Raw genomic sequence first — 288,358 nt, 5'->3', positions numbered from 1 at the left:
TGAAGATATTTAACCATCAATAGCTGGTAGCCGACCACCAGGAAGAGAGAAGAAGAAGATGATGAAGATGATGTAAAAGATACGGAATGAAATAAGGATTGGTCGCTATAGCGAAGAAAGTGAAAATGAATGGTACCTAAAGGAAGACAGATGTTCTGTGCACTCCTAACCTATCAAAAAAATCGCAAAATGGAAAAACAGTAACAAAAAAAAATTTAAAAATATAACTGTCCCTTGTGTTGAGTATTATCTAGTGTCTCGATAGAAAAAAAGCAAATAAGAGTTAAAAGAAAAGAAAAAAAAAGAAAATCCCCCGAATAATAAGAAACTCAATATAAAAAGGAAAAAAAAACAACTTAAAATTTTATCTCAGATCAAATTATATTACTTCATATGCTACTTAAAATTACCTTATACATTTTAATTGTGTAAATTAATTATTTTGGCCTAAATAAACCACCTCAAAATTCTCTTGCGACTAATTTTAAATATATATTGTTTCAATCATTGACTTACTCACCATATTGAGATTTTATTTCAGAAACAAGAGAATTCATTAAGTGTGCGGTTGAACAAACTGTTCGATATATGATGAGAATAGTGCAGATTTCGCCAACCTGCACTAGATTACGTAACTACACGTAGCACTTTAATTAGTTCTGGTATTATTAAAAACCTCATTTATTCTTTAGGTTTTATTAACTTTTTTTTTAATATTTTTCTCATAAGGTACCCAAATATCGTCAGAGACAAAATTTTTTATTATTCATTTAAACATAATATAAATACAGAAAAAAGTGATGAAAAAGGGAAAACTGCCCAAAATTAACAAAATTTTTTTTTTCTTTTTCAAAATCACATAACTTTGTTAAAATGATTTAATTTCTCAATATTCTTGCTTTATAATGCTCATATAAATTCAACTTAGGGAATAGAATACGCATTAGACATAATATTAATATTTAGATATTTTATGGAAAATATAAAAACTTATTCGACAAAAAGTGGTCGAAAACTACGATTAATTATTTTTGTTGTAGCTGTAAAATAAAAACTAGTAGTTAAATTCACTAGTTCATTCTCTATTCCCTAAACATACATATTGAAAGCATTCCTGCAAAATTTCAAGAATATAAACTAAAATATGTTCATATATTGCATTTAGAATGAAGGAGAATAACCGAAGGAAAATATGAGAAAGAGGCAAATTAAAAAAGACATATTCGCAATTTAATAATTACGGATGGTTTTTTAAATAATCAATAACTTCTGCTTTATTTGACGTAGAAACAAAATTCGAAAGGTCTTAGAATGGGAAAGGTCTACAGTTTTATTTTATATATAAAAAAGAGAAAAAATATATTTCGGTCAAAATTGGCTTTAAAAAGGTTGTCGGGTACTTAAAAAATTTTCTTTCCTAGTGTTAACAGAGGAAATGTATCAACATTTTAATAAATTGGAATAAAAAGAATTTTGTTCTTCGCAAATCCATATTATTCAATTTTATTTTATATCTGTCGTTGAACAGTAGACCCAAGTTTTCTGGTTTATTACTACTAATGTTCAACTCCGCTGCTCAGTAATTTTGAAACTAATGCAGAAGACAGGGATTTGGATTAGACTTTTTAATGGTAATAACCCCAATTGCATTACATGCAGAGGAAAACCACGAAAACCTTCCACGGATAGCCCGAAAGCGAGGAAACTCTAACCAATGATCCGTCCACTATGGAGGATACTTTTCGCCAGCACTATGGGCGGAAGAGAGTTGGGAGTGGATTTCGCATCAACCAGTCATTGCTGAGATTCGAACCAGAATCACCTCGCTCAGAGGCGAGCTCTCTATTCCCTGAGCCACCACGTCTGAACTGCAGCAATTATCTTAAATATTGAAAAATTACTGACTTGTATATACTTGCTCTCATCATTGTATACCTAAGTTGCGAAAGTACAGTTGAGGTTACGCCAAGGTAAAGAATACATAATATGAGTATATATAGTATAATGTAACTCGCATAACATGTTATTTGACCAGCGGTCTCTAGTGCCTGGATTTAACCCCTTTGTTATAAGCGTTCTATGAAGTAGGCATCTATGTGATGCCCTGTGTATGCTAGTTCCGTATATAACCGGCATCCTTTGATAGTTTGTGAATGAGTGTCGTATCTGGCCGGTATCCACGTTGTACCCTGTATATATATATATAGCGGACATCCGAGTGATGTTTCATGTGTATTAGAGCCGTATTTAGCCGGCATCCACGCAATCCTGTATGTATACGAGGGCCGTACTTAACGGGACTCCACGTGATGCTTTGTGAGTATGAGCACCGTATTTAGACGTCATCCACGAAATGCCTTGTATGTCTGAGTGCCATGTTTTGACAGCATCCGCACGATGCTCTGGGTTCGAGCGTAGTAATTAACAGTCTTCAGTATGATACCGTTTCATAACTATCCCAATCTGTCTTCAAACTGCCACTGGCTAATATTCATTTATTTATTGACCAATATTCCATTTACTTATGTTGGAATAATACTACTAAAAGTGTATTTTGAATATGTTTAATATGTTTTATAAGTATAAAATTGTTTCCTAAGCCTTGTTTTTTTCTCCTTCTATTGTTACCTCAGATTAATCGGCGAGATCCTTAGGGCAGGTACCGAGCAACAAGACTAGATTCAATGTCCAAAAACAAGTTTCTTCTGTCCATATATACTGGATTCTATGTTTAGTCATATCATTTCTTTATCTCCCCAAATCATGTCAGATCTGACGAATTAGTGATAGCCCATCTGGCCTGGTACAGACCAGAACAATTTTAAAATCAAACAAGTTTCTTCTGTGTCCCTTATTTAAGAATGAAAAAATTTCTAGCCTCAAAATTAAAATATAAACAAATATCTTAACATGCAATGTGACCCGTTCAGTAGCGTCACTTCGGCGGAGCAGACTACAGTAACGTAAAGGTTAAAATGTAATATCCATTTTGTTCGAAAGCCCCAAAGACTCTCAGAATTAGATTCCACCATTGGGATAAAAATCAAATCCTCTGACTTAAGAAAGGAAGTTTAACTCTGACCTGCATTAACGGGGGGCATCAGGAGACTCTAAATGTTATCAGTGCAAGAAAACAAATTGTGATGAACAAAAGAGGTCATCAGGTGAAGCAACCCCGACAGTGCACAGGTATAAATCTACAACAGATGTAAAGATGTGCTGTGTAGAGCTACGATTGAAAAATGTGAAATAAATTTACCCATACATGTCCGATAGATTTATATTATTATAGATCAAAATTTGGATGTTTGTATCAAAGTTTGGAACTTGATATATGAACAGGAAATGTAAATGAAGGAGTCCAGATATAAAAATGAAACATAACATCACGTCTACATCATTAACTAAGCAATTAAGGAGTTAGTAAAGTTTTCTAAAGCAGCAAGAAAACAGATGTAAAGATGACTGATTTTAAAAAGTACCAAAACTGCAATTGAGAAAGTTCTCAATGTATATGTACAGATGTAGAGTTGCGCTGCTTGCTGAGCTCCAAGGTATAACTAAATAATGTTCCGTAATATAATTTTACTGATGTGAAAGTATGCTTGTGAAAGTCAGTATACAGGAGTCAAAAGTAATAAGAAAGTAAGACGTGTTCGTCTTACTATTACTATCATTTTTTTCCTTCGAGATACTAACATTGTTTTACATTTAAATAGTTTAAGTTTTCCTCCTCTTAATTTTTTAGCGCAATTTTCAGAACTGGCATTGCTAGTTTGAATTGTTTTTGCAAATTGATGAACGAAATTCAAGTAAATCAAGCTTATTAAATCAAAATAAAATAAAAGATTACAAAATTTACCACTGCTTTAAAAATTCAATATAAATTTTCTGTCGAAAACGGAAAGTTTCGATTGAATACCAGCAAGTGAAGTTGACAAATATGTGCTTCTGACGTCACAACAAAATCATGTGTTTTCGCAAATTCATCAATTAAAAACCAATTAATAAAGTCTGCAAGTTAATCTTCATAATTACAAAGTATTGGCGACCATTAATATGTAGCTTATTATTTCCCTCTTAAAATATCTTCTATCACTCGAATTGATATATAATTAATAAAATATTTTCATTTAGTATTTTTAAAAGGGACAAAATTACCAATAAATTATATACTGCAAAGAAGTAGAACCAATTAAATATATTAAAAACAAATATTTATTATGTCATTGTATTAAACAGGAAATATTTAAATATGAAAAATATCTATTTCTGAAGTAATATTATTAATTGGGTGATTGAACAGTTTTTAAAAAGTAAGATTTTAATCTATCGCCAAATCTTCATTATTTAAATTTTCTTATTCCAATGCATTACATTTTTAAGATACAATTCAAAACGTACTCATGAAAAGTTGATATCCTAGTCTGACATTTCTAGTGATAACAAAATTTAAGTTATTTTAGTTTAGAATTTTTCAGTTAAAGTAATTTCTTCACCATTGTATACAAAATATTCAAGGTATTGAATGAAATGCAAGTTATTTGGTAGATTTCTCGCTGTGACACTTTTCAAAAATTCAATAGTATGCGTAATTATCCTTATTCCACTAGTTTTATCATTTAATTCGCTACCGATTTACTAAAACTTTTGCAGAAAAAGGAGCGATTGTCATTTCTGCATTTGCGAACGTCCTGACTAAAATTTTCAATTGAAATTCGCTGTTCTCAATGTATGATTCTGGGTTTATTAGGTTAGGTAAATTCGATTTATTAGGTTTTTATCAACCACTATTTCTAAATAATTTGAAGGCTTATATAATTCGTCACTTTATCGTAGTTATTTCTTGTTAAACCTTACAAAAAATAATCAAAATAAGCTCAATATCTGCAAATTTTATTTTGTAGTTATTTCCTGTTTTAAATTATTTTAGCTTGTCCGGAGTAGTCAGCATCTCTGCAAATGGTTTATTATGAGGATTTAATTTGCCGATACAAGATTGTTCTGTCCATCATTTTATATCGATAAATTAAATTGAATGCCTATATTTATATACAGCTGATTTAAAAGCCAAATACAAAGTACATATTTAAATGGTATAGGTAACGGAAATTGAAGGTAACAGAAATGGAAGGTAACGGAAAAGGCAGATTACAAAAATTGTAGGTAACGGAAATGGTAGATAACGGAAATAATAGTTAACGGAATGTTTTTTTTTTAAAAATCTTTTAACACATAGATTACTTTTTGTAGATAAGTATTAATTGGTAATTGCCGAAGATACAAAAAGCTTGCATAAACTCTTTTAAGTCCATTGGCAAAGTCTATCTGTTATTTAGCTTGATTGCACACAGCAGTATTATTTGAGGAATAGGCAATTTTTCCTCCGATATCAGCACTTATAACGTTGCTCGGAGATTTATAAATTTAAATGGGTGAATGCCCGTTCTTCTCACAGACTCAAAAAAGTAAATAATTAATACTAGGAGGCACCGCCCTCTGCTCGCTAACGCTCGCCAACCCCCGAGAATTGCTACGCAACCCTATGTGGTTCACGCCATGAACCATGGCTCGCTGCGCTCGCTCAGCAATGAACACAATGTTCCAGCACAGAGAGTGAATCAAAAATATACAGCTGCCCGTTTCCAGCATTATTTTGATCATTGCTATACAAAGGTGACACCATATGATAAATTTGACCATGAATCCGAAAATAATACAGTCCATTTCCAGGAGGTGTCTTTATGTGTGCTCCAAATGATGCAAAAGCAAGAGCAGAATTATATTCCCGGATATGATTTCGATAATTTCGTGCCTCAATCGAACTATCACTTAATAATTTTTGCAGTAACTCAGGAATTTCCATTAGTGTAGGCAAATTAATTTTTCCATTGTGGCAGCATTTCGTATATTTGCCAGAAGAATTTCTTTCTTTGGCCCAGAAGTAAGCATTACAAAAACTACATTGTTCCGTCATTGAGTCATTATACTCTTCGACATCTACTGTTACATCCTGAACAGTTATTATTGCACTTGATCTCTGCAATCTACGTCTTCCATAGCATTCCTCAACACTTTCTTGGGCTCTTCGAACACGTTTTCTTACATTACGTTTAAAAGGCCTTGCAGCTTCACTAATATTCTGCATTTTAAAGCGTGAAAATTCAATGCATAAATAAACGCGAAATATTAAAAAATTCAATACAAACACTTAGACGTTTTTTAGACGTTTAGGTAGCTCCCAGTAGAAAAATATCAATTCAACAGCGGCCTTTTAAAGCATTCTCACTTCAATTAATTAATTAATTCCTAATTGAGTTTAAATTAAATATTATCATGTTTTTAGGGCATGAATTTGAATTGAACAACCTGATAATGCTCACTCTGGTTACTGTTTCCGTTTTTAAAAGTGCTATATGTTGAGCCAGTTTAAATTAAATATTATCATGATTTTAGGGCATAAATCTGAATTGAACAACCTGATAATGCTCACTCTGGTTATTGTTTCCGTTTTTAAAAGTGCTATATGTTGAGCCAGTTTAAATTAAATATTATCATGTTTTTAGGGCATGAATCTGAATTGAACAACCTGATAATGCTCACTCTGGTTATTGTTTCCATTTTTAAAAGTGCTATATGTTGAGCCCCCGAAGCTAAATTTGGCATGTGACATTTTTAGCAGCAATCATTGGTCGATTTTCTAACGTTGCCATTCGGGGAGTTTTAATGAAGCTTTTTTTTGGTGCCGTGTAAGAGAAATATATATATATATATATATATATATATATATATATATATATATATATATATATATATATATATATATATATATATATATATATATATATATATATATATATATATATATATATATATATATATATATATATATATCAGTATTAATCAACATTACGAAATCATTCACAAAACTGAAGGGAAGGTTAAAAACAATTTCAAATATCATTTAATTTTTATTATTTGCTACCTTTCCTTTATGGCTTTATGTTATCAGATTCAGCAAAACATGTTTTTAGAATTTCATTCCATCATTTTATTCAGAGGCATTTGGAATATAGCTTCATAGCTAGCTTGAGATCAATTCCTGATAGTTAAAAATTACCATACTTAATAATTCTCACCAGTTCTTATACTTTTCGATGAACCAAAAAATCCTATTTCCGCAGTACCTATAATGGGTATCTCGTTACCAGTATTAGTTTAGTTAGTTCCTACTAAAAACACAAACCAAGATAATTGCAATAGAACCTATTACCGAAATTATGCACTATTGGCTTCAATAACAACTTTAATTTTTAACGATTTGCACACACAAGCAAATACCTTTTCTCCATTAATTTTTGATTTTTTTCTATCACCAAAATCACTTAATTGTAATTCTCGAAAATGACCAGTAACGACACTAATATCTTTATAATAATTTTTATATCTCTTATTTGGAAGGTCGTAAAAAATCGCCAAATCGACGCCAGTGAACATTAATTTAATGAGGTAATAAATGCTACTGGCATTGCTGTTATAAGCTCTGTGGTAATGAGATCCTTTCGTACCAGCATAAATGCCTAATATATGTACTGTAGTAATTAGATTTTAACCAACTTCTGAAACGGATAAGTACCATAATATCAACCATACTGCACATTTATGGCACCCAATACGCAACCTTTATTCCTTATTTCATGACGCATATCTGTTGTAACTTCATACTATTATATCTACAATAATATGAAGTAGAAGTTCAATTCTTCAATTACATATAATTATGCATATAGTATCATTCAACTTGTGATATTCAGAATTTTAAAGAATTGTTTCCTTTCTGAATACATAACTTCGATTCTTCTTATTCTATAAATTCTTGTTGATTTACCACTATCTAAGTTTATAGAAATATGCTTTAAAGATATACGTATCTAGATTAAAAAAAATACTTGTTTTCAAATACTTTTTAAAATACGAATTGAATGACGAAGTCAGCGTACGTCGTGAAATTACTAACGCTAAAATTAAATGTCCCGCAGTGGACTGATCATTGAAACACGATTCCCACGCCACTGAAAAACAAGACCAATCGCACCCTCTCTGTCTAAAACAGGCATGCGACAAAAAAAAAATGTCTTCGGATCATCCTCAGGGATGTTTCCCAGGCAGTCGCTAATACCTCATAGCGCAGCTCTATTGCGACTTTAATAAAGTTCCTGCTTACTTTATTACCTAACATAGGATCTTTCATAAAAACCTACCATAAAACTAATTTTTGATAGATTAGTGCTGCAAGTTAGGAAATTATTCATTTTGCAGAATATTTATCAAATACAATGGAATTTTTCGAATGTAAAGCGCGAGCCGGTGATCGAAAGGGATTTCAAAGATGTCAGTGTCTTCGAACTTATTTACATTAAATTTGGTGTGGTCGGTTTAAAAATGCGGATTTGTATAAGCTACATGCACACATACATAAAAACATTCTGCTGTCTTTACGTAGATTTAAGCACTAGACTTAAATAAAACTAAAAATTTTAGAAAAAAATCAATAGTTAAAATGAGTGAGTTGCGTGAGATCTTTTGAATAATAACACTCATTTTGGTAAATTATTTGTTTGCTAATTGAATTATCTCTTTGGGAGATAATTTTGATCTCTACTTGATGTCATCCTAAATAATAGTTTGCTAATTGAATTATCTCTTTGGGAGATAATTTCGATCTCTACTTGATGTCATCCTAAATAATTGTTTGCCAATTGAATTATCTCCTTGGGAGATAATTTTGATCTCTACTTGATATATCCTATATAATAGAAAGGCAAAAAAATAAGTAGTCCGTAATTGCGCAATAGATGATTATAATTCTTGAATATTTTGTTGACGGCGTAAACTATAGATTTTGGTGAGAAAATTAATCAGAAATAGTAACGCAGAAGAAATATTTTTTTTATCACTAACGCCACTTGCATTCAGCTTTTTATAGTTAATCATTCATCAAAAGATCTAGTCTGTCATGCATTCTTAATAATATTTCATAAATCTAGCCTCTCTTGAGCAAAAATGAATGAAGAAATTTCGTCGCGAACTCTAATAAACCTTTCTGTTTCTACCAGAAAATTCCTTTTAAAGGAACAATTGAGACAAAAGCCCTTATTTCAAAATGCATACTAGTTGAAAACTAGTATGTATTTTGAAATAAATATCTACATACGCTATCTTACAATAAATATCTCTAACAGAAGTTACAGTAGAATAGTCAAAACAATAATCAGATTTATTTATAAAAATAAAATGTAGAATTTACCAGTGAGGCTTGAGTGTTTTTCTTTTAACTCTAAAACCGTTTCTGTTAGTGGTTTGAAATTTAGTTTTTTGACTTTTTTAAAATTCTAGTTTAATGGGAATTAAACTGCAAGCTCCCCGCGTGCCCATGCGGACCTGTTCAGTTCCATAATTTTAAGGGTTGGCTTTTAATGAAGTGAATTTTTAATGACGTGAATTTTTAATGAAGTGAGTTTTAATGAACCGAAATTTCAAGTTTTTAGTTTTCTACCACTTAGAAATCGTTTGCTAAACACATAGCAATGGTATACCTGCAAGTGACGTAATGTGGGTATCTCGATCCAGATTGGTTGCTGAAACTCGAGATTCGTTTACGTACGCAACCGTTCTTTTCATTTTATTTCGAGTAGTTCAAACCTTTCAAGTATCAATTCTCTTAAGTAACACATTGTTTATTCTTTCGCAAAGATTTAAATTCTTTTAATATATAACTTACTAAACACAAAGACAGGCACGAAGTCATGTAGAACATAAACAAACTAATTATGTATCGAAGTTGCCAGGTACACAAAGCAAAAATATATCCCGGGTACTATAAAAGAGATAAAATAATAAGTCTAAGTTATATAAAATCTCATCGGTCACATGTGCGGGTATTGTGATCTTTTTCGTGTGAAGTTCAAGTTCCCAATTCACATCCCAGTATCGAGTTGACCCCTTCAGATGTAGTTTAGCCAGTATGGCAACACTACACCTGAAGGAGTTTTGGCCAGTCTGGCAATACCAATTTAACAAATGTTACTAACCACTTCCAATTGGAACTACTTAAGAATTCGTAAATATACATTTTATTTACTCCAGATATTCCGTTTTAAGGGAAAATATGTTCTAGTGGTGGCAAAGTTTATCTTTTAATGCATGGTTCTTAGATTAATAAATTTGATTTCAAGTAATTTTTTCCCACCTGTGTGTGAATAATTCAGTAGTTCATGTGAAACGCTACCTTATTCCAAATTTCACGTATTGAGACTTTTAAAATGCTGACAAAATTAACCAAAATTCCGATTATTTTAGTTTATTATTTATTTTAGTGTTTAAATCTCCATCACTTTATAAAACATATACCTGAAAGCGTGGCAGTGGGTATCTCTGTTAAAAGCGTTTGCTTTTAATACTGCTATTTGAGGGACAGAAAAATTTCAGCTAATCTGTTAAATACAAGATTTTTATATTTTAAAAAATTTGAAGAGAAATCACACAAAGAGTTAATCCATACAACGCCGAAATTCTCGAAATTTTTCTTCCAACTGATTATTTATATAATAATTAATTATTATAAGTAATAAACATAATTATTTATTTCATTTTTTTATAATTATTACATTTGTTAATCCATACAACGCAGAAATTCTCGAAATTTTTCTTCCAACTGATTATTTATATAATAATTAATTATTATAAGTAATAAACATAATTATTTATTTCATTTTTTTATAATTATTACATTTGTTAATCCATACAACGCAGAAATTCTCGAAATTTTTCTTCAAACTGATTATTTATATAATAATTAATTATTATAAGTAATAAACATAATTAATTATTTCATTTTTAAAAGTTGTGAACCAAAGACACTTGTGTTCACTTAGATGAATTCTAAGGGAAGTGACACACTTTAGCTCTTTGTTGTTTAAAAAATAGTTGTTGCTACCTCTAAATTTTTCTTCAAACTGATCATTAATACAATAATGAATTATTATTATTATTAATATATATAATTAATTATTTCATTTTTAAAAGCTGTGAACCAAAGACATTTGTGTTCACTTAGATAAGTTCTAAGGGAAGCGACATACTTTAGCTCTTTGTTGTTTAAAAAAAAATTGTTGCTATCTCGAAATTCTTCTCCAAAATTATTATTAATATAATAATTAATTATTATTATTAATAATATATATAATTAATTATTTCATTTTTGAAAGTCGTGAGCCAAAGGCACTTGTTTCCACTTAGATGAATTCTAAGGGAAGCGACATACTTTAGCTCTTTGTTTAAAAAAATAGTTGTTGCTATCGTTCAAAACAATTAATTATACATTTCTAGTTCTTTGCAACAATTGAATTAATGTTGCCAGGCTGGATGCATTGAACCAGAAAGGGTTAATTGAGTAAATAATAAATTTTGATTTGAAAAATCTTTTAAAATTAACACTTTCATCGCGAAAATGACTTGCCTTTGTCCCTCCTTGTTTACTTTGAGTTCCCCTGCAGCACTAAAATTGAAACAAAACGCAAATGCCTCTAAACTTTGTTTATTTCACTTAAAAAAAATTATCAATTGCAATCAGTAATCATATTCACTGATACAACACTAGAGCAGAGCGAATATGCCTGGAAGACGAGTTATCTCGTCCGCTGCACTGAAGGAGTTAAAGTGGTAATCACGTTGGAAATTTTGAGCTTTGCTTTATCGCTAATTCCCTGCTACTTTAGTTAGAGTTAGAAACACTAACAAATTTTTACACTTTTCATTTGCAGATGCATTGACTTTTTTTATAGCTACTTGTATCGGCCAAGAGCGTTTTTGAAAACACTGTACTAACCCAATTTTTATATTAGGTCTTGTTTTGTATTTCAGATGCATACTACATCTGTTCTTGTACTCTGTGCTCTTGTTTGATTTTTTGTTGTGACAAATGTGGAAGAAACCATGGATTAGAAACCAACTTGGGACTCTGCTTGCCAATTAGGTTGCCATTGGGAACGGCTTTGGATGTATTGAAAGGTCTTCCAACTCTCGTCAACAAGTTGGTCAGTAAGATGGAGTAGAAAATGATTGCCATCTTTTTCTGAAATGTAAATCATCAATAAATAAAGTCTGATTTAATTTGCTTTTAATTTTTTTTTTGTGTTTGTTGAATAATTGATTGTATTAAATTTCTGGGCACTTAAGGCTCATTCCATTCATCTTTAGCATGAACTTTGTGGTGTTTCGATGAGGTTGTGGAACGTAAATGAAGTAAAGGAGTATTCATGTGGATAAAGATCATTGAATTTTGACAGTGAAGTTATATCGCTTATTTGGTGAAACAATGACGTCACTGCAAAATCAAGTTATGTCATTGTATCACCAAATGAGCGATGCATAGAACACTCTATTCCAGCTAAAATATCGAAAGAGATGTTAAAAAATAAAATAAATAAATCCGAAATTATCCTTTTTTTGCCATTGGTGAATGTTTTTCAAAGGAAAAATAATTTTTCGTATCGCTCATTTGGTGAAATAATGACGTAACTTGATTTTGCAGTTACGTCATTGTTTTACGAAATGAGCGATATGCATGTAAGATCACAATGTAAAAATATGAGGTATAACTTAAATAAGGTTAATAAGGGAAAATAAGGTTATGTATATACTATTGATGTCGGGAGCGTTTGTTGAATCATCATCATCAATATTTATCTGGGCGCCTGGGGCCGTTAGCGGCCTTTTTCCCATTCGTCTTGAATTGTGATCTTTAGGGTGGTTCTTTCTGATAATTGGAATGCAATTGGAGTAAAAGGAATTTAAATATTTTGAATTTTAGATAAAATTACGTCACTACAAAAGTAAGCTGCCATCGGCCTGAGGTTTAAGTCTTCTCTTAAGTTTTCAAAAGTAAAAATTTCGTTGAATTCTGCGGTGTCACAATTTATGGTTTTTTCAAAAAATCTGAAATTTAGCTTTGCAATATGATGATCTAAAAAATCTATATTAAGGTCGCGATGTATGTTTTTTTTTTCGGATAAACCATCTTGCTTTTGTTATTCTCCTGAGGATTTTGTTCTGGCATGTTTTGAGTTTTTTAAGGAGTGATGTGGAGACGTTGCATCAAGCTGGAGATGAATAAGTCAGGATGGGACGGACCATCGAGATGTAGAGTAAACGTTTAAATCTGAGTTCCATTTTGGGGTTCTGAAGAAGGATTTGTAATCTGTGGCAGGCTGCTTGTGCTTTGTTGATAACTGTTTTGACGTGATCTTTCCAATTAAATTTGCTGTTAATGACCAGACCAAGGTATTTTGCGCTTTTGACTATGGGAATAATTTCATTGAAGAGAACAATTTGATTTTTAGGGAGGATGGTTTTTCTCCTATGCTGAATGATTAGTAGTTTTGATTTTTGTCCGTTTACTTTGGATTTCCTTCAGTTTTCCTTGAAGTCTTTGTAGGGCAATGTTGGGGTTTTTTGACTTCACTACGAAGCGCTTGTAGAAAGGATAACTGCCAATTTGTATGATTGATTAAAAATTATTTTCTTAGTGGTAGCAACAATGTAATAAATTTTAAATTTCAAAGTTTAAAAAAAAAATTTTGTTTTTGACCTGCGATCACAAATCAATAATTAAAATATGTGCATGTAAATTCTACTTGTTGGCTTATTATGTTCTTAAATATTTAATCAGTTTAATTTTTAAAAATATTCTTCAGAATTTAATTGTTGTTTTACAATTACTTTGAAAACTCTTTTTCAACGACCGTACTAGTTGGTAAGCATGCGAATGTCCAAAAATGTACCATAATTTTTTTCTAAACATTTCAGGAAAACACTGTAATTAAAACTGTTACAATTAAAAATTTTTACAGGGTTCCCACGGTCCTTAAAAAATTTTAAAAGTGGTAGTAAATTTAGACTGATGCTACAATATATTTTTTTATTCTAATATACCTTTTTATCGTTAAGTGCTGGAATTTTCATGCATATATATTTTTTTAGAAAACAATTTTTAGTGATGGCTACACAGAAATTAAAATATCAAAATTTGTTTTACTTTTGTTACCACTTTTTTAAATTTTCAAGGACCGTGGGAACTTTGCTTTAGGTGTTAGACATTATAAAATGTCATACAAATTACACATTAAATTTTTTTTACGTCAAAGTTAGGGAATAAAGTAAAGTAAAAAAAAAATTAAAGTAAACAAGTAAAGTAATAATAAATTAAAGTAGAAAGTGCAGAAAAATAAAATAAAATTTAAAATTGAAGAAAAGTAATGAGGTAATTCTTATACAGGTTTTTACTAAATAGGTCCAAAAAGATTTTTTGTCAACAACGGTTCTGCACTCACGTCATTGAAATCTACAAGTGTTTATCGGAAATGCCCACTTGCTGTGCTTGGTAAAAAAAAATTTCTAGTGCTATTGTAATTTAAGATTTTTTTAGTTTAGTATTATTCTGTTAAAATAATTTTTCCACCACTACATAACAAAAATTCAATGCATCGAGTGCAATGCAACTTTATGGCAGTTATTTCGTGGGAACTCTTTTCAAGAGGAGGCATAATTATCCTTTCTTTACAAGTTTGATTATTTAATTCACAACCAATTTATTAAAATTGTTTCCAGAAAGCAGAGTAGTTGGCACACCTGATGTTTACGAACGAGGGTTAGACTTAACAACATTAATATAAACGTTTATTCATTCTGAGAATGATTTTCCAAAGTGGTAGTAAATTAATTAATGATTCAAAATTTTTGGCAAAAAAATTTTAAATCTTGTCCAAATTTAACACATTAATACCTCAACCCCAATGGCATAACTTACATAATGACATATCTCAATGTGAATGTGGTCAATGACATAACTTATATAAAATTAGAAAATGGAAAAGCACCAATACGAAAAAAGTGGTAGTTCACCACATTTCTTTACACCTAGTGAGTGTTTTGTAATGTTTGAGTGAATTTAGTAATGGCTGATTTTAAAACATAATTTTAAAGTTTTTATGATGTCATACCAAAGAAAAAGTGTCCCAAAATTGCTGTGATGTATATTTGTCTTCTTTTTTGTTCTCGTATTGAAATATTTGCCTCGTACTGATATATTGTCGTACAGAAATATTTATTTGTATTTTCGTACTGAATAAGCATCGCTATTTTTAGACTTTTGTCAATAAATTTCTGGCTTAACACTTTCTAAAGCCGCATTTAGTATGCTTACCACCAATTTTAAACATCGACATTAATTATTTTATCACTTTTACTTTGGGCAGCCATTTGTTAATAACTTCAGCTGTGAAGTGCGTTTTACTAAAATGGGTAAACTTGCATCCATACAAAGAATACCACTTCTCACAATCACAAAGTGCTATTCCACAGCAAGCACTGAATCTATCCAGATACTGGTGGGCATTAAACCTATTCATTTTAAGGTTATTGAGACAATCTTCAACAAACGCATTAAATGGGGCTGAAAAATAGATGACATTCTTCCCGTTATTCAAAGGACAGTTATTGATTCCATCTTGAAAAAAACGAACATTACTACAAAAGCCCCAGTTCACCCCGCCACTGAACTCGCTGTGCCTTGGGGATATAACTCTCCAAATAATAATGGTTTAGAAATATATGTGGATGGCTCCAGGATGTAGGTCAAACCTCAACACTTCAGGACAGGTTTTGGAGTAATCATAAAGTATAATGGCATCACTATTGCCAAGACCTCCTCCAGATCATCCGATTATTGCTCAGTTTTTGAGGCCGAGCTTATGGCGATCAGAGAAGCAATAAATTATGCAACAAAACAGAAAGAACAAACTAAAATTTATACAGATTCACTTTCCTCATTGCATGCACTGGCTGACCCCACACATGAAAATACGATTGTTCATGACATAAAACATGCTTGGAGACAGAGTATCTCATCAATTGGATTAAAGCACTCGCGGGGCATGCCGGCAACGAGGAGGCGAACCAACTAGCCAAAGAAGCCGTCACACTTGACACCATAGAAAAGACTACCTGGCTAACTCCCATTCAGATCAAATCTATAATCAACAACCATATTATGGCTGGATGGAAATTGGACTGGACCAACAGTACAAAAGGACGGCAGACTTACAAATTTTTTAAGGATCCAAAAACTACAAGAATGAAGGCAGACTTTTATATTAATCAGTTCTTAACCGGCCACGGCGTGTTTGGCACACACCAAGCAAAATTTTTTGGGAAATCTTCAACACGTACTTATTGCAGCTCACAACAAGACATTCATCACCTAATTTTTCAATGTCCTAAATTTCAAACACGACGAGGCAACAATTTTCACAACAAAACAGAACACCAGATTTACTCTAACCTGACCTGCAGATCAATCATCAAAGACATTATCAAAACAACTTTAAAAGATACATTCAACCCACTGTAAATTTTTACTAACTCTGGCTGTCCAACAACCGTATGGATCAGCGTTTCCATTTCTCCTGAGTCAACTCTAATTTTCTCGCTTAAATTACCTCATCACAGGAGACTCTGGTTCAGCGATTTTGATTTTTAGCCAGGATGACTATCCTTTAAACTGGACTTTTAGTGACTTTAAAAATTTTTAAATCTCATGGTGTTCTTGGGTTGGATTTGAACTGTCCACGTCATTCGCACCATTTTAATCCACTTTTACTATTTCAACACTATTTTTGGTGATTTTACTATTTGTAACTCGTTTAATTGTTTCCTTAATAGGCAATTTGCCCAATGATTAGTTTTTATATTTTATACCATTTGATTGCCTCAATATAAGGGTCTGTTGACCTGGAATAGCAATTTATATTTTATTTGCTTCTAATATTGCTGGTGTTTTAAATTTAATTGTGCTTTTAATCCATAGTTTAGGGTCTGCTGACCTGGACTTTTCATGACATACATGCCAGATATATTTGTCCTGTTTTCTTAAAGATTTAATATTCCGACTAATTGTAGATAGCTAATTTTGTTCAAGTGTATTGCTCGCCCGCAAAGCTTACGGGCTGTTGCCATATGACTTTTGTATTTTATGTATTTTAAGCACTTTATGTATTTTATGTTCTTTAATGTGTTTTACTAGGTTTTTAATAAACATTTACCCGTATGCCCTGAATTGTGGCATGTCGGGGTAAATATTTTCATGGCTTTACTAAAATTGGTGATCGTATGCAAATTTTTAGAGAATATATAAAAGTCGTAATATACAGAGATAGCCCTACATACACTGTTATCGTTGTATGCCAAGATTACTTACTTACTTTATTTACAAAAACTGGGCACCTGGGCCACTTAGCGGCCCCTATCCCATGCATCTAGAAATTTACAGAAAATTTATAGTAATAACAGTTTGAATTTAGCCGTCGATGTGGTAGCTAATAGAAAAACAAGCACTTTGTTTGAGTAAATATAACATTTGAATATCTGATTCATCGAATCTAAGTTGACATATATAAATATAGACATAATTTGACATAGTATGCCAAATAGAGAGCTGACAACTTTTTACGCCTTTGGGGAAAATTTCGTCTAGTGGTAGCTATGTCAATGTTTTTATGTATAATTCTTTGCTTTATAAAAGCGTTTTAAAGTTATTTTCTCCACTACATGAAAATGATTCAAAACTTCACTTGAAACGCCACTTTGTTCCGGATCTTTTGTTATAACCTCATTGAACTAAGCTACATAATCATAATTTATCATTAATCTACAATCAAGAATACTCCTTTTGATCCATTTGCATTCCCACCAACTCATAAAACCACCACATAGATAAAAATCCCTATGAATGGGTAAAGGGACCCCCATATATTTTGTTCTTCTTTTCAGATCAGTTCTAGCTCTTTTGTGGTGAGTTATTTAAAATATCCAAAAATTCTGAAAGCTTCAGTTTTTAGTTGTCTACCACTCTATAAAATCAATTGCAAAAAGCTTAGCAGTTGGTTGGCAGTCCTGAGTTAATGTTCTTTAATTTATAAATTTGATCTCAAATTACCCCTTCTTTCTCAAATTAGTTGCTACATTTGATAATTTCGTTATTGATTATTGATGTTGATTATTTCAGAATGTTAGACTATCAATCAACAACATTTACTTGCCAAACATTCCCTCTTTTTCTCCTTAACACTTTCATCAAGACAAAAGCGTGTCTTTGCCTCACCTTCTGCGCTAATATTGCAACAAAAAGAAAATTTCTTTAAAACTTGTTCATTTAACTTTAAAAAATAGTAATCAATTGCAATTAACAGCATTTTTCACTTTGTGTGTACAGGTATAAAAATAAGAAAATGAAAATAATAACCTATTCTAAATGTCAGTCGCAGTAAATGCTGCTATAACATTGAAAAACTTTTTGAAAAGGGTGAGTTATCTCGTCTCTAACGCGCACTAAATGTTCCTGGAAGGCGAATTATCATGTCCTTCATGATGAAAAAATTAAATTAGTGCCAAATAAGCTTCAAGAAAATCTAGGGTTCGTAAGCCTTGCCCCATTCTATCATTACCCTTCCACCAGGAATCGCATAAAACTATATTCCAGCTCATCCGATCGGCTTGTGCAGGAGTCAGAGAACTGGCCTTGCATCAGAAAGGTTCTGGGTTCGAATCCCGGACAGAGCAAGGATGTACCTTCATTCTCAGTACTATCTGTCTTTACTGTGGAGGCACCGTTGACTTACCTAATATGGTGTCCCTGAAAGAGTTGCCAACAAATTTAACCATCAGAATCAGATGACGAAAGGTCATTTTCCAGGTGGACATTTGGAAAAAAGAACTTCTAGCTCAGTGGTTCCCAAAAGGTGTTCCGCTGAGTAATAGGGTGAGTGGAAAGAACGCTGTTGTTCCGTAAGTTAGGACATGTTTGCGTTTTGCTAGGCACATATATGGAAAAATCTATGAAGAAAACATGCCAGGAACCATATTCTTGCCAAATTGAAGGATAGGTTGATCTGGAATTGGGTGATTTGGAATTGTCGCCATTGCAGAAAATCTGATTAAAAGTTGTATGACAATAGCTGGCTGTTTATTCATTGAAGATGTGAAGAAAAATGTTTTTACATTGCTGAACTGTCCATTTTAGATCCCTGTTGTATTATACTGCGTGGCGATGGCATGTGAAATTGGCTTTTTTTTATCAATATATTGAAAAAAACTGAAGTAGTAAGTCGGAGTTCCGTAAAAAGGAGATCGATCATTTAGGGTTCGAAAGTCGAAACTGCTGGTTAAGAAAATTGATAGCTTAGGATCCTCAGACAATCATATCTCCTTTAAAAATAATTATTTTTAATAATAAGGGCTGTCTGCTTGCAAATTCAGAAGTGCCATAGGATTTTCATACCATCTCTAACAACACCCCTTATTAATTTTGGAATACTTTTCTTTGGTTTCAATTTCATGTACTCACTGCTATAAAACTCAGAAATCAGATTTTTGGTGGAACCAGTTATACATATTGTAGTTGTTGTAGTTCATTTACGTCGCACTACAGCTGAACAATGGGCTATCGGCGACTGTGTGGGAAACATCCCTGAGGATTATCCGAAGACATGCCATCGCAATTTTGATCCTCTGCAGAGAGGATGGCACCCCCGCTTAGGTAGCCCGACGACCTGCGCTCGAAGTCGAGCACTTTGCGGTAGAACAGTTTGTGGCGAAATCATCGTCCTTGATTCGAGAAGTTCATGCTCTGGCGAACCTAAAAATTTCAACTTACGCTCAAAGTATTTTTTGTCATCTATTTTGAACTGAACTGAAGTTCAAGAAATAAAATGTGATCATCATAAAATTTCGTTATCATCAAAACCATCGTGATACTTTGTTCTTTTCTTTACTTTACGTTTTCTCTTTTCGCAATCTGTTTAATGTTTTTTTTTTCAGTTATTACTTGCTCGATTATTCTTGCTCGTTTTTAATTTTGTTGTTAAGTTTTCATTAAAGTTATGTTTAAATTTAGCATTTTTACTTTTTATTTATCTTTGGCGACAGACTCAACTGAACACGCAGACTCATAATAAACGCAACCGATTTCTCGCCAAAAGTTTAACGAGGACCAATACCGCAAACCCTCGGTCCCTACACAGACGAATCCTACGGGTGAGGTCACCCACCAGCACACTGACCGCAGCCAGTAATGCTAGACTTCGGTGATCTGCTGGGAACTGCGTCTTACTTATCAGTTTGTTGCAGGATTATACATATTGTAAATCTTCTCACAGACATATCATATAGATAGTGGGTAATTTTTACAGTTAGTAGAATATTTTTGCTTCTAATCTATTTTAAATATTTTAAAAAAACTGAATTTAATTTGACAAAAAAAATAATTTTTTGCCTATATTTTTAATAATGAGGATTGTCTGTTAGTTAATTCAGAAGTTTCTTGGGCCTTTTATAGCTTCTATTTAAGTTTAGATCACTTTCTTTGGATTTATAGATTGCTATTCATGTCTACCATTTTGATCTTCAGTTAATAATTTTAATGGTTTGACAAATATTTAAGAAACATAACTATTTTAGAAACTCATTATCAGCAACAATCAGGGACAATCTTGCAGTAATTCATTTTTTTTGGTTATCTATATGTTGTGAGTAGTAAAATATTTAAAAAAAGTTATTTTGAAATACGTTCCTTAATTGTAAACTCATATACAATATTTTATCTTTAAAACAATTTTTTTCTCAGTTTTAGAAGCCTTTTGAAATTGTTCATTTTTAATTGAAAAATTTTAATAAATTCCCAAAATTATACTTTAAAATAAAACGGGAATCCAATTAACATCCAAATTCCAATCAAAAAAATTTCAAAGATTTGCATTGAAATTTTTTTGAAAATCTAGTTGTCAGTAACCATCAAGATTTTGTCTAAAAGTTAGTGTTGGTTCTTTCAATTTACTAATCAATGAATATACATTAAACTATACATTCAAATCCCCTTCAATTTTCGTAATATGAAATATCACGAGAGCCAATTAATTAGCTTATTTTACATCAAGCCTTCGAATTTTAGCACTTTAGCATCCTAATTCTGAGTGAAAATCCGATCATAGTAATTAATTGTTTGTTGTTTTTTGCACACAGCTAAAATCCGCCAGGGTCTAAGATTTTTAATAATTTTTTTTAATTAAAAAACAAAAGATGAAAACGGTTTAAAATATTTTCTTCAAATTGTTTGGATCAAAACTGCTGCGAGCCATTTTGAAATTTGCCAAATTTTTCAAAATGGAGTAGATAGAGAAAATAGCCTGTATGCTTACACTGTTTTTACCATTTATAACTTTAATAACCCTTTTGATTTCCAGGCAAATACTCATAATTCAGTTCTCTAAAATTTTGAAAATAATAGCATTTATTAAATTATAAATTAAAAATTTCATATTTAATAAACAAATAATAATTAGTAAACATTTTAATTTTTTTTCACTACATTGCATTTACTTTATTAATAACCCAAAACAAAAAAACATTCTTTTTTTCCATTTCGAAAATTATGTTGTATAACATTACATGAAAAGAAAAGTCGAGATTGTAAAACTTGTGATTTCATTATAACAATTCCCTCCAAAAATGACTACGATGCAGATTTTTAAATATTATATAAATTTCCAGAATTCCATTAGTTGAAATTCATAGTTCTCGCTTTTTGCTATCTAATAAAATTAATATAAAGAAAATTAGGTTAAACTACGAAAAAGGTGATACGCGTTTAAAATTATTCACATACCCTTAATACATCATTTTTTAAAAAAAGTTAGTGTATTTTAAACTGGTCTTTTAGTTGTAAGAGTTGTCTCAAAAATATTTAAACAATTACTTTACTCCTTTTCCAACGCTTACCTTTCACAAAAAATTTAATAAAAATCAATGATATGAGGTTAACCGCAATTGGTCTATTTCCAATGGAATGAGTCTATATTAATAAAAATTAAATACAATTAAAAATAATTTATTGTTTCATACAAAATTTACTAAATTCAGTTATGAACTAATAATAAAAAAATTTTCTTTGTGAAATCATTCAGCCCATATTGTGAGATTTTATTTCATTTTAAAGTCATTAAATTGTATTTAAGATATAACGTGATAGTGAATAGCCCTGAAACTATAGCGGGGCTGCATGCCTTCCATTGTTCTCCACGTTATGCCCAAGACAATTAAGGTATTGTTGTCAATATTTAACAACAATGTAACCGTATTAAATTTTTTGAAATTCTTTTTAATAAAGTGTAGCAATTAGAGTATTGATTGTTAGCAGTATTTCTTTTCAATTCCTTACTTTTCCGACAAATCAGTGCCATAAGTAATTTCCTGTTTCAAACTGCAAAAACTCGCTTAAAAACATCCTAATCATGAAAAACTTCTTCAGAACTGTCTTTTCCAAATTGTAAGTAATATTTCATTTATTTTAAAAGCTGTTATTTAAAATTTTTTAATACTATTTCATTTTTAAACATTGCTCCATTGTGGCACTATTATATGTCTTAATAAAATGTTACCATTGATGTTCGAATGCAAAATCCTTTTTTGAGTGATATTTGAATAACCTCTAGATTTCTTCTGTTTATGGAAGTCAAAGTATGAAAAGCGATCTCATATGTAATGTAGTAGAAGCAGGCATTTAGATTAGGCTATTGGCAACGGTCTGGGAAGCATTTCTGAGGATGATCAGGAGACATGCAGTCTTAATTTTGATCCTCTGTAAAAGGGGTTAGCTCCCCCTGTTCGGTAGCCTTACAATCTTAGTACGAGCATTTAGAACCGTTTAGCAAAGACCGATGCTTTTTACCTACGATATCTTTGTAAGTTGATCAAAATAATCACCTACCAGCTCATTGCTAGGGATACTTAACTTCAGTGGTCTAATGGGAACCGTGTCTTATGGTCAGTCCACAGTAGGACTATGATTGAAGAACTTAGTGTAACAACACTTGAGGTTTTATTTTTAGAACAAATAAATTTCAAGGTTTATGAACATGTTGTTAAACATATCGGTCCTAAGAATACAAAGGGACAAAACATAATTTGACACTTCAAGAAAATTTAGCAAGTAAAATATTTTCGTAAAATTTTTTGAATTCGAAAACCCTAAAACGTTTAAAATTTTAACTTCTACTTTCACTAGAACAAAACTTTTGAGTTGACAACTTCATGTTGTGGAATGGTTAAAAATACTCATAAAAGTATAATTGAGTACAAAGCATTTAAAAAGGTGAAACACGCTGAATTACATATAACAGAAGAGTTATGTAAAATAATTATGTGCAACATTAATAGTTATGGACAACAGATGTGCTGACAGATTTGAATTACTTTTCAGATTCAGAAAGAAAAATACTTCCCTTAAGCCTATCCACATAGTGTTCGAAAATGAAAAATACTGTAATGAATCTTATGAAACAATAGCATCCTGCAATAGCATCAACCTCAAGCCAAAAATAACACCATCCAGAGAAACCGAAGTGCCCAAGCGTATCCAATCAGATGAAGATCCAATAAACATTGACTGGAATGACATCCGTGAAAGACTCTTCAAATTATGTCCAGCAATAAAAGCAAAAATATTAGAAGAGGAGAATCAACACCCATGGCAGGAAAATGATGAAATCCAAACTGTAACGTCAAACATCATACCTTGCAGTGCCTCATCGACATCCCTGATCCAATACTCGGAAGAGGAAAATGCTGAAATTCTATCAGAAACATCAAACATCAGCCCCAGCAGTTCTTCATTGTCACCACCTATCCAAAATTCAGAGGAAAATGCTCGGGTTACATATGAAACATCAAACATCAACCTCAGCAGTTCCTCATTCCCACCATCGATCCAGAACTCAGAGGAAAATGTCGGGATTCAATATGAAACGTCAAATACCAGCCTTAGCAGTTCCATCTTGACACAATCTGTCCAATACTCAGTAGAGGAAAATGCCGACTTTCATTCTAAAGCACCAAACTTCAGCAGTTCCACCCATGTACCATCTGCCCAGGAATTAGGGGAGGAAAGTGCTGGGCTTCAAAAAGAAACATCAAACTCAATCCTGGACAGTTCCAAATATGAGGATCCCATTTACAGAGACTTTGGATCAACTGAAAATCTTGAATTTTATTTCGAAATAATAGCTAAAGCAAAACAGGCAGATAGAGAATTAGAAAAAAGGAAGAGAGAAAATCCATCTTGTCAACAAGTTCCATCAGTTTTCATCAAAGTAGTCAGATCAGTGCAAAAAATAGAAGAAACAAATAATAAGAAAAAATCTTTCAGAAATAAATTGATTTCCTTAACCAGATGTTTTTCGTTAAAAAAGAAGCAAATACATTGAATGCAAGAAGAATCTAAATTCATTTTTTTCCGTTCCAATTAATATTAAGTTTTTATGTTTTAAAAATATGTGCGCACAGGAACAATGTTAGAACCAACCAGTCTGATGAAAAACGTTTGGCTAAAAATGTGTTCCAGGAAAGACAAATTTTGAGAGAGATTGCGAAAGAATTTAAAGAAGAGAAAGTAAAAAGCGAGAGAGAGATGAGGAGGGTATAAGAACTTTGAAAAGAGATAGATGAAAAATTTTAGAAGATGAAAAGAAGAAGAAGATGTAAAATTTCAATGGAGCACGTAAACATGCTTTGAAAAGTAGATCTCCCGCCAAATGTGAATTGCGTTCAGTCATTCGATTTCTACATGCTGTAGGAAGCAACGCAGCTAAAATTCATAAACGAATGACTAAAGCGTACAGAGAAGCGTTCGTGAGTGACAGCGATGTGCGGAAATGGTGCAGGAACTTTGATGCCGGACGCACAGATGTTCATGATGCAGGCGACCATGGAAGGAAGTCAGTGTCAACCGATGATCTTGTTCAGAGAGTGGATCAAGCAATTCGCGGAAATCGTCAGTTCACAATTTCTGGGTTGAGTGAATTGATTCCAAGAATTTCCTTGGTAAGCTCTATACCATTGTGAGTGTAAGACTCGTGTACCGCAAACTCTGCGCGAGATGGGTTCCCACGATGTTGTCTGGTCATCACAAAAGTTAACGAATGCGCGCCGCATTGACCTTCCTCTAGTGCTACCATCACGACGGAGATGAGTTTTTGGACAAATTTGTCACAGGAGATGAGGCATGGGCTCATTACGAAACTGAAGAAACACTGGCTAGGAGGATAAACTTTCGCCACAGACAACAAGCTGCGAACCAACATATAGAATTGACTAAAAACACAGGCGGCTGCATTCTATGATGAAGATATTGGAAAATTGATACCACGCTACGACGAATGTATGAATCGGAACGGCGATTACGCAGAAAAGTAGCTTAATACTGTATCACGTTGTTCCTTAAAAATTTTCCTTGTTTCTGACTGTGATTTTCTCTACGCGACCAATCGGACCTTGAAAAAAAATAACCCTCGTATTACATAAATTTCTTAATGTATCAGGTAGTGTTATACCTGAATCTTAAATATATAATCACAATTTCATTGGACCAACATACTTAGGTATATCTTTACCTATATCTTAAGGTATTTAGTTACCTTTTAATAGCAAATTTTTACTCGAATTGAAAGTTCTTTTTTAATCAAGCTGGCTGTAATACAGGAGCAAATACGAGGGCTAATTTTTTTAATGTCTGATTGGTCGCGTAGAGAAAATCACAGTCAGAATCAAGAAAATTTTATATGGAACAACGTGATACAACATTAAGCTACTTTTCGGAGTAATCGCCGTTCCAATTCATACATTTGTCATAGCGTGGTATCAATTTTCCATTACCTTCAACATAGAATGCAGCCGCTTGTGTTTTCTGAAAATTCCATACGCTGGTTTACAGCTCGTTGTCTGTGGCGAAACTTTCTCCTCCTAGAAAGTGCTTCTTCAGTTTCGTAATGAACCCATGCCTCATCTCCTGTTACAAATTTGTCCAAAAACTCATCTCCGTTGTGATGGTAGCGCTGGAGGAAGGTTAATGCGGCGCCCATTCGTTAACTTTTGTGATGGTAAGACAACATCCTGGGAGCCCATCTCGCGCAGAGCTTGCGATAGTCGAGTCTTTCACTCACAATGGTACAGAGCTTACGGAGGAAATTCTTGGAATCAATTCACTCTACCCAGAAACTGTGAACTGACGATTTCCGCGAATCGCTTGATCCACGCTCTGAACAAGATCATCGGTTGACACTGACTTCCTTCCATGGCCGCCTGCATCATGAACATCTGTGCATCCAGCATCAAAGTTCCTGCACCGTTTCCGCACATTGCTGTCACTCACGAACGCTTCTCTGTACGCTTTACTCATTCGTTTATGAGTTTTAGCTGCGTTGCTTCCTACAACATGTAGAAATCGAATGACTGAACGCAATTCACATTTGGCGGGAGATCTATTTTTCAAAGCATGTGGTGAAGATATTGAAACATCTATAGCAGGATGCCGACCAACAGGAAGAGAGAATAAGCAGAAGGAGAGCTTGTGGATGAAGTGAAAGATATAGAATGAATTAAGGTTTGGTCGCTATTGCGAAGAAAGTGAAAACGAATGGCATTTAAAAGAAGATAGATGTTCTGTGCACACCTAACCTATCAAAAAAATCGTAAAATGGAAAAACAGCAAAAAAAATTTTAAAAATATAACTGTCCTTTGTATTGAGAATTATCTTGTGTCTCGGAAGAAAAAAAACAAATAAGAGTTAAAAGGAAAGAAAAAAAAAGCAAGAAAATCCCCCCGAAAAATAAGAATCTTAATAGAAAATGAAAAAAAAACTCTAAAATTTTATCTCAGATCAATATATATTACTTCATATGCTGCTTAAAATAACTTCATGCATTTATGTAAAATGAAATTTCATTTTAATTACGTAATTTAATATTTTTGGTCTAAATAAACAACCTCAAAATTCTCTTGCGACTAATTTTAAATAATTATTGTTTCAATCATTGACTTACTCACCATATGGAGATTTTATTTCAGAAACAAGAGAATTCATTAAGTGTTTGGTTGACCAAGCCGTGCGATATATGATGAGAATAGTGCAGATTTCGCCAACCAGCAGTAGATTACGTAACTACACGTGGCACTTTAATTAGTTCTGGTATTATTAAAAACCTCATTTATTCTTAAGGTTTTATTAACTTTTTTTTAAACATTTTTCTCGTAAGGTACCCAAATATCGTCAGAGACAATATTTTTTTTTATTCATTAAAACATAATATAAATACAGAAAAAAGTGATGAAAAAGGAAAAACTGCCCAAAATTGACAAAAAATTTTTTCTTTCTTTTTCAAAATCGCATAATTTTGTTAAAATGATTTATTTTTTATTATTCTTGCTTTATAATGCTCATATAAATTCAACTAAGGTAATAGAATACGCATTAGACATAATATTAATATTTAGATATTTTATGGCAAATATAAAAACTTATTCGACAAAAAGTGGTCGAAAACTACGATTAATTATTTTTGTTGTAGCTGTTAAATAAAAACTAGTAGTTAAATTCACTAGTTCATTCTCTATTCCCTAAACATACATATTGGAAACATTCCTGCAAAATTTCAAGAATATAAACTAAAATATGTTCAAATATTGCATTTAGAATGAAGGAGAATAACCGAAGGAAAATATGAGAAAGAGGCAAATTAAAAAAGACATATTCGCAATTTAATAATTACGGATGGTTTTTTAAATAATCAATAACTTCTGCTTTATTTGACGTAGAAACAAAATTCGAAAGGTCTTAGAATGGGAAAAGTCTACAGTTTTATTTTATATATAAAAAAAGAGAAAAAATATATTTCGGTCAAAATTGGCCTTAAGCAGGAAGTCGGGAACTTAAAAAATTATCTTTCCTAGTGTTAACAGAGGAAATATATCAACATTTTAATAAATTGGAATAAAAAGAATTTTGTTCTTCGCAAATCCATATTATTCAATTTTATTTCATATCTGTCGTTGAACAGTAGACCCAAGTTTTCTGGTTTGTTTCTACTAATGTTCAACTCCGCTGCTCAGTAATTTTGAAACTAATGCAGAAAACAGGGATTTGGATTAGACTTTTTAATGGTAATAACCCCAATTACATTACATGCAGAGGAAAACCACGAAAACCTTCCACGGATAGCCCGAAAGCGAGGAAACTCTAACCAATGGTTCGTCCACTATGGAGGATACTTTTCACCAGCACTATGGGCGGAAGAGAGTTGGGAGCGGAATTCGCATCAACCAGTCATTGCTGAGATTCGAACCAGAATCATCTCGTTCAGAGGTGAGCTCTCTATTCCCTGAGCCACCACGTCTCAACTGCAGCAATTATCTTAAATATTGAAAAATTAGGGACTTGTATACTCTTGCTCTCATCATTGTATACCTAAGTTGCGAAAGTACAGTTGAGGTTACGCCAAGGTAAAGAATACATAATATGAGTATATATAGTATAATGTAACTCGCATAACATGTTATTTGACCAGCGGTCTCTAGTGCCTGGATTTAACCCCTTTGTTATAAGCGTTCTATGAAGTCGGCATCTATGTGATGCCCTGCGTATGCTAGTTCCGTATTTAACTATCATCCACTGATAGTTTGTGCTTGAGTGTCGTATTTGGCCGGTATCCCCGTTGTACCCCATATATATATATATATATATATATATATATATATATATATATATATATATATATATATATATATATATATATATTTATATATATATATATATATATATATATATATATATATATATATATATATATATATCGGACATCCGAGTGATGTTTTATGTGTATTAGAGCCGTATTTAGCCGGCATCCACGCAATGCCCTGTATGTATACGAGGGCCGTACTTAACAGGAATCCACGTGATGTTTTGTGAGTATGAGCGCCGTATTTAGACGTCATCTACGCAATGCCTTGTGTGTATGAGTGCCATGTTTTGACAGCATCCGCACGATGCTCTGGGTACGAGCGTAGCAATTGACAGTCGTCAGTGTGATACCGTTTCATAACTATCCCAATCTGTCTTCAAACTGCCACTGCCTAATATTCATTTATTTATTGACCAATATTCCACTTACTGATGTTGAAATAATACTACTAAAAGTATATTTTGAAAATGTTTAATATGTTTTGTAAGTATAAAATTGTTTCCTAAGCCTTGTTTTTTCTCCTATTGTTACCTCAGATTAATCGGCGAGATCCTTCGGGCAGGTACCGGGCAACAAGACTAGATTCAATGTCCAAAAACAAGTTTCTTCCGTCCATATATACTGGATTCTATGTTTAGTCATATCATTTCCGTATCTCCTTAAATCATGTCAGATCTGACGAATTAGTGCTAGCCCACCAGGCCTGGTACAGACCGGAGCAATTTTAAAATCAAACAAGTTTCTTCTGTGTCCCTTATTTAAGAATGAAAAAATTTCTAGCTGCAAAATTAAAATATAAACCGTTATCTTAACATGCGAATGTGCACATTTTGCTACGTAGAGCCCCGTTCAGTGGCGTCACTTCGTCGGAACAGACTACAGTAACGTAAAGGTTAAAAGGTAGTATCCATTTTGTTCGAAAGCCCCAAAGATTCTTATAATTAGATTCCACCATTGGGATAAAAATCAAATCCTCTGACTTAAGGAAGAAAGTTTAACTCTGACCTGCACCAACAGGGGGCATCAGGAGACTAAATGTTATCAGTGCAAGAAAACAAATTGTGATGAACAAAAGAGGTGAAGTAACCCCGACAGTGCACAGGTGTAAATCTACAACAGACGTAAAGATGTGCTGTGTAGAGCTACGATTGAAAAATGTAAAATAAATTTACCCATACATGTCCGATAGATTTATATTATTACAGATAAAAATTTGGATGCTTTTAACAAAGTTTGGAACTTGATATATGAACATGAATTGTAAATGAAGGAGTCCAGATATAAAAATTAAACATAACATCACGTCCACATCATTAACTAAGCAATTAAAGAGTTAGTAAAGTTTCTAAAGCAGCAAGAACACAGATGTAAAGATGACTGATTTTAAAAAGTACCTAAACTGCAATTGAGAAAGTTCTAAATGTATATGTACAGATGTAGAGTTGCGCTGTTTGCTGAGCTCAAAGGTAAAACTAAATAATGTTCCGTAATATAATTTTACTGATGTGAAAGTGCGTTTGTGAAAATCAGTATACAGGAGTCAAAAGTAATAAGAAAGTAAGTCGGGTTCGTCTTACTATTACTATCTTTTTTTTCTCCAGATACTAACTTTGTTTTACGTTTAAATAGTTTAAGTTTTCCTCCTCTTAATTTTTTAGCACAATTATCGGAACTGACATTACTTGTTTTTACTAGATAATTTATAAAATCAAAGTAAAATAAAAGATTACAAAATTTACCACAGCTTAAACGATTCAATATAAATTTTCTGTCGAAAACGGAAAGTTTCTATTGAATACCAGCGAGAGAAGTTGGCAAATATGTGCTTCTTACGTCACAGCAAAATCATGTATTTTCGTAAGGGTAGATACAAATCCATCAATTAAAATCCACATTATAAAGTCTGCAAGTTAATCTTCATAATTACAAAGTATTGGCGACCAATAATATGTAATATGAAACTTATTATTTCCGTCTTAAAATATCTTCTATCACCAGAATTGATTTATAGTTTATAAAATCTCTTCATTTTGTACTTTTAAAAGTGACAAAATTACCAATAAAATATATACTGCTAAGCAGTAGAACCAATTAAATATATTAAAAAACATATATTTATTATGTCATTGTATTAAAGAGGAAATATTTAAAGATGGAAAATATCTATTTCTGAAGTAATATTATTAATTGGGTGATTGAATAGTTTTTAAGAAGTGAGATTTTAATCTATCGCCAAATCTTTATTATTCAAAATTTTTTATTCCAATGCATTATATTTTTAAGATATAATTCAAAACGTACTTATGAAAAATTGATATCCTAGTCTGACATTTCTAGTAATAACAAAATTTAAGTTATTTTAGTTTAGAATTTTTCAGTTAAAGTAATTTCTTCACCATCGTATACCAAATATTCAAGGTATTGAATGAAATGCAAGTTAGTGGTAGATTTCTCGCTGTGACACTTTTTAAAAATTCGATAGTATGCGTAATTATCCTTATTCCACTAGTTTTATCATTTAATTCGCTACCGATTTACTAAAACTTTTGCAGAAAGAGGAGCGATTGGCATTTCTGCATTTGCGAACGTCCTGGCTAAAATTTTCAATTGAAATTCGCTGTTCTGAATGTATGATTCCGGGTTTATTAGATTAGGTAAATTCGATTTATTAGGTTTTTATCAACCACTATTTCTAAATAATTTGAAGGCTTATATAATTCGTCACTTTATCGTAGTTATTCCTTGTTAAACCTTTCAAAAAACAATCAAAATAAGCTCAATATCTGCAAATTTTATTTTGTAGTTATTTCCAGTTTTAAATTATTTTATCTTGTCCGGAGTAGTCAGCATCTCTGCAAATGGTTTCTTATGAGGATTTAATTTGCCGATACAAGATTGTTCTGTCCACCATTTTATATCGATAAATTAAATTGAATGTCTATATTTATATACAGCTGATTTAAAAGCCAAATACAAAGTACATATTTAAATGATAGGTAACGGAAATTGAAGGTAACAGAAATGGAAGGTAACGGAAAAGGCAGATTACGAAAATTGTAGGTAACGGAAATGGTAGATAACGGAAATAATAGTTAACGGAATGTTTTTTTTTTAAAAATATTTTAACACATAGATTACTTTTTGTAGATAAGTATTAATTGGTAATTGCAGAAGATACAAAAAGCTTGCGTAAACTCTTTTAAGTCCATTGGCAAAGTCTATTTGTTATTTAGCTTGATTGCACACAGCAGTATTATTTGAGGAATAGGCAATTTTTCCTCCGATATCAGCACTTATAACGTTGTTCGGAGATTTATAAATTTAAATGGGCGAATACCAGTTCTTCTCACAGACTCAAAAAAGTCAATAATTAATACTAAGAGGCACCGCTCCCTGCTCACTAACGCTCACCAACCCCCGAGAATTGCTACGCAACCCTATGTGGTTCACGCCATGAACCATGGCTCGCTGCGCTCGCTCAGCAATGAAGACAATGTTTTAGCACAGAGAGTGAATCAAAAATATACAGCTGCCCGTTTCCAGCATTATTTTGATCATTGCTATACAAAGGTGACACCATATGATAAATTTGACCATGAATCCGAAAATAATACAGTCCATTTCCAGGAGGTGTCTTTATGTGTGCTCCAAATGATGCAAAAGCAAGAGCAGAATTATATTCCCGGATATGATTTCGATAATTTCGTGCCTCAATCGAACTATCACTTAATAATTTTTGCAGTAACTCGGGAATGTCCATTAGTGTAGGCAAATAAATTTTTCCATTGTGGCAGCATTTCGTATATTTGCCAGAAGAATTTCTTTCTTTGGCCCAGAAGTAAGCATTACAATAACTACATTGTTCCGTCATTGAGTCATTATACTCTTCGACATCTACTGTTACATCTTGAACAGTTATTATTGCACTTGATCTCTGCAATCTACGTCTTCCATAGCATTCCTCAACACTTTCTTGGGCTCTTCGAACACGTTTTCTTACATTACGTTTAAAAGGCCTTGCAGCTTCACTAATATTCTGCATTTTAAAGCGTGAAAATTCAATGCTTAAATAAACGCGAAATATATTCAATACAAACACTTAAACGTTTTTTAGACGTTTAGGTAGCTCCCAGTAGAAAAATATCAATTCAACAGCGGCCTTTTAAAGCATTCTCACTTCAATTAATTAATTAATTCCTAATTGAGTTTAAATTAAATATTATCATGTTTTTAGGGCATGAATCTGAATTGAACAACCTGATAATGCTCACTCTGGTTACTGTTTCCGTTTTTAAAAGTGCTATATGTTGAGCCTCCGAAGCTAAATTTGGCATGTGACATATTTAGCAGCAATCATTGGTCGATTTTCTAACGTTGCCATTCGAGGAGTTTCAATGAAGCTTTTTTTTGGTGCCGTGTAAGAGAAATATATATATATAGATAGATAGATATCAGTATTAATCAACATTACGAAATCATTCACAATACTGAAGGGAAAGTTAAGAACAATTTCAAATATCATTTAATTTTTATTATTTGCTACCTTTCCTTTATGGCTTTATGTTATCAGATTCAGCAAAACATGTTTTTAGAATTTCATTCCATCATTTTATTCAGAGGCATTTGGAATATAGGGTAAACTAACCAGTGAAGGAACACTTAAGCTTCGCTTGCCTTTTAAAAAATCATATTAATTTCAAAATTCGTAATTTCAGTTAAATGACAGTGTCAACATATTTGTTACTAATTGCAAATTATGCAAAAAAATTGTAGAGAACTTACATATTATTGTTTTAAAGTTTTGGAGGTTCAAATAACAAGTAGTAAGAAGACCCAGTGAAGGAACAGCTCTTACCAGTGAAGGAACACAAAATTGCCCAGTGAAGGAACACTTAATTTTGGTTATTTTTTAATGCTCTTTATGAATTTTTTAGCCATACAAATACAGTCGGACATCTATTTAACGAACTTCCATTCTACGAATTTCCCTATTTTACGAATTTTTTCGAGGAACCAAGAGCATTTTGGAAATTTTTTTGTAAAATAACTTCCATATAGCGAAGTGAATTTTCTATTTAACGAACTTTTCATTGAGATCCAATTTCCCTATTTTCCAAAATATTTCTTAACATTTTAAACTTGTTAAAGCAATTTATGGGGGAAATGACATTGAATTAATTTTCGAAGCCACTGCTTTATGAAATGTATTACTGTTTTGTCTAAAAATTATCTTAGAGAAAGCAGTAAATTTCCTTTCCTTTTTTGTTTGCACTTCAAATGAAAAACTCACTTCAAATTAACGGATTTCATCCGTAGCAATTTAACTTAACGCAAGTGGTAATGTATGTTTAAAATTACTTTTATAATAAATGCAACTATATTTTTATACATAAATTTAGACTTTTTTTAGTTGAAAATGTATATAGCATGATAGTGTAACACTGGATAATGTTTTGCTCTATTCTTGCTTTCCATGCAGATTTCTTTTATGGTTAAGATTTATATGATAAATAGTAGATACTAGTTTACAAGATAAAAGTGTATCAATTGCTATTTTAATTATGTCTAGTGTTTAAGAATTTAAAACCTGTTTTGTGTTGTTTAAGTATTTTAAGAGGTGATTTTCTATTTAACGAATTTTCCATATAACGAGCTTATTATTGGTATTAAGTGATTTTGTTAAATAGAGGTCCGACTAAAATCAAGACTATTTGTGAAATTATGAGATACAAGTACTTGTAAAATGCTAACTTTTTTCTGTAATCATGAACTAGAAATTAAAGTGATGTTAAATACAAAATAAATTTAAAAAAATCATTCTTTCTTATAATTTGACAGTCAAATCTAAATCATTGTGTCATCCGATGCTGTTTATTATCATTATTATTTTATCACCTTTTTGTTTACTCTTTTTCCTCTTATTTCTTGAAGCTTTTTTCTTTCTTAAGTATTTTTTCTTTCTTTTTCTTTTCCATGTTCTCTTGTTTTAATGCTTTTTAGATCTTTCAGCCTCTTGAAATTTTTGCCATTTCTCTGAAGTTAGTGCAAAAGGTAATTTATTCGCTTTTCTTCTTATTTGACCTTTCTTTTTATCATCAATATTTGGCCAATGTAAATGGTTCTTCCAAACTTCTTCTGATTTTTCGGCAACATTTCTGGAATGCCTTTCTCGAAAATAGACGGGGGAAAGGTGTCTTGAAGTTTGAGGCAAATCCATCTCTTGTTGACTTATATCTAGAGGATCTTTAGAAGTACTGATTTTACTTACAGAATCATTTCTTTTTTCAACTAAGAGAATCAGCATGAGGACTCATTTCAAATTCGATATCTAATATGCATTCATTATCAATACTAGCTTCAGTTCCTAAGTTTGACTTAACCAAGTGGTCTTCTTTTAATACGTGCTTCTTCCATATTGGAAAAAGTACAGGCTCTTGGACATTTTCGATATTAGACTCTTCCGTCAATGCTGTGTTAAAAATTTACAACATATCTTGAGGGATTTCCCTCTCAAGCTTCTGAAGAAATTGAGTATCGTTTCTGTTAAACTTTGTGTTTTGTTGAGGAACTTACTTCTAAATTCTAACATTGTAAAGTTTCTATAAATTATATAATCACGTTGCTATCCTATAATGATAGCTTATTAGGAGTTCTTGGTGCAAAAGCCAGCGAAAAAATGTTCTATTTTTATGATTATATTTAATTAGTTTTCGATTTGTAAACATAGTTTATTAAGTTGCCTAACATTTGATGTAACTACACACCCCGTTAATAAATATAAATTATAATTTTTTCATAAATTTAGCTATTAAATTAACATTTTGAACTGAAATTATTTCAGGAATTATTCATACAATTTTTAACAAAATTTCGGTTGTCCTCTATATAGCAGAATTACTTATCCTAGAGTCATGTAAAATCATATATCACACATTACTGTTCATTCACTGGAAGTATTCCCAGTGTAGGAATATGCCTGTTTCTTCACTGGTTAGAAGCTGGTTTTTGTCTTTTAAACAGAATTTTGATGTATAATATGACTAAAAGTACAAGAAAATTACGAAATTTCTTTTATTTTCATTAACTGAGAAATGAACCCAGTAAAGAAACACTTGTTCCTTCACTGGTTTTTCATCGTTTGGTGATCCAGTGAAGGAACATGCCTGTTCCTTCACTGGTTGGAAGTTGTTTTTTGTCTTTTAAACAGAATTTTGATGTATAATATGACTAAAAGTACAAGAAAATTAAAAAATTTCTTTTATTTTCATTAACTGGGAGAAAAACCCAGTAAAGGAACACTTGTTCCTTCACTGGTTTTTCATCGTTTGGTGATCCAGTGAATAAACACCCCCTTATCTCAGTACTTGATTATGCTATGGTGCTTTAAAAAAAGTAAAACGTAACTTCAATAACTATATTTTGAATTCTCTTTTTCACAGTGAGAAAAATAAGACTACTACATGCAATTAATTTCACTTCAAACATATAAGTACAAACACTCACCTTATAATTTTTTCAACGAAACAAGGTGTTGCAGAGATAATAACAAATTCAAAAATTTTTTCAGAGAAATCTATTTGACCAGGTAATCCAAAATATTGCTAGATAACTTCCTATTGTTTGGCAGTAAGCTATTGTTACCAATCAATCTAAAGAAAAACTTTCAAATTCTTATTTTTAATGAATATATATGAAATGTTCCTTCACTGGGTAGTGTTCCTTCACTGGTTGGTTTACCCTAGCTTCATAGCTAGCTTGAGATCAATTCCTGATAGTTAAAAATTACCATACTTAATATTTCTCACCAGTTCTTATACTTTTCGATGGACCAAAAAATCCTATTTCCGCAGTACCTATAATGGGTATCTCGTTACCAGTGATAGTTTAGTTAGTTCCTACTAAAAACACAAATCAAGATAATTGCAATAGAACCTATTACCGAAATTATGCACTATTGGCTTCAATAACAACTTTAATTTTTAACGATTTGCACACACAAGCAAATACCTTTTCTCCATTAATTTTTGATTTTTTATGCGTTTTTTAAAATTTAATTTATGCCTATCACCAAAATCAGTTAATTGTAATTCTCGAAAATGACCAGTAACGACACTAATATTTTTATAATAATTTTTATATTTCTTATTCAGAATGTCGTACAAAAATTGCCAAACTAATATCGACGTCAGTGAAGATTAATTTAATGTGGTAATAAATGCTACTGGCATTGTTGTTATAAGCTCTGTAGTAATGAGATCCTTTCGTACCAACATAAATGCCTAATATATGTACTGTAGTAATTAGATTTTAACCAACTTCTGAAACGGATAAGTACCATAATATCAACCATACTGCACATTTATGGCACCTAATACACAACCTTTATTCCTTATTTTATGACGCATATCTGTTGTAACTTCATACTATTATATCTACAATAATATGAAGTAGAAGTTCAATTCTTCAATTACATATAATTATGCATATAGTATCATTCAACTTGTGATATTCAGAATTTTAAAGAATTCCCAACAAGCACACGACTTTTGGGCTAGTGAAGGGACAATGTCGGCACACCTAAAGTGCCATTACGGCGGGCTTTTCATCGCCGTATCAGCATTCAGGCAAAGCGACGTCAGGCAAAGGCATTTCAGGCAAAGCGACGGCAATCGTTGAAGGACCGGGACTATTTTGTTGCCTCTGGATTGCTTTGCCATTTTTGCCTGTTTAATACCGGGGGAAAATTTTTTTTTCACATAATGAAGAGAAAATTGCCGTAAAGGCTTTTATTGTACCTTTATGATGTCTTTTTTGCCTTTTTATCAAAAGCTGAATATGATCACTGGCACACGTCGTTGCCTCGCTTGCCGTTAAGGCACCTTAACTGTTGACTGATTAGAAAACGTCTATGACGTTTTCGCCCGTATCGCACCTTTATTTCAGGTGCTTAGGCGAACTTCTTTGCCTTATTTGCCGGTGTATCACCCTTATCTCACCTCAAACTCGGTTCAATAGAAAGTTTTAATGCCGTCCTTGCCGGTATCACACCTTTATATCAGATGTTTAGGCGAACTTCTTTGCCTTATTTGCTGATATACCACCCTTAACTCACCTCACACTTGGTTCGATAGAAAACTTTAATGCCATCCTTGCCGGTATCACACCTTTATGTTAGGTGTCGCGGCAATTCTTTTGTCACTTACTTATTTATTAGAGCTCTCCTTAAATTTCAAAGACTTTTTGCTGCATGTTGTTGATAATAATTCTTATTTAAGGAACATAAATTGTTTTCTCTTACTCTGCTGATATCAGCTCTAGTAATTTATTGTATTTTAACTTTTTATATTGTAATAAAACAATAACTGCCATTACATGCAAAAAATTTTATGCTAATATAAAAAGCGAAATGGTGGAAAAAATTGTTTAATTTATAATAAATTATCATCCAATGAATCTTCTTACATAATAAAATAAATTTCTTTTCTATTTCATTTCAATCAATTATAAATGCAATAAGTTAAAAGTAGAATCATATAAAAACATTGTGTGTTTAATTGAGTGTTCACATTTTTTTACACATTATGAGGTAAAATTAAATAAAAATTTTATTTAATTTTACCTATTTCCCATGCAGCATGAAAGGGCAAATAAACGTTAAAAATCCGTTCGTCCGTTATAAGGTTTTGGGCTTACGTTAAAATTACGTTAATTTCACGTGATGATTTTCACCATTTCTTCATTCGTTAAAACGTATACGATAAAATTACGTTAATTTCACGTGATGATTTTCACCATTTCTTCATTCGTTAAAACGCATACGTTAAAATTACGTTAATTTCACGTAATGATTTTCACCATTTCTTCATTCGTTAAAACGTATACGTTAAAATTACGTCAATTTAACGTTATCAATTTTCCCTTTAAATAATTCGTTAAAAATACGTACTTAAAATACGTTATTTTAACGTGTCCATTTTATCCATTTTTTTACCGTTTTTTAGAAACGTGTTATTAACGAAAAATTGACGTTTTGTTGCATAGTTATATTTACGTAAATTGTTTGGGATTATAAACGTAAATTTAGTGGTAAAAATGTTTCAAGCAAAAATGATGAACCTGTGAGAGCCCAAGAAAGATAATCTTTTACGTCTCACTTGAATTCGAATAAACTGAACATTGCAGATTTTCATTACAATTCATATTTAATTTTTAATACTTATAATTATTTTTGTTTTATTAAACTGGTTATAAATATTTGCTTGTTGATAATATTGAGTGGGCTCATTATCAGTAACTGACAAGGGAACTATGAGTTTTAATTCTTATATAACTAAACTATGATGAAAATTAAGAAATTTTCCAAAATACTGAATAAAGTAAAAATTTTCCACTACTTGACATGCAACGAACATAACGTAAAAACATATTATACTTAAATTTAAATTATCTCTGTCCAGAACAAGAGTCGTGGTGTAGTGGTTACAGCGTTCGCCTCAAGAGTACGGCGTCCTAGGTTCGAGCCTACTCTAGAGTGGGATGTTAATATGCGAATACTAATAATTATTATTATTCAAAGATCTAAATTTAAAAAAATTATTTTTTGTTATTATGTAAAAATTGATTCACTATTTTTTTATATTGCAATTATCGCTCGCCATACGAGTTTATAAAAAATAATTTATAATATACAATATTCTAATTATTATTTTCTACTTCAATCAACATGAAATAGAAGCGATTATTTTTGGTTAATTTTGTTAACATTTATTTATTAATTTCTTACTTTGCAATAATCGCTTACCGTATATAAGTTTTTTCAAAATAATTGCTAAGAAATGTGTCTACTTTTAAATTCCATGTTCTTACTGCATGAAAGAGACATTTACTTTATTTTAAAATACTGATTTAATTTTTTTTTCCTTCCAAAAACTTCATAAATTGTAAAAATAGAATTAAAGTATTTTGAAAAATTTATCAATCTTGATTCTTTAATGTATATAATATTTATTAATGAAAAAAAAAATACATATCAAATAACAGGTAAAAAGATAATTCTCATAATTAGTTTTCGTAATAAAATTTAGTGTGGGAAGTTTTAAAATATTGGTTGTTATTAAAAGACGTTTTTACACACAACAACGTTTTTACAAATTTATTAAATTTTGCTTTGAATCTTGAATTTTATAATCTGGAAATTGCTTAATTATAAAATCTTAATTGCAATAAGTAAATTATTTATGAAAATCATATATAGTAAAAAATAATATAAATTTATAAAATATAAAAAATAATATAAAATAGCATAAAATATAAATAATAATTGTAAGTTTTGTTGTAATGTCAGAAAAATAATTTTTTTTATAAGAGCAAGTAATGATAATTCTTTATTTCTTTGCAAAATATTATTTATGAGTGAGTTTTTGTGTATGTGAAATTGAAGTACTTTTAAAAATAGTTAGAGCGTTAGTTCGGTTTATTTTTCCGAGCTGTCAGTTTTAGACTTTCTTGCATTGAATAGTCTGTTTTTTTTTTTTTTTTTTTTTTTTTTTTTTTTTTTTTTATCATATCGGGCAATAATGTTACATAACAGGGAAAAAGAGTAAAATTTACCTAGGGACACAATGCTTGGAAGGTTTTAAATAGTTAATGAAGTTAAATAAATTGTTTTTAATTATTTAGATCATATAAACAAAAAAGAAAAGGAATTAAGTAAGGAAAAGAGAAAGTTCCTCAAAAATTGAAGTTAAGACCTAAATTTTGCAATGCTAATACATAGATCCTAAAAAAAAAAAAAAAAAAAAAAAAAAAACCCACCTTTAAGAAGAAAAAAAAGGTCCCGCAGTGGACTGATCGCTATGACACGGTTCCCAACAGATCACCGAAGTCAAACATCACTGGCTGCGGTCAGCGTGCGGGTGCCACTTGGATCAGTCTGCGTAGGGACCGAGGGTGTGCGGTATTGGTCCTCGTTAAACTGTGCTACCGTAAAGTGCTCGACTTCGCGCGCACGTCGTCGGGCTACCGAAGCGGGGGTGCCATCCCCTCCGCAGAGGATCAAAATTGTGATGGCATGTCTTCGGATCATCCTCCGGGATGTTTCCCAGACCGTCGCCAATAGCCCATTGTGCAGCTCTAGTGCGACGTAAATTAACAACAACAGCAAGAAAAAAAAGAAGAGAGAAATTAAATATTTGTTTTTTTCATATTTTGACCTCAGTGCGACAAATTTTTTTCTTTGTTTTTTGACCAAAATTTTTTCATTTAGGCTTAGTTCCCGGTTAATAGGGGTTTTAAGGGCCATTCTAGTCCTTGACGGGGGCGGTGCTCGATCCTCGACACCACCGAGTACATGCGATATATGTGCTATTAAAATCTGTGGAATCGAGAGGCCTGTGGTCGATCGCATTACTGTGCCAAATGTACAGGGATCTGGAGAAAATTTCCTACCCCTTCAGATTTAAGTCTAAATGGATGATAAGCCTAATGTACAGCTCTAGTGCGACGTAACTAAAACTCCTACCTTCATTAATTCGTTGACACATTATCTGTTTACACTGTGTTATCTGGGAATAAAATTTCAACAAAATCTTTTTAATGTATACATACATTGCTTTTAAAATGAAGACAAATATCAGCAAGCGAAAAAACAGACTCATAAGAATTAACTTTTTTTTTTTAATCTAAAGCACTGAAGAGGGAAACGGAACGTTTAACGAAAATGGATCCTTCCAGCTGAAATTAAATATAAAATTTTTAATATATTATATGAAAATAACTTGATCCACTAGAAATGTTAACAACTTGACACCCTTTTTTACCCTTATTGTTATAATCAAGTTTTCAAATGCATGATATTACCTTTTTTTTTTTCTTTTCTCCAAATGAAATCGTGATTTAAAAGGTGCTTTTTATTTAAATGTGTATTTTTTTATGTAATAAATATTTTATGAATTTTTTCAAACTATTATTTTTAACACGGTCATCACCAACAACTAAAAATGATACCTAAATCGTGAGACCATGCCTTTATGCATGCCAATTAATGTATGTAAAATCTTCACCTACGCAGACGAGAAAAACAAAAAATAAGCACGAAATTTGAGAAATAACATGTAATCATGATATAATAATTAAAATTAACCAGAGATAAATAAATGTACATGTTGATCCCATATTATGTTAATCGATAAAACTTTTACATTGGTGGATGTAGTTAGATTAAATCTTTTTGATTTGATGGAAGACCTAACGTAGAATGTATTCTACAATATCTTTCTTACTCTCATTTCGGATTAAATGGAAATCCTACAATTTATGGTTCATTGATCAGCCTATATGATGCACAAAAAAATCAATGTATACTGCTAGTTTTACAGTTTTAAAATATAACATAATTAATGTCTCATTTAGTTAAATTACTATAGTACGATCCTCTAATTCCTAACGATTGGATATGAAGTTCCTGGTTAGAGGAAGCAAAAAAGTGTAAAGTTTTAAAATAAATAATCACGTATTTTAAATAATCTTGTATGTCTTACGAATCAGTGATCTTAATTTATAATATTTATTCATGTTTATCTTTTAATAATAAATTATTGTTATAATAATTTTACATTTCCAGAGCATAAAACAGCAATTTTTATGAATTCATGAAAATTATAAAAAGCATTAAAATAGAGTTTTTTTATGTACAAGCTATTCAAATAATATTATACTAGTAAAAATAAAATACTATTATATCTCTGTAATGAAAATAACATTACATAACAATATAATTCCATTTTTCTTTAAGTCATCAGGTAAAATAGTAATAATTTTTTAAAAAAAAGCTTGACAGTTTTATTTAACTTTTTTAAAAATATTATATTAAAGTTATTCTACAATGTAGCATTTTATTCCAGGTTTAATTAGAATAATAATAAGAAAAATAAGAAGAAAAATCAAAAATAGAGAAAAAATTGATTAACAATATAGATTCAAAAGTACTCTCCACATTGCTTTCAGTTATTTGAGTTTTTGTTTTACAAGTGGATTAAACGATACTAAGTTTCAACTTTTCACTCCTTTTCCGTGGGAGCAAGTTCTACACAAGGATTGCTACCCCTACACTAGCTACCCCTACATTTATTTACATTGTTGCACGCGTGTGTTTACATACGCCGAATTCAATGGTAAGTTCTTTTATTCCTTACTTTAATCATTACTATTTTAGAATGTTAATTCAATATTATGCTTCACTGTCAAAAAAAGTAAATAATTATTGTAGTTAATTCTGCGTGAAATAAACACAAATATTCTAAGCCTATCATTTGCGAAGTTTAACAAACTATGACAAAACGTAACGATTTTGGAAAAAAGCAAGAGAATTTGTTGAATCTCATTTACTGTGCTTAATGTAAAGAGACGAAATACAGACCCGTTATATACGATTGTTATGCAGTTAAGATATTTTTAATAAAATCATGAATTTTTGGAAAGTTTTCTGATGGTACCTAAGCTTAATCAAGGAATATTAATCTGAAATACTGAGTTAAACTAGTTGCGATCTTATGTAAAAAAAAATTCTATTTTAAAGCTTTAATTATCAAAATTATTAAATTAATGCTGCATTATTTTATTCACCGGACAAATTTTGTTGCTATAATAAATAACAATTAACAAAAAGTAACAATTATAAGCATTATTCTGAAGATAATACTTAAATGTCATTAATCATGGTTGACTTTACACACCAAAATATGAGTAGAGGGGATATTTTCCTTCTGTGATTTGCTGCGCCTACTATTGTGGATTTCAAACTTGCATACATTTATAAAAGAAAACTTGTAGAGGTTTGCCAGGGGGTAGTGGCTACAAGATATACCCTGTTGAGTTTCTTCCCATGTTTTGTTTTCAGTGTGATGATAGCCACTGGAAGTTACCAAGACGTTGATTATTCTGCCACAGGTGATGATAAACTAATTTTCCGGAGTGGAAAAGAATTTTAGCTAGATTTATAATGTAAATTTTTCTGTTTCACTAATTTTAGGGGATATTTCCATATATTAACCTGTCACACTAACTACAATAGCCAAGCTACCAAATAGATATAAACTTGAAATTTTTTTTGAAAAAAACATGAATGTTTGCCAAATGGTTACGAGTTATATCTTTCGAGTTGGTCCCTTTCTGTGATTTTTTAACTTTCTTTCAGTTTCTCCGATACCAGAAGTTGCCAAGACGTGCTGATTATTCTGCCATTGTTCCTTTAATAGAGATCTCCCCTGATTTTATGAATCAAATAAAAGGGGATGTTTCCCTATTTGAACTAGATTGTGCCAACTAAAAATGTTGAAACAAAAAAAAATATATATATTTTGTACTTTGCAAAAATTTTTAAAAGAAGTATGTAGAAGTTTTCCTGAGGGTTGCTTCAACTTATATTCTCTGAGTTACTCCCATTCTGAGATATTTTCTTAATTTTTCGTGGACCGCTGGAAGTTTATAAATATTTATCCATAGGTAACAACATAGAAATACTCATTAAACTTTTAATTCCCTATTAGGGGTACTTCTGTATTGTGAGCAGTTATGCCAACTGCTATCGTCCAGGCACCAAATAGATTTCTAACTGCTAACTTTTTAAAAGAATATGTAAAGGTGTGCGAAAGGTAGCTACGAGTTATACTCTTCAAGTTGATCTCCGTTCGTTAATTTTTTTTAGTTCCTCCTGGTTGCTGCGTGGAAGTTGCTTAGAAGATATAGTGATTATTCACCGGCAGATCATGATACGGGCATTTTTCTTACTGTTTTGCCTACTCAGTACGAGATGGCATTTTTATTAGCAAATGAGACGAGACAAGTGTTATGTGTGAAACAGTCCTATCATATTGTTATTAATTTGAGCTGTCTTATCTACTTACCTACTATTGTCTTATAAAGTATAAAAACTATTAGTTGTTGCATTTTTAAAAAAGTTGAGTAGTGGAATTTTCTTTTAACTTTACCTTTTTAAAGAACCAAGGGTTAAACACGCTTGATTGGTGTAAATTTTACAAGAGTCTATAGCAAATGGTTCTTCAACCAAAATGTCGTGGAAGTATCATCTTAACAAGCTATTGCAAGAGAAAATCTCACATGGACAAAATAGTTTTTTGACTATTTATTTTGCAACATGATATCTTTAAAAAGAAAAAAAAACACCCAGTTGAACATTTACTGGAAATTTTTCTTCTTATTTTTGAAACAGTTTTTGAAATTTATCAGCTAAAACGATATGGAAAATAATTGCAGTAATTTTCAATATTAAATTATCTTTAGAATTATTCTTATTCAAGCTTTTATTTAAATTTACATTGCTGTTTAAAACTTTTTTAATTCTTTTATAGTCACTGTATTCCTAGGCAGAGGTCTGTCAAGGCCAAATTTACTACCGTTTAGCAGTACCTTCACAAATTCAACTTTAGAAAAAACATTAGTTTCACAAAATACTTTTTCTTATAATTTTATTTTTGTATTCCTTAAGAAACGATAAATCCATATTTTTGTGTTGATTTTTTAATGTAGTTTTTAATTTTTCACAAATTATGTCTAAATTTTCATAAAATAGGTACCTATCAGAAAAACCTAGACAGACCCTTGCTAGGTGAAAAAGTTCAATTGAAATTTTTATTGCTAAATTTTTCTTTTAAACAATTTTTGTCTTGGTTTTTACCTAGCTTTTTACATTTCTAAAAAACTTTGTTTTTATTAACTGTATGACACAGTAATTAAGAATGTTTCTATTGTAATGTTTCTATCTGGAAAATATGATAATTGGAAAGACTGAGATGTAAAGCTTTAAAATTTCATTTTGAGAATTAAAATAGATTTTTCTGTTTTACATTTGTATATAATCTTTTGTTTTTTTTAGCATTTTTAAGATAACACAGCATTTTAATAACATATTTCTAATAGATTATATTTTAGTTAATGTTGCTTTATGGATACAGCTTTACAAAAAATATTATTCTTAGCATGGAAGTTTTGTTGTAACAATTATGATAATTTTTTTTTTTCTTTCTATTTTACTTCATAACTTTATTAAGTATTTCTGGTTTAGTTTTTTGTTTTCCCTTTAGCCCATTCCACTAATATAGATAAGCATGGAGTAATTTCCAATAATAAATAAACTTATTTATTCGTAAAAAATATTTATTAATGAATTTTTTTTTAAAAAAAATATTGCTATAAAAATATATTCTGCATTTCACCATTTTTTTTAGCTAACATTCTGCCAAACTATTACTCCTTACTTCTCTAGTTCTGAATAATAAATGTGCCCGTATAAACAAAACAAAATATGTTTGAATTATTTCTATGTTTTTGAACGTATTAACTGAATGAATTTTCTTTTTCATAATCTATTGATGTACTTCTGAGGAAGATCTTTGAAAAGGATCTAGCTTTGAGAATGAACCTCCATCAAGTCTCATTTGAAGGTACCTGAATTAAGTATGTCTAAAGAAATAACTGTATTTGAATTGTTTCCTTTTTTCTTGTGCTTAAAAATGGGTAAAAAAATTCGTGAAATTATAAACATGATCAAATCAATTGTTAAAAATTATTTCAGATTACTTTTGCTGATATTAAAAAAAGTAATTAAACATTGTTTACATAGGCTGCCCATGCTTTAATAACAACAAATAAAAGTACTCAAAAATTTGTCTCTTAAAATGAATTATCATGTATTGTAAATATATTTTCCATGTACTGTAGAATCCTAATTATTTCATGCACAATCATCAGCCTTTGCACTATTCAACTAATTTATAATAGAAGTTTCTGGTGTAAGTTTCATCGTTAGTATCAAGTAGAATGGTAAACTGTTACTGTTTTTACCACCACTATTTTTGCTGTTCCAATGTTTTATTTCACTGACACTTAAAAAAAAAAATGTGTTTTATCTGCACTAAATTAGTCTTTTTATTCATAGTCCTCCATAAGTTCAAACAAATTCTGAAACTTCTATTTTGCTTTTGAGAATTCTTCAGCGATTATGCAGATTGATGAATCCCTCAAAGGCTAAGGCTACTCAAACCAAACATTTGGCAAACATTAAAACGAATTATAAAATGAATAAACAACATCAATTAGAAATTCTCGGGGAATTAAGATTTATGCATATTGCTCAGTATTTCAAATCTCCGTGGCAGAATCGCAGCGAAACGGCGACATTGTTGCAAAATTTTACAGATCTCTTGCAGAAAGATTTTTCTCTTGAAAAGAAGAAAATATTACTTTTCTTTTTTACAGAAATATTTGAGCATGCAATATTTGAATCATGCATTTAGATAATCAGTTTTTGACACGCTCTATTTTCACCGATAGTATCATAAATCGACGTAATGTTTTGATAGTATTTTCGGCAGTTATTGATATTGATTTTCATTTGGTTCTTAACCATCTTGATATATTTAAACAATATGGAAAACTCGAATCGAGCATTTGAGTATCTATTTTTTAAGGCTATCTATTTTTTTTTTAAAAAATTCTATTGAATTTTTAGAAGTTATAGATGTTGATTTCTCCTTAAATTTTAAATCAGATATTTTTTATACGATATTATTCATTACAACCTAATTTCAAAGTGTAACACGCTTTTGAGGAGTCCAATTTACGTAATTACATCATATATATTTTTTTTGGGGGGGGGAGGGGCAATTGCTACTACGGATTTCATGATATTTAATATTTTTTTATTGTGATGATTATTTACAAAATGCGAAGAAGCTAATAAAGTGTGTGTCTTCCTACCAACAAAATGTGAGAATATCACCCTTAATATTAAAAAAAAATTATTTCGTGTTAAATTAAGAAAATCATTATTATTATTTTTTGTTAACACAGCATATTTGCCATTTTAAATTAGCAACATATATGTTTGTTTGTATTAAAAGTATTTTGCAATTAGATCTTACTGCTGGAGAGTTTAGTCGCAGATAGCTCAAAAACATTCTGCCACAAGATTTCAAATTATCCTTGTTTTAATTAAAATAAGCCAATTGTATATATGTTTATATATATATATATATATATTTTTTTTTGTGTACATCTGCAGTTTTCTACAATTCCGCATATTAGAAATTGAACTTTCAATATTGTTAACTTTAATCAATGATTTTATATCTATGACTATACATATGATATTTTCTATTTATATGATGTATCTGTCTATGATATTATCACTTTATTTTTATAAAGTTTTTTTTTTTCAATAACTTCTGCACTATATTATTATGCTTACATTAAATGAAAAAATTTTTGATTTCATACTGTTTGAAAACATCTTTTATTTAAATATCTTATTTTTCCAAGTGAATGTTTTTGTGTTTATTATTTGGTGTTGAAGTATTAATGATTAAAATGCTTTGAAACACGATTCATTGTGTATATCAAGGTTGCAAAAAATGCTTACTTTTCTCTAAAAGAGTTAGACTGACTAGTTTTCATTAATTTATTATATTTTCTTGCATTTTACTGTATACATTTAGCATACTTATGTTCCAACTTTTTATTTTAACAAAAACTATTAAGTAAAATTTACGTTAAATGTCTAATATTGCAGAAAACTTGTAAGTTAAGTAGTTCATGCAATGGAAATTATCACTACTACAAACTATATGAATTACAGTTTGACAAAAAAATATATATTTGTTTTCACATCTTTAAATAAGTTTAAAAAAATTTTGATATATCTGCTCTATACTTGTTCAAAAAAATTTTTATTTTATTTTTTTGCAAGGGTGTGGAAAGTTGGTAATTTTGTTTTGCTCTTATATATATATATGCAGCATTAAAAAAGATAATTTCTAATTAGTTCCAAGCATAAAATTATTATTTTTTGAAACAATTTTAAGTTTAAGGCTGTCCCTCCGAATTGTTTTTATAGTCCAAAATTGCTATACTGCATTACTCCAAACATTCTGTCATGTTGCTACAATTAACTAACACCATTGTGTTCCTTTCATTTAATCACATTTTTCGAAGAAATATTTATTAAAATATTTCTCCAAAAACTGTGTTTTGTGTGTGAAGTTTTTTTTTGAAATTTTTTTATCCAGTCCTTTTTAAGTGGTTTAAACAAATAAAGTTTTTACTGCCCCCAAGCAACCTGATTGTAACACACTAGGGTCAAGGAACACAGAACCTATTTTTCCCACCCTTCCTATTTTTCCCACCATTACTAAGAATTCCGTTGTGGAAATGAATTTCTATATCACCAAACAGCTTTCTAATGTATTTTGGAGTAAAGTGTTACGTTTTAGCAGCGATTTTACAGAAATTAAAGAATTTTCAAAATAACCATTTTTTGTTTAAAAAAGCTTTAACAGAGGCAATTGTAAAATGTAATTCTTCACTTGAACTAAATAATATATAGTTTAACAAATTACTGAATTTGTTAAAATTACTCCTTTTGTATATTAAAGATACTGTTAGTGTTAAAAGGCATAGTATTTTTACTGTTTTAATAAATGAGAAATTAAAAATTACGTAACTGAAACTAATCGAATTGTGTTTCTGAACTACAAAGTTCTTGCAAAATATTCTGAAGAGGAATGAAAATTGCAGCCAAGGAGCAATAAAAAAAAAGAAAAGAATGAGAGAGAAAAATAAAATTCTGATGATAAGTAAATAAACAGAAAGTATAGGGCAGCTTTTAGGAGTACTTTACCTGACAATGGGCACATGTCGTGGCAAGTACTGCGGTTATGAGAAAAAGTAATTTCAAATAGGAGTGTTTTGTGAATAGTTTTGTCTTGATTTTAGGTCAGCGTGGGTAAACCAATTGACACCTTTATTCCTTCATTGTTCCCCTATTAGAAATGTGCTCTTACTTGTTACCAAAGCAGTCAACAGCACCAGACTAAAACTGGAGGAGTTCTCCTCAAAGCCCCACGAAAAATAATTTTATGTTTTGTTTATAACTTACTGCTGGCTTCAATGTAAGATTTAGTTAGGATAAAAAAAATTATGAAATATTCTAATTCAGATTTGTGCTGTATATGTATGTAATTTTGTTGTGTAATATGTGACTAAAATTTGTAAAATAGATTTTCTTATATCTAAGTATTTGGATGTACTCAATCGATATATACTTAGTAGAAATTCCATGAAAATAATAAACAGTTTTAATATTTTTTAAAAAATTTTTATTTAACTGTATTTTATCTAGTCAGTATTGCTTCGTTTTAGAAATCTACTGTTGGTTGTAACAATTTAATATTATTGTCCGGTATATTTTTTTTTCATATGCTAAAATATTTATTTGTTTTCCAGGAACATTGCAGTGAAGAGGTGATAGTAACAGCGGGATGGAAGAAGTTATGAATGTTTCAGATCTGTGGCGATGTGTTATAATTGTAAATCTATATATTGTATGATAGTTGTAAAATAAATAAAACTTAATAAATCTTATTTGATTTAATGTTTTTTTCTGTATTTAAAATTATTTAGTTAACTGCTCTTCTGGATTAAAAATTTTAGTTTTACGAACATAAGACTTAGAAAAATTGTAATTTTAGTAAGTAAACAAATCAAATGGTAAATTTGGTTAATATTTTTTTTTTTTACTTCGTGTGTGTGTTAAAGTAAATTTTAGTCAAATTTTTCAAGCTAATAAAAATTAAAATATATGCATTTAAAAAAAAAAATAATGAACCCAAAAGCATTCTAGAAGAGTAGATAATTTCCAGCAAGCAATTTGGAAACATGGACTTCAGGACAGCAGTAGATTTCTTAATTATTAATTTAAACTAAAAAAAAAATATTTTTTTTCCATATGGGTTTGGAAAATCATGTAAGTATTGAGTAATTTTTTATTCTACCAATTCTTTATATTACAAACTTTTAGGAATGAAAAATGTAAAAAATTCCTGAGGGACATGAAACTTCATAAATAAACTAGTATGCTGCTGTGAAGAGGTAGAAAGATTTGCATTCCATATTCGTTGAGTTATAATTTGAATTGTAAAAATTTACAGAAAGTGTGAGATTAAAAACAAAAGCTTTTTCTAGGATTCTAAAAAAAAAACATGAATATCGGCTATTTTCCGTTATTTTAGTTTTAGTTCGAAAAGAATTAAAAGTTTTTTTTTTAAATAAAAAGTAAATGCTATATTTTTTAGTGTACTTAGGGCAGCGTAAACATTAAAATACGGAATGGTTTCTTTCCTTCTTAGTTAAAAAAAAAAAAACTTAAAATATGCTATTGTTAACAATTCGGTTAAAATTACGATAAATTGAAATTAATTTAGTTAAATTTTCGCGAAAAATTTATCAATTCACCTAGCTCAAAATAAGCGTTAAAAATATTGATATATAAGCGTTAATAATGCGTAAATAAAGCTCAAAATAAGCGTTAATAATACGTAAATAGTATGGATAAAATACGTTTGTATTTTGGTTAAAATAACGTAAAATGTACGTTATTTTAATAAAAATAAGCGTTAAAAACACGTAAATATTCTTGGTGAAAATAACGAATTTATAGAACCAAAAATATACGTAAATAGTTTGGTGAAAAAAACGTAAAAAATACGTTAAAAATTGGTTACGAAATTCACCTTAGTCAAAATAACGGCAAAAATCCGTCATTTTTACGTTAAAAACAGCCCAAATATAAACGCTTTTTTACCTAATTCGAGACTACCACTCGAAACGGAAATAAAACGTTTTAAATAAACGTTTTTTTGCTCTAAACCTTGTGGCATTTTAACGTTATTTTCACGTAATTAATACTTATCTCTGCTGCATGGGTTATTATTACTATATTTTTATTTAATTTAATTGGAAAAAATTGTTTAATTTATAATAAATTATCATCCAATGAATCTTCTTACATAATAAAATAAATTTCTTTTCTATTTCATTTCAATCAATTATAAATGCAATAAGTTAAAAGTAGAATCATATAAAAACATTGTGTGTTTAATTGAGTGTTCACATTTTTTTACACATTATGAGGTAAAATTAAATAAAAATTTTATTTAATTTTACCTATTTATTATTACTATATTTTTATTTAATTTAATTGGAAAAAATTGTTTAATTTATAATAAATTATCATCCAATGAATCTTCTTACATAATAAAATAAATTTCTTTTCTATTTCATTTCAATCAATTATAAATGCAATAAGTTAAAAGTAGAATCATATAAAAACATTGTGTGTTTAATTGAGTGTTCACATTTTTTTACACATTATGAGGTAAAATTAAATAAAAATTTTATTTAATTTTACCTATTTATTATTACTATATTTTTATTTAATTTAATTGGAAAAAATTGTTTAATTTATAATAAATTATCATCCAATGAATCTTCTTACATAATAAAATAAATTTCTTTTCTATTTCATTTCAATCAATTATAAATGCAATAAGTTAAAAGTAGAATCATATAAAAACATTGTGTGTTTAATTGAGTGTTCACATTTTTTTTACACATTATGAGGTAAAATTAAATAAAAATTTTATTCTAAGATAAAACATATTGCGACTTAATGTATAAGTTATTTAAGTTATGAAAAAAAATGAAAATAATTATGTATATTACACCTACAATTAACTTTTCTTGATAGAAACAAAGCGAAAGCCACAGCCCAGTCATTATTCTTATTTTCAATATTATTCATATTTAATATTGGCTAACTTTCCATTCAATATTATTCATATTCAATAATAGATAAACAAGACATATCATAAATATTTTTAAAAATATATATATACTGGGTACCTGTAAATAACACATCAATTTCTATGATTTGAAATAAATAAAGCTGGAATTTTAATAAGAATAAAATGCATAAAATTTAAAATAAAACATGACCTTAAGAAAAGAATATTATTTTATTTCAATATAACAAATCAAAATACAAACAAGTACATAACTGTACAATAACTTCTTTATAACATCCTATTTCAGAATGAATCTAGTTTTCCTGCAAAAAAGTAACCAATTTATTTTACAACAGATTTATTAAATAATATGTACAGAAACAAAATATCTAATTAATTTTTGACGCATTTTAATTCTGGGTTAAGTTATAATATCAGTTAATTCTAACAATTAAAAAATACTTTTATTGATCCCAGGGAAATATTCGAAGAAAAATTCTATCCAATAATTTTCAACAATTTAGTTTTTCTCTTATAAATATCATACGTTATAGAATTTAATAAAGTTGCTCAAACCACCTGGGTTTTTTTATTATTTACTAGCGAGCATTGATTGTCACAAAAATAAATTTTAGCTAATTGTAACAAAAGGTAATAACAGCACAAAATGAATATTCCAGCTTGTAATAAAACTAAGTATTAATTTTATAAAATTCCATTGTACTTTGTAACATCTATTGCAAATGTGTAAAGTAGCGGATTCATTTGGATTGAAAAAATTGCAGCATCAAATATTAAAACAGCTATGAATAATATCCTATGAATTAACGAAACAACCTGGATAAAACTTCTCTTTACAGTATTATGAAACAATTAATTAGTTTAAAAATAGAGAGAACTATAATTGACTTTAAAAATGTTAAAAGTGGTGACCAAACTTCATTACTTTAAACTCACCTGTTATAAACTATTAATTTTTAAAATGCTTCCCAACCTTATGCTTCCAATGCATAAGTTAGAAAACTAATTGAAGCGGTATATATCGCTTAACAATGCTTATATATTGCATTTTGTAACTACAGATCAATCTGTTTAATAATTGAACATAAAAATGCATTTTAAATAAAGAATTTGATAGCAAAACTTTAATATTTTTTAAATTAGAAAGAATACATTCTCACCAAAATAGTTTGTAGCTATTAATATGTTATGTAATGTTAATATTTTTAATATTTAAACAAAATTTAACTTTTTTACGATTAAGAACTATGAACGAATTTTTTACTTTAATATGTGAAAATATTTTAAGTTTATATAAAATTAAATTATTTAATTAAAAGAAATTTTAACCTCAAGGAAATAAACAAACTAAAGGTTTTTAAACATGTAAAAAATATAAGAAATTTTTTTTAAGATAGTACTTTTAAAATCTGAAAATATGTTATTTGATTAAAATTTCTATCAATTAAAAAAATATATGATCCTTCAAAACTATACTCCATTAAGTATTAAAAGTCATAAGCATAAGCATAAGTTATTAAAATATGCGATAAAGAGGAATGATTTTCTACATTTGTAATGAATTTACAAACTAACTACAGAATATAAATTTTATGCCATCAAGATAGGTTGGTTTAAACTAAACGGTTTTTTAAAATATTTAAATTTTTTTATACATAAAAAATTTTAATTTGAAGAGAACCAGTTGAAAAAAAAAGTTGAAAACCAGTGAAATATATATATATATATATATATATATATATATATATATATTAAGCATTATAACAGTACATAGCACTTAATAACAGCTATGCAATAATTTTTAAATTTTTTTTATAATAAATTTTTACTTTTAAATTTTTAATATTTAAAAATTATGAAAAGAAATTTACATTAAAATGACATGTAAGCTATGATAAAATCAAATCATTTGACTAAAAAAGAAATTTCCCTCTAACAAATCAAGAAATTCTAGTATAGGCATAATTTTTAAAAAAACAAGCTGCAACTTTTTTAAGAAAGTAATAAATTTAGGCGACTAAACAGCTAAGATTTTAGGAAAGTACTTTTGAAAATCAAAAACAGGTATTTTGATTAAAAAAATTTTAGATTTAAAAAAAAATATATTTCCTTATAAAATTTTTCCTTTAAAATCATAAAAATTATTTACTAATAATCTGAAAATATTTTAATACAAATTACAGTCGAAGAAATTATTAAAATTGCAGTTCTACATATAGAATATGAAGTAGATTTTCTAATTTTGCTATGAATTTGTAAAATAGATTCCACAAATTATAGAATGGGTACTACTGAGTTAAAATGTAGTTTTATCATGTTCTTACCTTTTCTGTTGGTTCTCGTTCATTCTAGTTCTAGTACTCAGCCATTCTAGTTGATTCACACTGTCAGAATTTCCGGACTTATCATGAAAGGAAGAAAAATAATTAGAATATGAACATGGAAAAAACTGTTAAAAATCAACAAAATAAAAACATTAAATTGAAGGGAAAAAAACTGCTTAGAACTCATTTCTATGCAATAAGTTTATGTTTACCAGCTATCTTGTACATGCGTAATGCTTATCGGAAATTATTATTAACTACTGAAGATCTTTCTTATAAAATAATTACCATTGGCAAATACTATAAAATATAGTTCAGAATCTAAATGGGAAATTTAGATTACTTAATTTAGAATTAGGTAAAATTAGATAAGTTAGGATAAAATTAAATCATTTGACTAAAAAAATTCTTCCCCCCCCCTCATAAAAAATTCTAGTACCTTTAAAATTTTCAATTTCAGTCTAGTATGTGTATGGTATGTTTGTTAGTCTAGTATGTGGTCAATATTTACAAAAGTCAAATTTTTTAGGAAAGTACTTTTGCTAATCAGAAATAAGTATTTTGATTAAAAAATGTTAATGATTTAAAAAAAAAAATTTCCTTAAAATTAAACAGTTATTTACTAATAATCATAAAATATTTCAATAATACAAAGAATACCACAAATTATAGAATATAAAATGGATGCCACTAAGTTAAAATGTAGTTTTAGCATGTTCTTACCTTCTTTTCTGTTGACTGCTATTTTCAGTCTCTCCAGACTTTTCATGAAAGAAAAAGAAAATAATAAGAATATAACCATAGAAAAAACAGTAAAAAAATCAACAAAGTAAGAACAATGAATTGTGAAAAAAAATAAAAAACTGCTTCTAACTATTTTCTATACAATATATCTGACAATAAGTTTAATGTTTACCATCTATTTTGTATACGCTCAATGCTTATCGTAAACTAGTATTAACTACTGATTATCTTGCCTTTAAAATAATTACACTAGGGTAATGCTATAAAATATAGTTCAGAATTGAAAGGGTAAAATTAGAGGACAAGTTTATATCTAAAGTAAAAAATCGAATTTAAAGTCTTAACTTATTATGCATCTTTTTCTAAAATGGGGTAAAATGTGTGTTTTAATAAATGCTGCCTAATATTTATAATTAAATTACATTATCAAATCAATCAAATATTATAAATGACAATCATTAAGAAAATAATAAGTTATAGTTCTTTTATAACATGACGTAGTATTAAAGTGAAAATTTTTCTTTTTTAAATTTTGTTCTCTAATTCAAATTTAGAAAAGGAATAAGATATGAATGGAAAAAAAAATCCGGCATAACAGACATAGAAGTCTATTCAAATTATAGATACTAAAATAGACCAATATATTACTTTTGTCCGGGTTACCCTTAATTTTAGAAATAAAATTCCTTGCCTTTTCCATTATAATTTCAAAAAATATTTAGATAAATTTTTTGCACTACATAGTAATCATCAGAAATATATATACATTCAACCGTCAATTAAAGTTACTTTTTTTTACGGAAAATATGCTTTTCTAAAAATAAAATTTCAATAGGTGAAAGTTCAACAGGAAGAGATTCAAAATAAACAACTCTATAAATCTTAAGATAGAGAATGATATAATATATTAAGAAAAAGATAAATAAGTTTAGATAAATAGTAAAATTTGCACAAGAACTGGAAAAAGAGCTAGAAACAGAAAACTTAATTCTATGAAGAAAGAAAAAATATTATGCTGCAAATATTTCTATACTTAAAAAGAACTTTAAATTTATTTCCACAAAAAAATATTCTTATTTTAAATAATTTTAAAAAATGCAAATATGTTACAGTAGATTTCTTTATGGGATAATAAAGTAGATTTTTATCTTAATTACTTTTAACCTCATTGGCTACATAGTGTTAACGTGAATTTTAGAGTGAATTTTATTTCAGGTATATTGCAAGATTTTTTTCATGTTTTGGCCGAAAATGACTACCGATTTTTTTAATAAATTAAATAAGGTAATTAAACTAAGTAAGTAAATTAATTTAAATAATTATTAAATTAAAAACTTTTTAAAAAAATAAAGAAGCATTTGATTTAAATAGCTATAGAAAATCATTTTTCTATTGTTAGGATTAATGGAACTTATATTTCTTTTTAAAACTAAAATGGTAACTTACATGCTAATCATACGAAGAAACATTCTTGTAGAATATAAACAGTGGCGTGCCAACTTTTTTTTCACTGGGGGGGCGAGCCAATGCAAAGTCATAAGCTTTGCTTGATTTAATATTTTAAAGTTAGTTGTGTTATTTTAATATTGTAATTTGTCTAATTGTAATTATCTAAACTATTTCCGTTGTTTATGACGACGATGATTTAACTATTACATCCACACCAATTTAGTTAACAAAAAATTATTTATCAATCCGAAACTAATTAAAAAGAAAAAAAGTGTATTAAAATTTAAAAAATTTAATTAATGAATTTTGTAATTTTACTCCTTTAAATTTATTAATGCTGAGCAATACATTTTATAGATACATTTTAATCATAATGACATAGAATGGTTTTTCGCTCCTCAAAAACATATTGAATTAAAAATAACTTGTTATTTACATTTTGATTTACATTGTTATTTGCATTGATTTGAATTTAATTATGAATATAAATTTTCAGTTTACAAAAAAATGGAAAATTAACTATATCTTAATTTTAATGATAAGCACAAGGTATAAAAACCTTAAAATAAATGAAGGAGTAAAAGAGATTGATTTCTAAAATTAAATCTTATTTTAAAATAACTTTGAATTCTAACAAGTCTTCTGATTTTTCTGGTTTATTCCAAGGTAAAGCTTAAAATATAAACAAAGAAAAAAAAATACAATTTTAAACATATAAATATGCAGTAATTCAATGAAGTAGAATTAACTTTATCATATTAAGTTTTCATGATGAAGAAATTAAAACAAATGAAGGAATTAATTTCCAAAGCGTCATATTTAAATATGTTTCTTATTTACAGAAGTATAATCTAAACACATTATTACTTGTAAAATTATAACCAAAATTTTATTCTATATTGGAGGCTACATGCTTTTTTAACTTAACGATGTAATATTATCTTTTGAATTATAGTTATTCGAAACAAAATTGGATACCGAAAAACTGTAATGGAAATTTAAAATAATCAACCAAATGATATTAGGAAATTATGTTATATACTTTTAAAATATTTAAAAATTTTGAAGTATAAATTTATAGAAATATATTTAAAGAATTTAAAATATTCTAACAAAATATAGAGAAAACAATTAACAAAAATATCATTAACATAAACGTAAAAGCAAAAATCCGATAAAAATGAAATCTAAAAAAAATTATTACAACTAAACAAAGATTAAATCTGAAAAATTTGCTGTACTTATTAAAAATTTGCTGTATTATAACATAGTTTTTATTAAGACTTATTATTTTAATAATGAGAATTAAGAGTTACTGGTTACAAAATTAATCACAAAAATTCTCATTTAGCATAAAAATGTTTGAAAAATAACAAGGACAGAGGAATAGAAATTATTATAAAGAAAATAAAAATCCGAAAAAAAAATATTTTTGAAAATAACTAACAAATAATCAAAGTAAACTACGAAGTTAGAAAATTAAAATGTTCGGAAAAAGCATTTCAATAATACATGACCAAATATAGAAAGTAAATAATGTCAGACAAAAATCGTAATTACTGAGTCAGGTATACTGGCAAAAAATGCATTAAACTCTGTCTGACGCACAAAAAAAAGGAATAAATTAAAAGATTACTGATCATCACTGAACAACCTTAGAATCGACAGCCCTGTGTATAACAAAAATATTCAAATCGCAAACATAAGAAAGCTCTAACTTGCTCTGACTAAATTGTCGGACTGTGTTTTTTTTTTTTCTCCACATTACGGCTATCCCATTATTTTAAGGGTCAAGAATCTGCATACGTTGAATGAAAAAGTTTATTCAAAGCAAGTACGTTTTCGTTGGGGGAATTTCTTGAGTCTTAAAATCGTCTACTCTTACACTAATTATTTCGCATATTTAAAGTTAGGCTCCCGAACTATCCGAATTGAGTCCTATGAAAATGCGATTGTTTGATCTAAGAATGCTCGCTTTGTTTATTTATTCATTTACGCTCAATACATTGTTTGATTTTGCTACAAAATAGAAAGCTTTAGCCTCTTGCTAGTTCACGTACATAAATAATTATTACACGTACATAAATAATTATTATTTGAAGTACCTGCACTGCACAGAATCACAAATTAAAAGTACGTGAGCATGCGAGATATTACAAGAAAGTGCTAAACCTCACCACTCGAGTAACGAAATAACTTTTAAATTTGAACAAAATAATAGTTTGCGTTTGCACGGTTTAGCCGTTTCTGTACATGTTCCGTAAATTTTCACATTTAACTGGCCAATTAGAATATGAAAAGGCAATAGATTTCTTTTATCTTTGTTTTTATCGCTTTTCTACTAGTAAAAATAATGTGATGCAAAAAAAAAACGAAATATAATTTACTACTAATTGGATATTTAATTATTTTAATAATTCTTTATAAAATTGAGCAATGTTTTAAACTTTTTTTTAAGATTTGGGTGTCAATGTCGAAGCTGAATATTTGTTTGCTTCTTCTAAATGCTACAATTTATAATTTTAGTTGAGATTCCTCAAAATTGTCAGGAAATCGCATGAACAATTGGAACTTAAAGCGAGGATTTTCGTTTTAAGAGATCCTGAAAATTGATTAGTAGAAGAGAAATTGACATTGAATGTATTAACTATAAAATCGGTGATGGCTCCCGATTTCTACTTTGCCCAGGGACTTCTTTTTTCTCTTTTAGACGAAATCTTAAAATAAATTATCCCATTTTTTTCTTTGATGCATACTTCTATATTCATTTTTGCATACTTTTAGCTTTCTGAAATTATTTTATAAGAAAAAGCTTTTTTTTTATACATAAATTTTAAAATTCTAAGAAATTTTCTGAAATTAATTTTTAATTGAACTATAAGTTATAGTTTTATTATGTTACGCAAGCTAAAAGAAAAACAAATTAGTTATAGAACTTTTAAAATTGGATATAATGAATTTGAGAACTGATGATAAAAACGACATGCGACGTGCGTTATTTATGTTAATTGATGAAACAACAATTTTAACACCAAAGTTTCATTCATATTGTCTATCAAAGAAAATTGTTTTTAAACGAAGCTGTTAAGGCTACAGGCCATCAAATAAAACCAAAATATTTTGATTCAGATTATTATTATTATCCGGTATACAGAAAGACAGGTATGATGGAATTAACAGGTCAGACACTGAAAATTGTATTTGGAAGGTTTTATAAAATCAAAAAATGGATTTAATATAAAATGTAAACTTTGATGAAAGTATAGCTTTGTCTATATATAATATGGTTAAAATATGACGTATTAAATTAAATGATATTGTAAAATCAAAAAAAGAATAATAACATTTGGAGCTAATTTAATTCATTAAGTTATCACTTTATTATTATTTTTAAACTTAATTTTTCAGACAATTTTAGTAAATATCTGCATTGTTGTATTGATTTTAAAGTTTATAAAACTGGCGCATGTATCACTTATTGGCAATGGAAGCGTCTAACTTAAAATTAAATAATTAAAGTAATCATAAAAAGTCTTAAATAAAGTATCACTAGTCAACAAGCTAATTATAATGCAAGTCATGAAGTGTCAATTTTATAAAACTTCTTGAATCTGTTTAATATATAGTTATAAAAAATGAAATCACTTATATGTTTAGAATTGAAAATTTTCAACACTTGTTATAGAAATTGGATGGAATTTTACGATTTTATGTATCACATATGCTCTTCTTTTAAAAAGCCACTATAAAAAAAATATTCATCAGTTATATAATTAACATCGAGCTAAAAATAAAGTTACGTTACTCCAGTGTGTACAGGGACCTAAAAATATGGCTGTATTTTAAAGAAGATTCTTTTTTGAATAATTTGCCTATTGAAACTTCTGATCAGAATGGCAAGTAAATATATATATATTCGCGACGTCATATATGAGTAAACAATCATGATGGGGGACTATTTATTTATTTGAAATTCCAAAGCAAATATAATACCAAAGAAAAAGGTTATACAGCTTTTTTCCTAAATAAAAAATTCTTTTTAATGGCTTGTCTTGACAATGAATTTTATTTGCTTCTGAATTTTAAAAAGAAAAATAAAATAAAATACCAAATGCGGAAAAATAAATAAAATTTAAGTAGTTTTATGTGTAGTATTTTTCTCATCTTGTTCCAGTTTAATTGATTTGGATTTTAGTCGTAATTGTCATGTTTAAAACGGGAAATAAAAATATTCAATTGATAAAGAGAAATATTCACATTTTAAAGAAATGATGAATTACAATAGTATTGATCGCATTAATTTTTTAATCTCTATCAACAACATTTATAATTTCAGCATTAAAATTTTTGAAAATTAATACTTTAAAGTCAGAAAAATATTCATGAAAAAAGCTTTCACAAAGTTAATTAACACAATTTTAGCATCCTATGAAATTATGATTAAAAAAAAAAGACTACAAAAATTATGCAGATAATTTTTTTCCCTCCATTGTTACGGAATGTGTTTTTCCCTCCAATATTGCCCCATTCTTAAAAATAAGTTTCTTGTTTAATTAAGGTTTTTATTACTGAGAATAATAAAATATTATGGAAATTTTCAATGAACCTTTTTTTAAGAATAATTTTTTAAATAAATAAATTGTTGAATTGTTAAATAAATAATTTGCTGAAAATAAAAATGGGAGTTAATTTGTTTGTATTAAAATAAAAATTATCATTATTTAAACGAATCATCATTATTTATACAAATTATTGTTGGTGTATAATGTTTTTTTTAAAATGGTTTATTTCACATGAGAGAGAGAGAGAGTAAATGTATAACAGATTTGGTGTTAGAGTTCTGCTCTACGTAATCATATAATATACATAATATAATAATAGTTATCATATAAGATAAAAATAAAATGATAAATTTAAAAAATCAGAAAAAGGAAAAAGAAAAACACCTTTCAGAGCTGATATGATGCATTCTCAATCGTGTTATTTTCCTGTTTTTAGAATCAATAGTTTTTCGGTCATTTTTATTTATTTATTTTTAGTATATTAAACTACAATAAATATCACTTTTGTGCCAAAAGAACAAAAGAAAATTAATTTCAATAAAATAAAGACATTGATGATCTTAAAGAACCGATATTAAAATGTACCTCCTAAAGTCGAAAGAATAATCGAAAATACGAAAAAAAAAATTTTATTTCAACGACGTCATTTCATTTACTATTTTTATTTCATTTACTATTTTTTTATTGACTAGGATTTTCCTAAAAAATTAAAGGTTGAATTTCATTTTTGTATAAAAACAAAGTTGTTTAAAAACAAAAAGAATTCAAAATATCATTTTACAATTAAAAAAAATTAAATTCGTAATATAAACTAATCCATACACCAACAACAAACGGTAAAATCATGAACTAATGTACTATTTGATATACGAACATAATAAAAACATTTATTATACGAACAACTATCTAAAACAATTCAAATAGTACATAAATGCATAATTATTAAAGCATTAAATAATTTAATGAAATGAAAACATTTGCTTACCTCCTTCGATATCTATTTTACGTTTCCTTGTTATTTAATTTATCAAACTGATGTAAAAAAAATAACGACAAAAAAAAAAACCCAAGTAATTTAAAACAATTAAACAAAATAAAAAAATATGTTTTCTTTTGAAATTGATAACTTAAATTATGTAATTAAAAGAGCTAAAAAGAAAATTTAACAGAGAGCGTTTATTTACGTTAGTCTAAGAAATGTCTCATCACAAAAAGACCAGACCAGAGAAAATGTCAACAAGTCCTCTCCAGTTTAGATCCCTTAAAAGCTTAAAACACCTGTTTTCTCAGAAAATCTGGATAATTGCTTGTTTGAGACGATTTACGAAGAGATATCCAAATAAGATATGTTTCTGTGGATATCAGACATTTTAAAAAGAGCACAAAGGAGTAAAAGGCCATAAAAATGAAAATTTAAGAAGCAAAAGTACTTTTACCCATAGTGTGTAACATGAGGTGACTGTTTTTGAGGAGTCAAATAACTGTCTTTGTGGGTGGCTTGGCCACCAGAATTATATGCCAAAGTGGGTGGAAAGGAAATTTTTGAAGGTCAGGGGTGGCTTTGAAACCAATTTTTATCAGTGAAGGTTGCATTTTATTGCTCTTTCCACCAGGGAAGGGTAAAAGAGATGACGTTGGGATGAGATTTTCTTTTAATTATATAGAAAGTTATATGTAAAAGAAAAGTCTTTGTCTTACGAAAATTTTTTAGACAGTTTTTTTTTTCTAAAATTACCAATTTAACTTAATTTTATTTTCACGAATGTTTAAATTTCAATAAGGGCAAAGCAAATTATTCGCCTTTCAATTAAATTTCAGAAGAAAATAAAAGTTTTAATTTCAAAAATAGCTTTAAAGTAGAAAAAAAAACAGTACTTTTTTTCAAAAGTTACCAATTTAACTTGACTTCATTCTCTCGAATTTCCGAATTTCAGAAGTGGCTGAGAACACTATTCGCCCCCTCAATTAAATTTCAGAAGAAAAGAAATTAAAAAAAAAACTTTAACGTTGAAATTTTTTTTCTTCTAAAATTACCAATTTAGCTTTATTTTCACGAATGGCTAAACTTCAGAAGGGGCGAAGCACGTTTTTCACTCCCTCAATTTAAATTCCCAGTAAAATAAAGTTTTTGATTTCGAAAATAACTTTAAAGTAGAAAAAAAATAGGGCTTTTTTTCTAAAGTTATCAATTTAACTTGACATTATTTTCACGAATGGCTAAATTTCAGAAGGGGCGAAGCACATTTTTCACCCTTCAATTAAATTTCAGAGGTTAATAAAGTTCTTAATTTCGAAAATAGCTTTAAAGTAGAAAAAAATGTGTGTCTTTTCTAAAGTTACCAATTTAACTTGGCTTCATTCTCATGAATGTCTAAATATCAGAAGGGGCTAAGCACATTATTCGCCCCCTCAATTGAATTTCAAAAGAAAATAGTGTTTTTTTAAAAAGAAAAAAGAAACTTTAAAGATGAAAAAGAGTTCTTTTTTTCTGAAACTACTAATTTAACTTAACTCTATTTTCACGAATGGCTAAACTTCAGAAGGGGTAAAGCCAGGGCCGTAACTACGCCGGGGCAGCCGGGGCACCGCCCCGGGGCCCCGACGGTCAAGGGGGCCTCATATGAAGAGACCACATCATGTTTTTTTTTCTTCAAAATAAAGCACTCTTATTATATATATGTAGGAAAGAAATTGCGTTAAGATAGTGTTGATGAAAATTTTCTTTTTTGTAATAGCGTACTTACTATAACATAAAGGGAAGGGTAAAAAACGGTAGAACACCTTTTCACAAATTATTTCCCTTTCTTAAAAGAACAAACACGCTTTGCAGAGAAGGGGAAAGGCCACAGCTGCATGTAGTTGATTGCGTCAGACCCGGTGGCAGAGGGCCCCTCTAAAATTTAGATGATGGGGCAAACGATGCGTTTCACCCCTCCTGAAATTTAGACACTCACAAAAATAAAGTCAAGTAAAATCAGTAATTTAAAATAAAGGATTTTTTTCAATTTTGAAGCTATTTTTGAAATAGAAAACTTTATATTCCTCTAACATTTATGTGTCTTGCCTCTTCTGATATTTAGTTATTCGCCAAGACGAAGTCTAGTAAAATAGGTAATTTTAGAGGAAAAAAAAGGCTATTCTTTTTCAGCTTTGAAGATATACATCAAGTTATTCTGTTATGGGCGATTAATATGTTTTTTGACTTTTGAAAAAGTAAAGTAAAGGTAGAAAAAGTATTTTATTTCCAACTTTTACTCTATTTTCTACCGAAATAGTAATGAGGGGGCGAACATAGTTTTTCGCCCTTTCTGAAATTTCAAAGTGTTAAAAAATAATAAAAATTGGTAACTAAAAAAAAATGTTATTTTTGAATCTATTTTCCAAATAGAAAGCTTTATTTTCTTCTGAAATAAAAGTAAGGGGGCGAAAAATTTGCTTCTCATTTTCTGAAATTTGGACATTAATAGAATAAAATCAAGTAAAGTTGAAAATTTTCACAATTTCGACGATATTTTTAAAATAAAAAACTTCATTTTCCTCTTAAATTATAGTAAGGGTATAGAAAACTTTAATTTCTTCTGATATAAGGTAAGGGGGGCTAAAAACTTTTTGTATCTTCAGAAATTTAGACATTTGAAATAATAAAGTCCAGTAAAATTGTTTTTTTAAAAAAAAAAAAAACTTTGAAGCTATTTTTCAAAAAGAAAATTTTATTTTCTTCTTAAAGTGAGGAGGTGAAGAATATACTTCACCCCTTCTGAATTTCAGACATTCGCAAGAATAAAGTCGAGTGAAATTTATATTTAACTCTTATTTTCGACTTTAAAGCTATTTTCCAAAATTGAAAACTTTAGCCTCCCCTTCCGAAAATTTGACATTCGCAATAATAAAGTAAAACAGAATTGAGAATTTCAGAAAAAGAAATTACTTTTTTTCCCAATTTGATAGCTATTTTTCAAATTGAAATAGAAATCGCCCCCCAAGAAAAATGCTTCGGTTTTGTTTCAATTTTTTTCTACATATTACAAGTTTCAATTTATTAAAAAAATTTAAAAGAAAATCACGAAAAGAGAAGAGGAGCACATCATAAAAAAACATAACAAGTGTTTAGAAAACTAAAATAAGCACCACTGTTTTGCATCCTGAAAAATGCATTCTACACTGAGACTAATAGATATATTTGAAAGCATCTTTTGACTGTGGGTGGTATGAAGGTGTTAAAACCTTCATACCCCCCACAGAGTTGACCCACAGTTATCTGACTCCTCAAAAAATAGCCATCTCCTTTTACACCATGGGAAAATGACCTTTTCCTTCTTTAAATTGCCTTAATCATTTTTATGACCCTGGGCTCTTTTGTGCTTTTATAAAATGTCATATATTTACAGTACCATCTATATGTCCCTTAAGTTGTCTTAAACTAGAAATTATCTCGATGTTCTAGGAAAACAGATGTAAGCTTTTAAGGAATGCTTTTAAGGTAAGCTTTTAGGTCATTTTGTCAAGAGATTTTTTCTGAGACAAACGTAAAACGTTGCAGTTAAATTCCAGTTTTTAACTCATTTAATTGCGTCATTTAAATTAACCATTTTTAATTGAGATATAAATTTTCTGTTACCTTTTGTTTTGTTCAATTTTTGAAATTAAAATTTAACTTCAATTAAGAGTTTTTTAAATTATTTGCAACTTCATTTTTTCAAACATAAATCGTGATATCAATAATTCCCATTCCTAATAAAAAATTTCTTTGGAAAACAAGAAAACCAAATGTAAATTTATTTATAAGGAGGTAAGTAAATGTTTGCATTAACTCATTTAATACATTTAAATTTTATATTTATATACTGTTAGAATTCTAGATTTATACCTTGTTAGATTTATACCTCTTTATATTTAAACTTTATTGATTTCAGTAAAGCCTTTGATTCAGTTAAGAGAGAGAAATTATGGGAAATTTTATCACTTTATAATATACCAGAGAAATATATTAACATAATCAAAGATATGTATGATAACAGCAAAGCATGTATAGAAGTAAATGGAGAATTAACTGAATTCTTTTTAGTAAAAACTGGCGTGAGACAGGGATGTGTTTTATCGGGATTTTTATTTATACTGGTGATAGACTGGATTATGCGAAACAGCTTGAAAGATGAAAAAAGAGGAATAAGGTGGAATTTCACAACTACTTTAGAAGACCTTGATTTTGCTGATGACATCGTACTTATTTCATCCAAATGTACAGACGTTCATCTTAAAACAGACAAATTCAACAAATATTCAAATAGTGTAGGTTTATTCATGAACAAGAAGAAAACTAAAGTTATGAGAATAAATCAAAAGAAAAATGACAAAATTAAAATCGAAAATCACGAAATAGATGACATAGAGTCATTTAGCTATTTAGGTTCTATTGAAGATAAAAAAGGTGGAAGTAGTGAAGATATTAGGCAGAGAATAATCAAAGCAAGAACATGTTTTAAGGGATTACATAAATTTTGGAGAGAGTCAAATATTGAAATAAAGACAAAAATAGTTGTTTACAAAGCTATTGTTAGAGCAGTACTATTGTATGGCGCAGAAACCTGGAAACAGACTAAGATCGAAATACAAAAATTAGAAACCTTTCAAAACAAATGTTTAAGATTTATTTTTAAAATTTTCTGGCCTTACAAAGTATCAAATCAAAATCTATTAAAGAAAGCTAAAATAAAAACAATCGAAGATGAAATTAAAAAACGAAGATGGAGCTGGCTCGGACATATCCTTAGAATGCCCAAAGAAAAAATTTCATCTGTTGCGCTTACATGGGCCCCTGATGGTAAGAGAACAAGAGGAAGACCCAGACTTACCATCCAGCGCATGTTTTTGGGCGAATTAAAAGAATGTGGAATATCTGGCTGGGAGGAAGCAAGATCTATTGCTAAAGACAGGGGGCGTTGGAGGGATATGCTGGAGGCCTTAAGTGCCCAAGGCACGTAGAGGATAAGATAAGATAAGATAAGAATTCTTTTATAAGAATGGTAAAATAAAAACTGCTTTTTTTTATGTTCGTATATAAATTTGATTTGTATAGTACTTTAATTCATAATTTTACTGTTTATTGTGTGCATGGATTTTGTTCTGATTTTATATTTTTTAAATTATTAACACCTTTAAATTTTTTGAATTGGAACTTCGAATTTTTAGGGTTTTTAACAACTTTGTTTTCATTAAAAAATGAAATGCAATCTTTATTTTATATAAAAAAAAATCATATTTAATTTAATAAAAAAGCTATGAACATCAGCTTAGAAATCCGTAGCAATTAAAATTCATTGCCATGACAAACCATTAAAAAGTATTTTTTTTTAATTAGCAAATATGCTTTGATTTTTTTCTCATTTTTCTTTCATAAAAAAAAAAAAAAAAAAAAAAAAACTATTACTCTTTGTCATAATTTTGCCACATATCGTTGGTTCAAAACTAAATCGACACTTCTGCATTATCTTCTCATGTTATTTGAATGAGAAGTGAGTGCAGAAGTGTCGTTTTAGTTTTGAACCAGCGATATGATTACATGGCGTCATGAATATATAGGCCAAATATTCAAGAACGAATTCTTTTCAAAATATAGCTATATTTTCTAGGGACCTGTCCATATTGGAGTAAAGCAACTTTGTTATTTGTTAATCGATGTATATAGAGAAAAAATTTCTGTTTATTTTTTCAATTAGGACTTTTTAAAATGTGGATATATGTGCCGATAGAAATAAAAGTCTATAATTTCCTTCAGTTTCCATAACGCGATCAAAAAATTTTAGATTTGAAATTAAAAAATAATTTTAATTATTATAATGATTTTGTCTTGAAAAGACCTTCCTAAACCTGTTGAATCCGGTATAGTAACCGGATTCAACAGGTTTATAAAATTGGTATTTTATGATTAGCATTATATTTAGAGGAAAAGGAGGCTACTGTGGGCATGGGGGACAGACAAGAGGAGACAACATGAATAGCCTTTTTCCCCCCTAGTCATATTTCCTCGGTGAGATGCCGTAAATTGGTAACATTTACGTGCAGTGAACCAAAAACGTACCATCCTGAATAACTTTTAATTTGATGATCGGATCTTCACGTTCTAGGACTCCATCTTAATAATTCAAGGGTGTGACTTCAAATATACAAATTAATTAGTGCACGATATTTTATTTTAAGTTACGCAATCAGACACAAAAACATACTTTCCCTGAATAAACATAACTTTTGTTCAACAGATTCGATTTTCTAACCCCCGTAATACAGGTTGCTGTAATCTGGGAAATATGGTCCCAATAGTTGGGTCGGGTGAGCTACCCAAAGTTTGGACCCCCAAATGTTAAGGGAATTGAAAAATTTTTGCACACTATTATAAAATTCTTTTATCTAATTTTTGAATGGAGTTATCTTTAGATAAGAGCCATGCAAAAAATAACTTTTAGTAAATATTTAGTATTTTTTATTTAATAATAGTCTGATGTTGTTGATCATTTACGTTGTACTAGTGCTACACAATAAGCTATTGGCGACGGTCTGGGGAACATCCCTTGAGGTTTGATCCTCTGCAGAGGGGATGGCACCCCCGCTTCGGTAGCCTGGCGACCTGCACGTGAATTCGAGCATTTTATGTTAGAACAGTTTAACGAGGACCAATACCGCACACCCTCGGTCCCTACGCAGACTGATCCAAGTGGTCACACACCCGCACACTGACAGCAGCCAGTGAGGCTTGACTTCGGTGATCTGCTGGGAACCGTGTCTTAACGATCAGTTCACTGCGGGACAATAATAGTCTGAAAACTTTTGAATCGCAAGGCATATTTTTTTAAAAATTTTTTTTTAATCATTTTAAAGTATCTAATTCCACATGGAAAATACAAAATTTGAGCGAAATTGGTTGATTAGTTCTTGAGAAATTGAGTTTTAATAGTACGACTTTTTTTAAATTTAATTTCTCAGGATTAATCGATTTCGCTGAAATTTTGTATTTTGCCATGTGGAAAACTTACAATGTTTTGTTATCCAATTTATATGCGAACAAATAACTTGTTTTCATAAACATATTCGCTAACATGATACATAAATAGCTAAAGCACGATTAGAGATGGAGTAGTGAAAGTTTTTGAAAGGGCCTCCGCCAAAAATTTTTGCCCCAGGGCCCCGAGGGGTGAAGTTACGGCACTGGGTAAAGCACATTATTTGCCCCCTCAACTTAAATTCACAGTAAAATAAAGTTTTTGATTTTGAAAATATTTTTAAAGTAGGAAAAGAAATGGATATTTTTTTCTAAAGTTACCAATTGAACTTGACTTCATTCTCACGAATATCTGAATTTTATAACTGGCTAAGTACACTATTCGCCTCTTCAATTAAATTTAGGACAAAAATAATGTTTTTTTTAAAAAAAAAAACTTTAAAGTTGAAAAAAAGTTCTTTTTTTTTACAAATTACCAACTTAATTTTATTTTCACGAATGGCTAAATTTTAGAAGGGGCGAAGCACACTATTCGCCCCCTCAATTGAATTTCAGAAGAAAATAGTGTTTTTTTTTCTTACATTTTTTTTTTACAAAAGCTTCAAAGCTGAGAAAAAGTTCTTTTTTTTCTTCTAAAATTACCAATTTAACTTAACTATGTTTTCAAGAATGGCTAAATTTCAGAAGGGGCGAAGCACGTTATTCGCCCCCTCAATTTAAATTCACAGTAAAATAAAGTTTTTGATTTCGAAAATAACCTTAAAGTTGAAAAAGAAATGGTTATTTTCTTCTAAAGTTATCAAGTTAACTTGACATTATTATCACGAATTTCAAAATTTCAAGAGGGGCGAAGTACATTATTCACCCTTCATTTAAATTTCAGAATAAAATAAAGTTTTTTTTCTTAGAAAATCGCTTCAAAGTTGAAAAAAGTTTTTTTTCTTCTTTTAAGTTTACTAATTTAAATTGACTTTATTTTTGTGAATGTCTAAATTTCAGAAGGGGCGAAGCGCAATATAGGACTTTTTATTAAATTTCAGAAGACAATATGGTTTTCTTTTTGAAAAATAGCTTCAAAATTGAAAAGAAAAAAGATTGTTTTTCCTAAAATTACCAATTTTACCTGGCTTTATTTCTTGCCTTTATATTTATTATAACCTCTTACTTTAATTTCAGAGGAAAATTAGGTTTTTTACTAGGAAAATAGCTACAAAGTTCAATTAAAAAGTTACTTTTTTCTAAAATTTTACTTTTTGACTATTTTTTAATCGGAATTTTACTTGATTATATTTTCTCGAATGTTTAAATTTCAGGAGGGGCGATATATATTGTTTGCCCCCTCACTAAAATTTCAGAGGGGGCGACTGCCCCCTCTGCCCCCCCGGCTGGCACGCCACTGAATATAAAGATTAAAAAATATAATTACTAAAAACTAAATAAAGAAAATAAAAACAAACTATTTGTGAAAAATTAATAAATAATAGTGTACTGAAAATATAACATGAGCTAAAGAATAAAAGTTTACTTACTTAGTCTGTTGTGTATCGCATTCCTGCAATAAAACAGAAAAGAGACCTCTTTTGAAGTTGACCATTTCCATTATTTATCCCCTTTTTTTTCAAATTTTTTGGTGACCATTGAATCTTTTGGCGTCTGGGGTAAGTGGACCACCTGGTTGAAGAGACTTTTTCTTAGAATCGGGGGAGGGGGTTTAAAGTGCTAAGCGTTCGCTTTCCCCTCTCTTTTTCCCTTAACTTGAAGGATTGGAAACAAGGTCGCTTAAATGATTCTTTTTAAAAATACGTGTCCTGTGATTTCAGACAGTAAAATGTCCTCAAATTAAGATCAATATTTATTTTTAAATTATTAAAAACAATTTCTGGTGTTATAAAGGAAAAATAAATTAAATAACAAAAACATTTAGTTAACTACCAACGATAAACGAACTCTCGAAATTAAATAATTGCATTAGGTCAAAACTTATTTGTATGCTTTTTTTTTTTTCAGAAAAACTTTAATACTTCTACACTTGGAAATAATGCTTACATAAATGTTTTGACTTGCTGTGCAGAAAAATAAAATCCTGTTTCTCTATAAGATTAATATGTATTATTAATATATATTATTAACTCTTTCTATTAAGGAATTGTTCCATGCGAAAATTAAAAAAAGAAAAACAGGGAGTCTCTGACTCCCCCCGTTTCCGATCACCTACCCGCGTAATTGTTTCACTTAAATCCTTGTTTTATTTTTCTCCCTTAAAAAGCAATATTTTAAACTGAAACGCTGAACATTTTGCTTTTAAAATGTACAAGTGAAGTAGCGTTATGTAAGAATGTTTTGTTAAAATGCTAATCGTAACGAATTCGAGGACTACCTCAACTTGAAAATTATCATCTGCACTTTAAAGAAGATTTGACCTAAGGAATACAGATTGTGTATTACAACAATAAAACAAGAAAAATTGCTGAGAAATTATTTTATTTGTTGACGAGAATTTTAACAGTTTAAACTGAGGATACTTTTTATCGTTAGGTTTATTTATTTTTAAAAATGTCAATTTAACTGTTAAGATTTATATCTTGCAACATGCAAATTCCTCTCTCTCTCTCTCTTTCGCTACTCTTAATTGACAATTCAGTGCGAGCTTACAAAATTAAAAAAAAAGACAAAGATCTCCTGACGAAAAAATAAATTTTCTGCAAAAATGAATAAACAGTCAATATTTAAAATATACCTGAAAAAATTCACGAATGAACACTTAAATTAGCAATGACTTTCAAATAAATTGGAATTCGAAAGAAAATTCGTTTTAGGTTTACATATAAAAATGTTTTTTTTTTAGCTCATCGAATTTTAACTGCATAATTACATTTAAGTGGAGAATACGAAGAAAAAAATTCGGTAAATTTACGGAACTGTATTGACATTTCTGGTTTTAAAAAAAAAAAAAAAAAAAAAAAAAAAAAAAAAACTTGGGTAATAAAATTAAAATATATCCTGTATTTAAACCATTTATTTGATAAATTTTCTATTCAAATTGTAAGGGTTTAACAGAAATTCTGGTTTTCACAAATATAGTTCTTATTACCACACATTTAGTAGAAAATACATAACTGAGCAGTTAATTTTATTGAATAAAGGCCTATAAGAAGAAAATGCTCTTAGCTAACATGATTATTTACCATATTTTACCAAAATTTAACAAACATTATAAAATTTTATTTTATTGTTAACCTAAAACATTACCAAAACTCTTTGGTAAAAATTATTGAGTTTTTTGGTGTTTCCATAGAGCTAGAATTATGGCAAATTTAGCAATATTTTGGTATTTTTTATCATACATTTTCTCATCTTACAGATCATCCAAATATAGTATTTTTTCTTACAAGTATAAGAGTTAATAATACTTATTATCGAATGTTAAATTTTCTCTGTATTTTTTTCTATAAACCATAGTAATTTCAAATTTTAAAATCTTGTTGTTTTTGCTCAGAAAAAGAAAATTTCAATTCTGTAGCGGAATTTTTGTGTCCTGCAGAGCGGCTCATACGATATTTTTTATCACTAAGTGTAGGAGTTAATAGTTCTCAAACAAATTATCGATCATACATTTTCTTCATTCCATCGTAATCCCTGTACACTTCTCTACAGTCCATTGTAATTTGATTTTTCTAAATCTTGTAGTTTTTGCTCTACAAAACAAAATACAGATAATAAAACGTAGATTGAAGTTGGCAATGGCGCATACGGCATTAATTTAACTCCGTTGGCTACGCCCTAACGATTTTTTAATTTGGAAAGAAACGCATGGTATGGTAACGTATTATTATTTCTCTACTCAAAGAATTAAGGAGTTTTCCTCCCTAAACATTGCCCGTTCATACATTTTTCTGTATTAGTTCAAAATTAAATAAAAACTGAGTACATTAATTATCTTTTCCTTCTGAACTTTTTTGCTAATTTAAGAAATGAAATACGGTTAGAGGTTTCTGAGTTAACTCATAAATATTAAGACACTAAAAAATTTAAATGCATGAATTACAAAAGATCTAACTTTAAATGCATTTGTGTCCAGATGAGAGAAGAATTGAATTTTAATAATTTATGAAGATGCGAAATAAGAAGATTTAACAATTTAATTACCGTTAATTTTTCTTTTATAGTTTTCTTTTTATATTTTAGCTTTCTTCATTATTGCACGAACCACGAAATATAGTTAATTAAGTAAGTTACCGATTTATTATATCAATTGTTAAAATTATGACAGGTTGAAACTGATTTCTCGCTTTATAATATTTTAATGTTAATTTTAATTTAAATAATGTTAATATTAAAACACATGAATGAGAATGAATTTGATTTATTTGAATCATTTACAAGCTCTGGACTGTTCAGATGCAAGGAGTTCAAAAATCCAAAAAAGTGCAAAGAATTATGATGCTTTGTTGTACTTAAAAAGCATAAAAAGCGAGACTCTCTCCATTTTGTAACAAGTTATATTACTTATCAAATAAGACCTTGATATTAAATCAAAAAATATTTTTCTTTAAAAATTAGAGTTTATTTATATATTTATTTTTCATTTACTTTTGTAATTTCCCACATCTGGTTGAAAGATTTTTGTTAGATACATTTTAGAAACAGAATTTTGATCTGTAAATGACTTTTACGGTGTATTGCTTTTCGTAATCTGCGAAATATGAGAATTTTGCGTTTTTCTGTTATATTTTTGCTTATTTATTTTTTTAGAAAAAAAAAATAAACAGTTCAATGAAAAACTTATTACGAACAATTGAACATAATAGTGGTTTTATGAAAATGTTAAATAATAATAATCGTCAGCAATATAAGGAAAGAAATTAAAACTGAAATTGATGATAGGGGAGATCGATTCAAAACATAAAAAAATAACAAAATATTGGAAAAGTCTGAAGTTCTCAAGAACTGACCCCCAACAGGGTGGGATGTGAGAAACGCATAACCGGACATCGTTAACTTCTCAAGTTACCATACACTAACAAAGAGAGGAAAGGGATCTTTTTTTGAAACAGCTACATTCCATCACCTACTCGTCACCCTCAAAGCAAACTTTAACTTCTTAATTCTAAAATAAAGGTCTTTACTTCTTTTACTAACAAATATTTTAATATCATGAAGGGCACACAAATACACTTACAAACTCCTTTTTATTCCTGAAATTTTATTGCATAAAATTGACCATTAAAATTCTAATGATTCTCTTTTTGATATTGACTTTACATTTAATACATGCAGTAAAAAAAAAAAAAAAACGCTAGTTCTTACAACGTGCAAAAGTGCTTGCATTACAAACTGCTAATTTTAGGGCAATCATTACTAATAATAATTCAAATTATTATAATTTTATCGAAAACTATTTAAAACAGCACTAAATCGATAATTAATTATTATGATGGGTCGCTCCTGGGAGAGCAACCCCCCTGTGCAAGGAAGGGACAGTGAGTAAACTTTGTTTTAATTTTTTACGAAAATAATTCGAAACAATATTTTCATTTATGGTTTGTTATAGTAGTGTAAAGATTAAAGTGTTAAAATTCTGAGTAGGAAACTTAAATCCTTTAATTTTCTATTAAGATATGTTTACTGGACTGTTCGAAATTGATTATATGGGGAAATTTATTTGAGCTAAGTCAAATAAAGAATGAATAAGTTAATACGGCAAAAAAATTACTCAGCGTAAATTACTCAACGTTGAATTACAAGTTCTTCAAAATTAATATTCAACAAAAAATATGAATATCAAAACATTTTTTTTTCACAAAATAAAGAGTAAAAATTTAATTTAACTATGTCCTATTAGTTAAACTTCTTTATTCCTACTATAATTGCGAAATTTATTATATTTAACTGTAAATAAACTAAGAATAAGTTACTAGATATCAGATATTATTGATATGAAATTTTATTGAAAGATTGGTTTGAACTGTTTTCTAAAAACAGAATTAATCCAAATAAAAAAGATTATTAAAATAAAAAATTAAAAAAAGTATGTGTTATTAAGAGAAAAAAAATATACTATACAATTACAATTTTGTTAATAAAATAATTAATGAAAGTTAAAGAATACTATAAGTTTAATAACATGAGAGAATTGTAAATGCACTTTTCCAATCACTGGATACCCATTGATCATTTTTTTTTCTTGGATAGATTTTTTATAAGGTCGTCATAATTTACAAAAGGTGTCTAAATTAATTTTTATCCTTATGTCAGTCAATGGGCCAAATTGATATTTAATTCCAGCCAATATACGTTTCGTAGAACAATACAAAATTCTTTTCTTCCTTCAGTATTAATGTTTATATAATAATTGCTGCCAAAAAGGAGAATAATAGTTGTGTATAAGTTAACTATAAAAAGATTATAAAATGCTTTAAAGTAATTTAATGTAACACTATTAAAAATACGCTCTGGTGAAAATAAAAAGAAAAAACTCAGTCTGTAAAGCAATGAATTATAAGAATTTCAAAAATTATCTTCTTTATTTTTTATTATATCATTTCGAGATGCTTTTTGATTTTCGAGATGCTATCATGACTTTTTTCATGACTCTTAGAATTCTTTACTTAAGATAATAGTGTTGAAGTTTTCGATTAAATTGGTCTAATCGAAAAGTGCGAACGCATGAGAACCTAGAATAATGACATTAACACTGACCATTCCTAAAAATTTCTTTTTATATGAAGTTGGAAAAATAAACTGCATTGCTAAATTAACGTGAAACGAGCAGATATTAATAAATTTCCTTCTCTGTCAGAAAACTGAAAAGGTCCCTGACACCGCCACTGTTTTGGGGTTTACAACTTAACGTTACATTTTATCAAACACTGTTAGATTTAGAAACTTCACGTTACGAAGATATGTAGGAGATTGAACGGAGATTACAATGGAATTAAAAAATAATTCTAAAATTAAGTCAAGATTATTTTTACTCTTAAACTTGTTAGAAAAATAACACGTGGGCCGCTCTATGGCTGCAAGAATTCAGTTGCAGAAGTTAAATTTGGTATGCTGAAAGAGTCAAATTTAGTTTATAACCGTAACATAGAGTCATTATTTCCTCTTAGAAACTCTTATTTGTTTGAAAGTTATTACAATTTAAAAGGTTCTTTTTAATTTTTTCTTTAACTGATAAATATTTATCGATTGTTGTGGAAAAATTTTTCATTTACGCGATTTTCATAATATCCCTCTTGACTTTATTAAAAATAATAAAAATAAAGAAAAAAATATATATATAGAAAAAGATTAGGTGTTGCCAAATATAAAACTTCGACATTTCATACCGACATTTGAAAATATATGTAGAATAAAGAGAAATAAGAATTGTTTCCTATATGATCTGTTAACAAGAAAAAATTACTTCTAATTTATTAATTCTTATTGTGTCGCGCATTCTGCCTTTCTAAATGTAATATTTTTAAGCACAGTTATTTATTATTCAAATCCAGCTTTCCTTTTTATTTTGTTAAAATTAACAAGTTATAATGAACTTAAAAAGTATAATAATTTTGTATTAAACAAATAATTTTTAATCGACTTTTCAGGAAAAAAAAAACTTTTAAGAACATTCTTGAGAAAGGTTTGTACCCAATGCCTCTAGTTCTGAGAGAAGAAAAAAACGATTTTGCACGTGGGCATAAACTGCTTTTTCCATAGAACATCTTCAATGCGTAATAACTCTCGGCGAGACCGTTTTTCCTTATTTTTCATTTGTCAAAACTTAGTAATCCTTAAAATACAACTGCTGGCAATCCAATCGTAATTTTTATTTAAAAAAGTAGAAGAAAACGATTTGTACTTGATCTTCAATTATTTCAAACTTGATGAACGAGAATCAACTACAGGGATTATCGAGCGTAGCGAACAGGTGACGGTGCCTCCATGTAAAAAACAAGGATACATAGAAATAAATTGTGTCGAACAACTATTATCAGTAAGCGTATGATTAATATTTAAAATCGCCTCTAAAAAGGGACTGTAGAAGCTGATCAATTGATAAAAATTTATCTACTGCAGTCAAGGTATAAATTATCGTCACAATCTGAAAAACATTTAATATATTTAAATATTTGCATGTTTACGAACTATGATCTGTTTTTGATTTTTTTTAAAATTAACGTCAAACTTTAGCCGGATTTTAATAAATTAATTCTAAAAGAACTGCACTCTTTAAAAAGTAGGTATGAAAATTGGATTCGTTTTGTACTATGAAAATTGCCAAGTCGATTCGGCAGCATGAAATACTATTTCATTTTTCGCCAGTTTATGGTTAAAAGTTAAAAGAGCTCCACTTAGTTCTAATTACATAATCATTCAATTTTGTCTAAATAGTTATGCCTTTTCTGAAATATTGATTTGCAAATTGACCGTAAATTTAAAACTATACCAACAGTTTAATTGGGCAAACAGATAAAATTTCGGTTCTCTTACCGTTATTTTCATATTTCAGCCATATTTCTGCTATTGTTTCCTAAGATTTAAAACACAGCACAATTTTAAAATTTGTTAACCCCAAAACCCCTTGTGAGAAAAAACAATGCTTTTAATTCATGTATAGGAAACATTTTGCAAATGACGTTTGAAAATGGATAAATGTGCGTTTATTATTTTGTATTGTTATGTTTCTTTCATTTTTCTACAACTGGGGAACATTATTGGAGAATGAGTAATTTTTCACACAATGCATTTTTATTTAAATCTTATATCGACTTCATAGAAGAAAAAATCGGTAACTTTTTTTAAATCATGCTATAACTTTTGTATTTTTTCCAGCTTTAAATACGATGCTATTTTGATTAACACTTGAATTGAAGTATGTGATGAATGTAAGTGTAAAGAAAGATTGAAACAGAGAAATTTAATGTTTAATTTTGTCTAATTTGCTATTAAGAGAATTGAGTTTTAAAATAAAACTCAATAACGCAATTCTGGTTTTTAATAACTATTCCGCTATTTAATTGGTAAAGGCAATATGCAGTAGAACATTTTTTTATTTATGTCACATTTTATGCTAGAATAAATAGTGCAGACCCTTGCCACACATGAATGATAGATTTGCTTTTTTTTAGTAAGCAGAAACTTTTGTTGGAGGGTTGTCCTTGGGTGGGGGAGGGATATGGTTTCCGCAGAGTCCGCGGGGGGTTATGCCTCGACTCATTCGCTGGACAGAAGCCGTACCGACTGTAATTCTGTGTAAATTGGCGAAATTCTATCAAAGTTAAAAGAAAGGCAACCCTACAAGACCCGACACTTTATATTTTCTGCCATCTATCGGCAGGAATCGAAAACACGTCTAAAGTAAAAAATAAAAAAACAGCGCCATCTATGAATTGCATTCAAAACAGTTTTTTTTTCCTTACTGTATATAAACTATTTTAAAAATAAATATAATACTGCATGAAAAAATATTTTTGTTATGCGAATAAAAAATAAATATAATTAACATTTTGAAAGTATAATTTTTATTTTTATCTATATTCTGTATTATAAGCTTAGAGAAAAAATTATTTGCTTAATATTTTGAAGTTTAATTAATAAAAATATCCAAATGTATTTTTATTATTAAAAAACGTATTTTGAAGAATAAAATTTCCTAAGCAATTATTACCTTCAAGTATTGCTTAAAAGTTTACGGAAAAAAAAAGTTACTTACTTTATTGGACTAGACGTTTGCTATAACCAATCAGAAAATTTAAACACGATTTTTTTAAAATTCAAAATTCCTAAGACCATTTAAACTATTTTGAATCCAGTTTTTAAGAAGTAAGTGATTAAACTAAGATATTAAGTTTAAAATGAACATTAAAATAAAAAAAAATAAAAAACCGTTTATATAAATGAAAAGTTTACTATTTTAAATGGTATACATTCATTATTACAAAATACTTAAATTGTAATAAAAATTAGTAAATTAATGTAATAAAAAAGCATATTTCATTAAAAATCCTTGCTCTAAATTCAAGATATTTATAATTTCAAGGAGGATATAAGCAATTTACAATATTTTTTTTCTATTTATTTTCTATAAATGGATTTTTTTATTTACATGAATTTTGAACTTACCAATTCATTTTTGTTTTAAAGAATGTTTAAAAAAAGAATCATAGTCTGGAAAAAATTCATGTTAATTTCATTTGGTTAATTTCATTGTTCTAGTTATAAGTATTAATATTTATTCTTATTTTTAAGGGAATATGTATTCAATTTTTCTTGAAAGTAACAAATATATTATATTTCGAGTTAAAAATTATACTTCAGAAAATGATTTCAAAAAGAAAAAATTAAAAAAAAAATAATTATATATATTTATTTAAAAATTGTAATCAAATTTAAAATGATTATTTTTATTAAAATTACTTTTTTTAAAAATATAATAGGTAATGCCACAGAAAGTATATTTAGATTATAATAAAATAATAAAATTCTAGTTTTTAATATTCTATTTAAAAAATTAGCAGTTTTCAAAGAATAATGAAAACTGTTTTTTTCCTCTCAAAAAATACGGTTAATGTTTTATGAATTTTTTTCCTTTCTCTAATGATTTTTTTGAAAGTTTTGAGTTAAAAGCACATTTTTTACCAACTCTGCATCTATTCATTATTAATCAATTGTAACATTACATTTAATTAACGGTATACAATAAAGGTCCTGTAACTAATTAAGTGTAAGAGGCCAAACAGCGGTATACAATAAAGGTCCTGTAACTAATTTAGTGTAAGAGGCCAAACAACGGTTTTATTTTTCGGGCCTGTATAAGTGAGGAGTTATTCCGCCGCTTCCTGAAATGCCTCAAAACAAACGATAAAGGACCCTATTGTACTTGCCTTTTGCCGTTATCCTACCTAGAATGCCAGCTTACGGCCTTACGTTTGCCGTGAGGTGTGTGCTTACTGGGTTGTTTCCTTTCTGAATACATAACTTCGATTCTTCTTATTCTATAAATTCTTGTTGATTTACCACTATCTAAGTTTATAGAAATATGCTTTAAAGACATATGTATCAAGATAAAAAAAATACCAGTTTCTAATTACTTTTTAAAATACTAATTGAGTGACGAAGTCAGTGTACGTCGTGAAATTACTAACGCTAAAATTAAATGTCCTGCAGTGGACTGATCATTGAAACACGATTCCCACGCCACTGAAAAGCAAGAACAATCGCACCCTCTCTGTCTAAAACAGGCATACGACAAAAAAAAATGTCTTCGGATCATCCTCAGGGATGTTTCCCAGGCAGTCGCTAATACCTCAAAGCGCAGCTCTAGTGCGACTTTAATAAAGTTCCTGCTTACTTTATTACCTAACATAGGATCTTTCATAAAAACCTACCATAAAACTAATTTTTGATAGATTAGTGCTGCAAGTTAGGAAATTATTAATCATTAAGTGTGGTAATCACGTTGGAAATTTTGAGCTTTGCTTTATCGCTAATTCCCTGCTACTTTTTTCAAAAAAAGTTATTGTCTTTATACAGAAAAATGCGTTAACTGGGAATGGGAATCATATATGAAATAAATGCTGAGAATAACTATTAAGTTAACGGATTTTTTCTTTTTTTAATTAACTTGGAAATTTAAGCTCTCCACAATATTTTTTGCGGTTGTGGAAAGGAGCTTCACCGCAGGATAACAAAATGAAATTAGTATTTTATAAGTATTTTTGAATCATTAAAACGTCGTGGTTGGCAAAATCATTTCCAACTTCACCAATATGTCATAAATAACTTATGTTTACAAATAATTTAAAAGCATTTTGCATGTAAACGGCCTGTGGATTCCCCGGCAGTCCCCCCTCCGGCATTCTAAATAAGGTTCTGTATATGTGGGGAAAAAAGGGGATGGGGCTAAAATTTTGTACAATTGCTAATCGGAAGTGGGCACTATACAAAGCGTATATTTGAACCTTGATGATTCAGGGGATAGAGGGTTTGCCTTTCAATGAGGGGAACGGGGTTCGAATTCCAGCGATGGCTGACCGATACGAATTCCGCATTCGACCACCGTGCTGAAGTGAAATATCTTCAGTGGTAGAAGGATCATGGTTAGAGTCCCCTTGCCATCAGGCTAACCATTGGAAGTTCTCGTGTTCTTCCTCCTCATGTAACGCAATTGCGGGTTAGTTCCATCAAAAAACCTTCCACGAAGCGAATTTCTCACAATACTTTATCCCCAATCCCTTGTCTTCTGGATTGGGAACAAAATTACAAGACAATATAATGTCCCGTTAATGCGCATTGGTAGCCAGAAGAACTCGATGTGGTTCTTCACTGGTAGAAAATGCATGCGTTCATGGACTTTAGTAGATGTTGCTCTTGAGCGAGTGGAGTTAGAAACACTAACAAATTTTTACACTTTTCATTTGCAGATGCATTGACTTTTTTTTATAGCTACTTGTATCGGCCAAGAGCGTTTTTGAAAACACTGTACTAACCCAATTTTTATATTAGGTCTTGTTTTGTATTTCAGATGCATACTATATCTGTTCTTGTACTCTGTGCTCTTGTTTGATTTTTTGTTGTGACAAATGTGGAAGAAACCATGGATTAGAAACCAACTTGGGACTCTGCTTGCCAATTAGGTTGCCATTGGGAACGGCTTTGGATGTATTGAAAGGTCTTCCAACTCTCGTCAACAAGTTGGTCAGTAAGATGGAGTAGAAAATGATTGCCATCTTTTTCTGAAATGTAAATCATCAATAAATAAAGTCTGATTTAATTTGCTTTTAATTTTTTTTTTGTGTTTGTTGAATAATTGATTGTATTAAATTTCTGGGCACTTAAGGCTCATTCCATTCATCTTTAGCATGAACTTTGTGGTGTTTCGATGAGGTTGTGGAATGTAAATGAAGTAAAGGAGTATTCATGTGGATAAAGATCATTGAATTTTGACAGTGAAGTTATATCGCTTATTTGGTGAAACAATGACGTCACTGCAAAATCAAGTTATGTCATTGTATCACCAAATGAGCGATGTATAGAACACTCTATTCTCGCTCAAATATCGAAAGAGATGTTAAAAAATAAAATAAAGAAATCCGAAATTATCCTTTTTTTGCCATTGGTGAATGTTTTTCAAAGGAAAAATAATTTTTCGTATCGCTCATTTGGTGAAATAATGACGTAACTTGATTTTGCAGTTACGTCACTGTTTTACCAAATGAGCGATATGCATGTAAGATCACAATGTAAAAATATAAGGTATAACTTAAATAAGGTTAATAAGGGAAAGTAAGGTTATGTATATACTATTGATGTCGGGAGCGTTTGTTGAATCATCATCATCAATATTTATCTGGGCGCCTGGGGCCGTTAGCTGCCTTTTTCCCATTCGTCTTGAATTGTGATCTTTAGGGTAGTTCTTTCTGGTAATTGGAATGCAATTGGAGTAAAAGGAATTTAAATATTTTGAATTTTAGATAAAATTACGTCACTACAAAAGTAAGCTGCCATCGGCCTGAGGTTTATGTCTTCTCTTAAGTTTTCAAAAGTAAAAATTTCGTTGAATCCTGCGGTGTCACAATTTATGGTTTTTTCAAAAAATCTGAAATTTAGCTTTGCAATATGATCAGGGGTGAAAGCGAGACGGAAAAGAGGAAAGGCTGGTAGTAAAACCATTTCAGTTATAGCTAGTTTTGGGGAGGAGTTTACTTATTCTTTTTTTAAATTTTTCAACAATATGTACTTTATCTTGGAAAAGAAGCAGTTTTATATATATGCCAGAATTATAAAAGAAATCTTGATAGTTACAGATATTTCATTTTTTTCGAAAAAAAATGCTGGAATGAAATGTTTTACGTACCAGGTTTTTCTCTTTTCCGTCTTGCTATATAAGGGCTTTCACCCATGAATATGATGATCTAAAAAATCTATATTAAGGTCGCGATGTATGTTTTTTTTCGGATAAACCATCTTGCTTTTGTTATTCTCCTGAGGATTTTGTTCTGGCATGTTTTGAGTTTTTTAAGGAGTGATGTGGAGATGTTGCATCAAGCTGGAGATGAATAAGTCAGGATGGGACGGATTATTGAGATGTAGAGTAAAGGTTTAAGTCTAAGTTTCATTTTGGGGTTCTGAAGAAGGATTTGTAATCTGTGACAGGCTGCTTGTGCTTTGTTGATAACTGTTTTGATGGGATCTTTCCAATTAAATTTACTGTTAATGACCAGACCAAGGTATTTTACGCTTTTGACTATGGGAATAATTTCATTAAAGAGAACAATTTGATTTTTAGGGAGGAAGGTTTTTCTCTTATGCTGAATGATTAGTAGATTTCCTTCAGTTTTCCTTGAAGTCTTTGTAGGGCAATGTTGGGATTTTTTGACTTCACTACGAAGCGCTTGTTGAATGGATAACTGCCAATTAGTATGATTGATTAAAAATTATTTTCTTAGTGGTAGCAACAATGTAATAAATTTTAAATTTCAAAGTTTAAAAAAAAATTTTTGTTTTTGACCTGCGATCACAAATCAATAATTAAAATATATGCATGTAAATTCTACTTGTTGGCTTATTATGTTCTTAAATATTTAATCAGTTTAATTTTAAAAAATATTCTTCAGAATTTAATTGGTGTTTTACAATTACTTTGAAAAATCTTTTTCAACGACCGTACTAGTTGGTAAGCATGCCGATGTCTAAAAATGCACTATAATTTTTTTTTCTAAATATTTCAGGAAAATACTGTAATTAAAACTGTTGCAATGAAAATGTTTTAATTAAGAATTCCCCCGGTCCTTGAAAAATTTTAAAAGTGGTAGTAAATTTAGACTGATGCTACAATATATTTTTTTTATTCTCATGTGCCTTTTTATCGTTATAAAATGTCATACAAGTTACACATTAACTTTTTTTTACGTCAAAGTTAGTGAATAAAGTGAAGTAAAATAAAAATTAACGTAAAGAAGTAAAGTAATAATAAATTAAAGTAGAAAGTGCAGAAAAATAAAATAAAATTAAAAATTTATAAAAAGTAATGAGGTAATTCTTATATAGGTTTTTACTAAGTAGGTCCAAAATGATTTTTTGTCAACAACGATCCTGCACTACGTCATTGAAATCTGCAAGTGTGTACCGGAAATGCCCACTTGCTCTGCTTGGTAGAAAAATATTTTCTAGTGGTATTGTTATTTAAGATTTTTTTCAGTTAGTATAATTCTGAATAATTTTTCCACCACTATATAACGAAAATTGAATGTATCAGATGCAATGCAACTTTATTGCAACTATTTCGTGGGAACTTTTTTCAAGAGGAGGCATAATTATCCTTTCTTTACAAGTTTGAATATTTAATTCGCAACCATTTTATTAAAATTGTTTCTAGAAAGCACAGTATTTGGCATACCTGATGTTTACGAGCGAGGGTTAGACGTAACAACATTAATATAAACGTTTATTCATTCTGAGAATGATTTTCCAAATTGGTAGTAAATTGATTACCGATTCAGAATTTTTGGCAAAAATACTTTTAAATCTTGCCCAAATTTAACACATTAATACCTCAACCCCAAAAGTGGTCAATGACATAACTTACATAAAATTAGAAAATGGAAAAGCACCAATAGGTAATGTTTGAGTGAATTTAGTAATGGTTGATTTTAAAACATAATTTTAAAGTTTTTATGATGTCATACCAAAGAAAAAGTGTCAAAAAATTGCTGTGATGTATATTTGTCTTCTTTTTTGTTCTCGTATTGAAATATTTATCTCGTACTAAAATATTGTCGTACAGAAATATTTGTTTGTATTTTCGTACTGAATAAGCATCGCGATTTTCAGAGTTTTGTCAATAAATTTCTGTCTTAACACTTTCTAAAACCGCATTTAGTATGCTTACCACCAATTTTAAACGTCGATATTAATTATTTTACCACTTTTACTTTGGGCAGCCATTTGTTAATAACTTCAGCTGTGAAGTACGTTTTACTAGAATGGGTGATCGTATGCAAATTCTAAGAGAATACATAAAAGTCGTAATATACAGAGCTAGGCCTGCATCTACTGTTATCGTTGTATGCCAAAATAGAGGACTGACAACTTTTTACGCCTTTGGGGAAAATTTCGTCTAGTGGAAGCTATGTCAATGTTTTTATGTATAATTCCTTGCTTTATAAAAGTTATTTAAAGTTATTTTCCCCACTACATGAAAATGATTCAAAACTTCACTTGAAACGCCACTTTGTTCCAGATCTTTTGTTATAACCTCATTGAACTAAACTACATAATCATAATTTATCGTTCATCTGTAATAAAGAATACTCCTTTTGATCTATTTGCATTCCCACCACCTCATAAAACCACCACATAGTTAAAAATCCCTATGAATGGGTAAAGGGACCCCCATATATTTTGTTCTTTTCAGTTCAGTTCCAGCTCTTTTGTGGTGAGGTATTTAAAATATCCGAAAATTCTGAAAGCTTCAGTTTTTAGTTGTCTACCACACTATAAAATCAATTGCAAAAAGCTTAGCAGTTGGCTGGCAGTCCTGAGTTAATGTTCTCTAATTTATAAATTTGATTTCAAATTACCCCTTCTTTCCCAAATTAGTTGCCACATTTTATTACTTCGGTATTGATTATTGATGTTGATTATTTCAGAATGTTAGATTATCAATCAACAACATTTACTTGCCAAACATTCCCCCTTTTTCTCCTTAACACTTTCATCACGACAAAAGCGTGCCTTTGACTCACCTTCTGCGCTAATATTGGAACAAAAAGAAAATTTCTTTAAAATTTGTTCATTTAATTTTAAAAAATAGTAATCAATTTCAATTAACAGCATTTTTCACTTTGTGTTTACATGCATAAAAATAACAAAATGAAAATAATAACCTATACTAAATGTCGGTAAATAAGTCGCTGGAAATGCTGCTATTACATTGAAACACCTTTTAAAAAGGACGAGTTATCTCATCTCCAACGCACACTAAATGTTCCTGGAAGGCGAATTATCACGCCCATCGTGATTAAAAAATTAAATTAGTGCCAAATAAGTTTAAGAAAATCCAAGGTTCTTAAGCCATGCCCCATTCTATCATTACCCTTCCTCCAATAATTGCATAAAACTATCTTCTACCTCCTCCAACCGGCTTGTGCAGGAGTCAGGGAACTGGCCTTGCATCAGAAAGTTTCTGGGTTCGAATCCCGGACAGGGCATGGATTTTCCTTCATTCTTTGTACTATCTGTCCTTACTGTGGGTACATCGTTGTCTAACCTAATATGGTGTCCCTGAAAGAGTTGAAAACAAATCTACCCATCAAAGACGAAAGGTCATTCTCCTGGTGGACAATAGGAAAAAAGAACTTCTAGCTCAGTGGTTCCCAAAAGGTGTTCCACGGAGTAATAGGGTGAGTGGAAAGAAAGCTGTTGTTCCGTCAGTTAGGACATGTTTGCGTTTTGCTTAGCGCAAATATGGAAAAAAAAACTATGGGGAAAACATGCCAGGAAATTGCAGGAAAGGTCGATCTGGAATTGGACGATTTGGAATTGTCGCCATTGCAGAAAATCTGATTAAAAGTTGTATGACAATAGCTGGTTGTTTATTCACTAAAGTTGTGAAGAAAATTGTTTTTGCATTGCTGAACAGTCCATTTCAGATCCCTGTTGAACTATACTGCGTGGCGATGGAGTGTGAAATTGGCTTTTTTTTATCAATATATTAAAAGAAACTGAAGTAGTAAGTCGGAGTAAAAAGTAGATCGATCATTTAGGGTTCGAAAGCCGAAACTGCTGGTTTAGAAAATTGATACCTTAGGATCCTCAGACAATCTTATCTCCTTTAAAAGCAATTATTATTAATAATATGGGTTTAGATCACTTTCTTTTGATTTATAGATTGCTATTCATGTCTACCATTTTGATCAATAGTTGATAACTTTAATGGTTTGACAAATATTTAAGAAACATAACTATTTTAAAAACTCATTATCAGCAACAATCAGGGACAATCTTGCAGTAACTCATTTTTTTTTTGGTTATCTATATGTTGTGAGTAGTAAAATATATAAAAAAAAAATTATTTTGAAATATGTTCTTTAATTGTAAACTCATATATAATATTTTATCTTTAAAACAATTTTTTTTCTCAGTTTTAGAAGCCCTTTGAAATTGTTCTTTTTTTATTGAAAACTTTTATTAAATTCCCAAAAGCATACTTTAAAATAAAACGGGAATTCAATTATCATCCAAATTCCATTCAAAAAAATTTCAGAGATTTGCATTGAAATTTTTTTGAAAACCTAGTTATCAGTAACCATCAAGATTTTCTCTAAAAGTTAGTGTTGATTCTTTCAATTTACTAACCAATGAATATACAATAGACTATACATTTGTATCCCCTTCAATTTTCGTAATTTGAAATATCACGTGAGCCAATTAATTAGCTTATTTTACATTAAGTCTTCGAATTTTAGCACTTTAGCATCCTAATTCTGAGTGAAAATCCGATCAAAGTAATTAAGTGTTTGTTGTTTTTTGCGCACAGCTAAATTCCGCCAGGGTCTAAGAATTTTAATAATTTTTTTAATTAAAAAACAAAAGATGAAAACGGTTTAAAATATTTTTTTCGAATTGTTTGGATCAAAACTACTGGGAGCCATTTTGATATTTGCCACAATTTTGCAAAATGAAGTAGATAGAGAAAATGGCCTGTACGCTTACACTGTTTTTACCATTTATAACTTTAATAACCTTTTTGATTTCCAGGCAAATACTCATAATTCAATTCTCTAAAATTTTGAAAATAATAGTATTCATTAAATTATAAATTAAAAATTTCATATTTAATAAACAAATAATAAATAGTAAACATTTAAATTTTTTTCACTACATTGCATTTACTTTATTAATAACCCAAAACAAAAAAACATTCTTTTTTTTTCATTCCAAAAATTATGTTGTATAACATTGCATGAAAAGAAAAGTCGAGATTGTAAAACTTGTGATTTCATTATAACAATTCCCTCCAAAAATGACTACAATGCAGATTTTTTAATATAATAAAAATTTCCAGAATTTCATTAGTTGAAATTCATAGTTCTCGCTTTTTTCCTATCTAATAAAATTAATATAGAGAAAATTGGGTGTAACTACGAAAAAAGTAACAGACGTTTAAAATTATTCATATACCCTAAATTAAATCATTTTTTAAAAAAAATAAGTGAAACTTTAAACTGGTCTTTTAATTGTAAGATTTGTCTCCGAAATATTTAAACAATTATTTTACTCCTTTTTCAACACGTACTTTTCACAAAAAATTTAATAAAAATCAATGATAAGAGGTCAACTGCCATTGGTCCATTTCCGATGGAATGAGTCCATAATAATAAAAATTAAATACAATTAAAAATAATTTATTGTTTCATAATATGGTCTAAATATATGCTAAATTCAGTTATGAACTAATAATACAAAATATTTTTTTCTTTGTGTAATCATTCAGCCCATATTGTGAGATTTTATTGCATTTTAAAGTCAATAAATTGTAAGATATAACTTGACATATGTAAAAGTATAACCAAAAATTCATCTTGATTAATTAGCCATTAACTTTATATTTTTAATAAATAAATAATAGTTCGCGCCTGAAAACAACAGCATTAAAAATTATCTTGAAGTTTAAGAAAAATTGCAGGGTTGCCAACATTCTACGCTTTTTGGAATAATTTTTGTTTTAATGGTAGCTACGTTTGTGCTAAATTGTATGATTTTTTGTTTTGTAAATTTAATTTAAAGTTATCTTCCCACAACTAAATGTAAATGTTTCTAAAGTTCACATAAAACGTCACTTTGTTCCAGCTCTCACATGGTGAAGCATTTAAAATGTTGGTGAATTTCTGGGAGTTTTAGTTTTTAGTTACTAATCTATAAAATATTTGAAAAATACATGATAGTGAATCGCCCTGAAACTATAGCCGGGCAGCTTGCCTTCCCTTGTTCTCCACGCTTTGCCCTACATAATAAGTGTATTGTTGTCAATATTTAACAACAATGTAACCGCATTAAATTTTTGAAAATCTTTTTAATAAAATGTAACAATTAAATTATTGATTGTTAGCAGTCTTTCTTTTCGATCCCTTTCTTTTCCGACAAATCATCTCCATAAGTAATTTCCTGTTTCAAACTGCAAAAACTAGCTTAAAAACATCCTAATCATGAAGAACTTCTTCAGAACTGTCTTTTCCAAATTGTAAGTAATATTTCATTTATTTTAAAAGAAGTTATTCAAAATATTTTAATATTATTTCATTTTTAAACTTTGCTCCATTGTGGCACTATTATATGTCTTAATAAAATGTTACCATTGATGCTTGATTGTAAAATCCTTTTTTTTAGATGTATTTGAATAAGCTCTAGAATGCATCTGTTTATGAAAGTCAAAGCATGAAAAGCGATCTCATATGTAATGTAGTAGAAGCAGGCGTTTACATTAGGCTATTGGCAACGGTCTGGGAAGCATTTCTGAGGATGATCAGGAGACATGCAGTCTTAATTTTGATCCTCTGTAAATGGGGTTAGCGCCCCCTGTTCGGTAGCCTGACAATCTTAGTGCGAGCATTTAGAACAGTTTAACAAATACCGATACTTTTTACCCTCGATATCTTTGTAAGTTGATCAAAATAATCACCTACCAGCTCATTGCTAGGGATACTTAACTTCAGTGATCTAATGGGAACCGTGTATTATGGTCAGTCCACAGTAGGACTCGTAGGAAATGATTGAAGAACTTAGTGTAACAACACTTGAGGTTTTATTTTTAGAACAAATAAATTTCAAGGTTTATGAACTTGTTGTTAAACATATCGGTCCTAAAAATACAAAGGGATAAAACATAATTTGACACTTCAAGAAAATTTAGCAAGTAAAACATTTTCGTAAAATTTTTTGAATTCGAAAACCCTAAAACGTTTAAAATTTTAACTTCTACTTTCACTAGAACAAAACTTTTGAGTTGACAACTTCAAGTTGTGGAATGGTTAAAAATACACATAAAAGTATAATTGAGTACAAAAAATTTAAAAAGGTGAAACACGTTGAATTACATATAACAAGAGTTATGTAAAATAATTATGTGCAACATTAATAATTATGGACAACATATATGCTGACAGATTTGAATTACTTTTCAGATTCAGAAAGAAAAATACTTCCCTTAAGCCTATCCACATAGTGTTCGAAAATGAAAAATACTGTAATGAATCTTATGAAACAATAGCATCCTGCAATAGCATCAACCTCAAACCAAAAATAACACCATCCAGTGAAACCGAAGTACCCAAGCGCATTCAATCAGATGAAGATCCAATTAACATTGACTGGAATGACATCCGTGAAAGACTCTTCAAATTATGTCCAGCAATAAAAGCAAAAATATTAGAAGAGGAGAATCAACACCCATGGCAGGAAAATGATGAAATCCGAACTGTAACATCAAACATCATACCCTTCAGTGCCTCATTGCCATCCCTGATCCAATACTCGGAAGATAAAAATGCTGAAATTATATCAGAAACATCAAACATCAGCTCCAGCAGTTCTTCATTGTCACCACCTATCCAGAATTCAGAGGAAAATGCTCAGATTACATATGAAACATCAAACATCAACCTCAGCAGTTCCTCATTCCCACCATCCATCCAGAACACAGAGGAAAATGTCGGGATTCAATATGAAACGTCAAATACCAGCCTTAGTAGTTCCTTCTTGACACAATCTGTCCAAAACTCAGTAGAGGAAAATGCCGAGTTTCATTCTGAAGCACCAAACTTCAGCAGTTCCACCCATGTACCATCTGTCCAGGAATTAGGGGAGGAAAGTGCTGGGCTTCAAAAAGAAACATCAAACTCAATCCCAGACAGTTCCAAATATGATGATCCCATTTACAGAGACTTTGGATCAACTGAAAATCTTGAATTTTATTTCGAAATAATAGCTAAAGCAAGACAGGCAGATAGAGAATTAGAAAAAAGGAAGAGAGAAAATCCGTCTTGTCAGCAAGTTCCACCAGTCTTCATCAAAGTAGTCAGATCCACGCAAAAAATAGAAGAAACAAATAATAAGAAAAAATCTTTCAGAAATAAGTTGATTTCCTTAACCAAATGTTTTTCGTTCAAAAAGAAGCAAATACACTAATTTCAAGAAGAATCTAAATTCATATTTTTTTTGTTTCAATTAATACAATGTTTTCATGTTTTAAAACTATGTGCGCACAAGAAGAAGGTTAGAACCAACCAGTCTGATGAAACCCGTTTGGCTAAAAATGTGTACCAGGAATGACGAATTTTGAAGAGACGAATTTAAAGAAGAGAAAGTAAAAATCGAGAGTGAGGAGGAAGGCATAAGAACTTTGAAAAGAGATAGATGAAAAATTTTAGAGGATGAAAAGAAGAAGAAGATGAAAAATTTCTATGTAGCACGTAAACATGCTTTGAAAAGTAGATCTCCCGCCAAATGTGAATTGCGTTCAGTCATTCGATTTCTACATGCTGCAGGAAGCAACGCAGCTAAAATTCATAAACGAATGACTAAAGCGTACAGAGAAGCGTTCGTGAGTGACAGCAATGTGCGGAACTGGTGCAGGAACTTTGATGCTGGACGCACAGATGTTCATGATGCAGGCGACCATGGAAGGAAGGAAGTGTCAACCGATGATCTTGTTCAGAGAGTGGATCAAGCGATTCGCGGAAATCGTCAGTTCTCAATTTCTGGGCTGAGTGAATTGATTCCAAGAATTTCCTCGGTAAGCTCTATACCATTGTGAGTGTAAGACTCGAGTATCGCAAACTCTGCGCGAGATGGATTCCTACGATGTTGTCTGGTCATCACAAAAGCTAACGAATGGGCGCCGTATTAACCTTCCTCCAGCGCTATCATCACGACGGAGATGAGTTTTTGGACAAATTTTTAATAGGAGATGAGGCATGGGTTCATTACGAAACTGAAGAAACCCTGGCTAGGAGGACAAACTTTCGCCATAGACAACAAGCTGCGAACCAGCGTATAGAATTGACTAAAAACACAGGCGGCTGCATTCTATGATGAATGTATTGGAAAATTGATACCATGCTACGACGATTACGCAGAAAAGTAGCTTAATACTGTATCACGTTGTTCCTTAAAAATTTTCCTTGATTCTGACTGTGATTTTCTCTACGCGACCAATCGGACCTTGAATAAAATAGCCCTCGTATTACATAAATTTCTTAGTGTATCAGGTAGTGTTATACCTGAATCTTAAATATAAAATCACAATTTCATTGGACCAACATGCTTAGGTATATCTTTACCTATATCTTAAGGTATTTAGTTACCTTTTAATAGCAAATTTTAACTCGAATTAAAAGTTCTTTATTAATCAAGCTGGCTGTAATACATGAGCAAATATGAGGGCTATTTTTTTTCAATGTCTGATTGGTCGCGTATAGAAAATCACAGTCAGAATCAAGAAAATTTTATATGGAACAACGTGATACAACATTAAGCTATTTTTCGGAGTAATCGCCGTTCCAATTCATACATTTGTCATAGCGTGTTATCAATTTTCCAATACCTTCAACATAGAATGCAGACGCTGGTGTTTTTTGCCAATTCTATACGCTGGTTTACAGCTCGTTGTATGTGGCGAAACTTTCTCCTCCTAGAAAGTGCTTCTTCAGTTTCGTAATGAACCCATGCCTCATCTCCTGTTACAAATGTGTCCAAAAACTCATCTCCGTTGTGATGGTAGCGCTGGAGGAAGGTTAATGCGGCGCCCATTCGTTAACTTTTGTGATGGTAAGACAACATCCTGGGAATCCATCTCGCGCAGAGCTTGCGATACTCGAGTCTTTCACTCACAATGGTACAGAGCTTACCGAGGAAATTTTTGGAATCAATTCACTCTACCCAGAAACTGTGAACTGACAATTACCGCGAATCGCTTGATCCACTCTCTGAACAAGATCATCGGTTGACACTGACTTCCTTCCATTGCCGCCTGCATCATGAACATCTGTGCATCCAGCATCAAAGTTCCTGCACCATTTCCGCACACTGCTGTCACTCGCGAACGCTTCTTTGTACGCTTTTCCCTTTCGTTTATGAGTTTTAGCTGCGTTGCTTCCTACAGCATGTAGAAATCGAATGACTGAACGCAATTCACATTTGGCGGGAGATCTGTTTTTCAAAGCATGTGGTGAAGATATTGAACCATCTATAGCCGACCACCAGGCAGAGAGAAGAAGAAGATGATGTAGATGATGTAAAAGATACGGAGTGAATTTAGGATTGGTCGCTATAGCGAAGAAAGTGAAAACGAATGGAACTTAAAGGAAGATAGATGTTCTGTGCACACCTAACCTAAAAAAAAAAATCGTAAAATGGAAAAACAGCAACAAAAAAAATTTGAAAATATAACTGTCCCTTGTGTTGAGAATTATCCAGTGTCTCGGTAGAAAAAAAACAAATAAGAGTTAAAAGAAAAGAAAAAAAAATAGAAAATCCCCCGAAAAATAAGAAACTCAATAGAAAAAGGAAAAAAAAACAACTTAAAATTTTATCTCTGATCGAATTATATTACGTCATATGCTACTTAAAATTACTTCATACATTTTAATTGTGTAAATAAATTTTTTTGGCCTAAATAAACCACCTCAAAATTCTTTTGCGACTAATTTTAAATATATATTGTTTCAATCATTGACTTACTCACCATATTGAGATTTTATTTCAGAAACAAGAGAATTCATTAAGTGATCGGTTGACCAAACTGTTCGATATATGATGAGAATAGTGCTGATTCCACCAACCTGCACTAGATTACGTAACTACACGTAGCACTTCAATTAGTTCTGGTATTATTAAAAATCTCATTTATTCTTTAGGTTTTATTAACTTTTCTTAAAAATTTTTCTCATAAGGTACCCAAATACCGTCAGAGACAAAATTTTTTATTATACATTAAAACGTAATGTAAATACAGAAAAAAATGAAAAAAAAGGAAACACTGACCAAATTTGACAAAAAAGAATTTTTTTTTCTTTTTCAAAATCACATAACTTTGTTAAAATGATTTAATTTTTCAATATACATGCTTTATTATGCTCATATAAATTCAGTTTAGGGAATAGAATACGCATTAGACATTATATTAATATTTAGATATTTTATGGCAAATATTAAAACGTATTCGACAAAAAGTGGTCGAAAACTGCGATTAATTATTTTTACTGTAGCTGTAAAATGAAAACTAGTTAACAGAGAAAATGTATCAACATTTTAATAAATTGGAATAAAAAGAATTTTGTTCTTCGCAAATCCATATTATTCAATTTTATTTTATATCTGTCGTTGAACAGCAGACCCAAGTTTTCGGATTTATTACTACTAATGTTCAACTCCGCTGGTCAGTAATTTTGATACTAATGCAGAAGACAGAGATTTGGATTAGACTTTTTAATGGTAATAACCCGCATTTGCATTACATGAAGAAGAAACCACGAAAACCTTCCACAGATAGCCTGAAAGCAAGGATACTCTAACCAATGATCCGTCTTCTATGGAGGATACTTTTCGCCAGCACTATGGGCGGGTGCGAGCTGGGAGCGGATTTCGCTTCAACCAGTCATTGCTGAGATTCGAACCAGAATCACCTCGTTCAGAGGCGAGCTCTCTATTCCCTGCGCCATCACGTCTCAACTCCAGCAATTATCTTAAATATTGAAAAATTACTGACTTGGATATCCTTGCTCCCATCATTGTGTACCTAAGTTGCGAAAGTACAGTTAAGGTTACGCCAAGGTAAAGAATACATAATATGAGTATACATAGTATAATGTAACTCGCATTACATGCTATTTGACTAGCGGTCACTAGTGCCTGGATTTAACCCCTTTGTTACGAGCGCTCTATTAAGACGGCATCTACGTGATTCCCTGTGTATGCTAGTTCCGTGTATAACCGGCATCCTTTGATAGTTTGTGTATGAGTGTCGTATCTGGCCGGTATCCACGTTGTACCCTGTATATATATATATATATATATATATATATATATATATATATATATATATATATATATATATATATATATATATATATATATATATATATATATATACATATATATATATATATATATATATATATATATATATATATATATATATATATATATACATATATATATATATATATATATATATATATATATATATATATATATATATATATATATATATATATATATATATATATATATCGGCCGTATTTAGCCGGCATCCACGCAATACCCTGTATGTATACGAGGGCCGTACTTAACGGGAATCCACGTGATGCTTTGTGAGTATGAGCACCGTATTTAGATGTCATCCACGCAATGCCTTGTGTGTATGAGAGACATGTTTTGACAGCATCCGCACGATGCTCTGGGTACGAGCGTAGTAATTAACAGTCGTCAGTGTGTGGCGACCGCCACCTATCGTTAAATACTTACACTGCGCTGAAACCATTTACCAGTTGTCGCGTGCAATCTATCTAGCCACGCGCTTGCTTTTTATAAAGAAAAACAATTATCGTTCTTTCTCTTGCCATATTTTTACAGATCTGTTATATTTAATAATAAAACTTGTTAAGTTTGTTTGTTATGTGAATTCGTGTTTATTGATAAGTTAATTCACCTTCTGATCCATACTTACTACTTACTACACGAATTTACACTGGTGACCCGGACAGAGAATTTATATTGGTGACACGAACTGTGAATTATGCCGAACACGAATGAAAGTGAAACTGGCACTACTGAGTTGGCTCGAGTTGCAGTAAAATGTCCACAATTTTGGAAAGATAATCCTATCATCTGGTTTTCGCAAGTCGAATCTCAATTCATTACGAGTGGAATAACACAAGACAATACAAAGTACCATATTGTCGTTGCATCAATCGAAACTGAAATCTTGGCGCAAGTAAGTGATATAATTACTTCACCTCCAGTTAATGATAAGTATAAAACATTAAAAAATAGACTAATTGAAGTATTTAGTGATTCGGAAGAGAGACGACTTAAAAAACTCCTTCAAGATATCGATTTAGGCGATAAACGCCCATCTGCATTGCTTCGCCAAATGCATGATTTAGCTGGCGATAGTGTGGATGACAAATTTTTGAGATCGTTATGGCTGCAAAGACTGCCAACACAGATGCAAGCTATACTTAGTACTTCGTCTGACGAATTAAATAAACTAGCAATGATGGCTGATAAAATTTCCGATGTGTCAAATTCAAATGAAATTCACTCTGCTACGGTAAAATCGACACTGCAGCCTGAAAACAAAATTGTTGGTTTACCTGACACTATAATTACCATGCAAACTCAAATTAATGAACTGAGTAAAAAACTAGATAAAGCATTGAGATTTCGTAGTCGTAGCCGAAACAGGGATGAATACAAACGTCGTGATCGCTCTAATAGCAAAACACGGATGTGTTGGTATCATTTTCGGTTTAGAGACAGGGCAAACAAATGCATTCCTCCTTGTAGTTTTAAGTTGGAAAACTAGGATGCCAGACGTCGTTGGTGGCAGGCGTTTATGGCAAAGAAAATAAATGCCGCTTAATCATCTGTGAGAAGACATTAGGTCTTAAATTTCTTGTAGATACAGGTGCAGATATATCCGTCCTACCACCATCTGTTGCAGAACGCAAAAAACAAGAGTCAATTTTAAATTTAGTAGCTGCTAATGGATCCAAAATTCCTGTTTATGGAAAACGTTCTTTAACTGTTGACTTAGGTTTACGTCGTCTTTTCAAATGGACTTTTACGGTAGCCGATGTATCCAGACCGATTTTGGGTGCAGATTTTTTGTCAAATTACGATATACTTGTTGATTTAAAGCGAAAATGTTTGATTGACAGATTAACATCAGTTTCAACTAGAGGTAAAATAAGTACAGACAGTTTACCTAGTATAACTACTTTAAAATCTTCTTTTGAACTTGATAGCGTCATCAAAAAATACAATACCGTATTTGATGATATTGAATATACGCCAAACCAAACTCAAACTCACGATACCACTCATGTTATTGAGACTAAAGGACCTCTTGTGGCAGCTAAGGCTAGACGATTATCTGCTGACAAGCTAGAAGCAGCTAAAGCTGAATTTTCTGTTTTGGTCCAGAAAGGGATTTGCAGCCCTTCTAATAGTTGTTGGAGTAGTCCTCTACATTTAGTTAAAAAATCAGATGGATCTTGGAGACCTTGTGGGGATTTTCGGGCATTAAATGCAAAGACAGTACCGGATAATTATCCCATACGTCACTTACATGACTTTTCCTCGAATTTGTATGGAAAAACTGTCTTTTCCACTTTGGATTTAAAAAAAGCGTTCCACCAAGTGCCAATGCATAAAGATGATATAAAGAAAACAGCTATCATAACTCCCTTCGGTTTATTTGAATTTAACTACATGACCTTTGGGTTAAGAAATGCCGCCCAGACCATGCAGAGACTCCTTGATCACATCCTTCAGGGTTTAAACTTCTGTTTTGTATACATTGATGACATACTCATCGCCTCTTCCTCTATTGAAGAGCATTTGTTACATCTAGATGAAGTACTCCGTAGGTTGAAGGCACATAATTTGAAGGTAAATTTATCTAAATGCGTGTTTGCTACTGACAAAGTTAAATTTTTGGGTCACTTCATTGACCAAAAGGGTATAACTCCACTTCCTGAAAAAATTCAAATAATTGAGAATTTTCCCAAACCTTCAACTGTTAATGAACTTCGTAGATTCCTTGGCATTATTAACTTTTACAGACGATTTCTTCCTCGAGCTGCTGAAAAACAATTTGTTTTAAATGGAATGTTGGGTGTCACAAAGAAAAATGACAAGACTCCTTTAGTATGGTCAGAAGAGTCAGACAATGCTTTTACTCAGTGCAAAGAAGAGCTAAAAAATGTAACTTTTCTTGCCCATCCTGATTCTAAAGCAACACTTGCATTAATGTGTGATGCGTCTGATAAGGCCATTGGAGCATCGATTCAACAAGTAACCAGTGACAATAGTTGGGAGCCTCTTGGTTTTTTCTCTCGTAAACTTAGCATGACAGAGCAAAAGTACAGCACATATGACCGAGAACTTTTAGCCATTTTTGCAGCTATTAAATATTTCCGATACATATTAGAAGGAGTAAACTTCATTGTTTTCACTGATCATAAAGCTTTAACTCATGCCTTGAATCAAAAATATGACAAACTCTCACCTCGACAAATTAACCATCTAAATTTCATTGCTCAATTTACAAGTGACATTCGACATATTGACGGATCACAAAATCCTGTTGCAGATGCCTTTTCAAGAATCAACAGCATTAAGTTCCCTCAATCATTGAACTTCGATGAAATCGCTCATTCTCAAAAAAATGATCCCGAATTGCAACAAATTTTATCTGATACAAATTCCAGCCTTAAACTTCAACAACTTCCAATACCCAACAGTGAAAATTTCATATTCTGTGATACGTCAACTAAATTCATTCGTCCATTTATTCCTGAAAAATTTCGTACCCAAGTATTTGATGCCCTGCATAACCTTGCTCATCCTGGTGTTAAAACTACTGTGAAGCTAATTACTGATCGTTTTATTTGGCCAAACATGAAAAAAGAAATCGCAAAACTAGCCAAATCATGCATAGCATGTCAAAAAGCAAAGATTTCTCGCCATGTTCACTCGCCGCTGCAAGAATTTATTGTCCCAAGCAAAAGATTTAGCCATATAAACATTGATTTAGTTGGACCTATGCCTTCTTCACAAGGGTTTTCATATTGTCTCACATGTATCGATAGGTACACGAGATGGACTGAGGCAATACCGTTGACAAATATACAAGCCGAGACAGTTGCTCAAGCTCTTTACACTCATTGGTTTGCTAGATATGGGATTCCTGAAGGTATAACAACTGATCGAGGATCTCAGTTCAGAAGTGAACTATTTCGCACTTTAGCAAAAAACTTTGGTATACGTCTTTCATATACAACGTCATATCATCCTCAAGCGAACGGAATGATAGAAAGGTGGCATAGGGTTCTCAAGCAGTCCATTATGTGTCATACCTCAATCCACTGGACTTTTGCTTTACCTGCTGTGTTACTTGGATTGCGCTCTGTGTATAGAGAGGATTTGGGATGTTCTCCAGCTGAGTTGGTTTATGGAGAGAATCTGCGTCTTCCGGGACAATTTTTTACCTCTTCGGAAATAGAGAAGGTCGATAATATGTTTTTGCAAAAATTGAATCGTCACCTACACAATCTTAAGCCAGTTCCGACCTCTTCTCACGACAAAAGACATGTTTTTGTTTTCAAAGATCTGGCTGCTTGCACACATGTTTTCTTACGAGTTGATGCAGTAAAACCAACTCTTCATACACCCTACACTGGACCCTATGAAGTTTACAGTCGTAACGACAAAACTTTCACTATCAGAATAAAAGGTAAAAACTGTGTAGTGTCAATTGATAGAGTAAAACCAGCCCATTTACTCTCAGATAGTTTTGATTTGGCAGAACCGCCAGATATTCCTTCTAAATTGGTACATAATGTTCCTGTTTTACGACCAACTGAAAATGATCGAATTCCTGCTGCCATAAAAAAGACTCGTTTTGGACGAGTAGTACACTTCCCAAAAAAGCTAACTGAGGAATTTGAACTTTAATTATTTTTTTCCAGAAGGGGAGATGGTGTGGCGACCGCCACCTATCGTTAAATACTTACACTGCGCTGAAACCATTTACCAGTTGTCGCGTGCAATCTATCTAGCCACGCGCTTGCTTTTTATAAAGAAAAACAATTATCGTTCTTTCTCTTGCCATATTTTTACAGATCTGTTATATTTAATAATAAAACTTGTTAAGTTTGTTTGTTATGTGAATTCGTGTTTATTGATAAGTTAATTCACCTTCTGATCCATACTTACTACTTACTACACGAATTTACAAGTGTGATACCGTTTCATAACTATCTCAATCTGTCTTCAAACTGCCACTGGCTAATATTCATTTATTTATAGACCAATATTCCATTTACTTATGTTGGAATAATACTACTAAAAGTGTATTTTGAATATGTTTAATATGTTTTATAAGTATAAAATTGTTTCCTAAGCCTTGTTTTTTTCTCCTTCTATTGTTACCTCAGATTAATCGGCGAGATCCTTCGGGCAGTAGGTACCGAGCAACTAGACTGGATTCAATGTCCAAAAACAAGTTTCTTCCGTCCATATATACTGGATTCTATGTTTAGTCATATCATTTCCTTATCTCCTCAAATCATGTCAGATCTGACGAATTAGTGATAGCCCATCAGGCCTGGTACAGACCAGAACAATTTTAAAATCAAACAAGTTTCTTCTGTGTCCCTTATTTAAGAATCAAAAAATTTCTAGCCTCAAAATTAAAATATAAACAGATATCTTAACATGCAATGTGCCCCGTTCAGTAGCGTCACTTCGGCGGAGCAGACTACAGTAACGTAAAGGTTAAAAGGTAATATCCATTTTGTTCGAAAGCCCCAAAGATTCTCAGAATTAGATTCCACCATTGGGATAAAAATCAAATCCTCTGACTTAAGAAAGGAAGTTTAATTCTGACCTTCATTAACGGGGGGCATCAGGAGACTCTAAATGTTATCAGTGCAAGAAAACAAATTGTGATGAACAAAAGAGGTCATCAGATGAAGCAACCCCGACAGTGCACAGGTGTAAATCTACAGCAGATGTAAAGATGTGCTGTGTAGAGCTACGATTGAAAAATGTGAAATAAATTTACCCTTACATGTCCGATAGATTTATATTATTATAGATCAAAATTTGGATGTTTGTATCAAAGTTTGGAACTTGATATATGAACATGAAATGTAAATGAAGGAGTCCAGAAATAAAAATGAAACATAACATCAAGTCTACATCATTAACTAAGCAATTAAGGAGTTAGTGAAGTTTCTAGAGCAGCAAGAAAACAGATGTAAAGATGACTGATTTTAAAAAGTACCAAAACTACAATTGAGAAAGTTCTCAATGTATATGTACAGATGTAGAGTTGCGCTGTTTGCTGAGCACCAAGGTAAAACTAAATAATGTTCCGTAATATAATTTTACTCATGTGAAAGTATGCTTGTGAAAGTCAGTATACAGGAGTCAAAAGTAATAAGAAAGTAAGACGTGTTCGCCTTACTATTACTATCATTTTTTTCCTTCCAGATACTTACATTGTTTTACATTTAAATACTTTAAGTTTTCCTCCTCCTAATTAGTTTGGCGCAATTATCAGAACTGACATTACTTGTTTGAATTGTTTTTTCTAATTGATGAATGAAATTCCAGTAAATCAAATTTATTAAATCAAAATAAAATAAAAGATTACAAAATTTACCACTGCTCTAAAAATTCAATACAAATTTTCTGTCGAAAACGGAAAGTTTCTATTGAATACCAGCGAGTGAAGTTGACAAATATGTGCTTCTTACGTCACAACAAAATCATGTGTTTTCGCAAGGGATGATACAAATCCATCCATTAAAAACCAATTAATAATGTCTGCAAGTTAATCTTCATAATTACAAAGTATTGGCGACCATTAATATATAGCTTATTATTTCCCTCTTAAAATATCTTCTATCACTCAAATTGATTTATAATTATTAAAATATCTTCATTTAGTATTTTTAAAAGGGACAAAATTACCAATAAAATATATACTGCAAAGTAGTAGAACCAATTAAATATATTAAAAACATATATTTATTATGTCATTGTATTAAAGCGGAAATATTTAAATATGAAAAATATATGTTTCTGAAGTAATACTATTAATTGGGTGATTGAACAGTTTTTAAAAAGTAAGATTTTAATCTATCGCCAAATCTTCACTATTTAAATTTTTTTATTCCAATGCATTACATTTTTAAGATACAGTTCAAAACGTACTTATGAAAAGTTGATATCCTAGTCTGATATTTCTAGTGATAACATAATTTAAGTTATTTTAGATTAGAATTTTTCAGTTAAAGTAATTTCTTCTCCATAGTATACCAAATATTCAAGGTATTGAATGAAATGCAAGTTAGTGGTAGGTTTCTCGTTGTGACACTTTTTAAAAATTCAATAGTATGCGTAATTATCCTTATTCCACTAGTTTTATCATTTAATTCGCTACCGATTTACTAAAACTTTTGCAGAAAGAGAAGCAATTGGCATTTCTGCATTTGCGAACGTCCTGACTAAAATTTTCAATTGAAATTCGCTGTTCTGAATGTATGATTCCGGGTTTATTAGGTTACGTAAATTCGATTTATTAGGTTTTACTCAACCACTATTTCTAAATAATTTGAAGGTTTATATAATTCGTCACTTTATCGTAGTTATTTCTTGTTAAACCTTACAAAAAATAATCAAAATAAGCTCAATATCTGCAAATTTTATTTTCTAGTTATTTAACGTTTTTTTAAATTATTTTAGCTTGTCCTTAGAAGTCAGCATCTCTGCAAATGGTTTATAATGAGGATTTAATTTGCCGATACAAGATTGTTCTGTCCACCATTTTATATCGATAAATTAAATTGAATGTCTATATTTATATACAGCTGATTTAAAAGCCAAAAACAAAGTTCATATTTAAATGGTAGGTAACGGAAATTGAAGGTTACAGAAATGGAAGGTAACGGAAAAGGCAGATTACGAAAATTGTAAGTAACGGAAATAGTAGATAACGGAAATAATAGTTAACGGAATGCTTTTTTTAAAATCTTTTAACACATAGATTACTTTTTGTAGACAAGTATTAATTGGTAAATGTAGAAGATAAAAAAAGTTGGCGTAAACTCTTTTAAGTCCATTGGCACAGTCTATTTGCTATTTAGCTTGATGGCATACAGCTGTATTATTTGAGGAATAGGCAATTTTTCCTGCGATATCAGCATTTATAACGTTGTTCGGAGATTTATGAATTTAAATGGGTGAATGCCCGTTCTTCTCACGGACTCAAAAAAGTAAATAATTAATAAATCAGTATTAATCAACATTACGAAATCATTCACAAATCTGAAGACGACACAATTGAGAAAGTTAAAAACAATTTTAAATATCATTTGATTTTTATTATTTGCTGCCTTTCCGTTATGACTCTATGTTATCAGATTCAGCAAAACATGTTTTTAGAATTTCATTCCATCATTTTATTCAGAGGCATTTGGAATATGGATTTATAGCTAGCTTGAGATCAATTCCTGATAGTTAAAAATGACCATACTTAATAATTCTCACCGGTTCTTATCCTTTTCGATGGACCAAAAAATCCTATTTCCACAGTACCTATAATGGGTATCTTGTTACCAATATTAGTTTAGTTAGTTCCTATTAAAAACAAACACAATAGAATCTATAACCGAAATTATGCACTATTGGCTTCAATAACAACATGGCAAGTTTTAACGATTTGCACACACGAGCAAATACCTTTTCTCCAGTAATTTTTGCTTTTTTATGCGTTTTTTTTAAATTTTATTTATACCTATCACGAAAATCAATTAATTGTAATTCTCGAAAATGACCAGTGACGACACTAATATTTTTATAATAATTTTTATATATCTTATTTGGAAGGTCGTAAAACATCGCTAAACTAATATCGACGCCAGTAAAGATTAATTTTATGAGGTAATAAATGCTACTGGCATTGTTGTTATAAGCGTGGTAATGAGATCCTTTCGTACCAGCATAAATGCCTTATATATGCACTGTAGTAATTAGATTTTAACCAACTTCTGAAACGGATAAGTACCATAATATCAACCATACTGCACATTTATTTCACCTAATACTTAACCTTTATTCTTTATTTTATGACGTTATCTGATGTAAGGCTCCTATACTACGAGAGTTGAACTAACAACTATGTTGGAGCAGACAAGTTCGCAAGTTAACGTTATGTTAGTATTAGCGCGAGAGTTTGAAGACTATTTGGATACCTAAAATTATTGATTTGGGTGGTTGTGCGGCAGTAAATTGCTCAAACAGTTCAAAAAAAGGCATTCGTATGTTCAGATTTCCTTCAAATGTGTAAAAAAATATATGGATAATAAATTGCGGAAGATATAACTGGTAGCCTGGAAGTGGAGCTCGCTTATGCGAGGTAAATACTCAATTATTTATAATTTATAAGATTTATTTACATATGTAGTATATAAACTATATTAAGATGTTAGAATTGGTTTTTAAATGTTTGTTTTTGTCTATTTTCTTTAAAAAAAATAAGCGAATAACTTGCAAGGTTACTTGAATTGTACAGTTTTAACTATGTACTGTTGTGTCACAACAACCAGAAATAAGACGTGAGTTGTACCAAACAATTTATTTAAACATTCACACGAAAAATCACAAAATATTGCCCACCGAAATTTCTCTTCTCAGAAAAAAACTCTCTTTCTCAACTACACAAAAAAAAAGAACATCACTTCTCGTGTGTGTCTCTCAAGCAACATCATTTTAGCATTACCTCTCGAGGAATTGATGCTTTTAGCTCAGTTGTCACACACTGTTACGTTACAGTCTAACTCCTCCCTTCCACAGAGTTTTCTTTGCAAAAGTAGGAAATGGCAAAAAAACATACATAAAATTTTGTCAAAACTGATCTATATAGGTTGACATAAAACTGTTTTGTTTATCGGTATATAGGAAAATAAAACAGTAAAGGAAAATAAACAGAAAAATAAACAGGAAAATAAACAGTAAAATTGGAGTCACGAATCTTTTCAAAAATAATTTTAAACTCTTCACTTTCTCTTTGGGATTCTAGGAAATTTTGTGGCGAAATATTTAACAGTTCGATACCAATAAATTCTTTATTACAAGGTAATATCTTTTCAGTGAGTAAGTCATCACTTTTCGCCGTTTGATCAGAAGTAACGATGTGTTCATTGGAATCGACTATACCGAGCTGTACATTATCTTTATTTTCTACTTCCCTCCTTTCATTCATTTTTTCTTGTTTTCGAGTCATTACAGCACTTATCATTGGGACTTCAAACGAATTTTCCAATAGAGCAGCCGTTTTGTTACCCAATAAATAATACCCTTGATCAAGAGAATCACCAAATACAGCTGCCTTAGTAACCACTTTTCCTAACTTACAGTTTAATTCAACTACGGCTAATGGAAAACAAAATGATTCTTCCTGTATTGAAGTTTTTATCCAAACAAATTCACCCGTGTACATTTCAGGTTTTACAAATCTCCTAGGAATTAAATCCAAGGTTGCGCCAGTGTCTCGTAGTATTGAAATGCCAACGCCATTTACCACGCCAATGCTCGTATATGGTGTCATTATATCAGGAAACCTTGGTTCCGAAACGTGAAGCGAAGCCACAGTTTCTGAATTTGTTTTCACCTTGGGACATTGAGGGCGTAGATGATCATAAGAACCACATTCAAAGCATCTAAGCTGTCTTCTTCTTTCAAATTCTCTTTCGCGAACATTTTCTTTAACATTATTTTTCTGCCAAGTCAACATTTCTTTAGTTCTGGTATCACTTTGGTTCAGAGATCGCCAAGAATCATTTTGGTTACTTCGATTATAATGCACAGACTTTTCCATGAAACTGTTTTTTAAACTTTCATAGTCGTCCAATTTTCCGGCTAATTTGGAATAAGAATTCAATTCCATCCAATCTTCAAGAAAATGATCTCTTATGTCATTTGGTACATGACGTTTCATTTGCTCGGTAACCATCTGTTACACATTGTAACAATAATTTTTTGAGGCACTAATAAGACTTCAGATTTCACTTTTTATTGATAAGAACTTTTCACACTCCACGGTTTGTTCTAATAATGTTTTTGAACAAGACTTCAGATTTCACTTTTTATTGATAAGAACTTTTCACACTCCACGGTTTGTTCTAATAATGTTTTTGGACAAGTCTTCAGATTCTCATGACTATGGTTCAGGATTCTAGGAGCAGATATAGCCGAATTCCAACTCGAGGGCAGAGACACCTATATCGAGAATTGTGGAAGGAAGTATTAGAATGGTGGCAACGACAGTGAAGCGTCCCTTTTCAAGTAATTTGATACCTAAGTTGATGATGTGAGACGGTGAGGAGCGGAGGCTTCAGCCTGCCGTTGTTCTCTCTAAGAACGTGGAGTAATGTTTCAGTTACAATGAAATGAAATTGTGATAGTTTTCAGGATCCATCTTGATCCGTAAAATTTATAGCAGAATACAATGAGTTAAATTGATTTTTGATTTCTGCATTATTGTTAGAAAAATTTGAAATATACATTTTTTAATGTAGTAGTGACCTCAATATGTTATGATGGAATAAATATGTGTAAGTAACTCTTTTGTCGTATTCTTAGGATTATGTTTCTTTTTTATTTCAGCTTAATTAACTTATATCTAAATTTGATATTTTTATTTTCCAGAGACTCTTTTTAGCTTTGTACTACCATTAAATTGTAAGTTAACCACCACGTGTGGTCGTAAATTTAATCAGTTAATTGCTAGGTTGTTTAGGATGATTGTATCCTATATTTTATATAATTCTATTAATACGGCTAATTTGTTTAAGTTTTAATTTATGATTTTCTCATTGTTCATTAATTATATTCTACTTCAACACCATAAACTTTAACCTTTTTTTGCATCTCCACACTTGAATATATGGTGCCGTCGCGTGGTTTCGAATCTGGTGTTAAGAATAAATAGTTTTTTTAGGAGAATCTCTGGAAACTTTGGCTTTTAAATTAATTTATGGCTGAAATATTATTAAATTTTAAACACTAAGTGCCTTGTGCACAATAATATGATCAAATAATTGATTTGTTTTAAACATTTATCTCGCTCTCTCTCACAAATAAAAAAATTTATTGTTGACATTTAAACAATAAGTAATAATGTATCAAATTGGATTAGTAATAATGTATCAAATTGGATTTTAATATTGATATATATATATTGTCACAAGAAATATACTTTTGATTTATATGTGAATCGACTATTTCATGATATACTTTTGTATATGAAGTATTTGAATATAAATATTACATTTTGAACATTTAAAATTTTATATGTAATTCAATATATAATTTGGTGATATATTTCGAACAATTTGATTGAAAATAGGTGTTTTTAAAATTTAAAATAATTTGGTTGATATTTTAATTGAGTTATAATGATTGTTAATTAGCATTTTAATTCGGTAGATGATATATTTTTGAATATATTAATTATTTCTATGTGTATGATATTAAATTTAAATAAGTACATAGAAATTTTATTTAATAATTTTGGTAAATACATTGATTGATTTCAGTATTTATGATGTTTTAATAGGGCAAGATTTCAGTGATGAAACTAATTTCTATAGTATTTCAATAAGATTATTGATTTTTATTAATATAAAAATATATTTGACAACATTTTTTTTGATAATATTTTTTTAAACTACATTTTATATATTATTTTGATAAGGAGTATTGTATGAATATTGTTTTTGGGGGTTTGAATGCTATTTATTGATTGTTAATATACATTTTAGTGATATTTTAAGGTAGATATTAATTCGGTAAATTTTTCTGTGATTTAATAATACACTATGGCTAAATCTGCATATTCCTTAGCGAATTCGTTGCAAACTTTCAAGGGTAGCAAAGAGGAAAATTTAAATTTTTTTCTTAACAATTTAGAGCAAATTGCCATTTTAGAAAAATGGGATGAGTCTAAAAAATGCCTAATTCTTAAACTCAATTTAGCAGGAGAGGCCTTACGAATTGTAAGTGAAGCTGGTACTGAGGACACTAATGATTTTGGAAAGATAGTAAAAATACTTAGGGATAAATTTCTAAAAAAGCCAAACTACGCAGAAATTCAGAACAGATTTAATACACTCATGCAACGTCCAAATCAGGACATTAAACATCTAACAGAAGAGGTCGATAAAACCACTAATCAGTACTTAGAAATAAGTAATAATAGTAGTGAGGAAACCTTAAATTTGGCTAAAAAGATGAAGGCTCAAAAATTGTTAGACAGTATGAGACCCGATATTCGAATTGAAGTTATGAAAAGGGGAGCCACAAAGTTTGAGGATATAGGCAAAATTGCAAGGGATGTGGAGAATGCACTAGCAATTAGTGAGAATCACGTGACCAATATTACTAAAACAATAGATGTAGATATGTTGTTAAAAAGTCAATTGGAAAGCAATCGCAGAATAGAAGAATTAACACAAAAAATTGAGGATTTAACTAAAAGCAAGGCTGTAAACAATATCTCAGCTAATAGAAACTTTGTTCAACCCAAAATTAGTTGCCATATTTGCAACAAAAATCACTTGACTACCGACTGCTGGTACTATCCAGGCAAAAGTGGGAATAACAACAATCGAGCAACACCTTATGATAGGAGTCGTAGCAATTTCAGGCGAGGTTTTAACAGGAACTTTAGACATAGGGGTTACAACAGCAGAGATAGGCGACAGAATAATTTAAACTGATAGCTGGTTCTTGTAACAGGTGGAATGATACAGGGTTTACAAGAACCAATGAGAAATCAAATCAGTTAAGGTCAAATGAAAAATTGAAGAAGAGAGAAATCTATAAACAAAATGTCAAAACAAAACATAATGACAAAATATTGAAAACTAGGATATTTGTTAATAGTAATATCAAGCATAAAAAATTTAATTTAGATAATAATGATAAAAAAAACCAGGTAGTAACAAACTCTAATCATAATTTAAATAGTAATCAGATAATTAGAAATAGAATAAATCAAAACAATGATAACTTAAAAGAAAATAATGAAGTAGAAGCAGGAAATAAACATGTTATGACTTGCAATGATAATGACAATTCGGATGCTCTTCCTATCATAATGTTAAAATTTGGAGATTTATTAATACCCGCCTTATTAGACACTGGTGCTAATTTAAGTTTAATTGATCCTATAACTGTAAATGAAATAAAAGAAAAGACAAAAGTCAATTATTTATCTAGATCAGTAAAAATACATACTTTAGATAACAACACTATACCTTACTTGTCAGCTATTTCATCCAAATTTAAAATCAATACTAAATGGTTAAATGGTACTTTCTTTGCTCAAAATTCTTGGCCTTACAAATATAAAATCATCTTGGGATACGACTTCATCCAAAATAACAAAATTATTTTAGACACACTGAATAGGAAATTAATTTTGGGACACGATTCATTTGATTTTTTCGAAGATACTCCTCGCATTGTAAACAATGTTTTAAATGATGTAAAGAGTGTAACTAATTTTGCTTTTGCAAAAAAAAAAAGATTGTGATAGAACCCCATTCTCAAATATTAATTCAATTAGGTATATCTGAGGATATAAAAGATAGTAAACAAATGCTTTTTTCTCCAAACAAAAACAAACTAAATTATAATATCTATGAATCTGTTAATGAATTTAAGGATAAAAAATTCTGTACTTTAATCAAAAATAATACAGATAATAAGATTGTAATCAATAAGGGTACAAAATTAGGAAATATTATTGATATTAAAGATGATGATATAATCAAACCTAAAGAAAAAGCTAATTACCAAATTAATAATTTAAATCTAAATGAAATTCATCAACTAAGACTAAAAGAACTTAATGCTTCTGATTTTGATTTAAGTCATTTGAATAAGGTAGATGCTGATGAAATACTTAAAGTTTTGTTAAAAAATTATGAAGTTTTTTCTCAATCTTATACAACATTGAGTTCGACTAATGCAGTAGTACCTGAATTTAATTTATTGCATAACTTTTCTATCCAAACCAAGCCTTATCCTATTCCTAATATTGCAAAAAACTTTGCCAAAAAAGAGATTAAAGATCTATTAAATGCAGGAATAATTTAACCATCTTCTTCCAATTATTGTTTTCCTGTAATTTTTGTCAAAAAAAAGCCTTATGTTAATGATCCTGAATTGCAAAAATTCAGAATGGTTATAGATTATAGGTTACTTAACTCAGTTACTGAGACTTTCAAAATTTGTCTTCCAAAAATTAATGATATCTTGCATAACATTTCTGGAAAGTCATATTATAGTGTTTTAGATCTCAAAAGTGCATTTTTTCAAATAAAATTAAAAGAAAAGGACAAATCCAAATTAGCATTTTGTTGTGAGATAGGCAATTTCTACCCTACTCGTCTTCCTTTTGGTTCTCACAACAGTACTTCTTTTTTCCATAACTTAATTTCTAAATGTTTAGATGACATTAAAGGTCCTAATGTGCAGTATTTTCTTGATGACATTGTTGTTGCTGCAAATTCCATTGAGGAAATGTCACAATTACTTGTTAAGGTTTTTGACAGATTAAAGAAATTTAATTTAACTCTAGATCCAGCTAAGATACAAATCTGTAAATCTAACATTAAATACTTAGGTTTTGATGTAAATTCTAATGCATTTTGATGTAAATTCTTCAATTTCCTTTTAAGGAAGGAATATATTCAAGTGTGGAGATGCAAAAAAAGGTTAAAGTTTATGGTGTTGAAGTAGAATATAATTAATGAACAATGAGAAAATCATAAATTAATACTTAAACAAATTAGCCGTATTAATAGAATTATATAAAATATAGGATACAATCATCCTAAACAACCTAGCAATTAACTGATTAAATTTACTACCACACGTGGTGGTTAACTTACAATTTAATGGTAGTACAAAGCTAAAAAGAGTCTCTGGAAAATAAAAATATTAAATTTAGATATAAGTTAATTAAGCTGAAATAAAAAAGAAACATAATCCTAAGAAAACGACAAAAGAGTTACTTACACATATTTATTCCATCATAACATATTGAGGTCACTACTACATTAAAAAATGTATATTTCAAATTTTTCTAACAATAATGCAGAAATCAAAAATCAATTTAACTCATTGTATTCTGCTATAAATTTTAAGGATCAAGATGGATCCTGAAAACTATCACAATTTCATTTCATTGTAACTGAAACATTACTCCACGTTCTTGGAGAGAACAACGGCAGGCCGAAGCCTCCGCTCCTCACCGTCTCACATCATCAACTCAGGTATCAAATTACTTGAAAAGGGACGCTTCACTGTCGTTGCCACCATTCTAATACTTCCTTCCACAATTCTCGATATAGGTGTCTCTGCCCTCGAGTTGGAATTCGGCTATATCTGCTCCTAGAATCCTGAACCATAGTCATGAGAATCTGAAGACTTGTCCAAAAACATTCTTAGAACAAACCGTGGAGTGTGAAAAGTTCTTATCAATAAAAAGTGAAATCTGAAGTCTTGTTCAAAAACATTATTAGAACAAACCGTGGAGTGTGAAAAGTTCTTATCAATAAAAAGTGAAATCTGAAGTCTTATTAGTGCCTCAAAAAATTATTGTTACAATGTGTAACACCATCAAACTCTTAAGATCATCGGAAGTGGTAATTTTTGCTTCAGAAACCCATTCGCTAAAATAGCAATTTAATTCTTGTGCAAAATTGCGCCAAGATTTTTTAGGTGATTTAAAATGTCGATAAAAATTTTGTTTGAGTTCCTCTGCATTAAGCTTATATTGTTTAAGAATCAATTGTTTTACAAAGTCGTAGTTATTGGCATCATTAGGAGACTCTCTCGCCAACATATTTGAAATGTCGGGTGGTACTACGCTCAATAGGTAAGGCACCCATTCATCTTTAGGAATTTGTGCAATTTCTGCTCGACGTTCAAAATTTATCAGATACAACGACATTTCATCTTTACCTTCATTAAATTTTGGTGTTATTTGTAAAATCTGTATTTTATGATTTGTTTCACCTGATACCGGTCTGTTTTGGTGCTGAATTTGAGAATTTGCTTCCAATTCGAGTTTACGCAATTCCAATTGATGTTGCCGTTCAAGTTCTTCTCGCCGTTCTTGTCTTTCAAGTTCTTCTCGCCGTTCTTGTTTTTCAAGTTCTTCTCGCCTAATTCTCTCCGTTATACGAGTCAAACACATCTTTACATCCTCAACCTCATAATGTTTACTAGTTTGAATTATTTTTTTAATTTCACAAACATTTCCTTGAGGTGGAACAGATTCACCTAATTCGTCGGCCAATTCTATCAAATCCACTTTTTTCATTTTATTAAGAAAAGCCATAATTTACAACTGATAAAAAACTAAATATACAATCACTGACTACCTTAAATCAACTACTCTTACTATATCCCGCCGCTGCCACCAGTAAAATTCTGTTGTGTCACAACAACCAGAAATAAGACGTGAGTTGTACCAAACAATTTATTTAAACATTCACACGAAAAATCACAAAATATTGCCCACCGAAATATCTCTTCTCAGAAAAAAACTCTCTTTCTCAACTACACAAAAAAAAGAACATCACTTCTCGTGTGTGTCTCTCAAGCAACATCATTTTAGCATTACCTCTCGAGGAATTGATGCTTTTAGCTCAGTTGTCACACACTGTTACGTTACAGTACCAAATATAGGAATTTTCATTGAAAATTGCATTTATTAAGTACATATATATTTATTTAAAATATGACTTTTAAACAACATTTATTGATTTATTTAGCAATTTTAAGTGTTTATGTGCAATAAAGCGAATAAATAAAAACAAGAGATTGGCTGAATAAGTATTCACCAAACTTAATTCAGAATCGCCAAGTTTTGTGTTCACTTTTAAGTATTTATTTTTGTTAAAACAAATATTTACCTGTTTTTTGTCGTATTCCTTTTTATTTCACTAAAATCAAGTAGTTACTGTCCTTATCCTGGCTCATTTAAGTTTGTTTTTTAGTTATTTATGGTAATATATCCCCTAAAGTTTGAATGATTTATTTACATTTATCATAAGAAATCTATTTAATATGAGATCTTTCATATGTTTTTGGGCCTATCAATGATTTTTTTTTCTCCTTGTTTTTAATTCTTGCTTTAAATTGCTGAAATAAGTAGTTCCTGTATTAGAAAATGTATGTTAGTATGTTTAAAAATTGTAAACTCTAATTTTTTTTATGTGATTTAATTTAAGTATGAAAATAAAAAAAAATTATTCTAAATAATTTTGCAGGCTCATTTTGAAGAATCTCAACCAGAAATAAATAGAAAAGATGGTAACACTAAATTAAGTCCTGATGTTATTCCAACAGTTTTCAATGTTCCAAATTCCTTAAAAATTCCTCAAAAAAAATTTAAAGGAATAGGCTGTGCAAAACCTGGATCAATTTCAGAAAAGCTAAAATCTAATCCAAGTATAAATTTGCTCATTCCTCTACATTTGCTTAGTTTTTTTCAAAAAAATATTTTATTATTAAGGAACCAAAAATTTGTAAAAAGCTATTTCGATCTAGTAATAAATAATATAAAGATGTATATTTTTTAAATTGTATTTCTTATTTATGTATTACTTATTTAAATAAATGCTATAAAAATGTGATTTGAAATAAGATGTTTATTTAAATAAAAGATTTAAAAATTTATCATGCGTCGTTTCTTTCCCTCCCCATCAAACTCTAGTTTCGAGTTATTCTATCAATGCTATTTATATAATAATAATGGCTAAAAATCTTAATTCGTCTTGTCCTTTAAATAAACGAACATCTTGTTTTTTAAGGAATGCCTTTTAAAGGAACAATTGTGACAAAAAGTTGAAAACTAGTATGTATTTTGAAGTAAATATCTACATACGCTATCTTACAGTAAATATCTCTAACAGAAGTTACAGTAGAATAGTCAAAACAATAATCAGATGTATTTATAAAAATAAAATGTAGAATTTGCCAGTGAGGCTTGAGTGTCTTTCTTTTAACTCTAAAACCGTTTCTATTAATGATTTGAAATTCGAACTGTTGGTGATAGAAGCAATTTTTGTTTTCCCTTATCCTAAAAATTCTTCAAAATTTTCAATTACATTGCTCAGGGGAGACGTTTGAAAAATGGAAATTTTGTATTGGTTTAAGGAAAGTCATTAATAAAAGTTTAACTGCAAAAGGATTCTGTTATATTTACAAATACTTAAATAAGACATCAGTGACATTTGCTAGCTTATAGCTCAAAAAAAATATTTAAAAAAATGTGCAAGTTCGTTGAAAAAATCAATGATCAATGTGAACGTGGTGGTGACTTAGGCGACTACGTCACCGAGTTGGTATTCCTAAAATGTCTGAGGCAGGTGTTTCTTTTGTTCATTTTTATTATTCAAAAAGGTGTTTCTGTGAAACAAAAAAATTTGAAATCTACAATAATTTAAATAAAAAGAAGTACGCTAAGCAGAATTAATGGAGAAATAGTTCTAATTCGTTAACAGAAAATGTATCTAATCCCTATGACTAATCCTCTTTGACACTAATGATATATATATATATATATATATATATATATATATTTTACACTTCCAAGCCAAAAATAATTTTTTTTTAAAAAAAAGTAATTTTTATCTGCTATTCAACTCTTGCAAGTTCTTTTTCAGCCTTTGTTGTTCTTTTATGAGCCGATTATATTATTCGAAAAAAAACAGAATTAAATGCTTCGTACGAGATTAGATTTAGTTCATTATTAATCCATAATTAATATTTAAAATCGGTGCTTTTGGTATCCTTGGACTTAATTTATTTTGTCATTTCATTGAAACTACATAATTATGATGCAAGTTAAATACGTTATTATTTTAACTGGAGGTTAGAGGAAACAGTGCAGGTTTTGTTTTTTCTTTTTTAAACCCTCTTATTTAAGATGTATCAAAATTTAAGATTGGTACGTATTTGATACAAAAAGTATCTGACACTTGCACCTGAAAATCAGTAGCATGTGTATCCATTTGTAATTGATACCGAAAAGATAGGTACTCTCCGACATCTACTCAAAAACAGGAGTGCATGATTCAAATGTTGTTCTGGTTGTCGTCGGCTATTAAGGCAGAGGGGGTGCGATTGTTCCTGCTTTCCAGTGGTGCCATCTATGGCTAAGAATTCGACTTCTTCCACATTCTTACTTTGCACCCGTTTATGGGGCAGACTCATTCATACATCCATTCATTCATCCACAGACTGTAATTTTGACATGAACCAGAGAACGATCAATCTCTTATTCAGTATCCCAAGAGGTATTGATTTGTTATGGGAATATGGAGGACTTTGTGACCAGACCAATTCAACGTGTACGTGTCAGCATTTACTACATGGGGAGTCTTCAGGCGGCTGGATTCGGACTCCCGTTCTCATAAACGGGAGTCCAACGCCATACCAACCAGGCTTCACCTTATTCAAATATATTTTAAAAATGAAGCCTTAATTAATCGGAACAAAATAGGACACTTGCAGAAAAATTTTATTTCATATGTTTGAAAACTGGTTATCGCTAATCCGTTTTATCTTTATAAAAGAGTGCAAAAGTAATACTTTTTTTAATCTTATCTCACCAGTTGCATTTTAATACATTTAATGAAAACTAACAAATGAAAAATCAATTTACTGCGCACATAACTTTAAAAGATTCACTTTGGGACAATTTAAAAAGTTTTAAGAGCATATATGGATTAGTTTTTCACGTATTATTATGGACTGTATAAGGTTTGGAAAAAAAATATTACTGATAAAATTATTTTCCATTTTAGCTGTTTTCTAAAGATATTATTTTGAATATCGCATAAATTAAGAAATATTTTACTTCTGTGTTAAAAGAATGCTAAAAAAGTGCACCAAAACAAGCAATATTACATTTAACCGCATGATAATTACAAAAATATTCCCTTAAGGATTAAAAATTATACAAGAAAAAAATCCCCTCATCAGTTCTAGAATTGTGTTAACTTAGATAAAACTTACACAAAAGCTATGGTTTTTAATTATGCTACAAAAAGTGCACCAGTACATATAAAATACATTGAATTAAGAACTTTATTTCCGCAAAAACGTATTGAGACACATCACTATCGGTAAAACACATAGAATTTGACTTATGTCTAATACGAAGTTAGAATATTAGCCACCAAAATGCAAAAATTTTAAAAGTTTCACCTTTTTCAAATAAAATGAACTATAAACAGCAGTAATGATTTTTACATATAAATAAAATTTTTTCATTACTATATATTCTAAGGACGTAATTTGTAATAAATTCAAAAGCATTTAAACTAAACTATTTTCTTAAATATTTTTACTGTTTTCAATCCAATTACTTTTTTTCAAAGTAAAACGTGTTTATTTTTTTTTAATATTCTTATGTTTTTTTCAATATTTGATAAATATACTTCAAAGTTCTTAAGGTTATAATTTAAGGTCTATTTAATTTAGAAAGTTTCCCTTAAACTTAATAGAGAGTACCATCTTAGGAAAAATTTGGAGCACCTAGAAAAAATTTTTTTATCAACTTAATAATTTCAGAAATGTAAATTTTGTTAGATATTCACGCTCGCTATCACAAAAATATTTTTTCAGACACACAAAATGTTTTAAAAAATTAAATATAACAAGATTGTTTGTAAGTAGGTCTCCAATTTATATATTGTTTTCATTTTTATGAAAAATCGTAGGCAGCGAACATGTTGAGGCTTTTATTTTGGTTTTTCAAATTTTTTTTTTAGAAACACAAAATTTTTTATCGTGATAATAATATTATCAGATAAAGTACGAGTAAAATATATTATCATAGTTAATATTTACTGCATTTTGATTCACTTGCCTTTTCTTAACGATGGAAATTTGAAATCAAAATTTCGACCACTCTCCGACTAGTTAGAGCACTCAAATTTTCACCGGAGCTAGGTACTAGATGACGATATCAGTTTCATTTCTTTCGTAATCACAAAAAAAAATAAAGATTGCCATCATTTTATGATCAGAAAGGATAAATCATCCACCGAAGTTTCGACCACTTTCCGACTAGCTAGAATGTTAAAATTTGAACAGAAGCTCTGAGACTAATGACAACAACAGACGACAACTACTTTATGTTCATAAGGTTAGTTAGAAACAATTTCCTATAAATAATATCACAGTTATTATTTTTTCTTGAAGGAAAATAATAATAAAAAAGGAGTATATAATAATATAAACAAAGGAGAAAATAATAATGTAAAAGGAGGACTGCTTTAATATTCTATTAATTGTTTTCATAAAGTACATAATTTCAAAAAAAATAAATTAGCTTTAAACAAAATGAGTAGAATTTTCTATTATTTTAATTTATTTTTATGGTAAATAAAATTTAAACATTGTTTTATTACTAACAACTATTAATGTTTCATTGTTAGCAACTAGTTTCTTAAAATACACAAAACAATGTCTTTATATTTAACGTAAACAAGTTTATGCACTTTTCAAATCATATCATATACGATACATTTTTAAAACTCATTCAAAAACCAGATTAAAGTTTGCACCTGCGCATTAAAAAGAACTAAATCTAATAATAATAAAAGAATATATCATAAACAGAGCAATCACTTTATTGACGATCTTCTTCGAGTTGTGAGTAAATTCTGCCAGAGGGCGCTCTTAAGAGATCAAATGCAGTTACTGGGGCATGTTAAACGAAGCGACGATGGGAGTTGAATTATCTATTGCATTACGCTGTAATGATACTCGCGAACAACCAACAGCGAGGTTAAATGTAATCTACGCTTCTGATTAAATTCGTATATTTTGCAAGGTTTTCCCTCAAAACTTTTTTGAAATTTCTCTTTTTATTGAATAAGTAAAGACATGTTTGTTATTGAGTATATACTCGTATACTTAAGTGGATTTTCTCTTTCGAAAATGCTACTTCTTTTGTAAAATTTTAAAAACTCAATGGATAATTCATCTATATGGGAAATTTAACAAAGAATAACAAAAGAATTTCATTTATGCTTTTGTTATTTCTGCTTCTTATTTCGTGGGGCATATTCACAAATTAATTCTTACTTCGTAGGGCATATTCACAAATTAGTTGTTATTTCGTGATGCGTAATCACAAATTAATATTATCCAGAAATATTTTTATCAGAATTTTAAATTTATTAGAATTAAAATTCAATTTCAATTTTTGCTTTCCTGATTTAAAAAAGTTTGAGTAACCCAAAACTCTACTTAAAAGAAATAAGAGTAAAGTAAAAGTTATACATAAAAATCTAATCTTCAAAATAAATCAGACTTTTTAAAAAAAGTTCGTAAACATGTTTTTTCGAGCAATTTTCCTCATTAAAAAAATGATTTTTTTTCATTGCATTAAAATCTTTTCTCAATCATCACATTTAACGTTTTTCAAAAATATAAGATATTAATTTTTATTCTGCTTTTCAAAAAAGAAAACATTTTTAGAAGATAATCAACTTTTAAAAACGTTTGCAAGAAGTAAATTAATAAATAAATTAATGCACAATAAAAAAAAATCTAAATATCCCGAAGAATTAAGTACTTTTTTTTAGCTGAAAAGAGTCCAAGCTGATATTTTCGAATTTTATATTTGTGTGCATACTTGTGTTCTCTTTTTCAGAAATGTTAAGAATTCTAAATTTATATTTCAGGCTTAGAACATTTCTTTCAGACAGAAATACTGCCATTTCAAATTTCATACGAAAGTCAATATATTGACAAAATATTCCTCGTTCGAAAAATTTTTGTTTACTTTTCTTCGTGTCTTCACTTCAGTTGAAAAAACAGTTCTCGTCTAGTATTTTTCTTTCGAAAAAGAAAAAGACTAAACAGAAATTTCATCATCTATTTCATCTCAAACATATCCATGAATGGTTGGGAGAAAAAATATTGACATTTCATTCTTTTAATTTTCTGATATCTTCGAAAACTGTCAATTTAATACTTTTTTTTAACATCATGATGAGACAGCTTTTAATATTGCTAAACAACTATTTTAAATTTTATTTTACAGTAAAATTTATGTAGTGTCTATAGGAATATATTTAAAACAAAATCGTGTATTTATTGACCTCCTTTTTTTCTGATGATGCGCATTTCAAATCATTGCTTTTGCAAAATGTCATATATACATATAGGTGCGCTTAGGGCTAACTGTAACTAGTAGCTCATACAGCTATAAAAAATGAATATTTTTATAATTTAAAAAAAATTTTTTTAATCGTATTCATCGATAACTATTCAACTGATTACATTCAAACTTTATATTATGTCATTTAAAATTGCCTAGTTTAAAATGGTGTGAAAATGTGAGCAATTTACCGTCATAAAATATTTCGACAATTATGAAATAAAATAATAAATCGTTGAAAATGATTTTTACTTGGAATTTTCTTTGGATAAACGAATTTGATAATTGTATGAGAAAATGTTTAGATCCGCTTAAACACATCCCCAGCAAAGTAAGTGAAATTAACTGTAAAACCCAAACTTTTGACATCTTTAACTAAACTATTGGATTCATATTTTCCGAATTGAGGATAGCTCCCGAACTCGCCAAGAATCTAAATTTGTGGAATAAAATGTATATTTACATTCGAAGTCAAATTTCGATTGAGAGGCTATTAATACAGTTTGTGTCTAATTTCGTACTTTTAACCCCTTGGGGACGGGTGATTCAGAAAAGCATTCGTACAAAATCAGAATCAGGATGTAATTAAGTAAAAAACGGTAACTTAAATGTAGTCGTTTCTAATTTGACAGACTTACTTTGCTTTTACTTTAATTATTGTTAGTTTAATCATGTATATAATCAATGTTAGTTCAAAGTGTAACTAAATAGTTTTATTTTGAACAAAGTAATGGTGAATTAAATAACTCAAACAATTATAACTCTGCCCACAAATAAACTGCTAAAGAATTACTTTGATTACCAGTTTTATCTTTTTACCCCGGTTGATACGGTTTTATGCTGGCACGTATTTGTGACAGTCTGCGCGAAAGGGTTAAATAGCATCTGTACTAATTAATTTGCACACTTGACGTCATCCCGTTGAATTAAAAAAAATGGCACCAATTTGTAAAAATCTGATCAATAAAACATAATTTATACAATGTGATGTCTTTCTTAGCTCAGTGCTGATTTTATTACTAACATTCATATCGTTGGTCAAAATTTTTAAAGCTGTGGCGTAACTACCACTACAAATATTAAATACCATTTCACTAGTATATAAAACATGTTAACTTAATTGAAACACGAAGTACGTTTTAATTGTTTAAGGTTGGCATCGTTTATAATTAATCTCTACAATAGTGATATGTGAAAGATCCCCGTTATAAATTGAAATGATATGAAAAGTGGTTTTATGGAAAAGGGGGTTTAATATATTATCGAAATTAATTGGTTTTTCTACTGTTAAGGCATTCAAAAAGTACTTTTTCCTTAGAATTCCATATCTAATCAGAAATAACAAAATCATTGTGGTATCTGAGAATCTTTTAACTCACCCAGATAAGTGAAAACACAGAAAAAAGTTTCCCACCACAATGAATGTCTTTGAAAAAAGGAACTGTCCTAAATATATGACGCCGGGCGTTAACCGGTTAAACAGTTGATTTGCTTAAAAATATACTGCTTGAAGATAAAAAAAAATCCGATAAAGTAAATTAAGTCTCCCGGTCAATGAACAGTATTGAAGAAAAAAAATTATGAGAGAAATGCTATAAAAATAGAAGAAAAAAAATTATGAGCAAAAAAATGTTATAAGAAATGAAGAATGAATGTAGTACAAATAAATTTTTAGCATGAATCAACAAGTGGAATTTGTTCAGCGAATTGTATCACAGATAAAATTCTGGAAGGGGAGTAATGTGGCGTAACTACCACTACAAATATTAATTACCACTTCACTAGTATATAATGCATGGTAACTTCTATTATATGTCGATGAGTTTGAAACAGGAAGGTTGGCGTAGTCGATAATTAAAATCCCCACAAAGCCTTAAACTCTACGATCTTAGGTGATAACTGGCTGTTGTATGAGAGTTTGACATGATGTTAGATTTGATATTGCAATCTGATATTTTACGATAACAATATTTTTGAAAAATAAAAAGATAGCTGACATTAAAAACTAACATATGGCCTACCGATTTTCTAGCAGCTCATACATCGTTAGTAACACAAATGCTAAACGACTGAAGCTTGGCTGGAAAGTGGTGTAATATATCATCAACTCATATATCTCCGACCTTGCACTATCGAGATATCATTTGTTCTGAACTTCACAAAACTTTCTAAATGGTAAAAAGCTCAGTAATAACGATGCACTCAAATCGAGACTAGGTTGATCTTTTTTTTCTTCTTTTTTTTTTTTTTTTTTTTTTTTTTGTCTGATAAGAATCACAAGTTCTATGAGCCTGGGATAATATAGATACCAGAAATATGGGAATACGACATCGAATAAAATGGGAGATATTTTTCCAGTTTCTTTTTTCTTCTTCTCTTTTTTATGCATAGAAAAATTGAGTTTTATTTCCCACTAAAACCGCAATTACTTTCTTTCCACTCAATAATTTCACACTTTAAATCTTCACACCAGAATCAGTAAGATCGAGTACTTGCACAAATGAAGGAAAATATTCCCCAGTGATATCCATTCCAGATTTAATTGTTCCTTAAATTTGATTCAGATAAATTGAAAACTCTTTTATGTTTAAATTATTCCCTGGAAACTTTTAATGGGAAGATTTTTTTTTTATGGCTGTGACATTACTTACATGGCTGTGACATTACTTACATTTGCACAAGGGAACAAATTTTTTGTTGCATTGATACAAATGATCTTACATTAATTCGGTTCTGCGAATTTTAATTTTGAAAGCTACAGATTTTTTTTTAACGAGACTTTTAGTTTAGTTTATTTTTTGTCTTAATATATAAGTTTATAAAAAACGTAGAGGTTTATACACATATGTATATATACTTGTCTGCTCCCTTTAAAAGAACATTCAAGGCGAAAAACATCTGACCTTAACGTATCGCATCATAAACTAAAATATATTGTCGTCATCTTCCAACCCCGCCGCAGGTAGAGCAGGTGTGGAGACAAATTAGATGTAAAAAATATCCTGTTTGGAATATGATATGAATCCTGTCTGAATTGCATAAAAACTGTAGCTTGCGAATGGTGCAGCGGAGGCCAATATATGCCAAAATACAGCGCCACCTATAATTAGTTTTTTATATTATTTTATTTTTAATTATTTTATTATTGTACCACTGAAATGCAACTTCTGTAGTTTTTAGTTTTTCTCCTCTTGTGTAAAATAAATATATAGTTCTTTTTCCTGGTGTTTTCTAGTGCATTCAATTTTTATCCATTTACACGTAAATACAAGAGAAGGTAAATAAATTTTCCCTTACCCTTCATTGGTGACCCGGACGTGATTTTCTGAATTTTCTCAAAACTTACAGAGAATCATAAGGATGATTAAACCTATCTCTACCACAACCCACGAAAAAAGAACAGTTTTCGTTTCAAAACAACTTTCAAATTGTTCACAAGTATTTCTTTACAACAATAACATCAATTCTTCACTACAACCGGTCTCTCTTAGATCATACTCCGTAATATCTAGAAAAGATAAATACTTCGATATTGAAATTCAGGGCAAAATCAAAAGAGTTTCGATCGGCAAATTTAAACCATGCTTTCAACTGAAAGATAGTGATATCCCCAACCAAAAGCCAATAACCGACAAGAGAAAATTTAGCGAAAGACCAAAAGATAAGTCCGTGAAAGATAGTTCAAAGGAATACAAAATCGCCAGATCTGGCAGAAAAGTGAAATTTCCTTATCATCTGAAAGATTACGTGTCATAATCGTTACCACTAGGAGGGGGAGTTTGTAGCGGAGGCCAATATGTGCCAAAATACAGCGCCACCTATAGTTAATTTTTTATATTATTTTATTTTTAATTATTTTATTATTGTACCACTGAATGGCAACTTCTATAGTTTTTAGTTTTTCTCCTCTGATGAAAAATAAATATACAGTTCTTTTTCTTGGTGTTTTCAAGTGCATCAATTTTTATCCATTTACACGTAAATACAAGAGAAGGTAAGTTAATTTTCTCTTGCCCTTCCATGGAAACTGATTACAGAATTGAAATTAGCTGCGTAAAAATATCTGAGATCCGTACTCGATTTAATACAACAGAGAAAAAAAATTGTTTTCCAGAATTATCTTACTAATTTTTACTCGTCTTCGCTTTGATACATATAAAGTTATAAAACCAAGGTTGGAAATTAGTGTGTTAAAGAAATGCTTTTGTTTATAGCACTTGACAAGACTGTCTTGATATCTTTTTTCAAAGTACTTAAGTTTATTTAACAAAATTTCTTAAATTCCAGTTGCTTTTATTAAATCTATCTCGAAATAAAAAAAGAAAAAATTTAACAGTCCTTCTTAAAAAAAGTCAATTTAAAGACCTCGTTTTTAAAAATAACCAAGATAATTTTCGAAGAAACTTTCAAAAGAAGAACTTTAATGCACTTATCATTTGAAGAGCCTTTCCTCAAACTCTTTACCGATATTATTAGTTCATCAATGCTTCATATCGGGGAAGAAATACTTTTTTATCATTTTTCCTTTTTTTAATAGAAAAATATGCTCCTCATTCTGGCCTTGCATTAAAGCTCATCGGAAATCATTAGAAAAGTAGTCCATTAGACCAAAGTCGACCTTCCAATGATTTAGAAGACCTCAATGCGCTAACCATCTTGCTATAATAAAAAGAATGAAAAGGCCGCGGACATGTCGTTTGGCACTTTCAATAGAAGATGGATGCCCCGGCCCATTTTTCACACGTCAGCATTTTCGAAGTCATTTACTTTGGTCTCTAATGGTTAGCTCCACCCAATGCCACTCTCTATTTACCACTTTCATGTGTGAAAAAAAATTCTTTTTCGGCGATAAAAGTTGAAGACGTAATGATGCGTGGAAAACTTTGGTTCCCTTGATGCTAAGGTGACTTTTGGAACTTGTCGCCAAAATACCACAGCTTGATTTAAAAATATATACAAATATTAAAACAAGTATTTAGAAATAAGAATAGAGGTTTTCTAAGGAAATGCTAGAGTTTTTTAAACAATTAGCAACCGAAAAGTAAAGGAGATTTGTCATGAGAATGCACGCGAAATCTTTGAAAGGAAGTTTCTTTTCTTCTTTTATTAAGCCATTTTCTGGTCAGGGCATAAATTAGACGTATTTTTTTTGGTATTTTACTAAAAGATGCAGCTACCAATGTTGATTTTATGTTTGGCGAGCTTGGCTTGATTAAGCGTCATTAGAAACAACGAAAGACCTTTGTTGAAACTGAAAAGGACTGACAATGGAACTTTTAGTTTAAATTTTCAAGAAATTTATTTTTTGTCGATGTATTCTACTTATTTATTTTTAAATAGGGTGGAAAGAAGGGTGTAACTAAAAGACCGAACTTTTTCAGCTTCTTTAACCAGGATAAAGTTTTGAAAAGTAATATTTTAATTTTTTGCACATACATGAGCAGGTTTGTGTGTTTAATACAATGTACGTATTACAATGCTTGTGTGCTCTTTTTAAATAAAAGAAAGCCATCACGAAGATACATTCATGCTTACGGCTGGATTCAAACTCATCACCTCCATGTCGTAGCGTTTGGCAAGTCTCAGATACACCATTGAAAAGTAGCATGGTGTTGGCGAAACGTAAAAAATCAATAGCGTGGAAAAAATGACAGTTTTAACTATTATACTTTATTGAGTCATTTTATTACTCAACCCTGTCCCGCTCCCGCCAGGGGCCATCCAAGGAGTACTGATAGATTACAAATATAATTTTAACATGGAGAATTGAAAACATTCGAGAACATAAAATTGAAAATATTGTGGATGGTGAACAATTACAGATGGAAAGATGAGATCAATCAAAACACTTGATATATTGTATATCAGGGTATGCTCAATCACCCGCCAGTTCTGGAAGATTGTTTTCAAAATGTTTTTTAATAATTTTTTCTATTCCCTTACTATTCCTTGGGACTGTCCATAATTTCTTAATGGAATTGATAGATTTGATGGAAAGTAAAGGTTACGGATGTCCCGAAAGTTCGGACAGGTAAGTAGTATGTGTTCAAGATCGGTTAGACAACCAGACATTTGGCACTGATCCGTTTTATGGTGGAATCTTGCTTGATACGTACCCTGGGTCCCGTCATTAGTTAAACACTGATTAATATAGAAATTCGATAGGGTTCTGCCATAACCTCCTACATCAAAAAGCCTCCACACGGTCTTTTATAAGTAGTCCGCGCAGACAGTCTAAAAAGTGAACCAGTTGTGCGCATGAGCCCAACACCTTTTATAAAAGTTATTGAGAGAAATTTATCTTATATAATTGAGAATTGAATCTGCAGTGGTTGACAAGTGAATAAGGCAAACAAATAATATTCATAAATAAAATAAAATTATAATCATATATTTGCTACCACTTTCTCATTTTAACTACATTCTGTATTAAACGACTCGTTCGGTAAGAGGATATCCTTCGCAGTGGTCTGATCGGACTACCTATAAAAAACCGTGTGGAGGCTTTCAGTTATAGGAGGAGTTGACTGATCGGACTACCAATAAAAATTCAGATCAGATCGGAATTCAGATAAGGTCAGATCGGACTACCTATAAAAAACCGTGTGGAGGCTTTCAGTTATAGGAGGCGTTGGTTCTACTGTGGTTTACTTTTTAAATGAATTCGTATGTGTGTCTTCCCTGATTTGAAATATTGTCCCATTGGTTTTGCCAATTTAATAAATTTTGTTTAAAGATATCTGTTTTTATTGAGTTTTTAGGTCCAATTTCGTAAAAGTCAATTTTTGGTTTTTGACATGCTAATTTAGCCAGACTGTCAGCCTCCTCATTGCCACGGTAACCAACATGGGCTTTAATCCAATTTGACTTAATATTGTCCCTAAAATTTTATTATTATTGAGCCATAGTGGTTCAAGGGATAGAGCATTTGCCTCCCAATGAGGTGGCCCGGGTTCAAATACCTGGTCTATACGAATTCCACACCAGCCTCGCACCGATCACAGTGATGACGTAAAATATCCTCAGTGGCAGGCGGATCATGGGTTAGAGTCCCCTTGTAAATCAGGCTAACCTTGGGAGGTTTCCGTGGTTTTCCTCTCCATGTAACGCAAATGCGGGTGAGTTCCATCAAAAAATCCTCCACTAAGGCACATTTCTCCCAATACTTGATCCAGGAGTTCCCTTCTCTTCTGGATAGGGTTCAAAATTAAAAGGCTGTGGAGTTGAACATTGGTGGCCGTTAACTCAAAATTGGGTCGGCTGTTCAACGACAGTTATAATATTATATTTTATTGTTTAATCATAGCAAAACGAGCTTAGGATCTTAATTAAAAATATGATGGTTAAATTGTCACAACTTTAAGGAACGAAATTCATTTCTTGTAAAATAAATTCTTCGACCAGCCGCAGAGATAGCGTTTGAATATTTGTAATTATTTCTACAAGTCAGAAGTTCTGACATATATAAATAGATATTTAAATTCAGAAATGTTTTTTTACAGTACCAATGTTTATAAATATGCTATTTTACTTATCTGTAAGCAATAGATTAACTACTGAGAATCTTAAATATGAAATCAAATTCCATCTTGTTCAAATGGATAGAAATTGATGGTATTCTATAGGGAGGTATTCTTAAATGCAACTTATCTATTTCCATCTTTTTTTTCTATATTAAGGATGATTGGTTCTACTATAAAAATCTGAATTATCATGGTTATAGGCCAGAAAAGTTTTTGAATATTTCTTTAAGATCTATTTTGCCAACTGTTCAGTTTTTTATAATGTAGCTTTATTAATCTCCATGTTTCTGACGTTTATAATAGTACACTTCTTACCATAAAATTAAAAATACTAATTTTAGTCTTTAGTCTGATAGAATGAAAGGTACTATAAAAAAATTGTACTTTGATATGCAATCACTTCATGTTGTAAAATTTACGTATTATAGATTTAAAAATATGATATTTAATTTTATATATCATTTTTGAACTTAATCAAATTCCGAACTTTCATAATTGGGTTGTATTTAAATAGGAATTTGAAAATACTTTTAAACTAACGTAGATCTGGATTACTTTAGCTCAACAGTCTGAATAAAATATCTTACTTTTCATCTGTTTTCTATAAAAGTATGAAGTGGGAACTGCTGATAATAGCTGTTTGAGGGAACTTCGATTAAAAGAGCTTTTATGCTTTTGGATGTTATAGTTCGGCTCAGGGAATACTGTTGAAGGATCGGTTTAGGCCAGATCCTCCATTCTGCTTTCAAAAAGTCTTATACAAATCTCTTCAATTCCTTTGTTTAGTTTCTTTTGGTTCCAGTTTCTTTTAATGGTATCAAAGTTGAAATATCTCGGGAAATTTCAGATGTTATAAGTTGTTGTTGTGACTTCTGCACAAAAGATACTGGAAAAAACTGTTTAACAAGATCGTTAGATGTAGAAGCTTTTAATAATGCAATTTGCACTTTAAAATTAAAAGTACGAAAATGGTATTAATAAACATGTGATAGAGTAATGATACAATAGATATTATTCCATCACTATAAAAATAACTTCTAATTACTTTACAGAAAATAGCCCAACACTTCGGAGATATTCTTGACTAAGCCTATAGTGCAGTAATGCAGCTCCATAAATAACTGTTGTGTTATCAGTTTATTATTAAAAGTAATTTTATTTTTGTTGCTGTAATGCATTTAATAATTGTTTTATGAAATTTAATTACAATTTAGCATTTTTGCATGTTAAATCCTAGTCCCGCAGTGGACTAAACGTTAAGACACGGTTCCCAGCAGATCACCGAAGTCAAGCATCACTGGCTACGGTCAGTGTGCGGGTGGGTGACCATTTGGATCAGCCTGTGTAGGGACCGAGAGTGGGCGGTATTGGTCCTTGTTAAACTGTTCTACAGTGAAGTGCTCGACTTCGCGTGTAGGTCGTGGGGCTACCGAAGTGGGAGTGCCATCCCCTCTGCAGAGGATCAAAATTGTGATGGCATGTCTTCGGATCATCCTCAGGGATGTTTCCTAGACCGTCGCCGATAGCCCATTGTGCAGCTCTAGTGCGACGTAAATGAACAACAACAACAGCATGTTAAATCCTTTGATAAAATTAGCGTGTTTAAATAAATTCATTTATCACAAAAGTTTTGTCAGTTTTTTTTTACCCAGTATGTTAATTTACCTTTTCTTTTGGTAATTAAAATTAAAATTTTAGATAAATGCATTATCCTTAACTATAAACAATATTGGTAACAAATTATTATCTAAAAAAACTGTCACCAGTATTTGATGGTCTTAAAGACAGAGAAAAAATATTGTTAATGATAATTGATCTGGAATTTCCTTTTGTTTAGTATATTGTTAAAAAAAATAAATTTTAAGTTTTAAGGTTTTAAATTATTTTACATTGTGTTAAGTTTACTGTCAAAATGTCAAAGGCGTAAAATTCACCCATGCTGAAAAGGGTCTGAGAATTTTCTTTTAAACTCTAAAGCCTTTCTGAAGTAAATAAGAAACGTATTTTAAAAAAAAACTAAAGAACAAAAAAGCTAACAAGCAACAATATGTTTCATCAGTTGTATAAAATAGAAATACACGAAACTGCATTAACGCTTCACAAACGTGTCAAAACATGCCTTTGAAAGAGAACTTTCCCTTTTTCCTGTTTTCCTACTTATAAATCCGGAAGGGAATGCAACTCCAGAAACGAAGAACAAGACTATTGATACAAAAGGGTTGCAATTGGACCCAAAACATCAAGAAAAGTTCTTGATTACTTGCTACCCCCCAGTCTTTTTCCCTCCTTCATCTTCCCTAAGCACAATCGATAAGATCGCTCAATATCGCTGAATCGATTACCTATTCCGTGACACAGATGGCGCTCCGAGGGGAGTCTTCAAGGGATTTGCGCGAATTTCAGGTCATGTTTAGAATTTTTAGATTCTCTTCACTATCACGTTTATGACACTATAGCTATGATAACACGCTCGTATTATTTTCGATACCTTTTTAGAATTTGAGGGACGTGTTTGTGATGATAAAATGGAAGCTTTGAATAAAAAGAAAAATTTTCAAAATTCACATTGTTCAGTAAAAAAGTGGTTGACGAAAGGATAAAATTTCTCATAGGTTTTCAGTTTGAATGATGTAAAAAAAAAATGTTTTGGTTTTGGTGTATCGTATTAAAGAGGAAATATGAGAATGCGTAACAAGCATTAAGAGATTATTTTGAAATGTTCTTTAAAATTCAAGATTAAAAGTGACTTAGTTTAAGCAGAATGTAGGAAATTAAGATGTTATAAGAAATGCTTTTTAGACAAATGGTTTGCATTACTAATGTGATAAAAAATAAACAGTAACAATTTATAATTCAATGCAGTGGAGGGGAAAAGGATTTCCACCGCCGAGTGGGGGTTAAAAATAAAAATAAAGTGCACAGCATGAACTCTGAAATTTCAAGGGAAGATTAAAAAACAAACAACTTATTTCCTGCTTTTTTTAAACTTATTTTGAAATTTGCTCTTTTTATTGACTAAGTAATGACATATTTGTTATTGAGTATATATACCTAAATAGATTTTCTCTTTCAAAAATGCTACTTCTTTTGTAAAATTTTAAAAACTCAATGGATAATTCATCTGTATGGAGAATTTAACAAAGAATAACAAAATAAATTTATTTGTGTTTTTGTTATTTCCGCTTCTTATTTCTGGGGACATATTCACAAATTAATTCCTGCTTCTTAGGACATATTCACAAATAAGTTGTAATTACGTGGAGCATATTCACAAATTAATATTATTAATAAATAATTTTGTCAGAATTTTAAATTTATAAGAACTAAAATTTAAATTTAATTTCAATTTTGGTTTTCTGATTTAAAAAATAAATAAGTTTGAGTACCCCAAAACTCTACTTAAAAGAAATAAGAGTATAAATTAAAGTTCTATATGAAATTCTAATCCTCAAAATAAATTAGACTTTTTAAAAGAAGTTCGTAAACATGTCTTTCGAACAATTTTCTGTTTTCAAAAAAGTTTTTTTTATTTATTTTTTTAATGCATCAAACGCTTTTTTCTATTATCGTATGAAACTTTATTCAAAAATATAAGAAATTAAGTAGTTTTTTACTGCTTTTCTACTGCGTTTTTACTGCAAAGAAAACATTTTTAGAAAATAATAATCTCTCAGAAATTTTTGCAAGAAATAAATTAATAAATGAATTAATACATAATTTTTATTTTATAAACGACGTTGAACAGCCGACCCAATTTTTGGGTTTACGACTACTAATGTTCAACTCCGTTGCTTTGTAATTTTCAACCCAATCCTAAAGACAAGGTAACTCCCGGATCAAGTATTGGGAGAAATTTGCTTTCGTGGAGGACTTTTTGATGGAACTAACCCGCATTTGCGTTACATAGGGTGGAAGACCACGAGAATCTCCCACGGTTAGCTTGACAGCCAAGTGGCTCTAACCCATGATCCATCTACCACTGATGATATTTAACGTCAGCACTGTGTTCGGTGCAAGCCGGATGCGGATTCGTATCGACAAGCCATCGTGGGATTCGAACCCGGTTCACCTCATTGGAAAGCGAACGCTCTATCCCCTGAGCCATCGCTGCTTAATTAATACATAATGAAAAAAAAATATGAGAATGAATAAAATAAATGTTTACAGCAAGAATTTATAATTCAATGTAGTGGCGAGAAAAAGGATTTCCACCACAAAGTGAGGGTTAAAAATAAAATAAAAGTGTACAGCATGAACTCTAAAATTTCAAGAGAAGCTTAAACAAACAACTAATTTCCTGTTTTTTAAACTGATAACGATATTTGGGTTTTCTCTATTGATTTTAAAACACAATAATTTCAATCTAGATTTGTGTTACCCTATTTGTAATAATAAAATGCATTTTGCAAAAAAGTAATTTTTCCCGACCCTAGAGATACTTAATACTTTTCCTTTAGATCCATTAAACTATCATTTACGTTAGAATAAAATACTCAAAAATATGAGTTAAAAATTATTTAAATCTTTTAAAATCTATATTAAATCTATTTATTACAAAAGAATAAATATTTCTAAAATATTAGGGAAAAATCGTGGTCAACACGGGATCCTAAAGAATTCTTATCAAATAATATAAATGTAAATAGTAAAAATAAAAATAAAAATTTCTCCTTCTTAAATATTTTTATTTACAGCAACAAATAAATCTTAGTCTCTAACACTGAAACTTACAGGGGTTTACAGAATGAGAAAAACGTAAGGAAAATATTTTAGACTTTATCGTAAATTAAGCTAATATAAGAGATAAAAAAAAAATAGAAATGGAATCGGGATAGACTGGTTGGTAAAGCGCTGGCCTCGTGAGAACGAGAGTTCGAATCCAGCCATCTGAAGACTCCCCAAGTAGTAAATGGTGACAGGTACACGTTATATCTTTCGTGTAACAAAGTCCTCCATGATCCCATAACAAATTGCACCTCTGGGGGTACAGAATTGGAGATTGATCGTTTTCGTATTCAGGTCAAAATTACTATTTGTGGATGAATAAATGGATGCATGAAAGGGCCTTATAAACGGGTGTGACGTATGGGTGTGGGCAGAAGTCGAATTCTTGACCATAGAAGGTTCTATTGGAAAACAATAACAATCGCACGCCTTGCCTTAATGGCTTATGACAACAGCAATATAATCGTTGTTGTTTAATATAGTCGTTACAGTTTTTGTCACTACGATGTATAAATAAATAAAACTATGATACAAAAAAACACCTAATAATATATTTTTTTGCTCTCCAGTAAAGTAAATAATGTTTGCTAACTTTATATTTTGTTTCAAAACAATTTCGAATATTTGTAAAAAGAGATTGCCCAAAAAAATCGAAGACTTTAGTCTAGAAATACATTGACAAACAACCTTGTTTGTCTTTAGCAGATCCAATTAATCCATTCTATATTCAAATTCTAATAGCATTTAAAACATTTAAGTTACTTTTTATTTTTTTAAGCTAATTAAACTGATTTTTTAAAAAGAAAAAAATATCATTTCACGCTATTTAGGATAAAAGAGGCATGATGAAAATAAAAGAACTTTCCTTGGTATTAATTATCTCGTCATACAAAAAAGTAATAAAAAATTATTCATTAATAATCCCATCCCACTTGTCTAACACATTCTCTCCTCGCTATTAAGATCTGAAGAAAGGACAAATTAAGGATTGTAGGGCAATCAAGGATAAGAAATTAAAGGTTGATTAAATTGCCCTTCACTCAATCTCCTTCCTTTTATGTTTCTCTTTAAGGAGACGTTGATATGCAAAACGTGGAATCTTTTTCGTGGAAATACAGCTCGAGCAGGAAAAAAAAAGTTTTTACGAAGATTGAAGGAAGAGATATTTTAATGAAGAGTATTTTTCCTTTATAAATTTCCCTCATTAAAGTCCTCCTTATTCGAGCTCAAACTTATTATCATTTTACCCTATTTAACGACGGGGTCTTGTTAGCACGAGAAAAAGAATTAAAAAAAAAGAACAAGAAAAATAATTCAGCGATACAAAGGGAGAATAAGGCAAGTAACTGGGCTTTTTCCTTACAAAAAATATTCTTTGGAAAGATCGATGGGTTATAAAAATCGGTATATGTCAATTTGGTAGGGATTTTTTAAGCAGTATCTGTCATGTCGCTGAGAGGTATTTGCGTCGGTCTTAGAAGGAGAAGGAGACAATCTGCTTGGGGTAATATTTATTAGATTAATTATATCAAAATTAAGAAAGGCGAGAGAAACTCTTAAGACTTGATAGAAAGTTAGGTGTTTGGGTTGTGATATAATTTTCTAAACATTTTTAATCTGTATTAATAAAGCAGAATGTTTATGTGTATGTATGTACCCTAAGCAAATCCGTAACTTTGAACCAATCCATACCAAATTCGACACAGTCAGCGAACAAGAAAAAAAAGGATTACACTTATAACTTTTGAACTGTTGGTCGGATTTTAATTTGTAAACGACATTTGTAATGTCCCAAAAAATCTCTTAACGTATGTAGGACAGTTAATTTTGGGGGAATATGCCTATTTTGACTGAAAAATGTATTTTTCTAAAGAAAAAAATCTACCGCTTTCTAGCAAATTTGACTTCAGAACATCAAAAATGGAGGTAGCTGTTAAAAGTTTTATTTCAACTGCCGTAATATTTCTAAAATTCATTACTTTAATGTTATTTCAATATGCAGTATTTCTTGTCATATCTTTTGAAGGATTCGTAATATTAAAATAATTCTTTCACAAAAAAATACAACGCCTCGGTCCAAAGACCAAATATGGGATGTAATAAAAAATTTAGATTAAATGAATAATTTATATTTATTAATTTGTGACTGATGAAAGGATTTTTTGTATTTTAAGGTATACAATTTTTATGTTCACTGTATTTTCAGATTTTTTTCAAACCCAAATCAGATTTTCCATGTTCCTAAATAAATAAAAAGTTCTTAGAAATTAATTTGGAAAATTAAAAATTGAATGATTATGAAATGGCGCATTGTTTTGTGATTATATCGCCAAATTGCAGTACTTCGAATTTAACGTTTCACGCGTTAACCTAAGAATTTATCCCTTTCTCAATCATTTATTGAGGAATTACGAAGCAGTAGCATGCTTAGACTTTTTCAAAATACAGCCTACATTTCGGCCTAAAATTGAAATTGAAATTTCATTTTACTACCACTGGGGAAAATCATCCTCAAATAAAATTTATAAAATGTAGCCAATTTACATAAAACTATTAATTAAAAGCTTTAATTTAATTTAAACGCAACACAAAATTTTATTACTTAAATATTTTCTATAATATAAAAATTGCACTGTTTTTAATTTTGGGACAAAATACTATTACTTTAATCGATAACATACCACGAGAGTTAAAATTTCTCGTTTAACCTGAAAAGAAGCAAAACACCACAATTTTCAATCAAAAGAAACAAAATATATTTAAAAGCAAAAAATTTTCTTACCACTACGTAGTTTTGAATAGATCGCAGCAACTACTGCTTTCCACATTCCTGCAAACTTTGGCTCTTTCAAAAAATGGTTTTTCAAAGCAGCAGTAAATATAAATTGAAAAATTCATTACAGGCAAAAACACTTTAACATCTTGCCAAAGCTTACTCTTGCTAACGAAGATTATCATGCAGTTATATGCTTTATATTTATAAAAATTAGGCACCTGGGCGAGCAGAAGGCCCATATATCATACATCATGTAATGTTACAGAAAAATTATAATAAAAAACAGTTTGAGTTCAGCAGTCTATGGGGTGGCTGGTACTGGAGATCAAGCACCTTGCTTGAATAACTAAAAGAAAAAGGAAAATAATAAGTAGCAACTTGCTGTAAACTGTGGATGGCTGTAGTTTGATTGTCAACGTGAGGTAACGTAGGTCAGGATATCAGTATTGGTATTGTATTTGATGCTATAGACTATTGATGCTTTGGATTATTGATGTAGGCTATGGATGCTGGAGAAGTTATATGCTCTGGTATGTTTAATTCATTAATATGTAGTTAGACTAAGCTAGACTAAGTAAGTTAATTTAAACTAAATTTAGAAACATCTGATTCTGAATTTTTATATAGTTATAAGCTCTTTTATGTTTAATTCATTCAATTGTAGTGGTTGTTAAAATCGATTTTAATTAAATTTATAAATCTAAGTATGAAAAAGAAAAATACAAGTTTTACTTTGTCTTTAAATACGAGTAAATAAATTCTTCTGGAAAAGCCGAATGAATTGGCAGACACAAAAGGAACACTTATAAGTTAGATTGAATTTAGAAACATCTGTTTCTGAATTTTTATATAGTTATATGCTCTTTTATGTTTAATTCATTCAATTGTAGTGGTTGTTAAAATCGATCTTAATTAAATTTATAAATCTAAGTATGAAAAAGAAAAGCACGAGTTTTACTATGACTTTAAATACGAGTAAATAAATTATTCTGGACAAGCCGAATGAATTGGCAGACACAAAAAGAACACTTATAAGTTAGATTGAATTAGAAACATCTGATTCTGAATTTTTATATAGTTATATGCTCTTGTATGTTTATTTCATTCAATTGTAGTGATTGTTAAAATCAATCTTGATTAAATGTATAAATCTAAGTATGAAAAAGAAAAGCACAATTTTTACTATGTCTTTAAATACGAGTAAATAAATTCTTCCGGAAAATCCGAATGAAACGGCAGACAAAAAAAGAATAGTCATAGATTCAGAAAAAGAGAGATTGTATTTCGTTGTTCTTGTTGCTTTGTATTTCAGATTAAATTTAGAAGCATCTGATTCAAATATATAATTTCTTAAGCCTTTACTATGTTATATCTCTGAAAATCTACTCTTTAGACCAGCGGTTCTTAACCTATGGGTCGCGACCCAAAATTGGGTCGCGAAGCATATTTCTTGGGTCGCGCTGAGTCGAACCAAAAAAGTTAGTAATAATAAGTAATACTAACACCTTCTAGAAGAAGTCATTGTGGCTTACTCAGCCTAATTGTGACTTTTTTTTGGGTCGCGACATGAACATAATTCTCAAATTTGGGTCGCGGCTTAAAAAGGTTAAGAAACACTGCTTTAGACAATCTAAAGCATTTCTGTTCTTGGTACAAGATACTGAGATATATCATTCAAGTTTTCTGCATTGTATTCAATAGTATGATCCAAAAATTTCTGTTTCAATTTGGTGAACGCGTTTCTTTAAATCTAAATTTTTATAAAAGGCCAATTTTACTATGAGGTATGGTCTTCATATGTTTTCAGACGGAACTAAAATTCCTCTGAATTTTGTGTCAAGTTTTTTATCATTTTTGTCTTTTATCCTATATAAACCTTTTATCCTATATAGTTCTTTTATCCTATACAAGCTCGTATAGCTTTTGAATAAATTTTTACTTTAAAATAATTAAACAATGTCTTAATTATTTTAAAACATTGTTTTTAATGTAATTTAATTTCTTCACAAAAAGTAACTCTCTTAGTTTTTGTCTTGCATTACTGCGTTGGTCTGTTTGTCTTTTTATACATTTATTTTTCACTATTATATATAGCCAAAAGCTGCACATAATTGAGGCTGTTGAGAACTTTTTCAGTGGTAGTGAACTAAAATAATTTTTTAGAGCAAATAGAATATTTTTAGAAAAAAATATTAGAGCTCAAGCATTCGTCAGTATGACCTTATATGTGTTTGTTTAAATACTTGTGCTTAGTGGTGGACAAACTTTTTTCAATTCTAGTTTATTGAAATAAAAATATCCCTTTTACCACTAGGAAAAATATTTTTTGAAACTGCAGAGAATCCGTAGTAGTTAATATCTCTATGCAGGGATACCAACAGCTTCACTTTCCACAAAATTTTTTTAAATAGGTATAGAATTTAAATATTAAAACTCATAGTATGAGGATAATTGCTCTCATGTTTTTTCGGTTTCACCATGAGATAACTACAATAAAGGGGCAATTTTTATGGAACTTTGAATTTTTGATGCATAGTGATGAAAATTAAATAAAATGAATTATACTAAACTAGAATTTACATAAATGTCGTTACCACTAGAAATTATTATTATCTTTTTTGCAAAACGAAGCAAGTAGGAATCTCTGTTTCTATGCAGTGATAACCCCAATACTTCTTCTTCGAAAGAGATGAACGAGATCTATTTTTCTGTATAACAACTTTAAAAAAAGTGGTCTATATAATAACCTAAGTAAAAAAAGTGGTAGTGTTTATGTATCATATTATTTAATTAATTGTGTGTTATGTTATTGTCTGCATATTTCTTTCGGTTATCTATCATTTGAATTTTAGAAAAACACAGGGATGCCAATTTGCTCCGCTTTGTGAAATAGTATTTTCTAGTGGTAACGAAATTTAAGTTACTTTCAAATCAGTATTTTTCATTTTAAGTAATTTTGTCACCACTACATATCAAAAATTATAAGTATCATATAAAATGCAACATTAAAACATTCATCTACTGGTTACTCTATTAAAAAGTAGGCATAACCAGAGATGCCAACTTGCTCCGGACAGCAAATATATGTTTTAAAGTGGTAGTTTATCAAATATGATTCTTGGTTTAATAAATTCAATTTAGTAGATTTTCATCCACCACCATTTCTAAATAATTCGTAGGCTTACATAACTCGCCGCTTTATAGTAATTAATTAAGTCATGTTATACCATTTTAAAAAGCAAGCAAAAATAGTCAATTATTTGCAAAATTTACTTTGCAGTTATTTACCGTTTTTTAAATTATTTTGGCGTGTCTGGAGCAGTTGGCATCTCTGCATTATTACTTAAAAATTTATTATTACGGAAAACAGATCTACTAAAATATTCTCTCTCTTCACCAGAATGGATTTTCCAAGTGTTAAATCATTTATCAAAAAACGAAATTTATTTTTATTTATTTTAGGTCATATTTCATTTTCAAATCACATACCTGCCAACTTTTAATCTCTTCCATTATCATTTTTCCCAGTGGTATTAAAATGCAATTAAAACTTCAATTTTAAGCAAACAAATACGTTGTATTTGAGAAAACTTATGTTAACAACCATGATAGTAACGCTTATTAGTATATGTGCCTAATTTTTGTAAGAATAGTGGTGATGATAATCATTTAAAAATTAAGTATACAATTACTACCACTTTAAATATGAAAATAAAATCTTTTGGAAAATCCGGAAGAGTTGGCAGGTATGAAATCAGTATTGTGCTAATATATAATTATTGCAATTATTTAAATGTAGTGGTAGTCAAACTCATTTAAAATATTAATATAATTCAAAATGTTTAATGGAATAACATTAGTTTCTACATCACTTTAAATAAAAATAAATTCTTCCGGGAAAACCGGGTAGAGTTGACAGCCATGCTCATATTACCAGAATTCTCTTTTCTGAAAAAAATAAGTCGACCATTTATAAAGATGCTAGGCACAAATGGTTTAATATATTGCTTTTGTTAACACAAGAAAAATTGATTTCTGAAAATACAGACATACTGTAATAGTTGGATGGTGTGTGCTCATCATAAAAATTTATTAAGTCAACAGGAAATATCTGCTCGCATATGATATCGCTATGTCAGACAATTATCGAAAATTTGCCTTTATAAAAAAAGTGGTAAGGCATTTACCCTTAAATGTATATATCACATCCATCGCTTAGTTCTGCTGTATACTTTCATTACAAGTTAGAGCATGTATGCACATGCTCTTTAAGCCATATATGCTATGTGTAGCAAGAACATTACCATTGAGCAAAATGGTTAATACCACACCATTTTTTTTTAATTTTAAAGAACCTTCTGCATTGGAGTATAGGTAATCGTACTTTCTGGCAAACCTAATACATCATAGAAAATGTAACACATGGCGGTAGTTATGAATGTAAATTAAATGGAGAAAAATAAATAAAAATGAATTCAGTTTCTACTTTTAGGCGTATGCCTTATCTTTGTAATAAAAACCGCGAAGAAACTAGAGAATTCATTTTTAATACATAAACGGTTTTTTGTATACATTCTGGAATACACAGGCACGCTTAATACATAACATAAATTCAGTTTAAAGAAATTCAAACGGCTAAATTTTATTTTAAATTGAATAGACACTGGACACAAACCAGAAGGAAAAAAAATAACAACATAAAATAATAATAGAAAAAAACAACACAAAAGAAATTGTTCTCATAAAATCAGACAGCCGGAAGTTTCCGTTACCGGAAGGAAGTGCACTTGAAAAGGAAATTGTTTCCGGTTCATCGCATCAAAAGGAAGGGAAGCGCTGAACACTGTCTTCACATATCTAGAATGTTCTAGAGGAATGGCTGTTTTCGAAAGATAGCCGTTTTGTTTCACATTTATATTACAATAACTTCGATTCTATATATTTGTTTGCAATGCATACTAAAAAATTATAGACGTATATAAAAAAAAGGGGGGGGGGATAATAAGTTTATTTAATAATAAATAGTAATATATAATGAATATTAAATAATATTCTTTGTTTTATCTTCATTTTGAACTTATCTAATGCGCTCTGTTTACTTGCAGCTTATGCGCAATAAATGAAACTTATTTATTTATTTATTTATACATATATATATATATATATATATATATATATATATATATATATATATATATATATATATATATATATATATATATATATATATATATATATATATATATATATATATATATATATATATATATTTCTTCTGTGTGTATGTTTGTCACTGAACTCCTCCTAAACGGCTGGACCCATTTAAATGAAATTTTCTGTGTACCTTCAGAAGGATTCGAGAATGGTTTAGATTCACAATTAGGCCCAATTTCAATTGTTTCTTTAATAAATTTTTTATTGAGTGGGAAAAATTCTACTTCTTAAAAGTTATACTTCTTATGCGACTTCCAACAAGAAAGCGTTAAACGTTTAACGCTACATTTTTATTGGCCGGGAAATCACGTGGTAGGATCAAGTTTTCCCTCATTCATTTTCATACTGTTTTGGTTCTCACTAGCATAAAAATAATAAAAGTCATAAAACTTTTGTTTTTCTGTAAATATTTTTTTAGTTTGTTTTGATACACATATAATTTAATAGGGAGCAGGAAAAAGAGTCGTTGAATAGAATTGTTAATTTCGTGTCATTATTGTGTTTGAAGAGTTTTGAAGTGTGCATTTTAAAAATGTAAAAAACTACACATTTTGTAGATTCACTGCGGAATTGAAGTGAGTATTTTGTATAATTTTAGATCGAAATTTTACGTGCGCTGGTTAACAACCACTCTTACCTATAAATTTATTTGTGAAGCTAATTGATTTCATATAAAACTTTTTCAATTGTTTTTATTTAAAATTTCTTATTTGAAATATTAAATATAAAAAAGCAAAAAAATAAAATTACCCATTTTTTATCTAAAATTCGGTACAATAAATCTTTTTAGTCCTGTTACTTAATTAAAATATCGTTTTCAATAAATTACTCATATTTTTTATGTACTATTTTGCAGTATTTTGTTTTACAAAGAAATGCCACGTCTTCGCAAGAAATATTGGTCGACGTACTCGAAACGCACAATTGGTCCATGATCGTCGATTGAATAGAACAGTTGAAGAACACTTGACGGATAATGTGAATTCAAGAAATCCAGTTGCATCTTCACGTGAAAATGAAAATTCAGAGCAACGCAATCAACGTCTTCGTGCAAATGCATTAAGACAACGAGAGACACGCCAACGAGCGACGAACGAAAACAGAGAACGTAACCAACGGCGAATGCAAGATAATCGAGCATTGATACGAGCATCAATTAATCGTCTTGCGTTTGAATATGACCCTGAAATAGACTATTCGTCACATGCACTAATCTTAATCGGCAGTATGGACAACGAGTGTCAATATTGTCATGCTTTAAAGTACAAAGGTGAATCAGCTGGTTTATGTTGCGCATCTGGAAACGTTTCACTTCCACCATTAAATTCACCACCGAAACCTTTGAAAACATTATTAGCTGGAACCGCATCTCAATCGAAATTGTTCTTGAGGAAAATTCGTAAATTCAATTCTTGCTTTCAAATGACATCATTTGGAGCAACAAAAATTGTTCATAATTAGGATGATCGTAATTTTGAATCTACATTTAAGATTCAAGGTCAAGTGTACCACCAAATTGGTTCATTGCTTCCAATGCCTAATGTCGATCCAAAATTCTTACAAATTTACTTTATGGGCGATGAGGAGCAACAAACTCATACACGATGCGTATACAACCATATAGAGCAGATGAAGGAACGAGAAATTGTGGACATTTTGGAAACGTTCTTGCAAAACCATAACCAATTGAACCGATTGTTCAAGACTCTTTCCAACAGACTACAAAACGACAACTACGCCATTGTTATTAAAGCAGACAAAGTGCCCTATGGAGAGCACGCAGGCACATATAATGTTCCAACTGTTAATGAAGTTGCAGTTGGTGACCCATGTGAACGTCGAGATATTCGCATACAACGCAGAGATAATACAATACAAATAATTCAAGACAATCATCGTTCTTACGACGCACTGCAATATCCGTTGTTATTTTGGGAAGGAGAAGATGGATATCATTTAAATATTAAACAAAGGTATCCAACAACAGACACAACTTATAGATTATTTCATAATTTTTTTTTAACCAATTATTTCTGTTTATCTTATAAATAGTTTTATTTACAGGTGAAGAACTAATCAAGAAAGTTAGTGCGATAAACTTCTACGCATACCGGTTGATGATTCGTGAAAATGAAGATAATAACATTCTCCGATGCAGACAGCTATTTCATCAGTACATTGTTGATATGTATGTAAAAATCGAAAGTGAGAGATTGTGTTATATAAAATTTAATCAAGCGAAACTTCGTTCTGAGGAGTACATTCATTTGCGTGACGCCATAATCGGTAACGTAGATGCAACGAATGATATCGACAACATCGGTACCGCATATATTCTTCCATCATTATACATTGGTAGTCCGCGTCATATGCAAGAATATATTCAAGACGCCATGACTTACGTACGCGCATACGGCAGACCAGATCTCTTTATCACATTTACGTGTAATCCAAACTGGGATGAAATTAAAAATTTGCTGTTATCAGGTCAAACATCGATGCATCGCCATGATATCATTGCATGTGTGTTCAAACAAAAATTGAAATCTCTGATGAAATTGATTACACATCACTCGGTTTTTGGTGAAACACGATGTTGGCTTTATTCTGTTGAATGGCAAAAACGAGGTTTACCTCATGCGCATATTTTGATTTGGTTGGTGGACAAAGTACGCCCAGAAGAAATTGAGAAAATTATTTCAGCGGAAATTCCAAATCCGAATGTTGATCAAGAATTGGTTGACATTGTGACTACTAATATCCATGTGTCCATATAATGGTCCATGTGGTTCTCTCAACATGATGTCACCATCTATGGATAATGGAAAATGTACGAAACGTTTTCCTAAACCATGTCAAACTGACACTATCACCAATATCGATGGTTATCCATCTTACCGTCGTAGAGATGTAGACAATGGCGGTCAATCATATGAATTGCGTCTATCAAAAGGTGTAAGAGTTGACATCGATAATCGCTGGGTGGTTCCATACTCACCATTGCTGTGCAAAGCCTATAAAGCACACATAAACGTTGAGTTATGCAGTTCGGTGAAGTCTATCAAGTACATTTGTAAGTACGTTCATAAGGTCAGTGATAAAGCTATATTTGCTGTTCAAAATGTAAATAAGAACGACGAAATAACACATTATCAAATGGGACGATACATAAGTAGTAATGAAGCTATTTGGCGAATTTTTACATTTCCTATACATGAAAGAGATCCTGCTGTTGTACATTTGGCTGTGCATCTTGAAAATGTACAGCGTGTTTATTTCACAGAACAGAATGCACAACAACAAGCTTTAACAGCTCCAAAAAACAACTCTTACTGAATTTTTCAACCTTTGTAATCGACAAGATATTGTTGGTGAATTTGTAAAGATATTAATGTATACTGATGTTCCTAAATTTTTTACATGGAATAAACGATCAAAAAGTTGGGAACTACGGAAACGAGGCACTCCATTCCCAGGATTTGCCGACATAGTTATGACTAATACTTTAGGACGATTATATACAGTTCATCCTAAGCAACGCGAATGCTTTTTTCTGCGTTTGTTATAGGTTAACGTTCCTGAACCGACATCCTTCCAATACTTGCGAAAAGTCAACGGTACTTTATACGGTACTTTCTTTGATGCGTGTCGTGAGTTACATTTATTGGAGGATGATAACCATTGGGACCTCTCACTTGCAGATGCAGCACTGAGCTCATCTCCACAGCAAATTCGTCAATTATTTTCAATAATACTGACAACGTGTTTTCCGTCTGAAGCATCTGCTCTGTGGAATAAAAATAAAGACTCAATGAGTGAGGATATTTTGCATCGGATTAGAATTACTAATCAAAATCTCAGTATTGAATTCTCCGCAGAAATATATAACGAGGCATTAATAATGATTGAGGATATTTGTATTCTTATTTCGATAATGCTGCTCATAAATTTTGGCATGCCAGCGCCAATCCGCCAAGTAGCAGATATCATCATCAGCGACGTTCAACGTGAACACCAGTTCGATATGACTTCTCTGGCTACTTTTGTTGCCAACAATGAACGATTGCTTACTGCTGAGCAACGAAATATATATGATCAAATTAACGTGTCAATTGCAGCACAACAAGGTGGATTTTTTTTCTGAACGCACCAGGTGGCACTGGTAAAACATTCCTCATCTCACTAATACTTGCGCGCATTCGATCTCAAAATCATATTGCATTGGCAATTGCTTCATCAGGCATTGCAGCAACCTTACTTGATGGTGGACGGACAGCGCATTCAGCACTTAAATTACCTTTGAATATTCATACCAATCCAGAAGCAATGTGTAACATAAAGAAGCATTTAGGCATGGCTGAAGTCTTGAGAAAATGTAAAATTATTATCTGGGATGAATGTACAATGGCCCACAAGCATTCGCTTGAATCTCTCGACAGGTCCCTAAAAGATATCAAAGATAATACTCGGCTTTTTGGTGGTGCTCTACTGCTGCTGTCAGGTGATTTCAGACAAACATTACCCGTCATTCCACGTGCGACATATGCGGACGAAATAAACGTATGTTTGAAAGAATCTTATCTGTGGCGAAGTGTCAGTAAATTATGCCTTACTCTTAATATGCGTGTTCAACCTCAAAATGATCCATTTGCGTCAAGATTCTCTGAACAACTGTTAGACATTGGCAATGGTAAAATTCAATTGTATGAAGATACACAATATATTCGACTCCCACAGAATTTTTGCAACATGGTGCCTACCAAAGAGGAGTTAATAAAAAGTATCTTTCCAGATTTGCCACATAATTATACTAATCATGCATGGCTGCGTGAGCGAGCTATTTTAACCGCAAAAAATTTAGATGTTGACGCAATCAATTTTAGAGTACAACAATCATTGCCTGGTAGTGAAATTACATTCAAATCGATTGACACTGTTGTTGATCCTGATGAAGTTGTCAACTATCCTGCCGAGTTTTTAAATTCACTGGATTTACCTGGAATGCCACCCTATAATTTGAGATTGAAGATTGGTACGATAACTTAAGTTTTTTTTTAATTGAAAAATATATCTGTTATAAAATAGTTTAAGTTTTCACTTTTTTACCTTTAATTAAAATAAGTTTAAGTTTCGATTTAAAACAACCTCTACATTTAACTTCGCTGATAGTATACAATACACATACTCACACGCTATCGATTGGTCGAATTGTGATTAGATATATGTAATGACGTTAGATAATATGATAACTTTTTATTAAAAATTTGCATCAAAACAATCCAGATTGTTACAGCTTATTCAAAAAAATTTGAAATTTTCCAATTAAAGACGTGTGTCCGCTAGTATATATATATATTACAAAATTACAAATTACAGATATATGAAAAAAGGTGGGAAAAGAAATTGAATTATAAAAAAAAAAATAAGAAACAACTGGGAGGGGGAATTAAAAAAATATAATTAAAAAAAATCCTAAAAAAAAGGATAAAATTTTTTTAAAAATCCGGAAATAAAAGATATAATTTTTTCATCTGCCCACACGATTACATCCACATTGCATCTAATATTACAATCTAATAGTGCATTCTAACATTATTCCCCCCCCCCAGTTGTTTCTTTTTTTTTTATTATTATTTTTTCTTTTTCCCCCTTTTTTCATATGTCTGTAATTTTCCTTTGTTTTATCTTTGTTTTGAACTTATTTTATGAGTTTTATTTACTTGCAGCTTATGCGCAATTCCAACCATATATATATATATATATATATATATATATATATATATATGGTTGGAAAAAAATTATATGAAAAAAGGCTAATATTTACCAATTCGTGAAGTAGTCCTAGCAGTGTGCTTTATCTGGGTACCCTGTCCCATTCATCATGTCTTTGTGTTCAGTTTGTGTTAATTAGTCTTTGTAGTTAGTAGCCAGTGGGGTTTTTGTAAATTCTTTAAATAATGTAGTTACTAATTATTAAGCTATAAAGAGTTTTAATCTTAGGGTGGTTACTATAGATGGCTACTCTGAGGCGATATCAGAATGCAAGGGGTTAACATCACAGATGATGAACGTTATGTATGCTTAATGTGATGCCACAAGAGGCATGGTTATACTAATTCGCACAGTGTTTGGGGCGATTCGCTTTCGCCCAATTATTGATTATGGGGGTTGGCTTTATTTTTGGTTAAGTCACGCTTCCATAAATCTCCAAACATGGACCTCTTCCCATGCTCCTAACTGTCTGTTGGGAACAATTCATTTACTTTTAATTTTTAATTATTGGCGAACGGACTGAGAGCTTTGGCCTCTCAGTCACAACCGTTGATTGTATAAATATCTCAACAGAAATTATTGATGTTAAGAGAATGATTCTCTTGATCCTTTTAAGAGAATTTTTTTACTTTATTATATAATTTCGTAATGTGGCCATGCTCGTTATGATATTTACATAATATATCAATTTTTCACAAACGATTTTATTTATTTTTCTGGCATAAATATCCCTACATCATATCCAAATTAAAATGTATCTAAAATGGCTATAATACACTACTGGCCATTAAAAATGCTACACCAGAAAGGAATGCAAATAACAGGATGATATTTATTGGGCACATATATTAAAGTTGAAAGAACAAGAGATTAAATTTTCAGGATGCTTGGATGTAGAGATCCTGAGGAATCAGTACTCAGAGCAGCCTCCTCTGGCACCAATGGCAACAGTTATTCTCCTGGGCATCGAGTCGACCAGAGATTGGATAGCATGGACGGGTACAGCATTCCATGCAGCTTCGACATTATGCCGCAATTTATCGACAGTAGTGATTGACTGAGTGGTGGCAATACTTCGGTACGTTAAACCGCAATCCCCGTAGGCCACAATTCGACCTCGATCAAACTCACACACGTGCTGGTAGGCATTTCTCCTTCTTGCACAAGGCATAAAAAAACTTTTTTACCCAAGAACAACGCTCAAATTCAATTTCTGTATGAGAAACTTACGGTCAAATCTCCTTTTTTTTTTATACACATTGTAGGTGTGCTTTGCATGAAAGCACTGATAAGCTTATAATTTGCATACCACACCACGCTTTATTCATCCTGCAAATTTCACGTTCGTGGTGGGTCACCTTCCTGGTGTAGCAATTTTGTAGCCAGTAGTGTACTACATCCCACTAACCACTATATTGAATAGAATTTGGACTTAAACTGCCACAAAACTTACATTATCAGACTAACTGCTCCGGATTCGACAAAATACTTTGAATGAGCTCAGGGGATAGAGCATTCGCCTCCCAATGAGGTTAACCGGGTTCGAATCAAAGCGATGGCTGATCGAGTAGAATTCCGCACCCGGCTTTCCCCGACCACAGTGTTGACATAAAATATCCTCAGTGGATAGTACCTATAATATCAGTGGATCGTGGGTTTGAGAATAAATTTCTACAAAATGTGTAGAAAGTTGGCAGCCTTGCATGACTTCCAGTTGATTCTTCATGTAAATGAGTTACTACCTATGAGAAAAATTTACGACTTTTCATTATCTATGCCAAATGTTCATTTCTTTTTCTGTTGATATAATACAATGCAAAATTAAAATACGGCTAACCATTCTGAAGCTATAAATTTGATCTGTGTTAAACGTTTGGTTGGATTTTGATTTGGAGTCTTTCGGTAACATCTCGAAGTTAGATTTTAAAATAAATACAATGCGCAAGGGAAAAAAATGAAACAACTTGAATAACTTTTGATCTTACGATCGGACCTTCACGTTTTAGGACTCAATCTATATTTGGTTTAAAAAATCTAAAAATTATGAATAAAAATAAATTTTATACAATACTTTTCAATTTTTTTTTCTATCATTGACAAATTATTTAATCAAAAATATTTAATTCATCTAAGCTCCATATTATATTACATGTTTGTCTTTAGATTGAGGGCTTATAACATTTCAGTTATTGCAGTTTAATCAATCATTCCTAAGTTATGAAGAAAAGCGAGACACAATACCATAACATTAGAGTAACTGATTTTTCAACCATAATAGCCTTTAAACTATAGCTAGTTTTTTTCAAAACTTTGAGAGTTGTATATCAGAATTTAATTCCGCCACCACCGTGGTTACAGTTAACTGTTGTACAGTTCTCAAAATAGAAAGAAAGATAACGGACCACCCTGAAAAAAAACCTGAATCTTCACGTTCTAATTCAATCTTAATGGTCGGATGGTGTGTCCTTAAATATGCTAATTTATTAGAGCAGACGATATTTTAAGTTACTAAATCATACACGAAAAACTTACTTTCTCTGAGGATATTATAAAGGGTAATATACCTTTTTTTCGTATTACGAACTCTCAAAATATAGGGGGTTGACACAATCTGGTAAATATTGTCCCAATAGTTTTGTCAGAAGGGCGGTTGAAAGTTTGGACCGAAAGTTTTGGTTATAATGGCGGAATATTTTGACGAAAAAACGTACTTTTTCTCAAAAAACAAACCTTTTTTCCCCCTCAAATTCGTATTTATCACTACCAAAATAGAGGGTGCATAGAGTTTTGAAAAATTAGAAATACAGATATACAATATAATTTGGAATTTCGATGAATTAAATATTATTTATTTAATTATTTATTGATGATGAAAAAAGTTTAAAATAGGGTAAAAAGAATTTTATATATACAGAATTTTCAACTTTTTTAAAAATTAAATCTTGATTTTTAGGCTATTGATCAACAAAAAATTGCTTAAAAATTATTTTGAAACATAAATTATAGAATGATATTCCCTATGGTGAGAGTATTAAAAATTAATGTAAAAAGGTTACGGATTAAATGGCCGAAGAGATAAAAATAGAAAACATTAAAATTTAGACCAATTAAATTTAAAGTATTGTGTAAAAACAAAGCGTATGCTGTGAGGTCTGGCAGAACACACCAAGTTGAAAAACAAAACACGCCCCCCTTTGTGAAAATCCAGTTATATAGAGCATAGTGATGGAGCGAGGTGTGCTAAATTATAAGAGACAACATTAAGCAATTTTTTAAGAGTTAAATTTGTTTGGTTTTTTTAAAAAAATAATGTGTACATCTATCGATACTTTTTTCACGGCAGGTATTCGCAGTCTATTTACATAAATTAAAATAAATACGGTGATTAAAAAAATACAACAAAGAAAGCTATGCTTAAAAAGAATAATTTATTCTTAATTAGATAATTAAAAAAACACTCAAAATATTTTTATCAACGAAGTATCAGTAGTATCAACGAAACGTTAGTCTCTTAACATTCGGTTAAATTTTTTTATAGTGAGGTGAAGACGCAAGTCCCCTTGTTGCACAATTTCGAGTTGATTTCTCTTTTTTTCCGCAACAGCACTGAATCCACGTTCGACAAGGTAGGAGGAAGGGAACGCATTTAAAATTTTTTTAATGATAGTCCTCAGTCCAGGGTAGAGGCGACTGATGTTACATTGAAGGCAAAATTCTCTGAGACGATCACCACTTCAAAGTTTCATTAGTTGAAAGTTCGACTAATTCCTCATAAATCTGAAAATCTGCTGTTTCAATATTCACAAAAGGGTTCAAAACCCATTAAGGGACTTCCAGGGAACAAAACATCTTTAAAACGGTCAGAAAAATCTACGTGCAAAGAGACGAGGTGTTGACAATATTCTTGTGCATCATCAGAGCGAGTTTCATCTGCTTGGCTGAACTCATTCCAACCAAAATTCTGCTTCCACAAAATGAGTTTTTTCAGAAAGGCAGAAATGACTGATTATGTAGGGATCAAATTGAGCTCGTTGCCTTGAAGTTGTAAATTAATGCCATTAAATTTTACAAATAAATCCGCCAAAGTCTTTCTTGAATTCTAGCAATCTGTCTCTCAGAGCTACATCTCTTTTTTAGAGGGACTCAAGCATAGAGTCGAAAAGAGTACAAAACCTATTGAGACATGCGCCTTTGGATATTCAGAGAATCTCGGAGTGTAGTAGCAAGTGATTGAATTCTTCAATCGTTGAGAGTATTACTGTGAATTTTGTACACAGCAAATATGACAAATTGCAATAACTGACGCTAACGGTCGCTGAAATTTTATCCTACTAAAAGCTGTCTGTGATTCACGCAGTGAACAAATAAAATATCTGTATTTCCCTTTTCAAAAGGGCGATAAACCCATGATGTCGACACACCATTGCAGGAGCTCCATCAGTGGCAATCGACATAATATTCGCAATAGGATTGTTTTTCTCTGTAAAATAATCTGGGACAGTATTAAAAATAGATTTACCTTTGATATCTACAATCAAGCTCTTGCAAAAAGCATCTCTTGTATACTTTTTCCAACCTTTACAAACCGTACATACGCCTACAGTAAAGCCTACATTGCATGGCAATGTAGGCTTTACTGAATTTGTGATGATGTTGCTAGTAGCCCTGAGACCGAAGGTGCCTTCAGAAACTTGTCTTTGATGTTCGCAAAAAATTAAATATCTTTATTTTGTTTGTGAATATGAGTTTTTTTGCAAATGCTCCTGTTAACGGAAAGTTTTCCTTGTCTCATTAGATAAAACTTTATTACAAAGTAAACACATGGGCAGTTGAGATTTCAACAGCGATTGAACAAATGCAGACTTCAAGTACGTGGCACGGTATTGATGACACTTCTTTCTGTTTACCAACATTGTTGGTGGCAGCAAAATACAAACGATGAAAGAAAATCAGCTATTACTCCAAATTAATAAATAATTTATAGTAAAGTACTAATTCGAGCACATACCTGGCCAAATAAATAATGAGATCGAATCGAAACTAGGGAAAAAACTGCAAAGAAGGTAGCGAAAACCATCATAAGAAGCACTGGTCAAATCAAACATTAATACCGAAAGTGCTTACAATACTAAAAATAATAATAATTTTAGAATTTTATGTTTGCTTGTGTGAATATCAGTGCAGTTTATAACGCGACGATTTACCACCACCGCGATATGCGAGCAACCCAGAAGCGAGTGGTATCACCAGAACGCCAAGGTCATCATTGAAACAGACTCACAGACAAGGTAGTTGCCGGACTTTCTATCGCTTATGTAACCTTTTCTTGATCGCTGACAGTTTTTTTTTCCAATCTCGTGCAAATATGTAAATGGTCGCATATATTTTCTCCATTATTTTCCATTTTATTACATTAGTGTAAACGAAAATATTATTCTGACCCCTACAAAAGCTGTTATAATCTAATCTAGTTTAGTCTCAATTATGTCTAATTTCCTGTCGATTTCATCATATGTTTAACCGACTGGTTTCCCACTCATGACTTTACTATTTGGTGCTGGGCAACCCCTCTCCCCCCAATTCTACTCCCACTTCACACATACCCTTATTATGTGTCTCGAAATTCCGAATGCCGCTTCGCAGCAGCGCACTGATATTTGAACAAAGCTCTAATGTTCTAAAAAAATTAGCGTATCAAATATCATGTTTTGAAATAATAATCTCTTAAATTTCAAAATGTCACATTTCGATGTGATTTTGGAATGGTTGAACTTCCGTAGATAAAATTTTAAAATCATAGTAACAATAATAAGTATTAACACTTGATTTACGGACGTTTCTTATATACCTATGTCTACGAGCACGCGGCAATTTGACGCATGAATGAATACATATAACAGCACTTACAGAGATGCCAACTTGCTCCGGACAACAAATATAGAGTTTGAAGTGGTAGTTTATCAATTGTGATTCTTGGTTTAATAAATTCAATTCAGTAGATTTTAATACACCACTATTTTTAAATAATTTGTAGGCTTATATAATTCACCACCTTATGATGCAAAATTGACTTATTTCCCGTTTTTTTGAAATTTTTTTGGCGTGTCCAGCAGGGGTGAAAGCGAGACGGGAACGAGAAAAGGCTGGTAGTAAAACCTTTCCAATTATAGCTAGTTTTGGGGAGGAGTTTACTTATTCCTTTTTTAAATTTTTCAACAATATCTACTTTATCTTGGAAAAGAAGCAGTTTTATATATATGCCAGAATTATAAAATAAATCTTGATAGTTACAGATATTTCATTTTTTTCGAAAAAAATGCTGGAATGAAATGTTTTTCGTACCAGGTTTTTCTCTTTTCCGTCTTGCTATATAAGGGCTTTCACCCATGGTGTCCAGAGCAGTTGGCATCTCTGCACTTAGAAAGCAATGTAATTAAATACTATAAGAAAAAAAATGAAAATATGCGATAAATATTTATGAAATATTCTAGTATTTTATTTTTCAATACTCGAACTAAGCAACTGAAACCTTCAAAATCTGACATCTATTGACATTCTGCGTTTGTTCTTTCTATTATTGCTTATCGGCAACAATTGTTGATTGCTTGTTTCATTTGAGATAACGATATCGAATAACGGATCGAAGTATTGTCGGTACATTCCTATTTATTGATGAGATGTTTGCATGTTTACTCAAAATTTTGTCTAAATTACGATCGCGTCAAATTGAGGCATATCCGTAGAGATAGGTATACCACAAAGAGAATTTCAATATTTCAACGCTTTTGAAGAAAATGGACTTCAATATATATTTACCTCGATCAATGGATAAAAGTCATTACAAGAGATAAAATAAAAATTCAAACGGGTTTTGTAATTTTCTTTATAAAATTTGAAATGCGTCAAAATGACGCGTCCCGTAAACTTAGTGTTAAAAAAGTCGAACATTAAAACTATATTCACATTATTGAACATAAACTGGAGAAAAATGAGAGAAGTTATCATTTATGAAACTTAAAATAATGATTAAATAAATTCCTATTGTATTTCGCACTTTAGTGCACGAATTTCAATACTGAGTTCATGTAAAAAATTCTCCCATTATAAAGGTAATTAATTATTTTCTTATAAACTAATTGAATATTAGGTTCCACTTTAAATTAAAAAAAGAATAATGTATTCAATTATTTGCTAAGTCTAGATAAATGTTAACAATAAAATCAATGTTAACTTAGTTACCTAATGTAATGTAGCCACTTAGTTACTTTTTTAGCTAATGTACTTCCTGTCCTGAAAGGACGACTTGGCAACAACGAGCCAAAAGAAATCTGGAAAAAAACTGGCAACCTCAATGGAGCTCTATTTTTTCGATGCAATTGGGTATAATATAGCCTACGTCACAGGTTGTGTTGTTCCTACTAAATTTAACCCATGAACGGCATTTTCTGCGAGCCTAACTTCAAGCCACAAATAAACAAACGAAGTGTTCGATCGTTTAAATAGCTGCTCGCCAGATTTTATCTATATATATAAAAGAAAGTCGTGTTAGTTACTTCACTTATAACTCAAGAACGGCTGAACCGATTTAGCTGAAAATTGGCAGGGAGGTAGTTTAGAGCCAGGAGAAGGACATAGGATACTTTTTATCCCGTGCGATAAACCGTTCCAGCGATATCAGTGAAAGTCGAAATGGAATTTTCTGATTGGTTAAAAGCTAGCCATTGTTTTAAATTTTGCTATAAACGATACAATTTTCAAATATCTTGAAGATAACAACAGTGATATTTTCTATCTTATAACTCTATTCATTTAGAAAAGTAAATTAAAGTAAATTGCATATACTTTAATTTTTAATTCGCGCTTTTCTTTATGTCAGGTGAGCACAAGCAAGTAAAATCAACGAGAATAGATTTCTTAATTGTTGGTCGTATCACGGATTCAGTACTGTGAAAACTGTTTAATAAATATAAAGACAAAAGCAAATTTGATTCAAATTGCACGTTTTCAGAAATATTTATATTTAGTACGTAATTTTAGGTTAGCAAAATTAAATATACTTTTCGAAGATTTCAGTGCTGTGACAGTTGTCATTTGAAAACTATTAGTTTGTTTGTTTATTTATGCAAAGTTTTCGAATTCATCCATTTTATTTCTTTCATTTATAAAATTGATTTTTGTTTTAAATCTTATAATTTTCATATTTCTTATTCATCTCATTTTTATTGCTCTTTTTATTATTTAAAATATGTATTTGATATTTCGATTTAGCAAATTTGCGACCACTGCCAACTTTTACATTTCTTTTTCGTTGTCAGAAAGAATATTTGCAAAAATATGCCGCCTAAGCAAATCGCTCTTAGTCGGTCGACATCTCAAGTGCGCAAAAAGAGAACTACCCGTGGTTCAGAAACATCAGAGCAACGGGAAAAAGACTTGAAACTAATCGAGAACAGAATGCTTTTGCCCGTTCCTTAGAAACGTCTGAGCAACAGGAAAGAAGACTGTCAACAAATCAACTACGAACTACACAAGCCCGTTCGTCGGAAACATCAGAGCAACGGGAAGCAAGAATGAAAACCGACCGAGAACGCATTTCGCTATTCAGACGCTGCCAATACTCTGATTTGAATTTCAGTGCATTTCACTATGATCCGACAACAAACTATAGTCTTCCCCCAAGTGTCATCATCGGAGAAATATATCAATTATGTATGTTTTGTAATGCTCTCAAATTTAAAAATGAAACAGCTGAAATTTGCTGTTCTAGAAGCATACAGAAACTACAAGATTTTACGTCGCCTGCCGAGACATTATCAACCTTCGTATCAGGTCAAACAAACCAATCGAAACATTTTTTGGCGCATATACGCCGGTACAATTCGTGTTTCTAAATGACTTTATTCGGTGCTACACGTATCCTGAACGAGAATTACATCCCAACATTCAAAGTGCAAGGCCAAATTTATCATCGTGCAAGGATCACTTCTTTCAATGCCTAACGCAGATCATAAATTTCTACAAATTTATTTCATGGATAACACAAATGATCAAGTCAATCAACGTTGTCAGGTAAACAATGGCACTAAACGAAAAATTGTTACCGTATTACAAAAATTTTTCGATCAACACAGTTAATTAGGCTGTTCACAATTGCCCTAGACTAAATGTCATCCGATATTTACAAAGTTGTTATTAGAGCTGAAAAAACACCTGTAGGCCACCACAAAGAAAAATACAATGCGCCAACATTGGATGAAGTGGCTATTGTTATAGTTGGCGAAGAATTTACCTCCCGCGATACAGTTCTTCATCGCAGAAATCGTGACGTTCAAAGAGTTCTCAGAAACGTATCGATCATATGATGCATTGCAATATCCTATTTTATTTTGGTGAGGAGAGGAGGGATATTATTTTAACATAAAATTAAGAAGTCCGCAAACAGGCGAGAAAACCAATAAGAAAGCAAGTGCAATAAGTTTTTATGCATATAGATTAATGATTGCCAAAACGCTGATAATCATACTTTAAAATGTCGACAATTAGTTCATCAATACATTGTCGATATGTATGCGAAAATTGAAACTGAACGCCTACTGTATATTAAATTAAATCAAACCAAATTACGTTCAGAAGAATGCATTCATTTACGGGATGCAATAATTAATGATGGTAACGTTAATCCTAATGTTGTGGGGAAAATGATTATATTGCCGACTACTTTTGCAGGGAGAAAAACTTGGACTCCCTGCAAATGTAGTATTCATACATGTCTGAGTATTCATACATGTGCCTTGGACTCCAAGGCACATGTATGAATACTCACAGGATGCAATGACATATGTTCTCGCATATGGGCTCCTAGATTTATTTATTACATTTACGTGCAATTCTGCTTGGGTTGAAATTAGAGATATTTTGTTACCAGGACAATCATCATCGGATCGTCATGATATTACAGCACGTGTGTTCAAACAAAAATGATAATCTTTACTTGATTTCATCGTGAAGCGTCATGTTTTTAGAGAGACACGGTGTTGGGTGTACTCTATTGAATGGCAAAAACGAGGATTGCCTCAGGCACACATTCTAATTTGGCTTATTGAAAAAAAAACACCTTCTAAAACTGATCAGATATCAGCAGAAATTCTTGATGTCACCATAGATCCAGTCTTATTTCAGATCATTGTCCAAAATATGTTTCATGCTCCGTGTGCATCACCATACATGTCTGTTTGAAAATGCACTAATGATATCCTAGAGAATTAACTGCTTTTTTTCACCATTAAATAAAATTTGAATTTCAAATCATAATCGCAAATGTCATTTACACACTTAAATACAAAATTCAAATTCAAATTGAAAGCGTTGCAACGCACGCAGGGTACAGCTAGTTGCATTATAAAGAAAAGTTATTGAAACTAAATACAACTAAATAAACAACAACAACTAAAACAAATAACAACAACTACTGATAACAATAACTAAATAAACAACAACTACTGATAACAATAACTAAATAAACAACAACTAAATTCCATTCGTTTAGCATTGCGTCATATGTTGTTCCTACTAAATCGAAGTAGTTGTGTTTTTTTCATATTATACCCAATTGCAATCATAAAGCTATAAATGAAAGGAATGATAATAAATCGTGTATATTAAGTATCTATTATATTTTATTAGCTACCACTTATTCCATAAAATTTAATGAGAATATAATTTAAGTTCAATCTTTGATAGTAACTATCTATCTCTGGTAGCTCTTAGATTGCCGCTCTTCATAATATGAGGTAAAAGCTAACTACGAAATAATAATGGTATTAGTTTTAATGTTTACTACTAATTTAACACAGCGGGTGACAGCTTTTCACCACTACCATACCCTAAATAATCGAACATCCTTCGGCGGGACCCCAAGTTAATAAATAAAATTAGTAATTGTGAATATAGGAATCAAAAATTAAATAAATAAATATAATCCACAAATTATTTTGATCATATTAATGTACAGGGTGCCAAAAAAAAAAAACTGACTACTACGAATAGCTCTTAATCTAATGATTGGATCTTCACATTCTACCACTTAACCTTCATGGTTCGAGAGGGTGACCTAAAATATACTAATTAATAACTGAAAACTATTTTCCGAGTTACAAAATCAAACACAAAAATGTACTTTCTCTGAATTAAACATTGAAAAAAAATCCAATATTTAAAATTCGATTTCTCAATTATTCGACCGATTTAGCTTAAATTTTGTACTTTGATATTTAAAGTTGCGTTCTTTAAAATTATGTAAAAAATTTTTTACCTTATAATTTAAAAAAATTTGGCTATAATCAAATAAAATGATAAAATATCGATTAAAAGTAATATTTTGCCAGAAATTATGATTGGATAAACAAATTTTATATTTGTGTGTAAAGATTAATTCAATTAAAAAGTTCTTGAAATGTGGTGAAATACGCAAAAAAGTCAATTTAAGGGATCTATCTATCAATCTATATACTATATATATATAGCAAAATATCTTATACAGTAGTAGACATTTAAAAACGAAAGCTTTCCGAATTTGTGGTAATTTTGTCAACATTTTAAAAGCTTCACCATGATAGAGTTGGAACAAAGTGGCGCTGCATATCAACTTTTAAATCATTTATGTGTAGTGGTGTGAAAATAAGTTTTAATGAATAAAAAATAATGCTTAAATATAAATGCATAATAATAAAACATAAATATAGCTACCACTAGAATAACTTTTTACAAAAACCGTTGAAATTTGGCAGCTCTGTGTAATATAATATATATACGTATAATATGTATGCAAGTATATATCAACTAACAAACCAAACACGCACTCGCTTCTGTACTTCAGTAAGAACGCATCATTAGTTGATTCCCTTCCTCCTCAATTTGCACTTCCATTTTCATATTTTGTAATCTGGCAATCCTATTTGTAATCTTGTGATCATAACTTTTAAAGACTTTTTGAAAAAGGGTCTCTAAGTTTAAGTAAATTTGAATTAGCTACTCGCTTTATATATCACTTTTTTAGTTTCATTCTGTTTTTTCTTGAATTTTTATTTTCTACTTCTGCTTGATTGTTTAATTTGACATTTTTTATTTTAATTTTACGTATTTTGCTTTCTATTTTCGTTTCAAATTTTTTTGGTGCCCCTCTCACTATTGTATTGATATATTTTTCTTTGGCAGTATTAATACAATATTAGAAAGCACTATTTTTTCCGGATATTATCGCGTGAGCGTATGACGAAATTATTATATCATTTCCTTACTTTATTTTCAAATTTTTTTTTTCTGAGTTTTAAAATTTTACTTTAAATTTATGAATATTTTTTAAGACATTTTTTAATATTTTTCTCTTCTCTTTTAAAAATTCTTTATTACTTTTTCCTTGTTTTTTCTATATTTGTTACTTATTTTATGAGTTCTATGTGCTTGCAGCTTATGAGCAGTAAATAAAACTTATTACTATTTTTTTCTTAATTTTCTAATTTTCTTCGTTAATCTCTTTTTTCTTTTATATATATATATATATATATGGATGGATATCACCACAAAACATTAAGTCTGCTAATTAATATTTCAACATATGTCTCAGCATTTTACAGAATGACTAATGAAATGCTTGTTGGCATTCTATACAATTACTAGGCAAAATTTACAATAATTTTCCTATTTTGCCTAAGTATGCTTGACAATCCATGCAGACACTAGACATTCCATTGAATGCTGACGTTTATGCATTGTCAGTAACATAAGTAAAAAGCTTTATGTAATTTCAGACAAAAAAAAATAACAATGAATTTTTATTGTGTCACTCTCTTTAATTATGAATTCTCGAATAAAAATTTTGTAATTACGTGAAACAATGCGTGATTTGTTACTTTACAATTCTGTAAAATTCTTAATAATTTAACGTTTTATGATCTTTGTTCATATTTAATAATAAATAAATTTCTTAGAATTCCATTATGAAGCTGAAGTTTTTTTTATCTAATTTTTTAGCTAGATGAAGAGTGTTCTTCAGTTTAAACATGATAACATAATACATTATTCATACGTTTTTCTTGAATATCTACAACCCACCACATTCAATTATCAAACGATTTTAAGGAATTATCGATTTTAATAAATTAAGAAATTACAATAAAAAAAATTATAATTTAATGCGAAGTAAAAATTATACGACAAAAATGAAAGCGCAAATTCATCCCCTATTGGAAATAATTGCTCAAATGCACTTGAACTTCTACAGATATTCAAAATAGTTAAGTATTTAAAAATTCTATGCAATAAAAAAACTACGATGTATTGAATGATTAACCTTTTGCCAACATAGAAAAAAAAAGATTTTCGATGAAACATGCCGCTGTTGCAATTTATATTTTGAATTGGTTGTATTTATTCTAAATCAAAAATAAAAAGAGAGTGGCCTACATTTAGGTTGTTTCTATGTCCCTATCCAACCATAAATCTCTCTTCCTTCCTACGTCGAATTTTCTCTACAAACCTCATTCTGCAATATTTAATCATACTTTCAAAATACACCCCTGTTTTCAAAAAGCTGAAAAGTTTGACAAATGGACCACCCACACTGACGTCAGAAATGGACAGAAGACGTGGGGAGGGGAGGACGGTTGATGTACCGCGAACAACAATCTCATCAAGCTTGCCAAAACGAACGATTTTTGGACACTATCACGATGCTCTGATTTTTCTGACTCCGCACTGTGGCGCCACCCTCGCTCTAAAATCTCCATCCTCCCTCGAATCGATCCCTCTCCTCTCCCTGAGAGGGGTGGTCTGGTGAAGGAGTAAACGATATTCTCCATCTTTTAGAGCATCTATGGCTCTCCTTCTATTACTGATCTTTGAAATCTTGCTTCTGTGGCCAAGATATGCTAAAAGCGATTCAAATGCTGACTCTAAACGATTGTACGATGACCTTATTAACGGTTATAACTCATTGATTCGTCCCGTGGGTAATAATTCTGACCGACTGACCGTCAAGATGGGTCTGAAACTGTCTCAGCTTATTGATGTGGTGAGTTTCGAACTTTCTTCTTTACTCTTGGTTATTTTTGTTTATCCCCTTTACACTGTAGCTTGATTTTACACGTGGCAAACTTAAAGCGGGGGATGGCAATTGAATATACTAAACACATTGTAGACGAACAAATCAAACATAAAGTATTCCTTCACAGAAATAATTGTATTAGTAGTTATGTTATATATCTTAGTAATTTTAGTAAACAATTATTGTGAATTTAACTCATTTGGTAAACAATTATTGTGTATTTGACACAGAAAATAAATAGGTTATATAAAGAAAATGGCACCAGTCAAATGACACTACTCCATGTTTTAGGCGAAAATATCAAACCTCAAATATTCCTACACACAAATAATTTTATTGGTAATTATGTTATATGCCTTAGGAAGTTTGGTAAACAATTATTGTAAATCAAATCGATTTGCAAATTTTAACATTGTTGAATAGGTTATATGAAAAAAATGACAACATTTAAATGACAGTGCTCCACAATTTTTTAAATAAAAAATAATGCCATTTCTATATTTTTTACTCTGACATCTGTATGATTATTACAACAGCATTGAAAGGGATTTTTAGATCTGATAAAAGTGGGAAAGTAGGAGATATTTGTGAAAATTTATTTCAATCTGCAGTTACCTAAAAATCTATCGTATTAATATATTTTAAAATATTTATTCAAATTGTTATATCTTATAAAATTAGTTGATGCAGATCCTTTTATGTATTTGTACCAATCTTAAAAACACATCTTATATTTTTCTTTGTTACTGGGTGCAAGGGGCCAGTTCCTTTTGAAGCCTTAGACTTTCCTTAGACTTCCTTAGACTTTGCCGAAAATAAATTGTGATAACTGAAATTAAAATTGTATAAGAAAAAAGTAATTTAACCCCAGTTAAAAAGGTTGTTGAGTTTATGCGGAAAAGATTAAGAGTCATTATTTTTAACTTCAGACAATGCATGACAGTTGTATTTTTTCATTGGCTTGATTTTTTCTAATATTGAAGTAGGTTATAAAAAATGAATATTGTAAAAGTTCGAGCTCCTAAAAATCCTCCCACCTGTAAAAAATTTCAACAGTTCAAGGTCATTTCTTTAAACGTGAAGTATAAGTATGCTTTAAGAGGTTTATCAAAAGAACATAAAAAAGCTCCACAAAATTTTGCTTTGCTACGTTTTTAGTATATCGTTGCCTAGGTATGGACATGCTCCGACCGGCCTGTGTAGGGGCCAGGGAGCTGGCCTTGCATCAGAAAGGTTCTTGGCTCTAATCTGGATGTTCTCATTTGTACTATTTGTCCTTACTGTGGGAGGAACGTTGGCCCACCTTATAAGGTGAAAGAGTGGCCTACAAATCTACCCTTCAGATTCCTGAATGACGAAAGGTCAATCTCCAGTTGGGCATTGGAAAAAAAAGTTATGGACATGCCCTCGTTCCCATGTAGCATTGTTGCTTTTCGAAGTTATGCTTGGTCAAAGTTAGTGATAAATTCGGTTTTTGGCGTTTTTCTGCGATGGAAATCTTGGTTAACCCTTTCGCACCGGACGGGACATGTGCTGTCCCATCATTATCATCATCATCAACATTTATCTGGGCGCCTGGGGCCGTTAGCGGCTTTTTCCCATTCGTCTTGAATTTTGATCTTTGGGGTGGTTCTTTCTGGTAATTGGATTGCAATTGAAGTAAAAGGAAATTAAATATGTGCTGTCCCAGTCCATGGGTGAAAGCCCTTATATAGCAAGACGGAAAAGAGAAGAACCTGGTACGTAAAACATTTCATTCCAGCATTTTTTTCGAAAAAAAATGAAATATCTGTAACTATCAAGATTTCTTTTATAATTCTGGCATATATATAAAACTACTTCTTTTCCAAGATAAAGTAGATATTGTTGAAAAATTTAAAAAAAGAATAAGTAAACTTCTCCCCAAAACTAGCTATAACTGAAATGGTTTTACTACCAGCCTTTCCTCTTTTCCGTCTCGCTTTCACCCCTGCTGATTTTTCGTCGTTTTGAAAGGGTTAAAGAGCAACACCCCAATAATTTTTTACTGAAAATTAAAGTTTATTATTAGACAAACTCTGTGACTTTCCACTACCTTGGTACAGTATTACCGCCTACACCAGAAAGCCTCCACACGGTTTTTTATAAGTAATGTGCCCATGAACTTAAACTCAATTTTCAAAGTACTTGAGAGAAATTCATGATATGTATTTGAGAATTGAATCTGAAGTGGTTGACAAGTAAATAAGACAAGCCAATCATATTCATAAATTAAACAAATTTTCAGACATATATTTGCTACCTCTTTCTTATTTTTACTAGATTTTCTATTAAAAGAATCTTTCGTAAACTGGTTTACCTTCATAATGGTCAGATCGCACTACTTATAAGAAACCGTATGGAGGCTTTCAGTTATAGGAGGCGTTGGATAGAGCTACTATCTTTATTTCAGCTTATTTTGAAGGGGAAGATTTATTGTTACTGTCTCAAAAAGTTGGTTGTTTTTGATTTTTAACATTTAAATGAAACTTTGGTCATCATTTATTTATTTATTTTTTGAAAATAGGGCAAGTTCCCATTCATTTTCCTTTCCCACGTGTCAGTAGATACCTTTACCTACAAGGTGGTTTAGTTAGTGAAAAAAGCTTGTTACGAAACAAATTAAAACAAATAATTTTTTTTAACTATTAATAAAATTGACCGTGAGAATCTGCTACTTAATTAAATTTTAATAGATGTGTTTAAATATCAATTGTTCAGAAAAAACAACAGCATTGATTCCAAATTGTAAACTAAGTTAAAGATCAAATAATTATTTGCATTTTTTAAACAATACACTCAAATCAAATATTAAATATCTTTTCCATTTGAATGGTATTTTAAAACAAAACTACTATTTTCTTACAGTTATAGTTTAAAATTATTTAAATATTTCTTTAAAATTAGAACATAGCTCAAATCACAGTGCCCTGTCGCGAAGCTGAATTAATTCGTCGGATTTTTGAGACATATAATGGGGAAATGCGTGAAATGGGAGTAGAATTGAGGGATGAGAGGTTGCCAAGCTCCTTATATTAAAGTCCTGAATTGTAAACCAGTCGGTTGAACATATGATGAAATCGATAGGAAATTAAACATAATTGAGATTAAACTAGATGAGGAAACTAAGCATAATTGAGATTAAACTAGATGAGGAAACTAAGCATAATTGAGATTAAACTAGATGAGGAAACTAAGCATAATTGAGATTAAACTAGATGAGGAAACTAAACATTATTATACTAGATTAGAATATAATAATATTTACAGGGGTCAGAATAATATTAACATTTAAGCTGGAATAATAGAACATAATAATAGAACATAATAGAAAAAATGTATGCAACTATTTACATATTTCCCCGAGATTGAAAAAAAATTGCCAACGACAAAGAAAAGGTTACATAAGCGACAGATAGTCCTTCGTTGTCTGCGACTGTGTAATAGTGACGATCCAGACGTCCTGGTAATACCACTCGTTTATAGGTTGCTCATCACACTAAAGTTGCCAATTTATCGTCTCCGCGGCTGCGACCCATTTGGGTTGCTCATATATCGTGGTGCCGATGAATTGTCGTGTTTTAAACTGTGAGTGTTTATTTGAGATTAAATTAAATATTTCTATGTAAATTGAATTAATCATTCAACTAATAATGAAATTGAGCATGGTATTTAGCTTATTTATATTTTTACAATTAAATTATTAAAAGAAATTATATTTGTTTCGTTACATGTTCGCGAAAATTTTTGAAATGCCATACCGCGGTCTTTGAAAAGTTTTTGTAATGGTAGTAAATTTAGGTTAATGCTAGAAGATATTCCTTATTTTATTATACCACTTTATAGTTAAGTGATTATGAAGATGAAATTTTCATTCATATGTACTTTCTTTGGAAAATATATTTTAGTTGTAGTTACCCAAAAATTTAAATATCGACATTTGCTTTATTTTCGTTACCTTTTTTTAAAATATCCAAGACCTGCAGGAAACTTGGGCAAATGTTTTTTTTTTTTTAAGTCTCTATGCTGTTAGAAAAATTAAGTAAATATACAAAAAACTTTCAAATATCTCTTATCAAATATACAATGTGATGTTTCTATTTTTTATATAAGTGAAAATATTGTGCTTTAATATAAAATTGCTTATAATAATTTCTTAAAATTTAATTATTTAATATTTTCAGTTTTTCATGAGATAGGCGTTTAAATATCTTAGCTTAAATTCGAATACATTGTACTAGCAAAAAAAAAATTTAATTAAATATTTTGGAGGAAATTTTTGTATTAAAAATTTAATTTAAAATGTTTAAGTTGGGAGCACTAACGTTTCTGGAAATGTTTGTTTCCTTTTGGACAAATGCTCATTCATATGTAACAGAATTTGATTTTAATATTTCACACAACATACATATACATCTAACTACGTACAACACTTTATAGGAATATCATCATCTCAAAGAAGTCTCATTTTTAAATTTTTATTTCTCAAGATCTATTTGACCGATTCTTCTCGAATTTCGGTTTTTATCATGTTACGCAGAAATATATTTGGATAATCAAGTTTTTTAATTGAGCGGAAAAATCCTTCGACTTACTTAATTAATTCTGGTGATAAGACGAAATTCGTAAAAAAGTGTAATAAGGAAGCCTCTCTTTAGACTGCCCTTTTAACTAAACATTTGAGATTACATTTCTAAGCCATGAGGGCTTAGGGCATACCTGCCCACTTTTAATCCCTTCCATTATCATTTTTCCCAGTGGTATAAAAATAGAATTAAAACTTCAATTTTAAGCAAACAAATATGTTGTATTTGAGAAAACTTAAGTTGACAACCATGATTGAAACGCATAGTAATATATATACTTAATTTTTGTAAGAATAGTGGTGATCAAAATCATTTAAAAATTAAGTTTATAAAGGAAAAAATAGTATATAATTACTACCACTTTAAATATAAAAATAAAATCTTCCGGAAAATCCGGAAGAGTTGGCAGGTATGGCTTAGGGGATAGAGCTTTCGCCTTCCAATGAGGTGAACCATGATCGGATCCCGGCAATGGCTGGTCGATACGAATTCCGCATCCGGCTTGCACCTACCACAGTGCTGACGCGAAATATCCTCAGTGGTAGGTTCTCGTGGTCTTCCTCTCCAAGTACCGCAAATGCGGGTTAGTTCCTTCAAAATGTCCTCCATGAAGGCAAATTTCTCCTAATACCTGATCCAGGAGTTCTCTTGTCTTCTGGAATGGGTTCAAAATAATAAGCCAACGTAGTTGAACATTAGTAGTCGTATCGCCAAAAATTGGGTCGGCTATTCAACGATGGTTATAAAATAAAATAAGATTGCGTCCTAGTAATCCTGAAATTTTTTGAGTTAAGAATCTAAATTCTTAGAGGAGAGAGGGTTATTGCGGACATGTAGCTAGTGCAAACAAAGTGAATTTTTTAATTATTTATCATTCAAACTTTATCAGGTAAATTTTGACAAATTTGCAAAACCGTGCTACACTCTTCCATGTAGTTACAGGATAAAGCACTAGATTGTTAAACATCAAGTTAAAAAAAAAGTTATCATTTCAGAAAATCAAATTTTTAGTTTTTGATCTAATTAATACCTTAGACGAATTTTATTTATCATTTCTAAGAATAGAAGAAACTATGTTATTAATGAATACGCTTATTATAAATTAGGATCGTGACATTTGATTTGCCTTTTTTAATTGACAAATATTGAATTTAAACGAGCAATGATTCTATGGGGCTAATGTTTGATGCAAAATAGTTGTGTGGACATACAATTAAGGCTCTCTCGTTTTTTTTCTTCCTTTTTTAAATTTAATATTGATCGTAAATTGGCATTGTAGCTTTCAAGAATTTCTTTTTCCAAGTTATCACTTTAGCGTTTGGAGATAAAGCTGGCCTTAAATCTTACATAGACTTATTTTATTCACAAAATAATGCGCTGTGCTTGTAACAAATGTGTTGAATGATCACGGTTTGTCTCCACTGTTGAGTTTTTATTTTTAAAACAGTACCCTAATTAAGCTTTCTGTGCCTTAAAAAATATGGGTTAATGAGTAACACATCACTCATTAGGCTATTCTTTTACTGAATTATTTTTTTTATAAATAATTAATTCATTTAGCATTCTTTTTACATTTTAGTTATCAAAATGGATTAAATTTTGCATAGTTGAGAACTTAGAAAAATAAAGGATTCAACACATTAAAGCATTTTTATCAAAATATTGATTAACTTGGAATTTTATTATTTTTATCGAATTTTTAAACTGTGGAACCTTTCACCTTACATTTAACGTTGATTTTTTTAAATCTACTCAAAAAATAAATTAGATTTAATTAAAAATAGTAATTTTTTTTCTACTGCATGAACATAAAAATAAACTTCTTATGCAGTCACTAATCTATAAGACAGTTTTCAATCAACCATATAGCTACCATAACCATAGTTATAGCAGATTAAAAGTTATTGTTCATTAATTTAAATTAGATTGGCCACCACATCCTAATTTCTTATAGGACACTGCGACTACTATAAAATGCTTCAATACATTTATAAGGCTGTAAACCTTATAGGCTTTTTGAAAAAGCTAAGCTAAACTACGCTAAATTTATTTTGTAGTGTATGATTCTTTGCTTTTAAGATTTTATTTAAAGTTATTTTCTACTGAACTATATGCAAATTATTCAAAAGTTCATTTACTTCATTCGAGTCTTCACATGGGAGGGCTTTTAATAACTTAGTGAAATAATCAAAAATTCTGGAGGACTTAATTTTTGTCTACCATTCTGTTAGATATTTTGCAAAACGCGCAATAATTGGCAATCCTGCATTTAAATTAATAAATTCAGGGACAAACGTTAATAATCTATCATTAATGTAACTATTACCTACAAACAGGGCAGTTACATAAGCATCACTCTTTAACTAGGAGCCGGAAACTATTGTGACGTAAATAAATTCCGAAATCTATACTTAGTGACATATTTAAACATAGAGATTGTATCTAAAATTCTCATGAAACCCTCTCAGTGACAGATGACTTCCTTCAGTGACGTGACAGAACAAAGTTATCGAACCCTTGAACAATAGCGAGATAACACAATGTAAAAGTCAAGAAATATCAACACGGGTCCTCTAGAATATAAATATTTAGTTTGCTATTATGATCGCTTGAAGGCTGGCCAAGTCAAACCGTTTCAGATCCAATTTATTTTCCAGTGGATTATAATGTGAAAATTAATTTTTGTTAATATTTTGTTGTTTAAATGTTGATGTTTTAAATAAAAAGAAAATTTTTGTTGAAAAGTGTTTTAGTTATCATTGTTTTTATCAATTTAGTAATTATATTTATTTCAAATATCAAATTTTTTTATTTTAAGAATGATTTCCAGACATTTGTCAAAAGAAAATATTCAAAAACATTGCATATTAAACAGAAGTAATCGATTTCGAAGTAGCTGGTTAAACATTTGAGCTTAGTTATTTCGTTTGTGACCTAAATTATATTTCCGTTAGGTTATGGATGCTTTACGAAAATAATTAACCGTTTTAAGACCAGCGGAATAAATACCATCCCTCTTATTTTTAAAAATAAATGAGTGGTAGTTAAGATTTTCCAAGACTATTGAAAAATGCTTAAATTTATCTTTCATTTGTGAATTTGTAAGAGATAATTCCCAAGTAATATTTTTGGCCCATATGTATGTCCTTTAGATAAAATAATTTTCGATTGCTTAAGACATCTAGACATATTCAGGGCTGAAGGCCTATATATATCAAGACGGAAAAGAGCAGAAGCTGGTTCAAAAAATATTTAATGTCAGAATTTTTTTTTTTAAGAAATATAAAATATTCGTAACTACCAAAATTTTTTTGTTGATTGGTTCGGACAAAAAAAATAGATTTACTCCCCAAGAAAACTAGCATTAATTGAAATGGTTTTACTACCAATACTTATTATTTTTCAGTTCCCCTTATCCTATGAATATACCTCACTTTTGCTACCACTTTAAATTTTCCAGACCGTATGTACTGAGTTACAAATTTCCTTTTAACCCCTTGACATACGAAGATGTCTTCAACACAGAGATGCCAACTTGCTCCGGACAGCAAATGAATATTTTAAAGTGGTAGTTTATCAATTGTGATTCTTGGTTTAATAAAATCAATTTAGTAGATTTTTATCAACCACTATTTCTAAATAATTCGTAAGCTTATATAATTCACCACTTCATTTTCGTAACATCATGCTAGATCCTTTTAAAAGCAAGTAAAAATAGTCAAACATTTGCAAAATTCAGTTCGTAGTTTTTTACCCTTCTTTCAATTATTTGGGCGTGAAATAAATAGTATTTCTAGACACATTACTTTTGTATTTAATGATATGTCAAGGGGTTAATACAGGGCTGAAAGCCTATATATACGAAGTCGAGGCAGGTGCCCAGTAAAATTAAAACACTAGGACTAGAATCATAATAAATAGTATTATAAGCATCATTTAAGAGAACATAATGTTTCGTGCTACAAAGTTCAAGTGTGACTTTTAGATACGCTGCTCTGGGCTAAATGCCTATATATGTCAAGACGGGAAAGAGGAAAATTTGGCACGAAAAGCATTTCATTCTAGAATTTTTTTCTTTCTTTCTTTCTTTAAACAAAACTGGGTGCCTAGGCCGCGCAGCGGCCCCTACCCCATTCATCATAAAAATTATATACAGTGAATAAAACATTTTGAATTATGTAACAATGTGGTAACATTATAATAAAGTAACCATGATTAGAAGTATGTACAAACTTGATCGGAGCTTTACATTAACTGCCATTGAAAAATGAATACAGCCATGATTAGAAGGGCATTTTTTTTTCGAGAAACGTTAAATTTCTGTAACTGATTTTTTTTCAATTATAGCATTATGTTACAGAGATGCCAACTGCTCTGAAGACGCCAAAATAATTTTAAAAAACGGTAAATAACTACAAACTAAAATTTTCAAATATTTGAATAATTTTGGCTAATTTTTTAACAGGTTTGATATCGCATAACTGCAATAAAGTGGTGAATATATAAACCTACGAATTATTTAGAAATAGTGGTGGATAAAAATCTAATAAATTGAATTTATTAAATAAGGAATCAGAATTGATAAACTACCACTCGAAAGTATTCATTCGCTGTCCTGAACCAAGTTGGCGTAATGTACAAAACTGCTTCTTTCCTGCGCAAAAGTTCTTGTTAAATAGTTTGAAAAAAAAAATAGATTTAGTTCTCCTGAAAACAAGTTAAAACTTAGATGTTTTACTATCAACTTTTCCTCTTTACTGTCACTCTTTCACCCATGTTTCAATAGCCTTCACTTTGAAAATAAATTTTCAAAACCTTTATTGAACTAGATAGATATTTTTGAAATAATAACGCATTGCAAGCGGGTCTTGTAAAACTACGTTTTTGAAATTTTTGTAAATCCATACATAAGTTTAAAAAGTGGTAGCAAAACTTCGTTTCCACTCTGTTTTTCAAAGAATTTATCCATTCGTGTTTAGCACAAACATAAATTAATCAGCATATATGTAATCAGTACTACAATCGTTCGTCGTAATTCTTATTTAAATTGATGTTGTAGCTATAGAAAAAAAAGTTTTCCGCAATACGAAATTTGCAACTTATAGTGATTTTACTTGTTGTATTTACCATAGCGTATAAATAATACAGAGATGCCAACTGCTCCGGACAAGCCAAAATATATAAAAAAAACGTTAAATAACTACAAAGTAAATTTTGCAACTATTTGACTATTTTTGCTTGCTTTTTAAAAGGTATAGCATAACATAATTGTTCTAAAGTGGTGAATTGTATAAACCTACGAATTATTTAGAAATAGTAGTGGATAAAAATCTACTAAATTGAATTTATTAAACCAAGGGTCGCAATTGATAAACTACCACTTTAAATAATATTTTTGCTGTCCGGAGCAAGTTGGCATCTCTGATAATATAAATATTTATTTTTATATCCGAAGTGTACAAATGCGGAGAGGCCACTTGTTTGGTATTCTACAAAAGTTTTGATAGATTGGTAGCAAATTAAATAGTAAAACACGCAAAGTAAGCATAAGTACGCCTACTCTTTAAAAGTGTCACCATTGGATGACTGCAATAAAATTGCATTTCTTATCTCACTTTGAATTTTTGGTGTGTAGTGGTGGAAAAATTACTTAAAATGAAAAATACTAAGCCAATAAAAACTAAAATTTCGTTACCACTAGAAAATATTTTTTTACACAACGGAGCAAAATGGCATCTCTGGTAATGTTATACCTAAAGGAGACAGAGATTATATGGCACGTAAGTACATGTGCATTCATATTCGAACTTGCGACCAAGGTACCCGACAGAACTAAGAGTAAATGTGATATATATTTAAAGGTAAATGCTCTACCACTTTTTTTATTTTATTAAAGACAACATTAGAATCCTTGTATGCTCCATCGCGGGTAGAATTTTCCGGTAGACCAAATATAATATTATCCATTTTTTCCCTGATCAAATTTATTTTAAGATGAGATGTGTTGTTGTTGTCGTGTCTATGCTAGTGCAAAGAAGTCCTCCAAAAGTCTTGATAACAAGGTTTGCAAGTTCTGGAGCCCGATGGCCATGGAGAATTTCGATGGGAGGTGCTCCAAGTTGAAAGAGGGAGCCGATAATGGCCTGGCAGTCAAAAACATGGTCTGGAGTTAGTTGCAAATGAGGACAGTACTTGCACATGGGATAGAATTTTATATGGGTGCGTGAGATCTTCATGCCCTTGAAATGTCCAGTACGTAGCCTAGTTATTATAGAGGAGAGGTTTCTTGGGCAGTTTAGATCGGGGATTGTTGCCTTGCTAAAATGCTGGTTGTATATCCTTCGTCTGGCGACAGCATTCGCATCTGCACAGGTGACAGCTCGAGGTTGATCATCGTCGCGTGTTTCCTTTGCAAGGGCATCTGCGCATTCGTTCCCCTCGATTCCAACATGAGCTGGGATCCACTGGAGAGTGCAACGGATATTTAATGAATGAAGAAGGGTATTAATTTCTTGCGTTATTGATGTTTTACCGTTATGTATGGCTTCGAGTGCTGATTTTGAGTCTGAAAAATCACAATTTCTTTTATTGAGTCATTTAGAGAATGGGATCGACAATAGGCAAGAGACAAGATGAGATATTAATGTATTATGCAAATGCTAAGTTTGACTTGTAAGTGCTCCGATAATTTTTTTTTTACATTTTAAAAATTAATTGGAAAAAAATAACATTTAAAATGTATTTTGAATGTTATGAAGAAAAAAAAGTGAATATGCAAACAAAAAATTTTCTGTTTCATGTAATCAAAGTGTAAATTCAAGTAGTATTCTAAATATGTAGATTACTCAGAAGTAAAATTTGGTTAATTGGTTTGGGATAGTTGATTTATTTGCCATCAGAATAAAAATTTCAAAACTTCTAATATTTTCCAAAATTAGACGTAAAACTAAAAGCGATGTTCCATTATTATAAAGTATTTAATTTATTCTTGTAAGCTTTAGAATGTAATCCTTGCTACCATTTTTTAATGTAAAAAATAATATTAGATATAAAAATATATTTAGATTACTTTAGTTCACAAATTTTTTACTCATCTACAACTAAAATTTTTGAATCAAACCTAGTTTAGAGCAAGCTGCTTTTATTATTTTATATTTAGTTACTCAAGCTAAGTGCTTGAAGTGTATATATAGCAATCTCACTGCCTGCTGTCAATAAGGACTCTACACAAACTGAACTTAAATTCACGATGATTGAGATAGGAGCCGCTTTGTGACCCAAGTGCCTAGGTAAATTGCACCAGTAGGCACTAGATGTTAGCGTGATGCAGGGATGCTACAAGCAACTATAAATGTCAAAGGCGGAAGAAACTCAATTAATATTTTTTACTTATTATCTATTAAATTGTAAATACCACTAACATTTCAAATTATTCATAAAACAGAGTCATACTCAGCATTATCTTTCAATAATAAACTGAAAATAATATGATAGAAAGGTTGCTAATTTTAATATCTCTTAATAAAATATTAATCACCGCTTTTTCAATCTTCGGTCACCTGCTTTATACATGTTATATACGTCTTGCAGAAATGTCAAATATAATCAATAAATAAGGTTTTATATATATATATATATATATAACTAATTAATAACACGGTCTTATTGGTGCTCTCTCACATTACAGCAGCATAGAGATGTATTTCTGCTTAGGCACTATTTAATAACACAATATTAGAAAGCACTATTTTTCGCGGATATAATTGTGTGAGTTGATGACGAGATTATATATTTTCCCTACTTTGTTTTCCAGCTTTAAATGTGTAAATACAAGTTAGAAATAAAATAAAACCAAATGACTTACTATCACTTTATACATAGAAACAAAATCTTTTACAAAATTGGAAGTTGTGGTGATATCTCATAACGACTGAATAAAAACATGAATTAAAAAAGTAGTACATGTAGTGATTTTGCATATCTTAACTTTCATACCCAGATAGAAAAGAACATTTTTGCAGCATTTTAATCATTCCCGTTATCACAAAGATTAATTACTTAATTTCGTGAAAAGAAGTTAGTATCTTAAGTTATTTAATTAATAAAAGTTAATTAGATTTTAACTGCGGAAACAAATTACTTTATTTTACTAAAATATAAAACATTTTTCCTCGTATGTATATATTTATTTGCATTTTTATAACATGACAAGTTCAAGCGATTAACAATTCAATTCTCTTGTAATAAAATACAGCTTGAAAGTAAAACCAATTTTTCAAATCCTTTCATTTTATGTTTATGACAACTTTTATTACTTTCGCCATTTTGTTACAATGCAAAATTATATGATTTCTTAATAATTAATTAAATTTGAGGGTGTATCAGAAATGTGAATCTCAATCAGTTGGCACCCGATGTACAGCATTTTGTAATTTTAATTAACATGTCAAAAAAAGTACATGCCAACTTTTTTGACAAATCTGAAACATCCGAAATGCCAAATCTGGTTAAAATTAAATGTTACTTGTTTGTAGAACCTCGCTCCAATTTTTATTTAATGACATGGATCGGGAGTTTATTGCATGAAAGAATCTTTTAATGCCATCGATGATCAAAAAGTAACTTTTTCGTCTCACCTGTCTGATGTATTAGAATATTAATGAAGCGGAAAAACGGTTCGGGGAAGGAAAAAAAGAAGAATATTTTTATGAATAAAAAAAATATTAACTGGAATTTGAAACCTATTTTTTATCACACTAATTAACTCTAGCCTTTTTTATTTATCAAGCCAATCGAAGTATTAATATAGTGCGACTTTACTTACATTTTTTTCATTTATATCAATAAATGAAAAAATATAAAAATCTTATTAACCATTATAAACCATAATAGATATAAGGCTTATAACTAACCAACAACTTTCTCCAATATCCAATTAATTGATAAATAGTCTTCAATAAATGTTAATAATTTCTATAAAAACGAGCGAAATAAAATGCAGTATATAAAAATCGTCCTTTTATTAATTACAAGTTTCGAATTATACATTGATCGCAAATTTCTGAAATTACTACTTTTGAATATATAATAGCGTGAGATGATGACGTCATTATATCTTTTCGTGTAAATTGTTTATTGATTTTCTTTTGATTAATTTTCTTTGTACTTTCTATATATATATATATATATATATATATATATATATATATATATATATATATATATATATATATATATATATATATATATATATATATATATATATATATATATATATATATATATATGTACATATATATATATATACAGTGGTGGCCAAAAGTGTGGATACTTTTTGAAAGTTTCATGCTTTTCAACTTTGTGTGCTTGTGGAATATATTAATTTTCACTTAAATACAAACGTTTATGTATCAAATTGAAGGTAATTTAATGTAGAACTTAATAATAAATACAGTATTACAATATCTATATTACAAAAAAAGTTATGCAACTAATAGTAAGATCTGTCTTCGATTTGCATTTTTTTAAAGTGATACTTACACAATTAATACTTAGTAGGATAACCCTTATTTCTTAAGGCACCTTTACACCGCCTTTTCATCGAGTGAACGAGTGTTTGAAGTTCATCTTTCGTAACCACATGGTGCCAAGAATCAATTATAGCTTCAATAAGTTGTCTTTTATTGGATGGACGTTTTTTTCGTACAAGAATTTTCAAACGTCTCCACAAATTTTCAATTGGATTGAGATCAGGGCTGTTTCCTGGCCATGGTAATATATCTAAGCCTTTATTTTGAAACCATGCTTGGCATACTTCTGCTGTGTGGCATGGGGCTGAATCCTGCTGAAAAATAAATGGTGCGTTGTTAGGGAAGTTCCGGTGAACAAAAGTTCTGTTTACGTTATGGAAAAACAAAATCAGTGGAAAATAAAGCCAAATCAGGCCGACAAAAATGCACCAGTGCTATTGCCGATAGATGAATTATACGGCTATGCCTACAAGATAGAAAAATTTCATCAGATGCCATTAGATGTGAAATGAATGCAGAGGGTATTGCAGTAAGTTCAAGAACAATAAGAAGAAGGTTATCAGGATTTGGACTACAAGCTAGAATTCCAAGGAAAAAACCATATTTAAATCAAAAGCAACGCGAAAAACGAGTTAAGAGGGCAAAAGAACGCATTAAATGGTCAGAAAATCAATGGAAGCAAGTAATCTGGAGCGATGAGAGTAAAATATCGCTCTTTGGTAGTGATGGTAGAAAATACGTGAGACGTAGAGTTGGTGAAGCACTTCATCCTGATTGCATTGAAGCAACTACAAAAAACTCAACAAATGTCATGATTTGGGCATGTATGTCTGCAGATAGTGTGGGCCGAATTCAAGTGATTGATGGCATCCTGAATGCCAAAAAATACATTGAAATTGTCCTGAAACCAAAATTGATATCTTCCCTCAGGGATGTCTTCCCAAACAACGCACCATTTATTTTTCAGCAGGATTCAGCTCCATGCCACACAGCAAAAGTATGCAAAGCATAGTTTCAAAATAAAGGCATAGATATATTACCATGGCCAGGAAACAGCCCTGATCTCAATCCAATTGAAAATTTGTGGCGACGTTTGAAAATTCTTGTACGAAAAAAACGTCCATCCAATGAAAGACAACTTATTGAAGCTATAATTGATTCTTGGCACCATGTGGTTACGAAAGATGAACTTCAAATACTCGTTCACTCGATGAAAAGACGGTGTAAAGGTGCCTTAAAAAATAAGGGTTACCCTACTAAGTATTAATTGTGTAAGTATCACTTTAAAAAAATGCAAATCGAAGATAGATCTTACTGTTAATTGCATAACTTTTTTTGTAATACAGATATTGTAATACTGTATTTATTATTAAATTCTACATTAAATTACCTTCAATTTTATATATAAACGTTTGTATTTAAGTGAAAATTAATATATTCTACAAGCACACAAAGTTGAAAAACATGAAACTTTCAAAACGTGTCCACACTTTACTTTTGGCCACCACTGTATATTAGGGGGACCGGAAAATAAGATCCTTTTGGTGCATTTGATATTTGTTATCATGATTTTATTTTCAATCAATAGTGTATTTATCCTCGTTAGCTACAAACAACCTTTCAATGCCGGATCGAAAATGAATCGATAAAAATTAATTGGTTTTTAAGACTAACAAATATTTAATGTCCAGAAACGACACTACTTTCCGGCCTAGTTGGTGACTAGTTGGGTGACTGGTGCACGTTAAATTTGTCGGGTCAAAAAGTCCTCCATGCTCCTATAACAAATTACACCTCTGTGGGTACTGAATTGGAGATTGATCGTTACCTGGTTCAGATCAAAATTACGATCTGTGGTTGAATGAATGGATGTGTGAACGGGTCTGCCCTATAAAACGGGTGTGACGTATGGGTATGACAGAAGTCGAATTCTTGGCCATAGATGGCACCTCTGGAAAACAAAAACAATTGCATCCCCTCTGCCTTAACGACCGACGACGACAACAATTATTGGTTTAGTCAGTAAAACTATTTGAGATTTAAATTAACTAAAGTATAAATATCTTAAAAGATAAATAATGCTACCACTAAAAAAATAGTTGCTCAGTTCCCTATGCCTATTAGGATACAATTTGGAAGTAATCATTTTTCTCGCTAACCATTGACAATTAATTTTTAATTTTGCTTTTTTAAATTTATATTTAACATTTCGTCACCATTAAAGCTTGTGAAATATTTTTGTGTGGAAAAAACTACTTAGTAATAGCGCGGTAAGTTCGTACGATAAAATGATATTTTTTTACAATTTTGTATTTTGTTTTCAATTCTATATATTGACAGTCTACAGTTTTACACAGCATTTATTATGAAATTAAGTATAATCTTTCTATTTGATAACGATGTAACGTTTAACAATTTTTGCTCCGATTTAATTATATTTCTCTTAAAAATCTGTGTAAGAAAGTTTTACCATAGAATTACTTAATAATAAAGGATTATTACATGCAGGCACTTTAAGGTAGCGAAAAAGATATTCTTACAGATTTGGATGTTTAAGGAAAAAAACAACATCTCATTATGGTCCACAAACTGCGGTGAAGTCGCAAAGTCAAATTGGGATACAAATAGTTATATCTCAGAAAATGCATGTCATATCAAAATAAATAAAGGAATTTAAATGTAGATAATATTTTAAAGAAAAAAAATGGAATAATACCAAACTGGGCCCACCCTGTTTCCTGCGGATAAGATAAAAATTTACCGTTTGCTACATTCTGCTTGGAAAACTTAAATATTTATTCAGAACAATTTTTAAACTTAGGCCAAAGCTTGTCAACAAATGGCACGCTTGCTAAAAAATTATAAAACAATGCATCTTGCTACATGGCGAATCACAACTGAAATACTTGTGCTGGTTTCTGTTCATTTTTGTCCTCATATTTACACCACGTTATTGTTGCGTTTAAATTATATAAATTTTCCTTGACAGCACCACCATCTGTTAAGGAAGTTTCGGAACTAATATTTTTAAATATAAATTTCTAGTATTCGATACAAAACGCAGCAAACAGTACATTTCTATTCCCTTCTGCTTTTTATTGAAAGTAAATACGATTCAATCATTAATCTCTTAACGATTGGTTCATTTTCAAGAAAACGGTCATAAAAGTGCTTATTTTTTATCCCTGAAAACTTTATAAAAATATGTGTATGAGCAATATATACATCCCCAATTACCTTAAAAATATCCTGATTCTGCCATCTGGTGTGTAAAATGAGAAATAAAATGTTTTCCGGGCAAAAGAAATGAATTAGTTTTATTCTTATTGGCGCGTTACTACTGAATACTCCAGCACGTCAATATCACGGGAGCGAGAAATAGAGGGCGAAACCTCACCCCGTCATTTTCAAGGGAGCGAGATGGAATGGGTTAATAATAATTCACCTAAAGTTTGTTTATAGAAATAACTTCTTTCGCCACTAAGTCGAAGACCGTCTGCTTCAATGGAAAAAAGGAACAGCGCATTTCAAAGACAAGAGATTCTTTTCCCCCCTATTTCCTTTTTCTCTGCGACCTGAACCAAAACCTGTATTAAATATTGACCCAACTTGAAATAGTTAAACTTCGTATCTATAATCAGTACTACTACTACAGACGAATAGTTAGGAATTACCATAACCTCTTATGGGGTTATCTTTTTTTGGTAATCCGAAACACCAGTACACACTAATACAGGCACACTAGTGAAATTTCCTTTCTTTTTATCTGTTTAGTTGTTCTTTTTCTGTATCTCTGTTTCGCATCATGCATAGTCTATTGCAACGGAAAATTTTGTGATATTGAGTGTGCATTATCGAAAGTTGTTTACCTTGTGTTAGCAAGGTTGAAAGTTGTTTACCGTGTGTATGCAATATCGAAAACCAGTTTACCTCGAAATGTAATATTGCAAACAGTTTATCTTGGGTTAAATTGCCGTAAGTAACAGTAACCTTGAGTTTGCAATATCGTAAAGGGCTCAGTATTGCATTCAGAGCTGTCTGTAACTTAGAAAAGAGAGAGAAGCTCTGAGCATTGCATAGCCTTCATCGACCCTTGCACCGTAAATCTTTATATTAAATCTAAGCCTAAAAGTCCTTTCTGCCTTCGTTTTTCTTGATTTGAAAATCACACAATGTGTTAGGCTTCATTTAATGCAATAATAGATAAAATGAAGATTTTTAATTTCAAGATAAATCAAGTCGAAGATATACGTTTTTAGAGCCCATGATTTAGAGAATTTCCTCTATTTTTCTTCTTTTTTAAACGCACTAGGTTACATAACTTTTCAAACAACAAAACTCTTTATTCGTTCCTTTGAACTGAAGTCATAAACTGCAGTAATGAGCATGCATTAAAAATTAATTTCCCATAAAAAGAAAGTTATTCCTTTTTTTTCCCAATTTATTTATTTTTTAAGACTTTGACACTGAAAAGGAAGGAAGTCATTAAATCAAAGAACATTTAATACATGCAAAATAAATTACTACAAAATAAATTTACGAACAGCGGTTGGAAAAAAAGGTCTTCCAGAAAGAAACTGAAATACATTTTTCAATCATTAAGGTATTTTTTCAACAGAAAAGCAAAGTATTTTCTAAAAGAAATAAAAATGGCATTAAAGGACATTCAGTAAGTTATCTGACACGATAAATTTCGAAAGTTCTCTAATAAGATTCTTAATAAGATTTGTGTTGGACATAAGCCGAAAAGAGAAAAGAATGTTTTGGACTAAAGCCTAAAATTCAATGGATAAAGTCATTAATTTTTGTCAGTTAGGGTTACGGTTGTTGAAACAGTAATAAGATTTGACTTATGACATTCATGGAATTATACTTTTGTGTGGCATTATATTTTTGGCTAGCTGTTGATCATGCTAAAAATTTTTACAGTTCAACGCTGTTGAAATTATTATTAAGTGTATTTTTTCAGGAAATATTGTCACTATATATCTCTTAATACAAGGTATGCAGAAATATTTTGTATTTATATAACGTTTTGTAACTTAGATGAAGATTTAAGTTAAAATTTCGCTTTTTAATTAAAAGTAAAATATTATTAAACAAAGCTTTTTTCAATTATAAGAAATAAATATTTTATGCATCGAAGAAATATTTTGAAATTCACTGCATTAACCCTTTCGAAGGCCGTGGGAAGTATACTTACCACCACTTTTTAAACACTTTTAATTTAGGTTTCCATTTGTTAATAACTTCAGCTTTCTTGAATTGCGTTTGAATAAAATTGGCAATCATTTGTTAGTTTAAAAAAACGTATAAAAGTTGTAAAATACATATTTCCTTTTGAAGTTAGTAGCATTTGTAAACTTTATTTTATAAATAGAGAAAAATAAATGTCAATAAGTTCCCAATAAGTCGTGTTAAATATATTTACCACCAAAAAAATGGCATTTTCATAAACTAAATGAGTTTCTTTTTCTTATATCAATTACTATTCTTAAAACAATTTTAATTCCAAAAATACTTCAATTTACCTTTACTAGAAGTAAATGGCCGATTAAAGGGTTAAAATGTCTACTGGTAACTTTTTGTTCCCGGGGTTACTTCGATAATTTAAAAATAGTTTCAATACCTATACTTCTAACTATGCAATGCTTACAATCGATGAATAAAATAGTTACTAGAAATTAAGGAACAAAAATACATATTTAAAGTGATCAGTATTTATAGGTGGTATTTTAGATTTTTGAAGGTTACTTATTCAAAAAGAATGGAAATCTGGTAGTAAGAGCATTTCCTTTGTACAATTTTTACGCAAAAAGTAAACTTTTTCAAACTACCACTACCTATTAACAGTAATAACGCATATGTAGTAAGTAAGTTTTACCTGTTACCAATTTCCCAATGCCATTAGTCTCAGTCGCCCTAGGGCATAACACAGATCAGAGGTCTAGTGCCCGCTTGCGCGGGCAGGTACCTTGCCAAATTGCATGATCTAGTAGCTGTTACCAATTATAGTAGTAGCTACACAGAGTTTACTTCTCTCCAAAGAAATGAAGAAATGAAATGTTTTTACTGCCGATTCTTCATGTTTCCCGGATAAGTAGCCGTCCTCAATACAGTTACTGAGAGACGCCTCTCCAGTACAAGAATTTAACTTGTTCACTTAACGTGATTTATAAAATTGAGCTGGGTGCATGCGCAAAATATAGCTCAGAATCGATAAATAATACTATAGAATAAGTTCGTTCGGTAAAGTGACTGAGAGACGCATCTCCAGTACAAGGAGTTAACTTGTTTTCTCAGTCCTTACCTTATATTCTTTGGCCTTCACGAAAGAACTTAAAAAATATAGATTTCAGTGAATATCTATTATTGAGAAATACCTAAAAAAATCATGAGGGTGATTTCAAGGTTGAGAGCCAAGTCGAAGTTATAATTTTATACAACTATTTCTATGAATAAAGATAGTATTATTTTCATGTAAAGATAGTAATATTTCTATCAGGCAGATACCTCTTTAATATTCTATTGTATATTGAATATCTATATAATATTTATTTGATATCTATTTAAAGTATCTTGTCAAATGTATTAACTAATTTCATGCGTCACCTTTAAAAATTGAAATTTTGCACACCTTTTAAAGTTCTTAGCAACCTTTAAAAAGAGTGACTGAGTATGAAATTAACTCGAACAGAATCTTTAAGTACAATCAGATTCATTATCCAATAAAAGCTGCTTTAATTGTATCAGAAAATGTTTAATTAACAGACATTATGAGTTAATTAAATTGAGAGCTTTGTTATGTAAATATAATTAATAAACGAAATTGCAGACAAGAATTTACCATGGTATTTTGCCGTAGTGTAAAAATCTCAATTAACAGTAAACATTCTCGTTAATTTTTTTAATCAAAATTTTGACAAATAGAGTAGAACTGATAAACTGGTTAGAGAAGTCACATACAAGGTAGTTGCCGGACTATCTATTGCTTATATAAGCTTTTCTTTGTCGTTGATATATTTTTGCCAATCTTGTGTAAATATGTAAATAGTTGCATATTTTTTTCTCTTATTTTCTATTTTATTACACCTGGGTAAATGTTAATATTATTCTGACACCTGTAAATATTATTATATGCTAATCGAGTTTAATCTCATTTATGTTTAATTTCCTATCTATTTCATCACACGTTCAACCGACTAGTTTCCCCCTCATGACTTTACTATTTGGTGCTGGGCGCTCCCTCTCCCCCCAATTCTACTACCACTTCACACATTCCCTCATTATCTCAAAAATTTGACGAATCAGTCAATGCTGCTTCGCCGCAGTGCACTGAGATTTGAGTTATGTTTTAATGCTGTGGGGCCGTTCAAAAAGTACGTACATCCCGAAGGGGGGAGAGGGGGTTTGCTATTTTGTACGGTTTTGTACGATGGAGAGGGGGGGAGGTATTATACAAAGTACGTACATTATAAGCATACACAATCTAAATTTGACTTTTTCCTACACACTTCTTAAATAAATATTTAATTTTATTTAAAACGTAATTATTTCAATTTTTATGAAAAAGGGGGGTAGACTAATAAAATGTACGTACTCTAGGGGGGGGGGAGTAAGACCTTATGTATGGTAATGTACGAAGGGGGGGGAGGGGTTTAAAATTTCTTTATTTTTGTGTACGTACTTTTTGAACGGCCCCTGTACTGGTTCGGGTTAACTTAGATTATCACTGTATGTAGTTGCAGCAATTCTTCATAGTATTTCATTTCTTCTTAAAATGGTAATGAAATAAAAAATTTCTTTTTAATTATTGGATTTCAAAGTTAATTTATGAGAAGCCCGAAAGCAAGACGGAAAGGAATAACAGCTGATAGTTAACCCATTTCATTTATAGCTGGAGAAAACCTAAACTTAACTGTAAACTATTGATAACTATTTACTTTTTTCTCGAGTAAGAAGTCGCCCTATACGTATGAGTGTTACAAAATTTTGATAAACAACATTTTATTCTTTAACACGTTCACGCCAGGGTGACCCACCGGTGGGTCACGTTAGATTGTCCCATCTTGGCAGCGCACCGGAGTAAAAACTGGTAACAATAAATTTCATTTTTTAGTTTTTTTCCGGGAATAATAAAAATCCATAACTACCAATTATTTTCAACGGATGCAATTTTTATATTGAATTGCTTCTTCGCCGTGATAAATTTCCTTACAGTGAATTGTTATTGTTGAGAGTAGATCAACTCCTCCCGAATATTATCTAATATTGAAATAGTTCTTCTACCAGTATTTTCATTTTTCCCGGCGTGAACGTGTTTAGTTGGAAAGAAATGCATTTCTTACCAGTTTTTGCACTTTTCCGTCTTAATTTGCAAAGATTTTTCAATACTGATTCATGAAGATTTGATAACCACAACGTAGAAATTAAGGGAAGAGGGCATATGCCAATAATGCTAAAACTGACCTTTTTCGACGTACGTTATCTCAACCTCTAAAAGGGATATTGCTTTAGTTTTTTTTCCACAGAATATTTACATATACTTGTTTACACTGTTAGGACTGTTAATACAAATCTTTGGCAGAAATTTTGTTAAAAAATTATGAACTGAGAACTTTGAGTTTTTTTAAAAAGTTTCACTTATACGTGTACGAAAAACAAAATACGTGTACAAAATACAATTATTTTTCATCAAAAACCTTTCATAACTCAAAAAGTATTTTGTTAACGCTAAAAAATTATCGTAGCATACAACTGATAGAATTACAAATACCCTAAAAACTTTTAAAAGCGTGATCATAAGTAGTTTCTTAGAAAAGGTACATCGTACAGTTTTATCATTATTGATGTATGTCCACCAACTCTCCTTAATCAATCATATAGATATATACAAGTTATTTTAAGGATAGCTTATTTAAACCCTTAAAAACAAAACAAAATTTACCAATAATTGTATTTCACTTATCTTTTCACGAGTGCTTGGGAAATTCATACTTAGAACGAAAAAATAAATAAACAGGTAAACATTTAAGGGGTTAATAAAAATGCTAACAATTCGTAAATGTTTATAAAAATAATTTGCACACACAACTACAATAATTGCTTTACGAAATAAAACTATTCTCAACTATTGTATAAAACTATTCAACTATTGTATACTCGAAAACTACTGAAACTATCAACTATTCATTCGGGTTCTCGATAAAGTATTTAAAATCGATTTTTAGTTGTCAAAACAAAAATTCAGACAGCATCTAACCAGTTTAACCTTAATTATACTTCAGTGGGTAATCAATAACAAAAGCTAGAATTACCGGGGATTTCGAATTGCTCTTGTCAGGCAATGCACAAGCCAAATCGATGATAGAAAGAGCCAAGTGATAAAGAAGGATCTTCCTCAAATATCTTTCTCTCTAGTTCAGTAAAAGTCTCCTATGCTGGTCAATTATTCTTTGGCTCACTCCAGCCAAGACGATGAATATGAATAAGACGTTAGGAAGCATTCCAAAAGAGGAGTAAACAAATCGCTTTGGCGAGGTTTTACACGATTTGCATAGAAAATAGTTCTCTTTCGTATAATGTAGAATTGAGGATTTCTTCGATGTTGGCGCTGAATTAGGTGGAAATTTCAAAGGGGACGATACAAAATTGTAAGAGAGGATACAAAATGAATTTATAAAATGTTAATACTCGATTCAAGTGAGCGACATTAAAACGTCAATAAAAAATTTTGAAAAGATTTGTCTCTCTTAGAATTTTTAAAAATATTAAATCTGTAAGCTTTTTATTTGAAAAGAGTGGAAATTTGATTTTCAGCTAGTTTTCAATAAAGTGATGCCTGTGGGTTGTTTTTAAGGAAGTGTGTAATTCAAGAGTATAAAACGTGATTTAGAAAGTATTATTTCCAAATTCGCAGTAATAATAAAATTACGATCTTTGGTAACAATTTTACTTATATTTAATGAAGTAATTATTTTTTATATTAATTAAGGTAAGGTAAAAATAATTCAATGTGTGTAATTCAGGATGTGTAATTCAAGAGTATAAAACGTGATTTAGAAAGTATTATTTTTGAGTTCGCAGTAATAATAAAATTACAACCTTTGGTAACAACTTTACTTACATTATATGAAGTAAATAATTTTTATATTAATTAAGGCAGGGTAAAAATATTTAAAAACGTGTTTGATTCGAAACAATGGTGATAAAATGTTGAAAAATAGTAATTTGGCTAACCCTACTTAAACTTGATATCCTTATTGACTCAAGAACGTACTATCTCTGAATAAACACACCTTTTTTTCAACAGATTCATATTATTACAAATTATGTTATTATTTATTAATTATTGCAAAATGTGTATTAAATATTTGGTGAAAAAATAAGGTGAATAAAAATATACACTCATTTCGTTGGATGCGAATTTCGCATGGATTAAATGACACCATTTCTAAAAGTTCAAGCATAATTGTTCCAATAGATTTGCCATGTAAAAGCTTTCAAAACATTTGATGCTAAAAGAAAAATTGTTGATATAGACTGTTTGTACAGATTGTTGATACAAATTGTTGATATAAAAGTGTACGTATTGTTTTTAACATCCTTATGTAACTTTTATGTAAAACAAAACATATTCATATGAGAGGCTTAACGTAATAATTTTCGCTCTACTTTGACATCTGTGTAAAGAAATTTCCTTGCCTAACGCTGTTTCGCCAATGCGTAGTAATAAGATTAACCGGTTTATGAAATGGTAAATAAATCAGGTGCTGTCCGGAAATTATGAACTCTACGTATGGTACAATAATAAACATGAAAAATATAATTAATAATTAACAATTCTGAATTTGTTTGCAATGAGCTGCATTATGATTTCTTTAGAACGGAAATATTTAATTGTTTTATCACGACTAATTTTACTTAATTTATATGAATTAAAGATCGTTGCCTAACGTATGTAATGACAGCTGGAACTAATTATTCATTAAATGTTTATGTCATTAAATTAAACAAAGTACTGCAATATATATATATATATATATATATATATATATATATATATATATATATATATATATATATATATATATATGTATATATATATGTATATATGTATATATATATATATATATATATATATATATATATATATATATATATATATATATATATATATAATATATATATATATATATATATATATATATATATATATATAATATATATATATATATATATATATATATATATATATATATATATATATATATATATATATATATATATATATAATATATATATATAGCACACTATTGTAAAAGTTTTAGAAGTTTCTGTATTGCGGTAAATGAACGCAATTTATCGTGGTTCTTGGGTTCTTCTTACTGCAGCCATTTTTCTTCAGAAATGTACCAGAAAACTTATCTTTCAAAATAAAGAAGTCGGAATTGGATACTGAAGAAACGAAGACACGTGAGGCAGCCATACCAGTTCTTTATTCGTTTTCACATCACATATGTCACTGAAATATTTTAAAACAGATTTTTTTTTTGCTCCTGTTCAATGTTCATACTACTGTTATCACTGAAAAAGAGATGCTGGAAAATGTTTGATAGCTTTTTATATTGTAATAAAGTGGGAAAGTTTTATTTTTGATATTGATATCAGTCTTCCTTTTTCGCATAGGTAAGATACGTGTTCCAAATGTAGCTTAAAGCTTATAGAAAATTCTGTTATTGTAATCTTCAAAAAAAAGTGTATTGCAAGTTAAACATAATAAGGGGATATAGCAGTAAGCAATAAGAAAGCTATAATATAATTAGACTTAGTTTTAGCAACAAATAACTTATTCTAATTTAGATTTATAATGAATTAAAGACAATCTGATAGTAATATAAATTTTAAACGAACTGTACCTGCATATGCTATTTAACTGTTAAGTAGGGAAAAAAGTAAGAAGCGTTGCACCTAGATATTTTTTAATGACAAAATTTTTTGCTTACTAAATTGCAATGGATAAATCGCTCGCCTACCTATGAAGTGTCCCAGGTTCGAATCAAAGTATATTATATATTATGGTGTTTTATGTTATAGAACATATTTATTGTTAAAAATTTTGGACGTAACTTGTACTTTCCTATTTATAATTCTTATATTTGAAAGATTTTTATTTTTTTACATTTCAGAATATCAAGAATCAAATAATGACGACGAATGTTTGGGTTGAACAGGTAATACTTCTTAATTAATTTAAATAATTAATTCTTAATTAATTTTAATAATTAATTCTTAATTAATTTTAATAATTAATTCTTAATTAATTTTAAAACAAATAAGTTTTAATAAATTAAAAAAACTTCTTTTTAGGTGTTTTGTGTTAATTTTAAGTTTCATAAATTATTAAAAAGTGCTTAGTATTTTATATGTTGTTTTATGCATTTAATCGTGTATTTATTTCTGTAACTAGCAGACAACTTATAACGAAATTTCTTCTTTTTTTGTCTTCTCGTAATAAAATAAAAACTTTATATATCTTCCTATCAAGTCAAGAGGAAGAGAGTTTCCCACATACAATTAAGCTTCGGTGATTTATATAAAATTTTCACTTAGATAAATTAGTTAGAGCCCCTAGCGGGGCTGATGCTAAGTTATCTAATTTACACAGGCATAGACGGAAGAAAGTAAACGAACCACCTCGAATAACTTTTGGTCTAATAATGGGATCTTCACGTTTTAGGACTCAATCTTAATAGTTCGAGAAGGTGATCTCAAATATGCTAATTAATTAATGCAGACGATACTTTAAGTTGCGAAATCAGATACAAAAACGTACCTTTTCTCAAAAATCATACCTTTTTTATGATGTATTCAGATTTCTGGCCCCTAAAACATAGGGGGTAGTTGTAATCTTGGAAATATGGTCCCGATAGTTTGGTCGGGACAGCGGTCCAATGTTTGGATTATTTAGTATTAATTTCATTTTTTGCGTATTTCACCATGTCCCGAGAACTTAGTAAGTGAATTGAAAAAATTCGCACACAATTATAAAATTCGTTTATCCAAAGATAAGTCCACGCAAAAAATAGCTTTTAGTAATATTTATTACTTTATTTAATAATAATCGAAAAGGTTTTGAAGAAAAATGTATACATTTTTTATTTTATTTTAAAGAACATAATTTTACAAGGAAAAATAAAAAATTATAGCAAAAGTAGACGAAGAGTTTATGAGAAATCGAATTCTCTGGAATATTCAACCGATTTCGCCCAAATTTTGCATTTTCCAATTTAAAATTGCATATTTTAAAACGATGTAAAAAATTGTATACGTTAATATTAAAAAAAAAAGAAATTTCCACTGTTAATAAATATACTAATAAAAAGTAATAAATATTTACTATAAGTGTTCTTTTTGTATGAAATTGTCTTTGGATAAACGAATTATATAATTGTCTAGCGCAAAAAGTTATGGTGAAATAGGCATAAATTAAAAATAACATTAAGCGGTAACCTTAGATAGCACTCCTGACAGAACTAATGGGACCATATTTCCTAGATTGCGGCTACCCCCTATATTTTGAGGATCAGAAATCTGAATCTGTCTAAGAAAAGCTATGTTTATTCGTAGAAAATACATTTTTGTTTATGATTACCCCACTTAAAATACCTTCTGTACTACTTGGTTACCATATTTGAGGTCCTCCCCCAAAGAAAAACCCATTAAGATTGAGTCCTAGAACGCAAAGATCCGATCATTAGATAAAAAGTTAATCTGGGTTATTTTTGCTCCCTATAATAAATAACACTTGTATACTTATAAGCCTGCATAATTGAGCATTCCAATATTTGCATAAATCAACCATCATAGATATAAACCTAAATAACAAAATAACCTTTCTAGCACTTTTTACTTTTTGGGCTATTTATACAAGCAAAAAAGGTTCTCTCAAATTACCTCAGGCCTTAATAAGATGAACATTGTGATTAAAAATTGTTTTCTATTCTCAGATCTTACTCTTTGATATCGAAGAATTCTTTTATGTTTATTTTGAGAAAGACATATACTAAATTCCAATTAATAGAGATCTATTAACATTAAAAAAATATTAACATTATTATTATTAAAAATTTAACTTAGATGAGATAAATTTTTGTTAAAGTTATTGGCAATTTCTGATTTTAATTTATCTCTTTAAAGTTAAACGATCTTGCTGGATAAGACCATCATAGAAATTGGTTTTCTTATTGATGTGTCTCTCATTAAATAAAATACATTATTTTTATTATAAACAGGGCTGAAAGACCATATATATCGAGACGGAAAAGAGTAAAAACTGGTAACAAATAAATTTCATTTTTTAGTTTTTTTCCGGGAATAATAAAAATCCATAACTACCAATTGTTTTTAACGAATGCAATTTTTATATTGAATTGCTTCTTCGCCGTGTAATTTTTCTTTACAGTGAATTGTTGCTGTTGAGAATAGATTAATTCCTCTCGAATATTATCTTTTACCAGCATTTTCTCTTTTCCGTCCCACTTTCAGGCCTGATTATAAAGTATGCATTATTTAATTCGTAAAACGATTAAATGATTGTAAGAATCTCTATGAACAAAGTAATTGCTATTTGTATGTTAAGAAAGAATCGTTTTAAATAATTACTTTTATTTACTTGAAAATACCTATGTAAAGATTCTATAACCATTTTTAAATGTAGCCTTGCTTCAATTGGTTTTTTTTTTCATTTTCAACAAAATTGTTTAACAATATAATACCATTTTATTAATCTAATACATATATTTCATGCTTATCTGCTAAAATGGAATTGGGACTTCACAATTTATAATAACAGAATTTGCGCAAAAAATAGAATAAAATACTGCTTACCAGAAGAAAAGAAACTAATAAACAGGGGAACAAATTTTTGAAGCATTTATAAAACTGTTTGATTTTACCCAATTCGGGTGTGGGGATTTTAATTCTAATGTTAGTTTTTTTCGGAAAGTTACAGATTTTTTTTCAAAATCACATTTTTGGTTTAGTTCAAACTGTCTGAATGGCCAAATATTTAAAAAGGCTATAATTTTATACAATGGTCTGTTCCCTCTGAAAGTAACATTAAAGACAAGAAAAAAATATATAACCTTAGCCTACAATATCATAAACTGAAATGTTGATCGCCTTCTCCCTACCACGTCTTACGTAGCAGAGAAGTGGAGAGGCTTAATATTCACTCGATTAAAAACTATGTATAAAAACTGTATCTCTTAGAGAGAAATAGATCGCAGTTTTGAAATCAGTGGCATGAAAATATCTTAAGATGCTTTCGAAAATCTCGTGCGACAGAGAAAAAAAAACTCTAATGTGATCTACATACCAGATATTATTTATGATTAAAAAAACCTCTAATAAAAATAGCCATTTAGTACGATAAAGACATGATAAAAGCACCAAAGAAAGAAAGGGTTTAATCTAAAAATTGATAAGTTAAAGTGAATAAATTATTGATAACGTCTAAACTTAATAGAGATTAATAATAATTTAATTAATTTATTAAATTAACTAATAAAAAATTGTTTTAGAAAAATTAATTGGTTCCTATGTTAAGGATTTAAACTTTAGTACGAAAAGTAATTCTAAAATGAGCTTTAACCCTTTCGCTAATGATAATCTTTTCGCTCATTAGTACTTTCGCTAATGGATAATTTGATTGACTTATTTTGCTTTCACTTTAATCAATGTTAATTCTAAAGTGTAAATATATAATTTTAATTTTGAATTAACACCTTACATGCAGGCAACTTTTCCGAAAAATGTATTACAGCTGTAATAATTTAAAATTTTAAGAAAGTGATAGGCAAGATTTTTAAAAGTTTGAGCAAACTTGTCCCGATAGCTACAACTTCAATTTTTAAAAAAAAACACGATGATCGATTGTAGTACTCACTACATATATACCGAATCATTTAGGGTTGTAGTAATCACCAATGGTTAATTTCTTTGAAAATCGGACTACTTTTAAACTTTTACCCCTTTTTAGACTTTAATATGGATCGCAGAAATTTCAAGAACGTATTTTTAAGCGACCGTACTTAAAATGTGTAACGTAAATTAAACTATTGTGACCCATACCACAACTAAACTGCTAAAATATTACCTGATTATAAACTTCATTCAAAACTAAAAGTCAGACGTAACAGCCAATCAAATGCTTCAAAAATAGGCTCCCATTTTCAAGACATACTAGATGTGAATGAGAAGAAACAAAAGTGGTTTGAGATATAAAACATGTTCCCAACGAAAAATAAGAAAAGTAACGATGATCATTAAAACTAGAAAAACTAAGGTAGCCGGGAGAGGTGGTGTGGAACTAATGTCGTTGTCTTACAGATTCAATTTCTTGAGCTTATGTATTTAATGCTAAAGAATGAGTCTGGTTAGCAGATATATCTTTTTACCCGGATTGATAACGTTTCATGCCGACACTTACTGGTTAAGGAATAAAAAATTTGAATCAAAAAAGAAATATCAGACCAACACATAATTTAATTAATGCAACGTACCGACAACTTCTTTTAACACCCTCAAATCTGCCAACTTATACGACCGATGAGAAATTATTTTCTTAGTGGTAGCAACATTAGCGTTTTGGCTTATTAAATCTTGAAGTTTAAAGTTTCAAAAGAAATTTGAGAACAACCACGATGAACCCATAATTTAAAAAATCGCCGTTGAGAAATAGTTATTATAGTGGTAGCATTAGCATTTTGGATTATTAAATCTTGACATTTAAAGTTTCAAAAGAAATTTGTGAACTACCAAGACGAATCCATAATTTTGAAGAAAAATATATAGATAAGATTTATTTGTTGGTTGATTATGATTATAGATTTATTAATAATTTTGTTTTTTAAAACTTTATTGTTACAAATTTAATTGATGTTTTACTACCACTTTGCGTAATCTTCATCAATGACCTTACAAGTTGGCAGGTATGCACACTAAAAATGTTTACGTTATTAGATCACGACTTACAATATCAAGACGGAAATGAGAATAAACTGGTAAGAAAGACTAAATTGTAGCTTGTTTTGGAAAACAATAAAATATCCATGATCGCCAAGTCTTTTCCATTTGTCCATTTTATCCATGATCACCAGAAGTTTTCAGCTATATGTAAAACTTTTTTTCGAATAAAAAGTAAATTGTAAAAAACAGTTAATAGTCAAGATTGAATTTACTCCAACCAACACCTCCTATAACTGAAAGCTTCCACACGGATTTTTGTAGGTAGTCCGATCAGACCACTATGAAGGTAAACAAGTTTACGAACGAGGCATTTATCCAAAATCTAGTAAAAATAAGATAGTGGTAGCAAATATATGTCTAAAAATTTGTTTAATTTTTGAATATGATTGGTTTGTCTTATTTACTTGTCAACCACTACAGATTCAATTTTCAAATATATATGATAAATTTCTCTCAATTACTTTAACCATACCTGCCAACTCTCCCGGATTTTGCGGGAGATTTTATTTTTATATTTAAAGTGGTAGTAAATATATACTATTTTTTTTTATAAATTTAATTTTTAAATGATTTTGATCACCACTATTCTTACAAAAATTAAGCTTATATATTAATATGCGTTACTATCATGGTTGTAAACTTAATTTTTTTCAAATACATACCCTCCAACTTATGAGGATTTTGAAAATAATTCTTTCTAGTGGTAGCGAAGCAAAGTAGAAATTTTTAAAGCAAATGGATCTCTCATAAAACTTTTATCAGAACTTAAGAATCTAGCCATATGGCCTGCACTTTTATAAGTAATAGTTGACAAGTTACGCTAAAATTAATTTTTTTTAAATATAAAGACATTAATTTTGCTACCGTCTGAAAAGAAGATTTCTGAAACTACGGAAATTCCGTAGCAGTTGGAGGGTATGCAAACACAACGTATTTGTTTGCTTAAAATTGAAGTTTTAATTCCATTTTAATACCACTGGGAAAAATGATAATGGAAGGGATTAAAAGTTGGCAGGTCTGCTTTAACTAAAGAATTTGGATTCATGCGCACAACAGGTTCACTTTTTAAATAGTCTGCGCTGACTACTTTAAAAAACCGTGTGGAGGCTTTCTGATTTAGGAGGTAATGCTCCAAACCTTAAAAAGTTTCAAATTAAATAGTTAGGCAACCATTCAGGCCTATATTAGATGAGTATTTGAAACATTTAAAATACTTCGAAAATGTTGATAAATTATTTTCATTGCATAAAACGAACATTCAGTATAATAGTCTTCTTTTACAATGTTTACATTTTTCATACATGGATAATTATAGGATATTGATAATTAATTGCCAAAATACAGTTGATAGAATATTTATAATAAACAGAATATGTATTTCATTATTTAACATATGACTGATTAGAGCACTTCAAGAAGTACAGCTCTTTTTTTACGAAAAATTAAATTTGGGAAATACAAGCGTTATATTAGTAACTGTTTTTGTGAATACAGTTCTATTTGGTAATAATAATAACAGCCAAAAGTGAGGACCGGAGAATTCCCTTGACCTAGTTTTTGAACGAGTTTTAAAAAATAATAGTTCACTTTTTGCATCTGACTTAAGAGTTCATCGGGACTTGTTTTCCCGGAATATATACATATTTAGATATAAATTTCAGATTCACACATAAATACTTATATTATCATTGTTATATGCTAGAGAATACTATCTTTTTACTGGAAAATTATTCCCAAGCACGATACACTTCTGTAACAACTATTTGTTCTAAAAGAGCTTTTTAGATAGTTTCAACATTTGTGGTCCGAAGAAACTAATGTATTAAATTTTTTACAACTGCAGGTTTCTTATGGGTAGTCTGACCAATCTATTATGAACGTATACTATTTTACGAAAGAGCCATTTAATACAAAATCTAGTAAAATTAAGAAAGTGGTAGCAAACATATCTTTAAAAATCTTTTTTGATTTATGATTGGTTTGTCTTATTAACTTGTCAACCACCACAAATTTAATTCTCAAATATATATGATAAATTGCTCTCAATTACTTTTAAAAAAGAATTTGGGTTCATGCGCTTAACTGGTTCACTTTTTAAATAGTCCGCGCAAACTACTTTTAAGAAACGGTGTGGAGGCTTTCTGATGTAGGAGGTGATAACTTAATACAATTTAACTAGATACATATACAAGAACAGAAAAAAGTTAAGATAATAGTAGTTTTTGGTGGGATTACACAACGCCTCCTATAACTGAAAGCCTCCACACGGTTTTTTTGTAGGTAATCCGATCAGACCACTATGAAAGTAAACCAATTAGTGAAAGAACCATTTAATATGAAATCTATTAAAAATTAGAAAGTGGTAGCAAATATGTGTCTAATTTTTTTTGTTAATTTATGAATATAATTGGTTTGTTTTATCTACTTGTCAATCACTACAGATTCAATTCTCAAATATATATAATAAATTTCTCTCAAGTACTTTTACAATAGAATTTGCGCTCATGCGCACAAGTGGTTCGCTTTTTAAATAATCTGCGCAGACTACTCATAAGAAACCGTGTGGAGGCTTTCTGATGTAGGAGGCGATGGATTAGAGCTCATTACCTCCAAGTCGCTAATCGTTTGGTTTTAACACTCAAGTTCTTCCGATTATTAGGGTATTTCCACTGCTACTGATAAATTTGAAATAAAACTAGAACCACTCTTGCATATTCCTGATTATTATTATGTGATTATTAATCTTTGTACCAAATATCATTATAAAGGTATATAGCTTATCTGGTACGGTCGTTGAAAACACTTTTCTGGTAAACGCATATTGTGTTTTAATGTATAAATCTTGGTTTTTAGAGAAATAATAATTCGTCATAAAAAATTTAATGATCATTCTCTTTTAAAACTGTTCTGCCTTTCGTGGAAAAAATACAATGTTTTAAAGAATTGAATGGCATAAGAAAAAAAAAAGAAGTGAATAATGTTCAAAATCGTTCAGGCTTCGCCAACAACAAGGAAATATGTTATATGTATTTATGCTTAAAATCTTTCCTCTAAGACAAAAATGAATTTTTAATACTTCTATTACATGAAGTGTCTTTAAATTCAGATGAGTTTTCGAGCTTTATTCATTGTAACAATTACAAGCTTAGAAGCATATGCATATTCATAATTACTTATTATGTTCTTTAATAATTGACATTTTTTGGCAGGGTTTTAAGGTTAAAGATTATTAAAAGCAAGATAATATTTTGTTGATGTGTAGTATGGAAAATTGTCAAAGGCAAAGGTGCAAATTTCAGTTTGAAATATTTATGAAGAAGTTTTTGAAAGAGTGTTTCTTTTAGATGTTTGTCGTGTTATGCATTAAAACAAATAAAACATTTTCTGAGCTACCTGTCTTTTATATGTCGTTATAGTGGTCCGTTTTCGTTCAATCTCTGTTTCTTCGCTCATTCTAGTCTTTATTAAAGAAACTAAAAATTAAAAATCCGAATTAATTGAGTACAGGCTATTTAATGAGCATAAAGAATTAAATGTATCTAGTTATACATTTTTATTTTGTACACAGTTAAACAAACTGAACTTTTAAAAATTTTGTTTATAAGAAATTCTAAGCGGGTATGTTTATTTTATCATCATTTTATTTAGTAAATCTTTACAATTTACACTTACTTTTTTTAAAAAAAAGTCTATTTAAGTCCAACAATTAATCTGTAATAAATATATTTTTTTCTCCAAATTTTTTGCATGTTAGAAAAGTTGGAAAAAAATAATACGAATATTTTTTTTTTACCATTTTACCGTCAAGTAGTAGAATTCACGCCAAAAATTGGAGCCACTACTGCCTTACACCAACATAGCACGAAATATAGAAGGATTTTCTTCAATTTTACTCAATGGCGCTCTAGTTCAATTGTTTATGGCTTCCATTTTATAAATGTTAAACCGATTGATGCTCCTGATTTTCACAGTAGATTTTATTTTTATTTTTGAAATAATAAGAAAATATGTACGGTTGTATTTTCTTCTTTTTTTTTAATGAAGTTGATTTTTAAAGATTTCACCCATAACTATATAAATAACTTAAATGAATTAAGAAAATCCTAACACTATGTTTAAAATATATAAAGTGTTTATGTAGTTAAAATAATCCATACTTACAATTGTGAAATCAATTATTTTAAAGCTACTACTACAAAGAAGTTTAACCAGAAATCATATATAACAGCATCAATCATTTAAACAGGGTTAGTACACACCTAAAAAATTTATAACTGGTATCAATTTTGTTATAAAAAAGCTGAAAGTTTCTTAATATTAGTTTCCACTATCGAAATGAAAATTTATCTCTGCCACCTTCGGATCTATACAGAGGAAATAACATATTCTGGTAGCTTCAAGCAGAATAATATAAAAGAAATATTAATATTACTACCACTTCTTAATTCCTTCCAGATGAGTATTAGCCCTTTTATATAAAGGCCATCTGTTAAACTTCTAAACTCAGTGGCGCGACAGCCCATAGAGGGCCAAGGCCTACTGTGCCCATCTCAGTTTTCTTGACCTTTGGGCTCTGGGGTGCAGGAGCAGATGTTCCGGTTAGGTGGTCAGCCGAACGCGAAACGCCCAGTGTTTAGTTCCCAAGCATGCTTGATACTCATTTATCGACCCACTGAAGGGATGAAAGGCTGAGTCAACCTTGCCCGGCCCGAGGATCGAACCAGGAACCTGTGGCACGACAGCGCAAAGCGCTACCGCTCAGCCACCGGGCGTCATCTGTTAAACTTCACTAAAAACATATATTTTCCGCATTGAAACAATATTTTAAAAATTCTTTCCATCTCATTATTAATTGCTCATTATTTTTTATTTAATTTAATCTTTTTATTAATAGGAATGGAATGATTATAAATTGAGATGGGAACCTGAGGAATATGGAGGTGTGTCCAAACTACATGTCCCTGCTGAGCAGATTTGGTTACCAGATATCGTTTTATATAACAAGTAAGCAGTATATGTTTGAAATATATATGTTACCGCAAAACTTGAAAATTGTTAATGTCGACGTACCCAGTTGATCTGTAGATTAAGCTTTGTATACCTGCTGAACAGATTTGGTTACCAGTTATTTTTTTGTATAACAAGCAAGCGAAATATATTTAATATATATATGTTACCTCAAAAGCTCGAAAACTGCTAATGTCGACATACCCAGTTAATCTGCAGATTAAGCTCCGTGTCCCTGCTGAGCAGATTTGGTTACCAGATATTGTTTTATATAACAAGTCAGCAAAATTCTTTTGAAATATCTATGATACGCTAAGGCTCGAAAATCGTTTATATCCATGTACTAATCTGTAGATTAACTGATTTGATGTTCGAAAGATCTAAAGTTTGGAGTTTTCCGCATTTTACCTAGGTTATGTGCGCATTAAAGACTTCCGTATCGTTAAAAATCAAAAGTTTGCTTCGTTATTTTCTATTAATAATATTTTTATTTTAATTCTCATAATTTTCATTTAATTGTAATAATACTTATAACCGCTTGATTCTTTGTATTACAGACATTTAATTGATTCATAATTGATCTAATTTGTTGGTTGATTGCATTAACTTGGCTCATTGATTATTTTCTAAAAATTAATTAATGAACTTATGTTTATTTAAGCGTACAGAAACGCTGTTTCTGTCACATAAAAGATCCTATTTTAAATGTAACGATAATATGCGGATTACCTAGATAATTTTAAAAAGGAAATAATTTTCGGCACAACTGATCACCCAAGTTGATCTGCACATTTCCTAGATAATCTGCACAATAACTGAGTTCTGCACTTTGGAGTTAACATATAAAACATCGATTATTAGGGATGATTCAAACATCATGCTAGGAAATTTAGCCGATTCTAAAACCGTTTTTTTTTCTCAGCAAAAAGAAACAAGTCGTCAACCCTCCTATGCAAATAAAAGTTTTTTTTCCTGAAATCTATTGCATTTAAATATAGTTTTGCAGTTTATAAAGAATTTTTTGTCGGATGATAGATGTCAAATATTGAATACTTTACTTTATTTATTATATTTAATTAAATATTGAATACTTTTTGACGGAAAGAACATATATACCAGTTTGCCCTGCAACTGAAATATAACCAAAAAGTAAAATTAAATGGCCCATTTCTATTGGAAAGTGAACATTTTAAATTAGAAATCTAAATGAATTATGACCTTCCTACGTTAAAGAAAAATTTGTGACATAGTCACCTTCAGAACTTAAAACTTAAACTTTGAATTATGAAGTTGTAAGAGGTTTCGCAATGGTAAAGTGTAGATTGTAAGATTAAATACTTACTATCTTAAAATTTCAAATTTTATAAATGGGTTCATTATAGCACATTTTAGTGGAAAAAAATGAAAAATATAAAATAAAATATTTAACAAAAATCATTGGTTCCTAGATTTAATAGAAAACACGTCATGGAATAAAATAAAGCTAAAAATATTCAAAAATGTTTATAAGATATTGAATAAATAAAATGCACCCAGGTAATTTTTCCTTCACTTAACATCAGAATTGGCATGGTTTAAATCACTTGATTAAATTATGCGTAATGAAAATACTTCATTAAATCCCAATAATCAAATCACATTGCTTGATCAATCACTTAATGAAAATATTTGATTAAATTATTTGATTTAAATCTTTTCATATTCATCCTAAATAAGATAGCGATTTAAACACTTGATTTTTTAAAAAATTCATTGATTTAAATGAACTATGGTTCTTTTAAGAAAATCATTATGCTTACATACCTGACAACATTCACTCTTTTCGAGAATAGATTTTCCAAGTGGTAGTAAAACAATTACCGAAAAACTATCGTCCTCAAAAATATATTTATATTTTAATTATGTTGAAATTCGCTATTGCAACGATTAATATGCTTTTATATATTTGTCGTAATTATTTATATGTAGTGGTGGTCAAACTGATTTAAAATTATTATTATAATTCAAAAATTTTAGTGAAATAACATGAATTTCGCTAGCACTTTAAATATGAAAATAAAATCTTCCGAGAAAACTGAAAGAGTTGGCAGCTATGTGCTTATTTGAATACTTTAAGTGCATTTAAAACATATTAAATACGTAGTTAGTGTTTCAAGTGTAATAAGAAAGACGTGCTCTGCCCAGAGAAACATACACTATCTTTTTTTCTTTAATTATTTCTGATCTCAAATAATTTACTCAACGTTAGATATCTGACTGGCAAATTTGCTCACCAGTCTTTTCAAACTTCAGGATTTTTAGCTTAAACAAAAATGACCGTGATTTTAATTATTCAGTAAATAACTTGTAATGTTCAAAAAAATAATTTTTTTTAATTTTTTAGATAGAAACATCAACTATTTTACCCATATTATTGTTTTTTAAATAATATTAAGAGTTGTTAATATATTTTATAGGGTGATTTGGCTACTAAATATAAAGGAATCAAACAAATCTGATTTAAATTTTAAAAAATTGATCTAAATCAAATAAATCCGATTTTTTTTATTTTATAAAAATAAATCTTGAATTTTGCCAAACCTGCTTAACTAGAAGTTAATGCTCAAAAGAAGAAAAAAAGGAGGAAAAAAAAACGCACTACCCTAAATAACTTTGCATCTATTAATCGAATCTTCACGTCCTAGGACTCAACCTTAATGGTTTGAGAGGGTGACCTCAAATATGAGAATTAATTAATGCAGACAATATCCTAAATTGCGAAATCTGACGCAAAAATATACTTTCTCTGAATGAACATACCTTACTTTTCAACCGATTTGGATTTTTGATCCCCAAAACATATGGGGTAGCCACAATCTGGAAAATATGGTCCCCATAGTATGGTCAGGAGAGCGTCTGAACCCCTTCATGTTAATTTTACTTTTTGCGTATTTCACCATGTATCCAGAACTTTTAAAGCAATTTGAAACATTTTTACACACAATTAAGAAACTCGTTTGTCCAAAGATAATTCCATGCAAAACTTTCAGTAAATATTCCTTATTTTTTATTATTTTATTTAATAATAGTCGGTAAAACTTTAGGATAGTAAGGTATATGATTTTAAACATAATTTTAAAGAATGCAATTTTACAAGACAAAATTGAAAATTTGACCAAAATCAGTCGAATAGTTTCGGAGAAATCAAATTTTAAAAAAGTCGTATTTTTAAATTATACAAAAGAGCTGGAAATATAAACATATTTACAGTCTCTCTCTCTGAAGAGGATCTTTATTTTTGTAATCTCTACATACAATTAAATAAAAAAGTTTTTGGAAATCCTAGTATAGATGAGGAAGCACATATAGCTGCGAAAATTAAGTGGAAAAAGATAAAATTAAAATTGGACTATAAATCCGTACTCTTAAGTTAATGATTAGAGCAGTGATTCTCAACCTTTTTTTGGTGCGGCACACTTTTAACGATTTCGAAATTTGACGGCACACAATGAAAAAAATTAGATTAAAAGTTGTTTAATTACCTATTTTACACTGTGTTAAATAGTTTGTGATAATAATTTTGAATGTGAAATAAAATAATATGTACTACAAAAGCACATTTATTAAGGGATTAATTATTTCTTTCGACCAATTTTTTATTAGTTAGTAACAGTTATTTTTTTGCTAGTTATTAATTGTTAGCCTTTTTTCTATAGTTATAAGCAGTTACTTTTTTTTAACATTAACTGTTATTTTTTTATGATTTCTTGTTAACTAGTTATTTTGCTAATTATTATTTGTCAGCTTAATTTTGTTAGTTATCCTTCGTTAATTTGTTTTTTATATATTTGTTTTGTTAGTTATCCTTTGTTAATTTGTTTATTAATTGCATAGCTTACTTTAATGATTAGCTCTTAAAACCTTTTTTTAAAATTTTGTGTCATATACAATTTAAGCACTTCCATATTATTTTAAGATTGTCAGAGACAAGACAATCGCCGACAAAGATGTTCACGCGTTTAAAGCGTGGAAAAATATATATATATATATATATATATATATATATATATATATAATTTTTATTACATCATTTCTAAAATTTGGCGGCACATTTTAAGAATTTGACGGCACACAAAAGTGCCGCGGTACAGTGGTTGAGAATCACTGGATTAGAGATTAGACCATAATGAATAAAAAAAATTTATAAATTTTGTTTAAATTAGAGAAATTTTGTGTTATCTATCAACTGTTCAATGAGCGATTTTCAGAAAATTGGTTAAATTTTAAAATATATATATATATATATATATATATATATATATATATATATATATATATATATATATATATATATATATATATATATATATATATATATATATATATATATTCAACAAAGTTTGAATATTTATCAGAGATGTCAGGGTGTTATGCAATTAACAACATTTACTAACCAAGCATTCCTTCCTATAATCAGTACCGAACTAATTTCTAAAATCTAGGATTCGCACGTTCGTAAGCCATTTCGAAATAATAAGTCTTCCACCAGCAATCGCATCAAACGATTTTCTAGCTAATGAACCATGAATTCGTTATCGATATAATTTTACTGGTGTCGATCTACTAAACGGTATCAGAAGTCAATTATGCCACCACCTACTTGATATGTAGCAATTAATTTTTGGAAATTTTTTTTGACCTGAATGTAACAACTAATTCGGGACGGAAGAAGTATTTTTTATCGATCTTATTTCTGAAATTAGTGAAGGTATTCTAACTACCAGATTGATAATTTTATTGGCTATGAATACTAAATAGTCTGTTAGGACTGACAGTGGGTCGGAAAAGAGGAAAAACAGGTAGTTTAATCCTTTCAATTATAGCTGGTTTTCCGGAAAGAGTTAAAACGTTGAATGCCTTGTGGGTCACCGGTGACCGACACTGAGTTTGCTCATATCGCCACGGGGGTTACCGGTGACCTACGAAGATAAGATTATTAGAAACACATAATTCGAGTAAATTTTTAATTTTTTTATATTATTATCGTTACTAAAATGGTTTAAAGAAATTAATGCGATATAGAACACACAAAAATAGTTTTATTTATACACACAGAGATGCCAACTTGCTCCGGACAGCGAATAAATATTTTCAAGTGGTAGTTTATTAATTGTGATTCTTGGTTTAATAAATTCCATTTGGTAGATTTTTATCCACCACTACTTCTAAACAATTCGTAGGTTTATGTAATTCACCACTTTTTTTTTAGATATGCCATGCTAAATCTTTTAAAAAACTAGCAAAATCTGTTATTTGCAAATTTAGTTGTTAGTTATTTACCGTGGGGCCAGACGGGCAAGCGATGTAAAGTTAGCGTGGCATTCAATGTGTTAAATAAGTTCTTACTACTCATATCTAAACTGCTAATCATTATTAACTAGCTTTTAGCCAAAATAGAAATAGTCCATAAGCCGACAGGCATAATTTAATTGTTTAATATTAAGCCTGATAAATTTTAAATATTTATATAACTCATTAATTATAATTTTCATATGTGTCTGTTTCTTAAGAGAGGTTGAAAATAATTATTATTGATAAGTCTTAGTATTCAAGAAATTTTAGTCATTTCAAAAAAACTACCAAGAAAAGAAGTAATTTTAATAAAAGTTTTCTCTTTTCTAGGGTTCAAACAGCCCTGCTACTTCTTCAAAATCTAATATCATACAATGTTTTTTTTTCTCTTTCAGTGCTGATGGTAATTATGAAGTGACCATTATGACGAAAGCAATATTGCACTATGACGGGCAAGTAATCTGGAAACCTCCAGCCATATACAAGAGTTCGTGTGGGATCGACGTAGAATATTTCCCTTTCGATGAACAGACATGTTTTATGAAATTCGGGTCATGGACATACGATGGATATACGGTATGTCGAAAATATTATATTTCCATCTCCTTTATTTTATTTAATTTAGACCATCTATCTCGAATCTATTTACCCAGATTTATTTATATAATAAAACATTACAAAGAATACAATATTTCCTTACGAATTTAACAGTCTTCAGCTGTGAACATAAGAGAATGTTCTATTAGTACCGCTTTTAAAATTCCTTATCTTCAAACATTGAAAGTTGTATAAAAACTATTCAGTGTTGTTGTCGTTGGCCATTAAGGTAGGTGAGGTGCAATTGTTCTTGTTTTTCAGTGGCGCCATCTATTGCCAAGAATTCTACTTCTGTAGCATCCGTACGTCATACCCGTTTTATAGGGCAGACTCATACACACATTCATTCATTCATTCACAGATAGTAATTCTGACTTGAACAAGAGAACGATTAATCACCAATTCAGTACCCCCAGAAGTATAATTTTTCATGGGAACAAGGACCGACTAATTTTGCGCGTACCAGTACTACACGGGGAATCTTCGGCCGACTGGATTCGAACTGACATTCCGACGAGCATGAGTCTAGTGACCTGCCAACCAGGATGTCCCAGCACAACTATTTAGTGCAAATTTTGGATGTTTAAGACTTGTGGTTATACAGAGTCTAAGTTATCATGTCTTTCTAACAAAATACATTATATTGAATGTATTAATAAAATATTGTTGACAATAGAATAATTAACTAACTATATTATGCGTCAAAGAAGAATAAATATTATGGTTAAGCAATATGCGTTGAACAAGGCAACATAATGAGCATTTAAATTATTTCTAACTTAAGATATATTTGACTTAAAACATATCAATAAAATAATTTGAAATATGATTTCTTTTTTCATAATCTGATAGGGCTCGATACGTTACCATTTTAAACAGTTTGTACATCAAATAATTTGTAAACAATTTATGCAGTTGTATCGCTTGCAACATCATCTATACATCTATAGGTATACGTTTTACTTCACTAATGGGCTGTAACCAATAAAATTAAAATGGGATACAGACTGCCTAAAATAACTTTATCTTAGGACTCGATAGATTAAAAAAAATACAAAAAAATGTTTTCATTTAATAATAAATAAATAAAAACATCAATATTTTTTTTTATGTATGACTACTTTATTCATAATCTGATGAAACTCGATACATTACCATTTTAAACAGTTTGTACACCAAACACTTTGCTAATGTTTTTATCGGTCACAGCATCACCTATGAATTAAAATGCTTAAGCCTAAAAGTCAAATTGAGTTACTTTCTTCTGAAGAATCCGAATCTGCAATGAAAAATGGGGGGGGGCTAAGTTTAAGATTCCATAGTTGCCCCTCTCTCCACCTAAAGATTAAGAAGAACGAAGAAGAAAAACTATTCAAACGGAATATTAAAAAAAAAAGATTTTATTTTAAAAAAATTCCTCATATTGTATTAATCTTTGTTGTGCTATATATATATATATATATATATATATATATATATATATATATATATATATATATATATATATATATATATATATATATAGATAGATAGATAGATAGATATATAATGCATTAAATAAGCAATATTCGTTGGCAAGGACGGCATACCTTCCACCTTATATAAGTTCATATAGTTATTTTGTAATACAATCAGAATACAAAAAAGTAATGGGCGAATCGTAGCATTGTCTTCTGAAGAATTATATCATCAAAGTAATGTAACAAAAGCACTGAAATTGCTATCAGATACGTAGAAAGAAAACAGAAAACTGAGACCAGTCTACCAGATAAAAAAAATCAAAAGCAGACTCCATCGAATGATATCTTTAGGATGTCCCAGAGCATCCCAGAGATATCGACTTCTCATATTCTTCCACCATACATAATCACCACAGCAATTCTTTCTCTTATTTCTAAGACGCACATAAATCGTGCGATACTGGATAGCTTTTACTCTAACACATTGTAACTTTATAACGCCGCAGTGCTATATCTCATAGTTCTTATAAAAGATTCAAAATTTATTCCCTTTCGTGGCTTGGAAATAGAGATTTGGAAATAGGTTTCATATGTGCTATTGGTATTTTTTTCTTATTTCTTTTTAAAAAAATGGATGAGTCTAGTATAGATCTGGCTTTAGTAAATATGTTAGTTGATGAGTTACTATAAAGTTCAAATTTTTGAATGTAAAGTAAGTTATTATTATATTAGTAAAGTAATATTATTTTAGGTACATGAAATTTAAAATAATACATTGTTTAAATAATACGCTACATGATACTGCCATGCAATTGAAAAATCAACGTAATCGACAAAAAAAAATTCAAAATTGAGGTTTTTATAAGTTTGGCATTTCCGTATGAAAAGATATTTTTTCAAAATTAAATTTTATTTCATCCTTTTTTTTTTAAATTTCATTTTAGCGTTCATAGAATTTGCAATAGAAATAAAATAGTTATCAAGTCACATTTCTCGAAATGGAATTCCTGTATGGAACTTACATTGTTTTTTCAATTGTAAGGCAGAACGCCAAAACTGTTTTTTTGCCGGAACATTGAACAAGTATTACTTATAATGAATAAATATAAGTTAGTTATTTAAAACTTCCACTTTATTTTAATAAGAAAATAGGCTCACTAAGAATTATTTCTTTTTAAAAAAAATAGTATTTTGTGCATTGACCATAACTAGAATGCAAGTCTATCACCGCATGAATTTCTGCAATATTTTTCACGAAATATCAATTTAAAAAGATTGTTCAACGTGCAATGAAGAGAGAGCACGGTAAACCTTTATAAATGGTGTAGAAATAATAACCTAGAAACTTATTTTCATCAGCATTGCAATTGTTTATGTTCAATAAATAATAAAAGATATAAGCATAGATATAAGTATAATAAGAGAGTATAAAAGAAGACCTCATAATCAAGACCTTATAGACTGCTTGGACCACCAAAAAATCTGAGTCCGTGATTTTCCAGTAAAGAAAATAAATTATTTTATTTAGTGAGATAATTTAAATTTTTAGTACCATTTCGGGTAATTCATTCATAGTCTACAAAATTTTAAAAAAATAAGTAAATATATGATGCATAAGTAAATATACATATATAAGGGTACGGTAGTTGCTGCAGAGTTCCATTAAAAATCGGTTAAAGAAATTAAATATATTTCAAGAAATTCTTTCTTTTTTTTCTTTTTATGTGGTAGTTATCTTAGCATCAGCCCCGCCAGGGGCTCTAACTAATTCATCTGAGTGGGAATGTATACTAAATCGCCGAAGCGCAATTGAATGGTGAAAGTTGGGGTTCAGTAACATTTACTGAGAGAAAATTAAAATAAAGTAGCAAGATTAAACAAACAAATTTAAGAGAGAGAAGAGGTTTTTGTGGCAGACTGTCTCGCCTCCCCCCGAGGTATTACCCCCGAGCTTCGCAAGTGCACAGTAGCCACATAGCCTCAGAGAAATATGAAAAATACATAATACAATAAATTAATAATAATACAATGAATACAAAAAGTTTTTGGATAAAACGTGTATTTTTAATACCCGATGTTATTAGTTTGAAAGTGATAATATATAGTCTCAAAGGTAAAAATTGTGTAATTTTTAAAAATGCTGTAAAAATTAAAAAATTATTTTTTTTACCTTTTAAATCATTCTTTAATTTTTTATTTTACTTTTTAATGTATTGCCAGTATAGTAGGAGGATTAACAATTATGAATAAGCACTTTGATTATTTAAAGCTGTTTTTTTATAATTAAGATATCCGTTTACTATTTTAAAAATTGCATTTGTTTTCAACATTTTGATTTATTAGGTAACTTTTAAAACGTTATGCATCACAATTTCGTATAATATAGCTTTTCAGATTCATAATTCCTGCCTTAAATTTTAATTAATTAAAATGTTTTAAAAAAACCAATGCTACTTCGCAATCTAAAACTAATTCATCTTTTACATCAAAAACATTTTTTCATAATGATACTTAGTCACCAACAGTTCGTTTTAGAAATAATTGTAGTAAAGATTCAGATAAATAATGAGGAACATTCGGTAAAATGGGAAGCAATGTTTTAATTCACTCTATGCATCGGAACTCAAAGAGTTTATTTTTAATGCATTATTGCTTCTTTGAAGAGTGAAAAAGACATATCCATTAACAACAGTACGGATTCGTGTCAAACACAAATAATGAATACTCCATCTCTTTCATCACCAGGAGGCGATGGAAAACATTGTAATCTATTGATAGTTGGTTTGTCCACGGTTTTTTATTCAGAAGTGCATTATGCGGTGAATTTGGAATTAATGTGGAAATGTATAAATCATCTCAATAGTAAAGCTGTCAATTCCTCCGGATATATTTAAAGTGAGGGCGAAACTTTTGATTTTGTTTTTATTTCATTTTTGGATTCATATTTTTAAATAAGAATTATTTCAACTACACATGAATATTATTTTATTAAAAGACATCATTCGCTTCAAAAAAAATATACAAATTGGCAATAAATGTCGACATGCTTCAATTGCTAAAAAATAGGCTCCCATTTTCAAGATTGCCGTGTGTGATTGAGAAGAAACAAAGGTGATTTGAAATATAAAGAGTAAAGTTACCAGCAAAAAATTGAATAACTAATGGTGGGAAACAAAACTAGAAAATCCACAATAACCGATAGAGAAAAAAAATTTTTAAAAAAAGTGCAAGAAAAACCATAGGGGCAAATCATGCTAAAATTCATTTCCACCCACTATAGAGATGTGGTAAAGAAATAATGAAGTAAACAAGGTTATCAGCATTCATATGAATAAAACAAGATTCCGGGGCATCAAGATGAGCTGATGTGACTGGAAATAATGTTGGCTTTGTAAAAATTGAATTTATGCCCATTCCAACAATATGCAGCAACTGATGATTTCAATTTATCTCAATTTCAATTTTTGAAACGAATGAAGTTTTTAATAAAGTAATATCTTACCGCTTCAGTTTCTTGGAATTATTTATTTAATACACATGAATATATTAAAGATATATGGGGGCCTCCCTGGTCGCGTGGTATCGCCGGCCAAACGCTGTGCAAAGCGTGGAGGTAGCGGGTTCGAATCCGCCGCAATAAAACATTAATTGAGATAAATTAAATTACGCTTCTTCAACCGATTCCTCTTTCACGATTTATATTTCTGCTCACATTAACCTCTTCAGACCTGATATGGCATGCATCTCGCATGGTCTGGAAGTGGTAGCTAATGAAATAAATGGTAGCTTGAAGTAATCATATCTAATAAAGATATTTTCTTGCACTTACCATTTTGTGAAGACTTTAACCCTTTAATGGGCCATTTATTTCTAGTAAAGGTAAATTGAAGTATTTTTGGAGTTGAAATTAATATAAGAATAGTAATTGATATAAGAAAAAAAATTCAGTTAGCTTATAAAAAACTAATCTAAATTTTTATGCCGTTATTTATTTCTTGGTGATAAGTATATTTACCACGACCTATTAGGAATTTATTGACTTGTATTTTTCGTTATTTATAAAATAAATTTCATAAATGCTACAAACTTCAAAAGGAATTATGTATTTTATAATTTTTATGCGTTTTCTTAAACTAACAAATGGTTACCAATTTTATTCAAACGCACTTCAAGAAAGCTGAAGTTATTAACAAATGGAAACCTAAATTAAAAGTGTTTAAAAATGTTCACCATAGACTTTAAAATTTGGTGGTAAGTATACTTACCGAGGCCTTTGAAAGGGTTAAAGCTGATTTTATAAAACTAAATTGAGAGTTAACTTTCTGAAATTTAATAAAGTCTCGAAAAAAGTTCGTCCCCTGTCTTTAATTTCTCCAGGTTTTTCGATACCCTGTTTTTGGTTATGTATACTAATGGGTAACTAGGATCTGAAGAGATTAAGCGAAAAAGGTGAATAATTTCACAACTAAACTTCTATTAACTCAGTCCATACATAAAAATGCATCATAGTGTAACAAGTGATGCAACAAGAAAAAGGTGTTAGAGCATTTATACTTACTTACTTATCCTCTACGTGCCCTGGGCACTTAAGGCCTCTAGCATATCTCTCCAACGCCTCCTGTCTCTAGCAATAGATCTTGCTTCCTCCCAGCCAGATATTCTACATTCTTTTAATTCGCCCAAAAACATGCGCTGGATGGTAAGTCTGGGTCTTCCTCTTGTTCTTTTACCATCAGGGGCCCATGTAAGTGCAACAGATGTAATTTTTTCTTTGGGCATTCTAAGGATATGTCCAAGCCAGATATGTGGAGCATTTATGCTTAGCTTTATTTGATATTTTCTTAAGTTGGCAGCCTTTTTCTAATTTTAAGATAACGCAGTAATCCAATTTCAAATCAAAATATAGATGTTTATTTTAGAAATATATAATGAGTGTCTTAAATGAAAGTGAAAATATGAAAAAGTGAAAACATATAATAGAATAGAAAGTGATATTGGAAAGTAAAAATATGATAAAGTGCTATTGAAAATATGCAAGAATGTCTTCAATGGCTCGCATGTATCTTAAATCTCAAAAAGAGGTAACAAAATTAAGAAAACAAGATAAATTTTACTAAATTTTACCACAGTATTTCCTACAATAATAAATACTACCCAAAAAATGCATCTAGTTACGAAATCAAAGCGCTTAGAAATTTTTTTTAAAGCGGGAAGGAAATTAAAAGATAGTTGTGAACTCTTAATTGGGTATTTGCACTTTAAGAAGAAGATCACAGATACCCACACATGCGACCTGTGACGTCAGCCCCAACTGATTGTTTATAAGCTAAATGGCGTTTTAAAGTTGAGCTAAATTTCTCCTCATAAGTTAGAATTTTAATTAAAGTGTATTTAATTAAATACAATGTTGTATCGCTCATCGAATTTGCTGAAATATAATTCTTTCTTGTCTACGTCTTTGACTTAACTTCGATTTTTCATTTGTTTATATTTCAATCTAAACCCGATATATTTTTGTTTTGTATACCTGGCAAATTCGATGTATAATTAGTTTGTTTATGTTTTACTTAGCTTAGGGCCTTTCATTATGTTATGTAAAAAAATGTATAGTGAAAGAATATAGAATAAATCACTTAAGAGAATTGATGACGGGCTTGACTTACTGGAAATAGAATGGAAAGAACAGTTGCCATCGTAATCAAATGCCACGCTTCAACACCAAATCAGGATCGAGATATCCCCACTACGTCACGTGGTCACGTGCAGATATCCCATTATAATTTTTGCTCTGCTCTTTAAATTTTTACAGGGTTCTCCTGAGCATTAAATATTAAAAAAAGGGTAACAATAAGAACACAAGTCTCGATCATTTAATATATATGCGACCACCACGGTGATTTATTTTTCATATAGAGTACATCTATATAAAAGTTCCGTCCTACCAAACGTCTAAAAGTTACAGTGGCATGTTGCAAGAAGAAATTTCTACAAGCCTTAAAATAAATTTACTATCACTGTCATCTTTTTTAAGACTCATAGAAACTTTGATTCATTTCTTCTTTTTCTTTTAATGGCGGGCACTTGTGGGTTGTCCCATTGGCCACAGAAATGCCGGAACTGCTAATCTCTTCTCGTTACCCAGTGGGCACCTGCGGCGAAGCCACGGCGGTGGAACAGCGTCGCCCACGTCACACAACCACAAACCCGTTTATAGAGCGGGTCTCATTCACACAGAGGAGAAAGGACATAGAACACAGAGAGAAGGAAACATCCATGCCGTGAGCAGGATTCGAATCAGCGACCAGCGGCTCCGCAGTCGGGTACGCTTACCACTCGGCCACCAGGTCGACAGAAACTTTGATTAATTACCAGGTTTGCGGGTCACAAAACATTGCGTTTTGAAAACGTCAAAATGCGAGTTCAAATGCATAAAAATGATTAAAAGGTGGTAGCAAAATTTTTTCGTTTTCGCTCAACTTCTTAGAGAAATGACTCATTCTTTATGGCTACAAATATAAATAATTCAGAAGATATGTAGACAATAAAGTACTTTAGATAAATTTAAATTATTGAAATATTAATCAACCAGTACTTCTCTTTTTGAAAATGTTAAACAAAATGTTCGCTCTTTATATGTTAACATATTTTCGAGTCTGCAACTGGGAAATCTTACAATCAAAATTTTGTTTACCTGCCGACTAGCTAGAGCTGTCTGATGTCTACTAACGCTCCATGCCTAGTGACAATGTTAAGTTTCCAGCCTTTTTCGAAAGCTACAAACAGAATTTATACCGCCATTTTACCTTCGATTAAAATTAATCATGAATAGACATTAATTGTAACCATTATCCGACTAGTAAGAGTACTCAAATTTCATTCTAAATCTGTAAGCCTGACCAACATTTACTAAGAAAGAGGCCCTCGCACGGGTCACTAAAGTGTGCGGAGGAAAGAACAGAAACTGTGCAGCGGGGGAGTTAAAAAGATGTTACAACGTTTAGATTACTAAGGACCGGATTTCTATTTTATGGTAACCCTAGCAAATGCCTTCTCTCCTATAGGAGGAGTTGGTCTAACTACAATTCCAACTTCAACCGTTTCTTAAATGTTATAAGCTAAATAAATTTATCTCTGTTTTATCGCCGAAGGAAATTTCAACCAATATCCTACATAATTTAACAGATACGCATCTATAATAATAATGAAAAAAACAGAAAAATCAATACTTTGCAAACTTTTATCACCAACGAAAATTACATCAACATCTTTTGAAATTCAATCAATACAATGTGTAACTTTCTCAATCAATACATTATATCAATGCCTTATACGCTCAAAGAATTTTGCGAAAAGATTTTCAGACAAATTCAAAAGATTAAAAAAAACATATAATCCGACATTTTCTTTCTACTAGGTTATTTTATTTCATTCATTTATAAAGATAAATAAATTTTCGTTATTACTAAACTTACTTGCTTTCTTCTTAATTATTACTACTTTATTAGTAAAAATGTATTAACAATTATAACATATATACGGGATGCCAACTTGCTCCTGACAGCAGATAAATATTTTCGAGTGGTAGATTTTTAATGTATGATTCTTGCTTCATTAAATTCGATTTATAGGATTTTTACTCACCACTGCTTCTAAATAATTCAAAGGTTTGTGTAATACGCAACCTATTTTTTGAGCATTTTAGAGATTCAGCAAAATTAACTAAGATACTGAATGTTTTAACTTGATGCAGAGATGACAACTTCCGTAGCTTGGGGAAAGAGTATTTTCCAGTGGTGGCGAAATTCAAGTTAATTTTAATTTAGTATTATACATTTTAGATAATTTTTACCATCATTACTTATAAAAAATTCAAAGCACCATATGAAATGCAACTTTATTATATTTGTCCTGTGGTCAATCTTTTAGAAAGTCGGTTAATTATCCTTCTTCTGCAAGTTTTACTTTTTAATTTGCTACCACTTTATTAAAAGTTTTGCAGAGAATAAAACAGTTGGCATCTCTACATTTACTTAGTCACGGGCTGTGGTGCTAGGCCAAAAAGACCCCAAGATGCCCCCAGCAATGTAGCTAGATTCCTGAACATTCTCAAAGAACTAGTCGCTCTACTCATCTCCTTGCTCTCAACCCAAAAAAATGTAGATATGGAGCCCCACCATCATGCCTGCAACACCTCACATGATTCCTTTCTTCATTTTTACCTCATTTCAGGTTCTATTTCGAGCCTACATCACATCTTTCCTATGTATATTACCGTCATGGGATATTTCAAGATGAATGGGAAAAGGGCCATTTAGGCCTCAGATGCCCAGTTCTACAGCAACGAATAAACTTAGTCATCCGAAATTTTATAAACAGTTTTGTATGATTTTTATGAAAATGTACCTTATGCTACAAAAAAAATTATATATTTTGTCCTAAGTTTTTTATCGTTTGAAGATAGTTATTAGTCCTGTTGACAGTTAAACTACAGACAAAATAACTTTCTACTGCAAAGAGATGAATTAAGCTGCAGCTGTAATTTTTTTCTCGAATAATTAAAGTGGTAGAAAATTTTATACTTTAACGATAGAAGTAAAATTATTCTTAACTTTATTATAATTATTTAAACAGTTCAATGAGTTATGTATAAAGACTTTTAAAACCAAGCAGCGATGTCTTTAAATTATGGTGAAATTTTAAACAATTACTGTTACCTATGTGTTACATCACAAGCACTATACAGCAGGGATGCCAATTGTTCCTCTTTCTGCAAAAGATTTAATAAATTAGTAGCGAATTAAACAGTAAAATCGGAGATGCCAACTTGCTCCGGACAGCAAATGCATTTTTTAAAGTGGTAGTTTATCAATTATAATACTTGGAATAATAAGTTCAATTTAGTAGATTTTTTTCCACCACTATTTCTAAATAATTCGCAGGTTTATGTAATTCACAACTTAATGATACTTATTTTATGTTATACCTTTTAAAAAGCAAACAAAAATAGTCAAATATTTGCAACATTTACATTATAGTTATTTACCGCTTTTTTAATTATATTGGCGTGTCCGGAGCAGTTGGCATCTCTGCAAAACTTGTAGAATAAGGATAATTACGCATACTAATGAATTTTTACAAAGTGTCACAACGAGAAATCTACCACTAACTTACATTTCATTTAATACCTTGAATATTTGGTATACGATGGTGAAGAAATTACATAAACTGAAAAATGCTAAGCTGAAATAGCTTAAATTTTGTAATCACTAGAAATATCAGAAGTAATATCAGACTAGGATATCAACTTTTCGCAAGTACGTTTTGAATTATATCTTAAAAATGTAATGCATTGGAATAAAAAAATTTGAATAATGAAGATTTGGCGATAGATTAAAATCTCACTTTTTAAAAACTGTTCAATCACCCAAATAATACTATTACTTCAGAAATAAATATTTTTCATCTTTAAATATTTCCTCTTAATAATATATGTTTTTTAATATATTTAATTGGTTCTACTACTTTGCAGTATATTTTATTGGTAATTTTGTCATTTTTAAAAATACAAAATGAAGATATTTTATAAATTATAAAACAATTCTGGTGATAGAGGATATTTTAAGATGGAAATAATAAGTTACATATTAATAGTCGTCAATACTTTGTAATTATGAAGATTAACTTACAGACTTTAAAATGTGGTTTTTAATTAATTGATTTGTATCATCCCTTGCGAAAACACATGATTTTGTTGTGACGTAAGAAGCACGTATTTGCCAATTTTTCACTCTGGTATTCAATAGAAACTTTCCGTTTTTGACAGAAAATTTATATTGAATTTTTAAGGCAGTGGTAAATTTTGTAATCGTTTATTTTATTTTGATTTAATAAGCTTGATTTACTTGAATTTCGTTCATCAATTTTCAAAAACAATTCAAACTAGTAATGTCAGTTCTGATGATTGCGCTAAAAAAATTAAGAGGAGGAAAACTTAAACTATTTAAATGTAAAACAAAGATAGTATCTGGCAAAAAAATGATAGTAATAGTAAGACGAACACGTTTTTCTTGCTTATATTTCTTTACTCCTTTATACTGACTTTCACAAGCATACTTTCACATTAGTAAAATTATATTACGGAACATTATTTAGTTTTACCTTGTAGCTGAGCAAACAGCGCAACTCGACATCTGTACATATATATTGAGAACTTTCTCAATTACAGTTTTGGTACTTTTTAAAATCAGTCATCTTTACATCTGTTTTCTTGCTGCTTTAGAAACTTTACTAACTACTTAATTACTTAGTTAATGATGTAGACTTGATGTTATGTATCATTTTTATATCTGGACTCCTTCATTTACAATTCATGTTCATATATCAAGCTCCAAACTTTGTTACAAACATCCAAATTTTGATCGTTTGAAGACAGATTGAGATAGTTATGAAGCGGTATCACGCTGACGACTGTTAATTACCACGCTCGCACCCAGAGCATCGTGCGGATGCTGTCAAAACATGGCACACATACACACAATACATTGCGTGGATGACGTCTAAACACGGCGCTCATACTCACAAAACATCACTCGGATGTCCTCTAAGTACAGCGCGCATATTTATATTATATATATATATATATATATATATATATATATATATATATATATATATATATATATATATATATATATATATATATATATATATATATATATATATATATATATATATATATATATATATATATGGGTCATTCTCACGAAAACTGTCATTTTTCAGTTCATAAAATCCCAAAAAAGTAAAGTGAATAAAAAGCTCTGAAACTTTTTATATTAATAGAAATATGTAATGGCTTTATAAAGAAAGTATATATTCTATAAATTATACTTAATATTTAAATTAATTAATTTTTTAAATAATTAATTTATAATTAATTAATTTATAATAGTTAATAATTAATTAATTAATTAATTAAATTAATTAATTTAATAAATTAATTTTTTAATTTATATTTCAAATTAATTAGTAAGTAAATTAATTATTTTCACTATTTAAAAAGTGAGGGAATGACACTAATAGTGAGGGAATGACATTTTATTTTAATACATGTTTTTATCTAAGTTACATCTACCTAAAGTTTGAAAATGATAACATACTAAGTATATAGTATAATATTTAATTTGATTTAGTCTTATATATTTAATAGTTTTTACAGGTTTGGGAAATAAAATTGGCTGGCACGATTGAACAAAAAAATTTTTTATAATATACTCATCTTGAATCATTCCCTCACTTCAGCGTCATTCCCTCACTTTATACACTAGTGAGGGAATGACGAATTCAATAAAATTTTAAAATAATAGTTAGGCCTAATTAATTTCTGAAGTCAATCACATACAATTATATTCATACAAGAAAGCAACATATAATTATCCACTTTCTCGATGAAGTTGTATTTTATTTTACTCTAAAAAATGACATGAGGGAATGACAAATGTAAAAAATTTTACCTGGTTTGATTCATTCAAATTTATTCCACAGCAAAGCTTCTTTAAGTTGAAGATGGAAACATACTGCGATTTTGTTCTATGATGCCAGTTGTTAACTTCTGAAGTTTTTATTAAAATATTTTTATTCTAAGAAGATTGCAGGTGATAAGAACATTGTTGTGAGGGAATGACGCGAAACACTGGGAACAAAGTTTAAAATAGTGCTGTGTTAATATTTATCAGAAATTAAATTTAAAATTGATTTTCTGAATTCTATATTTCAGTATTCTGAAATAAAAAACACGAATTTGTAAAAAAAAAAAATTTATTTCAGAAACAAATTTTTTCTTTTTTTAAATCAGCAGTGGGGACAAGTGAGGGAATGACATATTGGTATATTTTAATTACCTAAAATAAATAAAAAATAAAAATTGATAATTTTATTTTTATTCTTTTGTTAGCTTGCACTCTGAAGGACACTTTCCCTGAATTTTTTTTTTCGTAAGCTGTAAAACAAACATAAAATATACTGGGGACATGAAAATGACTGTTTTTGTGAGAATGGCCCATATATATATATATATATATATATATATATATATATATATATATATATATATATATATATATATATATATATATATATATATATATATATATATATACGGCCAAATACGACACTCATACACAAACTATCAGAAGATGCCGGTTAAATACGGAACTAGCACACACAGGGCATCACGTAGATGCCGACTTAATAGAGCGCTCGTAACAAAGGGGTTAAATCCAGGCACTAATGACCGCTGGTCAAATAACATGTAATGCGAGTTACATTATACTATATATACTCATATTATATATTCTTTACCTTGGCGTAACCTTAACTGTACTTTCGCAATTTAGGTATACAATGATGGGAGCAAGAATATCCAAGTCAGTAATTTTTCAATATTTAAGATAATTTCTGCAGTTGTGACGTGATGGCGCAGGGAATAGAGAGCTCGCCTCAAAACGAGGTGATTCTGGTTCGAATCTCAGCAATGACTGGTTGATGCGAAGCTCGCACCCGCCCATAGTGCTGGCGAAAAGTATCCTTCATAGTACACGGATCATTGGTTACAGTTTCCTTGCTTTCGGGCTATCCGTGAAAGGTTTTCGTGGTTTTCCTCTTCATGTAATGCAAATGCGGGTTATTACCATTAAAAAGTTTAATCCAAATCCCTGACTTCTGCATTAGTTTCAAAATTACTGAGCAGCGGAGTTGAACATTAGTAGTAGTAAACCCGAAAACTTGGGTCCGCTGTTCAACGGCAGATATAAAATAAAATTGAATAATATAGATTTGCGAAGAACAAAATTCTTTTTATCCCAATTTATTAAAATGAAACTGTGGACCTTTCCCATTCTAAAACCTTTCGAATTTTGTTTCGCTGCGTCAAATAAAGCAGAAGTTATTGATGATTTAAAAAACCATCCGTAATTATTAAGTTGAGAATATGTCTTTTTTAATCTGCCTTTTTCTCATATTTTCCTTCGGTTATTCTCCTTCATTCTAAATGCAATATTTAAATATATTCCAGTTTATACTCTTCAAATTTTGCAGGAATGTTTTCAATATATATGTTTAGGGAATAGAGAATGAACTAGTGAATTTAACAACTAGTTTTTATTTTACAGCTACAATAAAAATAATTAATCGCAGTCTTCGACCACTTTTTGCCGAATAAGTTTTTATATTTGCCATAAAATATATAAATATTAATATTATGTCTAATGCGTATTCTATTCCCTAAGTTGAATTTATACGAGCATTATAAAGCAAGAATAATGAAAAACAAATCATTTTAACAAAGTTATGTGATTTTGAAAAAGAAAAAAAAAATTTCAATTTTGGCCAGTTTTCCCTTTTTCTTCATTTTTTTCTGTATTTATATTATGTTTTAATGTATAATTAAAAATTTTGTCTCTGACGGTACTTCGGGACCTTATGAGAAAAATATTTAAAAAAAAGTTAATAAAACCTAAAGAATAAATGAGGTTTTTAATAATACCAGAACTAGTTGAAGTGCCACGTGTAGTTACGTAATGTACTGCAGGTTGGCGAAATCTGCACTATTCTCATCATATATCGAACGGCTTGGTCAACCGAACACTTTATGAATTCTCTTGTTTCTGAAATAAAATCTCAATATGGTGAGTAAGTCAATGATTGAAACAATAATTATTAAAAATTAGTCGCAAGAGAATTTTGAGGTTGTTTATTTAGGCCAAAATAAATTAAATTGCATAATTAAAATGAAATTTCATTTAACATAAATGTATGAAATAATTTGAAGTAGCATCTGAAGTAATATAAATTGATCTGAGATAAAATTTTAGAGTTTTTTTTTCCATTTTCTATTGAGATTCTTATTTTTCGGGGGGGATTTCTTGCTTTTTTTTCTTTCCTTTTAACTGTTATTTGTTTTTTTTCTTTCGAGACACAAGATAATTTTCAGCACAAAGGACAGTTATATTTTTTAATTTTTTTTGTTGCTTTTTTTCCATTTTACGATTTTTTTGATAGGTTAGGTGTGCACAGAACATCTATCTTCTTCTAAGTGCCACTCATTTACCCTTTCTTCGCTATAGCGACCAATCCTTAATTCATTCGGTATCCTTTACGTCCTCTACAATCTCTTCTACTTCTTCTTCTCTCTTCCTGGTGGTTGGCTACCTGTGATGGCTCAATATCTTCACCCCATGCTTTGAAAAATAGATCTCCCGCCAAATGTGAATTGCGTTCAGTCATTCGATTTCTACATGCTGTAGGAAGCAACGCAGCTAAAACTCATAAACGAATGAGTAAAGCGTACAGAGAAGCGTTCGTGAGTGACAACAATGTGCGGAAATGATGCAGGAACTTTGATGCTGGACGCACAGATGTTCATGATGCCGGCGGCCATGGAAGGAAGTCAGCGTCAACCGATGATCTTGTTCAGAGAGTGGATCAAGCGATTCGCGGAAATCGTCAGTTCACAATTTCTGGGTAGAGTGAATTGATTCCAAGAATTTCCTCGGTAAGCTCTGTACCATTGTAAGTTAAAGACTCGAGTATCGCAAGCTCTGCGCGAGATGGGTTCCCACGATGTTGTCTGGTCATCACAAAAGTTAACGAATGGGTGCCGATTTAACCTTCCTCCAGCGCTATCATCACAACTGAGATGAGTTTCTTTCGGACAAATTTTTCACAGGAGATGAGGCATGGGTTCATTACGAAACTGAAGAAACACTTTCTAGGAGGACAAACTTTCGCCACAGACAACGAGCTGCAAACCAGCGTATAGAATAGGCTGAAAACACAAGCGGCAGCATTCCATGATGAAGGTATTGGAAAATTGATACCACGCTGCAACAAATGTATGAATTGGAACGGCGATTACTCCGAAAAAGAACTTAATGTTGTATCACGTTGTTACATATAAAATTTTCTTGATTCAGACTGTGATTTTCTCTACGCGACCAATCGGACATGAAAAAAAATAGCCCTCGTATTTGCTCCTGTATTACAGCCAGCTTGATAAAAAAAGAACTTTCAATTCGAGTTAAAATTTGCTATAAAAAGGTAACTAAATACCTTAAGATATAGGTAAAGATATACCTAAGTATGTTGGTCCAATGAAATTGTGATACCTGATACATTAAGAATACCTGATACATTAAGAAATTTAGGTAATACGAGGGCTATTTTTTTTCAAGGTCCGATTGGTCCCGTAGAGAAAATCACAGTCTGAATCAAGGAAATTTTTTATGGAACAACGTGATACAGTATTAAACTACTTTTCTGCGTAATCGCCGTTCCGATTCATATATTCGTCGTAGCGTGGTATGAATTTTCCAATACCTTTATCATAGAATGCAGCCGCCTGTGTTTTGAGTCAATTCTATACGCTGGTTCGCAGCTTGTTGTCTGTGGCGTAAATTTGTCCTCCTAGAAAGTGTTTCTTCAGTTTCGTAATGAACCCATGCCTCATCTAATGTGACAAATTTGTCCAAAAACTCATCTCCGTCGTGATGATAGCGCTGGAAGAAGGTTAATGCGGCGTTCATTCGTTAACTTTTGTGATGACTAGACAACATTGGGGGAACCCATCTCGCGCAGAGTTTGCGGTACTCGAGTCTTTCACTCACAAAGGTATAGAGATTACCGAGGAAATTCTTGGAATCAATTCACTCAACCCAGACGTTGTGAACTGACGATTTCCGCGAATCGCTTGATCCACGCTCTGAACAAGATCATCAGTTGACGCTGACTTCCTTCCATGGCCGCCGGCATCATGAACATCTGTGCGTCCAGCATCAAAGTTCCTGCATCATTTCCGCACACTGCTGTCACTCACGAACGCTTCTCTGTACGCTTTACTCATTCGTTTATGAATTTTAGCTGCGTTGCTTCCTACAGCATGTAGAAATCGAATGACTGAACGCAATTCGCATTTGGCGGGAGATCTATTTTTCAAAGCATGTTTACGTGCTCCATTAAAATTTTTCATCTTCTTCAGCTTTTCATCTTCTAAAATTTTTCATATATCTCTCTTCAAAGTTCTTATGCCTTTCTCCTCTCTCTCGATTTTTACTTTCTCTTCTTTAAATTCCTTCGCAATCTCTCTCAAAATTCGTCATTCCTATAACAGATTTTCAGCCAAACGGGTTTCTTCAGACTGGTTGGTTCTAACCTTGTTCCAATGCACATATAATTTTAAAAGACACATAGTATTAATTGGAACAGAAAAAAAATTTGAATTTAGAGTTTTCTTGCAATTAGTGCATTTGCTTCTTCTTGAATGAAAAACATCTTGTTAAGGATATCAACTTATTTCTGATAGATTTTTTCTTTTTCTTTGTTTCTTCTATTTTTTGGATGGATCTGACAACTTTGATGAAGACTGATGGAACTTGCAGACTAGATGGATTTTCTCTCTTCTTTTTTTCTATTTCTCTATCAGCCTGTCTTGCTTTAGCTAATATTTCGAAGTAAAATTCAAGATTTTCTGTTGATCCAAAATCTCTGTAAATGGGATCATTATATTTGGAACTGTCGGGGATTGCGTTTGATGTCTTTCTTTGAAGCCCAGCACTTTCCTCCCCTAATTCCTGGGCAGATGGTACATGGGGGGAACTGCTGAAATTTGGTGCTTTAGATTGAATCCCGGCATTTTCCTCTACTGAGTATTGGATAGATGGTGTCAAGATGGAACTGCTGAGATTGGTATTTGACGTTTCATATGGAATCCCGACATTTTCCTCTGAGTTCTGGATCGATGGTAGGAATGAGGAACTGCTGGGGATGATGTTTGATGTTTCATATGAAATCCGAGCATTTTCCTCTGAATTCTGGATAGGTTGTGTCAATGAAGAAATGCTGGATCTGATGTTTGATGTTTCATATGAAATCCGAGCATTTTCCTCTGAATTCTGTTTAGGTGGTGTCAATGAAGAATTGCTAGGGCTGATGTTTGATGCTTCATATAGAATACCAGCATTTTCCACTTCCGAGTATTGGTTCAGTGATGTCAATGAGGCACTGCAAGGGATGATGTTTGGTGTTACAGTTGGGATTTCATCATTTTCCTGCCATGGGTGTTGGTTCTCCTCTTCTAATATTTTTGCTTTCATTGCTGGACACAATAGGAAGAGTCTTTCACGGATGTCATTCCAGTCAATGTTTATTGGATCTTCATCTGATTGGATAAGCTTGGGCTCTTCGGTTTCTCTGGATGGTGTTAGTTTTGGTTTGATGTTGATGCTATTGCAGGATGCTATTGCTTCATAAGGTTCATTACAGTATTTTTCATTTTCAAACACTATGTGGATAGGCTTAAGGGAAGTATTTTTCTTTTTGAATCTGAAAAGTAATTCATATCTGTCAGCATATATGTTGTTCATAACTATTAATGTTGCACATAATTATTTTACGTACCTCTTCAGTTAAATATAATTCAACGTGTTTCACCTTTTTAAATTTTTTGTACTCAAATATACTTATACTTTTAAACATTCCACAACTTGAAGTTTTCAACTCAAAAGTTTTGTTCTAGTGAAAGTAGAAATTAAAATTATAAAAGTTTTAGGGTTTTCGAATTCAAACAATTTTACGAAAATTTTTTACTTACTAAACTTTCTAGAAGTGACAAATTCTGTTTTATCCCTTTGTAATTTTTTGACCGATATGTTTAACAACATGTTTATAAACTTTGAAATTTATTTGTCCTAAAAAATAAAGCCTCAAGTGTTTTTACACTAAGTTCTTCAATCATTTCATACATGTCTTACTGTGGACTGACCATAAGATACGGTTCCCATAGGATCACTGAAGTTAAGTATCTCTAGCAACGGTCAATGAGCTGGTAGGTGATAATTTTGATCAACTTACAAAGATATCGAGGATAAAAAGGTCTATCGAGGTCTTTGTTAAACTGTCCTAAATACTCGCCCTAAGATTGTCAGGCTACCGAACAGGGGGCGCTAACCCCTTTTTCAGAGGATCAAAATTAGGACTGTATATCTCCTGATGATCCTCAGGAATGTTTCCCAGACCGTAGCCAATAGCCTAATGTAAATGCCTGCTTCTACTACATTACATATGAGATCGCTTTTCATACTTTGACTTCCATAAGCAGATGCAATCTAGAGGTTATTCAAATATCACTGAAAAAAGGATTTTGCAATCGAACATCAATGGTAACATTTTATTAAGACATATAATAGTGCCACAATGGAGCAAAGTTTAAAAATGAAATAATATTAAAATATTTTAAATAACATCTTTTAAAATAAATGAAATATTACTTACATTTTGGAAAAGACAGTTTTAAAGAAGTTCTTCATGACTAGGATGTTTTTAAGCGAGTTTTTGCAGTTTGAAACAGGAAATTACTTAGCAATGATTTGTCGGAAAAGTAAGGGATCGAAAAGAAAGACTGCTAACAATCAATACTTTAATTGTTACACTACTTTATTAAAAAGATTTTCAAAAAATTTTATGCGGTTACATTGTTGTTCAATATTGACAACAATGCCCATATTATCTTAGGCAAAACGTGGAGAACAAGGGAAGGCATGCTACCCGGCTGTAGTTTCAACGCTATTTACTATCACGCATTTTACAAATATTTTATAGATTGGTAACTAAAAACTAAAACTCTCAGAATTTTTTGTAAATTCACCAACATTTTAAATGCTTCACCTCGAATGAGCTGAAGCAAAGTGACGTTTTATGTGAACTTTAGAAACAATTTCAGTTAGTTGTGGGAAGATAACTTTAAATTAAATTTACAAAACAATAAATCATACATTTAAACATAAACGTAGCTACCATTAAAACAAAAATTATTCCAAAAACGTAGAATGTTGACAACCCTGTAATTTTTCTTAAACTTCAAGATAATTTTCAATGCTGTTTTTTTCAGGCACGAATTATTATTTATTTATTAAAAAATTAAAATTAATATTTAATTAATCAAGATGAATTTTTGGTTATACTTTTACATATTTCAAGTTATATCTTACAATTTATTGACTTTAAAATGCAATAAAATCTCACAATATGGGCTGAATGATTGCACAATGAAAAAATCTTTCTATTATTAGTTCATAACTGAATTTAGTATATATTTATGAAACAATAAATTATTTTTAGTTGTATTTAATTTTTATTAATATAGACTCATTCCATCGGAAATGGACCAATGGCAGTTGACCTCTTATCATTGATTTTTATTAAATTTTTTGCGAAAAGTACGTGTTGAAAAAGGAGTAAAATAATTGTTTAAATATTTTTGAGACAAATCTAACAATTAAAAGACCAGTTTAAAGTTTTACTGATTTTTTTTAAAAAATTATGTATTTAGGGTTTATGAATAATTTTAAACGTCTATCACTTTTTTCGTAGTTACACCCAATTTTCTTTATTTTAATTTTATTAGATAGAAAAAAAGCGAGAACTATGTAATTCAACTAATGAAATTCTGGTAATTTATATAATATTTAAAAATCTGCATTGTAGTCATTTTTGGGGGGAATTGTTATAATGAAATAACAAGTGTTACAATCTCGACTTTTCTTTTCATGTAATGTTATACAACATAATTTTCAGAATGAAAAAAACGCAAAAGAATGTTTTTTTTGTTTTGGGTTATTAATAAAGTATATGCAGTGCAGTAAAGAAAAATTAAAAATTTTACTATATATTATTTGTTTATTAAATATGAAATTTTTAATTACAATTTAATAAATAATATTATTTTCAAAATTTTAGAAAATTTAATTATGAGTATTTGCCTGGAATTCAAAAGGGTTATTAAAGTTATAGATGGTGAAAACAGTGTAAGCATGCAGGCCATTTTCTCTATCTACTCCATTTTGCAAAATTGTGGCAAATTTCAAAATGGCTCCCAGTAGTTTTGATCCAGACAATTTGAAAAAAATATTTTAAACCGTTTTCAACTTTTGTTTTTTAATTAAAAAAATTTTTAAAAATCTCAGACCCTGGCGGAATTTAGCTGTGCGCAAAAAACAACAAACACTTAATTACTTTTGATCTGATTTTCACTCAGAATTAGGATGCTAAAGTGCTGAAATTCGAAGGCTTGATGTAAAATAAGCTAATTAATTGGCTCTCGTGATATTTCAAATTACGAAAATTGAAGGGGATTTAAATGTATAGTTTAATGTATATTCATTGGTTAGTAAATTGAAGGAATCAACACTAACTTTTACACAAAATCTTGATGGTTACTGATAACTAGGTTTTCAAAAAAAAATTTCTATGCAAATCTTTGAAATTTTCTTGAATGGAATTTGGATGTTAATTGGATTCCCGTTTTATTTTAAAGCATAATTTTGGGAATTTATTAAAACTTTTCAATAAAAACTGAACAATTTCAAAAGGCTTCTAAAACTGAGAAAAAAATTTTTTTTAAAGATATGAGTTTACAATTAAAGAACGTATTTCAAAATTATTTTTTTTAAATATTTTACTACTCACAAAATATAGATAACCAAAAAAATGAATTACTGCAAGATTGTCCCTAATTGTTACTGATAATGAGTTTTTAAAATAGTTATGTTTCTTAAATATTTGTAAAACCATTAAAGTTATTAACTGAAGATCAAAATGGTAGACATGAATAGCAATCTATAAATCAAAAGAAAGTGATCTAAACTTAAATAGAAGCTATAAAAGGCCCAAGAAACTTCTGAATTAGCTAACAGACTATCCTCATTATTAAAAATATAGGCAAGAAATTATTTTTTTGAAAATTAAATTCAGTTTTTTAAAATATTTAAAGATAATCTAAAAGCAAACATATTCTACTAACAGTAAACATTACCCAATATCTATTCTATATGATATGTTTGTGCTAGATTTACAATATGTATAGTCCTGCAGTGGACTGATCGTTAAGACACAGTTCCCAGCAGATCACCGAAGTCAAGCATCACTTTCTGCTGTCAGTGTGCGGGTGGGTGACCACACTCGTAGGATCAGTCTGCGTAGGGACCGAGGGAGTGCGGTATTGGTCCTCGTTTAACTGTTCTACCGCAAAGTGCTCGACTTCGAGAGCAGGTCGTCGGGCTACCTAAGCGGGTGTGCCATCCGCGCTGCGGAGAATCCAAATTGTGATGGCATGTCCTCGGATCATCCTCAGGAACGTTTCTCAGACCGTCGCCAATAGCCCATTGCGCAGCACTAGTGCGACGTAAATGAACTACAATTACAACTGGTGGTTGGATTTATAAGAATTATTGCACATTACAAAAGTAAAGTTACCCATACTTATACATAATTTCATGTGTCCTTTTATTCAGAATTTTCTTTAAGATTGAGGATTCAGATATAAGAAATTCTTTTTTATTACAGGTGGATTTAAAACACAAATACCAAACCGTTGACTCTGACAAGATACCCATGGGAATAGATCTGAGCGAGTTCTATCTTAGTGTTGAGTGGGATATAATGGCAGTGCCAGCAGTTCGGACAGAGAAATTCTACAGTTGCTGTGAAGAACCTTACCCTGATATAACCTTTAATATCACTTTAAGAAGAAAAACCTTATTCTACACTGTGAACCTCATCATACCTTGCGTCTTCATCTCTTTTTTGTCCATCCTCGTCTTTTACCTGCCTTCAGACTCTGGGGAGAAGGTCAGTCTGTCCATCTCCATCGTCCTTTCCCTGGGTGTCTTCTTCCTACTGCTCTCGGAAATCATTCCACCAACCTCACTCACGGTGCCATTGCTCGGAAAGTACCTACTTTTCACTATGATTCTGGTTTCTTTCTCCGTGTTTGTTACTATCGCTGTTCTCAATGTCAACTTCAGGTGAGATATTAGAAAACAGTTTCTGCTTTTCTTAAAAATGTTTTTATTGCTTTAATTATTCATTAAACCTTGTTTTCTAACAGTACTCTCAATTGAACAGATAATACTCGACAAAACTTTCACCAAAGACATAGTACAGAGTGCCCAATAGTGAATTAACTGGTTTCAAAATAAAAAAACCTTGGAAAAAGTCGTAGGAGTGAAGAAACAAACGATATACTTAGTGTAAATACATAAAAATTTTATGAAAAAACATTAAAATTTAGTAAAAAAAAGTGTCAGCGGGTGACGCTCTAAGCCACCATTTAAAAGAGCAATCAGCTCTAGCGTTAAAACGTGAAGGGAGGTTGCCATATCAGTTTAGAAGGTTTAAACTATGTATTCGGATGAAAAACGTGTCTTTCATGTTCTGTAATATCACTGGTTAGATTTTTTTCTCGTCATTTGTATTTTTTTTAGACTCTGCACCATCGCACAGTGCCATCTAGTAGAAAGTTTTGTAACTAAATTCCAAAGTTATTGTATCAAATTTTTTGGGCTCTCACAAATAACATACCGTTTGTTTCAATTCGTTATCATCATTTGTTTTCAAGATTTTCAATTTCCAAATCAGTCGGTTTTTTACTTTATACCCAGTAGTTGACTTTTAATAATAAAAGAGAAATAAAAATTGAACTGATAAGTAACAAAAAGAAATCAACTACTTATTTCTTTTATTCTATTATCCTTACCCATTGGTAAAAAGGATGTTGTGCTAAGTTTTCCATGTCCAAGCCCTTTTGGACTAGATCAACTTTAACACCTTAATCACCAATATAGAGTTGTAAGAGTCATAAAAAATCAGACTAACATAAGAATCAACAACTAAATGGCACAAGATCAATTAAAAAAAGCAGACAATAATTTTGGAGCTTCCTGAGTTTGATTGTTTTCCAGACAGAGTTTGTTTCTTTTTTAATTTTCGTCAGCGGATTACTCCTAATATCAGGTCTACCTATTCTAGCTCTATGAAAAGCAAAAACTCGATGTGGTATGGACTCAACAAATAGTAAGAAGTCTCTTGAAGGAATATTCAGCCTTGCATCCTCAATAAATGTTCATAATTACGAAAGTGCTGAGGGTGTAAGATTTTATGCACGAACTGACCGCTTCCTTACATCACTTAAATTTCTATGATTTTCATGTCGGGTGATCAAGTTGGCCAAATTATTCAATGGAATAGTTCATTGAAATGTTCAATGGAATAGTCGGGAATAATTAAGGCCCGGTGTTACTGCTTATTGCCATCCATAAAAATTCCAACACTGTTTGAATTCCATGAATGGCTGCAAGTGGTCTCCAAATAGCTGAACATAACCATTTTCAGGCAATGTTTGGTGCAATCGGACCATAGGACTCTGTGATGCAATGAAAAAGCAGCCCATTTCATTGTGGAGTCACCACCAGATTGGATAGTGCTTTGTTGATAACTTGGTTCCATGGCTTCATGAAGTCTGCGCCACACTCGAATTCTTCCATCAGCTCTGATCAGTTGAAATCGTGACTCATCCGACCAAGCTGTAATTTTAAAGTCGTCTAGTCCAACATACCAATATGATCACGAAAACACTGGACGTGATGTCTAGCTGTTAGTAAACGCACCCGAGTTGGTCTTCTGCGTTGCACTGTCCTAACGGACATTTCTATTCCACATCGGTTATTGCTATTCTTACTGTTATTTCACGCAAGTTTTATCTCCGTTAACACTGTCAATTGTACGCACACGTCGATGGTCGCGGTCATTAAGCTCGCCGTCAGCCACGTTGTTGACTAGTTTGTCCAAGGGAGAAGGTAATGCCTGTAATTGCGTAAACAAATACATATATTTTGTAATTGATTTATGCCAGTTAACCATGCATAATAAAAAATTTCTTAAAATGTCAGCTCACTGGATCTTATGTAATTCGAAAACTTTACATTGCATTCGATTAAAAATTTTAACATTTATTTTGTTATACTTACTTGCGAAACTATTGATTGTAGAAGTAATTATTTACTTCCTCATATACTCAACTCACAAACGGGTTTAGTTAAGGTGTGAATATTATTGTACTATTTCATTTAAATTTCAACATAAATCATGGTAAGATTGGAAATTTCTCGAAATTTTTTTTGTTTGGTTAACTTAAGAAAGATTTAAAATAACATTTAAGAGTACTCATTGACTAAGTTTACTTTGGTGTTTAACATAGACTTTGGTGTTTAACATTCAGGGGGTCATGTTAAAAACCATTTTGCTTCCTTTTATTTTTATTTAATTGTTTTGTGCTACCTATTAGTTTTTGTTGTTTTTGTTGTTTTCTGCTAATTTGAGTTCGAATTTTAATTAACCTTTAATGCTAGAACATTAAACTAGTATAACTGCTTACAACGACATGCTCGCTTTAGCGACATTTCCATTCGTAAACGTAACTGAATTTATTGAAATTTTATAAGTGAGACTTTTTTTCTTTTTCACAATCTAAATTTTCTGTGTTTATACAGCACTATGTTTGTACAACCCCTGGCTAAGTTATATACCTTCTTACAAACGAACAATTCTTCTGCTGTGTTATTATGTTTAGGAATCTTGCTGTATAAGAATGAGCTTTTGTTAACTACTTATTTACCATGTATTTGCCTTTTGACAACTTATTATCGAAATCAACTTTGCACTTTCTTTTTTTCTTTTTTCCTTATTTCTTTCTTTATTTATTTATTTCGTATCTTCTTACTTTCTTTTTTTCCTTACTTCTTTCTTATTATCCTATACAATAAACTTGTTGTTCTCAACTTTTTTGAGTTCTGTTGTTAGTTGATACTTAATGCTAGATTTCAGCATTGAATAGGATTAAATGGTCACCATAACGACAGTTTGATTTTCTAGTGTGACGTAGTTTTGTTGTAATTTGTTCAATAGGTCACCATCAACGCACAAAATGGCGCCCTGGGTAAGACGGGTATTCATTGAGATGTTGCCGAAGCTTCTTTGTATGCAGAGACCTGACAACAGTGATCTGGACGATCCCGGGAAGAGTGACTCCAATAATTATCATCATCAACATCATCCCCATTTGGTAGACTTTGCCGAAAAACCAGGTGTTTTAGATTATGAATGTGGAAGTTATAGTCCTTATCCAGTCGATGAGTTACATGTGGGGCTACAACCGGACATCAACGGGTCCTTAGATGGAATCAAGACATCTCCAGATGTTGAAAGGGCCGTGCTTAATGTCCGGTTCATTGCCCAGCATATGGAGAACCTCGATAGTTTTTCTGACGTAAGTAGAATAACTTATCATTTTTTATTGGTTTTTTCTTCCATGATATCACCAGAAGTCAAAGTACATATAGTTGTATACTGAATGATTCCAAGCATTAACATATAATTATTAGCATTAAGATAAAATTATTAGCATTAAGATATAATTATTAGCATTAAGATATAATTATTAGCATTAAGATATAATTATTAGCATTAAGATATAATTATTAGCATTACGATATAATTATTGGCATTAAGATACAATTATTAGCATTAAGATATAATTATTGGCATTAAGATACAATTACTAGCATTAAGATATAATTATTAGCATTAAGATATAATTATTAGCATTAAGAAATAATTATTAGTATTAAGATATAATTATTAGCATTAAGATATAATTATTAGCATTACGATATAATTATTGGCATTAAGATACAATTATTAGCATTAAGATATAATTATTGGCATTAAGATACAATTATTAGCATTAAGATACAATTATTAGCATTAAGATATAATTATTAGCATTAAGATGGAAATGGAAAATGGAAAAACTTCAACTTGTTTCAAAAGTACTTAAGGTGGAATGTTCACATGTTTCGAGCGTTCAAGTCAAGGCGCTCATTCTTAAGACCCGCAATAACCTGTGATTCACGTGAGCAACCGTGAGATGAAAACCCAACAGTGGAAAAATATGAAATAAATAAATTTCGTATTTCGCTTTTTATTTATGCAATGATGTAGTCATTTAATAATTCGCCGCAATCGGGATTTCTTCTCAAGGGTGATCACGTGATTCACAGATTCAGTTTTGAGAATGAAAGCTTTGCTTTGAGCACTCAAAACATGTTGTTTTTCTACTTTAAGAACATTTAATCACGTTTTTCCCTAAATTAGGGTAGCATAATTCACCCATTTCAAGAAGATTTTAAAAGAAAAACTATTACAAAAAAATTCGGAAGGAAAAAAAATTTATTTCAAATTTCTAATAAAAGTTAAATTTGGAGAAGGAAAAAATCTGAAAAAAATTGCTAGAAATCAAGAACACTAACATAGAAGGAACACACAAAAGTTTTTAAAAAAATACTCGACTCAAAATTTTATAAAAGGAATTAAAACATTAATTTCGATTCATGCAAAGTTACTTTTTTTTAAAAATTTAATACTAAAGTTAGATTATAGAGACAAACTTTAAGCAAAAAGAAAAAAATAGCAGATTTTTTTTTGTTTTTGTTTAAACTGTTTATTTTTTCTGACGAGACCAAATATTGCGCTAACTTATTCGTAATATATCATGCTGTTCAAATAGTATGCTAACATAATATTTGTATGTCTCCTAAATAGTTAACAATAACAAAACAACAAACAAACACAACAAAACATCACCAGGTGTTTGACAACAAAATAAACACCAGGGGGAAATTTCTAGGCATAAACATACAACGATTAAAAGCCAATGTTTAACAACAATTACAATTTATAGTTTTATCACAAATCTTTAAATTGAAAACTTAAATTCTTTTTAGTTAAAATTCGGATTCTTTTAACCCTTTGCACTCTGAGTACTTTTAAGAGCTGTTTGATCTAATATCAGACCTATAGCATTTAAAATACACAATATACTATTGTAATACAATTTTAAAACTCTTGAAATAATATGGTTACTAATTATTAAGGTATATAGTATCAAGTCGGGAGGGTACTTACACTATTAAAAAACGATATTCAGATGTGCTAACTTGCTACACTTTATGAGCAAATCCTTCCAAGTTTTAGCAAGATTTATGATTTAATTTGTGATACTTGATTTAGTAAATTGTAAATTATTTCATCCATTATTACACATAAATAATTCAAAAATTCGGGTAAAATATCACCTTCCTTATTATATTGTGATGAGATTTAAACATTCAGAGCAGTAGATAATTTATGGTGCCAGTGATGAGCTATGGAGTGCGAATGGTTAAATTTCAAAGTATCAAGTTTGGAGGGTACTTACACTATTGAAAAACGATATTTAGATGTGATAACTTGCTTCACTTTATGAGCAAATCTTTCCAAATGGTAGCAAGACTTATGATTTAATTTGTGATACTTGATTTCGTAAATTGTAAATTATTTCATCCATTACTACATGTAAATAACTCAAGAGTTCAGGTTAAACATCACTATTCTAATTATATTGGGATGAGATTTAAAGTGTTTGCAAAATTAACCAAACTTCTATAGTTCGTTCACCAGGAGTTGGAACTTGGCTCCGCCTTCATCACGTGGTATCGGATGATACTATTTCGCTATTTTGGGGAGAAGGATGTGAACAAGGCTGCTATTTGGCGATCGTATGACAAAAAATTTTATTTCGCAATCTTCATGTGCATATTTTGAACATGTGCATTTTATTTCATAAACTTGTTGATATTTCTCTCTTTTTATTGAATAGTTTGTTCTTTTTGAGATATTTTGCTGGGAAAAAGTTTTTAAATATAAATTAGCTAGAATAACGAAAGGTATAATAGCTGATGATAAAGCGAAGTAAGTGACGGGAAAAAAATTCACTGTTTGTGTTTGGTCATCACCTTCTACATCAGAAAGTCTTCACATGGTTTCTTATAAGTAGTCTGCGCAGACTATTTAAAAAGTGAACACTTAGAGAGCATGAAACCAAATTCTATTTTAAAAGTGACCTATGCCTATGCCTATGTGAGGTGGGTATTTAAGTATCGGCCCCGAAGGGGCCCTAACTCATTCATCTGAGTGGGGTTTTTAAAAGTGACTGAGAGGACTTTGTTCATGTATATTTGAGAATTGAATCTGTAGTGGTAGACAAGTAAATAAGACAAACTAATCATATTAAAAAATTAAACAAATTTTTAGACATATATTTGCTACCACTTTCTTGTTTTTACTTGATTTTCTATTAAAGAGCTCTTTCGTAAACTGGTTTGCCATCATAGTGGTCTGATTGGACTACCTATAAAAAACCGTGTGAAGGCTTTGCGCACATTTGCGGTTATCTCGATTTCAAGCGGGGAAATGTTTTTCCTCTTTCTCTCCCGCGCTGAAATGAACTCTGCGTCCGAGGAGGTGGAGCCAAGTGCGAACTCCTGGTGAACGAACTATACAAGATTTTGTTTTATCTATCACTTTAAAAAAATCCTTCTAAGAAAGTTGAGTAATTGGCAACCTTGGTTAAGTAAAAAATTAATTATTTCTACTTCTTCACCATTACATCAAAAATACTTTCGAAAAATCTTACATTTCTGAAGAATTTAATATTTAAAAACCAAACAATAAATGTTCCTCTTTCCCCAATGCTTTCTCCCAGTATTTTTTTGTTTCTTTAAATTTAGAAGAAAGAATGTGAATAAACATTTACATTTATGCAAAAGTACTATTCATAAAAGGCTCTTAAACATTTCAGCTGTTTGACTCTCTTTAACAAACTTTCTTTTTTCAAGTGTTCAATAAATAAAATATTGAAGTGCAATATGTATCTTTTTTTCCTTTCTTTTCATTGCCACTTAAATATAGATATAAAAATATTTCTTCAGGGTTGATGTTCGAAATAGTTTGACGATCCCTTTACTACCCAGTGTTGAGCATAGCCGAAACTATCTTTTCCAAAAAGGTCAGAAAATGCTTCCTCGGAATAATGCGTAAAATTCCACATATAAATAATAAATCAGCTGTAGTTTCGCCAGTAGTTTGTTTAAAATTTTGTTCTTTATTCTTTGGAGGAGAAGAAAGGAATGTTCGTAGAACGAAGTGGTGTTCTTGAATGATTCATAAGCGGCAGACGCCTCTTTCCAAGATCTGGCACCTCAACCCGGGATATTGACCCACTGCTCGAGGCAGGGTGCCAAAATTTGTTCCCCGCCGATGCTCCTGAATCGTGGGTACAACGGGATAATGTAGCCTTGCTGTTATATGTTAAGCCAGTTTCGTCGACAATCGATTACTGCTTTGGAACATTCTTTTGCTCTCCTTTCTTCCACAGGACTTAAATTATTGAAGTTATATTTTCTGCCTCGCTGCAACACATCGTTTGCGTTTAGAAAATTGAACGCGTGATTAATTTGTTTAAAAAAATAGTCATATTAGTTTATAAAAAGGGATGATAGACCAACATTTATTTTGTGTGATTAGTTACTATTTGAAAAAAGAAAGCATTTCAATGAATTGCCTTAATGTAATTTTAATTGGTAATTTACAGAATTTTAGAAAAAATATAGAAATATTAACTTAAAAGTTACAGAGCTGATTTGATTATTGTAATTTGTCTTTGTCTAAAAAAGCTGAATAAATAATCTAAATTAAAAATGAAAAAAATAAAATGTTAAGTAGCATAATCCGTTACTCATGTAAATTACATTTAGCCTGTTTCGTCGAGAACAGAATTGCTTTTTTCGGTTCCTTTTTTCCCCACAGAAATTATTGAAGACCTATATCAGTGGTTACCAACTGGCGGGCCGCATCCGGTCCACGAAGCCTTTTTTTGTGGCTCGCGAACTAAAATATATTAGCTGTCATTTTTTTACGGACAACTTTCGTATGGGCTTAAAATACTTTTCTTTCATATAAAAAAACCTAATTTCCTCGTTTCTGGGAAATTTAACAAATCAGCTGTGCAAAAAAAAAATTTCTCAGGTTTTGAATCCAAGAAAATATTTATTCAAGAAAATATTTATTATTATTTGTAATTCAATACTATTGTCTTGTACAACTTGTTAAAAATCTGACAGTAATACTTAATGTTCCTGCAAACATTAAAGAGTCCTATATAAATTTTTGATAAAGTTACGACCCGCCATTTCACAGATGGTGCTTTTAATTGCGGCCCCTGGCCTCATGTAAGTTGGAAACTCCTGGCCTATATTATGCCTTACTGTAACATATTGGTTGTGTTTAGAGAGTTGAACGTGTGATGAATTTATAATTCTTTAAAGATAATAGTATATTTAACACGTTCACGTCGGGAAAAATGAAAATACTTGTACGGGAAAAGAGAAAATACTGGTAGAAGAACTATTTCTATATTAGATAATATTCGGGAGGAGTTAATCTATTCTCAACAATAACAACTCACTGTAAGGAAATTTAACACGGCGAAGAAGCAATTCAATATAAAAATTGCATCCGTTAAAAACAATTGGTAGTTATGGATTTTTATTATTCCCGGAAAAAAACTAAAAAATGAAATTTATTTGTTACCAGTTTTTACTCCGGTGCGCTGCCAAGATGGGACAATCTACCATGACCCACCAGTGGGTCAACCCGGCGTGAACGTGCTAATCTAAAAAGAATACGGTTTGTCAATATTTCTTTGTATTCGGAAAACGTTTTAAGGATTTGAGTTATTGTGTTCTAAACCTTTTGCACTCCGAGAACTTTAAAACGCCATATAAATTAATGTAGGAACTAATTAACCGAAATTCATACTTGCCAACTTTTAATCCCTTCCATTATGGTTTTTCCCAGTGGTATTAAAATGGAATTAAAATTTCAATTTTAATCCAAAAATACGTTGTGTTTGAAAAAGCTTAAGCTGACAATCAGTATTGTAACACATATTAATATATATGCTTAATTTTCTTAAGAATAGTGGTGATTAAAATCCTGTAAAAATTAAGTTTATAAAAAAGAAAAATAGTATACATTTTCTACCACTTTAAATATAAAAATAAAATTTTACGCCAAATGCGTAAAAGTTCGCAGGTACGGTAAATTTCCTTCTTTATTTTAATCAAGCTGGGTGCCTGGGCCGCTCAGCGGCCCCTAACCCATATTTAACCAAAATTAAATATGGTAACGAAATATTATACAAAAACTTTTAATTTCAAAGTGGTAACGTTTGATTTCGCCGTATAAGTGTCAATGGAGTGCAAAAGATTAATTGGTTGTTTTTAAAATGTTTCAGCGTAATGAATTAGAGAATTGTGTGTAATATTTGTTTTGCTTTGAAATAAACTAAAAATACAATCTAAACTAGCAATTAAGAAGAGTTAAATGTTTGTATTTTACAGTATTAGTTACACTTAATCAATTCGTTAAGCAAAAAGAGTTCATCTCGCAAATAATTTGTAATTTTTTTTTGTGTTAATAATTTCATTTTACAAATATCTACGTTGCGCAGTTCCTTAAACTTCGTCAAAATGTTGCGAACATCATTTTTTTTAGAATGATATTGGAATTAGTTGAAACTCCAATTCCATTTAATTTCTTAAAACAGCAATTTCTTAAAACAGTTTTAGGAGCAATCTTGATAATTTAAGTCTTTATTTTTGAGATTGCTGACGAAACAATTACAAAACATCTAAAAGTGTCGCTGTCCGAGAGCGTGTTCTGCCGGAGACCGTTTAATACCTTCTGATAACCAACTCAATCGGTTATTTTTATTTGAAAATTTTATTTAGCTACGGTTGTTTGAAATTTTTATTTGGTGCTTATTTGTTTATTCGATAAAATATCTTTACATTTTTAACGGATTTTCTGATTCAGATTATGGAAATCAAAATGTTTTACTACACAAGACAAGAAGAGATCTATATATTACTTCATAATCAGAAGCGGAGAAAATTGAAGCCAATAACGCTGGGAAATATGGAAATCGGAAAGATTTGTCCTTAAAATGAATTGTTTTACTCCATGAATTGAAGTCACATTTCCAGATCAGCATAAATCTACACCGTTCTGTCTTTGAAAATTTCATTGAGTTCGTTGCAAATGAAACAAATCAATATTAGTCTCGAAATAATAATAGCAACTTAACAATTCAGAAGGAGTCCAAGTATTCTTTTGTTTTTCTTACCATTGTCAATGAATTATCAATAACAATGAGAAAATAAATATGATTATAATCATTAATCTATAAATTATCATTAGTAGAGTACTGCAGTAAGGACAAACTTCTGCGTAGTGATATTTTGGGAGAAGTAATGGCTAGAGACTGATTTTCGGGTACTATCAATGATCGTTTGCACGAAATGTGAAATGTCATTGATATGTTTCAAAACTATTTAGTCAATCATTTCAACCCTACCAAAGGCTGCGCATAGAGATTTGACTGTCATTTACAGGACAGCTGTCTCTCAAACAGTCAGTACATTCCGCCAAAATGAAATAGATTTGGAACAAAATCCTTTTTTTTTTCTTTGTCACTGTCAGACAGGATTCGAACAAGTTTAGTTGTTTATGCCGGATAATCTACCACGATGGATCGTCAAAATAAGGGTAGCAGAAAATCAGGAACAATATTTGAAGCATTTATGAAACCTTAGCTAGGAAAGGACCATACCCTTTATTCAGATAATTGGTATTCCAGTCCAGTTTTATTCAATTTTCTGCATAATAATTGTACAAATGCGAGCAGAAATTTAAGAAAAAGAGAAAAGAAATGACAAAAACTGATGAATAGAAGAGGAGAGGCCAACTCATCGATCTTTCAAAAGTTTATTAATCATAAATTGGATGGGGGGAAAAAAGAGTTCTACACGTTTTATACCATGCAAATGGCTACATTTGCAGAACTCCCAGTGACTCACCAAAACTATTTTACTAGTTTTAAACTAATAATTCATGCAAAATAAAGTTTTCTAGTTTTGCCCCTACTTTACGTCATTAGAATCACATTACTACACGTATAATAAATATCTTAAATAATATAGTAATCACAAATACTTCAGAATAGAATTTTAAAAGCGGTATACAATTTTAATATTATAAATTTTGCTACCTTGTTTAGCCTTTAAAAATTTTGACGGACATTGGGTAGCCCTGAATTCGATGCAATTATCCCGCACGGAAAATTGGATAAAAAATATTTTAATTGGGGCAATAGATAAAGCAGACATAGTTATAAGCATTGCAGAATGAACAGGTTAATCTTCATTTGTCTGTGAAACGCCTATTGATTTTACAAGTACAAAAGGAAAGAACCTATCTCCATGATAAAATTCCAATGGGATACCATGGGTGAAAGCCCTTATATAGCAAGACGGAAAAGAGAAAAACCTGGTACGTAAAACATTTCATTCCAGCATTTTTTTCGAAACAAATGAAATATCTGTAACTATCAAGATTTCTTTTGTAATTCTGGCATATATATAAAACTGCTTCTTTTCCAAGATAAAGTAGATATTGTTGAAAAATTTAAAATAAGAATAAGTAAACTCCTCCCCAAAACTAGTTATAACTGAAATGATTTTACTACCAGCCTTTCCTCTTTTCCGTCTCGCTTTCACCCCTGTGGGATACCTGCAACTGACGTAGCATGGGTATCTCCATCCTGATTAGTTGTGGAAACGTGACATTTGTTTACGTTAGCAACTGTTCTTTTCATTCTATTTCGAGTAAAGAAAGTCTGTCAAGAATCAATTCCCTTAAGAATCACATTCTAGATCCTCTCGCAAAAATTATTTTGCAAAGATTCCAATTCCAATCACTATATATTCCTTACTTAACACAAAGACAGGCACGAAGCCATGAATCGAAACAAACTAATTATGCATCGAAATTGCCAAGAACACAGAGCAAAAATATATCTCAATTGCAATAAAATACATAAACAAACAATAGATCTAAGTTGAGAAGAAGACGTAGACGAAGAATAATTATACTTCAATAAATTCGACGTTACATACGGTGCTGTATTTCATTATTTTCACGTTAATTAACATTCTAAGTTATGTGGCGAACTTTATGACAAATTTTCCATTTAGCGATCAACTGGGAACCGTGATGTCTCAGGGGATAAAGCGTTCACCTTCCAATGAGGTGAACCGGGTTCGAACCCCAGTGATAGCTGGTCGATAGGAAATTCCGCATCCGGCTTGCATTACCACAGCGCTGACATTAAATATCCTCATTGGTAGGCGGATAATGGTAAGAGTCTCCTTGCCGTTAGGTTAACCGTGGGAGGTTTTCGTGATTTTCTCCGCCAAGAATAGCAAATGCGGGTTATTTCCATCAAAAAGTAATCCACGTAGGCAAATTTTTACCCAATACTTAATCCAAGAGTTCCCTTGTCTTCTGGTTTGGGTTCAACTATTACACGACTGTGGTGTGTAATAGTTGAATGTGTGATCGCAAATCCCAAAATTGGATCGGTTGTTCAACTACGGTTATAAATAATTTTAAAAAAAACAATCAGCTGGCACTGACGTCATAGGTCACATGTGTGGGCATCCGTGTTCTTCTTGTTCTTTAAGTAAAATTACCCAATTACAATAATAAGGGAAATACTGGAAAAGTATCATCAAAGTATAAGTTTTCAACATCCAACCAGCAGTAATCATCCACTGATGTTAACAGAAGAACATTTCGGTATATAAATTCGTAGGAAAAAAACCGAAATAGATGATTAATCATTTGTCCGATAGTTTCGTTACAAGTTTGAATATGTTAGCACTTTCTCTTTTGCGCTAAATATGCAATCTAAATATGCAAATATGCTAAATATGCAAATATGCAAATATTATCTAGTGGAAGTTAAACGTATGTTCTTACGTATTATTATTTGCTTTGTATGTCTGATTGTAAGTTATTTTCTGCACCATTACAAGGGAATAAATTTTGAAGTTTATATAAAACACCACTTAGGTGGAGCTTACTCGCGGTGAGGTCCTTAAAATATTGCTAAAGCAACCAAAAGTTCTGAAAGATTTAGTTTTTAATTGTCTACCATTTCGCAAAAAAATCGCTGTATTTTGCAGCCTTGTAAATACTGTGTCTCATTAATCTAGAATTAATACCTTTGAGGTAAATACACTACCATTTTCTTTTATAAAAGAAGCTTTTGCATGACTGTAAAATGAGGCGTGTACTTAATTACTTTAAAATACACACTTCCAGGCTTTAAAATACACGTAATCCACCACTTTAGATTTAAAAAAAAGAAATGCAATCATACTTCAGCCGCCATATTAAACGTGAGACGTTAAAAATCTCAAATTTCCTAAGAATCCTTAGTAAAAAAAATAGTGTGTGGAGTCCCTCCGCGCGGAAGAAGTAAAAACTTCGTAACCTGCGACGTTAATTGTAGAAGAATCACTAGTTCTATTAAACGACTCTTTTTCCTGCTCCACTCGCTTCCGTGCTCTGTAATCACTGTAATATTGTGCTTTCTTCCCACGTGGACCTCTTGAACCAGTGGAAGTGCTTGTGGTTGCCGTATCGTCTCGCCCTGGAAAATGTATTTGTATTAATAATGTATGTGAATGCGTCATAATGTAATTTCGAAAGATAAAACCTATTAACAATCAATTGATATTCACAAGAGACGTCGCATTGTCCATGGGATTGTTTTCACTCATTTTTTACAATTGTTATCCACTAAATTTGAAATTATAAAAAAAATACTACCCTATTAAATTATATGTGTATCAAAACAAACTAAAAAAATATTTATAGAAAAACAATACTTTTATTATTTTTATGCTAGTGAGAACCAAAACAATATGGATATGAATGAGGGAAAACTGGATCCTACCACGTGATTTCCCGGCCAATGAAAATGTAGCGTTAAACGTTTAACGCAAAGTTGTTGGAAGTCGCATAAGAAGTATAACTTCAAAAAAGTATTTTAAACTTACGATTTTTCGATAATCATAGCTACCAATTTATTAATTTGGTTGCTATATCATTGAGTCATGTAATTTTTGCAGGAAAATCTTATCTAATGCACGAAATTTGCAAAATATATAAAACTTACTTTATTAATAAATGTGGTAGTTTTGATAATAGCAAAAGTATCCGAAATGATACATGTTTGAATTACGGTCTGTTTTTCAGTGAGTGTTAAATAGTTTTTACCCTTAAGCGTCTAATATCTTTTTTAAGGGTTTTTTCCCCTCAAAGACGTGTTTGAACAAGTGTTTATGATTCATTTTGAAGAAACTAGATAACTATTATATTCTCCCTAATAAATTTAAATATACAGGGGTTGAACAAAAATATGGAAACACTCCTATACAAACACTATTGCTAGTTTTTTACTTCCGAATTTTGCATTCGTCAGAACGATATAATTTCTAAAAGCTTTAAATATGCTTTTTAAAATTGAGACATCAGTTCACCACTTTCAAAATATTTGGCACTAGAACAGGGTTTCTTAACCTGTGGTTCATGGACCCCTTAGGGGTCCATGGGTCATATTTTGGGGGTCCACCGACTACTCTTAATTTTTAAAACGTTTGGATCAATAATATTTAAATAACATTGATCTTTTTTTCTTTCTAAAAGGGGAAAATACATACATATTTGAAACTAGGTGATCGAGATACCCCAAATTCAGTACGGACTGCACACAGCCCTCTAATATCCCTGTCATATTTTTAACATCCTCCACTAACCGGCTTTCAGTTTGCACCATCAGTGGCAACCCCCTGATGACGTCAGCTGCACTATTTTTATTATCCCCTATCAAGCTACGTACATTTGACGCCTTGTTCAGGTTACTAGATCTGGAATTTTTTACTAAGAATAAAGCCCAGTTTTTGAAATCTGGAACATTAGACAAACTTGGATTTGGCATTCCACAAAAACCTCTGGTTGAGGCATCTCTCAAAGTAGCATATCATATTGCTGAAAGCAAGAAACCGCATACTATTGGAGAGACGTTAATTAAGCCATGTGCGCTGGAGATGATTGAATTAGTTTGTAGATTGGAACAGATAAAAAAAAACTTGAGGCAATTCCATTTTCAAATGATGTGAGACATTCAAGAATAGTTGAAATTTCTTGCAATATCTTGAAAAAGATCATCGCTGAATTGAAAGTATCGCCATTACTCTTTAGTGTGCAACTGGATGAAACTACAGATATCTCGAATTATAGTCAACTTCTTGTTTTTGTTCGTTACGTGTCTCTTGATACTATCAAAGAAGAATTCTTATTTTGTGAGTCTCTTTTGCAAACTACAAAGTCAGTTGATGTTTTAGCAGTGTTAAATGTTTTCTTTACCAAACAAGACTTCGGCTGGAAAGAAAAACTTCATTCACTTCGTACAGATGGAGCACCTGTGATGCGTGGCAATAAATTTTGTTTTGCCCTGTTGGTAAAAAAAAAGTCTCCTAATGCTCTTGTTGCTCATTGGGTTTTACATAAACATGCGCTGGCTACAAAAACTCTTCCAATCAGCTTAAAAGAAGCATTATCAAAAGTTATTAAAACTGTAAATTTTATTAGACGTAGAGCTCTTAATCATCGTCTCTTTAAAACGGTGTGTCAAGAAATGGACGCAGAACATGAGGTACTTCTGTACCACACGGAATTGCGCTGGCTGTCACGAGGGCAGGTTTTGAAACAATTTTTCATGTTGAAGATCAAATTATCACTTGTTCTAGAAAACTCATTCTTCGAATATTTAAGCAAAAAAGATTTCACCTATAAATTGGCTTACCTGCCAGATAATTTTAACCACCTGAACAATATAAGTCTTTTAATTCAATGACCCGATATCACCATTATGAATGTAACTGATAATTTACAAGCATTCTAATTGAAGATGCCACTTTGAAAAAAATAGAATTCAAAATGAGATATATGCAAACTTTTAAATGTTGGACGCTCAAAATGGATCTTGGCAAGATAATTTGTTACTGAACAACTTAAAAAATAAAATCTGCGAACACCTGGAAGTACTTCAAGTTTCATTGAAAAAATATTTTAATTTGGATGAGATAAAGATAAAAGATAAGTTGTGGATTCGTCATCCTTTTCTTTGTGATATTGACTGTATTGATGATATGAACCTTGCCAAAGATGAGCTTATTGTTCTTAGAACAAAGTCCTTGCTAAAAATGGATTTCGATTCAAAAACACTCGGGGAGTTCTGGTCTTCTGTGAAAGACGCCTATCTATTGCTTGTAAAGCGAGCTATTTCAGCTATAATTCCGTTAGCTACAGTGTATCTTAACGAAGCCGGACTATCCACAGTTGTGACAATAAAAACAAAACATTGTTATTGATTGAATGTTGAACATGTCATGAGCGTTGCTTTGTCGAAAACCATCCCTCTATTCAATTTATTAATTAAGGAAAAGCAGGAACAACCTTCAGACTAAAAACTTTAATTTTTAATATTTTGCATACTAATGAAATCATAAAATTAAATGCTAAAATAAATTAAACACTAAAAATTGATGTTTTTTGAAAATTTTTTTCTCAGGGGGGTGGTCCGCGACTTCTTAAAAAATTTTAAAAGGGGTATCAAAAAGGTTAAGGAACACTGCACTAGAAGTTTAATTGCGTATTTAAAATTAGTAAAAGTGTTACAATAATTTTGTTCATAACACTTCATAAGTATATGTTTTAATTTGAATCTGAAAACCATATTATCTTGTTGTCGAGGCTACGTTTTACATGGCTTGCTCGTCTGGCCACACGAAAAATAACTACAAACTAAATTTTCAAATATAAGAAAGATTTTTCTAGTTTTTTCAGTGGATTAGCATGAATATCTGAAAAAATTGGGGAATTATAATCTAGATTTTTCTAGAGGAAAAATTTACAATACTCCCTAGCCTTCACAATTCCTTGAATTTTAGAACTTGAAAAAAACTTAAGACTTACGCTATGTAAAACAATAAGAATAAATAAATGAAAAGTAATTTTACTCTTTAACAATGCATAACATCAACCTTATATCATTGACATATAAAATTGGATACATTTTTTCATTTTCTTGAATTTCTTTTAATTATAAAGGCTTCTCTCAGATACCATACCTGCCAACTTTCACTCTTTCCGAAAATGGATTTTCAGAGTGGTTGTAAAACAATAAAAGAAAAACAATCTGACTCAAAAATATATTTATATTTTGATCCCGTTGAAATTCGCTTGTGCAAGGATTATTATGCTTTTATATATTTACTGTAATTATTTATATGTAGTGGTGATCAAACTCATTTATAATTATCATTATAATTCAAAAAGTTAATTGGAATAACCTGAATATTGCTACCACTTTAAGTATGAAAATAAAATCTTCCGGAAAAGTTGGCCGGTATGAGATACATATCAATTATCTGCCTCCCTGAATGCTAAAATTTCCCCAGCTTTTCTTAATGCATATAGAATCTATATAGTGGTTTGGCAAACAGCGGGTCCACAAAAATCTAGCTGAAAAAATCTAGCGTCCACAAAAATCTAACTGGTGGCGTTCGTTTTTTTAAACGTAAATTTTAAAATTCGTTTTGGGTCTAGCAATATCCAATCTATCTCCATTCCTTTTTTATTTTATTTTTTTCCTTCATTTTTTTAAATAAAAAACATTTTCAATATTAACTAAAGCACGAGCATACAAAATAAAGATCTCGAGGAAGATAAACTTTCCTCCAACTATAGATAAATAATCGTTATTCAAAGAAGAAAAAATGAAAAAAAATTACTTAAAAAATGTAATAACTTTCAGACAATTTATAATTTCGAAAAATAAAAACCTCGATCTATCCAATTACGTGGTAACGTTCTCGAGCTGTGTTTTCGAAAAGTTTGAGGCTGGTAGATTAATTATTTAATTCAAGAAATTTTTCTTGGATGAACAAAACAGTCGTATTCAAAATGATTTGTTAATTATATAAATATGCTTGCATGATTATTATTTCAAAATAGGCAGTGGTGAAAAAGATAAGGCTAACAGTTATTTGCCACTCATTTTAACAGATTTCTATCAAAATATTTTTACTACCCCATTTTTTTCTACTGATCATGCTTATAGCTACTCTGAAAATGTCCCTTACATAATACAATCCACTCATTCCTTTAGTTTGATATAGTAGGTCTCCCGAAAAATTCTATTCAAGAAAACAACTATTTCAATCATACATTGATGCAAATGGTATATTTATAAAAATGAGTGGTAGGGCAATTACTCTTTACTGTATTTATCCGATATACCAGTTAGAGCTGTCCGATAGTTGAATATGTTTGCACTTGCTCCTTTGCGCTAAGTATGCAAGGCTGCTTTTTGTGAAAAATTCTTCTTGCGGAAGCTAATCTTATGTTCTTACGTTTTATTATTTGCTTTGTATGTTTGATTGTAAGTTATTTTCCGCAACACTACACGCAAATGATTGAAAAGTTTATATAAAACACTACATAGGTTGAGCTAACTCGCGGTGAGGTCCTTAAAATATTGCTAAAACAACCAAAAGTTCTGTAAGATTTAGTGTTTAATAGTCTACCATTTTGGAACAAACGATGTGTTTTGCAGCCTTGTAAATACTGTGTCTCATTATTCTAGAATTAATACCTCTAAAGTAAAGGGTAAATACACTACCATTTTCTTTTATAAAAGAAGCTTGTGCATGACTGTGAAATAAGGCGTGTATTTTATTACTTTCTATTATCCACCATTTCAAATATAAAAAAAAAAGAAATGCGCTCGTACTTCAGCAGCTAAATCAAAGGTGGAAGAGGTTAATAATCTCTTATATCCTAACTCATAAAAGGTTATGTAAAATTCACGGTTTTTGGATCATAACAGCTACCACTTTATTAATTAGGTTGCTATCACATTAAATTATGTGATTTATGCAGTGTTTAGTGATGTGCGAAAAACGAACGATTTCAATCAACTCTTTTTTGTGAATCGATTCATCAAGGTCGTTTTTGAAAAAGAATCGATTCTTTTTTTTTAAATTTTTTTTTACAATATTTTGTACTCTACACTTTATAAGCTTATTCAGAGTTAGTACTTATACTTACTAAACATCCGCATATGCATTTGATACAGCATTTCGTTTATACAATTGGAGCTTGATAAAATCCTATCTCAGTCGAATAGACACAGGTCCATTCTCACTCGAGTATCATGCGAATGACAATCTGATTGGTTGAAAATATTTACATGCGAACAACTAGCCAATAAGGTACTCGTATGTGTGAGAGTTTTCGCAAGCGGAAAAATCGCATCCGATGAGAATGACCCCGATGTCAACGTTAGCGCACAACCGGTTTCCGGAGGAACTTGAAGGATGAAGGGAATTGAAAATGCTATTAATGCAATACGTACTGTATGCATCACTCTCTCTCTTTTTTTCTTTTCATCTACGAAATTAATAAATTCTATTGATAAACAACAATTAAAAAATGGCAACAACAACTGAAAAGCTGTCTTCTCCAGTTTCGGTTCTTCCTTTCAAATAAAAAAGATATTAATGCTGTGAAGCTCAGATATTACTTTTCAGTTCTTTAATATTAAAGAGCGAATTTTTTCATTCATATGTTTAATTTTCGATTTATAAATTTCAGTAAATATGAAGTAAAGCAGAGTTTTATGTTATCGTTTATTCTATGCCAAGTAGCGAGAACCATAGAAAATGAAACCGTTGCGTTTCTACTAGTCCTGCTTATGGCTACTCTAAAAAAGTCATTTACATAATTTATCCACTCAGCACTTTAGTTTGAAATAGTTAGTCTTTCGATTAATTCTACCCTATGAGTAGCATTTGCCATCATACAATCATTTCAAAGATATATTTATAAAATTGAGTGGTATGGTATTTACTTTTGACTGTATTTATTAGATATACCGGTTAGAGCTGTCCGACAGATTCATTACAAGTTTGAATATGTTTGCACTTGTTCTTTTGCGCTAAATATGCAAGGCTGCTTTTGTGGAAGCCAAGCTTCTTCTTGTGAAAGCTAAGCTTATGTTCGTACGCATTATTATTTGCTCTGCATCTATGATTGTGAGTTATTTTCTACAACACTACACGCAAATTATTCATAAGTGTTTATAAAACACCACTTTAGTAGAGCTTACTCGCGGTGAGGTCCTTAAAATATTACTAAAACAACCAAAAGTTCTGAAAGATTTAGTGTTTAATTGTCTACCATTTTGGAAAAAAAACGCTGTATTTTGCAGCCTTGTAAATACTGTGTCTCATTAATCTAGAATTAATACCCTTGAAGTAAAGGGTAAATACACTACCATTTTCTTTTGTAAAAGAAACTTTTACATGACTGTAAAATGAGGAGTGTATTATATTTATTACTTTCTATTATCCACCACTTTAGATTTAAATAAAGGCACTCGTACTTCAGCCGCTAAGTCAAACGTGGAGGAGGTTAAAAATTTCAAATATCTTAAGCCATAAAAGGTTAGTTTAAATTTAAGATTTTTTGATCATAATAGCTACCAATTTATTAGTTTGATTGCTATCTCATCAAATTGTTTAATTTCTAGTGTTTCATATTGGAAGATGAAGAGGAATTCGTGAAATATATAAAACTTACTTTATTAATAAATGTGGTAGTTTTGATAATAGCAAAGTATCCGAAATGATGCATGCTTGAATTACGGTCTGTTTTTCAGTGAGTGTTACATACTTTTTACCCTTAAGTGTCTAATATCTTTTTTAAGGGAAATTTCCCCTCAAAAACGTGATTGAACAAGTGCTTAAGATGTATTTTGAAGAAACTAGATAACTATATTTTCCCTGATAAATTTCAATATACAGGGGTTGAACAAAAATATGGGAACACTCCTTCACAAACACTATGTGAACAATCTTCTTTTCAGCAAATGTTTGGGAAGACTTTACAAAGAGAAAGTGTAAGCACAATTTGAAGGATCAGGCTTGAAGTTTTTGGAAATGGTGTCTGTTTTAACCATGCAAAATTTGCATGGGCTAAAATCAGCATAGGAAATTAAAAGCTACTTTCTTTTTTCACTTACACTATAATTAAAAAAGCATTCTTATCCTCTTATTTATCCACTTTGCTTTTTTGTCCAAATATTACGTTTATATAACATGATTCCAAAATTACTGCAACTATAAGCTAGAAAGATGTTATTAATTTTCTCTCATTTTTTCTGCATCTGAATTTTGCATTGGTAAAAACGATATAATCTCTAAAAGCTTTAAATATGCTTTTAAAAATTGAGTCAACAGTTTGTCAATGTAAAGATCTTTCAAAATATCTGCCGCTGAAAGATTAATTGCTTATTTAAAGTTAGTAAAAGTGTTTCAATAATTTTGTATATAACCCATTATAAGTATATGTCTAAATTTGAATCTGAAAACCATATTTTCTTGCTGCCAAGGGTACTTATTTTAATTTTCTTTTTTTTTTTTTTTTGCTGATGGACTCGATTTTTAAAAATCATTTGATTCTTTTTCTGTGAGATTTTATTCAAAATTGGTGAACTTATATCTGGTTCTCGTGCAAACATTCAATTGACACTTATAATTTTAATTTCTTAAGCTCCACCTTTTTGTATAAAAAAAAGTCATTATATAGTAGTTTATGTGGTTTTGCATATGCGTGATTCTTCAGAAAGTTTGACGTTCGAGAGTACAAAATGTAATTTATGAAGTACTTTTTTTTATACAAAAAATGACGGTATTGATGAAATCGATTTACTCAATATTGACTATCATGAATTTTACATTTTGTTATTCACTTTACAGGGATGCTAACTTTTTCGGCTTTGCGGAAATAGTTTTACTGTAAATATAAAAATTTATGTGGATTCTTGGTTAAGTAAAATTTGTTGCAAGACCCTACATTTAAGCAATTCAAACATTTATATCACATGCGACTTTATTTGAAATATTTTCTGTTTTGCTCAGACGCCCATCTCCATTTGATAACTAAAGTGATTCTAAAAGAGCATTTTAAGGTTTGGGCGAAATTAAACGCAATTAAGTAATTTTTAGTTGTTAAATCACGACCACTTTTTGCTGAAAGTGGAGCTGTTGGCAACAATCATATAGCTAAGTTAAATATCAAATTCTATGAAAAAGCAACCTCTTGCTCAGCGGCGAATTTCAATGAAATATTCCTTTATGAAAATGCAACTGAAGACAAGAACATCAGACCCATTGCAGCATACTATTGCAGTCATGCATCATATTCCCGACATTAATAGCACATACATAACCTCATTTTTACCATACCGGCTTAGCGCAAGTTATACCTTATATTTTTAAATTTTGCTCTTATCACTCTACTGCATATAATTACACAGTCAGAATTCAATGATCCGCATGAATACTCCGATAGTTCATTTGCATGCCAAGATCTCATCGAAATACCACAAAATTTAAACTAAAGATGAACGGGAAAAGGGCCTCAGGCGCCTAGATATTTAATTCAGGAACGGTTCCTATTCCTCAATTTAAATAGCTACATATTTTAACGAATATTTATAAAATATTTATAAAAAATAATTTTTGAATTGAACGCTTTCGCTGAACTTGCGCTTTTCTTACATATCTTGAATTTATTATTTTAATTTGAATCGAATCATCTGGTTAGTCAAGTAATGATAGATTAACTACTGGATTTAAGTGTGATTTGATAAACCTATTTGCGTCTGTACCGTCTGAGTTGAAGGCTTCAATCGAACCAATTTCCTCATACCTAAAAATCAAAATGTAAATAAAGTTTCTTATAAATCTTAAAATGATGAAATTTTCTGGAAGAAGCTTCAGGGCAGAATGTGAGACGGAAAAACTGGTAGTTGAACCATTTCAGGTTTAGCTTGTTTTTGGGAGGAGTAAATCTATTCTTTTTTTCAAACTATTCCACAACATCTAATTTATTTTTTAAAAAAAGCAGTTTCATATATATTCTATAATAATAAAAAAAAGTATTCAAAATGATTTATTAATTATATAAGTATGCAATCATAATTATTATTTCAAATTATGCAGTGGTAAATATGATAAGGGGAACAGTTATTTCCCACATTTTAACAGATTTCTATCAAGATATTTTTACTACCCCATTTTTTCTACTTATCCTGCTTATACCTATTCTGAAAATGTCTCTTACATAATTTATCCCCTCAGTCTTTTAGTTTGATCAGTAGGTTTCCATAAAAATTCAGTTAAAAAAAAAAAATTTGCTCAATAAAGGATGCTAAAGATATATTTAAAAAAATGAGTGGTAGGGTTTTTACTCTTAACTGTATTTATCATATATACCGGTTAGAGCTGTCCGATAGTTTCGTTATTAGTTTGCACTTGCTCTTTTGCGCTAAATATGCAAGGCTGTTTTTGCGAAAAATTCTTCAGGTGGAAGCTAAGCTTATGTTCCTACGTATTATTATTTGATTTGTATCTTTGATTGTAAGATATTTTCTGCACCACTACGCGCAAATGATTCAAAAGTGTTTATAAAGCACCACTTTGGTAAAACTTACTAGCTCTGAGGTCCTTAAAATATTGCTAAAACAACCAAAAGTGCTGAAAGATTGAGTGTTTAATTGTCTACCATTTCGGAAAAAAACGCTGCATTTTGCAGTCTTGAAAATACTGTGTCTCATTAATCTAGAATTAATACCTTTGAAGTAAAGGGTAAATACACTACCATTTTCTTTTGTAAAAGAAACTTTTGCATGACTGTAAAATGAGGCATGTATTTTATTACTTTATATTTTACACAATTTCAGACTTAGTACAAAAATGCACTCGTACTTCAGCCGTTAATTCAAACGTGTAGGAATTTAAAATTCTTGAATTTCCAAAGCCATAAAAAAATACCTTGAAAATGCGATTTTTGGATTTCCCTAAATACCACTAATTTATTTTGGGTGCTATATCATTTAACTTTATTGTATTTTAATACACATTTAACAAATGGAAAAACTCGTAAGTTATATAAAGCTTCATTTATAAATAAATGTGGTAGTTTTATTAATAGCACACTTATTCTAAATAATACGTGCTTGATTTTCGGTCGGTTTTTCAGAGTCTGTTTAATAGATTTTACCCTATAGTTTATAAAAGGTAAAATAGGTTTATATAGCTTAATAGGTTTTTCCCCTCAAAAACGTGGTTGAATAAGTGTTTAATATTTATTTTGAAGAAACTAGATAACTATATTTTCCCTAATAAATTTAAATGTACAGGATTTTCACAAAAATATAGAAAAACTCCTATGCAAACACTATGTGAACAATCTTACCAGAAGCAAATGTTTAGGAAGGTTTTACATAGAATAACTGTAGGCACAGTTGCAAAGATCAGGTTTGAATATTTAGGTTAGGTCCGTTTGAATATTAGGTCCGTTTTAACCATGCAAAATTTGCATGGGCCAAAATCATCTTAGGAAATTAAAAGCTACTTTCTTTTTTCACTTACACTTCATTTAAAAAAGTATTCTTAGCCACTTGGTTATCTACTTAGCATTTTTTCCAAATATTACGTTTACATAAAATGATTCCAAGATTTAGGGTACTAAAGCTAGAAGGAAGTTCTAAAAACTTTAAATAGGCTTTTTAAAATTTTTCCAATAGTTTATCAATGCAAAAATCATTCAAAATATTTGGCGCTAGAAGATTAGTTTCTTACTTAAAGTTAGTAAAAGTTTTTAACCCTTTATAAGTGTATGTCAAAATCTGAAAACCATATTTTCTTGTTGCCAAGGATATATTTTACATGGCTTACTCGACTGGTGACACGGTAAATAACTATAAAGAAAATTTTCATATATTAAACAGATTTTGCTAGCTTTTTAAATGGCATATCGGAAAAAAGTGGTGAATGATATAAGCCTACAAATTGTTCAGGTTTAACTTGTTTTCGGCAGAAGTAAATCTATTCTTTTCTTCAAACTATTCAACAACATCTTATTTATTTCAAAAAAAAGCAGCTTCATATATATTATAATTGTAAAAAGAAATCTTAGTTAGAGGTATGGTTTTTTCGAATAAAAATACTTGAATTAGATGATTTTAGTACTTGTTTTTTCTTTTTTCCGTTCATATATAAGGTTTTAGCCCTGAGCTGGATATGTAAAAATCACACTTGAACTTTGTAGTACATAACATTATGCCCTCTTATATCATACCTATAATACTGTTACTAAACTTTTAAGAGCTCCTGTTTATTATGATAATGTTTATTTTTTCCCTTAATTGTAAGTGCTTAATATTTCAGGGTGGTACGATTAAGAGATCATTTGGTACGAATTAAGCAACCACTTGCTGACAGCTCGGATGCAATTAATTTTCAGAACTTATTGCACAAATATTACTATCAAAAAATTGTGTAGTTAGTTGAATGAATTTACCATAAATCTGATTTGAATACAAAAATGTATCTTTTACTCAAACAATTTACAATACTCTCTGGGCTTCACAATTCCTCGAATTTTAGAGCTTGAAAAAAAAAAAACTTAGACTTATATTTTGTACAACAGTAAGAAGAAATAAATGAGAAGTAATTTTACTCTTTAACAATACATAACAGTCACCTTATATCATTGACATTTAAAGCTGGAAACGTTTTTTAATTTTCTTTTATTTTTTTTGAAATTATAAAGGCTTCTCTCTGATACCCCTTAATTACCTACCACTCGGTATGTTAAAATTTTCCCAGATTAAAGTTTGTTGACCAATTTCCTTAAAAGAATCTAGGTTTTATAGAGTAGTTTGGAAAACAGCGGATTTTGTCCAATAAAACCTGACTAGAAAAATGGAAAAAAAATTACTTAAGAAATGTAATAACTTTTAAACAATTAATAATTTCGAAAAGTAAAAGCCACGTGCTATCCAATTACGTGGTAACGTTTCTGAACTGTGTTTTCGAGAGGATTGAGACTGGTAGTTTAATTATTCAATTCATGAAATTTTTCTTGGAAGAACAAAACAGTCGAAATCAAAATGATTTATTAATTATATAGATATGATATGCTTTCATGATCATTATTTCAAACTAGGCAGTGGTAAAAAAGATATGGCTAACAGTTATTTGACCCACATTTCAACAGATTTGTATCAAAATATTTTTACTATCCAATTTTTTTCTACTGATCTTGCTTAAGCTAGCTATTCTAAAAATTTCATTTGCATAATTTGACATACCCTCCAACATATGAAGATATTGAAAATAATTCTTTCTAGTGGTAGCGAACCAAAGTAGAAATTTTTAAAGCAAATGGATCTCTCATAAAACTTTTATCAGAACTTAAGAATCTAGCCATATGGCCTGCGCTTTTATAAGTAATGGTGGACATGTTACGCTAAAATTAATTTTTCTACCGTCTGAAAAGAAGATTTCTGAAACTACGGAAATTCCGTAGCAGTTGGAGGGTATGATTTGATATAGTTAGCCTGTCGAAAAATTCTATCCAATAAACAACTTTAGCCATCATACAATGTTTTAAAAGATATATTTATAAAAATGAGTGGTAGGGTATTTACTCTTAACTGTATTTATTAGATACACCAGTTAGAGCAGTCCGATAGATTCATTACAAATTTGAATATGTTTGCACTTTTGCGCTAAATATGCAAGGCTGTTTTTGAGGAAGCTAAGCTTATGTTCGTGCGTATTATTAGTTGCTTTGCATTTTTGATTGTGAGTTATTTTCTGCACCACTACACGCAAATGATTCAAAAGTGTTTATAAAGCACTACTTTAGTAGAGCTTACTCGCGGTGAGGTCCTTAAAATATTACTGAAACAACCAAAAGTTATGAAAGATTTAGTGTTTAATTGTGTACCATTTTGGAAAAAAAAACGCTGTATTTTGCAGCCTTGTAAATACTGTCTCATTAATCTAGAATTAATACCTTTGAAGTAAATACACTACCATATTCTTTTATAAAAGAAACTTTTGCATGACTGTAAAATGAGGCGAGTATTTTATTACTTTATATTATCCACCACTTAAGATTTTTTTTTTTTTTAAAAAGTGATGCACTCGTACTTCAGCCGCTGACTCAAGCTTGAAGGAGGTTAAAAATCTCGACTTTCCTAAGTAATAAAATTTATTTTTAATGTACGATTTTCGGACTATCATAGCTACCACTTTTTTAATTTGGTTGCTACCTCACTAAATAGAGCGTAATATGGATCAGAAATATAATTCAAGTAAGAAAAATTCCAAATATATATAAAACTTCATTTAATTATAAATGTGGTAATTTAATAACAGTGAAAGTATCTGAAATGATGTAGACTTGAATTGTCTGTTTTTCAGTGGTGTTTAATTGTTTTTTACCTTAAGTGTTGGTCTATTTTCAAGATATTTCCCCTCAAAAACGTCGTTGAGCAAGTGTTTAAGATTTATTTTGAAGAAACTAGTTAACTATATTTACCCTAATAAATTTAAATATACATGGATTGAATAAAAATATGGAAATACTCCTACACAAACACTGTGTGAACAATCTTTACGGAAGCAAATGCTTAGGGTGGTTTTACATAGAGAAACTGTAGGAACAATTGGAAAGATCCTAACAGTTTACCAATATAAAAATTGTTCAAAATATCTGCCGCTAAAAGATTGATTGCTTACCTAAAGTTAGAAAATTGTTTCAATAATTTTTTGTAACCCATTATAAGTATATGTTTGAATTTGAAACTGAAAATCATATTTCCTTGCTGTTAAGACTACATGATTTATTTTTTTCTGTTGGACTTGATTTTTAAAATCATTTGATTCTTTTTATGTTAGAATTTATTCAAAATTGGTAAAGTTATATCTAGTTCTTGTTCAAATATTCAATTGAAACTTCTAGTTTTAGTTTCTTGAGTGCCATCTTTTTGTATAAAAAAAGACAATATATAGTAGTTTATGTGGTTTTGCATATGCGTGATTCTTCATTTTTTAACAAAAAATGACAGTATTGATGCAATTAATTTCTCACTATTGTCTATCATGAAATTTAAATTTTGTTATTCACTTTAGAGGGATGCTAACTTGTTTGGCTTTGGGGGAAAAGGTTTACTGGAAATATAAAAATTTATGTGGATTCTTGGTTTAGTAAATTTTGTGGACCGACACTACATTTAAATATTTCAATCATTCATATCACATGCGACTTTATTTGAATTATTTTCCGTTTTGCTCAGACACCCACCTCCATTTGATAAGTAAAGTGAGAGCACTTTAATGTATGGGCGAAATTAAACGCTACTAAGTAAGTTTTAGTTGTTAAATCACAAGCACTTAATAAAATCTTTTTGCTGAAAGTGGAGCAGTTGGCAACAATCCTATAGTTAAGTTAAATATCAAATTCTATGAAAAAGCAACCTCTTGCTCCGCAGCGAATTTCAATGAAACATTCTTTTATGAAAATTTAACTATAGACAAGAACATCAGACCAATAGCAGCATACAATTGCAGTGATGCATCATATTCCCGACATTTATAGAACTTACATAACCTCATCATTTTCACCCTACCAGCTTAGGACAAGTTATACTTCAAATTTTTACATTTTGCTCTTATCACTCTACTGCATATAATTCACAGTCAGAATTCAATGATCCGCATGAATACTCCTTTAGTTCATTTGCATGCCAAGATCTCATCGAAATACCACTAAGTTCAAACTAAAGATGAACGAGGAAAAAGGCCTCAGGTGCCTAGATATTTAATTAGGAACGGTTCCTATTCCTCAATTTAAATAGCTACATATTTTAACGAATTAATATTTATAAAATATAATTTTTGAATTGAAGGCTTTCGCTTAACTTGCGCTTTTCTTACATATCTTGAACTTATTATTTTAATTTGAATCGAATCCTCTGGTTAGTCAAGTAATGATTTATTAACAACTGGATTTAAGTGTGATTTGATAAACCTATTTGTGTCTGTACCGTCTGAGTTGAAGGGTTCAATCGAACCAATTTCCTCATACCTAAAAATCAAAATATAAATAAAATTTCTTATATATCCTAAAATGATGAAATTTTCTGGAAGAAGCTTCAGGGGTGAAAGTGAGATGGAAAAACTGGTAGTTGAACCATTTCAGGTTTTGCAAGATATTTTTACTACCCCATTTTTTTCTACTTATCCTGCTTATAGCTACTCTGAAAATGTCACTTACATAATTTATCCACTCTGCCCTTTAGTTTTATATTGTAGGTGTCCCGAAAACTTCTATTCAAGAAATATGCAAATAACTCAATCAATGATCCGAAAGATATATTTATAAAAATAAATGGTAGGGTATTTACTTTTAACTGTATTTATCTGATAAACCGGTTAGAGCTGTCCGATAGTTTTGTTACAAGCTTGCATATGTTTGCACTTGCTTTTTTGTCGCCAAATATACAAGGCTGTAAAAATTCTTCCAGTGGAAGCTGAGCTTATATTCTTACGTCTTATTATTTGCTGTGTATCTTTGATTGTAAGTTATTTTCTACAACATTACACGCAAATTATTCAAATGTGTATATAAAACACCACTTAGGTAAAGCTTACTCGCTCTTAGGTCCTTAAAATATTGCTAAAACAACCAAAAGTTCTGAAAGATTTAGTTTTTATTTGTCTACCATTTTGGAAAAAATGCTGTATTTTGCTCGCTTGTAAATACTGTGTCTCATTAATCTAGAATTAATACCTTTGAAGAAAAGGGTAAATACACTACCATTTTCTTTTATAAAATAAACTTTTGCATGACTGTAAAATGAAGCTCGTATTTTATTACTTTATATTTTCCACAATTTCAGTTATAGTACAAAAATGCACTCGTACTTCAGCCGCTAATTCAAACGTGTAGGAGTTTATAATTCTCGAATTTCCAAAGCCATAAAAAATTACCTTGAATATGCGATTTTTGACAAGCGACTAGGGGAAGGACCATTCCATAATGTTAAAAACTTAGAGTTTCGTCGGGAGAGTAAAAATAGGGAAAGAGGGTAAATACACTGAGAATATTGGGGATTTTTTTGTTCGCTTCCTTGGCGTATTGGCTAAATTTCAAAGGTTTACCGTCACCGTTCGCATTTGTTTTTATGTTCATTTTTTGCGACGTTTGCTGTCATTTTCGAACTCGTATAAAATATGTTATTTGCTGAATTTTTTCGTTATGTCTTTGTTTTTAATATTGTTATCTGTTTTGCTTTTGTTTTTAAATTTTTTTTTACTTTAAAGTTAGTTAGATCTTAATATATGTATGCTACCGGCAAAGTATGAAACGCCGGCATTGTATAGAATGCTGGATGTTTTTAGGCAAAGTATGAAATGTGAGAATTATACTGGGCAATGGCACTTCACTTTAAAAAAACATCAGTGTAGGGTATACCAGGCAATGGCACTGAACCTTAAAAAAACATCAGTGTAGCGTATACCTGGCAAATATATACCGGGCAATGGCACTTGACCTTAAAAAAACATCAGTATAGGGTAAGCCGGGTAAATATATGGCGGCCAATGGCACGTGGCCTTAAAAAAACATCAGTGTAGGGTATACCGGGCAGTGGCACTTATACTAGATCCAGTTGACTAGACTTTTGGTAAATGCCTGAAATATATACAAGGTCTAGTTAAGTGCCACTGCCCGGTATACATTTGCCCGGTATACCCAACACTGATGTTTTTTAAGGTCAAGTGCCACTGCCCGGTTTATACACGGAATTCTTTTCACAATCTCCCCCCCCCCCCTCACGCTCCTCCAACATGTACAGAATTGTTGGAACAGCGACTGATAATTGTCAACAGTACTGAGGTACGTTCCTCTCTGCATCAAAAACGTTCTTTGAAGATAAAAAAAAATCAAATCTGACTGTCTTCTCTGTAAAGCCTATAATAATCAATTCCTTCTTTTTTGAAGACCCTAGTTAAGTTTTTTTTTTCTTCAGAAAATCCCGCCAAAATTTGATTTCCAATGTTGGCGCTAAAATAAGGCGATATTTTGGTAAGCTAAAGCTCTCACCAGCAACGTTTTCCCGATATCGAGCTCATTTTCCCCTTTCTAAATTTTCTAAGTCCGTTTGTATTATGGAATCGTCCTGTCCCTAGTCGCTTGTCGATTTTTGGATTTCCATAGTTACCACTTATTTGTTTTGGTTCGTTGCTATATCATTTAATTTTATTACATTTTAACCGGTTAACGCCCAGCGTCATACAAATAGGACAGATCCTTTTTTTAAAGACATTCATTGTGGTGGGAAACTTTTTTCAGCATTTTCATTTATCTGGGTGAATTAAAAGATTCTCAGATACCACAATGATTTAGTTATTTCTGACTAGATCTAGAATTGTAAGGAGCAAGTACTTTTTGATCTATCACAGACTTTTTGAATGCTCTAACATTAAAAAAAAACAATTAATTTTGATAATATATTATACCACCTTTTCCATAAAACAACTTCTTGTACCATTTCAATTTATAAAGTTGGGACAAAACGGGTTAATACATATTAAGTAGAGGGATAAATTCATAATTTATATAAAACTTTATTTATAAATAAATGTGTTAGTTTCATTAGTAGCAAACTTATCTTAAATGATACGTGCTTGATTTTCGGTCGATTTTTCAGAGTCTGTTTAATAGTTTTTACCCTATAGTTTATAATAGGTAAAATTGGTTTATATAGCTTAATAGGTTTTTCCCCTCAAAAACGTGGTTGAACAAGTGTTAAATATTTATTTTGAAGAAACTAGATAACTATATTTATACTAATAAATTTAAATGTACAGGATTTTCACAAAAATATGGAAAAACTTCTATGCAAACACTATGTGAACAATCTTACCAGAAGCAAATGTTTAGGAAGGTTTTACATAGAATAACTGTAGGCACAATTGTAAAGATCAGGCTTGAATATCTAGAAATGGAGTCCGTTTTAACCATGCAAAATTTGCATGGGCCAAAATCAGCTTAGGAAATTAAAAGCTACTTTCTTTTTTCACTTACACTTCAATTAAAAAAGTATTCTTAGCCACTTGTTTATCTACTTAGCATTTTTTCCAAATATTACGTTTATATAAAATGAATTCAAGATTTCTGGTACTAAAGCTAGAAGGAAGTTATTAATTCTTTCTCAGTTTTTTAATTCCGAATTTTGCATTGGTAAGAACGATATAAATTCTAAAAGCTTTAAATAGGCTTTTTAAAATTTTTCCAACGGTTTATCAATGCAAAAATCTTTCAAAATATCTGGCGCTAGAAGATTAATTGCTTACATAAAGTTTGTAAAAGTGTTTCAATAATTTTGTTCATAACCCTTTCTAAGTATATGTCTAAATCTGAGTTTGAAAGCCATATTTTCTTGTTGCCAAGGCTACATTTTACATGGCTTGCTCAACTGGCCACACGATAAATAACTATAAATTAAATTTCCAAATATTAGACAGATTTCGCTAGTTTTTTAAATGGCATTATCTGAATAAAGTGGTGAATGATATAAGCCTAAAAATTGTTCAGGTTTAACTTGTTTTCGGGAGAAGTAAATCTATTCCTTTGTTCACAAAAAATAAAAATACTTGAATGAGATGACTTTAGTACTTGTTTTTTCTTTTTTCCGTCCATATATAAGGTTTTAGCTCTGAGCAGGAAAAATCACAGTTGAACTTTGTAGTACAGTGCGCAAAAAAAAAAAGATATCACCCTGAATAACTTTCGTTCTAATGATCCGATTTTCACGAACTAAGTGTCAATCTTAATGGTTCCTGGGGGTGACCTCAAATATGCTAATTAATTAGTGCTAACTATTAATTAAGTTACGAAATCAGACACAAAAACGTACTTTCTCTGAATAAACATATATTTTTTTTACATATTTGGAATCTAGACACTTGAATTAGGGGGGGGGTAGACAAAATTTTAAAACAATTGGGTCGTAAATTGGGTTGCAATAAAGGTTTATATATTTGGCGATAGTCCAGAAAACAGCCAAAAAAAGTCGCCTGCGCAAATAAATATTTTAAGATAACCCATTGACTGATTTTAAAAGAGAAACGCTTAATTTTACTAGGTTGCTAGGCAACCAATTTCTGACTGTAAAAAAATTGAAATAATGTTTTGTGATTGCTCTGAGAGGTTTAATTAATAGTTAATGGAAAACATCTCGAAGTTTCTAGGCAATAGACAATTTTTAAGTTCATTTATGTCCAAAAAGCAAAAAAAAAATATTATTTTAATCTCCTTTGAAAAGAAAATTTGAATAGATTTATAAGTTTTTAGAATTTAAATACATGAACTTTTTATCTGATATTATTTAGATTATGCTATTTTTGCTATGTTTATTCGAGGATTTCATACTAAAATCAAATTAACATAACTTATAATAGCTATATACAAAATTTTAGGGACAATGATTTTTACAGCTTTAATCGAGTCTTCCAGGCATGAAAGTTTGAAGGAAAAAAAAGTGCTTGAAAAATAAAAAGTAGATTGTATAGTAATTCTAATGCACATTCACAAGGTTTTCTATAATTTACGATATCTCTTTTTTCTATAACTCAATGAATTGTTGAATGTTTAGTGGCATTTTAAAAACATTGAAATATGTTATGCTTAAGAATAAGATGTTGAAATAATATGTTGCATATTGTATGATTAATTTTTTAAAAAATTGCTTCTTTTTGCTAGATATTTACGTTACATGGTTTTCTTTGGATAAAGATGATTAGCAAATAGCATCCACATGTTTCGATACATTCTGAAACTTACGTTCGCAAATTCACCATAAAATGTCGCAAAGCATATTCTTCAATTACGATAAGCTACATTTACCACCAAATACTGCTACTATGATTATTTTTGTTTTCTTATATATATATATATATATATATCTGATGATACTCTCCTTTTAAACAGAGCTCGTAAGGCCCTTAAGATACTGAAATGGGAGCACGAAAACTTAAAAGATTCTTTTTTTTCCTAATGCCCGCCTGTGTTAACATCCGTCAATTCAGGCATCTACAGGGCGACAGATATCTGTGTGGCCTAAGGATTCCTTACGAGCATCAAACATTCTCAAAATTAAGTGTTCATTCACTGGAAAATTTAGTGTTTATTCAATTTAAGAACTGTTCCTTCACTTCGTTATCTTACTAATTATTATTTAAACCACCAAAAGCTTAAAACAATATTATGTAAGTTCTCTAAATTTTTTTTACATAATTTGCATTTAATAACAAATATGTCGACATGCATTTAATAACAAATACGTCATTTAGCTAAAATTACAAATTTTGAAATTTTTATGATTTTTTTTTTAAAGACAAGCTAAGCTTAAGTATTCCTTCACTAGTTAGTTTACCCTATAAGATTTTGAGAAATTTGCGATGTTGTGAGAGATGCTTAAAAATGTTGACTACGTATTTTTATTAATATTTATAAAATATATATTCAAGAAATTGATGAATATTTTATTCCAAATTTATTCATTCGTATGTATATTATTGAAATTTTATCCGTTATTGAGAAAAAAAACTAAAAAAATAAAAAATAATCACATTAAAGAAGCACAATCTGTTGTATAATCATATTCTATCAGAAGCATGCTTTTATAAAACTCCACAGTCTCTGAATAAAATGTATTTTATTCAATAAAATGTTTTATTCAAATTTCTTTACTAAATTGCAAATAGAATTTTAGACGACTAAAAAAGAAACATCGTATTTTATAGCTTAAAAAAATAAAAATGAAAAGATAAGCAAACGATTATTAGCGAAAAAAATATGAATGAAATTTTATGCTAAGCGCGCGAAGTCAAGTTCCTCGCAAGTTTATCACATTTTAATATTAATCGCCCCATTTAATCATTTCTTCATTGTCGCCAAATTATTTTTTTAAAAGTAATTAATTTTAATTTTTCTCAGCTTCTAATAAATAAAAACAGTTGAAACTATAGATTTTTCAATTGAAAAATATGTAGATTAATATCGTATAAAAAAATTCATACCTTATAATTCAAAAATTTTTCATCCTTAATTTAATTAAATAATAAAAAATAATTAACAATTATTAAAAATTATTTTTTTCGTGAAATTATCTTTGGGTAAATGAGTTTTATGACTGGGTGAAATTTTCTTCGAATTGCTTTATTAGTTTTTAAAATATGACTAAAAACGTAAAAAGTGAAATTAACATTAAGGGGTACGAACTTTGGATCGCTCTCCTGACCAAACTATGGGGACCATATTTCCCAGATTGCGGCTACCCCCTATATTTTGAAGGTTAAGAATCCAAATATGTAAAAAAAAATATATGTTTATTCAGAGAAAGTACGTTTTTGTGTCTGATTTCGTAACTTAATTAACAGTTAGCACTAATTAATTAGCATATTTGACGTCACCCCCAGGAACCATTAAGATTAACACTTAGTTCGTGAAAATCCGATGATTAGAACGAAAGTTATTCAGGGTGATATCTTTTTTTTTTTGCGGACTGTACATAACATTATGTCCTCTTAAATCTTACTATTATAATACTGTTACTATACTTGTAAGAGCTCCTGTTTATTATGATAATGTTTATTTTTTCCCTTGATTATAAGTGCCTAATATTTTACGATGGTACGATTTAGAGATCATTTGGTACGAATTAAGCAACCAGTCTCCAAAATTATACCACTTTCTGACAGCGCGGAAACAATGAATTTTCAGAACTTATTGCACAAATATTACTATCAGAAATAAGTGTAGTTAGTTGAATGAATTTACCATAAATCTTATTTGGATACAAAAATGTGTCTTTTACTCAAAAAATTTAGAGTACTCTCTGGGCTTCACAATTCCTCGAATTTTAGAACTTGAAAAAAAAACTTAGACTTATATTTTGTACAACAATAAGAAGAAATGAATGAGAAGTAATTTTCCTCTTTAAAAATACATAACAGTAACCTTATATCATTGTCATTTAAAGCTGGAAACGTTTTTTAATTTTATTTTATTTTTTTAAAATTATAAAGGCTTCTCTCTGATACCCCTTAATTACCTACCACTCGGAATGTTAAAATTTTCCCACCTTAAAGTTTGTTGACCACTTTCCTTTAAAGCATCTAGGTTTCATAGAATAGTTTGGCAAACAGCGATTTTTGTCCAATAAAACCTAGCTAGAAAAAACGAAAAAAAAATTACTTAAAAATTGCAATAACTTTCAAACAATTTATAATTTCGAAAAATAAAAGCCTCGTGCTATCCAATTACGTGGTAACGTTTCTGAACTATATTTTGGAGAAGAAGTAGTTTATAATTATAGCTGGTAGTTTAATTATTCAATTCATGCAATTTTTTCTGGAAGAACAAAACAGTCGAATTCAAAATGATTTATTAATTATATAGATATGCCTCCGTGATTATTATTTCAAACTAGGCAGTTTTAAAAAAGATATGGCTAACAGTTATTTGGCCCACATTTCAACAGATTTCTATGAAAATATTTTTACTACCCCATTTTTTTCTACTATTAATTTACATAATTTATCCACTCAGTCCTGTTGTTTGATATAGTTAGCATCCCAAACACTACACAATTAACAACAATTGCCATCATACAATATTTCAAAAGGTATATTTATAAAAATGAGTTGTAAAGTATTTACTCTTAACTATATTTATTAGATATACCGGTTAAAGCTGTGCAATAAATTCATTGCAAGCTTGAATATGTTTGCACTTGCTCTTTTGCGCTAAATATGTAAGGCAGTTTTTGCGAAAAATTCTTCTTATGGAAGCTAAGCTTATGTTCATACGTATTATTGTTTGCTTTGCATCTTTGATTGTAAGTTATTTTCTGCACCACTACACGCAAATTATTCAAAAGTGTTTATAAAACACCGCTTAGGTAAAGCTTACTCGCTCTGAGGTCCTTAAAATATTGCTAAAACAACCAAAAGTGCTGAAAGATTTAGTGTTTAAATGTCTACCATTTCGGAAAAAAACGCTGTATTTTGCAGCCTTGTAAATACTGCGTCTCATTAATCTAGAATGAATACCTTTGAAGTAAAGGGTAAATACACTACCATTTTCTTTTGTAAAAGAAACTTTTGCGTGACAGTAAAATGAGGTATGTATTTTATTAGTTTCTATTATCAGCCACTTGAGATTTTTAAAAAAAAGAGATCCACTCGTACTTCAGCCGCTGATTCAAGCTTGAAGGAGGTTAATAATCTCAAATTTCCTGAGACATAAAAATTATTTTGAACGTGCCATTCTTGGATTATCATAGCTACCACTTAATTAATATGGTTGCTATCTCATTTATTAGTTTATTTAATGAATGAGAAATTCTGCTTCACAATGAAAAATTCATAACATATATAAAATTTCATTTAATAATAAATGTGGTAGTTTAACAACAGCGAAAGTATCTGAAATGATGTATGCTTGAATTCTGTTTTTCAATAGAGTTCAATTATTTTTTACCTTAAGTGTCCATCTTTTGTCAAGATTTTTCCCCTCAAAAACGTGGTTGAGCAAGTGTTTAAGATTTATTTTGAAGAAACTAGTTAACTACATTTACCCTAATAAATTTAAATATACATGGGTTGAATAAAAGTATGGAAATACTCCTACAGAAACACTGTGTGAACAATCTTTACAGAAGCAAATGTTTAGGAATGTTTTACATAGAGAAACTGTAGGCACAATTGGAAAGATCATGCATGAAGTTTTTAGAAAAGGCACCCGTTTTAAACATGCAAAATTTGCATGGGCTAAAATCAGCATTAGAAATTAAAAGCTACTTTCTTTTTTCACTTACACTATAATTAAAAAAGCATTCTTATCCACTTGATGACCCACTCAGCATTTTTGTCCAAATATTACGTTTATATAATATGATTCCAAATTTACTGCTACTATAAGCTAGAAAGAAGTTATTAATTTTCTCTCATTTTTTCTGCATCCGATATTTTGCATTGGTAAAAACGATATAATTTCTAAAAGCTTTAAATATGGTTTTTAAAATTGTGCGAACAGTTTACCAACGTAAAAATCTTTCAAAATATCTGCCGCTTAAAGATTGATTGCTTACTTAAAGTTAGTAAAAATGTTTCAATAATTTTGCATGTAACCCATTGTAAGTATATGTCTAAATTTTAATCTGAAAACCGTATTTTCTTATTACCATGGGTACTTTTTCAATTTTTTTCTGTTAGACTCGATTTTTAAAAATCATTTGATTCTTTTTCTATGAGATTTTATTCAAAATTGGTGAAATTATATCTGGTTCTCGTGCAAACATTCTATCGAAACTTCTAATTTTACTTTCTTAAGCGCCATCTTTTTTATTAAAAAAAAAAAAAAAAAAAAAAAAATACATAGTAGTTTTGCATATGCGTGATTCTTCAGAAAGTGTGACGTTCGAGTTTACAAAATGTAATTTATGAAGTACTTTTTTTATATAAAAAATGACAGTATTGATGAAAATGATTTACTCACTATTGTCTGTCATGTATTTTACATTTTGTTATTCACTTTACAGAGATGCTAACTTGTTCGCCTTAGGGGAAATAGTTTTACTGGAAATATAAAAATTTATGTCGATTCTTGGTTAAGTAAATTTTGTGGCCCGACACTACATTTAAATAATTCTAACATTCATATCACATGCGACTTTATTTGAATTATTTTCTCTTTTGCTCAGACACCCATCTGAATTTGATAAGTAAAGTGATTCTAAGACAGCATTTTAAGATTTGGGCGAAATTAAACGCAATTAAGCAAGTTTTAATTGTTAAATCACAACCACTTTATAAAATCTTTTTGCTAAAAGTGGAGCAGTTGGCAACAATCATATAGGTAAATTAACTATCAAATTCTATGAAAAAGCCAGCTCTTGCTTAGCAGCAAATTTCAATGAAATATTCCTTTATGAGAATTTAACTGAAAACAAGAACATCAAACCAATAACCGCATACTATTGCAGTCATGCATCATATTCCCGACATTAAAAGCATAAACATAACCTCATTTTCACCATACCAGCTTAGCACAAGTAGTACTTCATATTTTTGCATTTTGATCTTATCATTCCTTATCACTTTTCCTCTTATAACTACACAGTCAGAACTCAATGATCCACATGAATACTCCTTTACTTCATTTGCATTACACCACCTCATCGAAACACTACCAAGTTCAAGTTGAAGATGAGAGGGAAAAGGGATTTTTAAATATCTTGAATTTATTAATTTAATTTCAATCAAAGCATCTGGTTAGTCAATTAAAGTTTCATTCATTACGGGATTTAGGTGTTATTTGATTAACCGATATGTCTCAGTACTGTCCATGTTGATGGCTTCAATCGAACCAATTTCGCCGGACCTAAAAACCAAAATACAAATAAATTTCATATAGATCCTTAAAAGATGAATATTTCTGGAAGAAGCTTCAGGGGTGAAAGCGAGACTGAAAAATTGGTACTTGAACCATTTCACGTTTAGCTTGCTTTTGGAAGGAGTAAATCTATTCTTTTCTTCAAACTATTCAACAACATCTAATTTATTTTTTAAAAAAAAAGAAGCAGTTTCATATATATTCTATAATTATAAAAAAAAATCTTACAAGTTAAAAGTACTGCTTTTTCGTATAAAAATACTTAAATGAGATGTCTTTAGTAATTGTTTTTGCTCTTTTCCACCCATATATAAGGTTTTAGCTCTGAGCAGCATATGTAAAAATTACAATTGAAATTTATAGTACATACCGCTTTGTGCTCTTAAATTATGCTTATAATACTGTTACTATACTTGTAGGAGCTCCAATTTATTACATTGTTTATTTTCCCCCCTTAATTTTAAGTTCTTAATATTTTTGGGTGGTTCGATTAAGAGAACATTTTGTGCGAATTACGCAACCAGTTTTCAAAATTGTACCTCTTGCTGCCAGCGCGGAATCAATTAATTTTCAGAACTTACTGCAGAAATATTTCTACCAAAAAATAATTCAGTACGTTGAATGACTTCGTTCATTATTAAAATACTTCAAATATGACTAATTCAGTGAGTCTGATAAAAATTTAAATGTTAAAAGTAATAAGACTGGCGCAACCTTCCTCTGAAAGAAATGACAATTGTGACGATCAACAAAAATTGTTTTACCATAAATTTGATTTGGATACAAAAATGTAACTTGTACTCTAAAAACTTACAATACTCTCTGGGCTTCACAATTCCTCGGATTTTAGAACTTGAGAAGAAACTTAGACGAACGTTATGTAAAACAATAAGAAGAAATAAATGAAAAGTAATTTTACTATTTAGCAATACATGACAGTAACCTTATATCATTGACATTTAAAATTGGAAACGTTTCTTAATTTTCTTGAATTTCTTTTAATTATAAAGGCTTCTCTCAGATACCCATAAATTATCTGCCACTCTGAATGTTAAAATTTCCCAGCTTGAAGTTAGATGACCGCTTTTCTTAAAGGCATATAGGATCTATATAGTACTTTGGCAAACAGCGGGTTTTGTCCACTAAAATCTAGCTGATGGCATTCGTTTTTTTTTAAGTGTAATTTTTTAAAATTCGTTTTGCGTCTCGCAATATCTAATCTATCCCCATTCCTTTTTTTATTTTTGTTCCTTCATTTTTTTAAATAAAAAACATTTTCAAATATTAACTCATGCACAAGCATACAAAATAATGATCTCGAGGGAGATAAACTTTCCTCCTACTATAGATAAATAATCGTTATTTGAAGAAGAAAAAATGAAAAAAAATTTACCTAAAAAATGCAAAATTTTTCAGACAATGTATAATTTCGAAAAATAAAAACCTCGCTCTATCCAATTACGTGCTAAAGTTTCCAAGCAGAGTTTTCGAAAAGATTGAAGATGGTAGTTTAATTATTTTATTCATGAAATTTTTCTTGGAAAAACGAAACAGTCGTATATAAAATGATTTATTAATATGCTTGCATGATTAATATTTCAAATTTAGCCGTGGGGAAAATGATAAGGCTAACAGTTATTTGGCACATATTTTAACAGATTTCTATAAAAAATATTTTACTACCCCTTTTATTTCTTCTAATCCTGCTTATTAGCTACAATGAAAATGTCCCTAACATTATCCATCCACTCAGTCCTATAGTTTGATACAGTTGGCCTCTCGAAAAATTATATCCAAGAAAACTACTAATTCAATCATACACTGATGCAAAAGTTATATTTATAAAAATGAGTGGTACGGCTATTACTATTAACTGTATTTATCCGATATACCAGTTAGAGCTGTCCGATAGTTGAGTATGTTTGCTCTTGCTCTTTTGCGCTAAGTATGCAAGGCTGCTTTTTGCGAAAAATTCTTCTAGCGGAAGCTAAGCTTATGTTCTTACGTTTTATTATTTGCTTTGTATGTTTGATTGTAAGTTATTTTCCGCAATACTACACGCAACTGATTCAAAAGTTTATATAAAACACTACATAGGGTTGAGCTAACTCGCAGTGAGGTCCTTAAAATATTGCCAAAACAACCAAAAGTTCTGAAAGATTTAGTTTTTAATTGTCTACCATTTTGGAACAAACTCTGTGTTTTGCAGCCTTGTAAATACTGAGTCTCATTAACATAGAATTAATACCTGTAAAGTAAAGGGTAAATACACTAATATTTTCTTTCATAAAGGAAGCTTTTGCATGACTGTAAAATGAGCCGTGTATTTTATTACTTTCCTATTATCCACCAATTTAGATTTAAAAAATGGCAATCGTACTTCAGCCGCTAAGTCAAACGTGGAGGAGGTTAAAAATCTCAAATAGCTATAAAAGTTTATTTTAAATTTACGATTTTTGGATCATAATAGCTACCACTTTATTAAATTGGCTGCAATCTCATTAAATTGTATTATTAATATGTTTCACAGTCAGTGTGATGAGGAATTCGTAGAATATATAAAACTTAATTTATTTATAAATGTGGTAGTTTTGATAATAGCAAAAGTATCCAGAATGACACATGTTAGAATTACGATCTGTTTTTCACTGAGTGTTAAACAGTTTTTACCCATAAGTGTCTAATGTCTTTTTTTAAGGGTTTTTCCCTCAAAAACGTGGTTGAACAAGTGTTTAAAATTTATTTTGAAGAAACTAGATTACTATATTTCCCCAATAAATTTAAATATTCAGGAGTTGAACAAAAATATGGAAACACTCCTTTACACACTATTTGAACAATCTTTTCAGAAGCAAATGTTCGGGAAGGTTTTACATAGAGAAATTGTAGACACAATTTAAAACATCATACTTGATGCATTTAAAAATTGCGTCCGTTTTAACTATGCAAAATTTGTATGGGCCAAAAACAGCGCGAGAAATTAAAAGCTAATTTTTTTTACACTTACACTATAATTAAAAAAACATTCTTATCCACTTGGTTACTGTGAAGATCGAAAACGAACTGGAAACGAAAGTTACTATGAAGGGGGAAGAAGGAGAAGGGAGAGAGGAAGGATAGAGGTTGGTCGTTTTAGATGAAGCGGGACTATTTGTCGGGGAATGACATCTTTCTTTTCTCTGGGAGAGATACTCCTGTTATATATGTGTTAGATTAGTTGTGTAAACAATGTGCTGCATAGCATTCAATAAATTAATTGAGCAGCTGAAGATCTTCGTTTAATTTGGACGATGTGTTTCATTATATATATATATACACCGTGAGATATCCGGCCACGAGGGGGAGAAAAGAGGTTTACTGTTACCCACTTAGCATTTTTGTCCAAATATTACGTTTATATAACATGATTCCAAAATTTCTGGTACAATAAGCTAGAGAAAAGTTATTAATTTTCTCTCATTTTTTTGCATCTGAATTTTTACATTGGTAAAAACGATATAAATTCTAAAAGCTTTAAATATTCTTTTTAAAATTGAGCCAACAGTTTACTAATGTAAAAATCTTTCAAAATATCTGCCGCTGGAATATTAATTGCTTTCTCAAAGTTAGTAAAAGTGTTTCAATAATTTTGTTTATAACCCTTTTTAAGTATATGTCTAAATATGAGTCTGAAAACCATATTTTCTTGTTGCCAAGCAAGTCTGAAAGCCCTTATGTAACAAGACGGAAAAGAGTAAAAACTGGTTTCGAAAGACTTTTCATTCTAGCATTATTTTCGAGAAAAATAAAATATCTGCAACTATCAAGATTTATTTTATAATTTTAGCATACATATTAAACTGCTTCATTTCCAATATAAAGTAGATATTGTTGAATAGTTTGAAAAAAAGAATAAATAAACTCCTCCCAACAACTAGTTATAATTGAGATGGTTTTACTACCAGCCTTTTCTCTTTTCCGTCTCGCTTTCACCCCTGTTACCAAGGCTACACTTTACATGACTTGCTCAAATGGCCACACTGTAAATAACCATAAACTATATTTTCAAATATTAGACAGATTTTGCCAGTTTTTTAAATGGCATATCTGAAAAAAGTGGTGAATGATATAAGCCTACAAATTGTTCAGGTTTAACTTGTTTTCGGGATAAGTAAATCTATTCTTTTCTTCAATCTATTCAACAACATCTAATTAATTTTAAAAAAGAAGCAGTTTCATATATATTCTATAATTGTAAAAAAAAAAATCTTAGTTACAGGTATGGTTTTTTCGAATAAAAATATTTGAATGAGATGATTTTAGTGCTTGTTTTTTTCCTTTTTCCATCCATATATAAGGTTTTAGCCCTGAGGAGGATATGTAAAAATCACACTTGAACTTTGTAGTACCATAACATTATGTCCTCTTATATCATACTTATAATACTGTTACTAAACTTTTAAGAGCTCCTGTTTATAATGATAATGTTTATTTTTTCCCTTACTTATAAGTGCTTAATATCTTAGGGTGGTACGATTAAGAGATCATTTGGTAGGAAATAAGCAACCAGTCTCCAAAATTATACCACTTGCTGACAGCGCGGAAACAATTAATTTTCAGAACTTATTGCACAAATATTACTATCAAAAAATAGTGTAGTTAGTTGAATGAATCTGATTTGGATACAAAAATGTATCTTTTACTCAAAAAATGTACAATACTCTTTGGGCTTCACAATTCCTCGAATTTTAGAACTTGAAAAAAAAACTTAGACTTATATTTTATACAACAATAACAAGAAATAAATGGGAAATAATTTTACTCTTTAACAATACATAACAGTAACCTTATATCATTGACATTTAAAATTGGAAACGTTTTTCAATTTTCTTTAATTTTTTTTAAATTATAAAGGTTTCTCTCCGATACCCATTAACCGGTTAACGCCCAGCGTCATAGATATAGGACAGTTCCTTTTTTCAAAGACATTCATAGTGGTGGGAAACTTTTTTCAGTATTTTCATTTATCGGGGTGAATTAAAAGATTCTCAAATATCACAATGATTTAGTTATTTCTGATTAGATATAGAATTATAAGGAGCAAGTACTTTTTGACCTCTTCCCCCCATCTCCATTCCACCTCACTATTCCTCATCATCGAATTACTACTATAGATGAATCGGTTAATGCCGTTTCGCGGCAGCGCACCGAGATTTACGTGATTTCTACCTACCATTCTACGAAGTACTTTTTGATCTATCAAAGACTTTTAGAATGCCCTAGCAGTAGAAAAAACAATTAATTTCTATAATATATTAAACCACTTTTTCCATAAAATCACTTTTTGTATGATTTCAATTTATAACTTCGGGATGAAACGGGTTAATTTCCACCACTCTGAATGTTAAATTTTTCACAGCTTAAAGTTTGTTGACCACTTTCCTTAAAAGCATCTAGGTTTTATACAGTAGTTTGGAAAACAGTGGTTTTTGTCCACTAAAATCTAGCTAGAAAAATGAAAAAAAATTACTTAAAAAGTGTTATAACTTTCAAACAATTTATAATTTTGAAAATAAAAGCCTCGTGCTATCCAATTACGTGATAACGTTTCCGAGCTGTGTTTCCGAAAAGATTGAAGCTGGTAGTTTAATTATTTAATTCGTGTAATTTTTCTTGGAAGAACAAAACAGTCGTATTCAAAATGATTTATTAATTACACTCTACAAGAAAAAAATCCAAGAAAAAAATCGACGCACCAAGAAGCAATCATCCGATTGCTTTGAAATTTCGTATGCATGAATGTTTTGAACAGATCAGGCTGGAATGATGCCGACTGAGGACTTATAGTCTTTAGCGACGAGTCCCGCTTCCAACTGTGTCCTGACGATCATCGAAGACGTGTTTGGAGAAGCATAGAGCAGAGAGGGGATCCTGCCTTCGCTATTGCACGCCACACCAGCCCTGAACAAGGCATTATTGTCTGGGGTGCCATTTCCTTTGACACCCGGACCCCTTTGGTCGTCATTAGAGGTACACTTACTGCACAGCAGTACGTCGACGATATCCTAAGACCTGCTTTGCTACCGCTCCTTTTGCAACCCCCTGGCTGGTTTTTCAGCAGGACAATACCAGACCACATACGGTACGTGTTGCTATGAACTGTCTGCAAGCTTGTCAAACTCTTCCTAGTCCTTCCAGATCACCAGATCTCTCTCCCATCGAGCATGTCTGGTATATGATGGGAAGGCGATTGCATCTGGCACGGAATGTTGATGACCTCGTTCGCCAATTGGATCGAATTTTGCAGGAAATGCAGCAAGAGACCATCCGGGAGCTTTATCGGTCTATGCCACGCCGTGTGACAGCTTGTATCCAGGCTAGAGGCGGGTCAACACCTTATTGAACTTGTTACTGTAACTCTGCAATAAATTATTCAATTGTTCTGAAATTTTAATCATAGCTACCACTTTATTAATTTGGCTGCTATATCATTTATTTTAGTTTATTTAACATGGAAAGTCATTAGAGGTTGAAAAATTCATAAACTTTATAAAACTTCATTTAATTTTAAATGTGGTAGTTTTACAACAGCAAAAGTATCTGAAATGATGCATGCTTGAATTGTCTGCTTTTCAGTGTTTAATTGTTTTTAACCTTAAGTGTCGATCTTATATGTCTCAATATTTCCCCCCTCAAAAACGTGGCTGAGCAAGTGTTTAAGATTTATTTTGACGGAACTAGTTAACTATATTTACCCTAATAAATTTAAATATACACGGGTTGAACAGAAATATGGAAATACTCCTACACAAACACTATGTGAACAATCTTTACAAAAGCAAATGTTTAGGATGGTTTTACATAGAGAAACTGTTGGCACAATTGGAAAGATCATGCATGAAGTTTTTAAAAAAGGCGTCCGTTTTAACCATGCAAAATTTGCAAGGGTAAAAATTAGAGTAGGAAATTAAAAGCTGCTTTCTTTTTTCACTTACACTATAATTAAAATAGCATTTTATCCACCTGGTTACCCACTTAGTATTTTTATCCAAATATTACGTTTATATCACATGATTCCAAAATTACTGCTACTGTAAGCTAGAAAGAAGTTATTAATTTTCTCTCATTTTTCTGCATCCGAATTTTGCATTGGTAAAAACGATATAATTTCTAAAAGCTTTAAATATGCTTTTTAAAATTGAGCCAACAGTTTGAACCAATGTAAAGATCTTTCAAAATATCTGCCGCTAAAAGATTAATTACTTACTTAAAGTTAGTAAAAGAGTTTCAATAATTTTGTTTATAACCCTTTTTAGATATTATGTCTAAATCTGAGTCTGAAAACCATATTTTCATATTGCCAAAGGTACTTCGTTTTGATTTTTTTTTGTTGTTGGACTCGATTTTTAAAAATTATTTGATTCTTTTTCTGTGAGATTTTCTTCAAAATTGGTAAAGTTATATCTAGTTCTTCTGCAAGCATTCTATCGAAGCTTTTAATTTTAATTTCTCAAGCGCCCTCTTTTTGTCAAAAAAAAGACACTGTATAATAGTTTATGTGGTTCTGCATATGCGTGATTCTTCAGAAAGTGTGACGTATAAAGTGTAATTTGTGAAGTAATTTTTTTTTACCAAAAGTGACAGCATTGATGAAATTAATTTACTCACGATTGACTATAATGAATTTAACATTTTCTTATTCATTTTACAGTGATGCTAACTTGTTTGTCTTTTTGTGGAGAAATAATTTTTCTGGAGATATAAAAATTTATGCTGATTCTTGGATTAATAAACTCTGTGGCTCGACACTACATTTAAATAATTCAAACATTCATATCATATGCGACTTTGTTTGAATTATTTTCTGTTTTGCTCAGATACCTATCTCTATTTGATAAGCAAAGTGATACTAAGAGAGCATTTTAAGATATATTCGAAATTAAACGCAATTAAGTTTTAATTGTTAAATCGCAACCACTTAATAAAATCTTTTTGCTGAAAGTGGAGCGGTTGGCAATAGTTGTTAGGCATATAGTTAAATTAAATATCAAATTCTATGAAAAAGCCACCTCTTGCTTAGCAGTAAATTTCACCTTTATGAGATTTCAACCATAGACAAGAACATCAGACCAATAGCAGCATACTATTGCAGTGATGCATCATATTCCCGACATCAATAGCACGTACATAACCTCATTTTCACCATACCAGCTTATCTCAAGTTATACCTTGTTTTTTTACATTTTGCTCTTATCACCCTATTGCATATAACTACATAGTCAGAACTCAATGATCCATATGAATACTCCTTTACTTCATTTGCATTACACTACCTCATCGAAACACCACTAAGTTCAAGTTGAAGATGAAAGGGAAAAGGGCCTCAGTTGCCAAGATATTTAATAGAGTTCAGTTCAGGAACAGTTGATATTCTTCAATTTAAATAGCTACCAACTCTTACGAATTAATATTTATAATATATAATTTTTGAATTCCTAGTTGTCGCAGAGCTTACACTTTTTCACATATCTTGAATTTATTAATTTATTTTGAATCGAATCATCTGGTCAGTCAAGTAATGATTTATTAATTACTGGATTTAAGTATGATTTGATAAACCGATATGTCTGAGTACCGTCTGTGTTGAAGGCTTCAATCGAACCAATTTCCTCAGACCTAAAAGCCAAAATACAAATAAAGTTTCTTATCGATCCTAAAATGATGAATTTTTCTGGAAGAAGCTTCAGGGGTGAGAGCGAGACCGAAAAACTGGTAGTTGAAACATTTCAGGTATAGCTTGTTTTTGGGAGGAGTAAATCTATTCTTTTTTTCAAACTATTCCACAACATCTAATTTATTTCAAAAAAGAAGCAGTTTCATATATATTCTATAATAGTAAAAAAAAGTATTATTATTATTAATTATATAAATATGCAATCTATTATTATTATATAAATTATATAAATATGCAATCATGTTAATTAATTCAAATTAGGCAGTGGTAAATATGATAAAGGAAACAGTAATTTGGCCTACATTTTAACAGATTACTATCAATATATTTTTTCTACTGATCCTGCTCATAGCTACTCTAAAAATGTCCCTTACATAATTTATCCACTCAACCCTTTAGTTTTATATCGTAGGTCTCCCGAAATATTATATTCAAGAAATTTGTAAATAACTCGACCAATGATCCAAAAGATATATTTATAAAAATAAATGGTAGGGTATTTACTCTTAACTGTATTTATCTGATAAACCGGTTAGAGCTGTCCGATAGTTTCGTTACAAGCTTGCACTTGCTTTTTTGAATATACAAGGCTGTTTTATGCGAAAAATTCTTCCATTGGAAGCTGAGCTTATATTCTTTTACCTCTTATTATTCGCTGTGTATCTTTGATTGTAAGTTATTTTTTACAACATTACACGCAAATTATTCAAATGTGTATATAAAACGCCACTTAGGCAAACCTGCCAACTTTTAATCCCTTCCATTATCATTTTTCCCAGTGGTATTAAAATGGAATTAAAATTTCAATTTTAAGCAAACAAATACGTTGTATTTGAAAAAAATTAAGTTAACTACCATGATAGAAATGCGTATTAATATATAAGCTTAATTTTTGTGAGAATAGTGGTGATCAAAATCATTTAAAAATTAAATTTATAAAAGAAAAAATAATATAAATTTACTACCACTTTAAATATGAAAATAAAATCTCCCGCAAAATCCGGAAGAGTTGGCAGGTATGACTTAGGTAAAGCTTACTCGTTCTGAGGTCCTTAAAATATTGTTAAAACAACCAAAAGTTCTGAAAGATTTAGTTTTTAATTGTCAACCGTTTTGGAAAAAATGCTGTAATTTGCTCGCTTGTAAATACTGTGTCTCATTAATCTAGAACTAATACCTTTGAAGTAAAGGGTAAATACACTACCATTTTCTTTTACAAAATTAACTTTTGCATGACTGTAAAATGAAGCTCATATTTTATATTTTCCACAATTTCAGATTCAGCCGCTAATTCAAACGTGTAGGAGTTTAAAATACTCTAATTTCCGAAGCCATAAAAGATTACCTTCAATATGCGATATTTGTTTTGGTTGCTATATCACTTAAACTTATTGCATTCTAATAAATATTAAGCAAAGGGAAAAAATTCGCAAATTATATAAAACTTTATTTATAAATTAATGTGGTAGTTTTATTAGTAGCAAATTTGTCTTAAATGATACGTGCTTGATTTTCGGTCGATTTTTCAGTCTGTTTAATAGTTTTTACCCTATAGTTTATAATGGGTAAAATAGGTTTATATAGCTTAATAAGTTTCCCCCCTCAAAAACGTGGTTGAACAAGTGTTAAATATTTATTTTTAAGAAACTAGATAACTATATTTACCCTAATAAATTTAAATGTACAGGATTTTCACAAAAATATGGAAAAACTCCTATGTAAACACTGTGTGAACAATCTTACCAGAAGCAAAATATTTAGGAAGGTTTTACATAGAATAACTATAGGCACAATTGCAAAGATCAGGTTTGAATATTTAGAAATGGAGTCCGTTTTAACCATGCAAAATTTGCATGGGCCAAAATCAGCGTAGCAAATTAAAAGCTACTCTCTTTTTTCACTTACACTTCAATTAAAAAAGTATTCTTAGCAACTTGGTTATCTACTTAGCATTTTTTCCAAATATTACGTTTATATAAAATGATTCCAAGATTTCTGGTACTAAAGCTAGAAGGAAGTTATAAATTTTCTCTCTGTTTTTTAATTCCGAATTTTGCAATGGTAAGAGCGATATAAATTCTAAAAACTTTAAATAGGCTTTTTAAAATTTTTCCATCAGTTTATCAATGCAAAAATCATTCAAAATGTTTGGCGCTAGAAGATTAATTGCTTACTTAAAGTTAGTAAAAGTGTTTCATTAATTTTGTTTATAACCCTTTATAAATATATGACTAAATCTGAGTCTGAATACCATATTTTCTTGTTGCCAAAGATACATTTTACTTGGCTTGCTCGACTTGCCACACGGTTAGTAACTAAACACAAAATTTTCAAATATTAGACAGATTTTGCTAGTTTTTTAAATGGCATATCTGAATAAAGTGGTGAATGATATAAGCCTACAAATTGTTCAGGTTTAACTTGTTTTCGGGAGAAGTGAATCTATTCCTTTCTTCAAACTATTCTACAACATCTAATTTATTTAAAAAAAGAAGCAGTTTCATATATATTCTATAAGTGTAAAAAAAAAATCTTAGTTACAGGTATGGTTTTTTCGAATAAAAGTTCTTGAATGAGATGATTTCAGTACTTGTTTTTTCTTTTCTCCGTCCATATATAAGGTTTTAGCCCTGAGCAGGATATATAAAAATCACACTTGTACTTAACAACTTGTACATAACATTCTGCCCTTTTAAATCATACTTATAGTACAGTTGCTAAACTTTTAAGAGCTCCTGTTTATTATGATAATGTTTATTTTTTCCCTTAATTGTAAGTGCTTAATATTTTAGGGTGGTACGATTAATGGATCATTTGGTACGAATTAAGCAACCAGTCTCCAAAATTATACCACTTGCTGACAGCGCGGAAACAATTAATTTTAAGAACTTATTGCACAAATATTATTATCAAAAAATAGTGTAGTTAGTTGAATTTACCATAAATCTGATTAGAATACAAAAATTTATCTTTTAATCAAAAAATTTACAATACTTCCTGGGCTTTACAATTCCTCGAATTTTAGAGCTTGAAAAATACTTAGACTTATATTTTGTACAACAATAAGAAGAAATAAATGAGAAGTAATTTTACTCTTTAACAATACATAACAGTAACCTTATATCATTGACATTTAAAGTTGGAAGCGTTTTTTATTTTATTTTTTTTAAATTATAAAGGCTTCTCTCTGATACCCATCAATTACCTACCACTCGAAATGTTAAAATTTTCCCAGCTTAAAGTTTGTTGACCACTTTCATTAAAAGAAGCCCGGTTATACCGGTGGGAGGCGAGAGAGTGCACAGGGAGTCTTCCCCCTTTTGTAAATAGTGTAAATATTCTTTCTTTATCTTTATCTTCAATTTGTTCCCTATATTATGTATCAACTTGCGACTTATCTTTATGTATGACTCAGACTTGATTTTATCAATTATTGTTCATTCTGAGATTTAACTTAATGTTAACGCAGCACCTCCCTTCCCTTCCACCACATATTAACCAATTTAGATGAAAGAGCAGATATCCATACATGGATAGGTACTCTGAAAAAAGTTGATTAGTTAGTTAGTTAGTTCATTAAAAGCATCTAGGTTTTATAGAGTAGATTGGCAAACAGCGGTTTTTGTCCAATAAAACCAAGCTAGAAAAAACGAAAAAAAATTACTTAAAAATTGCAATAACTTTCAAACAATTTTTAATTTCGAAAAATAAAAGCCTCGTGCTATTCAATTACGTTTCTGAACTGTGTTTTCGAGAAGATTGAGGCTGGTGGTTTATTTATTCAATTCATGAAATTTTTCTTGGAAGAACAAAACAGTCGAATTCAAAATGATTTATTAATTATATAGATATGCTTTCATGATTATTATTTCAAACCAGGCAGTGGTAAAAAAGACATGGCTAACAGTTATTTGGCTCACATTTCAACAGATTTGTATCAAAATATTTTTACTATCCCATTTTTTTCGACTGATCCTGCTTACAGCTACTCTAAAAATGTCATTTACATAATTTATTCACTCAGCCAATCAGTTTGAAATAGTTAGTCTTTCGAAAAATTCTCTCCAATAAACAGCATTTGCCATCATACAATGATTTAAAAGGTATATTTATAAAAATGAGTGGTACGGTATTTACTCTTAACTGTATTTATTAGATATACCGGTTAGAGCTGTCCGATAGATTCATTACAAGTTTGAATATGTTTGCACTTGCTCTTTTGCGCTAAATATGCAAGGCTGCTTTTGTGGAAGCCAAGCTTCTTCTTGTGAAAGCTAAGCTTATGTTCGTACGTATTATTATTTGCTTTGCATCTTTGATTGTGAGTTATTTTCTGCACCACTACACGCAAATTATTCAAAAGTGTTTATAAAACACCACTTTAGTAGAGCTTACTCGCGGTGAGGTCCTTAAATTATTACTAAAACAACCAAAAGTTCTGAAAGATTGAGTGTTTAATTGTCTACCATTTTGCAAAAAAAAAACGCTGTATTTTGCAGCCTTGTAAATACTGTGTCTCATTAATACCTTTGAAGTAAAGGGTAAATACACTACCATTTTCTTTTACAAAATTAACTTTTGCATGACTGTAAAAGGAGGCATGTATTTTATTACTTTATATTATCCACCACTTTAGATTTTTTTTTAAAAAAAAAGAGATGCACTCGTACTTTAGCCGCTGATTCAAGCTTGAAGGAGGTTAAAAATCTCGAATTTCCTAAGCCATAAAAATTATTTTGAACATGCGATTTTTGGATTATCATAGCTACCAATTTATTAATTTGGTTGCTATCTCATCAAATTTAGTTTTTAAATTCAAGGAAGAGGGTTGTTTTTATATGAAAAAATCATAGTATATATAAAACTTCATTTAATTATAAATGTGGTAGTTTTAAGAATAGAAAAAGTGTCTGAAATGATGCATGCTACAATGCAGAGTTGGCCGTTGATTACAGTAATCGATTACAACTGTAATTGATTACAGATAATTACAGCTATGTAATCAATTACTTGTAATCACGATTACAAGTAATCAATTACTTGTAATCGTGATTACAACTTTCAAAAAATTTTGATTACAGCTGTAATCATGATTACAATTTTGATTACAGTAATCAATTACTTGTAATCACGATTACAAGTAATCAATTACTTGTAATCGTGATTACAACTTTCAAAAAATTTTGATTACAGCTGTAATCATGATTACAATTTTGATTACAGTAATCAATTACTTGTAATCTTGATTACTTGTAATCATGATTACAAGTAGTCACAAAAAAACGATTACGAGTAATTATGATTACAAGTAATTAAAATATATGATTACATGTAATCATGATTACATGTAATTTGATTACAAGTAATTGTGATTACTTGTAATCAAACTATACGATTACAAGTTATTACGATTGTATACTATAGTCAAATTTTTTATGTAAGTATTCATGTGTTTACATATTTTTATGTACATAGAATGTACGCACGCATGAACGTACAATTTGCGATTCCTATACATACAATGTATGCACAAACGTTGTTTGTACGTACAATATTCATAATTATATTGTAATATACTTAATGCAATGCGTATAAGCTTAGTACATATAATTATGCATTTATGATACATGTACGCATGTATGTTAGTTTGTACAAAAAGGCAATGTTTTGTATCTTTGTATACATAGACAATGTATGTATGAACGTATACGAAAATAATGTTTATGCGTTTGCATGCTTTTATGTACTTAAGTGCATATATTGTATAAATTTACGATAATAGCACGTATATACAATGTACGTTTGTATATAAAATTGTACGTATTTGCGTACAATATGTAAAAATGTTATTTAAAGGTACAATATATGCACATAGTTGCGTAAATAAAATGCGTACATGTATACATGCATATTTATATGTACATCGATATATGTGCACGCAAAGTATGTACTAATGTACAACTTATGTATGTACTTGTATAACTACATACTTTGTTAATACTTATGCGCATGTAATGCATGGATGTACAAAAAAATAGTTATATGCACAATGTATGCATGTGCATACAACGTATACATGTACATAATTACAAGTAATGTACAAATACGTGCGTACATTTAAATATATGTAATTACAATATACACATACATTGTGCATACATTAAAAAAATTTATATGAGTAAAGTTATTAAAATTTGTTTTAAAATTATTCTAAGGTATATGAAACTCGACCTCATATTTTTTAGAAAGCAAACGATAATTTTATTTGGAATTTCTGAATATTAATTCCACACATAAAATTTACCGTTTTTCTTACCATTTAAAAAATTTCTATGAATCATGCATTATGTTATAAAAAATATAATTCTGTATTGTCAAACATTTCATGAAAATACCTGAAAATAATTTTTTATTCAGAGAATTTCAAAATGATATAGAACAATTAAAGCTGAAAACTAAATTTAAATATCGTTTGATTTTGTCATTTAACTTGCTTGAGTCATTAAAAGTTAACTTACATGCATTTTATTTATTGCATTGTACACATATTTAGACATAAATGTAATGCACATATGTATACGTGTAATGTATGTACGCTTGTACAATGTATGTACATACATTCATGTATTGTACGTGCATATATAGTACATATGGATATGCATACATGGAACATACGTGTATTGTACATGTGTGGATACATTCATTGTACATATATACATTGCACCATATGCATAGATAGGGATAGCATGCATGTACACATGTAAAATTTGTACGAAAGAATTATGCCCAATATATCTATGCACATACGTACTGTATATGTACACACATATGTACATTATATGAACATTATATGTTCATTTCATCATATGTACATTATATGAATATACATCTGTACGCTATATGTATATACATCTGTACAATATATGCATCTCAAATGTGTGTATGTACGTACGTTATGCATGTCGAATGCATGCATGTATATATGTGAAATATAAATACGCCCAATGTACGTACAATAGTTCACAAATGTATTATGCATATTTGGATACTTACATTGAGCATGAACATATTATGTACATGTACATAAATACACTGGACATGCATATCATGTACATGTATACATACATATATTGTACATCCTACAGATATACCTATATTGTACATGCATACATATATTGTACTGTTCATAAATAAATTGCACATACATGCATGGGACATACATTGTACAGACAATGTATGTATGTTCGTACAAACACAAGTACTTGTATATACATGCGTACATGAACATAGATATACATTTTACATACACAAATTTTTGCATAAAATGCATATATTCATTGTGTATAAATGTACATGCCTACATTGTTTGCACATACATACGTAATTATTATCTATATACATACGTACATATATTTTATACCTACAATATAAGTGTATGTACATGTGTGTGATACTAAAATGTCTGAACATATGCACTAGATAAAATCATACGTACATACATTTCAGTTACATTCATTTGTACGTATACAAATACGTACAAAATGCAGTACATGTTAATACGTGCAAAATGTATCATTATAAAATACATTCTACTATCTACTGTAAAATATAATCATTTATAAGAATACAATAGTCTTGTAATCGTGTAATTAGATTACATGTAATCATAATTACATGTAATCAAATTACATGTAATCATATATTTTGATTACTTGTAATCATAATTACTTGTAATCGTTTTTGTTGTGATTACTTGTAATCGCAATTACTTGGAATCATGATTACAAGTAATTGATTACTGTAATCAAAATTGTAATCATGATTACAGCTGTAATCAAAATTTTTTGAAAATTGTAATCATGATTACAAGTAATTGATTACTGTAATCGACTATGTAATCATGATTACAGCTGTAATCAAACTTTGTAATCACGATTACAAGTAATTGATTACTGTAATCAATATTGTAATCATGATTACAGCTGTAATCAAAATTTTTGAAAATTGTAATCATGATTACAAGTAATTGATTACTGTAATCAAAAAATGTAATCGATTACATTTTTGGCCAACTCTGCTACAATGTCAGTTTTTCAGTGATGTTTAATTGTTTTTTACCTTAAATGTTTGCCTTTTTTCAAAATTTTTCCCCTCAAAAACGTGGTTGTGCAAGTGTTTAAGATTTATTTTGAAGAAACAAGATAACTATATTTACCCTAATAAATTTAAATATACATGCATAGCTGCCAACTCTTCCGGTTTTCCCGGAAGATTTTATTTTCATATTTAAAGTGCTACCAAAATTCATGTTATTTCACTAAAATTTGTGAATTATAATAATAATTTTAAATCAGTTTGTCGACCACTACATATAAATAATTACAACAAATATATAAAAGCATAGTAGTCGTTGCGACAGCGAATTTTAATCAGATTAAAATTTAAAAATATTTCTTAGGTAAATAGTTTTTCAGTAATGGATTTTCAGAGTGGTTATAAAACAATAAACGAAAAACAATCTGATTCCGAAATATATTTATATTTTGATCCCGTTGAGATTCGCTAGCGCAAAGATTATTATGCTTTCATATATTTATTGTAATTATTTATATGTAGTGGTGGTCAAACTCATTTATAGTTATCATTATAATTCAAAAAGTTAATCGAAATAATATGAGTATTGCTACCACTTTAAATACGAAAATAAAATCTTCCGGAAAATCCGGAAGAGTTGGCAGGTATGTAATTGTTTTACTACCTCTTGGAAAATCCATTCTCGAAAAAGAGTGATTGTTGGCAGGAATGTACTCCTACACAAACACCATGTGAACAATCTTTACAGAAGCAAATGTTTAGGAAGGTTTTACATAGAGAAACTATTGATACAATTGGAAAGATCATGCATGAAGTTTTGAGAAAAAGCGTCCCGTTTTAACCATGTAAAATTTGCTTGGGTAAAAATCAGCGTAGGAAATTAAAAGCTACTTTCTTTTTTCACTTACACTATAATTAAAAAAGCATTTTTATCCACTTGGTTACCCACTTAGTATTTTTATCCAATTATTACGTTTATATAAAATGATTATAATATTTCTGGCACTAAAGCTATAAAGAAGTTATTAATTCAGAAGTTTTTTACATCCGAATTTTGCATTGGTAAAAACGATATATTTTCTAAGCGCTTTAAATATGCTTTTTAAAATTGTGCTAACAATTAACCAATGTAAAAAATTTTCAAAATATCGGGTTGAGTAAAAAGTTTTCCGCCCAGGGGAGATACCTCCGTGCCAGCAGCAGCCATTCCCGTGGTAGTTAACCTTTTCTGAAATGGGCTTTTGCATTTTAAAGCTGAAAGTGGGAACTACACAACTGTGTAATTTGTTTGTCAAAACTTTATCATCTTGTGCACCAGAAAAGTGTTTGAAATGGAGCTCTCACGTAAGCAGATCAGAACGATTATGTACTATGAGTTCCGAAATAAACTCAGTGTAACTGAATGCCACAAGAAAATGTGTGAAAGTTTAGGTTTCAATACTGTTTCTTATGATACAGTAAAAGTTTGGTTTAAAAAGTCTAATAGTGAAAATTTCAACATTGAAGATGAACCACGTTCTGGCCGCCCTATTGAGATTGATTGTGACCAATTAAGGCAAATTATTGATCAAGACAGAAATGTTTCAACACGAACCATTGCGTTAGAGCTTGACGTTTGCCAAAAAACAATAGTAAATGCCCTCAAACGCATAAATTTAACATTTAAGTTTAACCGCTGGGTGCCTCACGAATTGACTGCTGAAGACAAGAGCAAAAGAAAAGCGGCCTGTTTGGTTCTGCTCAGAGATCAAAGGAAAGAGAACATTCTGGACAGAATTGTGACCTGTGATGAAAAATGGGTATACTACAACAATACTAGACGTAAAGAAGGGTGGTCAGCACCCGGGAATCAGCAGGTTCGTTTGCAAAACGAACGCTAACTAACAAGAAGGTCCTTCTCTGTATCTGGTGGGATTGTCGTGGAATTATCTACAAGGAGTACCTGAAAAGCGGGCAGGCTATCAACATTACAATTTACAGCAATATGCTAATCAAAGTTAGCGATGCCATTCGCGAAAAATGAAAAAACGAGTTCAGAAAGAAGGTGGTTCTCTTTCATCAAGATAACGTCCGGCCACATGTCAGTGCAATGACCGGCTGGACCCTCTACACACTGGAGTGGGATTTGATGCAACATCCACCATACAGTCCAGACATGTCACCTTCAGATTACTATCTGTTTTCACATTTGCAGCTGCATCTTGATGGCACAATCTTCCGTTCAAATGACGAGGTCATAAATGAGGTTGATCGCTTTCTGGACTCGCGCACCTCCCAGTTCTTCGCAGAAGGGATTGAAAAGTTGCCAAAACGTTGGCAGACTATTGTTGATTTGAATGGAGATTACTATCCTCATTAACTTTGCTGATTTTCGATCTATTTATCATTTTACAGGATTGTTTTTTTTTGGCGGAAAACTTTTTACTCAACCTGATATCTGCCGCTAAAAGATTGATTGCTTACTTAAAGTTGGAAAAGTGTTTCAATAATTTTGTGTAACCCATTATAAGTATATGTCTAAATTTGAAACTGAAAATCATATTTCCTTGTTGCCAAGACTACATTTTTCACTTTTTTCTGTTGGACTTGATTAGGTATAGTTTAGACGTTAAAATTTTTTATATTCGTCTAAACATAACAGTCCTACCAATTTTTCCAAAAAGTACTTAAAATTAAAAGTTGCATTTTCGCAACAGTAGCCTCAAATGGGTTCATAAAATGGCTCTTAAGGCTTTGAAACAAGCCATAAAACGTATTGTTTCAAGGGATAAAGCGTTCGCCTCTCAATATGATGACCCATGTTCGATTCGATTTCCAGAGGAGGCTGGTTGATACGAATTTTGCTCCCTGATCACATCAACCATACTGCTGACATAAGATATCGACAGTAGTAGAAGGTTCATGAGTTAGATTCCCCTTGTCATTGGGATAACAGAGGAAGGTTTTCGTGGTTTTCCATTCCGTGCAACGCAAATGCGAGTTACATGGTGTCCGCGGTCATTGAAAAATTTTAGTATTGGTAGTAAATTTAGGTTAATGCTAGACGATATTTTTTATTTTAATACACCACTTTGTCTTTAAGAGGTTTAGATGCTCGAATTTTCGTGCATATATACTTTCTTTGGAGAACAAATTTTAGTGGTGGTTACACAGAAATTAAATTATAGACATATATTTAATTTTCGTTACCACTTTTAAAAATTTACAAGGCCAATGGGAGCCCTGAGGTTCGTTCCATCAAAAAGTCCTCCACAATGGCTAGTTTATTCCAATACTTGATACAGGAGTTACCTAGTCTTCTAGATCGGGTTCAAAATTACAAAGCTACGGAATTGAACATAGAGAGTCATAAATTCGTAATTGGGTCGACTGTTCCACGCTGGTTGTGAAGTTAAATCTGATAAAGCTGCCTTAGTTAGGCTTTTAAAAATATTCAAAAATTATTAAATGCTATTCATTGATTAGAATGATTTTCATCTAATTGGAATAATATTGATTTTTAACGTATAAGGCACGCGCATTCTAAGTTTTTGTTTTCCTGACGTCTGTGCGTCGAACAAATTTAAAGAATACCTGTTAGGTAAGCGACTCTCAGTAGCTTTTTTAAAAATCCCAATAAATTAAGCCTTACAAACGGCGATAAATAAGGAGTAACAAGGAATGCAATCATATCTCTCAGCCACTCCCCGTGTTCGAGCACATGATCTCAAATATCTGCTCTCCGAATTGTATACCATTATGATCCATACAACAATTTCCTCTAACTATATGCATTTTTTTAAACTATTTTTTATTTATAAATATCAAACGCGTTATCTCAAGGTTTCGTTCAAGTTTCATGCTATTTCAACATTAAAAACGTCCTGAATTGCCCTCTGGAAGTTAAATTGTAACAAGCTTGTATTTATACTTTTTTTTCCTCATTAATATCACGCAAAAAAGGAAAATTAACCAGTGACGGCATGTCACAAAAAAGTTTAAAAATAGCAACGAAGGTAAATGATTTCCCCTTTTCCGCCACCTTAAGGATTAGGAATTCACAAGTTAATATCCTTCGCACTACTTTAGATTTCCATCCAACATGAATGTTGTTGTTGTTGTCGTAGTTGATTTACGTCGCACTAGAGCTACACAATGGGCTATTGGCGACGGTCTGGGAAACATCCCTGAGGATGATCGGAAGATGTGCCATCACTATTTTGATCCTCTGCAGAGGGGATGGCACCCTCGCTTAGGTAGCCCAACAATCTGCACGCGAAGTTGAGCACTTTGCGGTAGAACAGTTTAACGAAGAACCATACCGCACACCCTCGATCCCTAGGCAGACGGATCCAAGTGGACACCCACCCGCACACTGACCGCAGCCAGTGATGCTTAACTTCAGTGATCTGTTGGGAACCGTGTCTTAATGATCAGTCCACTGCGGGACTCTAACATAAATGAATGTCTTGATTGTGTCCCTTTTGAGCGAGTAGTTAGTTAAATACTTTTTATAGGTATAAGTATGTTAATGTTTTCTACATGCTCCTTCACCTATTTATTACGATGATGGTAATCCATCACCTCTACTGTGCTTTTCTTTTGCAGATCGAAAGCGATTGGCAGTATGTTGCTATGGTGTTGGATCGTCTCTTCCTGTGGATATTTACGATAGCGTGTGTGGTTGGAACTGGTTGGATCATTCTCTGCGCCCCGGCTCTCTACGACGACAAACAACCCATCGATATTATGTTTTCTAAGGTGGCACCTCGAATAAGAAGACTTCTAAGGAGTGATTAACCGAATAAATAAATAAAATAAAAATCATATTTCATCATCTCTTGAGAAGAGCAAAACGCCAAATGGCTGCGTCGAAGTTCTTCAACGCAGTCAGTTTTACATGGGTTCCTAAGAACAGTAAAACGAGGGTTCGTGGAATGCTTTTGAAAAAATAAAGAAGTATTATACCTTCTTTTTCATCGCCCTCCAATTTAAAAAATTCGGGTAAATTTCTAATATTAACTTCAATCATGTGGTCAATTACAGGAGGTTCAGTTATCCCAGTGTATATTTTTAGAATCGTTTCAATAATTAAATAAATAGGGTAGATACATTTAAAATCGTAAATTAATATTTAAATGGGGGAAAAGCGTTATCGAAATCGGAAAATTGAGAAAATCGGGAACAAAAAATGCAAATTAATTTGTTTGCCTTATAAAAATGAAAGTTTTTACAAACAATTATGTTCTACCTTCCTTCAGTTTCTTCCATGAATAAAACAACAAACGATCCTCTTATTTTTCAATAATTATTCGTCAGATTATAAAGTCTTCTTAAATATTAATTTACGACTATTATTGTGCACATTCCGTATGTCATTTTTGACAAGACTTTTGTAAAAATATATATTAAGGGCAGTAATGTAAATTCTTGTATTCCTTTAATTATAAATAGAATGGGATATAAGTTATAAATAATATAATGCACCTAAATAACTAATTAAAACAGTAAAATAATTTAAAATATCATTTTTTACCATTTTTACCTGCATTTGATTTTTTTAAAGATTTAATATTTGAGACTTTATTATCAATAAAATTATTTTTTTATTTTTCCTTTGGTTATTTTTATGGTTTTTTGCAATATCAAATGACATCAAGACAGATTTTAATGTCAGCAACAACCTTTATCACAAAGCCCAACAAGGTTTTTAACTGATTAACAAATAAACCTTGCAAGAATGAAACAATGTTGAATTTAACTATGCAGGTTTACACGCTATGAAGTTCGCCTTAAGCTTGTATAAATAAACCTTTTATTTCGAGACTGAACAGCTGTACAAAACAAGACTATACAAACTTACTGAAATCAGGGATGACTCATCATTAACAAATCAAGAGTATAAAGTGTTCTCAAACCGAAGATAAATTAATTTTCCCAAGGCTTATTTTAGATCTTAAAACCTCAAGGAAACAAATTTCAGTGCAGGCATTTATATGCTTTCTTCAACTCTTTAAAAGTGAAAGTTGGCATGATCATTAAATTTTTAACGAAAACAAAATCTTGTATTTAAGAGCTTGGACAAAGCTAGAATGAAAAAAGAACGAAATCAAGGCTACAGTAAAAGCTAAAAAATGATTTTTTAAAACAAATTTTTGCATGCCATTATTCAATTTTTAATGTTACAAGCTTGGCGTACTAATTTTTCTAAGTTTAAAAAATGGTTATTTAATCAAACTTTCTATGCCAACCAAAATAAAATGAAAATACAACGTTTGTCGAAAGGTTACCCGCTGCCTGGGCATTATTCTTAAAAGCACATTTTCTTACTTGATATCCTTAAGCCTGTCAAATAACCCAATTACTTTAGTTATTATATTAGTTATTGGCAAAAAACTTTGGAATTGAGAATTGCGGCAGTGCAGAAGTATAAAACTCTCAAACTTCTCGGCCACACATTATACCTCTCAGCTAAAAATGATCATCCGCGGCTCAGCAGAAAGCATAAAAACACTTAAAAGACTAAAGCCACCATAACAAGAGGCAGGGCAATTTTTCTTACTGCTGTCATGCTTACAATTAATTTAATTAAATTATACAACTATAAGTAATTGTATCAACATCAATTATTTATGAATTAATAATTATGATTAATAATGATGTATGTTGGATAGTAAACTTGAAATGCTTCAGGGCAGTTAAGGGTTAAGTAGATTTAGAAAATAACTCTTTGTTTCTATTTAATTTTTTTACTCAAAATTTATACAACTTTTTCTTTTTTTTACCATATACAACTTATGCAATGTATAGAGAATTAACAAGTTTGAATCTTTATTTATCTCAAAGATCTATTAGTATCGATGGAATTTTGATACATTGTGTTTATTTTTTCAGGCATTCTACGAACTCTGGTGGTTGCATCTTTATGGTAGGCCGCTAGTAGATTTCATCTGCATTTCAGATGGCCTACATTAAAATTTTCCGCATTCATTTATCATTCATTTTCATTCAGTTATGCTTTAATCGCGAGACATAGTTTTGTCTGCTATATTTCTGCTCAGCATTATAATTCTAAATATTTATAAAGTTAAAAATGAAATACGAATAAATTTCAGTAATACAAGAAAAATATTTAAAAAAAATTATTAAATAGATTCTGTGAATTAAAAAAATTATTGCGTTTATAATTGTTTTGTAAATTATTTTTCAACACTTTAATTATTCAAGTTTTTAGAAACACCTATTCATCGATAAAGGAAGTGTATTTATGATTGTATGTTTAATATTTATTAGCGAACTTTTGAAAATCCTGATGGACTTCCTGAG

The 288,358-nt window shown here is 30.4% G+C and overlaps 3 protein-coding genes and 2 long non-coding RNA genes across 6 annotated transcripts; 4 read left to right on the top strand and 1 right to left on the bottom strand.

The window, feature by feature from the left end:
* The first annotated feature begins 46,012 nt into the window (after nt 1–46,012).
* LOC147809309 (uncharacterized) lies at nt 46,013–50,115 on the top strand. The gene is made up of 2 exons (XR_015433695.1): nt 46,013–46,152; nt 49,978–50,115. It is a non-coding gene; the product is annotated as an uncharacterized LOC147809309 (long non-coding RNA).
* Nucleotides 50,116–52,528: 2,413 nt separating this feature from the next.
* LOC147809308 (uncharacterized) lies at nt 52,529–71,054 on the bottom strand. Of its 2 annotated transcripts, none has more exons than XR_015433693.1 (4): nt 70,939–71,054; nt 55,385–55,422; nt 54,662–54,738; nt 52,529–52,639 (listed from the first exon to the last, which is right to left on the bottom strand). It is a non-coding gene; the product is annotated as an uncharacterized LOC147809308 (long non-coding RNA). The 2 variants fall into 2 exon arrangements; XR_015433694.1 differs by lacking the exon at nt 70,939–71,054 and adding an exon at nt 56,852–56,890.
* Nucleotides 71,055–142,487: 71,433 nt separating this feature from the next.
* On the top strand, nt 142,488–143,024 carry LOC139426538 (uncharacterized). Its single transcript, XM_071185786.1, has one exon. It carries the CDS (start codon nt 142,488–142,490, stop codon nt 143,022–143,024), a length of 537 nt encoding a protein of 178 aa, XP_071041887.1.
* Nucleotides 143,025–144,041: 1,017 nt separating this feature from the next.
* Nucleotides 144,042–146,521, top strand: LOC122270507 (uncharacterized). Its single transcript, XM_043048091.1, has 2 exons — nt 144,042–144,720; nt 146,343–146,521. The coding sequence occupies exons 1-2, from the start codon at nt 144,042–144,044 to the stop codon at nt 146,519–146,521; spliced, it is 858 nt and encodes a 285-aa protein (XP_042904025.1).
* A 12,731-nt stretch (nt 146,522–159,252) lies between these two features.
* On the top strand, nt 159,253–287,293 carry LOC107451538 (acetylcholine receptor subunit alpha-like 1). The gene is made up of 7 exons (XM_087163781.1): nt 159,253–159,528; nt 185,884–185,928; nt 195,621–195,730; nt 201,460–201,640; nt 224,515–224,975; nt 227,914–228,274; nt 285,641–287,293. Exons 1-7 carry the CDS (start codon nt 159,331–159,333, stop codon nt 285,830–285,832), a joined length of 1,548 nt encoding a protein of 515 aa, XP_087019907.1. The 5' UTR covers nt 159,253–159,330; the 3' UTR covers nt 285,833–287,293.
* Nucleotides 287,294–288,358: the final 1,065 nt, after the last annotated feature.

The sequence above is a fragment of the Parasteatoda tepidariorum genome, chromosome 5 (genome assembly GCF_982258835.1).
Source record: "Parasteatoda tepidariorum strain Cologne lab strain chromosome 5, Ptep-v5.0, whole genome shotgun sequence".
In the NCBI taxonomy this organism is placed as follows: Eukaryota; Metazoa; Arthropoda; class Arachnida; order Araneae; family Theridiidae; genus Parasteatoda; species Parasteatoda tepidariorum.
Note: the sequence above shows the minus strand (reverse complement) of the source record. Positions and strands in the feature narration are given on the sequence as shown.

What these genes read in the sequence shown, in the direction of transcription:
- LOC139426538 (XM_071185786.1), top strand. Translation starts at nt 142,488, where the DNA reads ATGATGTCACCATCTATGGATAATGGAAAATGTACGAAACGTTTTCCT.
- LOC107451538 (XM_087163781.1), top strand. Translation starts at nt 159,331, where the DNA reads ATGGCTCTCCTTCTATTACTGATCTTTGAAATCTTGCTTCTGTGGCCA. An exon ending in GGACATACGATGGATATACG is followed by an intron (nt 201,641 to 224,514) that starts GTATGTCGAAAA and finishes TTTTTATTACAG; the next exon opens with GTGGATTTAAAACACAAATA. An exon ending in ACCTCGATAGTTTTTCTGAC is followed by an intron (nt 228,275 to 285,640) that starts GTAAGTAGAATA and finishes TTTCTTTTGCAG; the next exon opens with ATCGAAAGCGATTGGCAGTA.
- LOC122270507 (XM_043048091.1), top strand. Translation starts at nt 144,042, where the DNA reads ATGGCTGAAGTCTTGAGAAAATGTAAAATTATTATCTGGGATGAATGT. An exon ending in TAATTTGAGATTGAAGATTG is followed by an intron (nt 144,721 to 146,342) that starts GTACGATAACTT and finishes TTAAATTTTCAG; the next exon opens with GATGCTTGGATGTAGAGATC.